The sequence below is a fragment of the Silurus aristotelis genome (genome assembly GCF_946808225.1).
Source record: "Silurus aristotelis genome assembly, chromosome: 16".
Taxonomy (NCBI): Eukaryota; Metazoa; Chordata; class Actinopteri; order Siluriformes; family Siluridae; genus Silurus; species Silurus aristotelis.
In genome coordinates this window covers 20,004,536-20,248,855 of record NC_139589.1, presented here as the reverse complement: position 1 = coordinate 20,248,855, position 244,320 = coordinate 20,004,536, and the positions used below count along the sequence as shown (strand labels likewise).

At 38.5% G+C, this 244,320-nt stretch overlaps 12 protein-coding genes and 2 long non-coding RNA genes across 24 annotated transcripts in view; 8 read left to right on the top strand and 6 right to left on the bottom strand.

The window, feature by feature from the left end:
* Positions 1-1,504: 1,504 nt before the first annotated feature.
* On the bottom strand, positions 1,505-9,488 carry slc31a2 (solute carrier family 31 member 2). The gene is made up of 4 exons (XM_083564264.1): positions 9,111-9,488; positions 5,799-5,871; positions 4,551-4,806; positions 1,505-2,405 (listed from the first exon to the last, which is right to left on the bottom strand). The coding sequence occupies exons 2-4, from the start codon at positions 5,869-5,871 to the stop codon at positions 2,237-2,239; spliced, it is 498 nt and encodes a 165-aa protein (XP_083420390.1). The 5' UTR covers positions 9,111-9,488; the 3' UTR covers positions 1,505-2,236.
* A 367-nt stretch (positions 9,489-9,855) lies between these two features.
* LOC310738737 (ER degradation-enhancing alpha-mannosidase-like protein 3) lies at positions 9,856-24,798 on the top strand. The gene is made up of 20 exons (XM_083564055.1): positions 9,856-10,544; positions 14,645-14,690; positions 14,838-14,938; positions 15,127-15,166; positions 15,397-15,509; positions 15,641-15,794; positions 16,581-16,715; positions 16,871-16,976; positions 18,609-18,706; positions 18,802-18,927; positions 19,031-19,114; positions 19,250-19,333; positions 19,957-20,081; positions 20,281-20,446; positions 21,212-21,366; positions 21,599-21,719; positions 21,837-22,013; positions 22,131-22,296; positions 22,889-23,080; positions 23,847-24,798. Exons 1-20 carry the CDS (start codon positions 10,396-10,398, stop codon positions 24,062-24,064), a joined length of 2,556 nt encoding a protein of 851 aa, XP_083420181.1. The 5' UTR covers positions 9,856-10,395; the 3' UTR covers positions 24,065-24,798.
* Positions 24,799-32,366: 7,568 nt separating this feature from the next.
* Positions 32,367-55,931, top strand: npdc1a (neural proliferation, differentiation and control, 1a). 2 transcript variants are annotated; one of them, XM_083564181.1, is made up of 9 exons: positions 32,367-32,654; positions 47,503-47,652; positions 51,000-51,092; positions 51,196-51,357; positions 51,714-51,780; positions 52,724-52,808; positions 52,991-53,070; positions 54,430-54,529; positions 55,630-55,931. In XM_083564181.1, exons 1-9 carry the CDS (start codon positions 32,516-32,518, stop codon positions 55,699-55,701), a joined length of 948 nt encoding a protein of 315 aa, XP_083420307.1. In that variant the 5' UTR covers positions 32,367-32,515; the 3' UTR covers positions 55,702-55,931. The 2 variants fall into 2 exon arrangements, with proteins under 2 accessions (XP_083420307.1, XP_083420306.1); XM_083564180.1 differs by having other exon boundaries at positions 51,711-51,780.
* Positions 55,932-56,154: 223 nt separating this feature from the next.
* On the bottom strand, positions 56,155-58,760 carry LOC310738813. Its single transcript, XR_014537165.1, has 2 exons — positions 57,491-58,760; positions 56,155-57,262 (listed from the first exon to the last, which is right to left on the bottom strand). It is a non-coding gene; the product is annotated as an uncharacterized lncRNA (long non-coding RNA).
* Positions 58,761-60,313: 1,553 nt separating this feature from the next.
* On the top strand, positions 60,314-64,255 carry pou5f3 (POU domain, class 5, transcription factor 3). Its single transcript, XM_083564167.1, has 5 exons — positions 60,314-62,012; positions 62,142-62,253; positions 62,550-62,680; positions 62,904-63,068; positions 63,151-64,255. Exons 1-5 carry the CDS (start codon positions 61,254-61,256, stop codon positions 63,412-63,414), a joined length of 1,431 nt encoding a protein of 476 aa, XP_083420293.1. The 5' UTR covers positions 60,314-61,253; the 3' UTR covers positions 63,415-64,255.
* Positions 63,815-80,128, bottom strand: fut7 (fucosyltransferase 7 (alpha (1,3) fucosyltransferase)). Its single transcript, XM_083564182.1, has 3 exons — positions 79,988-80,128; positions 66,814-67,052; positions 63,815-65,697 (listed from the first exon to the last, which is right to left on the bottom strand). The coding sequence occupies exon 3, from the start codon at positions 65,693-65,695 to the stop codon at positions 64,670-64,672; it is 1,026 nt and encodes a 341-aa protein (XP_083420308.1). The 5' UTR covers positions 65,696-65,697; positions 66,814-67,052; positions 79,988-80,128; the 3' UTR covers positions 63,815-64,669.
* On the top strand, positions 72,134-81,357 carry clic3 (chloride intracellular channel 3). 2 transcript variants are annotated; one of them, XM_083564201.1, is made up of 7 exons: positions 72,134-73,490; positions 73,597-73,790; positions 74,053-74,162; positions 75,547-75,672; positions 75,893-75,999; positions 78,984-79,159; positions 80,072-81,357. In XM_083564201.1, exons 2-7 carry the CDS (start codon positions 73,755-73,757, stop codon positions 80,234-80,236), a joined length of 720 nt encoding a protein of 239 aa, XP_083420327.1. In that variant the 5' UTR covers positions 72,134-73,490; positions 73,597-73,754; the 3' UTR covers positions 80,237-81,357. The 2 variants fall into 2 exon arrangements, with proteins under 2 accessions (XP_083420327.1, XP_083420328.1); XM_083564202.1 differs by lacking the exon at positions 72,134-73,490 and having other exon boundaries at positions 73,497-73,790.
* A 2,813-nt stretch (positions 81,358-84,170) lies between these two features.
* On the top strand, positions 84,171-117,568 carry pnpla7a (patatin-like phospholipase domain containing 7a). Of its 2 annotated transcripts, XM_083563948.1 has the most exons (36): positions 84,171-84,572; positions 84,854-84,888; positions 89,023-89,094; positions 89,277-89,364; positions 91,237-91,316; positions 91,558-91,646; positions 91,921-92,061; positions 92,536-92,695; positions 93,104-93,184; positions 93,329-93,457; positions 95,215-95,295; positions 96,079-96,217; positions 96,303-96,386; positions 97,470-97,555; positions 97,657-97,809; positions 98,675-98,752; positions 98,978-99,183; positions 99,830-99,961; positions 100,589-100,712; positions 103,656-103,769; positions 103,887-103,953; positions 104,062-104,211; positions 104,922-104,985; positions 105,120-105,288; positions 106,517-106,699; positions 107,601-107,719; positions 110,101-110,257; positions 111,873-111,989; positions 112,090-112,159; positions 112,262-112,378; positions 112,667-112,815; positions 112,913-113,065; positions 114,752-114,868; positions 115,556-115,640; positions 115,809-115,924; positions 116,391-117,568. In XM_083563948.1, exons 1-36 carry the CDS (start codon positions 84,548-84,550, stop codon positions 116,478-116,480), a joined length of 4,020 nt encoding a protein of 1,339 aa, XP_083420074.1. In that variant the 5' UTR covers positions 84,171-84,547; the 3' UTR covers positions 116,481-117,568. The 2 variants fall into 2 exon arrangements, with proteins under 2 accessions (XP_083420074.1, XP_083420075.1); XM_083563949.1 differs by lacking the exon at positions 89,277-89,364 and having other exon boundaries at positions 84,321-84,572.
* Positions 117,569-147,955: 30,387 nt separating this feature from the next.
* Positions 147,956-184,305, top strand: nsmfa (NMDA receptor synaptonuclear signaling and neuronal migration factor a). 7 transcript variants are annotated; one of them, XM_083564129.1, is made up of 14 exons: positions 147,956-148,369; positions 159,419-159,477; positions 159,973-160,674; positions 162,668-162,734; positions 168,270-168,322; positions 168,878-168,967; positions 170,842-170,969; positions 173,107-173,190; positions 174,140-174,173; positions 174,581-174,651; positions 174,820-174,899; positions 174,993-175,095; positions 178,635-178,710; positions 179,697-184,305. In XM_083564129.1, the coding sequence occupies exons 1-14, from the start codon at positions 148,299-148,301 to the stop codon at positions 179,792-179,794; spliced, it is 1,716 nt and encodes a 571-aa protein (XP_083420255.1). In that variant the 5' UTR covers positions 147,956-148,298; the 3' UTR covers positions 179,795-184,305. The 7 variants fall into 7 exon arrangements, with proteins under 7 accessions (XP_083420255.1, XP_083420257.1, XP_083420254.1 ...); XM_083564131.1 differs by having other exon boundaries at positions 148,005-148,369; positions 159,424-159,477; XM_083564128.1 differs by having other exon boundaries at positions 148,021-148,369; positions 159,424-159,477; positions 159,973-160,737.
* LOC310738814 lies at positions 174,587-178,623 on the bottom strand. The gene is made up of 2 exons (XR_014537166.1): positions 176,336-178,623; positions 174,587-176,147 (listed from the first exon to the last, which is right to left on the bottom strand). It is a non-coding gene; the product is annotated as an uncharacterized lncRNA (long non-coding RNA).
* Positions 184,306-192,498: 8,193 nt separating the features above from the next.
* On the top strand, positions 192,499-203,849 carry brd10 (bromodomain containing 10). 2 transcript variants are annotated; one of them, XM_083563935.1, is made up of 9 exons: positions 192,499-192,992; positions 194,288-194,943; positions 195,473-195,673; positions 196,294-197,708; positions 198,352-198,431; positions 198,929-199,018; positions 199,188-199,303; positions 199,417-199,601; positions 199,790-203,849. In XM_083563935.1, exons 2-9 carry the CDS (start codon positions 194,378-194,380, stop codon positions 203,263-203,265), a joined length of 6,129 nt encoding a protein of 2,042 aa, XP_083420061.1. In that variant the 5' UTR covers positions 192,499-192,992; positions 194,288-194,377; the 3' UTR covers positions 203,266-203,849. The 2 variants fall into 2 exon arrangements, with proteins under 2 accessions (XP_083420061.1, XP_083420062.1); XM_083563936.1 differs by having other exon boundaries at positions 192,509-193,041.
* A 679-nt stretch (positions 203,850-204,528) lies between these two features.
* Positions 204,529-207,701, bottom strand: mlana (melan-A). The gene is made up of 5 exons (XM_083564222.1): positions 207,552-207,701; positions 207,329-207,401; positions 206,915-207,011; positions 205,534-205,653; positions 204,529-204,708 (listed from the first exon to the last, which is right to left on the bottom strand). Exons 2-5 carry the CDS (start codon positions 207,394-207,396, stop codon positions 204,640-204,642), a joined length of 354 nt encoding a protein of 117 aa, XP_083420348.1. The 5' UTR covers positions 207,397-207,401; positions 207,552-207,701; the 3' UTR covers positions 204,529-204,639.
* A 3,101-nt stretch (positions 207,702-210,802) lies between these two features.
* ermp1 (endoplasmic reticulum metallopeptidase 1) lies at positions 210,803-235,370 on the top strand. The gene is made up of 16 exons (XM_083564054.1): positions 210,803-211,195; positions 215,225-215,529; positions 217,826-217,953; positions 218,619-218,724; positions 219,160-219,306; positions 220,705-220,797; positions 223,002-223,214; positions 223,818-224,038; positions 224,181-224,355; positions 224,936-225,126; positions 225,246-225,398; positions 228,034-228,236; positions 230,263-230,378; positions 231,546-231,709; positions 232,524-232,705; positions 234,803-235,370. Exons 1-15 carry the CDS (start codon positions 210,927-210,929, stop codon positions 232,692-232,694), a joined length of 2,655 nt encoding a protein of 884 aa, XP_083420180.1. The 5' UTR covers positions 210,803-210,926; the 3' UTR covers positions 232,695-232,705; positions 234,803-235,370.
* Positions 235,371-237,689: 2,319 nt separating this feature from the next.
* ric1 (RIC1 homolog, RAB6A GEF complex partner 1) overlaps positions 237,690-244,320 on the bottom strand; it is a 49,401-nt gene continuing 42,770 nt past the window's right edge. The window contains exons 16-26 of the mRNA XM_083563942.1: positions 243,796-243,956; positions 243,467-243,599; positions 242,691-242,807; positions 241,699-242,523; positions 241,282-241,440; positions 240,889-241,025; positions 240,317-240,591; positions 239,264-239,461; positions 238,852-239,029; positions 238,202-238,384; positions 237,690-238,070 (exon numbers count right to left, since the gene is read on the bottom strand). Coding sequence (XP_083420068.1) covers positions 237,785-238,070; positions 238,202-238,384; positions 238,852-239,029; positions 239,264-239,461; positions 240,317-240,591; positions 240,889-241,025; positions 241,282-241,440; positions 241,699-242,523; positions 242,691-242,807; positions 243,467-243,599; positions 243,796-243,956 — 2,652 coding nt within the window. The 3' untranslated portion in view covers positions 237,690-237,784. The remainder of the gene's footprint in view (positions 238,071-238,201; positions 238,385-238,851; positions 239,030-239,263; positions 239,462-240,316; positions 240,592-240,888; positions 241,026-241,281; positions 241,441-241,698; positions 242,524-242,690; positions 242,808-243,466; positions 243,600-243,795; positions 243,957-244,320) is intronic.

Genomic DNA, 244,320 nt, shown 5'->3' with positions numbered 1-244,320 from the left:
ACCAATGAAACTCTTTATATTAAATCAGATGCGCTCCCACTGAATCGGGCCGCACCACATCATAAATATGGATGAGGTTCCTCTGACGTTCGACCTGCCGCTCACTCGGACTGTCTACAGGAAATGCGAATCATTCAACACGCTGAAAACAACCGGGCATAAAAAACACACACTTGTGTTCTGAGCTGCACGGCATCGGGAGAAAAGCTTCACCGATGGTGTTTTTTAAACGCACGACGATGCCAAAAGAAAAACTCCTGAGAGAAATAGATGTGAAAGGAAGGAGGAAGACAGTGAACAATGACTTTTGTGGTAGGCTACTGTTTAGGTACAAGCCTGTGTAAAGTTTCAGTGTAGACACCTGCGGCTTATAGACAGGTGCAGTGTATTTATGTTCAAATAAAAATCTTTGTAAAAATCAGTGCGTGCGGCTTATATTTGGGGACGCTTAATAGTCTGGAAATTACGGTACATTGGGTGTGTACAATTTTTAGGATTGGTCCAATCTCAACAAAACATACATATGAGATTCTTTTCCTTTCTGATCAATCCACAGCTTTGACCGTGGCATCTGATGTTTTGTGAACTGTCCTGTACCAATCAAGTCAAAAATACAGCTGTTTCCACACATAGTGAGAGAACCATAGATTTGGTTAGTGTCTCAGAGTATTCAAAATCTTTGAGAGAAAAAATACAGTGAAATCAAAAGATTTTGAGACTAGTTTTGTAAAATGGCAATAAATGGCAGCACAAGGCTGCATGCACAGTCACAGGGAGCACCGACCTTCTTAAGTCAGTGTGCCAAAAGACAGTCCTGTGTACTGTGAAGACGAAGCTCCAGCTTAAAAGTCGCCGTTTTGACAACACTGCGGAGATCCAGCGCAAATAGCAGGTCATTCGAAAAGAAGACTTCCAAGACACATGTGATGGTCTGCCATCTTAGATAAATAAAGTACTTTCTTGTAAACAGAGCTGGTCTTGAACACTTTTTGATACAACCTTGAACTTTCTCATTGTTTAAGTGAATTTAATATTTTATAGGTAAATAGTGTAATAAGTAATTAGGGGGCCGAGTAACCTATATTATTTCTTCTTGAAAAAAATGGAGGAAATTGAGGATGAGCTTCAGAACATTTGTACTAAATTGAATCCAAATATGAAGGTAGTGGGGTCAAGTTCACTATTTTAATTAGTATTTCACTACTGCTCCTACAAATTAATCCAATAAGCACAAGACAGCATTAGAATAATTTTGTACACTAAACAGTGTGTAATGGGATATTTGGCTGAATGAGCACAAATCTCCACAAGCCCGCTTGGATCTAGTGGAACATCTTACTAAAAAATTTGAGGTTATTATAGCAGCAAACAGGAACTAAATGTCGAACAGGAAGCTTATGGATAGGTGTAAACAAACACAGTTGTGTATATATAATGTGAATGAACAAAGTTCAGCTTCTTAATAATCCTTAATTTTCTGTAACTGAATGAAAAAAAATCCAAATATTAGTCAAAGCAATTTAATTTAAAAACAGATTTTGCTCAAAAGTTGTGGCACATTTGTTAGAAAACAGTAGCAGTGGTAAAGATTTGTTTTAAAAAAAATCCTTTTTTCATTAATCACTTCTGCTTTTTCACACTTACTTAATACATCCTGTACAGGGAAAAAAAAATTATCAGTGAAGTGAGTGTTATGTTCATCATGAGTTTTAAAAGATGTGCAACCTGGGGAAATTTACAATATGACAAAATCTCTCATAAGGGAAGTAAATTACATGGCTGCTTGCTAGAGCTACACTGTATGCACATTTTGCACTATATAGTGGCAGTGACCTTTATTCACCATTATCTGGTCACCTGACACCATGATCTAACAGGAGATCAGGTGTCCCAGCTTTAAAGCCTGGAACTCATGATTATAGATGGACATGAAACATTTCATATAACCAGACATTGCACTTTTTAAAAATACAGTGGGTTAAAACCTGTTAAAAACAATCTGCATTCTAGGATAAGACGCAATTATGATGAAGTTAAAACAGCATGGTGTTCTCTTAATAATAATAATAAAAAAGACCCACATGCAAATTTCCAAAACATCACATCTCACTTTTGCATACAGAGTACAAACAGCTGACCAGCTTTGGCACTGAGATGTGATTTGTCAGGTTTTGTCAGTCTAGAATAAGAAAAGGAAATAAATCCCTGATTGTTAGCAGCTACTTTACGCAGTCAGTTATATCATATAATTTGAAAGAGGGAAAGCAATGAAGTAGCCTAACAAAGAACCCACAATCACTCCAAGGAATATCCAGACGTTGTAGGACATCACGCAGAGCATGATCATGTACCCCAGAACCACCTGAACAATATGCAGTCCTGTCCTGACGCCGTGAAAAAGCCATCTGTAATAAACAGAGACAAGCACCACATTAGTGCGCCACAAGGTCTCAATTAGAACAGTAGTCCATTGTTAGTTCCTAATGCTAAACAACTCAAGTCAAGTTGGATCTCATTGTCATTCCTCTAGAGAGCTTGGATATATTGGAGCATTTCTCTAGGACCGTGATGCAACACTGTACAAGACTACATCATTTGCGATACATAGCAGTGTGAGACGAGTGCAGGACAATAGAGACACAGACCAGACATTAGATACAGAGGTCAATATATACACAGAACATCGGCAATATATTGTAAAATATTGAATAATAATAGCAGCAATTTTTCTCATCTTTCCATCTTTTATAAAAAAAAGTAAAAAAAAAAACCCACTGTAAATAAGTGTACATTGTTGGGCTTTTTTTAAGAATCATTTTAATAGTTAAATATGAATAAAATAACCACACTCATACTGTAAATGTAATGACTACTTGTACGCCTTGTGACAAAAACTTTAAAAACTTCCATTGGTATCTTCCCATCTTTAGTTGTTCAGTTCTGGTGACCCTCTGCCCCTTGTAGCCTCAGGAGTGGAATCTGGCATGGTCTTTTGCAACATTTAAGACCCACCCAGCTCAAGGTTTAGCATGTGTGCCATAAGATGCTTTGGTGCTCATCATGGTTGCAGAAAGGTGGTTATTTGAGTTACCACAGTGCAAAAATTTCTCATCTAGTCAAGACTTACAACCTTAATTCTAGCCATAAAAACATTATTGATCTTATTTTAAGAATAAAATACTGTGCAAGAGCAGGTTGTCTAAGATTATTGATTGTTTTAAGATTGTTTATCTTTTACTTGGTTAGTAAAGCTTAAGGTTTTAGCTACATTTTACCTGCAAATTGAGCTTAATTACCATCAGAGACATCATTTGAGGGCAACCTTGTTTCTTTCAAGACTTATTTTAGCTGTAATGACTGGTTTTTAATGTAAAGTAAAAACTGCTCAATAATCACATTTGTTCATTAGTATAATTTATTCCAATAAATAATGCTTTTTTTTTTTGGTCAACACCAACACATTTATTTACAACCTAAAAACAGTTTATAAGACTTTTAAGTCACCAGACTCTTTATAAACATTATCCAGTATGTTTTTTTTTTTTTTACTTTGTTCTACAGAATTCATTCATTCATTCATTTTCTCCCGCTTATCCGTAATTCAGGTCGCAGGGGCAGCAGTTTAAGCAGGCCCCCGCCTTCGACTGCTGCCCAATCCTTACAGCACCGTCCCTTACGGTCCCTCCTGCAGGTGGTGAGCCCACGGGAAGGCGGCCCCACGTCACTCCGACGTCACGGACCTTGATATTTCCCTCGTAAGGGACCCCCGGAGCATAGAGGGTTAAGGGCCTTGCTCAAGGGCCCAAAAGTGGCAGCTTGGCGATACCGGGCTTGAACCCCAGACCTTCCGATCGGCAACCCAGTGCCTTAACTGCTGGAGCCACCACTCCCCCTGTTCTACAGAATACTTAAGCCAAATTAAGATTTTGCTTTGTGTTTGCATAGTAACTACTGTGTTTCAAGACAGTCTTCTTTTGAATAAATAATTGCTGGCAATATGCATTAATAGTAATCCTGTTTCCATTTCAAATTGTACAGAATATATAATGATGACATTCAAATAACAGCAATTCTTTTTAGTTGCTCTAGTTTAAAAATGTTTTCACACAAATTAAAAAAAGCAAACTGTTTAAAACAAATTTTCTCTAAGGCCTAGATATGTTTTAGTGCATTACAGATCATTTGAATTGTTTCTAGTCTCCATCTTCTTAAATCATACCAGTAAATAAACTGCTGCTTACAGGATGTTTTTGGTTTTTCGCACCACTCTGTGTCAACTTTATAAAATCCCAGGAGATCAGCAGTTTGAAAAATGCTCAAAACCACCCCACCCGGCCCCAACAAACACCCAATTTCTGATGTTTACTGTAAAAATTAACTGAAGCTTTTGATCTGTATCTGCATTATTTATTGATTGTATTACTGCCACCTTATTGACTTACTATTGCTAACTGCATGAATACCAGCCAATTAGATCAAAACATCCAGTGTCCAAAATGTCTACTGCAAAATCTCTGCAACCCATAAAGTTCGAGAATATACCGCATTACCTGTTTACAGTGGAAGTGCCGAGAACAGGGGCAGTCATATTTTCTGTGGAAGCCAGAGAAACTTGAGAGGGACTGGTAGCGAGTGATGATGTGCTCTCAGGATGTTCCAGTGCTGGAGAAATGCAGGGTGGTGATAAAGAGGAGGCATCAGTGGCTAGATGACCTTCGGACCGTTTCACAAGAACGCTCTTCCACAACTTGAGGAACTCGTACAACACTGTCAGCAGCAGTACCACAATGACTGAAAGAACCATTCCTGTCGGCAGAAGAGAGCATTTCTGTAAAAAAAAAAAAATCATCTAATTCTCTACTTTGACTGTCTAGAGACCCAACAGACTACACTGAAACATCCAACCTAACATAGTACGAGGTGTTATCAAAAAGTTTTAAGACTGGTTCTGTTTGCCAAAAAGTACTTTGTTAGCAGTCTTTAGACACACTGACTTATGAAGATCAGTGCTCCCTGTGCGATCTGTTGGCATGTTACAAAACTAGTCTTGAAACATTTGAATACCGCCTCATAGCTGTAGTACAGCTGGCCATATACATTATTCTGTTCGAATATTGGAATTGCATTTGTGTCCTTAAAAACGAAGAAATACAGCAAAATGCTGTGCAAAAAAAAAAAAAAAAAAAGCAAGGAGCTCTGACTAAATAAAAAGAAATATCCCTGACCCCTGAATCTTCTCAAACTGATTAGCAAAGCTACAAATTTGTCCCCTATTGATTTCAAACATAATGTAGGTGATAAGAAGATAAAGCAGAACAGTAACTTGAGAAAGTTCTCATGGTTTAGGATTACGATCAGTCCGTGACTTGACCGTGTGACTGTAGGTTTCCATGTGTGTCATTACAGGGCAGTTATAGCGTGACTACAGTCTTGTGGTTAAGCATTTACACCAGCATAGTTTATATATTGCTTGTTTGCCTTTGTCTATACATTAAAAACCACCAAATGAATCTTTCCAAGTATGTTTAAGAGTTTGCATTATTTCATTAAGTTTTTTTTTTATTCTTTATATTATGAAGGTGAAAGTACTATGCAATATGTTCAGCCTTGTTGTTTGACAAATATGTAAACTTTTCATGCTTCATGTAGTAATCCATCTCAGCGTAACTTCTTCCTGCTTCGAACTAATCATTTAGCACTAGTTTACAAATGAAAGAAGTTCGTTCTCTTAAACTGAAGCTCAGCCTGAAGAAACACGAACAGGCATGTAGAGAGGTTTGTTTGGGTTTCTCGTATACCTCCAGGTCCGTGTACACTCCAGAAGTCAAAGAGCAATGTGACGGAGCTCGATGCTTCAAAGTGCATCTGCATCTGAAAGGAGAAAGGGAAAGCGATCAAAAATGATAGTGGTTACAGGAAAAATTCTAAAGAACATCGAAAGAAAAAGAAAAAAAACACAGATTTTCTATCATCACATTTCATATCTTTACATTTCAGCTCTTTTTTTTATTTTATTTGTTACATGCTGATTTTTTTTATTGGAATTTTTATTCAGTAAAATGATTATAAATAGAACGTTCAGATTATTGTACATTTGCAGTCAGACTCTTTGGGAATTATGCAGCCCTGGAAAGGCATTTCTCAATGTTTGACATGATTTGCATGTTCGGGCCTGCAAACAGGAACAAAGCATCATTCTGCTCTGTTTTTGGTTGTCAGGGTGTGGGCGGTGCTTCAAGCTGGGGTGATCAGGAAAGAAACCATTCCCCCCCCCCCCCCCCTATGTAGTCATTTCGCAGTGTGAGGGATTTTACAGGAGGGGAGGAAGCTGGCGGTATATACGTATGTATTACATGTGCTGAGGAAAAAATATATGTACAGCACAAAAAAAGCATACATTCATATACATTTTGCTTAAGTAGCTAAGCTAATTTAGCAAAACTAGTTAGCTAGATGTTTCTAAAACATACCCATAGACATGAACCTAATGAATTGAGCTCTTTCTGTTCTTCTAGGATATTCTGTACACACATGTATGGATTTATTTTGTTTGCATTGAAGTAGTGGCACAATAACAAACTACTGATTTTTGCAGTGCTTTATTTATTTAAAATGCATTTCTTCTTTTGCCATGTCAGCATTCCATTAGGACGTCCAGATATTTTCTAAATAAAAGTATGGAGTAATATTGTTAGGTACAGGACAATACATATACATTTATGGCATCAGACTCCCTTATCCAGAGTGACGTTTCGCTCATTCATACAACTGAGCCGAGATTTCAGTAAGGGCCTTTCTCAGGGGCCAAGTTGTAGCAGTTTGGTTTGGCTGGGATTTAAACTCATGACCTTCAGTTCCAAAGTACAATGCATTTACCACTTCCCTACCCCATGCCAGTGTTTATGCCATGGTCACTAGGGATGGTTGACAGACTTCAGACTATATCACGCTATTTTTCGCTGTAACGATATGAACGACGATATGAAAGTCGTAACGTTCAACACTATCTTTTCACTTCAGCATACAGCCTTGAAAACCATGCAAACAACATGAAACCACTACTTTACTACTACTTCATCATCAAACACTAAAGTATATCAATCAAGCAGTCTAAAAAATAGAATATCAATTTTATTTTATAGACTAATATTCCATTGACACCAATACTAGCAAAATTAGTTCTAAAAAAATAATAATAATAAAAATAGAAATACAATATATTTTATAATGAAATAAAAGTGCATTTAATGTTTAAATAATGCAAATCGAACAATTGAACCATGCTCCAAAGCACCAAAACAATTTATAAATACAGTAATGATTCGAGTTGCATCATCGCATCATAATTATCTTTTCCTTTCGGCATGTAGATAACCGCGTTATCAAAAGCTCTTTTACAACATGAGAAGCTTGGAGCAGTTGCAGAATCATTTCTCTAGCATTGATGTTTAGTCATGTTTACACTGATTCTAGACATTGAAATTAATAAATGTCTTTTTTTTCCCCCAATGTCTTCAAATGGGCTTCCACTCAAATGCCCACAATTTTGCACCATGTTTAACTTTTTCTAACAAAATTCTTTGTACGTTTTCTGTTTGTGTTCAAATGCACGTTTAGCATACGTAGCGTAAATGTCTACCGACTCGATATTTGTCTAAACAGATGACATTATATATCTGAGAATATTTGGAAATTAAAAATATATATAAGATATGATTATTGGAGAAAGGTTCAGAAGACACAACATACTTTGTTATTTGATCATGGTGACCTCAGCTTTAAGAAAAAAATAAAACACACCAGTGGTGTTGTATCTATGGTTTATGGCATTCGCTCTACCTTCTGATAAAGAGAAACATCTACACATCTTTCTCAACACTCTTTCTTGATTTTTGTCATCACGTGGAACAAAACGAGGAATTACATCGCCACAATGTAGAAAGGACAGGAATGCACCAACAAGCAAACAATGTGAAGTGAAATGAGAAGTGAGAGAATTCAGAAGGGAACAAATAAGTCAAGTAAAAAAGTAAAAAAAAGTTTTAAAAAAAAGTTAATAAATGATCTAATGATCAAATAATCTAGTAAAATGTGCTTATTAGGAAAGTCGGCAGATTTTTCTGACCTGCTCCTGCTGAGCAGCTTTTATCTTCTATAAACAGAAGATTGAAGTGAACTATTTGCACACGTAGTTAGACATAACTACTGCAGTTGAGAACACTACAGCATGGGCTCTTGAAAAGTCAGGGACCATTAAGTGTAAAATCAGGTCCATAGACACCCTCAGTATAAATGTATTTGATTTGATGTATTTTGCCACTGCAATCTAATACAGTCTATTGTCTATTCTTTTTATTCGTGAACTATCCAGTCACAGAACACACTCGGTCCAAGTTGACATTGTTTAAGTTCTGTGAGATTACATTCAACCCATTCATTTATAAGGGTATTGGTTTTCAGAAGAATAAATAATAAATAATTAAAACATAACAGACAGCGTAATGAATCTATACAATCAATTCCACCTGGTGTGACCTTTTTTTCTGGGGGGTGGGCAGTTCCGATTAGATATTAGAATTCAGTTAGATTTTTGTATATGGAGATTGTGATCATCGTTCCTGGGATGAAGGCAAAACTGATTTCAGATAATAGACAGTGTGATCAAAATTGTGAAATTAAGGTGGTTATGGTCAGAATCATTGAGGTTATGATAAAGATCAAGGTTATGATCAATCTTTATATGGTTATGATCATAAATTTACATGGTAATGATCTAAACCAGGGATGTTATGATCAAAATTAGAGTTATTGTTCAAGATTAGTGAATTTACAATCATAATTGAAGAGGTTATACACAAAATCAAGAGATTATGATCAAAATGAAGGGTTTGAAATTCAAGATCAGTGAGGTTGTCACTCAAAATGAAAGTGGTTGTCATAATGATTAAGGAGGTTGTGAGAAAAATCAAGGAACGCACAGATGACAACACACCAAACTTCACTTCCCTAAACAGAATTATTCCACACAGGCAGTGAAAACACTCACCAACAAAATACATTAAAAAATTTAAAAAAAAAACAATAAAAAAATAAATAACTGCATGACATACCTTTGGGACGACTTTTCTGGATCTTGCCGTGGAAACTGTGGGTTAAACTCCAGTGTTTGTTGTCTGATCGACCAGTACAATATTAGTTGGAACTGTCTGGCAGCTGCATTCCCTTCCTGCGTTTATTTCTAATGATCTTAAAATAAAAAATTTTAAAAAATCTCGTTTCATTAGCACATGTATATTACACACACACACGTGTGTGTGTGTGTGTGTGTGTGTGTGTGTGTGTGTGTGTGTGTGTGTGTGTGTGTGAACCCCAGTGCACAATGCACTTTTATTAAAATCAACAGAATCCTGTATAATCTATAATGATCTAAAACGAGATCCAGAAAGCTCTTGGCTCTTGAATCCTACATTGATTCACTATCTTAGTGGAAGCACGCTATATAAATAAACGTCTCCACGCAGTGAATACAAAAATAATCCTCACTCCCTAGATAAATGCACTATAAAGGAAACAATGTATAGTTTTTAGTGTTCTTTTAGTAGCTCACTAGAAAGGTTTTTGATATTCGGTCATGTGAAACGAGTCTTGCCTCGCCTTTCTGTTGATCGGCGCTTCTCATTGGTCACTTATAATATTATGCATTTTATCATCTTTCTTTACGAATTTTAGACATGTATAATAAGTACCCAAACCGCATAAATTTGAGAATTGTACCACACCGTGCAAATATCATTGAATAATTTGTTTAAAAAATATTGATTGATTTTTTTAGTCCACTTCCGGTTTCCCGGAGAGTAAAGATGGCGTCCATGTAAATAAGTGATTGTGTGTAGACAGGCGGCGGGGAGTCGCTCGACCACAGTGAGACAGTTCACTGAAACATGGACACTCAATGAACGTAGACATGGAGTATTTCGGGAATTTTGCCCAGCTGAGGAAAAAGGAGTGGAATATTTAGCCGAAATGGACTTTTTTCACTTTTTGTGTCGGCTATGAAGGGTCACGTATTTAGCCTAGACAGACACCGGGTTAGCCAGCCAGCCAGCTAGCTAGGGTCAGAGGACCAACCGAAACTTCAACTAGCTGGCTTTTTAATTAGTTATATTTATATTCTATCTAGTATTCGTAATTAACAACTATTTTTTAATACTTTGATATATTTGTATATCTTGTGAACTATACAAACGAGCTTGTGTGTACTTCCCTGACTGAGGTTTCCTATAGGGCTTTAGGTATCTATTCAATGAAAGTGATTTAGAAGGTTCTGGAAATGATTAACAAAAAGTCGTTTCTCTTTATGTTTCATGGGATTTGGTTTTTTTAAAGAAGATTTTAATGGATAAAATAGGCGTGAGAGGGATTTCTCAAAAATTCATCTGCCTGGTCATGGTTCTGCTGGCTGGTGCTCTGTTCACTGTCATTTTGTGTTCAGTTGATGCTAATGATGGCCAGGCCATGTCTGCTGAGGAAAAGTCTAAAATCAGGTACATTTGTTTTCTTATTTAGTAGATTTCAATTGAAAAAAATGTAAACTCAGGACCCACAACAGTCTACAGGAAAGCATCAGATTTACTCTTGATGTGAATTAGGTCAGAGATCCACTGTGAACACACCTGAATATGCTTCTATTGAGAGAGAAAAAAAAACATCCTGTTTTGACAGATCTAGGTTTTAATCTGTTAGACGACGCTGTCTTTTTGTTCTTTTTTGGAGAATTCGGTTTGTGTGCCGATCTGATGTCACAGGGCGACGTGTCCGGAACACGCGTGCAACGTTTAAGGCGAAGAAGTCCCTCATCCGGGAACACCACCGTGACTTGACCTTTAAACTTAAGGACTGACTTGGGGTCGTCTTGGCCACGTCATTGTTTACAGAGTGACGGCTTAACATCTTAACGTGGCCGCATACAAAGCGAACAAACAAAAACACACACATAGACATTTAATTTTCTATCTTGAATAAGTTTCTATCAGTATTGAGTTTAGATCAGTTAATAAACAGATACTGCACTCGGGTAAATCGATGTCATTGGTTGTACTAATCGCTGATTCAAGAAGTCAGTTGTACATATATTTATGATTTGGTATTAGTATGGGTGTAATGCTGCATTTGTGGTAGTGTTGTAACAGCACTTAATAAGAGGAAAGGTTTTCAGCATGCAGCATACGTAACATTATGACCACATGCCTAATGTTGAGTTGATCCCACATTTTGCTGCTGAAACAGTTTTGACCTGTTGAGCTTTAACAGGTTCTTCAGCAATGTGAGCTGCATGAGCTTGTCTGTTGGATCAGACAATGAGCCTGGGACACCCATGACCCTGTCGCCGGTTCACCACCGTTCCTTCTTTAGACCACTTTTGATAGATACTGATCACTGCAGACTGGGAATACCCCACACGAGCTGCAGTTTTGGAGATGCTCTGACCCAGTCGTCTAGACGTCACAATTTGGTTCATCTCGCTCAAATCCTTGTGCTTGGCCATTTTTCCTGCTTCTAACACATCAACTTTGAGGACAAAATGATCACTTTCACCCTAATACACTATATTTCCAAAAGTTTTGGGTCACCTGAACTTTCCTGCTATTTGTGTTTTTTTTCCAAACTGTTAACACAAAGCCGAAAGCACTCAGTTGTACAGGTTGTCTTTAGATGCGCTGTAATAAATTGTTGTATTCACTTGAACCTGTTCATGTGTATAATCAAATGCTGCATTTCCTCTCGCACAGTTTTTGTCCTGTGCCAGCTCTTTAAAAGTTTTGTCTTTGTGTACCACAGAGAAAACAAAACTTGAGCAGAAAAGACAAAACAGGCCGGTCATAAAACGATTAATTAATGCAGAACGACTACAAAATGAGCTTTTGGACGCCGCTGAAGATCACAATAATATTCTGCTTAAGACGCAAATTAAAGGGTGGATTTGTTTTCCTTTACACTTCATTAATGCCAGTTCTAAGAATAGACATTGCACCGGTCTGTCTTGTTGAACAGTGTCATTTGCAACAGAGGTAGAGGAATAAATGTTGGCTGTTCCAAAACAATATATAATATGATAAAATGTAAAAAATTGCTATTTGTATAAGAAAATTGAATGGTCTAACCACTTCTCATAGGTGCAGTTGTTTCTGCAGTTTAATTCACTGCAGAATATACAGTCATCCCCAGAGCTTCCTTGTTAACTTCACAGGTTTTCAGGAAAGGCAGAAGACAAGGAAGGTTATGTAAAACATTTTCATGTGGATTTGAATGTAGTACTACTGGAGGATCCAACCACAACACAGTACTTTCTTGGCAACCCGATTTTTTTTACATTTCTTTCTTTCTTTTTTATTGGTACTCCACAATGCCTTGTGTCTAACAGGGTCTAACTACACAGATCCCAGTTTTACCAGCTGGTATTCCTATTTTCCTATAGCATTCCTTCATTTGACAGTCTACCCATTCTGAGTGCAGGTTAGAAAAAAAGCTTCATGTTTGTCTGTGCTTTGAACAGTCTCAGCAGAGCATAGTGAAATCCACACTCTTGTGTTTGTGGTTAAATGAAAGAAACGGCTTGGTTTTTTTTTTTTTAGACACGTTGAACGTTTAATTGTAGGTTAAATATGAAACCCAGTTACACTTGATTGCACTAGTATTTCCCTTCTTTTAGTATTTAAAATATCAAGTATCCTTTTTACTGACTAGCACTGTTTTGTTTTTTTGTAAATTAAAGTTGGTCAGTAAGTATAGTTTTATTTTATTATATATTTATATTCTATATAAAACAAGTAGTGTGTCACCTGGTCATAAGTTTAGTACGTGATTTTTAAACATTGCGTTCCACATTTAGTCCCAATTTGCTCTTATAATTCCCTCCACCATTCTGGGAAGATGTTCCACTAGATTCTGGAGTGTGCTTATGGATATTTGTGTTTATCAGCCACAAGGGTATCAAAGATAGGTAGTGATGTAGGTGAGGTGAGGTGAGGAGAAGGTCTGGGGTGCAGCGTTCCAATTCATCCCAAAGGTGTTCAGTAAGGATGAGATCAGAGCTCTATAGCAGGCCAATCAAGATCTTTCTCTTCAAAGCATGTCAACCAGATCTTCAAGGAGCTCACTTTGTGCACAGAGGCATTGCCATTCTGGAACAGGTTTGGGTTTCCAAGTTCAGGTGAATGCAAAATTTTATTACAGCGCATCGAAAGACGTCCTGTACAATTGAGTACCTCCAGCTTTGTGGTAACAGTTTGGAAAAGAACCACATATAACAGGAAAGGTCAGGTTTCCCGATACTTTTGGAAATATAGCATATATAATGTATATGTGAGAAAGAAAAGATTCTGCACTTCTAGGTCCCTGTTGTTGTTGTTCTTTCGGCTGTTCCCTTTAGGGGTCGCCAAAGCGGATCATCCGTCTCCATACCCTACTGTCCTCTACATCTGCCTCTTTCAAGCCAACTACCTGCATGTCTTCCCTCACCACATCCATAAACCTTCTCCTTGACCTTCCTCTTTTCCTCTTAACTGGTGGCTCCATCCTCAGCATCCTCCTATCAATATACCCCATGTCCCTCCTCTGCACATGTCCAAACCATCTCAATCTCGTCTCCAAAATGTCCTACATGCTCTGTTTCACTTAACTCATTTCTAATCCTGTCCATCGTCGTCACTTCCAACGAAAACCCCAACATCTTTAGCTCTGCTACCTCCAGCTCTACCTCCTGTCTTTTACTCAATGCCACTGTCTCTAAACCATACAACATCGCAGGTCTCACCACAGACCTATAAACTTTCCCTTTCACTCTTGCAGATACTCTTCTATTACAAATCACTCCTGCTATCACTCTTCTTCACCCACTCCACCCTGCCTGCACTCTTTTTTTCACTTCTCTAACACACTTTCCATTACTTTGCACTGTTGAACCTAGGTACTTACACTCATCCACCTTCACCTCCTCTTCTTCCTGCAATCGCACCCCTCCTTTCCCTTTCTCTCACTCACACACATGTACTCTGTTTTACTCCTACCTCCTTTCATTTCCCTTCCCTTCCAGCGTGTACCGCCACCTCTCCCGACTCTTCTTAACCTGCTCCCTACTCTCACCACAAATCACAATTTCATCCACTACTCTTTCCTATAACTTCATGGTGTAACTGACCAACTTTATTTTACTTCTAGGTCACTATTCAACCTTTTTATTTATTTATTTATTTTTTAAATAAAGGTAAAAAAAAAGAAACTTCACTGTAAATATTTTAGCAAGTTAATGTGCTGATATTTTGTAATGCAAAACATGGGTTATAGAATTATAGAGTAAAACATTGCAGTCTCCATTTAAAGGGATTGTTTGGTTAAATACACGGCTTCTCTACTGTTTTGCATAGCATTTGCATTGTCTGTGTTGTGTAGCACAACTCGTTGTGATTTAGACAAACGCTGTGATTAAACCACAAGCACCTGTGCATATTTTGACTACAAAACCACAGTGCGTTTCTGTTTAAATTGCAGACTGTTTTTTAATGTTTCCAAATGATGATTACTGAAGACTTATAGTATTAGTTTACAAAATGTCTTGCTAATGCAATCGATTGTTTTTGCGTTTTAGGGAACAAATTCTGGAGATGTTTGATCATGCTTATGGCAGTTACATGGTAAGTAATAGTGAGTAATAGTAATAGTTTCTTTACAATGCACATGATCCGGCTTCTTCGCATGTGACTGCTCCCGTGTGACCTTTAGTTGTTATTGTAGTTTTCACATTGGTTGCTTGATTTTGTTTTCCTCTCTCCTTGCTTAAGAAATATGCATACCCAGCTGACGAGCTGATGCCACTAAGCTGCAAAGGGAGGGTTCGAGGGCTGGAGCCAAATCGCGGAGACATCGATGACTCTTTGGGAAAGTGGGTTTTACATTCTGTCATTCTTGTGAAGTGCTAAAAGTTCTGATAATACACTGGGTCAAACAATGTTATTCATACAGTGAATAACTGGAGAGAATAATAGCATTAAATCTCTAACTGTAGTTTTTATTCCAACTTAATTAATTAGTTGTGTGGGGTTTTTGTTCTTTCTTTTTTCTTCTTTTCAGGTTTTCTCTGACACTGATTGACACTTTAGACACACTAGCAGTGAGTACTTGTCATTTATTCTAATTTACCTGCAAAAATGGACAGGTTGCCACTAGCAATCGAGATCAATGAGACACGAGTACAATTCTGTCCCCATTTTATTATTATAGTGCTACAAAGAAAACTGCTATGCTTCAGTTATACGCTTGCACATCATCGTTTTCTATAGATTTGTATTTAATTTTTTTGCCTCTTGTGAAATATTTTATTCTGTGCTTTATTTTAAACAGCTGTTGAACAGGATGGAGGAGTTCGAAGAGGCTGTAAAGAAAACCATTACAGATGTCAGCCTGGACAATGATGTGGTGGTGTCTGTTTTTGAGACCAATATACGTGTGCTGGGGTACGAGTATACAGTACCATATATTAAGAGTTATGTGTTATGAGGCATCAAAAGGGAGTTTCTAGGCTGCATGAATCTTCTACATGCCTAAACCCATTTCCTATTGTTTTGTGTTTTTTTCTTACTTTTAGAGGACTGTTGGGGGCGCACACGATGGCTGACATGCTAAAGCAGCGAGGAGAGAGGATGCAGTGGTACAGAGATGAGCTGCTGCACATGGCCAAAGACCTTGGCTACCGTTTACTGCCTGCCTTTAACACCACCAGTGGCCTTCCATACCCAAGAGTAATAAGCGGTCTCTTTAAATGATTCGTCAAACTGCTTCATAATTAGGGGTTGCGAGGGGCTAAAGATTTCCGGGAAACTTTTTTTGGTAACTTCATCCGGGGAATTTTGGAAATATTCCAAGTTGAAAGCTTACTAGGAATTTATGGAAAATAATTAGAAATTTTGGGAAATATTAATAATCTTAATACAAAATAAATCATATACAAAAACATAAACATTTTGTCTGGTCATGGGTGATGCATGATCTAACAAAAGACTATTTTCAATTTCATTGTTAGTATGATTTTGTTGCACAATAGCTTACACACAGCACAAGGAAGTTTTAAACATAAATGTATGTAACTATGTGAATACACTGCCAAGGTGGACTATTTTTTTTGTTTTTATGTTATGTTAAGGAGGAATGCACAGTGCATGTAGGGGGTGTGGCCTCAGCAGCCCTGAACTAATTGTGCTTTGTGCATGTGCTTTGATGAATGTCCAGAATAGAAATTTAAATGAAATGAAATTACCCAAGATTATCCTGCGACTACATTTCAGTTCCCTGTTATAGGCTAATGTGCAATTATTTAAATAATTAATTTATCCATATCAATTCCCATGAGAGGTTTCCTGGAATTTTGCAACCCTACTCATAATACAGTAGGACTTAAAATTGTTCCTAGGTATAATTTTTTTATTATAAAATCAACTATTCTCTAAATTCCTTTGTGTAATCTTAATGGGATAAAGCAGATGTTTTCTTACCCATTTTTTGTGTGTGTGTGCAATTTTCCCATACAGGTGAACTTGCGGTACGGAGTCCTGAACCCTCTGTCCCGCACAGGCACCGAGACGGATACCTGCACAGCTTGTGCTGGGACCATGATCTTGGAGTTTGCTGCACTAAGCCGACTCTCGGGGGAATATGTGTTCGAGGTGCTGTCAATACTGTCTCTCATGTCACTATGGGCTTATTGTGATAAGTTCATTTAAACCCGTTTCACAAAGCAGTGTTTGTTTTTTTTGTTTGTTTTTTTTACACATCTTTGTCTTGACATTGTGACATGAAACTTGTTTTCTATTCTAATCAGGAACATGCACGGAAAGCTCTGGATGTCCTCTGGGATAAAAGGCAGAGCGGAAGTAACCTTGTGGGCACGGTCATCAACATCCATAATGGAGACTGGGTCCGACGGGGTGAGCCTACATGTTTTATTTAGGTTTATTAGATTGTCATACACTTATGCTCATGACGATCTTGGGATTCAATATTTAGATCGATTGACATCCCTAATAATGATATATATTAATTTATGAAGCAGAGCGAGAGAACACTACAGTGTGCTATAAACAAAACTTCACAGGAATTTAAATCCTTATCTTTTTTCTTAATCTATATTAAGCAAAACTTTCATATGTTAGCATGATATATTATTGCTGGGCTAGAAAAGGGATTTTTATTTTGTCCGCTAGGGCAGAGCAATATGGCAAAATAAAATCTTGATTTATTTATATACAATTTTTATTTTTCAATTAATCAATTAATTTCAAGTAATTCACTTCACACCATTATTCAAGAAACATTTTCTTTTTCAACAACTTGCAAAATCATCTCGTTAAAGAACTTGTGTGGTGCACTTTAAACGAAAGAAGGCGAGGTCATGCATGAAATATGAATTCAATTATTGTAGTAACAAAACTAGTAGTATTAATGCAATAATGTTTTGTAAAACAAAAATATATAATAAAATTCTCTCAGTATTTCTGCAACATTTTTCACATTTTTGGTGTACAGTTCGAAATATTTGTGGCTCAGCGGTTTTTCTTAGATCAATGGTGTGCAGAATTTTATGAATCCTTGTATTATTATGTATTTGGGGACCATGTCCTTTGTGATATGAAACATTACCACATTTGACTTTTTTAGTCATTTGTTTTTGTATTTCACAGTTTAGAGGTTTGTTCGATTGCTGACCTCTTAAATCGAAACTGTGATTCTTCAATGAAAAAAGAAAATGTATCGTCAAAACATTACATTCGATTTAATCAATAAAATTGGGAAAATTGCTCAGCCCTGTTGTTCAGCTTGGATACTCAGTGGTAGCACATTGTTTTATTGCCTTCTCAGTTGTATGATAGATCCAACTTATGCCAGATGCACACTGTTCCGTTTTGTCCTCGATTTTCATCGTCTGAGACCTATTTTTAATTTAGAAAATCCTAAAAGATTCCTATAACCCTAGGCTAAAGTCTGTAGTTTTAGATCACTGGTTTGACATGTTCACCGACAGCCGATTAATGGCCATTTACGATAATTTTTTCCTTCTGATGAAATTCTGGCAGTGTCAGAAGATTTCAGCCACTTTCCTGCAGTGGGACTACGACGACCGCCAAACCAAGCACCAATAGGCGAGCCGAGCCTGGTGACGCAATTAGCGCAACAATTTCAAACCACCTCAGGGAAAATGTGTAAACGAGTCAGGTGGGCAGTACAGCAAGAAGAGAGAGGTTTTGAGTTATAAAGGAAAAAAGTGTGTTTGTATGATATTATTTTTTTTATTTATTTTATTATTATTATTAAGGCATGTCCTGAACAAAATGAACGCTACAGATTTGTTTGATAGCTACCATTAGCGAGAGAATGCGGGGCTGAACGTGTACCAGATTGATGTAAAACTGAGATCCTACAGTGTGACATAGGGATCATGATGGTACAGTCTAACAAGCAACAATCGCAAAGTGTGTCATTCCGTATGGAATGTGCATGAGCTGGTAATGGAGAATTTCAAAGCACTCAATCTTTTTTGTTGTGTTTTTCTCTCTATGTAGATAGTGGTGTTGGAGCTGGAATCGACTCGTACTATGAATACTTGATGAAGGCGTATATTCTGCTGGGAGACAATGTGTACCTCGAGAGGTTTAACACTGTAGGTATCGCATTATAACACTTCAGTGAGAATTAAAGAGAATGTAATTCGAGTAAAGCTGTGTGTGTTTGGGTTTTTGTGTGTTTGTGTAACAGCACTACAGTGCCATAATGAAGTACATTAGCCAGCCGCCTCTGCTGCTCAGCGTGCACATGCACAACCCTACAGTGAACGTGCGCAGCTGGATGGACTCATTACTGGCCTTCTTCCCTGGACTGCAGGTCAGCAGGTTCACTGAAAGGCATATTATTCAACTCCGATTATTCAACTGGTGTTTATAACTGTGTGTATGTTTGAATGGGTTTTTTTTTTTTTTGCACCCAGGTTCTAAGGGGAGATCTGAAGCCTGCTATAGAGACCCATGAGATGCTTTATCAAGTCACCAAACAGCACAAGTTTCTTCCTGAGGTATCTAAGTGCTAGTTCATTTAGCACACCCCGGTGTTGGTTTCAGTGCACGTACACAGATTATGTAGTAGGGTAAAGTGTGTTGGCTTGCAGCAGATATAATAGCCTTTAAATGACGCTGCTCTCCTTTAACAGGCTTTCACCACTGAGTTCAGGGTTCACTGGGGTCAACACCCTCTGCGGCCAGAGTTTGCCGAGAGCACTTACTTTCTGTACAAGGTAATGGAATGTGTTGGTTTATTAAAGGTGTACATTTTACAGGCATTGTGTATTTATGTTCATTTGGATTTTAATGGATTTGCAGGGCATCAGGAATTCAGTTCAAAGTTTTTTTTTTTTTTTTAAGCATTATACATTTTGTCCTCATACGATGTGTAATTAAAAAGCCATAAACATATTAAACACTAGGGATGTGCATCGCTGTAAGTGAGGCCAATGCAATTCACATCTCGATGCAGAGCTAACAATACATTAAAGATGCACATGAAGCAATTGCGATCCCATCGGATTCCCCCCATTACAATGCAGTCCAGTCCAAATTTCAATTTGATGCAATGCAGTGGAAAAAATATGATGTAATTCAATATGGTGCAGATAGTCCAGACAGCCAGCAAATCATAAATTAACTTAAGTGCCTTCCGACTTCTAACGCATGGGCCTTTGTAGTGCAAAATAAAGGAGGATGCAGCTCTACATCTGCCATGTTAATCTATATTCTATGTTAAGGATACGACTCGGTCTCTGGACTTTTTGTGATGCATCATATTCGTATTGGTGGATACATTTAACATCATTGTCATCTACGCTGAATAGCTTATTAATATTAAAAAAATTTTCCTCAGGCTACAGGTGACCCGTATTACCTCAAAGTGGGCCAGTCTATAGTTGAGAAGCTTAATACTCATGCACGGGTCCCCTGTGGCTTTGCTGCAGTGCAGGATGTTCGGACAGGGACACATGAAGACAGGTGAGGAGAGACACTCTCAGAGGAGTGTAATTACTATGACACCTGTGGTTTACATTTGTAACTAGCACATATTTGAACACAACAGGAATTGGTTAATTATGCTGCATTGCTTGTACTTGTAGCTACATGTTGTAAACTCTAGCCTGCATATTACACTGGATTTTTTGTGATTGATAGTGGGACTGCTTTGTATTTCTAGGATGGACTCCTTCTTCCTAGCTGAGATGTTCAAGTACCTCTATTTGCTCTTCTCTGAGAAAAGTCATTTGCCTTTCGATATTGATGAATATATCTTCACCACTGAGGCCCATCTGCTTCCAGTCTCTCTGTCTAATGCACAGACTCAACGTAAAGGCAACAGCACGGTAAAAAAGGCAATATAATTTATGGCTGAGCACAAATTAGCCATTAATTTCTTTTTTTTTTTTTGTCTGAGGTTTGCTTTTTTTGCTTTATTTTTTTTTATGTCCTTTTCCATTTTTCATGTTCCTTAAAATGTGTGAATGAGAAGAAAATTCAAATAGATTTGTTTATTTGTTATTTATAGCAATGGACAATTAGTAGTGTGGATAAAGCAGCAGTTTTACTCCAGTAAAAGTAATAGTGCTCCCTTTAAACTTTAACTTGAGTCAATTTTTGAAGTTTAAAAGTGTTTGCTTTCAAATGTTCCTAAGTATTTAAAATACTAGGATTTATTATTGCTATAATGCTCCTCTTATGTTTGTCACAAGTCTCCCCAAAATGAAAATACTTAAAGTAAAGCGAAAAAGCTACTTAAGTGCAGTAACGAATTACATTTACATCATAACGGTCCACCCCTCTGTAATAATGTCATATTGTTACAAAGAGTAGTAGCTGCAATCTTGGAATCCTAATTGCTTTCTTCGTATTTCACCTCCTTGCCTGGAATACAGAAAAGTGATTTGGACCATTGTGATTGCTGATAATGGATTCATAATATTGGCTATTTCTTTTTTTATTTTTTTTATTAAGACTAACCTTTAGTGACCAAACTGGTTTTATTTTAGCTAAACTACCACAACCGGCATATGAATAATAATGAATAATGATAACTCTTCTAACTACCTCTGAGTGGTTGTGGTAGCCTGATGTAATGTTTGTGTTTTCAGGGCTTTTACACTTCTCCTGAGGAAGACATGTTTACATATGCTTGCCCTAGCACTCAGACCCTGTTCCCTAATAACCCTTCCTTTGCCAAGACCATCAGGGACCGTTACAAATACCTCACTGGGGTTGGCAGGCCACCCCACACCTCAATTGTCAAGTAAGTCATTCATAATTTTTTTTTTCCCCCGTTGCTTACTAATGCCTTTGTTTCTACATGCAAATTCCAAAAAAGAAGCATGCCTAAACAATATTATTCCACAATAATGCAAATATGTATGCTGTACCTGCTCAGTCAGAAAATCTTTCCTTGCAATAAGTTAATCATTAAAAAAAGTGCGCATGATTAAAACAAACGTTTGATTTTGAATCCCTTTTCAATGCATGCTCAGGGGGATTGAGCTGCCTCTTCATGACACTGGAATCGAGCCAGTTGAGTTCCTGAAGAGCATGGGCATCTCTCTGACCCCTCTTGCAGAAATGGCCGCAGCCAGCAGTGGCATAGTGACCCAGGTAGGTTCTCTCACTTTCTTGACTCGTTTATGTTGCTTTGTACAAGTTCCTCTGCGAAATGCCTTAATGCTTTTATTTATACTGTTCTCATGCGTCTATTCTCTCTGTGGTGTTAAGGACATTCAGAAAGGTGTGTTTAGAGTGAAGCTGGTAGCTGAGGTCAGCCATACACGAGAAGAAGAGGAGGTGGTGCCACTTATCGTGCAGCTCATCTCCCCTCCCTTTCTGGGAAGGACAGTCCTGACAGCAGGACCGGCTAAATTTGGAATGGACCTCACCAAGCAGGAGCATGGGGTGTGCAGAAGCATGGGGGTTGTTCAGTGGGATTGTTTGCAAGTATTTTTTCTACGTTAAAATCGCTCTCTTACTTCGTCCCCCCTCTCTCTTTTTTGTTTTGTCTCAAACATTTAGGTTAAGGGTACTATTGTAAAGAGCATTCCATACACAGCATGTGGACACACAGAGAATGCAGTGGAGCTGCAGGGCCATATCGCTGTAGCTCTGAGAGGGGACTGCATGTTTGCTGCTAAAGCGCGACGATTACAGCAAGCAGGGGCCATTGGCGTCATCTTTATAGGTGAGTGCTGCTACTTATATAATTCAGTGGTTAATTATAGATTAAAAGGAGGTGGTATTATACAGGGTTTTTAAAAAAGAATGAACCGATTTCATTACGCAATATTTTATTAAGGAAAAGTCACACAAAACTCCAGCCAAGTCACAAGTATTATACTTACAATCAACTTGGATAATTTCTCTTTCAAATGGTCACTGACTCATTCCATGACGATGCTTGAGAACTTGATATCAGTTCATTCCTGTTGAAGCCCTGTATAATTATATCGAGAGGGTAGCTCAGAAATTGGACTTCGGATCAGAATCAATCGGCTCTGGCCTATTTCTGGCTTTTTTTTATTTTTTATTATCAATCGATTGTGCTGCAAGTCAGGTCGATTATAAGGCAGGGACATCTGACACACCAAACCATGCGTGCACGTTCTGCTCTTTGTAAGAGAACATAACTATCCCATACCAGCAGGTGGCAGTAGTCTATGCACCATCCAAACAACGAAACCAGAAGAGCTCGGACTTTATTTATAAACGGCATATTCTGTTAACGATACTTATTCTTTCCTTTAAACTCACACACTTGTTATTCCCAATCTCAGACCAGGGAGAGGACAGCAGCAGTGCCGAAACCCCTCTGTTCCAGATGGTGGGAGACGGGGAGAGTACAGAGGACATCACTGTGCCCCTGGTCTTCCTGTTCAGCCAAGAAGGGGCCATTCTGACTGCCGCCCTACAGGAGCACCATAACGTAGATGTCCTGCTTTTGCCTAAGGAGAAACAGCTGGGGAAGGGTATTGAACATTATTGTTTGAAGTTGGGAATTTTTACAAATGCTAATGGACCAGTCGTTAGCCAGTTCAGTTTTTATTATAGTGAAGACAAAAACTGATTGAGGTCATCGCTTTAATTTTAGTGCTGATAAACAGTACAGTAAAGAATGCATTAAAAAAAAACTTTATACATTATTACTTTACTATACTTTACTTAAGTAGCTTTTTGTGTGTCTGTACTTTATTGCAGTGTTTTAATTTGAGGAAACTTTAACTTCACTACTCAAGTCAAATATCAGTCGTTTCTTTTCATTTAGAAGAGGATAAAAACTGCTCAAATACGCAGCACTTCACCAATCAGGGAAGAGCGTTTTGAACTTGTTTTGATTGCTGCTTGGTGGTATCTATTTAGCACTAACATACAGTTCAGCATCAGTTCAACAGTAAGTAGTTGAAAAGAAGGTTTTGGGTTCATGATAATTTTAATAGATACCAAGCAGTGTTGACTCATTAATATTATTCTATTAATAGATTGCTGTTGCTAATAGTAACAGTCTTTTTTTTACAAAAACTCAGTTGATTAAGCAAAAATGATAATCAGAACATTATAGCTATAATAAAGCCTAGAAATTTTGGATAGTTAAGTACATTTGAAGGCAAATACTTTTTGCACAATTAACTGATCCATCAAAAGTCCCATGTACTAATGTGGACAATCATTGTTTGAACTGAGACTGGAATTGTCTATTGTCTAAATGAAACACTGTCTCTTCCCTTCTTTTCACAGAAAAAACTGAGAAACTAAACATTAAGTTCCGGCTGGCCAAAGAGAACGAGCACGAGGAGACCACAGGAGAGAGAAATACCATCAGACTGGTGTTGGAAGGCAAAATGGAGCCTGAGGTTGAAGCTAAGCATGATGCAGAGTCTCAATCCCAGTGCACTGTTCTCTCAGCTGCAGAAAACCAGGAGTCCTGCAGTCCAGAGCAAAAAAGTGGCCCATGATGCTGGGATCGAGATATAACCTCTGCCTCCTCGTTCACGTTTGGGCTCCTGCTAGACTGCAGCTGATCCAGAATCGGAGAGCGTGGTAACGCCCGGTCCCAAACGATCAAGCTCTGTATACCCAGAGTCTCACCTAGTCTGGACCGGTTTCTCCTCTCCTGTAACGAAGAAAAATGTTGGCTCGTGTAATTTGTAGTTCATGGGTGGTATTAAAGAAACGAGGAGAGGTATGCGAAGCTGTAGAGCGATTGACGGGTGAAAAGACTAGTGGTTATGAGGTGCACAGTGGGCAGTTAGCTGCAGGACACACTCAGGCCAAGACACACACATTAGTTGCATTTATACATTTTTGTCACTCACATATATTTTTATTTATTTAAATTTATTATTATTATTTTTTAATATAAAGGTATCATGGGAACAGCGACGGTTTATTTTTTTTATTTTTTTGGTTGTTGTTGTTTACATGGGCATTTGAAAGCCATGTCACTTATGACCAAAACTACAAATATCGGTGTTGAAAACATTGGAAAAACAGCGGTTACACGGGGGACGAATGGGCAGGCGACCTCGTTTAAATCTTTTAATACTGAAATCAGGGAAAAATCAAAGTGCTAAGACTTGAACATGTGCATGTTCGTATGCATGCATAACACGGGGTGTGTGAAAACGTTAATGTTCTTACACTATGGACTGCTCTTGGCTTGTGTGTAGTTGTCAATCATTCATGTACCACAGGTTTTTTTTTTTTTTTTTGATCGGGTTTTTATAACAATTCAGTTTTACTTGATTCTCTTCCAGCGTTACCCCTTCCCTGGTTTACTTCCATCCTCTTTCGCTTTATGTCCTTAAATTAAACACTAAATTGACTTAACATTGTTGAGAGCGAGATTAAAGATACACTTGCATAAAATTGTTTACTTACAATGGTCCAGGATTGCAACTAACATGGCTGAATTGTTATGAGTTATGTTTTAAATATTTTTGGCTGAAAATTATACTTTTAAAGGGCTTTGCTTTATAGTGCTGCTTTGTGATTTCATGTTTAACTATCATTGTGAATTCTGAACATATGGGATGCATCAGTTTTCAATCACAGTTATTTTATAATTTTTTTTAAACAAGGAGCCATGTTTTCAGTTCAGTAATCAGACCAGAGATGGTAAACAACATCTCTCTCTTATCAGATATTATGTCTGTAAGCCCTCTCTGGTGTCATAAACAAAACGACATTCTTTTTTTTTTTTTACTCCTTCCATACGCTAATCTGCTTTGCCTCAAGTATTTATTTCGCTTCTGCAGAACGCTCATGTTCAGCTCGTTCATGACCTTCGGTCTTGAGGATCTACGGGAGTAGATCAGATGTTCAGACGCCGTTTTAATTGAACAGAGTGTTCCTGCATCAGCTGGGTGGGATTGTGTGTACACACATACGTGTCTTTTGTGGTGGAGAAAGCCTGTGTAAATCTGAAAGCAGAATACGATCATATGGAGGTAATATTGTAACTGTAATGAAGCAAAGCAGAAACTGTATAATGCACATTGAGATCGTTTTTTTTTTTGTTGTTTTTAGCCATTCTTGTTTCCTACCTACCTGAGAATACAATAAAGTGCTCAGTGAACACTTTTACTCCTCAAATCTGATGCATAACTTAAGATTTCTTTTCTTTAATATACATATCAGGGGTTTTTATTATAGGGAGGAATGCTGGTTTTAAAGGCAAGGTGAGATGCCAGTATGTGTCTAATAAATGAAAGACTTTTTTAATCTTTATTCTTTCCAGTCACTGATGTAAATGGTATGTTAGTGTATAGAAAATTGTGTTTTTTAAATGAAATTATGGTTCATTTGTAAACGGTGGGATAAAGGAAATCAGATGAATAAAAATATCCATTGATTATTTTTTGATTTAATTAAAACTGATTTATTGCCATGTTCTCTCTTAAATTAAAGAAATTAAATGTCAGTTTAGATTAACATAATAGTGTGTCAGGCTTTAAATCTAAGTTACTTCAACTAGAGTGAGATGGGAGTGGATTTGTAAGAAGATCTGGCAGAGCAAGTATAAGGGAATTATTGTGTGGTTTATAGAAAATGAGAGAAATTCTGTTTCTTGTAATAATAATATTGGTTGTTTAGGAACTTATTTGAAGTAGGCATAATGTCGAATCTTGCAAAAACCTGAGATAATATCTTTGTCCTTTCTTTAGGGAATTAAACCTGGATTTTGAAGTATAAACTTGAAATGCATATTTAAGGTTGATCCAGTTATTGCAAAGTTTAACACTTTAAATGTTGGCAGAAATTTGATCTATAGTTGGGTCTTACACGTGTTGATCTCAAACTCAAATATAAAAAATGTGTGTGTGTATGTATATATATATATATATATATATATATATATATATATATATATATATATATATATATATATATATATATATATATATATAATATTATAAAATAAATATATAAACCCAAAATCCCACAATCGATGAGGTTTCCCAGTATTTACACAGCAGTTCATTGTCTAATGCTGTCAATGCTCCAGCAGATAGACACTAAAATTGATCCTACAAGCCAAATATCGGAAAGCCATTTCTTCAGCTACCATAGGAAAGTCTCAACTCACTAAACAATACACAAACCAAGTGTTTTTGACATATTAGACTTGAACCTTTTGTGTAAAACTCTATATACCACACTCTTCTACATGAGAGAAGTACTCGTCCACACCAACCAGAACCCTTGAATGATTCAATAAGATCTGAGGTGCATTTGTACAGATTGGCAAATTGGATCCCAGTAATGAAGAGCATGGAAACGGGTACCAATGTATAATGAACTATGAGCTACTTTGTTTGACCATGATCTTATGGGTTGGATGTCAGTAAGAGAAGCTGGAGGAAAGAACACAATTTCCATAGATTCAGGGTAGAATCAAATAATCCAGACATTCAGGTAAGTTAATGATGTCTGCTGTAGGCTAGAAAGTGAGTATTTTTTACTATTGTATCATGCGCTGCATGTACGTATCACAATCTTTTGGACCCATGAGACTATAGTAGTGCATCAGCATAAAAGTTGTTTAACATATTTGCATTGGTAAAAACTTTATATATAATTATTAGTAGATGTGCTATACTTTTATTTAGAAAGTGCCCAATAATTTGTGACCAATGTTTTAGATTGATTTCTTCTCGCTAAACTGTTTTTCAAGCATGTATCACTACAGAGACCAAGCCATGTCCTAAGTCACCTAGAATGTAGATTAGCATGGCAGAGGTAGAGCTGCATCTTCCTGAAGACAGAACAGCCTTGTTTGTAAAGGGCCATGTTCTTGTGCTTTGCTGTAGAAAGAACTTTCTTAGAACTTTCTTAGTATAAGATTACTTATAATCTTATACTCCAGTACTCATGTTAGTTCTCTCTCTCCAGTGTTCTGTATTGTTGAAAGATTTGTGATCAAACTCTTGATGTCACCCAAATGAGGATGGGTTCCCCTTTTGAGTCCGGTTCCTCTCAAGGTTTCTTCCTCATAACATCTAAGGGAGTTTTTCCTTGCCACAGTCGCCACGGCTGCTCATCAGAAATAAATGCACACCATTCAAGCTGCTTTGAGACCATGTCTGTTGTGAAAAGCGCTATAGAAATAAACTTGACTTGCTGTCTGTCTGAACCGAAGAAATAAAAGCAGACTATTTGTACCATATTGAATTGCATTGTGCTGAATCAAATCGAAATCACTGGATCGTAATGGGTGAATCAAATCCGTAGCTGCTTTACATGTTTTTTTTAAGTATCGAGATGCAAATCACATTGGCGTCTGTTATGGAGATGCACGTCCCTACTGTATAATTAGTGATAAAGATGTTGAGAGTTTGGATCAGACGGTTATGACCTAAATTCCCAGCACCACCAAGCGACCAGCACTGGGGCTTCGAGAAAATGCTGTAAATGTAAGAACGATGTGCTTGCAAGAAATTCAAACAAGAATATAGTGTTCTAATAATAATAATGTTTATTTTAAGCAATCACTCAAATAAGCGTTGACACCATTGACCTTCTGCTTCAGAGGAACAGGGTAAGTAAAGAAACTGAACCTGGGTTCCTTTGAAAAGAAAGCTGCCAAATGCTTGGAGCATTTGCAAGCAAGTCAATATATTTGTGTAGAGTGATGTACCTTGGCAGTATGTACTGTATTCAAGGATATATAATGACCTACCTTTCCAGCATTGCAGTGTTACATTCAAGGGCATATTTATTTATTTAGTTATATTACATCTGTGGTCATAATTTAATGGTGCTTGTGTTCTTCTAGTCGCCAAATTGTCAAGGGCTTAACAATTTGGTTTGGTCTATGTGAAGAAAGCAGAAGGGGTGAGGCTAAGAGCTTGTCCCAGTGCATGTAATATTCATGGGTTCATGTGTTTATGGGTTCCTCCATCACCATACCACCCGGGGTCCAAACAATACATATGCATATGCTGACTTTTCTCAAACTTTTGCAGAACACATCTTTTATTTACTATTGTGTGGTCTGTTTTGACCTGTTTGTTTACGGCTTCCTGCTCCTCTTTCCTCAACCCATTTTAAAGAGCTTTTTTCCATGTGGCATTAGAAGGCTGGTTGGATTAATCTATCCAAGTTCCATTTAGTTGGTGGAAAAAAGTGGTTTTTGGTCTTGCCATGGATGTTTTTTTCTGTAATATTGTGATATTTGTGCAATAAGTCATATTGTGAAATCATCTTGTGATGACAAGAAGAAAATAATAGTGGTGCAGTAGAATAGAATTCTCAGAAATGTCTAAAGATCATGACTTCGGCTCTCCATGATGCCAGAGCCTCTGTTATTGTCCATGGATATAAATCCAATAGCAGTGAAATTAGCCAAACACTCTAAATGGGAAAGACCAAAAATAGGGATTGTTTTCTCTCTTCAATTAATCACATCCTATAGTGATGTCAGGATGACCTCTAATCACAAAGCATTACTACTGTGATCATCACTTGCCACCAAGTGTAAAATGAGGAGTCAGCATACAAAGATGGAGTGCAGAGGTTAACAGGATTGTGCAAAGTCTCTGGAGGCGAAAAAAACAAAAAAAATGGCTCTTGACTTCAGGAGGACACACAGTGATAACTCCTCAGTAGAGATCTTCAGAAACACTAAATTCCTTGATATTTATCTGGTGGAGAACCTCAGCTGGAAACTCAACACCAGCTCTATAACAAAGAATGCCTTGCAGTGTCCCGACTTCTTGAAGAAGCTGAGGAAGGCCCAGCTCCTACCACCTATCCTCACAACATTCTACAGAGGGACCATCGAGAGCATCCTGAGCAGCTGCATGACTGCCTGGCTTGGGAATTGCACCGTTTTTTATCTAAAGATCGTACACCGGATGGTGAGGATGGCTGAGAAGATTGTGGGGGTCTCGCTTCCATTTATAATAGACACTTACGATTAAAGAGGAAGCATGATAGGAAGCCAACAACCTGTCACTGAATGTGAACAAATGAGATGGTGGTTGACTTCAGGAAGACACGTAGTGATCACTCCCTGCTGAACATCAACGGCTTGTCCGTGGAGATCATACAGATCATGAAATTCCTTGCATCATTCTTCTCTCCACCAAGACCAGGCCCACTTCAGCATCCATGCGTCCATATACCATTGTCTTAAGTTTCCCACCCCCTACAGTCTTTTATTTGTCATTTGTTCTCAGCTAGTGATGGGTCATTCATGAACGATTTGTTCATTCCAGAACATCCATGCCGACTTTTTAAGCATTTAAGAACATATTCATGTTTTTTTTAAACATGGCTACAGGATTAATAGGTAAGTACTATGTAGTAGGTTAGTATGTGTAGCAGATATCAATAAGGACAGAAGCATGACCACACATGGATGGGATTAGTAATGAAATTGATTCCCTTTAAAGAAGAGAAATATAAGGCAAAATTAGTAAAACACACCAGAAAGCCTGCTCTCTCACTCCTGTGCTTTCCATCTGCATTTACAACAAGACTAAGTGTGAATGTTAAAAGGAAAAAATGAGATATACAGTGAGGAAAATAAGTATTTGAACACCCTGCTATTTTGCAAGTTCTCCCACTTAGAAATCATGGAGGGGTCTGAAATTGTCATCGTAGGTGCGTGTCCACTGTGAGAGACATAATCTAAAAAAAATAAATAAATAATAAATAATAATGACCATTGATGATCACAGCTGAGAAGATCATCGGAGTCTCTCTCCCCTCTATCATGGACATTTACACCACACCCTGCATCTCGCAAGGCACACAGCATTGTGACCACACACACCCGTCACACACACTTTTTACACTACTGCCATCAGGAAAACGGTTCCGAAGCATTCGGGCCGCAACAACAAGACTATGCAACAGTTTCTTTCCACAAGCCATCAGGCTACTCAATTAACAGAAATGAAATGGAACACTCACACACACACACACACACACACACACACACACACACACACACACACTCACTCAAATGTGTGTTAGCGAACTGTAAAATTGTTCCTGGACTTAACACTTAACACACACTCCACCACCGTTCATTTATTTATTATTTATTATTCTCGACTGTACCACACTCTCAACTGCTGTTTTTTGCACATTTATCATTTATTACTGAATTATACTGTTTACATGTTGTTTTTTGCACATTTAGCATTTATCACTATTATACTGTTTACATGCTGTTTTTTTTGCACCTTTGACTGCTGCTGCATTCTTGCACTACATTGTTCTGTTTATACTCACTTCTGGGGAATAGTTTTTAGTTTGTATAGTTTTTACAGTCTTCTCGTACAGTACTGTCTAATCAAGTATACAGTAGGTTTACTGGTCGGCGCTATATTGGGTTTTGTGTCTTGTCTTGTGTCGTCTGTCTGCACTGTCTGTCTGCACTGTTTGCACTAGGTTGCACTGGATGCACTTTATGTAGCTTGTGTTGTAGCTCTATGTTGTTTTGTTTGTTGTTGTTTAGTGTAGCACCAGGGTATGTTGTCTCGTTTTTACTGTGTACTGTGTACCACTGTGTATAGTAGAAATGACAATAAAAGCCCTCTTGACTTGACTTAACTTGACATTGATAATGATAATGATTATCTAACAAAATTACATCTCAGACTGTTATTCAAGTCAAGAAGCTTTTATTGTCATTTCAACCATATATAGCTGACGCAGTACACCGTGAAATGAAACATCGTTCCTCCAGAACCCTGATGCTACATACAACAACAATCACAGAAAACAGAAAACACAGGGCTGAGGACTAGTAAGTGTCCTCGCCACATAAAGTGCATGTGTGCAACCTGGTGCAAACAGTTCAAAGACAACACAAGACAATGCAAAGACAACACAAGACAATGCAAAGACAACACAAGACAGTGCAAAGACAACACAAGACAGTGCAAAGACAACACAAGACAAGCTCCGCCAGTAAACCTGCTGTAAAGAGACAAAGTGAACAGTAGCAAAAATGTAAACAAAATGTTTACAAAATGTAAACAAATGTTGTGCAAAAGAGCAAATAGCAGCAATGTAATATATGTGGTACTGAAGACATGGGTGTGCGAAGTGAGTATGAGTGTGTGTTAAGTTCGAGTTGCACAGATCATTAAATCATATCAACACAAGAAATAAAATACATACACTTTAGGTGTACAAACATACCTTTAAAGAAGTGTAGGATGAGGTAAAATGAGTAAAACACACCAGAAGGCCTACTTCCTCACTTTTCCAATTTGATAATTACACACACACACACACACACACACACACACACACACACATATATATATATATATATATATATATATATATATATATATATATATATATATATATATATATATATATATATATATATATAATATTTACAAAGCTTTAACATAATATACACTGTGATAAAGAAACAGTAAATAGGACAAATATGAGGGAGCGAAAAATACCTGTGCTTTCCTTCTGCATTTTTTTTCATACTGGAAATAATGAAAACTAAAAAATAGCAACTAAAGTGAACATTAAATACAGGTTTTGATGAAAAAACAAATAAGAAAAACAAAAATTAATAATGAATAAATAAATATATTCTCTTCATCACAATATGAAAGTATCTAAAGTAAAATTATATATAATATGTAGTATATATAATACTGTATATAGAAAAAAATCACAATCAACTACATATGCAGTGGGAAAAGTCCCCGCCCACCTGTCAATAAACGTTAGCCCCGCCCACACGTCAATAAACGTTAGCCCCGCCCACCACACCCCTGCTATCTACAGAACGGTGAGCAGGGCTTCAGCCGGATTCAGGCTTCACTCAGAGGGAAAGGTTCAGAGAAGGAACGCCGTACCGGAACATTTCGCCATCTATGCCCGTCTGAAGTGCGTCTGAGTCGGCGGAGGATGGCGCAATGACTCGACTAGGCTCGATTCTGTTTGCGACCACTGTATTTAAGGATGCTGTTTGTCCCTCTGGCCGAACGGAGCGGTTTTCCGCCGCGCTGCTGCTCTTTGGCTTTACTCTCGCCGCTATTAGTGCCAGCGTTCCGGGTAAGCGCTGCATGTCTTCCATCCGGGTAACCGCTGCATGTCTTCCATTTATTTACAAGTAGACACTAAAAAGTGGACGCGGGTGAAGTTTTTATTTTCATTTTTAATAAACTACTTTTTACAGTAATGTGAAATAGTGAAATTCTGGATTCAGAGAGGGAGAGGGAGAGAGAGAGAAGACGGACAGAGACTTAAGAGAAGAGACTAAGAAAGAGACAGAAAGAAGAAGATAGAGAGAGACATAAATAGACAGAAAAGGGTGAGAGACAGACAGACAGAGAAAGAGAGACAGAGAGAGAAGACAGACAGAGACTGAAAGAGAGACAGACACAGAGAAGAGGAGAGACTAAGAAAGAGACAGACAGAAGAAGAGAGAGAGAGACAGAAAGGGGAGAAAGACAGACAAAGCGAAAAACAGAGACTGAAAGAGAGACAGACAGAGAAGAGGAGCAACTAAGAAAGAGACAGACAGAAGAAGATAGAGACAGAGACAGAAAGGGGAGAGAGACAGACAGACAGACAGACAGACAGACAGAGCAAAAAACAGAGCCTGAGAAAGAGATTGGCAGAGAGGGTGAGACAGATAGGCAGACAAACTTGATGTGAAAGATGGACAGACAGAGATTGAGAGAGACAGAGAAAGAGACTGAGAAAGAAAGACAAACAGAGAGGGTGAGACACAGACTGAGAAAGAGAGACAGACCGATACAATACAATACAACAGTACACAATCCACAGTATCACTAATTATTTTCTATATTTTCTTTTATTATTATTAGTAAGTTTATTTTGCAATTTTACTGAACAGATCAATTTTCCATTTTGTTGAAATTCACTATATGGATAGTTTGTGTTTTAATCTTCCTAAGCTTTAAACAGCTGGGGTTTTTCCCGTCCACTCTTCCCGAGACTTCGCCCCATCTGTATGCATTTGCATCCTCTTCTCTTGATCGAGAGCTACAGAAACGACGCGAGATTAGATTGACCTTGATAAGATCAAACCCTTCGTAATAAGTTTTAGGAAACGTGATCTTTTCAGCCATATGAAGTATATGTTTACTTTTTTTTTTCCAGGCTTAACAGTACTGATCAGTAGAGACTGCAAGTAAATCCCTGGGGATTGTCCCGTCACTGTTTTGTTTATCTGTAAACCTGGTTAATCCTCTCCGGCCCTGAGAACAGTCCTGGAAGCCTTGACTCACCCTCGAGTACGGCGTGATCATGAATAACCCATTTGCTATTTCCATGCAAATTTTGACCTTCTTTTGGGAAAAAAAGGGGGGAAAAGCCACTGTGGAAAAAAACAGGACTGATAAAGCTGATAAAGTCTACATCGTGAGAGAAGCACAGGTGCATCCTAGTCCCAGTGCTTTCTGCAAAATATAGTTCATGAATTATATCAGCTATTGATTATTTTAGTTATTAAGTATTGTACCGATTAGTACTTTTTCTTTATTAAAGAGCAACACTAAATAAACAAGTGGAAATAAGACGGGTCTTTTAAAATAAATAGACTTTTTAAAAATAAAATTTAAATGTACATTTTTATTGCCAAATTGCGATCTGTGAAAACTAAACTCATTTAGTGCATTCAATTGCCATATTATATCAAAATGCAAATACAAATGTATGAATAAAACAAATTATAAATAAAAAATTTCAAATGACATTTTAAAAACGATAAACAAATTATAAATGAAAATTTCAAATGACATTTTAAAAACGCTCAGTTTCCAAATTTTCGAATAATTTCAAATGAAAACAATGAAAACGCCATACGTGCGTTTATAATTTGTTTTATTCATACATTTGTATTTGCATTTTGATATAATATGGTAATTAAATGCACTAAATGGGTTTAGGAATTTGGAAACTTTGTTGTTTTCTTTGGCCTGAATCTTCTCCTCGTCCCTCGCTGTTTTCTCCAACTTTCCTCCATTTTTTTTCAGTGTCTTCCAGTAAAATTTGCCTCAATGCTTTTTTTTTTTTTTTTTTTTTTTTTTTTTTTAAACGAATTACTCGAGTTAGTCAAGGAATCGTTTCAGCCCAATCGTGAACGGCAAGACCCATTTCAGCCACGTTCAAACATCTACATGAGGCACATCAAACATCCAGCACATCATGGCTGAGCACACACAGTTTTATAAGTTCATTGCACGCTGTTTTATTGATCTTTTCTTGAGGAACACCTAAAAGGTAAACCTAATGTCGGCGCGGACCATCTGCCGGAGCTCAGATATATATCGAAGGCTCCCGGATTGGCGTCAATGGAGTCATATCCAAGTCTCTTTTTTTTTTTTGCTCAGCATTTTTTTCCTTAAACCTGTTACACGTCATTTGCTTTGACTCCATTGTTTGAGTGCTGATTATCATTTTCCGTCAAATCAGATGTTTTTTCGAATGCAGCTGAATATCAAACATTTATACAACCAGCCTTCTATATACACTATTGCTCACTTTTAGTGTAATTATTGTTATTTTTGCAGAGAACTGAATGACTTCGGAGCTTTTCTTGGAATCAGAACAAACTCCGAGAACTTCCATGTGAAGTTGTAAAGTTGTTACGTCGAGCGGAAATGACAGCCGTTGCTCGTTTCCTCAATTTTATTTTCCCAGGCTGGATTTACACAGAAGAGTATTATGCCATGTTCATATTCTTATTTAATAGGGTTGAGGTCAGACCTTTGTAGGTGGTTACTCAAGATCTTTCACTCCAGTTACATCCTGTGCAATTGTGTGCATCAAACTTTGTGAAAACATGGAAGAGAAATATATGGCTAGATAAGGTAGGTGTCCTAATAATTTTGCTTTCCTAGTGTATTTTTCTTTTATTGAAAATATACCTGCAGTAAAAAGTATTTTTTTTCAATCTCCTGGAATTCAACTTAAATCTGAGTTATTCATAGTTTTTTCATTGAATGCATCTTACAACATCTTCGATACATTCTGCAGCATCATTGCACAACTTAAGCACAAAGGTATAAAACGCATGAGAAAGACCATGTCCACACGAACACGTTTACATTTCCTTTCAAAACAGGTATTCTTGTCTCTGTTTTGGCCTTCTGTCCATGCCGAGACTGCGTTTTTTAACCTATTAGTGTGGACATTGCCTTAGTCATGTGATAGTCACGTTAGCAATTCAGCCATTTTAGTGACGTCTCTAAGCATTTTTATGCGTTTCATGTGAACGAGCAACTTTTGGGAAACGATTAAAAATGATTTTTTCTTTATTTTATTTTTGTGTTTTCCAACGCTATGCTTTGTAGTCCCCCCAAATGGTTGCCCAGATCTCAATGATGCCACAACCGTCTGAGGCTTAGACCCAATTGGTTGTGCTCTGTATTCAGTAGAGGGCTGATGACATGCTTTCCCAAGAAGGTTATGCTTCTATTTGACACAGCAAAAGCAGCAGTTTGAAATAATGTCCTGCTGCTCTGCTCAGGTGTCGGTCAGCACAGGTACAGTCACCTTCGTCTTTCCTTTATGTGTACTTGAGAGAGAAAATGACTAGCCTGCTGTAAACCGTACACAGGTGCAGACAATGACTCATTACCTGTGACAACTCCCTCTCCACTTTATAGCCAGTCTCTGCCAGAGGGAACTACTAACTTTGGAAATATTTGTACATTTCCCATTGGGATGAATTATCTATCTATCTATCTATCTATCTATCTATCTATCTATCTATCTATCTATCTATCTATCTATCTATCTAGCTAGCTAGCTAGCTAGCTAGCTAGCTAGCTAGCTAGCACAGTTATGGTTGTAATAGGGAGGGACATTTCCGGAACGTCTGGAAACCTTTAATAGGAAATGTATAAAATATTCCAAGTTGGAAACATACCAGGAATTCCTGAGGATTTAAAGGAATTGATGGAAATTATCTAGAAATGTGGGAAAATTTCAGTAATATATAAACCTTCAGTTTGGTCGTAATCTGACATGCATGCAAACTACTACAGATTTAAAGAATACATTTAAATAACTGTTAGTGTATTTCTATTGCACAACAGCCGACACACAGCACAAGGAGGTTTGAAACATATATGTATGTAATATTTATGTAATTTACATGAACGCTCGCCAAGAGGGACATTTTTTGACATCATTTTGTGTGCAGGATGCGAGAAATTACGTGTCATGTTACGGAGAATTGCACAGTGTGCATGTGATTGATGAATGTGCAGGGTGGAAATTCAACTGAAATTGCATTAAATCTGGTTGTTTTAACGAAATTGAACCTGCAAGATTTCAAGTTCTCTGTTAAAGACTAACCTGCAAATTTTGTAAATTTTTCCAGTTTATTCCCATTCATTTCTGTTAAATCCTGTGGGAAGTTTCCACTGTTGGAAAGTCCTGGAATTTTGCAACCCTACGCACAATTAAACGAACCAGCGCTAATGTTATCAGTGAGACCCACTCGGTGTTTAGTAGGTAATTAAAAGTGAATGTCGTTCATTAAATGTCTCCAAGCATTTGATTCCATTTTGACTCAAAACTTAAGACGCATTAAAACTAAAGAATAACTCGAAATGGTCCGACGGTGTTTTTGCATTAACCAGCTACACTATATGACTAGTTTGTGTACACGTCCTTGCTTTTTGAACATTCCTCTCCAGATTTACTCCCCGGCTTTGCTATTATAAATAACTTCCTCTTTTATGTCAAGGCTTTCATTAGACATTGGAGCCTGGCTGTGGAGAGTTTGCATGTACAGCCACAAAAGCATTAGTAAGATTAGGCAACGTTGACCTAGCGGAGATGAGAACTGCAGTCAGCATAGCGGATCATCTTAAAAGTGTTTAGTGGACATTTGAGCGTCAAACTTGTCAAACCACTTCATTATAATGCTGGAACAATTTCAGTTCCGATGAAGAGAAATTGTAATACTACAATATACAAAAGACATCGAGTTTCTACATTTGTGGCAACAGATTGAGGCAGAACTGCACGTTTGTTATGCGTCATCAAACTTTTAGCTGTATGTAAGACTTGGGTTTATACGGCAGTGTGCGGGGATGAATGATGTTAGATAAGGAGTACAGCACTTCCTAGAAGGAACAAGTGGTTTCTGGTACACTGAGAATAGGAGTGAGTAAATGACGCCTGTGTGATCTAAAACTGGTTTCCTTTGTTTACAGGCAGAGCTGCATTTTAAGCACCAGTGACGCACGGATAAGATGCTACTAGAGCCGGCCTTGCCATTTACGCCCATGTTTTTATTTTTTTCCCCCACATTCTCATAGTCTTATTTCCTCACCAGAATCACAAAATCAGAGACGGACAAGGAAGTATTCAGTGGTAAAAGTTATTGTTTAACTATATATTATGTGGAGCCATGGGGTCAGTTAATTTCAAGAACATTAATGTTTTCTACTTTCGGGTGAATGGTGCAAAATTAACTCTTTCCATTTTTTGGCTTTATTAACTCCGGGATTAGCGCCACCCACCTCTTCAAATTTACCCTCGACACATGCACAAACATAACGATAATGCGAAAGAAGTGTTCCAGAAATGATCAAAACAGTTCAGGGAATCATAATCGTCAAGTCGATGACGCCAGGTATTCGTAAAACGATTCCTCATAACATTTGAAAGCCACAATGTACACAATATTGCACAAAGATATAGAAGAAAATGGATACAAACATTTCGTATCAATAAACCTAAAATATATATATATATACTTTTTTTATCTGCAGTCAACATTGGCATTTCACATGTCGGCAAATGAAATTTCAGCACCTAAATTGCATGTGCCAGCATCTCCAATTACAGAGCAACATCGATGCACTGAAAAACAATCAAAAATGTATTTACTGATTTCAATCAGAACAGAATCTCCCAGACATTGTGAAATATTTAAATCCCTGCCACCAAGATGCTCCTGCGTCGGTCCTGGATCAAGTCTTTTCACATTTTTATTTACAACATTGTCATAATAAGATGCGTATTAAATTATTGGCAAAAAAACCACAGTACTTTTATGTGAAATCAGAAATTCAGCACCACCAAAATGGTATATTCATCGTTTTATATCACCGCTGCGACGATTCCACAGTTCGACCCCAACCAAGCTCCTCCTATCGAAGCATCGAATCTGCGACTATTCGGGGTCACCCCTCGTCAGGTGTAGCTGGAGACATAAACATTGGCAAAATGACGGACCATTTTAACACCGTGGTCATCACGCCCCTAAACTACTCCCCCAGCAGGCACCACTGATTAATTTATCCTGCTGTCGCTTGTATCACTGGCCAGTGGATAACAACATTTAGCGTTTCAGACCTTGAAAAGATATTTAGCCTTACAATCACTCCTGTCTTTATAACTACACGTTGCTGTACACAGCGCTAGGCCTGTACACCCTGTGCAAGTGTGAAGATGGTGTAAAGTTGCCGGCATCCATGACTCCAGAACGAAGCTGTGCACTTAAATTTGGCTTTCTGACATTGACCTTCGACGGTATCCAGTCATCACCGATTACTCGTGTGTCCACTGCCCACTCAGCAACAATGCTGCACGACCCCATCTGTCTCACAAGTCACACAAGCAGTTATAGTTCCTCCTGTATCGTTAATGCTTTGGTTTCAGAAACCTTGCAAAGAGGTCACTGTGACCAAAAAACATGATGGACCTTGTTGATAACTGATCTTGCAGTCACACGACATACTTTTACTGGAGTCATATTTTACCTACTGTATCTCTAATTTAACTCATTTATTTAATCCCCCACCAATAGTCAGCAACAGTATGATATTCCACCATCAGCATCAGCCCTGCTGAAACGAGGCAAGTTGGTTCCATGGATTTATGCTGTTGTCACAACATTCTGCCTAAATCTTTCAAACTCGAACAGGTGATGTTCTTGCAGACTTTAGATGCCCTCATTGTTTGGCTGAACTTTTCTTTTACCTCTAATCAGTCAGTGTCTATTGAGCTCACTCAAGCAAAATGCCACAACATGGAGACAACTATGAAGGAGAAAGAAGCAGGATTATTCCACACCTGTTCCTGTCCCAGTAATCATTAACCAAGTCATTGTTAACAGCACATTCCAGCACACACACACACGTATGATTAATCAAATCTCTATCCTAAGAAGTGGAACTAAAAATGATTCAGTTATGCAAGAAGAATGTAGAAAGCAGAATCCTGAAAATATATTCCGAACCGGTCTGATTATGAAATCGGGAGTTTATGTGGTGTAGTGTCGAAAGATGCCAAGGCCAGGAAATTGTCCCATTGTGAGAGTTTCCTGTCTTTCCTTTTCTACAGGAAACCAATCAGCAACTACAAGCAATGTGGGCAAGAACTATGTTATAACACTGTCTCTGAGCATCAGTAGTAAATTTGAGCTCCAAAACATTACATCTACTTTCTCAGGGTTGTTTTTTGTGAAGCTACTGAAGAGTGGCTTTTACTACAAAAATCCTACCCCAAGGTCATCTGAAATCATTTCGAGATTAAGGGAGCATTAAAGGGATTTTTTTTTTAAAGCTTTAAAAATCAGGATGGTTCATAGCGCAACTTGAGCAAGACGTTAAAATAGCAATTTACCATTAAAATGTATAAAAACGCTGGTTCTGGCAAGGAAAATAGTCATAGTGTCAAGCGACAATAGTGTGAAGAGGGTACAAGGAAGTGAGGTATAAAAACAGCTCCAGTAGCATCTCATTTCCTTTTCGCCACTTGTTTGCAGAGCAATTCTGTCTGCAAACAAAAAGAACCAGTTTCAAGTCACATGGATGGTTGAGCACACTTGATTAAGCCACTGCTTCTTTCCAAATCGCAATAAAAAAGTTCCCACCTGGCAACCTGTCTCTGAATAATAAGGAACCTTTTATATGTCGAAGCCATCGCCTTAGCCTACATATATACAGTGGATATAAAAGGTCGACACACACTTGTTATAATGCCAGGAATTTGTGGGTGTGAACCAATGAAACTGAGGTAAATCCTGTCAGAAATTATTATTTTTTCCACCCCGAACGTGAGAACATTAAAGCATCAAAGTGACATCACCAGAACAAAAACGTATGAAACCTCAATATATATAAACTTACCAGGGATGCTGCAAAGAAACTTACGACAACATTAAAGGTGCTCCAGGAGAAGGTTTTATATTCTTCAAATGTATGGGCTGGGTTAGGGTTAGGGTTATAGAGCAGCATGGTGGGGGCATTATCATGCTAGAGGGCAGCTTTTTTTTTTCAGAACTCGAGGTGAAAGGAATCATGAGGAGCTACAAATACATGCAAGTCTTACTGCAAAAGTCTGTTAGTAGGATGGAGGTGACAATGAAGCAAAGTTTATATCCAAATCAGCAATAGAATGAAAGAGCTAAAGCCCATATCTAAATCCAACTACAAATCTTTGGGGTGTGGACTGGAGGATGCTCTTACAGTTTCATGGATTTTGAACCCAGTGGTCACGACTTAGTACCAGACCATGGAAGAGTTCCTACAAGGTCCCAAGAACGCCTTTAAAAGCCTTTATTCAAATTTACCATCGGATGATTTCTGTAAATATTTCCACAAGTAATATATGTGAATCCTTAAGTAAATTAATAATTGTTTTAAAGAGCCCTGGTCTTGAATGTTTTTGCAAAAAAGGTGTAAGAAAATCGAAAGGTGCTTCAATAAAATATTAGTTCAGGCCTGTGCACATTTGTGCAACTGCTTTATTTTAGGGTTTATTTTATATTTTTCCTTCTTACTGTTTTTGTTTTTTTAAGTTGTATCATTATATATAACATTTATGTTATATACTAATGTGGAGCATCTCCTCCTCACCAGGATTCTTTGTTCTTCAGAACAATATATAGCAAATAGTGCTGCATGTCACTGCCTGACCTCAGTGGAACATCTTAGTGCTCAGATGTTGCAAACCTGAAGGTTATATAGGGTTCATAGAACTATGAATCCTTAATGAAATAACATTTTCCTGGGTTTTTCTTTTCCTCTCCTGAAATTATATCCGATTGATCAATGCGTTCTTTGAATTGTATTTGTTTCGGGTGACGTTATGAAACAACATTTACTAAGACTTAAGTATGTGTTAATCAGGAGTTTGATCATCTTTATGATTGTCATCTTTACTAGATCTGTTTTGTCTTGAGGTTTGACTATTATTTGTAATACTATATATTATTATGACGTCGTCATGTCAAACAACAAAACGAGTTCAGAGCAAAAGGTGTTTTTAATGCAAAGTTGTTGTTTTTTAATTGGTTGAATTGATTGTCTAGTTTACACAATTCTTACTGTGCTACTGACTACACTATATATATACAGTGGGTACGGAAAGTATTTAGACCCCCTTAAATTTTTCACTTTTTGTTATATTGCAGCCATTTGCTAAAATCATTTAAGTTCATTTTTTTTCCTCATGAATGTACACATAGCACCCCATACTGACAGAAAAACACAGAATTGTTGACCTTTTTGCAGATTTATTAAAAAAGAAAAACTGAAATATCACATGGTCCTAAGTATTCAGACCCTTTGCTGTGGCACTCAAATATTTAACTCAGGTGCTCTCCATTTCTTCTGATCATCCTTGAGATGGTTCTACACCTTCATTTGAGTCCAGCAATTTTTGATTATACTGATTAGACTTGATTGGGAAAGCCACACACCTGTTTATATAAGACCTTACAGATCACAATGCATGTCAGAGCAAATGAGAATCATTAAGGTCAAAGGAACTGCCTGAAGAGCTCAGAGACAGAATTGTGGCAAGGCACAGATCTGGCCAAGGTTCCAAAATTTTTTTTGCTGCACTTAAGGTTCCTAAGAGCACAGTGGCCTCCATAATCCTCAAATGGAAGATGTTTGGGACGACCAGAACCATTCCTAGAGCTGGCCGTCCGGCCAAACTAAGCTATCGGGGGAGAAGAGCCTTGGTGAGAGAGGTAAAGAAAAACCCAAAGATCACTGTGGCTGAGCTCCAGAGATGCAGTCGGGAGATGGGAGAAAGTTGTAGAAAGTCAACCATCACTGCAGCCCTTCACCAGTGGGGCTTTATAGCAGAGTGGCCCGACGGAAGCCTCTCCTCAGTGCAGGACACATGAAAACCCGCATGGAGTTCTCCAAGATGGTGAGAAATAAGATTCTCTGGTCTGATGAGACCAAGATAGAACTTTTTGGCCTTAATTCTAAGCGGTATGTGTGGAGAAAACCAGGCACTGCTCATCACCTGTCCAGTATAGTCTCAACAATGAAGCATGGTGGTGGCAGCATCATGCTGTGGGGGTGTTTTTTAGCTGCAGGGACAGGAGGACTGGTTGCAATCAAGGGAAAGATGAATGCGGCCAAGCACAGGGATATCCTGGACGAAAACCTTCTCCAGAGTGCTCTGGACCTCAGACTGGGCTGAAGGTTTACCTTCCAACAAGACAATGACCCTAAGCACACAGCTAAAATAACGAAGGAGTGGCTTCACAACAACTCCGTGACTGTTCTTGAATGGCCCAGCCAGAGCCCTGACTTAAACCCAATTGAGCATCTCTGGAGAGACCTAAAAATAGCTGTCCACCAACGTTTACCGTCCAACTTGACAGAACTGGAGAGGATCTGCAAGGAGGAATGGCAGAGGATCCCTGAATCCAGGTGTGAAAAACTTGTTGCAGCCTTCCCAAAAAGACTCATGGCTGTATTAGATCAAAAGCGGGCTTCTACTAAATACTGAGCAAAGGGTCTGAATACTTAGGACCATGTGATATTTCAGTTTTTCTTTTTTAATAAATCTGCAACAGTGTCAACAATTCTGTGTTTTCCTGTCAATATAGGGTGCTGTGTGTACATTCATGAGGAAAAGAAATGAACTTAAATGATTTTAGCAAATGGCTGCAAAATAAAAAAGAGTGAAAAATTTAAGGGGGTCTGAATACTTTCCGTACCCACTGTATATATATATAAAAAAAAAGTATTGGGACACCTGACTTTCTCAGCTGTATGAGCTTTTTCTCCAAACTATTAGCACAAAGTTGGAGGGATGCAGTTTGCCTTTGGATGTGGTAGCAATAAATGTTCACTTTACTTGGACAAGGAAACGCAAATGCTGTGAACATATCCATATGCATCCCTTCCTGTCTAATTTTTATATATATATATTTTATAGTTTGTTCTGTTAGCGATGTAACGTGCACAAAATTCACGTTTCGGTACGTACCTCTGTTTTTAAGTCAGGGTTCGGTAAGTTAGGGTACGGTTTGGTGGAAGGAACGCAAAACATAAAATTGCTGGTCGTTTTTTTAATTAACGTAGTTTATATTATTGAAATTTGTGATCAACATTTGAATAGATTTTACATTTTTAAACCAATTAAAAATAAAATGCCTGCTTGGTTACATAACATATACAATAATAGTTTATAAAAATTGAACAAATCTAAATAATGCAATACACTACTTTTATTATATTGATTACATTGAGTAATCAATTACATTTAGGCACAAATGAAATTAATGCAATAAAATTAATGGAAAAAAACCCATTATGAAATAGTTTAACCCCATTGAAGTAATAGTGTGTTTTACATTTGTTTTTTAATTTCCTAAATATATTATCTACTGTTCTTCTAATTTCAGCATATTTTCAACAAATGTCTTTTTTTTCGCTCCATCCTTCATTTTTAAGATTTTCTCCTTTTAAGAGAAACTCTCGAAGCTGGACATAAAATTTGAAAGAATCAATAACGCTAATGTTAGGCGCTAACCAGGAAGTAGCTAGTGGCTAACACTATGGATTCAAGAAAAAACAATTTGACTTCAAATTTCAACTCAAAATTACACTGCAAGTTGTATCCTGCATACAACTATATGACAAATAAAAAAAAAAATCCTGAATCTTGAGTCCATAGCACTAGCGTTAGCCATTAGCCACTACCTTCCATTTTCATGCATGCGCAAAGCAAATTGTATTTCCAGTATGGAGTCTGGACACTGCGCTAACTGTAGTTTCTTTTTTTTTTCTTTTTTTTCCACACAATTGTTGTGTATGTTTTCAAGTTTAAAAATTATTTTAAAAAATGCGCTTAAAGTGTGAGTCAGAGATTATATATAAATATAAACCTACCGTATTTTCCGGACTATAAGTCGCTACTTTTTTCCCACGCTTTGAACCCTGCGGCTTAAACAACGAAGCGGCTAATTTATGAATTTTTCCTGGGTTTTTCCCGGTTTCACAAACTTAAGGACAAAAAACTGAGCCCTATAACATTAGACCAATGAAATTGCCGAACGGGTTCAGGTGAACCGATGAAACTCTTTATATTAAATCAGATGCGCTCCCACTGAATCGGGCCGCACCACATCATAAATATGGATGATGTTCCTCTGACGTTTGACCTGCCGCTCACTCGGACTGTCTACAGGAAATGCGAATCATTTGTCACGCTGAAAACAACCGGGCATGAAAAACGCACTTCACCCGTGTTCTGAGCTGACCGGCATCGGGAGAAAAGATGCACCGATGGTGATTTTTAAACGCACGACGATGCCAAAAGATAAACTCCCTAGAGAAATAGTTGTAAAAGGAAGGAGTAAGACCGTGAACAATGACTTTCTTGGTAGGCTACTGTTTAGATACAAGCCGTGTAACAGACACTGTCTTTTATTAAAGCCTGTGTAAAGTTCATTAGTTTCAGTGTAGACAGGCTTATAGACAGGTGCGGCGTATTTATGTTCAAAATAAAAATCTTTGTCAATTTCAGTGGGTGCGGCTTATACAGTGAGGAAAATAAGTATTTGAACACCCTGCTATTTTGCAAGTTCTCCCACTTAGAAATCATGGAGGGGTCTGAAATGGTCATCGTAGGTGCATGTCCACTGTGACAGACATAATCTAAAAAAAAAAATTCCAGAAATCACAATGTATGATTTTTTTACTATTTATTTGTATGATACAGCTGCAAATAAGTATTTGAACACCTTTGCTACAGTAGCCTTTGTTTGCAATTACAGAGGTCAAACGTTTCCTGTAGTTTTTCACCGGGTTTGCACACACTGCAGGAGGGATTTTGTCCCACTCCTCCACACAGATCTTCTCTAGATCAGTCAGGTTTCTGGCCTGTCACTGAGAAACACGGAGTTTGAGCTCCTTCCAAAGATTCTCTATTGGGTTTAGGTCTGGAGACTGGCTAGGCCACGCCAGAACCTTGATATGCTTCTTACAGAGCCACTCCTTGGTTATCCTGGCTGTGTGCTTCGGGTCATTGTCATGTTGGAAGACCCAGCCTCGACCCATCTTCAATGCTCTAACTGAGGGAAGGGGGTTGTTCCCCAGAATCTCGCAATACATGGCCCCAGTCATCCTTTCCTTAATACAGTGCAGTCGCCCTGTTCCATGTGCAGAAAAACACCCCCAAAGCATGATGCTACCACCCCCATGCTTCACAGTAGGGATGGTGTTCTTGGGATGGTACTCATCATTCTGATTTCTCCGAACACGTTTAGTGGAATTATGACCCAAAAGTTCCATTTTGGTCTCATCTGACCACATGACTTTCTCCCAGCAGGGGAACCTTCCGTGCCATGCATGATTTCAAACCATGACGTCTTAGTGTATTACCAACAGTAACCTTGGAAACGGTGGTCCCAGCTCTTTTCAGGTCATTGACCAGCTCCTCCTGTGTAGTTCTGGGCTGATTTCTCACCTTCCTTAGGATCATTGAGACCCCACGCGGTGAGATCTTGCATGGAGCCCCAGTCTGAGGGAGATTGACAGTAATGTTTAGCTTCTTCCATTTTCTAATGATTGCTCCAACAGTGGACCTTTTTTCACCAAGCTGCTTGGCAATTTCCCCGTAGCCCTTTCCAGCCTTGTGGAGGTGTACAATTTTGTCTCTAGTGTCTTGGGACAGCTCTTTGGTCTTGGCCATGTTAGTAATTGGATTCTTACTGATTGTATGGGGTGGACAGGTGTCTTTATGTAGCTAACGACCTCAAACAGGTGCATCTAATTTAGGATAATAAATGTAGTGGAGGTGGACATTTTAAAGGCAGACTAACAGGTCTTTGAGGGTCAGAATTCTAGCTGATAGACAGGTGTTCAAATACTTATTTGCAGCTGTATCATACAAATAAATAGTTTAAAAATCATATATTGTGATTTCTGGATTTTTTTTTTTTTTAGATTATGTCTCTCACAGTGGACATGCACCTACGATGACCATTTCAGACCCCTCCATTATTTCTAGGTGGGAGAACTTGCAAAATAGCAGGGTGTTCAAATACCTTCTTTTCCTCACTGTATTTGGGTGCGCTTAATAGTCCAGAAATTACAGTACTCTACGCGGTCACTGCAGAGGAACTTATTAAACGTAACTGTATTTGTATTTTAATGTAATATGGCAATTAAATGCACTAAATGGGTTTAGTTTTCGCTCATATTCTTGTATGTGATTTCAGCAATAAAAATTATGTTTCAAAAAATTTAACAAATGCCTCGTTTATTTTAAGCGACTCGTCTTATTGTCTCTTAATAAAGAAAATGTTCTTCTTCATCCGATTCATGGACGGAATAATGGTTCAAATACTTCTGACCTCAACCCTCCTGAACACCTTTAGGATAAATTGGAACTCTGGACTGTACTCCAGGCCTCCTCACATCACCTCCATCACTACCTGATTTCAGCTTTTAGCTGAATGAGCATGTAGAGACATAAATAGGGACCAAATGTCGAATGGAACGTTCAAAAACAGAATTTCTATTGAGGTGTTCACAAACTTTTGTCTATATAGTGAATTTCCGTGCTGATTCCAGGTTCGAGAGGATGGAAATCGTTTTCTAAGTGTCACACTAAGATTCTTGTGTGTTTTTTTTTTTTTTTCCTCGTATAGTGCCACACTGCCCTGATCACATCGACTGCTCCAGAGTGGGCCGCCAGTTCTGCAAGCCCGGTTCCTCTCGCTGTGGCCCGTGCATATCGTCACTGCAGGAGGATGAAGAAGGCCACTGCGTCACTCCAAACAGCCATCATTCTCATCACAGTAAGCAGGAACACTCGGTTATGCAGAGCAACACACGAGGAACTCCACGATTCGATCACCAAAATCAGAATGATCACTTTAAAACTCATGTTAACCTCATTGTTTCACACTCAATCCACTTGAGACTTTTCTCCATGTCCGTTGGTGTTGATGTCCTGCTGACTTCACTTGTTCTCTTCGTAAAGTGAGATACATTCTGGTTTCTGAATAGAGCATTAAAGGGGAGCAGATGACTGCAGAGGAATATTTTGACCACAAGGGGGCAGTCGTGTACACTAAACTCTTATTTACAATATACAGTACCTGCAAAATTTAGTCAGTCTCGTATTGGGTATTCGCTTATCTGCATTTTCTCACTACAAAATCTTCCCTTGGCGTGAATAACTGCTTTACACATTCCACTGCTTTACACATTCACAGTCAATACTTTGCCATGCCTCTTGTAAAACTTGCCCACGGTCTTCTTCACTAGTTGACTTATGATCCAGTTCATCCCAGAGCAGTTCAATAGGATTTGGTTGCAGGGACTGGGCAGGTCATTCCATGATAGATAACACGCGACTGTTTTCCTCTCGAAATAATGCTTAAAGTGCTTAAGGTCATCGTATTTTTGTATGGTGAAGTTCAGTCCAGGCAGAATTACATGGTCCAAAAGTATGGACCAAGTATTCCGTCACCCAGAATAAGTCTCCAATCATTTCTGCTCCCCAAAAAAACACAAACCATTAAACTTGCACCTCCGTGTTTGACTGAGAGTCAGACAGTCTGCTAAAGTCTTCTTTTCTTCCTTCCCTTTTCTGTTAGAGCCGAAAATGTTAGATTTAGATTCATCTGTCAACAGAACTTTGTTCCAGCTCGGTGTCCAGTTACTGTGTCCTTTTGTTTTTAACTAGTTGTTGCATAAAAACAAATTTAAAAACAAATTAAACGTTTAGCTCATTTTCCCTACTTCTTAATTTATAATTTTTTTTTTTTTTAGCTCATTTGCCCTTCTTAGTTTTATTTTCTGTAGCTCATTGGCCATATTTATTTTTTCATGGAGCTCACTGGCTCAGTTTAATTTAATTTTTTGTATCTCCCTGGCCCTAATTTTTTTTTATTTATTTTTTTTCTGTAGCTTATTGACCCTACTTAGTGTTACTTTTGTAGGTCGTTGGCCCTCCTTTTTGTTTGTTTGTTTGTTTGTTTGTTTTTTGGGGGTTATTTTCCTTATATTTTGGCAACCCATTTTTTTTTCCTTCTTTGTTTTTTTTCTTTCTCATTTTTGTAGCTAATTGGACCCTTCTTTCTGAGTGCTTATTGATTCTACTTACAGCTTTTAGCAGCTATGTAGCTCATTGGCCATACTTTATGATGTAATGTTTCAGTAGCACAGATTAGAATAACCAGAACCTGATCAAGAGCAGCTTTTTCCTTTTGCTGTTTTTCCCCTGTTTTCACAGTTTTCTTAGTGACCAATAGAGGGCACTGCACACTGATCTAATTGTTGAGAGGACTCTAGTGTGCAAAGGAGTGTTCGTAAAATACTTTTTTTTTTCTTTTATTTCACACCAACATCATATGACATGTGAATTAGGATTGTAAAAGCAACCTCCTACTGTGTTGTCTGTTGGAATGATTGTGGTTTTTTTTTTTTGTTTCGAATGACTGCATTTCAGATTTTATTAGCGTTTAAAGGAGCAGCATAAACGCGAAATAGAAATCAGAAAACAGTTAAATGCTACGGTGTTTTTTGTTTTCTGCTGACTGTTTTATTGCATGCATCGTAGTTGCCTCTTGAACAGCATCAAATCTTCTCACACACTGTGTATTATCTCTGTTCATCAGCATACTCATTTCCGTTTAAAAAAAAAACTTGCTAGATAAAGCATTCAAAAGTGTTACTTGAGCATTTCCACTGCTGGAAAGTTCAATTGCAAGTGATTATCTGCAGTCAGATAATGATAAGTATAGCGTATCCTTATTGTTTTTAGATCGTTGCAAGGAACTGACGTTGTTGCACCGCTTGTGTTATTAGTGGCACGTCCTCAGCCTCGTCGCTTCGTTTGACTGGCGTGAGGTACAGATGGCATGGCCCACCTCCTTTGACACCTGCTGAGGAGTGCACTAAAGAGCCTGGATGGAGGGGGGTAATAGAGTCACAAAGCAGACAGTGAAAGGGCTGTGGCACCATATCAGGCATGTTATAGGAGCCAGATGGCTGTCCTTCTGGAGTGCAGAGCAACTTATCATCTTCAATTCACTGCTCACATTACTGGATCTTGCTCTTTTTTTTTTTTTTACTTACGGCATGATTCTGCTGTAAATGCAGGCGCAAGCCCATGATATATACGTTCGTGTATGATAGGCATGTAATCGTGTGTTCCTGCTCACTGTGTTTTAAAAGTCAGAGCTGATGATGTTTGAATCTCTAGAGCCAGAAAGGGGTGGTCGGTGTGAAGCTTTTTCATCCCCCCCCTGCAGTGTCCCTCTGCTCGGCCACACACACTCTCCTGCTGGTTGCCAGGAGGGGATCTTCCATAGTCTTGGAATGCAGCTTACTGTCTGGCCAACAGTACCATTAAATGATGCGCTTCTTTTGTTCCCTTTTCACAGCGTCGCAAACAAACAGCACGCCGGCACACTCTTACTCCCTCGGGGGACACGCCAGCACACATTCCATCCCCAAGGGTTTTCACATTCTCTTTTTTTTGTTTTGTTTCTGATTCCGACAAATGCATAAGAAATCTTGCACCATCCCGTTACAGCTGGATGGCGCATGTTACTCTGAAATTGAAAGTGTGTCGAAAGAGCGTGTTGTAAATAAGGGCTGGGAAAAATCATTCATTTGCGATTTGTAGTAAACGACTCCACACTGGGATTTGTGCTGCAAAGAATGAAGACGTCAGACAGAAGATAAACACTGACATGCAATCAGTGCTACAAATAAGAACGTAGATATGCTCATTATGAGGTTTGCAATACGATGAACTGGGAAATCCCATTGGATCTTGCAATTGCTGAATTCTGGAATTTCGACCGAAATTACATACGCTGCAGAATTAAAAGATATACCATTCATTGTTTAAAAGCAACTACAATTTATTAACTTCATTCATGCTTGTTAAACTGGATTCTCACCTATTATTAGCTATGAGGTTGCTCAGATCAGGTTCATTGGGATATAAAAATATTTACACTCGTCCACAGTTCGGTTCCCACCATCCAAAGTCTTTTCTATGCAGCTACAGAAACATCTAGTGGCTTTTCCCAGACCTATTTCTTTTATCTCGCCCGGCCACGATCGCTTTCTCTCCTTTGTTATCCGACGAGTGAAAGTGATTTCTGGGTGATTTTGTTTTCCTTAGGCAAGGACATTTCCATTTCTGATCTCGATGAGCAAATCGACTACCTGTCTTCAGTCATCGCCAAGCAGCAAGTCTCAGGTGTCGAGGATTCAGGTTTGAGTCTGACTTTTCCATCAGTATTCAGACTGTTTAGCCTGTGACTTGTCGTCATTTTTTTTTTCTTGTCTCCCCTCTTCTCGTCTCCACTCTTTTGCAGATTCTGCCAAAACTAAGAGTCAAACCACTGTGAAGAGTACACTAAAACCAGCCACCCAAAGCCCCTTCACCCCGACCACTAAATCCCCTGTGACTCAGACGAACGCTTCAGGCCGTAGCAAACCCATCAGTGTGACCTTTACACAAGATGGCCTGATCGTCAGTATGTAACCGCTCTCCTAGCTTTAAATGAATACTTGTGTATTAAAAGTAGCAGGGCTTTTTAAAATAAGATCTACGTGTATTTCTACATGATCATTCACCATAATAACCTCCACTTTTCTGGGATTTTGGAGTGTGCTTGTGTAGCTCCACTCCTGGTTTAAGATGAGGGGAAAAAACGTGTTTTTACATACAATCGTTTACTGCAGTGCTCTTTTTCAGCCTGTTTCTCCCATGCTGTAATCACCAGTTAGATAACCACAAATCCAATAGCAGCAACTCGAGAAGCAGGACACTGACTGACTTCTGTTTTTCTGTCCATCTCTCCTCTGTGTGTCCATATCCAACGCTAAGCAGTCCTGATGGCCGCATTCATCATTTTGGGAGCTGTGGCTCTCATCATAGCTGCCGTCTGTTGGGTCCGGTAAGAGCCGACGCTCGTTCTGTGCAACTCAAACGCATTCGTTTAACCTTTTTCTTTTCTATTTGTATTTTCTATTTTGATAACCTCAAGTCTCAAGAGGGCTAGAGTTTTTGAATGTGGAGGGGTCTTTTTTAATGCTTTAAAAAAAAAAAATTTATCCATTTATTAAAACAATGTTTTCTATTGGGATTAGGGCTGAAACGATTCCACGAGTAACTCGATTAATTTGAATTTTAATAAAAAATGTATCCTCAATGCTTCGTTTAGTCCGTGTAACTACACACTGAGCGCCGCGTTTCCACACGGACCATTGTTACTGACGCACCACACGCTAAACACTGGAGCGCTCCGGACAGGTAAACACAGAAGACGCTGCAAAACGAAAAGGAGGAACGGTTGGAGAAAACGACCAAAAAAAACCCAAGAAAGTTTCCAAAGTTTGGAATCATTTCAAAGTAAAACCTAAAGAAACGCGGTACAGCGCGGTAACCTTTTTAAAGTGATTTGAAATTGATTTTTTTAATGATTTTTTTCATTTATATATGTGTATTTGCATTGTGGCATTTCAATGCTCTGAATGGGTTTAGTTTTTTATTGTATATAATTTCAATTAAATTTTTTTTTAAAAAGGAAACAAATGACTTGTTCATTTTAAAAGGCCGGTCTTATTTTCTCTTGTATATTTAGTATTGCTCTATAGTATTGCGAAGAACGAGTAATCGGTAGAATTCTCGATTACTAAAATAATCGATAGCTGCAGTCTTAATTGGGATCATAGATATATGATTTTTACAACATTGTAAAAAAAAAAAAAAAAAAAAAAAAAGACTAAAATGTTAATAAAACAGCAATAAAATTTTTTTTTATTATTAAATACTATACACTGTTTATGTGCTTGTGCAAGTGTATTGAATGTTTATCGAATATTTTATTTATTATATAGAATACAGAAGGAAAACCATTTATCTCAGAAAGTGGATTACCCGGCGTTTCATGCAGTGGATAGCAGCACTTCTAGTGGCAATTCCGTAAGTTAGAAATAGAATAAAAAGTACAAAATAAATTGCTTCATAATACAGGATTCTTAGAGATTTTGCTCCAAAGGTTTTTATTTATTTATTTTTAACCAGCCGTGTGCTAAATTTGCTTCCTCCTCTTTTTTTTTTTTCATTGTCTCATTCTTCCTCTTTTCTTCTTTGTTCTATTTCAGTTTGGGGACAAGAAGCTGGCTCACAGTGCTCAGATGTTTCACTACCAACATCAGAAACAACAGATGCTCTCGATGGAAAAGTACACATCCTTTTATTAATTGCATCCGAAAGCACTACATGTGATCTCGCACACGTGCACATGACACTCATCAGCTGTGCCCTTTTTTTTTTTTTTTTTATTCAATTATATGAACGAGGACTGTCGAAATACATTTTGACTAGGGATGTCAAACGCATTAAAACCGCGTTAACGCAAACTCATTTCAACGGCCCAAATTTTATTCATGCAGAGCGCATTTCTGTTCGCCAATTTTTGTGAACGATATAAATAAACAAATATAAGAGGTAAAATTAGAACGCGACACACATTTATTCACGACGTCCTTTCTTTACTCGGATATAGAAAAAAAACCTGAGAAATAATATTTAATCATGAAACGTTTGTTTTACTGATGTGCCAAGTCTCAAATCGAGCACCAAAATCCGGCAATTAAAACCGTCCGTGTGGAAACATTGCAGAATTTATAGTTTGGTGTCCTGATGAAATTTACGTAATTTAATGCATAAATACTTTAAAACATTTACAAGAAACAAGAAATATGATGATTATGGTTTCACTAATAATAAACATCCATACTTGTCCATGCACATGTTGATTAGAGTATTAAAAACTTGAAAAGTGTTCATTTAAGGTACATTTAGAACAGATACAAAATGTGCAATTAAGTTCCGATTAATCACGAGTTAACCCCCCTAATTTCTCTGCCATTATGTTCTATCCTGTGTAATTAGTATATACACTCCTGAGACAAAAAATGGCAAATATTGGAAAACTTTGAATCATAAAGTGAGCAAGAATGAAACAAATAGACTTCTGAGACTTTCCTGTGCCAACGTTGCCGTTTGCTGCTGTTTGAGGGGAAATTTAGAAACATGGAAATTCCCTATACTTCTTTTACAGACTTCTGTAGAAAGGTTCAAAGTAGCACATGATAGGGGGGTACTTTTAGTTTTCTTTTATAGTTGGTTTTTTTTTTTCTTTTCTCTTCAAAATTTTAGTCATTAGTATAACCAGAAATTAAAGAGAATAAAGAGATTTGCAAAAAGGTTTTCATTCTTGCTAATTTTCTGACTAGTGGTACGATCAATAATACACTTTAAAGTGCATTGGAAATACCCACCTTCCTCCTTTTGCAGCCGGGGTTGGGACCGTCCATGGCTTCCCATTCTCAGATCTAAGCACCCATGGGGGGTTAAGGGCGTTGCTCGAGGACCCAAGAGTAGCAGCCTGGCTAGGCCGGGACTTAAACCTACAATCGTGTTTTTATGATATTTAAATTGTGGCAGAATATCTCAATCTGGCAACCCCGATCTGAGGTTCTACTGTATACTCTAGCCTTTTCAGACTTTTTTTTTTCTGTTTGTGTTCCATACCCAGACACAAAGTTGAACCGAAAGTCTCCGAACCTGGAGTTACGTCAGATGATGAAACAGAAGAAGGAGACTTCACTGTATACGAGTGTCCAGGACTTGCACCGGTAAGCAAAAAAAAATGTCCCTTGTTCAGCGCTTTTGTGGAGCACAGAGGTGAAACTCCACCTGCTCACTGTTTGCAGTGTTTAGCTTTTACTCTGATGTGAAGCGTCCTGTCTCTTCACTGCATTGTTGCACAGCATCCTTTTTCTTGGAGTAAGAAAACCAATTGTACATGAAATCTTGTGCCTTGAAATCATTGCATGTGCAAGCTTCTTTCTTCTTTTCTTTATGCATCAAGCAATATGTTTGTTGGTTTTTATATACGGATTTTGTATGTGTGTGTAAATAACAATAGAATTGCAACATACAAAATGAACTGAAGGTCCTAATAGGATTATAATATTGTTTTCTTTTTTGTTTTTTCGTGGTCTGGACATAAGCATTATCAGTGCTTGAATTTTCTAGATGCAACATCTAGATCGCAATCGCTTTTACTTTGATCAGGGACCCAAATCTTTTTTTTTTTTTTTTTTTTTTTAAATGTTTTATGTTTAGTTATAGAGATTGCGTTCAGATCTACTTTTCTTTGTAAATAGTTTCTGTATAAACGGAAGATAATTTTGAGATTTTTTGATCTGTTCTTGTCATGAAGAACTTTTTTTTTTTATATTTAAGGGAGTATATTTAGAAATATGGTAAAAGTAACAAATGCCATTAATAGATGTGAATCGTGTCTCTTTGCAATTAAAACTAAAAATGTTAAAAAAGAAAATGTAAAATATTATAATTCATGGATCTTAGGATTTCTGTACATTTCAGTGATTCAGTGAATAATTCATTTTGGATGAAATCCAAGAATTACTTAATAAATTCGGTTCTCATAATCCAATTATGATTGCATTATATATATATATATTTGTATTAGCAGTAGTAGTAATAATAATATGTAGCTCAGCGGTTAAGGCTCTGGGTTACTGTTTGGCAAGGTGGGGGTTCAACCCCCAGTACCGCCACGCTGCCACCCTTGGGCCCTTGAGCAAGACCCTTAATGCTATTGTGAAAAAAGAATTTCAAGACAAGTGAACGCTTCTAATGTATTTGATTCTTTTCTATTAATAATAATGCTCTGTTTATGTTACACTGCTTTCCTGTTTTCCTCTAGACTGGAGAGATGGAGGTGAAGAATCCTCTGTTCGACGACTCTACGTTACAGAACGGAAGGAATCACAAGTGACGTGGAAACTCTCTCAGACACGCACAGACGCCGCACAACGCATTTTCACTCGGGACAATAATACCGATTTATCTTTACACTTTTAATGTACATCGACATCTACACCCAAATATCCCACATCCCACACCGGACAGCGATTTCAGGACTTTGATTAGAACAAATTCGAATAGAAGAGAACTATTGAAGCTTAAAGAGGACGAAGACAAATAAAAGCATAAGTTGAAAACGAACTGTCCTTTCAATGCACTCGTAATGGATATTGCGCACTCGGATAGACAGCAAACCCAATACAGGGCTCCTCATTTCTTTACCAGTCGATCCTCTTACACATAATTCGGGTCTTTATTGTGAACGCTTTCACTCCTATTTCATACGACCGTCTTTTACACTCACTGCATTATTTCACGAATACAAACCGATGATTAGATCAGCTTTTTAAAACGAAATGGCAGGTTTAATTTCTCTTGTCTCCTATATGTGTATTTGAAGGTTTTCGATATGTGTATATTTTTCCCGTGGGGGTTCTGTAGTCCTGGACTCGTCTACCTCTCCCTTTCATTCTTGCCACTTTTTTTTGTCTTGTGACATGTATCGAGATAGAATAATGACCACGCTTTTTATGTATATAAGCGTCACTGAGGGGTCGCACACTCAAGTCACTTTAGAATAAAATTAATTCAGTGTATACACAAAAGTATTGGGGAAACTCACTTTTCCAACCATATGTGCTTCATCCCCCAAACTGTTACCACAAAGTTGGAGAGACCCAATCATAAAGGATATCTTTGAAGCCAGTCGAATAAAAATTGCCCCTCAATTTTAACTAGGAGACCCAAACCCCCTGTGCCCCCGTGACCCAAAAGCCAGCTCTGTGAAGACATGCTTAACACGTGTTGAATGTGCATTTTTGGGACGCATTGGAACGCCGACTGAACCCCAGACCTCCTCACCTCACCTACATCAGCACCTGACTTTATTAACACCCTTATGGCTAAATGAGAAAGAGCAGCATTGATTATATGACATTCAAATATGCGAATTTCAAAATGAATTTTTATTTATATAAAAGTATTGATTGGATAAAACAAAGTATGCTTCTAGAAAATATATATATATATTTTTTTTTTCTTTCTTCTTCTTCTTTTTCTGGACAAGCAATGAATATCTTTCTGAACAAATCATTAAAAATTTGCTTAGATGTTTAGGTTTTATTTCTTTTTCTATTCCTGACAATGGCGCCATTCCAATGCTATACCCTAAACATTCTCCTCTATTGTTTGTACTAAAAAAGTCAGATGGTAGCTTTTTTTGCCTTCCCTGTGGACTGACATGTGCCAACCCACGTCTAATGGTTAATATGATTAAGTTTTCTGTGAATAGAAATTTATATATAAAAAAAAATGTTTTTTTTTTGTTTTTTTGGGCGGGCGGGCCGGGGGGTCTCCAGTGTTAGGACTAGAGTTTTTTCTAAATGTGAAAGTCTTCAGGGTAAAGTTAGTTTCTTTGTTTTGAAAATTTAGATCCAATTTTTTTTTCATTTATTTTTTTTTTATTTAACCTCCTACGACCTGGGTGTCCACATACGTGGACATTGTGCACAATGGTGTCTATTGTTTTCTGTAGATACAGACCGAGTGTCCACATAAGTGACCATTTTTTTCCAAGAAGAGCTTCATGTTCAAAGAAAATATATGGTTATTATAATTATTGGTTCTTCCTAACCCCAAATAACTGGAAGAAATCTAAAATGCAAGCCAAACCAAAGCTCAGGTCTTAGGAGGTTAAATACTTTATGTACCAGCTGATTTGTAGAAGTTAAAAAACGTAAGCTGTAAGTTCTTAAGTACGTTGCACTACATGGCGTAGCTACAAATGGTCAAGCATTTATAAACAAAAAATACTACATAAGCAATTTGCAGTCCTGAAAGTCCTAAAAGCAGTAATAGAGTTCTGGATGGTAACCTGTGACTTCATCCTTAAAGGATTTGTATACAAATACTTTCTGTAATAAGAATAACTTTGAACAATATGTCTTAATTGCAGAATTGAGTACCAAAAATGCTGAGCAAATTTTGCACATGCTCTGCACATTTCATTTGAACCAACAAGGCCTTTAGTGTGAGATGTCATATTTTTTTTATGCCCAATGCAACCCAGAGCAGGATTGAATGCTATGATGATGAATTAAGAAATGAAGTTATGACATTTGTAATTCATTTTAATGGTTTTGGGATTTTCTTCTTTTTTTTTTTTTTCTAGTTTTTCATGATGGTGCTATTTTAGATGTGATATAATCCTGATAATAATTTAACCTATTATAACTCACACATCACAGTTTTTCGATTGGGTCTTAAACCCAAGGAGGGTGATGTGATGCAATTTAAATATAAGTACATTTTTCCATTCACAAACCATTAAGAATACAACTGATTTGAAAACTGGTCATTGTGCGTCCAACGTTTGGGTGAGTGCTATGACTTGTTTCTCTGTTTCTACTCCAACAGGAATATCGGCGCAACCTCCCCCCACTGCCGAGTTGCAATAGGCCACTTAAGGGCCTCTTAAGGTGTGGCTCAGAGTCAGCGCATCGTCAGGGGAGCCGTTAAAGGCCATTGTTTGAGTGAATGGTAAGGAAGGCAGCCGTAGGCCACCCGATCAAGATATGTGGGGAGAGAGGGACGGTGGTCATCAGCTGGGTGTCAAAGCTATCAAAAGGCCATCACAGTGGCCATATCAGGAGTCTTCACTGACTGTGGTGCAGTCAGGCCAAGATCAGGCAGAGTCGTGCACCCAAAATGTTTTGATGATTATAACTCGAATAGGATTCAGAGAAGAATATTGGATCGTCACAAAAATTTTTGTTTGCTTCTCTATCCAAATAAAAAATATATATAATTAATTGATTCTGTTTTCTAGAAAAAACATTGACTGGCATTAAAAGAAAAAAATCTAAAATAGTTTAAATAAACATCAGGATGAACTAATCGTCAACACCGGTTTTATGTATAAAGTGAAAGAATTTTGGCTTGTGTGCACTTGTGTGATTTCAACACTTGTTCCTGTTATCACTACATCCTGCCTGCATGTGTACGCTGACCTTTAATCTTCAGAAAACCTGCTAAGCTTAATTTTTGCCTTCTTTTATGATTGTACTCAATATTGTAATATGAACATGCTAAAAGGAATCATTGTAATTTTGCACTGTTAGGCATATTTTTGTGACCAAAAAACACTGTTCTCCTTTTAAAGAGAGTAAAAAAAAAAAAAGCCATCTGGGTGCTTTAAAGGTTTAATCCCCAGTCACCCCCTTGCTGGAGCCCTGGGTGCTTCTTGCTCTCTCTGATGGCCTTCTGAAGCTCCACTCGCTCCACTTTCTCCTCGGCTGTCTGCACTTTGCATGACAATCCACCTCCCAAGTCCATGGGCCACTACAATGCCTGCAGCAGTGGTTTGATGTCTTTTAAATCTCTTGACTGGTCCCTGGGAGGCCTCCTGTGTGTTCTTTCCACAGCTTTCCATACAGGAGACATGGGAGCAGTACTTGTGAGACTATAGCTCATGGTTTGCTGAAGGTTGTTTGATGGCAGGGGGTGGATTGTTTGAGGTTTAGAAACTGGTGGTGGTGTTAGGGGTAGTACAGGGGGGGTATGAGTTGATCTTGCTGTATGTGTGTGTGGAAAGCTAATTTCAGGCAGCCTTGGGGTTTACTAGTGCAAGCCAAAGTTTTGGCACCCCAGCATGCACAAGATTCATTCTTTCGATTTGTGCGTAATAGTGAAACCTTTGGCTGGTGTTTGTTTCGGGTGGAGGGTGGGAGGGATGGAAGGAGGGAGGGAGGGGAGGATCGAAATCAAAGGCTAGCGGCTTTATTGTTGGCGCTGAAAAGCAGCTAATGGCCGCCCATCGCAGATTTGCACCATGAACCGGCGGGGCGCCCCGGGTTTTACGCATCAAACCCCCACTCCACCCCGCGCACCCACCCCCCAACGACCCCGTGGTGCGGCTTCCTGCCCCTATGCCGCATTCTATCTCTTTATCAATCTGGCCGACCTTCACAAGTGCACACAATTTCCATTCAATATAGACATAAGTACAAATATCACAACATAAATACAAGTTTCTTGATGTATTGCAAGCGAACAGCACTTGAGGTCTCACATCACTTTCTGCAGAAATTCTCGGTTTCTGTATATAACAAGGTGCTTTTTTTGCACGTTTGGAGTGTGAGACCTCACACTTCATCTCTCACCTTTCTATCAGCCCTTAGCTGAACTATCAAAGACAAACATTTCACCTTTTATTTATTGATGTTGTTCTTCAGAAGAAAACACCATTTATACACCAGGGGTGTTTTGGGATAAGGAGCACCAAGGAACTTTAAGGAACAGTGCACTTTTATTTATTTATTTACTTTTATTGATTTTCTGTATGTAAATAACTGAAAGAAGGGCGAAAAGATGACGTTTAAATAAATCAAAAGAACCCAAGGAGTGAAAAAATTATATATAAAATTCGTTTTCCGTGTGCATGCACGTGTTTATAATCAGTGTTTTTTTAAACAAACAAATACATAAATGAGAGCAATGTACATTTTTCTATTACTTATCTTGCATCATAATTTTTTATTAATAACACATGAATTTTCAACAATTGAATTATGTAAATCTAGCCAGTAAATAAAGATATTAATCCTTTTAGACCTGCTTAAGTTCATATTGTGCATTTCAAATCCCTTGATTAAAATAAATAAATAAAAATCATGGGCAATCTTCTGATCACTTTACCCTATCCCCTTTTCCTGTATGTAAACATTTAAATATGAAGGAGAGATCATTAAGAGGAAGTTATTATTTGTGTCCTGCATGTTTATTAAACACGTTGACTAGTTTGCATTAGAAATACAGGTGCATGTGGAAATACTGTAACATGAATACAAGACTCATAGTTTAGTCAAACTCAGAGCTGACTATTAATCCATCCATCCATACAAACTTGTATTTTTTGTAGGGGATTTGCTTATTCATGCTACATCACCTATATTGCCCGATACTCTCTGTATCTTCTCACTACATGGTTTTTGCCCCCTAAGTATGACCAATGAGGAGGTTTCGTTCCCAGAAATCAAGTTCATTCACAAATACACCATCAGCTGAGCCCTATTGTGTGTGGTGACCAATGGGAGGTGAGATCATTAACACTCCAGCCTCCAACATGGATTGATTAGGGAAAGCTGAGAGTAGAGCTGCAGTCCACATTCGGAAGTTTGACCTTTTGTAGGAAGGAGGAAAGTGGTGGTGTTTGTGGTTTTAGTGTTGAGGTGCAGGAGGAATTCAATTGATGGCATTAAACGAGGGCTGCTCACGTTTTCAGTCAGTCTGGATTTTCTCCTGAGAAGTTCCTGGGATTAGAAACAGTACCTGGAAACCTTTTTTTGTATCATTAAAAAATATACATATTATTAGCATGGACCTGCTGAAAACGGCAACTTAATAGCAGTTCTTTTGAGGACATTTGTGTTCTGCGTTGTGGTGGGATTGCTTGATTTTGGGACGATGTCGGATCGCCCAGAGAGTCCTCCAGAAGACTGCAGTAACCGGGCATACGAGCTCTCCAGGTCCATGTCCTCGTACTCCTCAGCGCCGGGACATGAAGGCCTGCAGTTTGCGCACAGCATGCTCCAAGATCCGGGCCTGCTCTTCAACAAGGCGCCTTTCAACGGCCTCAATGCTGCTCACACACAGACCTTCTTCTCTTTCCCACCGGTCGGTGGAGATTTCAGGCACAACGAGGCGCAGGTGGTTGATTTCACGCAGCCCAAACACTGGTACCCGTTTACGGCCCCTGAGTACACGGGGCAGGTGGCAGGGGCCACTGCGACCACGCAGCCCTCGAACCTGAGTCCTCCTATCGCTGAAACACGGGAGCAAATCAAGATGCCTGAGGTTAAAACCGAGAAGGATGGAAGTGAAGAGTACGGCGGCGCTGAGACCAAAGGTCAGCCTCATTTTGTCGGCCCGGCAACCACCGTGCCCGCCGGCGTGTATTACTCCACTTCTGCCCCGTGGACTCCGTCTTTTTGGCCTGGCCTCACTCATCTCACAGGGGCGACCTCTGTGGCTCAAGCGCCTCCGACCCCGTCCGCGTCCTCACCTTCTTTATCCCCGTCTCCCCCCGGGAATGGGTTCGGCAGCTCCGGCTTTTACAGCGGAGCCACCGGGCAGAGCAGCGCCAACGCCGCCGCCGCCCAAGTGCAGAACAGCGGCCGCAGCAGCGGCTCCTCCAGCGGGGGCTGCAGTGACTCCGAGGAAGAGGTAGACTCGGTTCTTTCACTCTCTACTGACATTTGAACTTTGTATTTTACCACCACTTCTTACAAATCACTCACATTGCGTTGATCCTTTATGCACAAATACCTAAATGCAACCGGTTCTTGTTTTCAGGAGACTTTGACCACAGAGGATCTGGAGCAGTTTGCCAAGGAGCTGAAGCACAAGCGAATCACACTCGGGTTCACGCAGGCGGATGTCGGCCTTGCGCTTGGGAATCTCTATGGTGAGTACTGAATCTTTACAGGATTCTGTAGCCCCCTTCACATCTAAAAGCATCTGCTGCAAAATATCCTTCATGATTGAGTAATCTTTGCATCATAAAGGATCTCCCAAGTTCTTCATGACCCACCTGAAGCATTTGGGGACCCTTTCTAGTTTGTGTGCTGATAAAGTTCTTAAACTATATTTTAATGTTCTTGAAGCAACAATGCCTCTCTAGAACATGTTGCATGCTTTTGAAATGTTGCTTTGCATACACCAAAGAGTGAATTTGTTAATTGTGTTCTTTCAAATGTGCAGGGAAGATGTTCAGTCAGACGACCATCTGTCGCTTCGAAGCGCTTCAGCTCAGCTTTAAAAATATGTGCAAGCTCAAACCGCTGCTCCAGAAATGGCTGAACGAAGCAGAAGCGTCAGAAAACCCACAAGATGTTAGTAGGCCATGCTATGTTTTCAGTATTACTATGTTTTTCTGTATTGGAGATCTAATGGCTATTTGGTTTTGTATTATGACTCATTTTCAAAACCACAGATCTGCACAGAATTGGTGAGGGGGAATATATTCATGTGCTGGGAGGACAGTGATTATGCAACACTTTGAAGCCACAATAGCTGCAGTTCCTTTTTAGGCAATAACCCGGCTTGTTTTCACAGATGTACAAAGTCGAGCGGGTTTTTGTTGACACGAGAAAGCGAAAAAGGAGGACCAGCTTGGAGGGTTCGGTCCGCACTGCGCTCGAATCCTACTTTCTCAAGTGTCCCAAGCCTAACACACTGGAAATAACGCACATATCTGACGATCTCGGCTTAGAAAGAGACGTACGTGAATACTATATTTGTTAAATAAGGTTCAAATACAGGCTTTGTGTTTCTTTTGTGACCCAGCGTTTGTTTGTTGTAGGTGGTGCGCGTGTGGTTCTGTAACCGCAGACAGAAAGGCAAGCGACTGGCTCTACCATTCGACGAAGAGGGCGCCGAGGGCCAGTACTACGACCAAAGTCCGACGCCGCCTCCCCACATGGGCGGCGCACACATCACGGGTCAGGGTTACCCAGGACCCGGGCACCCTGGCGCCATGCCAACACTGTACATGCCACCTCTTCATCGACCAGAGGTCTTCAAACAGGCCCTGCACCCAGGACTAGTGGGTCATCTCTCTAGCTAAGCTGCCTGTTTAGCCTTCTTTCTCCGACGCTTTTGCAGTGCTGCAATAAGAGAACTCGCATGTTGCTCAATTGCTCTGGACGAAATAGACTTTTTTTTTTTTTCCTTTTTGAAATAATGCTGCATTCATTATTGCTTTGTTGCTCTAAACATGCAACGTCGATGAAACCTGAGCCTTTCTGGTTTAGAAATGAACACACCGTGTGCCAGCCGACGGTGACTCGGATCAGAGGGGTTTTTTTGTTGAAACTGCTTGGTGATAAAATGCATTTGCACAGCTCATGGTTTCATTTTGAAACATGATTTTTTTTTTTTTTTTATATTTTATTTAGTTTTAAATCTATACACACACCCGTTCCTTCCTGGAATTTGTTTAATGTGTGTATATAATTTCTTTAAAATTTTAAGATGAACTTTTAACTGGTGGGTTTTTTGTTTTGTTTGTTTTTTTCCCTCTTTCTTTTGTACTTGATGGGTAAGAATAAGAAAACATTAGTCAAAGGTTTTGATCGTTTTTATTCTGAATCCTTTTGTCGAGCTAAAGAGATGGTATACGAGAATCATTTTGGCCTTTGAAAGAGCATTAAACACTGCTTCCTTACGGCCGTATTTGGTAACTTAACCCTGCATACACACATTTCTGCATTTCGAACGTTTAATTAACCTGTGCCTTATTTGCTTGTCACATATCGAAGGAACACTCTTGTATACAACACTGTAAATGATGTGAAATGTGCTAATTTATTGACAAGTTTGAAGTGATTAGCATTTCTGAAAATTGCGTGCATTTCCTGACTTGATTTCCGGAGTGTCGATAATTAAAACGATTCTTTTTGACTGTTCGAGTCTAGTGTTTTGTCCTTGCAGAAAAGATAGTATATACTTTTTTTACGTCAGTGTTTTTGTTACTGGCTGAAGACGAGAATGCGGGGGAAGGTGTGAGTTAAAAATAATAACTGAGTGCAAATTAACATGGGCCCTAAACGTAGGTTTAGTTTGACTGTAAAATACCCGTGTTAGGTATTAGCGTTATATGAAAAAAAAGAGGAAACGAGGCTTATCTATGGTTTCAGACACTACAGCAATTCCCTCTTGCACTTCTTCCTTTAAGAAAGGAACCTTTCTTAAAACTATGAATTACTTGACAAGTAGTTTTCTACTTGGCTCTTTATTTTGTATAAATTAGGTTCATCATTCCTTCCTGTGCAATAAAACAAAGGGTAAACCAGGATGAGTCAGTTTAATTGCCTTTGGGGTCATGCTTCTAATGTGTGGTATATTTTATGAGACGGAAGTTGGCCATAAACCCGGCAAATGTTACAAAGCCTGTCTCTCCAATCGTCGTATAGTTTGACAGAGTAGGTTTTGCGCCAGGAGAAGTAAGACTTGTAGCGTTTTTCATCTCCGGCTATGTCTCTTAGGAATTTGGCCAGGGTGGCTATGGAGTGAAAGTCGTTGACGTGGATGAATGAGTGTGGTGGCGTGACGGCCTCGTAGTGACTTCGTGGTGGACCTAGTACTACAGGCACGGTGCCAGCCGCGAACGCGTTGCGCCATAGTTTCTCTGTAATATAGTGCGGATACACAGAGTTCTCAAACGCGAGGTAGAAATAGCAACGGGAAATCGTGGGCAGCAAAGCATCCTGACTCAGGGGCTTTTTTACAGCACGTCCGTACACCTGCACAGGGATGAGTTTAAGAAGTTCTTGATACACGCTAGTTCTTGTGTGATGATTGTTGTAGTTACTGACCACCCAACACACCAGGTGGGTCTTATTCTTTGGTATGACAAACACCTCGCTCTCCGCGTTGCCGTCTTTCTTTTGAATCTTCCCATACGGTACTGTAACATCTGCACCAGGGTGATATGACAGGGTCAAGTTGAAGATCCCAGCGTACCGACTTAAATCCCCATTGCTTTGTGGTGCTTCTAGAGACATCCAAAGCCATCTCTGATATTCTGGTCGAGGGAGATGAAGCGGAAGCTTCTGGATGCCAGTTTTTAGCTCAAAGTGATGGAAGACAACAACATCAGCGGTGGAATACTGTGTGTGGTTGTCCACCAGCTGACACCCGGAGATGCCATGTTTCTTTTGACATGTGTCATTACTCAGGCTGTATGGAACGCCAAAAGGCCAGTACCACAGAAGAATGGTAATGTTGGTCTTCTTTTCACTGCCCAGACGCTGAAAATCAGGCATCCTCTCCAACATCACAAAGGCGCAGCAAACACCAAGGACTAGAAGCATAAACTTTTTGTGTAACCTCGGCTTTAGAACCATTTCTGCAAAAACAAAAGGAGGGTGGGTTTTGTTTTGCATAAAAAAATAGGTATTTGCTTGGTTTATTTGATATTTGTCTGCCGAATTTTGTTCAAGTAGCAGCTTGTGGTTTTGTCATTGACAAGTTTGTCAAGAATTTCCTGAGTAAGATTAGGCCTACTGCGTAATCTTATTAGGGCAGGGTATCTCACTGTATACTGTGTATATATATATATATATATATATATATATATATATATATATATATATATATATATATACACATATATATATAAATGCATGCATCATATAGAGTATATTTTGTGTGATATATATATATAATCACACACACACACTGTGTGTGTGATTATATATATATATATCACACAAAATATACTCTATATGATGCATGCATTTATATATATATATATATATATATATATATATATATATATATATATATATATATATATATATATAAACCCATTTAAACATGCATGACTTGAACCAGAAATACTTAAAAAAAAAAAAAAAAAAAAAAAATTATAAATAATTTTTTTTTACATATCAAAAATACAAAACAACTGGCAACAATGAAAAGATGATGCAAATGTTATACTCAGCAGTGCGTATTTGCATATGGTTTCTGTTTGTCTGTGCGCTACATGTATGCATGAAGTTCCTAATTCCATGTAATCTAAAAAAATAAATTACCCCTTTTTTTTAAAAAAAATTTTGGCATACCACAAAATAGTGTCTAATTTAAATGTATGGTACAATCCTAATAGCTCAACAGCTGAAACCTTCTATGATTTTATAAATTCATTCATTTATACCCTTTAGTCATATCTGGATTAAACAGATGGTGATTTTTTAACTCCCTGCATCTAGAACACCGGTTTACTCATCATTTACAGTCAAGCGGTCGCTGGAGTGTGGGGGGTGTTTTTTGTTTTTGTTTTTTTTTAAGCACAATTCCAATAACTACCAACTGCATTGTTTTAATAGAAAAGTTTTAGGACAGGTTTCCAAATACTTAGTAAATTGTCAGTAAAAAGTGCCTTGCATCAAGATCTCTGCAAACTGAGATTAAAAGGATAGATTACGCAGAGGGATGCAGGTGCTGTGTGATCGCTTACCTGGAGGAGATCGTGGTTTCACTATGAAGATGCTGCATGGGGCTCGGACTTCTGATTCCAAGACGACTGTGTCTGCTTTATGTGGAAACAAGGTGGAGGGCAGAGCTGTCAAACGATCAGCAGAAACTACAGCGCAACACGCGTTTCCTGTTATGGCACTCAGTTCACATCGTCTTTCCCATTTTCTCCTCCCCTTCACAGTTTTACACCCAAAATCTTCTCAAAACGTGATTGCGCACCTGTCAGAAAAAAAAAAAAAACCACACACGACAGAACGTATTGAGATTGTGGTGACTTTTTTATTCAAATCCATTGATTCTAAGAGGAGAATGAAATGGTTTGGGTGTTCATAAAACACAGTGTATCTTGAAATCTGCTCTCTAGTGCCGTGATAAGTTTATAGGCTGACAAAAGTGTACTCTAAACGTCTAAAATGCAACCAGATTGGGATGACTGCCTTTTTTTTCCTCAAAATTTGATAAGCTTAATCCTCAAATAATGAATTCAGGTCAATGATGAGTCAAAAGGTTTTACATAATAAACTAAAATATATGGAAAAAGTGTGGCTTGCATTAAACCAGCAATATGTGATTGTATGTCTTATGCCTTATGCACACTATATTTCACATCTCTATATAAGTGAAAAGGAAAAAACAGTCAGTGCCTACATTATCAAGAGATTCAGTTAGTTATTTAGGTTAGTTAGTTAGTCTTGTTCTTCCTCCACAGCTATGCTGCCCTGTCTGTAGGCACCATGAGAAAGCCACCTTCCGGTGAGAACAGCATTGTGGTTTGAAGTAATCTCAAAACCCTGCTCAAAAGTCAAGGAGGGTTTATACTCTTGAACCCTGAACTCAATATAGAGTGTTATTCTGTAAAAAAGTTGTCATGCCAGATTTTTTTATTTGACCTATAAAACATTTGACACATCCTCCTTGTCATGTCTTTCCTCCTGCCAGGTCTAGTTTCATTTAAAACAGGAAATGTCTTTTAATCAAAGTTTAAAGCAAAGTTCAACTACAGCCTTCAACTTGTAACACTATTCTAACCAGTACTGAATACTACTACTGAACTACTACTAAATAGAATATATACAAACCACTTTATCAGTGATGGACGAAGTACACAAACCATCTACTTGAGTTAAAGTAGAGATACAGTCTGAAAAATAAAAGTAGTAGTAAAAGTGCTCCCTTTAAACTTTCACTTGAGTAAAAGTACAAAAGTATTTGACTTCAAATGTACATACGTATCCAAAGCAGAGGAGGGAAGTAACTTAGTTCAAATACTTCGTTACTGTACTTGAGTAGATTTTTCTGGTATCAGTACTTTACTCCATTATTTATTTTTCAGACAACTTATTACTTTTACTCATTACAATTTTACACAAATATCTGTACTTTTTACTTCTTACCTTTTCAAAACCGGCTCGTTACTTTAGTTTTAATCCATTGATTTGGTGAAATATAAGTCTTTCTTTTCACTGAGCGCCGATTTCAGCCGAACAACCGATTTCCTGTTACTGCGCGTCTTTTTCAATCCGCTGGTGTATAAAGTCCTGACTCTCACTCACCACAAAAGGCAGTAAGAAGTTTGGGGTTAACGTGGATGAGACAGAGGGAGTCAGTGATGTAAACATGACTGAGATCAGACACATTCATGATCATCATCATCTTTTCTCTGCTTGTGTTCTATATGTGGATCTTCAGCCTGCATACATTCATTAGGTAACAACATTTTTAATTAGTTTTGTATTAATATATATTTTTGGCTGTCAAAATTCTAATGATTTTAAACGGCACTAAACTGTATTAACGCTATCAATTCAGCGCGCATTTCTGTTTTTACCATTTTTATAAAAAAATATAAACAAACAAACAAATAAATAAATATAAAAGAGGCGAAATTAAAACCTCCAGCAAAACATACACTTATTCGCGACGTCTCTTCTTTACTTAGATATAAAAAAATAAATAAATAAACTTCACCGAAAAATATTTGTAATCAGTAAACTTTTGCGCCAAGTCTCAAATCAAACACCAAGTCCGCCATGTTTTACACAATTAATCCTCTGGGTGACGTTGTTGATGGAGAAGTATAGAGAAGGACAGAAGGAGCTGCATTGTGTATTTGTGGATTTAGAGAAAGCGTACGACAGGGTGCCGAGAGAGGAGTTGTGGTATTGTATGAGGAAGTCAGGTGTGTCAGAGAAGTATTTGAGAGTGGTGCAGGACATGTATGAGGACAGTGTGACGGCAGTAAAGTGTGCAGTAGGTACGACAGACTGGTTCAGGGTGAAGGTTGGACTACATCAAGGATCGGCCCTGAGCCCTTTCCTGTTTGCAGTGGTGATGGACAGGTTGACGGACGAGGTCAGACAGGAGTCTCCCTGGACTATGATGTTTGCAGATGATATTGTGATTTGTGGTGAGAGTAGAGAGCAGGTTGAGAAGAGACTGGAGAGGTGGAGATATGCGCTGGAGAGAAGGGGAATGAAAGTCAGTAGGAGTAAGACAGAGTACATGTGTGTGAATGAGAGGGAGGGCAGTGGAGTGATGCGGTTGCAGGGTGAAGAGGTGAAGAAGGTGGAGGAGTTCAGGTACCTGGGGTCAACAGTGCAAAGTAATGGAGAGTGTGTTAGGGAAGTAAAGAAAAGAGTGCAGGCAGGGTGGAGTGGGTGGAGAAGAGTGACAGGAGTGATTTGTGATAGAAGAGTATCTGCAAGAATGAAAGGGAAAGTTTATAGGACTGTGGTGAGACCTGCGATGTTGTATGGATTAGAGACAGTGGCATTGAGTAAAAGACAGGAGGTGGAGCTGGAGGTAGCAGAGCTGAAGATGTTGAGGTTTTCGTTGGGAGTGACGAGGATGGACAAGATTAGAAATGAGTTTATTAGAGGGACAGCACATGTAGGATGTTGTGGTGACAAGGTGAGGGAGGCGAGATTGAGATGGTTTGGACATGTGCAGAGAAGGGACATGAATTATATTGGTAGAAAAATGCTGAAGATGGAGCCACCAGGTAGGAGGAAAAGAGGAAGGCCAAGGAGGAGGTTCATGGATGTGGTGAGGGAAGACATGCAGGTAGTTGGTGTAAAAGAGGCAGATATAGAGGACAGGGTGGTATGGAGACGGATGATCCGCTGTGGCGACCCCTAATGGGAGCAGCCGAAAGAAGAAGAAGAAGAAGAATCCTCTGGGTGACGTTTTGTGGGTTTTTTCCTTCATAATAGCGAAACAAACTTAAATTACTGTCTTTAATTTTCGTACAGATAAAAACAATACATCATTTAAATCTGTAAAATGTCTATGATTTTATATATATATTTAAACGCTTCTTGACTTGAAGAGGTGCAGTTTCTTCGGTATCACCTCATTAGCTGTCCGTGTGGAACCATAGCAAAGGCTCTTAATGATGTCCACACATCTCTGCACTGTTATAGCCTTTATATTTAATCACTGTACATATGCTTACATACATATCACATGCTGTACATATGATACATGTTTATCTGCACTATTTGCACGATTGCTACTTTTTGCACTTCTTGATGCCAAACTGCATTTTGTTGCTGTGTACTATGCAATGACAATAAAGTTCTATCTATCTATCTATCTATCTATCTATCTATCTATCTATCTATCTATCTATCTATCTATCTATCTATCTATCTATCTATCTATCTATCTATCTATCTATCTATCTATCTATCTAATATTAATATGATGTGAGTTCCAGTTAACAGCTAAACAGGTAGAAGTAATAACTACTTTTTACTTAAGTACATGTCAGAGCCAAGACTTCTTTACTTTTACTTAAGTAAAAAGGTATAATCAGTACTTCAACTTTTACCCGAGTATTTTAAAACATGAGTAACTGTACTTCTACTTAAGTAATGGATGTGTGTACTTTTGCCACCTCTGATCCAAAGTACTTATTTATTATGGATATAATGTCGTATTCTTGTAGCAGGACTTTGGCTTAATCAACTTATTTTAAATGAAAAGACTAATGTTACTCTTAACACACCAGTTTATTAATAGAAGGATATTAATAATTCAAACACTGATCGATATCTATTACTTAAAACTTCACACAAATGAGGCCATGGGTGCTGTGGCAAGTCAGAGACAGGAGTTTCTTCCATCATTTATTTCTCTCAGAATGTTCTGCTTGCTGTTGAACTGCATGTTTGTGATAGTAGATACCACCAAGATCGGTGGCTTGCTGCATGATTGACCAGTTAAGTTTTTATAGGAGGAGTTTTAAAAAGGAACGAGTGATTTCGCAAAATGAAGTTGAGCAAAAAGTACAATATCTCATTTTGAAATGTGGTGAAGTCAAAGTTTTCTCAAATAGAAATATTTCAGTGAATTACAAATACGTAAAAAAGCTACTTAAGTACAGTAATGAATTGCATTTAGTTTGTTATTGTCCACTGCATTTGCATACACTACATCAAATATACTACTCATATATTACTCTTTTTTAATTGAATTATATCATTCTCTCCCAATTAAAATACCAATTTATATTCTCCCAGTACACAATTCCTATATTTACAAATATATTCATAGTTTTCCTGCAGCATTACATAATATTTGCACCACCTCTAAGCTTGTGACCGGGTTATTAAATTAAAAAGCGCAAAAAAGTGAAACGGTATACTTCCAGAATATACTACAAGTTGACTATTATCATAATAAAGTGTACAATATTTTCAAAAATGTGCACTACGGATGAAAAGGTATTGGGACACCTGACTTCTTCAGCCATATGTGTGTTTAGATGGTTTGATGCAAATGTTTAAAAGAATATAAAGGAACTATATGAAAACTAAACAGAAACACAGCAGAAGACCACATCACCATTTCAGAAGACTGTACTGGCTTTTCGTTCAGGAACATGAATCTGAGCGTGACCACAGGCTCACTAAAATTGGACAGATGACGATGGAGAAACCATCCGGTGATTCTTTGTCTGTACTCAAATGTCTGCTTGGAGAATTACACAAATGAGGGATTATGTGATTTTCCTTTAAAAATGTATTAGAGAGAAAGCACATAATTTCATTTTCTTTAATAATCATCTAAGTGCATTTCAGGGTACTTAGTGCTTTTTGAATATCCCATTTCACATTTAGTCTCCATTTGCTGTTACAATAACCTCCACTCTTCTGGGGTGTAGTAGCATTCAGTTCACCCCATATGTACTGTATTTTATAAGGGTTAAGATCAACAATATAGCAGGCCACTCAAGATCTTCCACTCCAACCCATGCAAACCATATCTTCATTTAGCTGGCTTAGTGCACATGGGCATTGCCATGCTGGATAAGGTTTGTAGTTCAAGTGAAGGGTACCAATTATTTTCTACTGCATCCAGAGTCATCCTATACAATTGTGCGTCTCTAACTTCGTGATAACAGTTTGGAGATGTATAATATGGCAAAAATAGCTGAAAAAGTCTGGTGTCCCAATTCTTTTTGTTTATATTGTGTATTTCACATTATAAACCATAGTAAAATATACAGCAAAAGTCTGTAAAAAAACAAAGTAAGAAAATATATTCTATAACTATGAGATATATATATAAAAAAAAAATGGATAAAAAAATAATAAATGTAGCGTGTGTGTGTGTGTGTGTGTGTGTGTGTGTACACGCACAGTAAGAGAGGTATAAGTTATTAGAAAGGCAGGTTTATAGATGTTTTCAATACTAAAAGGCAAATACTAGACATTCGGTTTAATTACGCCTGTACGTTAACGCATATTTAATTCGAAAACATAAACAAAGGCACATTTTTGGAAAGCTTTCAAAACACGTTTCTGTAAGAATCTCAGCATTCAACTGGTGATTATTGTGATATTGTCTTTCTATATGATTCTATAGACCTGTTGAGTCTCGCCTCAAGACCTTTGCATGTTCTTACTTGTGTGTTGATGGTTACCTGACACAAGGTGTCCTATGTGTCACAATGTGTCCTATTTGGGCTGTCACACCTTATTTCTGAGTCACTATTTCCTTCTTTACCCAGCTCGTGTAATTTTCCTGGTTTCGAGTAACAAATGAGACAGCTGGCAAAAATGTGGAAGCTGCTGCACCTTGGGAGGCCAGGGTTCAAAATGCAGCGACAGTGCAGTCCATTAAAAGCTCATTTTGCAATTTTATCTTTTTTTACATTTTTTTTTGTCCTTAGGAGATAAAAAAAGTCAAACACAAAATGACGTGTATTTGGAAATCCGGCCCGTATTTAAGATGCAGGTTGGTGTCAGATTACACAGGATTTAATCTACATACTAGCATCAGCCCCGTATGGAAAACCATGTGTATTCTCATAATTACAGTGCTTATCATGTTTTCCATGTACGTCACCAAGAGTTAAAGACAACACTTTGCTTAAAAAATGACGACAAGCGTGATAAAGAGTAGTCAAAATAAATAGTTGATTTTACAATTTGTTTTTGTTTATTTCAACAAAGTGGTTCTTTGTGGCAGAGAGTGAAGTAAGACAGTATGAGAGCACTGATATATCTTAAGGCATGTCAGTGACTGGAGCTAGAGTGAGAGAATGAGAGAATGAGACAGGTTGGACAGGTCAGTCCAGTGGGCAGGTATTCTGAATGCTGTCGGGTGTGGTAAAAGAGACAGTCAGCGAAGAGACTCAGATTGAAACAGGCAAGATAGAGATACAAAAAAAATACAACATCACCGTAAACTAAGTATTAATTGGGGGAAAAATTGTGTATTTTGTGCATTTTTTCTAATTTAAACTACTGCTCAGGTTTGTCAACAGATCGATTTTAAAGGACTACCATTTGGACTTATGTGGATGATTGGGCCTACTTGGATGTACACAGTGATGTAAACACTGCTTCTCGGTAGACTAGCAAAGGTTTGACAGCTGAAGACCACAGGAGGCAAGGACACAGAACCAGAGACATGGCAGAGGCACCCAAGGTTGAGCTATTTATCAAGGTCAGAGTTTGATTTGCAACTAACAATTTCACCCAAAAAACAGTTAAAGTTGTAGTCCATTTCGACAATGTCTTGTTAACAGCTTGATTGTTGTTTGATTACTGATTACTATTAAAATGATTACCCTCATAAAGACAAAAAAACCATAATAGCAAGTCGTCTCACAGTTTGAATTTGGGAAACGACCAGCTACTGCTAAATTATATCAGATTTTTACTATTAAGCCATTTTTAAACACATCTGGATATTCTTTTCCCCACAGGCAAGTGACGATGGTGAAGGAGTTGGCAATTGTCCATTCTGTCACAGGCTCTTCATGATTCTTTGGCTTAAGGGGGTTAATTTCACCCTCACCACAGTGGACATGAAAAGGTAAGAGAAATATTACTTATTTTATATACAATTTTCTGTATTATTGAAGAGGGCATTAGTGTTCAAAATAGCTACCCAACCCTGCTATCAGTTATCTTCTTCCCTATACCCAGCCCTAATCTATCATACCTGATAATAGGTGGTTCCTAAAAATTACAGCCTTTCTGCACATTTGCACCATTATAGCTCTTTAGAGGTTGGGCCTGGTCTTCTGGTTCTTTATAAAGTCCTTTTATGGTTTTACATTTGTACATATTTTCCACTTGAAATCTTTAGGGAAACTCTAAAATTGAATCATAAAGGGATCCTTTTAAAGGTTTCCCAAGAAAAAATTAACCCAGTGAAGGTGGAGGTGGAGATACGACCACTTTCACTCTTGGAAAAAGGATAGTAGCCTGTGATCTCACTGTACACACACTTGTCACTGGGGTGGTACTCTTGAGGGTTTACCTGTAGTAACTATTTACACCAATATAAAACAGAGGCCCCCACAAATACCTTGTGTAGTTCCCTAAAGCAGTTTCGCTTAGAACCTGGTATGAAACTCTCATTCTTTCTTTCTCTCTTTCTTTCTCTGACAGTCTGTCTGGTCCTACATTGAATCCATGTGGATGCTTTATAGTAGCAGATTTTCTTTTCCCTAAGAATGCACCTAATGGTCATCCATGTTCCAACTTCATTCTCAAGTAAATAGCAATCTCTACAAAAGTAGATGACCAGATACAGGATTGTGACCTTAAAGGATACAAGGGTTAAGAACCACTTTAGTTTGATCAACAAACTCGCTCATAAAAACAGTGTTTCCTAAAGGTTTTTTCCAATTTGAACTTGTTAGAAATCACTACATCCTGTGGGAAAATACAAAGAATCCATTATGGTGGTAGATTTTGGAAATATTTTTTAGAGAATGTACCAAGTAATAAACATGGTAAGCCACTTTCATTTTCCATTACAAAAGTAATAATCTAAGATCATAAGATACAAACATTTAGCATTCCGTTGGTACCAATAAAAGGAGTATGTTCATTGTCAGTCTACCTACTTCTATCTTTTTTCTCTCAGCAGTTTTTAAGGGTTAATTCTTCTAGCTCCTGAAAGAGGTTTTACTTGTAATGATGTAGTAATGACAGGGTACTATCTGCTGTAAAATTCTAAAAAGGACCATGAAGTGTTAATACACATTTGCTACAATGGTAGATCACCAAAAACTGGCTGGTCACTTTCAAGGTTTCCTCAAAAAAGGGCAAACCAAAGAATTCTTTAGAGTGAAGAAGAATTAACCATCAAACCTGTTCCTGGGTGATATCTACCTTCACTCTGTCAATGAAAAAGGTACAAAGGGAAACTAATCACCATTTGAGTGCTTTGTTTTTTTTTTCTATAGAGCTCCAGAGGTTCTCAAAGACCTTGCTCCAGGCTCTCAACCCCCATTCCTCCTTTATAATGGAGAAGTACGCACTGACACTAACAAGATTGAAGAGTTTCTGGAAGAGACCTTGGCACCCCCACAGTGAGTTTCACTTCGCACTGTTAAAGAATTTGTTGCATTGTAATGGTGGCATTCCTAAGAATTGGTCTTGCAAAAAAAAAAAAAAAAAAAAAAAAAAAAAGCAACCATGTAATACATTACAAGATGAACATTGTATGAAAGATGTGATAGATTTAAAGACAAGAGATTTAATCCCTATCTTGATAAAAGATATGATAATGTAAAATGTTTGGCATTCCAGATTTCCCAAACTGTGCTGTCGCTATAAGGAGTCGAACAGTGCTGGTGACGATATTTTCCACAAGTTCTCTGCTTACATCAAAAACCCCAACCCTGGACTTAATGACAGTGAGATTTCTTTTCCCTTCACATTGGATCTGTGTTATTTGTGTGTTAAGAATAAGGAATAGGTGGTGTAGGTATTAGCATGAATATGGCCAAGTATGTGACGTATTAACACGTTAATTCATATTTATATAAAAATATTTTAAAAATTTAATTTCGTTAAATCGCATAATTGTAATGAGTTGATCCCCATTTTTATCTGTTATTTAATTAAAACCTAATAAATCAACATAGAGCAGGAAGACAAAATATTCTTGTAAATGTTTTGAAGTAATTATGATGTTTTAAATTATGTAAATTATTAGGACACCAAACAGAACTTTTGCTATGTTTCCACACGGACAGTTTTAATCGCTGGATTTGTGCATAATGCCAATTTTTGTTGCTCGATTTGAGGCACATCAGTAAAAGAAATTTTATTTTATTTTATCTGACATTTTATTTGACATTTTTTACATTAACTGCACGTTAAAATTTGTACCGGTGAAATTTTTTTTGCGATAACGTGGTACATTTTTACAGCCATACAGTGGTGTGAAAAAGTGTTCCTTCACGTTTTTTTGCCTGTTTGTCACACTTTAATGTTTCAGATCACCAGACTAATTTAAATATAAGTAAAAGATAAGACAAGTAAACACAACATGCAGTTTTTAAATGAAGGTTTTTATTACTGAGGGGAAAACTAAATCCAAAACTACATGACCCTGTGTGAAAAAGTGTTTGCCCCCAGGTTAAAACTTTGGTTTATCAAACCTGAGTTAAATTTTTCTAGCCACACCCAGGCCTGATTACTGCCACTCCTGTTCACAATCAAGAAATCTTTTAAATAGGACCTGCCTGACAAAATGAAGTAGACCAAAAGATCCTCAAAAGCTAGACATTATGCCGAAATCCAAAGAAATTCAGAAACGAATAAGAAAGAAAGTAATTGAGATCTATCAGTCTGGAAAAGGTTATAAAGCCATTTCTAAAGCTTTGAGACTCCAGCAAACCACAGTGAGAGCCATTATTCACAAATAGCAAAAAGTGAAATGGAACAGTGGAGAACCTTCCCAGGAGTGGCCGGCCGACCAAAATTACCCCAAGAGCACAGCGACGACTCATCCACAGGTCACAAAAGACCCCACAACAACATCCAAAGAACTGCAGGCCTCACTTGCCTCGGTTAAGGTCAGTGTTCATGAATCCACCATAAGAAAGAGACTGGGCAAAAAATGGTCTGCATGGCAGAGTTTCATTTATTTTCTCCCGCTTATCTGTAATTCGGGTCGCGGGGGCAGCAGTCTAAGCAGGCCCCCGCCTTCGACTGCTGCCCAATCCTCACAGCACCGTTCCTTACGGTCCCTCCTGCAGGTGGTGAGCCCACGGGAAGGCGGCCCCATGTCACGGACCTTGATATTTCCCTCATAAGGGACCCCCGGAGCATAGAGGGTTAAGGGCCTTGCTCAAGGGCCCAAGAGTGGCAGCTTGGCGATACCGGGGCTTGAACCCCAGACCTTCCGATCGGCAACCCAGCGCATTAACCGCTGGAGCCACCACTCCCCCTCTCAGTTTTGCCAGAAAACATCTTGATGATCCCCAAGACTTTTGAAAAAATACTTTGTGGACTAACAAGACAAAAGTTTAACTTTTTAGAAGGCGTGTGTCCCATTACGTCTGGTGTAAAATATTATTGCATTTCAGAAAATTAACATCATACCAACAGTAAAATATGGTGGTGGTAGTGTGAAGGTCTGGGGCTGTTTTGCTGCTTCAGGACCTGGAAGACTTTTTGTGATAAATAGAACCATGAATTCTGCTGTTAAACATAAAATCCTGAAGGTGAATGTCCGGCCATCTGTTCGTGACCTCAAGCTGAACCAAACTTTGGTTCCGCAGCAGAACAATGATCCAAAAGACACCAGCAAGTCCACCTCTGAATGGCTGAAGAACAAATGAAGATTGAATTGGATTGGCCTAGTCAAATTCCTGACCTGAATCCTATTTAGATGCTGTTGCATGACCTTGAAAAGGTGGCGAAAACCCTCCAATGTGGCTGAATTACAGCAATTTTGCATAGATGAGTGGACAAAAATTCCTCCACAGCGCTGTAACGGACTCATTGCAAGTTATTGCAAACGCTTGATTGCAGTTGTTGCTGCTAAGGGTGGCCCAACCAGGTATTAGGTTTAGGGGCAAACACTTTTTCACATAGGGCCATGTAGTTTTGGATTTTGTTTTCCCTCAATAATAAAAACCTTCAATTAAAAACTGCATGTTGTGTTCACTTGTGTTATCTTTTAATAATATTTAAATTACCATAGTTTGATGATCTGAAACACTAAAGTGTGACAAACATGCAACACTTTTTTCAAAAGGTGCAAAAACTACTGTTTACATCAGAAAACGGCAACATGGCAATATGAGTCATCTTTTACTATAATACTGATTCCTGTGAAAGGGCATCTGTTGCATAAGGTGGTCGTAAGGTGATGTTTTGCTGATATGGTTTAAAACCACTTGTCCTTTTAGAGCAGAAATGTAAATTTCTCTATACAAAGGACTGGTGTGGGTGCAGGTTTTTATTCCGACCAAACAAGGGCCACAGGTTGGAACTCTTGCTTGGTTGGAATGAAAACCTGCACACACACTGGCCCTTTGTGGAAAAGATTGGGCACCCCAACCTTGAAGTTTAAGGTATCATCCAAGATCTTCTCCATCAACACCATCAATTGATGAAGGTGAAAGTAATGTAAATCAAATGTTAATGAATTTGCAGTAGCCAGATCCCAACCAAACTTTTTTATGGGAAATTTTGGACTGGCATCTTAAAGAACACATGATCTTCAAATTGGATGGGAATGTGAGAGAATATGTTTCTGACGAATTGTGTTTTAGACTTGTAGAGTCTATGCCAAGGTGGCCAAAATCCTTACTAATATACTTTCTAATGGTTTTTCCTTTAAAAACTGCATATATATATAAACTTTATTTGTATGGCTTTGCAGTGCTGGAAAAGAAATTTCTGAAGAGTCTGATGAAACTGGATCAGTACCTGCTCACCCCTCTTCCATACGAGTTGGATAAGAACCCGAATTTAACTCAGTCTTCTCGAACCTACCTGGATGGAGACTCACTCACTCTTGCTGATTGCAACCTTCTACCCAAGCTACATATCGTCAAGGTTTTAAAGATTATGTCTTGTATTCTGTTTTTGTCATAAAAGGTGTGATTTTTGCTAAGTGGTTGCTAAAAAATAGCTTTAAATAAAGCAAATGCTACGAAAATGCTCTTAAAGTCATGTGAGGAATCAGACTGCAAAAAAAGAAGCATTTTCACTACTGCTCACAGACTTCTGGACCCCACTGTATTTTCATTTGTCATTGCCTTCTATTTAAAGAAACTCGTCTCTGAAAGCATTTCCAAGACCTGGCAGCTTTTCCCTTGTGCGCAACAGGCGCCTAACAGAAAAGCTCTGACACTCTCGGGATTTCAACCTCAACGTTCAGATTACGAGTGCAGAGGTGGAACATGCTAAACAAACATTGTCCCATTTGTTGCTTTCCCATTTTTTTCTATCTATTTTCAATGCTTAAGTTATCGCCAAATATTTAATACAACCCATGGGCCAATCGGTAAACAAATCTGAAATGGTAGAGAGTTTCAACTTACTAAAAGCCCTGCCTCTTTTCCTGTCTCATCAGACATTATAAAGGCTTCAGTGAAGTCGCAAATCTATATATAGCTTTTCCCTGCCAAAACACCATTTAGATAGATAGATAGATAGATAGATAGATAGATAGATAGATAGATAGATAGATAGATAGATAGATAGATAGATAGATAGATAGATAGATAGATAGATAGATAGATAGATAGATAGATTAGTCTTTGCAAGTGATTTGAGAAAAGACTCTCTGTAAAATCTATCGTATTTTTCCTTTTTCTTGCCTTAGTTTATAGTATTTCTTACATGTGCATGCAGCACAGCATGCAGTCAGCATATACCCACCATATCTGTCAGGGATTATACCCATGCTCTTGCTGAAGTCACTCTTGGAACTTGATGCAATGTTTTCTTGCTTTCTCTCCTCAGGTTGTGTGTCGGAAATATCGTGATTTTGGGATCCCTGCAGCCCTCACTGGCCTAAGTAAGTACTTAGAGAAAGCCTACCAGCGGGAGGAGTTTCGCTGCACGTGCCCCAATGACGCAGAGATCCTGCTCGCCTACCACTCAGTGGCCAAATATCTCAACAAGTAGATCACGTAATGGAGTGGTTCTTTGGCAAGCTTGAATCGCACAGTTTGTCATGTGACTTAAATCCTATGTTAGAAGTTTCAAATCACTTGTGGTTTGTAGGTGAAGGTTTATTTTTTTGTACAAATGAGACAATATATGCATTGTGTGTATTTGCTGCCATCTTTGTTTCATATTTCCATGTTAGCCTATCTATTGTTATTACTTTTGGTGCTGCTATATTCTCTGCATATACATATGGAATCATTTGTCTCTACAATTGACAGTGTAAAAAAAATATTTAACCATTTGAGTTTTCTATCACTTCCTGGTGATTTTTTTTTAATGGTTTGTAATAGTTATGAATGGCATGTGTACGGTGGATCACAGTGAAAATGGTTCGAATGGTTCTAGATTAGTTTGAAGGTGCTTGATGAGCTTGAATGTGCCCTACAGGACTCTCCGTGACGAGCTTGCAGAAGTGAGTTGTTGTTTAATGTCGATTTAATGTATCTAATAGACTTTGCTTCAATTACTATGGGCTGCAGACTTTCTTTGAGAAACCATTCATGGATATCAATAAAGAATGCGCACACCATTAGCAAACAAAAATGAAAAATGAATTAGGCGGCACAGAGACACAGCAGTGGGTGTTGCTCCCTCACAGTTACAGGGTTACCAGGTCGGTTTTACTGTCTGTGTAGAGATTTGCATGTGTTCCTCCTTCAGGGTTTCCTCAAGGTTGACTGTTTTTTTCCTCAATGGCCTAAAGTATGTCAGTAAGTGGCAGTTATGTTCAATTGCCTGTAGGTGTAAATGGTGATAGATGGACAAACAGTGTTACTAGAATAGGCTCTGGATCCAATGCCATATTCATCTCTCGAGATATAGCTGTTAGTAAAGATAACCAAATTCAATTGCATTACATATTTGCAAGACCTCAAAACTAAATCAAGAATGTGGACCAAATGGTGTGGTGGGAAAACTTTTAATGGAAACCATTTGGGCAGATTTATATTATTGTTGTAATTGTAATATTATTGTTACTTTCTTTCTTTCTTTTTACGAGACGACATTAAATTCTGTGTACAAGAAAAAAGCATGGACATGACAAATAATAAAATAAATAAAAATGTGAATAAAAAGCTGTGTTGGTGTATCTTGTACATCTTTATTTGCACCCATTTGCGATCTAAGTGATCTAAGTGCTAATCAAGTTGTTTTGTCAAGTCAAGTATGCATTTATTGTATAATTGTATGCATTTGCAATTTTTTTATATGCAATTGTATGCATTTTAACTATACAGTATACAGTCGAGTACACAGTGAAAAGATACCAACCTAGTTACCCGAAAACACAGAACTACACTAACTGGGGCACGACATAAAGTGCATGTGTGACTTTTATTGCAAAAAGGACAACATAAGGCATTGAGACGTAGACACAGTGACACTGTGTTTTATATATATATATGCAGTACAGATTTACTGTCCTCTAAAAATAAATCAACATACAACCATTATTGTCAAGACAGCTGGCAACAAAAGTGAATACACCCTAAGTGATAACAGCTGTATGTCGTTTAACCATGCAAAGTCATTCATCATCTTCATGGTTTTTTTTTTTAGAATTGTTGCTCTCCATCAGAAGATCGGTAACACCCTGAAACCGAGTTACAGTACATTGGCCATCGTGTTTTCTAATATCATTAGAAAACACTATCTCATTTCAATTATATGCTGATGACATCCAATTATATGTTCATTTAGACCATATTCACTCAGTGTGCTCCAGGCCCTGTCCGGCTGATTAACTGACATCAAACATTTTCTGGCTAGTAATTTTCTAAGTCTTAATGAGAATAAGTGTCAGTATATACTATTTAGTACGCAGGAGCAGCCTAATTTTTACCTTAGGGGTCTCACACCAGAATTAAAAAAACAGGTTCGCAACCTAGGCGTCATATTTGACAGCAATTAGAATTTTACGAAGCAAATAACCTCAGTTGTAAAAACGAACTTCTTTCAACTCTGTTTACTTGCCGACACGTGAAGCCTCTCGTGTCGATGAAAGATATGGAAAAAGCCATTCATGCTTTTACTAGTTCTACATTGGATTACTGCAAAGCTCTGTATTTAGGCATTGCTCAGTCCTCTCTCAGTATCACCTACAGCTGGTTTAGAACGCTGCAGCATGGCTTTTAACTGGTACCAGTAAGCGTGCACGCATCACCCCGGTCCTTTCCTCTCTCATTTGGCTCCCCGTACAGTACAGGATCCGATATAAAATCGTATTATTTGTTTTTAAATCTCTGTCTGGTACGGCCCCAATCTATTTAAATAAACGTATCCATCTGCGCACCCATGGCCGAACTCTCAGGTCCCTCTCAGGTGACTGTCACATTTCAAATGGAAAAGACAAATTTGCAACTGTATTTCCCGTGTTTTATGAGTTCTGGCCATTTGCAACTGTATTTCCCGTGTTTTATGAGTTCTGGCCATGTCATATTTAAATAGCAATATTAATACCCACGTTTGCTTTTTCACTTTATCTGCGTCGCGTATGTAGCCTGACGAAACTCAACTGGAATCGTAATTCATTTTGCATTTGAATTTTCGATGCCATACACTGAAAGCTATCAATTCCGACACAAACGAGTGTGGCGGAGGACAAGATTTGATGGGTGAATGCGACTGCGGGCGGTAAAATACTGTGTGTGGGTTAAAAAAATTCTAATAAATTAAAAACAAATAAACTGTTTTGTATACACTGCACAAAAGCAACAATGACAACTACAGTAAAATAAAGCGATTTACAGGCACAAGGTCGGAAGCGAACTCTCGCGTTGTTCATGCGCTGTAGACTACTAGAGCACACCGAGTGCTACAGATATTACTTCATTATTAAAGAAAGAAACATACAACACAACATAACCTTGGCATTTTCCTTTTTGTTAGATATTGTTTCAATTGAACTTAACACATAATAATTACTCATTACACTGTTTACATGCTGTTTTTTGCACCTCTTGACTGTATTACACTTTTTATATGCTGTTTTTTGCACCTCTTGACTGTTGCTACTGTTGTTTTTTTGCACTGCATTGTGTCTGTTGATATTAGTTTTATCGCACAGTACTGTATAAACGAAGTATACAGTAGGTTTACTGGTCGGCGCTTTCTTGGGTTATGTGTTTTCTGTTGTTGTCTGTCTGTACTGTTTTTCGTTTGCACTGTTTGCACTGGGTTGCACTCGATGCACTTTATGTAGCTTTGTGTTGTGTTGTAGTTCTGTTGTTTAGTGTAGCACCAGGGTTCTGGAGGAACATGGTCTCGTTTTTACTGTGTACTGTGTACCACTGTGTATAGTAGAAATGACAATAAAAGCCACTTGACTTGACTTGACTTGATGTTCTATGTTCTGAAAAGTTCCTTTTTCATGTCCAGGTTCATCATTTACACAAAACATCAAACTCGAATAAAATGAAACGTTTGTTTATTTTTCTTATCTTTTTTATTCATATTCAAAAGGGAAGCAAGTGAAACAAAAAAAAAAAAGCAGAGTAGCAGAAAGAAGCAGTCAGTGAATTGAAAATAAAACTACTTATACATTTTATCATGTATTATTGAGCATGTGTATGGATTGGGAAGTGACGTCACTCAGAGTCTACGGCTAAGATGGGAATGGACTATTTCGTGGAACTTTTTAAACAATGGAGATTGTCGGTGACATTGTGGAGGACGTTACGATGCTCGCGCTTCATACTCTACATACTCATACTCTACTTAAATTAAGGTAAACACAGTTTTTCATAAACGTATAAGCAATTGACCCTTTGCAAAAAGCTTGACTGTTAAGCGTTAACGTCATGCCAGGTAATGCTTGTCGGACATAACAAAAGTTACTAAGAAGGGCGGATTTTTGCGAAGGGTGCGACTGTGAGTGACGTCACTTTCCAATACAAACACGCCCAATAATATAGTCCCACCCATGACACTTGATTGACAGCTTTTAGTGCACGGCATCAGAAATATCAAATGCAAAATGAATTGCGATTCACGGATTATTTTTCTATTTAAAAAGTGACAAACGCAAACAGTAATGCAAGATTTGCAATTGCGTTTGCATTATGTCACATATGCGTCCACATATGGAAAAACGCAGCCACTGGCTAGCAACAACGCCTCTGATTGGCTTGTTTAGATTTTGATAGCCAATAGTAACCCAGAGTACTGCTACGTTCCTGACAGCTAAAGTAAACAGCCGTATGGGGAAGGCAGCTGTAAAGTTTCTAAGGAAGTGAAGGATTCATCAGATTTTGCGAGTTATTTTAAATGCTAAATTTTACTCAGTTAACTGGTAAGTTTTATTTTTAATAAAGGGAATGTAATATCTGAGCTAACATATCCAGGGGAGCTAACGTCCCAGATCTGAGGGGTGTGAGAGCTGCAGGTTGTTTGGAGATCATTGTCAGGATTGTTCAGTGTTTAGGAATGATCCTGTCATATTACTGCTATTCTGCACATTATAACAAGGCAAAGCTGTAGATGTGTGTGATATCGAATCTAAACTCGTTGCATTGCCTATGATGAGAAAAAGAAGATTGCCATGATTTTAATATTTTTTCTTCTTTACTATAGAAATGAGTGGAGAAGAGGATTCATGTGCATTTCCTGTAAGTATCTTTAAACTCATAAAATAATAATAATGCTATAATTTTTTTTAATTTTCAATGTATATCTTTTGAATAATGGCGCAACAATAGAAAGCATTGTGTTTGTTTGTTTTAGAGTCCACCCTCATTGTAGTTTATTACAGGGGTTGCCAAGTGTTTAGATTTAAAGGAATGCGATAGTAGATTTTTATTGTGCCAATAAATGTGCAAATGACCAGATACATCTAAAAAAAAAAAACAATAAATAAAAAAAATGCTATTCAATTCAGTTTAAGCAGTACATTCTGCTCTTATGCACTTTTGCCTGAGCATGATGCTGGGCATCTTTTCTTGGCTGTCATTGATGTTTGGGGTTATTTTCTGTGCTGTGGCAAGTGAGAGATGACTGTCCTGTTTGTATGTGCTTTTATTCATCTTGAGAACAGCAAAAAGTTGCTCACCCAAATAATTACTTCCAGACATGCTGAGCGTTTCCTGTAGGCAGAAATGGCGCCTTTTTTCAGGGACGAATTGTGGAAACGGCACTCACAGAGTCACACTTTACCAGTTATATCTGAAATATGATATTACATCACAGGCTGGATATTATGAGTTTGACATGTCTGGTCTACAGCTTTTAACAGTTGACCTTGTAAGCATGTTTGCGGAAATGAAACCGATCTGTCCCTGTAAGATTGTCCCTATTTATCCTTTAACAGTTCCTTTTGTTTGGAACAAACTAGGCCATGTAATGGTATGGAGATTTACTTTGACTAAACAGATATATATTAATTTACATTCACATTTATGGCATTTAGCAGACGCCTTTTATAAATGCTTTGAGCCTCTATCAGTAAATAAATCAACACTGGTTCAATTGATTATATACTTCTTTTTTAAATAGATATAACACAGACAAAACAAACTGCAAAAAGTGCTAGTGTAAGCATTTCAGGAAGAGGTTGGTCTTACCTGAGAGAAGGTGGGACCAGTTGAGCAGTGCTAGAGGATCTCAGGTAGCATTGTGAGGAGTGATGAGGTCTTTGAGGTAAGTATGTGCTGGTCTATTTTTTTCTTGTAGACAAGAATCAGTGTTTTGAATCTGCTGCTTGCAGCCTCCAGAAGCCAGTGGAGAGAGTGCAGAAATGTTGTGGGCAGGGTGAACACAAGTCGCGCAGCTGCGTTTTGGATCATTTGCAGCAGACGAATAGCGTTCAGAGGTTGACCTGCCAGCAGAGAGTTGCAGTAGTCCAGTCTCGAAATGACAAGAGACTGAACAAGCACCTGAGCAGCCTGTGTGTATAGAAACGGTCGAATCCTTTGTATGTTGTAGAGAAGAAACCGACAAGAAGCAGCCACATTAGCAACATGTGAGGAAAAGGACAGTTGATTGTCCCCGAGGTTGAGAGCAGTGGCAGAAGGGGACATCAGAGAGTTGTGTAGAATTATTCTGATCCTGACCTGGAAATGAATCACATGGGTTGACAAGCAGTTCAGTTTTGCTGGGGTTGAGTTTCAGTTTATTGGCTCTATAATCAGATAATAAATGTACAAGCTTAATTTTCATTAAAAATCCTACCTTAGAGTGAGCTTTACACACTCTTGGCATCAAGGTTTGGCCTTTGGAACAATGTAATTAATCTTGGAGAAAAAGCTATAAAAATGGTTTTTATTTAAGTGAATTAATTTATTTTGATCAGTTGTACAGAGTAATAAGATGACTGATTACTAAATCAACAAATAATTGAATAGATAATGTCACGTATACATGAATTTTCCTCACAACGAAAAATGTTAAGGGGTTTGATTTAACAATACCCCAATAGTGAAGCATGCTGGTGGTAGCATAGTTTAGAGACTGTATGTTTTATTCACTGTGAAACTGGTTAGACTTGAGGATAGTACTAAAGCACAAAGCAGAGACATGGTCCACTCTGAAGGGACTTGAGACTGTGGCAGATGTTCACCTTTCGAGTAGAAAAATTATCCTATGCACCTTGCCAAAGTGGCTTAACCAAGACTTCAGTCCATAATTTGTGGTTTTGAATACTTATGCAAGGCCAGTATGATTGATGTATCGCATATAATGGCTGAAGAATGTAAATATAAGCTAGTTGTACTTATTGCACTGATAGCTCAGTGTATATCTGTGTTAGTATATTCTTGTCTATATTCTTGCACCCCCACCCCCCATTTCAGGAAATCAGGAAGGAAATTGTTTGACTCACATAGTAGCTGGTTTCGGGATGATTACGCTCCTCAAAGACAATTTAGTTTGGCTTCAAAGAGACCTTCAGTGCTTTGAAATATGAAAAATGTGAATCAGATTGTACATGGTTCATGACCTTATGGACAATATGGCACATCAAGGTTTTGAGATTCCAGCTAGTGAAACTTCAAAAGTATTAGAAATGTCCATATACAACCCAAAAAAAAAAAAAGACCAGACAGGGATACATCTGTATTATTCTCTGAGATCAAATATTCTGGCTGACTGCATATTATTACATGAATCTCTTAATCTCAGCCAGTAATTAATAAACGCTAATAAAATAAGCCAGTTGTGATCATTTATTCTGGTGCGCTTAACAATAGACCTTATCACTTTGCAAGTTTAAAGAAATAAATAGTTTGGAAAAAAATACATTGTAAATGAGTAACTCTGTCTCTGTAAGTAATTTTTTTTCTTTTCTGCTATGTTTAATTTATTATAAATATATATGCTTATCAAAAGTTTGAAACACCCAGGCTTTTATAGTTTTTTTCAGTTACATGCATGTTCCTTTTAATTATATGGTATAAACTAGCACATTTAACTGTAAGATTAACTTTGAACAAATATTGAAACGTACACACGTTCAACTTTTTAATTGTAAAATCATCCCTAAAAGTGAAAAACAGCTTTACAAACTCTTGGCATATAGAAAGTTAGTTACTCCAAACATTCAGCTATATTACTTTGCAATGTCTCTTGGAAAATTTGCCAAAGGTGTTCTTCACTAGTCGGAGATTTCTTTCTGACCTTGCAATCCAGTTCCATCGAAGAGCAGTTTAATAGGATTTAGGTGTAGGGACCAGGCAGGCCATTCCATGAAAATAACACTCCAGCTGTTTGCTCTCTAAATAAAGCTAACAGAGCTTGAAGGTATACTTCAGGTCATCTTCTTGTTAGTGAAGTTGGTTCCATTTTACTGCATTCCAGTCGGAATTGCGTGGTGTTGAAGTATGGAATGGTGGATATATTGGTTTATTATTCCATTCACCATTTAACCTACAATTTGCCATTTCTTCTACTTTAAACTTGCTTGTATAGAGCATGTTCTCTAAGGATTAACAGAAGTTTGAAAAGTGGAACCTGACATCACTTCTTGAATTTAATCTAAACCCTACTGTTATTGCCGAAGGTGACCGTTCGGAAAAAAATTAAATACAAATTGTAAATTTGCCTATTTTTTTTTGCATATAAAAAAAAAGAAACATGGATGAGTCTAAAAAAAAAAAAAGAGGAATTACTGGGTGTTTCTAAACTTTTGACAGGCACTGTATAGTCTTGAAAAATACACAATAATAATTGACTTTTTTTGCATTGGCATTTTTCCAAGGTTTTTTTATACATTTGAGAATAAAATAGAGCTTCAACTCCACAAACAGTTTGCCAGCCGACTTTAAGTCGATTGTTACAATGTTCTGGTCATCAGTTTATTAGAGATATAGAGATGTAGGGAAATGGTAGCTTAGTGGATAAGATGTTGGACTTGTGATCAGAAGTTCATGGTTCAAATTCCAGCCACCAAACTGCCACTGCTGGGTCCTTCTGCAAGGCGTTTTACCCTCAATTGCTCAGCTGTATAACTGAGAAGTCTCACTGGATAGCTGCATCTGCCAAAAACCATAAATGTAAAATGTAAATAAAGTATGTAGTAAACTAGTGTCAGTAATATTTTATGGTAATTACCTGATTACATTGGAAGCTTTCCACATTGCCGAAGACTTACTAATGTGCCAGAATATTTATACACTGTAAAACCCGTGCCCTGTTCTATACCCGTGTTGTAGGTTATGTGAGGTCACTCTTTCACCTTGCCGTTCTGAAGCTTTAAACATTTTTTCTGTCTGTCTGATTCTAAAGGGGGATTTGTTTATCTTTCTTTACAGTTGAGGACAACTGGAATTGACTTCCGTGGCCTCGTCCAGCAGTTCATGCAGGAGAGGATGCAGACCACAATGGTACTTCACCCAGAGATTCCCCTTTAAAAGCCTTCATTTTCTGTTAGAATTAAAAAAATGCGTATTAGATCCACTGCTGTTAGATAAATCATAGTGCCGTACCACTAAACAATGTGTTTTCATTCAGTACATGCCACTTAAACTAGATTGCATGTCATGTGAGATGTTCCTCTGTGTTGCAGCTGACAGGAATGTTGATAGGTGCCGTGGTGGCTGTGTGCCTTATAGGCATCTCCGTGCTCTTCCTCTACCGCAGATACAAGCTAGCGAGTAAGCGGAAATCTTCTTTGAGCTCTGCCTCTCACCTTGATCTCTACATCATCGTCACACTATTGACTTTTACCATTTCCTGCTATGCCATTATGATGCAAATAGGGTTCAGATAATACGCTATATGGATAAAAGTATGTGGATAACTGGCCTTGAACATCCCATTTCAAATTTAGCCCCTATTTGCTCTCACTCTTCTGTGAAGATGTTCCACTAGATTATAAATGTATGCTTGTGAAGATTCAGCCACAAGGGTGTTAGTATAATCACAAAGGTGACGTCATTGCTCCAATTCTTCCCAAAGGTGTTCAATAGGGTTGAGGTCAGGGCTGTATTACAGCCCACTCAAGATCTTCCACTGCAAACCATTTCTTCATGTTTCTGGCTTTGTGTACAGCAGTGCAATGCTGCAACATGATTTGGTCTCCTAGTTGAAGTGAAGCAATTTTAATGCTACCACCTAAAAACACCCTGTACAATTGGGTACCTCCAACTTTGTGGTAATATTTTGGGGAAGAACCACATATGGCTGGAAAAATCAGATATTTGTCCATAAAGTGTAACTTAAATATGAATTTAAGTGTTCTATTGATTGCAAAATAAGACATGAAACACTAAAGAATGTGCTGTTTTAGGACAAGAATGTACAGTGCTTAATTATAGTGGAGGAAATAAGTATTTGACATATAAGCTTTTTTTTCTAGTGCAGCAATTTACATGAAACTTCGACCAGACATTGGCGTTAACTCAAGAAATCTACACATATCAAGCATCAACATATTACAATCCATAAAGGAAAGCTAAACAGGTAGTCCCCGACTTAACCCCCAGCGTAACTTGAAATACCCAGGAGTCTTCAATATGAGGTAGTAGTATACTGTAATTTGTTAATAATTTAACACATCAATACAATTTATTTTGTATTGTGCCTTTAACAATGAACACTGTCCCAAAGCAGTTTTATAGATTCAGCAGCAGAAATCAGTGCTGCTGAATCAAGCCAGTGGCAACAGCGACAAGGAAAAGCTCCTTGAAATTGCAAAATTGACAAGAAAGAACTCCCTGAGATAAAAAGAGGAAGAAACCTTAAGAGGAACCAGACTCAGAAGGGAAAACTTCCTCATTTGGGTGATACCGAATGTACATTCATTATAGTTTGTTATAGTTATCGTTCTTGAGTTGAACCTTCCACAGTAGGGTCTTGGATCTTAATGCTCTGCTGCACCGAGTTGCCTCCAATCAAAGAGATCCCCCCCAAACAAGCTCCGCCCTCATACCACAATGCTCCACCGCTGAATGTACAAATCACCCCCAGCCGGTTGCGCCCAAGGCAATCGCCTAGTTAGCCTATTTCTAGAAACGGTACAACATCATTTGTTATAAACAGATTTCACAACTCCTAAATATTCCTGTAAGCACAATTGAAGCCATTAACTGAAAGGAACATCACTCCATCTTCATGTTAAAATTTGCTACACAACATTTGGAACCTTGCCATGCCTCTTCATTAATAATGGACACTTGGCTGTAAAATGCATTTGGATATTGTTTTCTCTGTGACGGTTGTACCTGCTGCCTCCAAGTCTTTCTGAAGCTCTTGGTTCATGGCTCTTGAGCTAATCTTCTGACTACCCTTTTGATCCCCCAAATGGCCCCACAAATAATGGCCCAGTGAAGAATAAAAAAAAGTTGATGTGTTGAATACTTATCACCCCTGCTATACTATATATAAAATGTGAAACCCCTGTAAGATAAGTTAGTTCCTGTTTTTACTTGTTTAGACATCCAGCAAATACACCTAGCTCTGTTTGTATAAATAGCTTTGAAATTCATATATTTTTATGTAAAAGTGCTGTACTGTTTATTTTGCAGGTCAGCAGACGGGCACACCTCGGTACCGTTTCAGGAAAAGAGACAAGGTCCTTTTCTACGGGAGAAAGATCATGAGAAAGGTAAGTCCTAAAGTGCGTTTTATGAGCCTGACTGGTTTACATTTAAACAGATCAAAATCGATTTTCATTCGATGTATCAAATCCTTATTCCAATTCCCAACCACTTCTAAACCGAAACTTCCTTCTGACCACTAGATAGCACTGTTTTTGTACCATTTAAAAGCAGACTATTTTATTCCACACGTTTTACATACAGCGCTTTATTTTACTTAATTATTTGTTTTTTCCTGCATCCTTTCAGGTCCAGACTCTGTCTTCCACTCCCTCCTCTACTTCCATATCGAAACATCGCCCTCGGAAAAGAACTAAAGTCTTGAGTATTGCCCGAAGGTATTTAGTTTCTCATAGTATAGTAGAGTATAGGCAGTGGTGGATGAAGAACACAAAACCTTTTTTTACTTGAGTAAAAGTAGAGAAACACTCGGTAAAATATTACTCCAGTAAAAGTGCTCTGTTTAAACCAGGGGTCATTTTTGAAACTAAGAGCAACTTCTTGGGTACCAATTAATGTGACGGGCTACCAGTTGGATACACACTTCTGAAATAACAAAATTGTTATATACCGAACCCAAGGCAAAGTTTTGATATGCTACTTAATTCGCAGGATATTGCGGATAAAAAAGGAGCCACCAACTCTGCAGCCCAAAGAGCCTCCTCCCGCTCTGCTGGAGGCAGATCTTACAGAGTTTGATGTGAAGAACTCCAACTTGCCCTCTGAGGTGCTTTACATGCTTAAAAATGTCAGGTTGGTAGTTCAGACCTGTTTTTTTCTTTTCTCATGTGTGTCCTGAGGTAACTTTAAAATCTCCAGAATTATATAATAAAGTATATAAATACGGAGCATTTCTGTGTAATATTGAAGGCACGATTTATATGATTTGAATCTAAATTAAGTATAGTTTTTTGGACATGAATGTTTTCTTGTACACGTGCAGAGTTTTAAAAATGCTTTCATGGTTCTGTTTCATCTCAACCTGTACCGTAATTTATTTATTACAAACTAGACATAAACTTCGCATTGTTACGCTTTTTACTGTGTTGATTGACACCTCAAAGAGATAAAGTATTTTGTTAAGTCAAATGAGCTTTTTCACACAGGAAAATGGGGTTGACATTCACAATTTTCTTGTTACTCTTTTATATTCTTAAAAATCACATGACTGGTTCCCATTTTAAGATGGTGTTTTAACTCTTGAGTTTTTTTTGTATTTGTGTGTAGAGTTTTGGGGCACTTCGAAAAACCTTTGTTCCTGGAGCTCTGTCGCCACATGGTGTTTATTGAGCTGCAAGAGGGCGAAGGACTGTTCAAGCCCGGAGACGACGATGACAGCATTTATGTGGTTCAGGATGGAAGACTGGAGCTGTGTATCCATGAAAACGTAAGGGAACAAGAAAACGCCAGGGGAACGTGTCACATATTGACTTAATAGGACATATTGGCATGGTAGCTGTCAGATTTAGTTATGTTGCTTCAGTACAAAGTTGTGTTTAGATGCTACTGAAAACAGATTCTTTTTAAGTCATGATGAAAGTGTCAGCCTTTGAGCCATGATCCATATGCAGGTGATTTGCATAATCTAATTTGACAGCTGTATAATCCAAGTCCAAATTTCCCTGCACCTACATCGACATAACTTTTGGGCTTACGGTAATTCACCGATTCCGAATAACAGAATCTCTTCATGCCGTTTCTTTTTCGTCATCGGCCCGCGGACGCTTTATTATCGGTAGACAGTTATTCACTTGTCTTATTTCCCTTTGAATAACTGTGCGAATATAAATCGCAGGATGGCACAGATCCAGTGGTGAAGGACATGCTGCCCGGAGACAGCGTTCACAGCCTGCTCAGCATTCTAGACTTCATCACAGTGAGTCTTCCTCGCTTTCTTTCATCTATTTTTCATTTTTTATTTTATTTTTTTGACCTTCATCTACTGCCAGCACACAAAATGTAATGCTTGTCTCCAAACTCTTTTTTTTTTTTTACCTTCTTTTACTGATTTGTCCTGTAGGGGTATCCTGCTCCGTATAAGACGGTGTCTGCACGAGCAGCAGCACGCTCCACCATCCTACGCCTGCCTGCCTCCGCCTTCGAGTCTGTGTTTGAGAAATATCCCGAAACGCTAGTGAGAGTTATACAGGTACACCAATTTGTATTACTTACACTCCCGGTCCAGGTGGAGCTCTAATGTCAATTCAATTACAATTCAATTGTTGGATTAGACATTGTCCCAGGAACAAATGGAGCTTTTAAAAAAAATCCCGATGTAGAGCCAGAGGTCGCACCAGCCAAAAGAAAAATCTTCTCCTTTGATAGGATCCGGATTTAAAAGGGAATCTTCTAAGTGACAGCTGACTCTTGACAATTGAAAACTATAAAAGTCCCGAGATTGTTTGCGTTTCATGAGGTCCATCGTCGGTAAAATCCGCATGTCTAATTTACTATCAATTTGTTAAGAAGCTTATAAGCTGTTATAAACACACACCAGCTGGTTTTATAGGGCAGGGTATCATTTCACCTAATTAAATTGTATTTGTTTATGATTTTATTTTGGATTACCTTCTTTTCAGTTATTAAAAAAAAAAAAATACAGGTAGTTTCAGATTTAGGATGGAGATGCCTTTTGATGACCTCGTCGTAACTCATCGAGACATGGCCTCGCCTACCTAGGAGTCTATCATAATCGTGTAGTATACTGTAATTTGTTAATAATTTACAGTACATAATGTAGCAAAACCAAGAAATTTATAGTTCTGTATAAACTATAGTGTATACATGTATGTAGTAGCGGGCATGTTTTTTTATACCTCTCCTTTTTATTGCCGTCTTTGAGCACTGAAACGGAGCGCACTGATTAGTGTGATCAGCTACAACGCTTGTTTCGTCCAGCCCACCACTCATAAACCGGCGCTTGTCCAGGCACCTGCTGCCACTTACATATATACTGTAGTTTATGCATTAGGGTACTGTATATTGCTTTGGTTTGCTAAATAATGTTTTGTAATTTATTACAATATTAACAAAATACAGTATAAAACCCCATACTGATCAGTATTCTTACGATATTCTCAAGTTGCGAATTTGGTCATCGGAACTCATTTCTATCGTACCTGTGCATGCTTTATGTGTAATAGAAATAAATGAGCTATAGAATCTTGACAGTACTCATCATTTACATCAGGGAGTCATTTTCTACATAAACCCAATGGATTTTTATGAACTGGCACACTGGGTTTTCATGAATGAAAGTTAGTGTATAAATGCACCTACTATTGATTTATGTGCATTTTTGATTTTTGATTTTTTTTTTTGTAATAAAAGAAAATTATTTCTTTTGATTCACAGGTGTGATTTAGACCTGCAGTTCACATGATATTAAACTAAAAGTCCACATCGGGTACACTTTTCACACACATTATGGAATTTGAACACTTAATGTGGACTATTGGTACACACAATTGAGTGGTTTTGTATTCTACTCTGCATACATATGTATACTTTATAGTATATATTTGTCTATTTTGTATCATTTGTTTATACCTCTATTTATTTAGTGGTTTGTTTGTTGTTTTGTTGTTTAATTGTTTACAGCGAAGGGAGAATTTCATTGTATGGGGTAACATGTTTCCTCAGTTTAGTGTTTGTAATATGCACAGTAATCGAAATTTTCTTCTTTCTTCTGATTCTGATTACTGTGCATATAAAAAAAACACTAAACTAAAATAAACTAAACTTAAAGTTTGCCCTTTGCAACTTTATCCTGACCGTGTAAGACTAAAGAAGCAGATACCAGACATGCCTTTGTTTGATAAAATATTTAGTAAAATGAGACTTGAACAAACAGAAGCACGTCTGTGATTGTTTTAGTAACTTGGGTTTCTTATGCGACCGTTTCAGATCATCATGGTTCGGCTGCAGAGAGTGACCTTTCTTTCGCTGCATAACTACCTGGGATTAACCACTGAACTCTTTAATCCGGTAAGAGGACTAACACCCACAAATGTAGGTTGTTTTTTCCACTGACTTCCAGTCATCAATACCAACAAACATGTTGCACAGTCAGACTGGAAATTACACATGCCCACAGTTTCTATCACACATACACACACCCTTCTGATCGCCTTCATGTGCCTAGATGCACACACCCTTTCAAAGTAATTTCATGCAAAATTAGTTCCAGTGCGGTAGTCACACCTGAATGTAGGTCGGCTTTAAAGGCTATAAAGTGCAGTGAGAATGAACGAAAGTGATCATGGGGCCTTAGTGCTCATTTAAAGGACACTGGCTTTATTACCTTCTGGGTCATCAATCTGAACATTCCTTTTACCACTTTAGCTGTGACTTAAACCATAGTTCGTCAGTCACCGCCTCATTTCAGGAAACCAATGGATTTGGGAAACGCTCAGATCACATGAAGCCATTTGTCCTCTTTGACTCTTGGCCTAATTTATTTTTCTGTCCGTGTGCTTGTAAACGGTTTTTATTTTGCTTTGTCAGCATACCGCTGCTGGATTGTTTACTCACCATGCGCTTTGCCGATGTAAAATAATTCGAGATTAATACCCGCACATCTCCACATTGGTCGCTTCATGAGGTTGTACTTTGAGATAAGCATTTCTTCGCACATAAAGTTTTGTACAAACTCCATTTGCTTTTAATTTAAATTTAAACTCCATTTGCTTTTAATTTAAATTTAAACGAAATCGGAATGTTGGGAAAGAAATATGATTTTGTGTCTGCCGTGCGCTTCGTGTTTTATAGGAGAGGCAGGCTGTGCCTCTGACCACAGTCAACAGTGTGATTGCCGAGGGGAGCCCCTGCCGTGTCGCTCGCAGACACCATTTTCACACACCGTTAGATGAGGATTACAGCCAAGGAACTACTGATTCTACGGACTCGGGTACACCCACACAGACGCAAACAGGCAAACATGATTCGGGATTGAAGGAATTTGTTCAGAAAAGCAGGGTTTTTTTTTTGTCCAGATGGAGGCAAAATTACTACTTCAGAGAATTTTTCAACAGTGATCAGGAAACCTCGCTCTGTTTCAGCACCAGTGGACAGCGCAGGTAATTTACCTCTGACTGCCAGGGCCTAAAAGGGCATCTCCCAGAAAGACTTAAATTAGTATACATTAGGGGTGTAACGTACACATATTCAAACTAAACTTGTGTGGTGCGTTTTGTTTGACGTTTCGGGGGTAAAAAATAAAAATGAACAGAAACTAGAGTTAGGGCAGAGTCACTGTGGCTCCTCCCACAGTCCTGGTTGTTTTGCGCATGTGCGAAAACTCGGCCACTTTCGGATTTACAGCGCGCTAGCGATATGAATTATTTTGCATTTTATATCCAGCTTCAAGAATTTCTCTTAAAAGGAGAAAATCCCCATAATTCCACATATCAAGGGAGTGAATAAATTTGATAAAGTATGCTGAAATAAGTGGAAAGTTTAGTTGAACGTATCTTTAGTAAATTAAATTTTAAACCCAAATAGGGTCTAAAAAATTTTAAGTATTTAATTATATTTTTCAGTGTATTTAATTTTATTTAAACAAATAAATGTGTAAATTTAATCGATTATTCAATTTAATCGATATAGTAAAAACATGTATTGCATTAATTTAATTTATTCTGTTTCATATTTATATATTTAATTTTTTATTAAATTTTCTATTATTTTTTTGATATTATTTAACCAAGCAGGCATTTCACAAAATGTAAACTGTTGATGTTCACAAAAGGTAATAATAATAAACTGCATTAATAAAAATTAAAAAAAGAAAAGAAAAAGATTTTATGTTTTGCAATTCTTCCCCCTAATCGTACCGAAATTGAACCGAGAATTGTGTTGACCGTTACACCTCTAATATATACATATTTCTTGGCCATATTTATTCAATGAATTTCTTTTGTCATTAAGAGTACAGCGCACACACAACATAACTACTCCTAATCTCACCTGTTCTGATAAGGATTTACCATTGTTCTTGAGTTCTATTTTGCAATGTTCAAATGTGGGTTTGTACCATTTTTGAAAAGCGTATGCTTGAAATCAAGTACCTTTTAGTGTTTGTACGCCAGAATCTTTAGGTGTTCAGAATAAGCCTGGTCCTGGACTGAACCCCCATTTAATATAGACTTTGACCTGAACAGGAATAGCTGGTAACGACCTGAGCATGGCATATGAGCGAGCCAGAGTAACCATTGATGATCTACTGCCCAGCACTGTACACTACAAGGTAATTCTGCTGCCTGATTTCCCGCTTATCTGATTATATATAAAGTATATACATACAAAGTTAAATGCATTTCCCCCCAAATATTTTCTTTCTCTTTCCAGTCTATTCTAAAGAAGACCGTGACCATGCATCAAGTTCCATCTGCAGTGTATCACTACACAGAGAGTGGGGGGAGCACTGATGTCCCCCCCAGTAAAGTGGGTGCCATCTTCCAGGCAGCCAAAAAAGACTTGTTAGGGATTATCCAACTGAAGGTGAGTGGGTGATTATACAGAGAGTGTTACACGCAAAAAACTAATCATCCCAGTCCTGTTTTTTGCTGAAACACACAGGACCTTGTGTTATGATAATCATTATAATAAAAAAAAAGATTTTCAATAGGCAAGATATTTATTGCAGGCATGATCAAACGCGCGTGAGCTACTGCAAAACTGCAGCGAGATACGTGACACTATTTAGTCCGTAAATGAAGATTAGGTCTTCCAAATTCCATTACACCATGACTGATGATCATTTGGAAGTCTGCTTGAGGCTGGCTACTAGCAGCTACTGTCCCGACTTTGCAACCCTAGCTGTTTCCATTCAGTGCAAGTCATCAGAATATGGGATATGCCATAAGGGATCATGCAGGTATGCAAGATATGCCAGCATATATTTTATATCTGAAGTGTGTGTGTGTGTGTGTGTGTGTGTGTGTGTGTGTGTGTGTGTGTACATATATACTGTCCAGTCATAACAATATGACCACCTGCCCAATATTGTGTTAGTCTCCATAATGCTGCAAAAATAGTCTTGACCTGTTGAGCATTAACAGATAAACTTCTTCAGCAAATGTGAGCTACAGAAGCTCGTCTGTTGGATCGGACCACACGCCAGCTTTCGCTCCTCACGTGCATCAATGAGACTTGGCGCCCATGACCTTTTCGCCGGTTTACCACTGTTCCTTCCTTGGACCACTTTAATAGATACTGACCACTGCAGACCAGGAACATCCCACAAGACCTGCAGTTTTGGAAATGCTTTGACCCAGTTTAGACATCAAAGTTTGGCCCTTGGGTGTGTGTGTGTGTATATGTGTATATCTCGTATACCACCCATTTCATTTAAATGTGTGTTTAGGACCCCAGTCTATTGGAAGGCAGAGTGACCCTGCACCAGGTGAAAGCTGGCTCTGTGGTGGCACGTCAAGGAGACCAGGTAATAGTCATTCTACACCCTGCTTACACAGTTTCTGCACTGTGACTATAGAGGTTTACTTCAATTGAATATACTTAAAGTCTCTCTTCAATATGCCAGAGGGATACATTCCAAGGTTTTTTGATTGTCTGTTTGTTTTATGTGTATATGTATATATATATGTGTGTGTGTGTGTGTGTGTGTGTGTGTGTGTGTGTGTGTGTGTGTGTGTGTGTGTGCATGTAGGACGTGAGTTTGCAGTTTGTGATTTCAGGTTTACTACATGTTTACCAGCGGATGATCGACCGTGAGGAGGAATCGTGTCTGTTTGTTGCTCACCCTGGAGAGCTTGTGGGTCAACTGGCTGTTCTCACGGGGGAACCGCTCATCTTCAGTGTCCGAGCTCAACGTGACTGTTCCTTCCTCTCCATTTCCAAAACCCATTTTTATGAGTATGTACCGAATTTAAACTCGTCTGGGCATTTTTATACTCCACCTGAAGGCTCAAATCTGTATTACAACAGTACACTATTTCCAGGGTACCAATAACTTAATAATTTAAGAAATGATTGCACACTGCTAAAGAAATTAATTAATATAACGGCATGTCAATCACCTTGTATAATTTCTGCCTTACTGTGCCTCTAAACATCGGGCAAATTCTTGGGTTGAAAGTTGCAAACTGGTACATACAGAAGTTAAAGTCTGCTGCGTCTGCAAGCCACCACATCCTTTTCTGTTGCACTGTGAAACTTGCAGCAACTATTTCCATGCCACATTCCACCCATGTTATTTGATGCCAAGCCTTAGGTGGGGCTGGTTTCATACCACGTTTCACACATATTGTGGTTTTCGTTTCAAAACCACCGTTTGAGGTGGACCAGATAATGCCTGTTTCCTTTAGGTTTCATTGTCAAAGGTCAGTGTCTCTGATGTTTTTTTTTTTTTTTTTTTCCCATAATAAGAGGTATATGGGAGATTCCAGAAACACAATGCATGTCCACAGTAACATGCATAAAAATGCCCCTCAAATTGTATTTATTTGTACCTCTTGCTTATTCATATCCAAGCTATTGGTCTAATGTGTTTGTGTACCAGAATCATGCGGGTTGAGCCTAAAGTTGTGCTAAACGTAGCTCATACGGTAGTGCGCAGGATGTCCCCGTTCGTCAGACAGATCGACTTTTCACTCGACTGGATGGCTGTGGAAGCTGGCCGAGCTGTCTACAGGTACATCATTAATAATATGTCTTATGTACATTCTCCCAGCTGTTCATGTTTTTTCTCCAGCTACTGTATGCTTCTAACATTGAACATATATCTCCATATATATTATGTACATCATACAGAGGTGTTACAGTCATACAGAGGTTTTATAAGACGGGTTCCACTCAGAACAGGCCTCGCAAGGATCAATCAAAGATGTTGAGTCCTCGTGCTATGCGTCAGGTGCAGAACCTGGCTTAAAATAAAACGGACGCATGAGTTCTGCCAGCGTTGCTTTAGAGGTTCGCAGAAGGTTTGCTTGTTAGTGACATTAATGGATGTATGTTGAGTTATTTTCAGAGGCCAGTTTTCATTTGTATAGTATTGTCCTTTGATAACATAAAAAATGGTTGCTGAAATGTGCAGGATTTACTCACTTTTGTGAGATACTGTGTGTGTAATATATACACATACTGTGTAGGTCTTTAGGGTGTGGGTCAGATTTTTTTCTTTGAATCCAGGTTGCTATAATTCATGTTGTGTATTGATCAGTATGGCAGTGACAACTAGAATTACATTACATAGTACATAATAAAATCTGATCTCGTTTCAGAAAATTACTATCGAATAAGTTTTTTTCTCTCTTTTCAGGCAGGGCGATAAGTCTGATAGCACCTTTATAGTGCTGAGCGGACGCTTTCGATCAGTCATTTTGAAGGAGGACGGGAAGAAGGAGCTCACTGGCGAGTATGGCAGAGGAGATCTAATCGGAGTGGTGAGCATCACATGTTTCCCATGCAGTTGCTTGGGAGTATTTCTCGAATCATCTTTAATATTTGCAAGCCAGTAAGTGCATTCTCGAAACGATTAGTACAAACAGCACCACACACCGGATTACTTTTTTTTACTTTTTTAATCATTAGCTCATCTCTCAAAAGTAAGTATTTGTGTCACATCTTATTGCCATCAGAATGACAAGTCCAAGAGATTGTCAAAAATGGATTCATCACAATTTGACGGTGCACGAGTTCAGTATTTTCTGATGTAAAATACGGTTTGAATTTTCAGTGTTTTTCTCTCTGTATAGGTGCACCATATTGAGGTTCATGAGAGTCACCTTTGACCCATTTTAGAGAACTAGTTTGTCATTGGATGATCTGATGCCGTAAACTCCAATTCATTAGTGACATGCAAGATTCATCTGAACAGTTGATCAGTTCAAGGCAAATTTTTCAAGAAAAAACAAAGTTGAATAGAATTGTGAAGAAGATAATCACAGATTGTGACAGCAGGTTTAAACATTTTGCATTCAATTAAATGATGCCCAGATGTTATGGGGGTTAAACTATTCAAGTAAGAACCAGTATAATTTATTTTGATCAACATGACATAAATTGATAATGTAGGAAACAGCAAACAATTCTACAAAATCAATTAATTAGACCGCACCAAAGCGTTCACAATTCAAAAAGGAAATTGTGCACAAGTGACTTCATTATGTGGAGGTTAATTTCTGATCTGAGAAATGATCTAAGATCTAACTGAGAAAAACAAAATTTGTTTTAAAGGGATGAAACGAGTTCACTTTGACACTGTCAATGGTACACAACAGTGTGAAATGTGCTTAAAATGTGTGTGTGTCTGTCTGTCTGTCTGTCTGTCTGTCTGTCTGTCTGTCTGTCTGTCTGTCTGTCTGTCTGTCTGTCTGTCTGTGTGTCTCGTTAGTCTTGGTCATGTGTTTTTTCTTTTTTCTTTGTGTTTTGGCGTAGGTTTGTGTCTTAAAATAAATTGTTGATCTCCCCGAGCTCTATTTTTAACAAGTTTGCTCCTTGTCCAAAGGAACATCAGCTAATGGTTTCTTTTTTGGGAGATTTTTCTCTCCCTGGTTTGCTATATGTTCCCATCTGATTGTTCAGAGTCACATGCGTCTCCGTGATGATGCCCATGCTGCTAAGAATACCTGTTCATGCTGATGCCATGGTTACGTGCTGCAAAGGTTGGCGTCAATGCTTTGTCAAGAATCACAAGGCTTCTAATGTGTAGATCCAAATATAGTTACGTTGTACGTCATAGGCATGTTTTTTTGGGGTGTTTTTTTTTTTCTTTCAGCTCCCAAACACAGAAGTTTTAATGATGCTGTTTACGTGTTGGAGAGTCTGAATGTGCAGCCTGAGGGTTGTGCAAAAGCAGCACAGTTTTTATTATTTTTAATAAACACACACACTTCAGACTTACATTTGAAACGGCTCTATGAACAATGCTCGAGACATATTTAGAATTAAATTTTAAATATATATTTTACTTATATCATATCTGTAGTAGATGATAAAGTTTGTTTTTTAAACAAAAATTTCCTTTAGTTATTTATAGAGGTCGAGGCACCGATAGTTGATTGCTGGGACTATTGGCTATCGGCAGTAATCTTTACCTATAGTTTTTCCGGCTTCCCGTCCGCTGTCATTACGAGAGTGGCCTCTAGAGGAAAATCACTGCTGTTGCATGCTGTTAGTTTTTACACATAAGACCGCACCCTGCACGGAGAGCGCTATATTTATTATTTATTATCTATTAATTATACAGTTATATTTATAAATTAATATATTCATGTTTATTTCCTATAATTCAGTACTTTTTTTTTTTTTTTGTACTAAAGTTCAGTAGTATTTCACATGGAGTGTTATGTTTTTTTTCCCCAGTATCTATTTTAAAAACTTGAATAATCAGTCATTAGCAAGTACAATCCACTCCAGCTATCGGTATCTTAAAATCCACTCGGGTTTGACCTCTCGTTATTTACATTGCCTAATTATTTGTTAGATTCACCCATCATACATATGCATAAGTAAATAAATGTTTTGATTTTAATATTAGTTAACATAAAAAAGTGTTATTTTGATAGAAATAATGCTCTTTTAATAAGCCACATATCTAAACATTTATGCTCATTTGTCTGTACGTTGCATAACAAAATAACAAGCTAATCTAGTGTTAGGAGGTATAATAATTACATTTAAAAATTATAATCAAATCTCCACAATAATACTTTGTCACTTCGTCCCGTGTAATTCTCGGTTACAGACGGACCCGACCCCCATTACAGAAAGGAAAAATTATGTGGTGCTCACAGAAAAAAGTTTGATGACCCCTGGTGTAGTTAGTGCTTATTTCCATGTACTCCAGTTATGTCTATTGATGGCAATAAATAAATGATGAAATCTGTCATTTAAATAGAGGTCATATATCTTTTTTATGTATTAAGCAAATTATAAGCCTCAAGATTACACAAAGAATTGCTTCGTGTAATAAAAATCAAGTTGAAAAAGCGTATTGATTCTTTTATTCTCATTATTTTTTTACTAGGTTGGTTTGATTAAAATCAGTTACACCGTTAGGAGACATGCATGAAACATTGCATTTGGTGTAGAGGATCATGTGCTTGTATTGGATTTCCAAATATAACAAAAGTCCAAAGCAAATCAATGATATGAATTATATGAATATGAATAGGATATAACAATGTTTGTGTTTGTGTTTGTGTGTGTGTGTGTGTGTGTGTGTGTGTGTGTGTGTGTGTGTGTGTGTGTGTGTGTGTGTGTGTGTGTGTGTGTATGTGTGTATGTGTGTATGTGTGTATGTGTGTATGTGTGTTTGTGTGTTTGTGTGTATGTGTGTGTGTGTGTGTGTGTGTGTGTGTGTGTGTGTGTGTGTGTGTGTGTAGGTGGAGGCTCTGACCCATCAGAACAGAGCCACTACAGTGCATGCTGTACGAGACTCTGAGCTTGCTAAACTGCCTGAGGGTGCACTCAGCTCCATCAAGAGGAAATTCCCTCAGGTGCCTAATCCACTACATGTCCATCTTTTGCTGCATGGCCAAATTTGCACATCTCATGCTTTAATTCACAAAGCGCATTCCGTCCCCTTCTGCTCGGTCTCTTTATGGTGTTCATAGGTGGTCACACGACTCATTCATCTGCTCGGGCAGAAAATCCTTCAGCAGGTTAATGGACCTTTAACAGGTTAGTTATATAATACTGGATATCTCTTGCCTACTGTTTGCAGGACACATTTTTTTCTTGTGCTGCATAGTAAGCTCTGATGTGATGATCGTTTCTGTGCTTTTCCAGCTCGTAGTTTGTCCCTGCACACCACAAGCAGTAAGTGGGACGCAGGTAATCCTGCCTCCAACCTGTCCACCGTGGCTGTGCTGCCCGTGTCCGAGGAAGTTCCTCTGACCGCGTTCACCCTGGAGCTGCAGCACTCTCTCTTGGCCATCGGTAAGAGCGCGTGATTGCCTCGGCTGTGTTTCAACGTTTCATTGATATGTAAGGAGTGTTTCCTAAGAGAAGGACTTTCATGCGTGCCTTGTCTGGGTTACAGAAATCTGTTTTATTTACTCAAGTGTCTGTTGTCTAAATACACGGAATGGTCAAAAGTATTGGGACACCCGGGCATATGTGGCTCTTTCCCAAAGCTGAAAGCACACAATTGTATAGCGTGTCTTTGGATGCAGTAGCAGGACATTCTCCCTTTACTTGAACTAGGAGACCCAGATCTGTTCTGTCATGACAATGCCCATGTGCACAAAGCAAACTTCATGAAGATATGCTTTGTATGGGTTGAAGTGGAAGATCTAGTGCTATAGAGCTCTAACCTCAAACCTACTCAACACCTTTTGGGATGAATTGGAGTGCTGACTGCACCCCAGACCTCCTTACCTCACCTACTGTACATTACTTCCTGACTTTACTAACACCTTTGTGAGCCCAAATCTCCACAAGCTCACTCCAAAATCTAGTGGAACAACTTCCCAGAAGAGTGGAGGGTATTATAAGAGCAAATTGGGACTGCAATGATGAAAAAAGCGCGTGCCATACTTATGACCAGGTGTCTGCAAACTTTTGGCAATATAGTGTATGGATAATGCATCTTGGCAAAAAACAATTTGTCTTCTAAAAGATACATTATATTATTTTCGAACTGCAAGGTCCCACTCTGCTCCTGACCAGTGACATCATCAAACAGCGGTTGGGTTCTGCTGCATTGGACAGGTTCGGCATCATCACGATTCTCACAACAAGTAGCAAAAATAATCATTTCAGGAATTGTCTCAATTCGAGTGTTAACTCGCTTGAAGGCTTTGCACTGTCAAAAGTGAATAAAATTATTACTATTCTTCCCTTAGTGTGCACGAGTACAGGTTGTCAAGTTGGCTGGGCCAGCAAGAGGACATCCATCGTATTGTCCTGTACCAAACCGATAGCTCGCTCACACCCTGGACCCAACGCTGCATCCGCCAGGCTGACTGCATCATCATCGTTGGACTTGGGGAGCAGGACCCAGCAGTTGGGGAGGTACATCTTAAACAGAATACAAATGATCATATGTGTGACATGCAGTGGTGGACATTAACAAAGTAAATGTAAATAGTCACTGTTTAGTACTTAAGTATTTTTTTCCACGTTTCTGTATGTGCCAGCGGAGAGATAAACACGCAGCAAGAAACCAATCAGGGCCGCATGCTCTGTTTTGAACTTGTTTTGATCGCAGCTTGGCGGTGTCTATTTAGCACGACATACAGTTCAAAAGCAAGCAGAACCTTTTGAGATGAATAAAGATGGAAGAAATTCCTGACTCTGCACACAACACCCATGGCCTCATTTGCATGGTTTGTTTAAAGTAGTTGAAAAGAAGGTTTTGGGCTCATGATTATTTTAATAGATATAAATCAGTGTTTGACTCCTTAATATCATCCTATTAATAGACTGGTGTTGCTAAGAGTCACATTAGTGTCTTTTCACATAAACTGAGTCGATTAAGCAAAGAGTCTTGTGACAAAAATGATAATGGGAACATTACAGCTATAATAGATCGTAATACTTTGAATATTTAAGCACATTCGAAGGCAAATACATTTGTGAAAGTTTGAAGGGAGTAATGTTTGCATGCTTCTTACCCCTTTGTGCTGACCCAATGCCCTGACCCCACCCTCCTAACATAACTAGAATATGCATTCACAGTGCTCGAATGTATGACAAGTAAAACCCTCTTGCTTTTTTCCCCTTTTTTTCTGAGAAACCCAGAGCATGCGAAGATCCTGAAGTGTTTCCTCTTGTGGAAATATGTTTAATAAATTACCCATACTGGAGACCTGACAAATAAATGTATCATTACAGAAAAAAAATCACCCCACCAACACTTTTTTTTTTTTTTTTGTTAAATATTACAAATCTCAGTGAAGGTTCGCACTCTTCCCTTATGTGATATTTGAAACCAGCCATCTGCATCTTTTTGCTATAGGTCAGCGTAACAAACAAGTGCTAACTTCCCTGATTCACATCCATGAGCTCACACATGCGCATGATTAGCTAGATTCAGTATGACTGACAGAGCAGACAGAGCATTTTATCCATCATATTCAAACAGCATGGCCAAATTTGCGCTCTTGGTTCTGTCATCGGTTCGGATTTGAACTCGAACCGTCTCCCACCTACATGACAAAAGCATTCAAAATGTTGAACACCACAAGTCTCACACCTCAGATCCTTTTTATAGACCATTTGCATGCTTTTTGTCTTTTAGCTAGAACGGATGCTGGAAGGAAGTGCAGTGAGGGCTCAGAAACAGCTGGTATTGCTACACCGTGAGGACGGACCTCCACCCACAGGGACTGCTGAGTGGCTTAACATGCGCAGCTGGGTCTCCAGACACCTGCATCTCTCCTGCCCTCGTAGGGTCTTCTCTAAGAGGAGCCTGCCCAAACTGGTAACACACACAAATCCACTTGTAATACAAACACTGAACTGTATAGACCAGGGATCCCCCAAAACTTTTTCTTTGAGGGCCACATAATTTTTTATGTCTTTCTTTTTTGGGGGGCCGGGTCGGTCTGTAACAGAAATTCACATTGACCCGGAGTGACAGCCAGTGTTATTGTAGAGAATTTAGTATGATTTTTTAAAAATGTTTTTTTAGTACAATCTAATGGCGCATTCGTTTATTATTTTGTTATGCACCATACAGACAAATGACTGGTAATTTTTAAGAGATATAGCTACTGTTAAAAGAGCATTATTACACTCTATGTAAAATAGTATTGAACTTTTTTTGACAAAGTAGAAATCCAGTACTGAATCGTGATAATGTGCTAAAGAATATAAATATAAATATATTAAATAATTAATTAATATGAATAAATAAATTAATAAATATAATTATACAATTAATAAAAAATCCAAAATATAATATATCCCTCTCCGTGCAGCGTGCAGTCTCTCGTGTAAAAAACGAACAAACGATTCACCCCTAGAGGCCGCTCTCATAATCACAGCAGACCGAAAGGCGGAAAAATATGTATGGATTTTTGCCGATAGTTCCAGGTGCTTCGACCTCTATTATTAACAAAGGGAAATTTTTGTTTAAAAGCCAACATTTATTTTCAAATACAGATATAATATGAGTCAAATATATATTTAAAATGACTTTTTTTGCATTGTTCAGAGGGCCGTTCCAAATGTGAGGTCGTAGTTAAGGGATAGAGTTTGTTTACTAAAGCTTTGGGAATGTTAATAGAATAAATTCATCATACAAAGCCTTCTATAAAAAAATTTTTTAGGTTGAAATATCACTCAGATTGATATAATCATCTCCTGTGTTTGGTTCCTAGACTGAGATGTACCAGCGTGTGTTCCAAAAGCCTGCAGACCGCCACTCAGATTTCTCTCGTCTGGCACGAGTTCTGACTGGCAACGCCATCGCTTTGGTCCTGGGCGGTGGAGGAGCCAGGTACACACCTTACAGAGGAGAATTCTACTTTTAAGTTGAATAGACAAAAGAATTATTCAGTGCATCATCAATTGACAAAAATTTTCACAAAAGATGACATTGCACTCCCTTGTGCATAGACAGAATAATAAAAACCAGAAAGCTATTTTTGAGAATGACCTTTCTGTTTGATCGTGTTTATTCTATTCGGTTTTAAGCCGAAAGAGACCATGGCTGTGATGCAGTGCAACTCCACATATTTAGAACAATATCTTGTTTAAATTCTGGGCAGCATTGGCATGTTTTTCTGTTATCATCAGAAAATTTTATTAACGTCACGTGTATGCAGCAGGTTTACAATACCTTCAGAGCAGACTCGTCACATGCACAGAGAAACAGAGACTGGTGTATGTTAATTTTTGCATAAAAACATTTTTTTTTCTGGATTTACAATTAGGGTTGGAAAATTCCATGAATTTTCAAAACTGAAAACTTTCCATAGGAATTACTGGAAATAAACTGGGTAATTTACAAAATTGCAGGTTAACCTATACAGGGAACTTAAATGTTGTTGAAAAACAAACCTTGCAAGATAATTTTGGCAATCACAGATCCTTTCTTGAATCCCCCACGCAAAATTATTAAAAAAATGTCAATCTTGGCGGTTCACTTTCTTCTGAAAATAACTCAACATGCAGACATTATTGTCAAAATAGCGGGCAACAAAAGTGAGTACACCCAAAGTGAAAGCTGTACATCGTTTAACCATGCAGTCATATTCATGTTTTTGTCTGCTTGACAGGACCATACAAATTTGTGTATATTGTATTAGAGTCGTTAGAATTCGGTGCTTTGAGTACAATTCTCTCATACTGACCACTGAATGTTCAACATGGCACCTCATAGCAAAGACTCTCTGAGACTAAGAATTGTTGCTTCCCACAAAGACGCCCTATACTCTAAGAGGTTCGGTAACAACCTGAAACTGAGTTACAGTACAGTGGCCAGGGTCATACAGAGGTTTTCCAAGATGGGTTCCACTCAGAACAGGCCCTACAAGGGTCGATCAAAGAAGATGAGTCACAATAAAGCTCACAAACGGTTTTCTGAAGACAACCTGTTCAAGAGCATGAATTACTGGGACCATGTCTGTGGTCTTATGAGACAAAGATAAACTTGTTTGGCTCAGATGGTGTCGAGCAGGTGTGGCGACGCCCTGGTGACGAATACCAAGAAAAGTCAAGACAAGTGTCTTGTCTATAGGCAAGCACTGTGGTGGTAGTATCATGGTCTGGGGCTACATGAGTGCTACTGGTACTGGGGATCTGCAGATCATTGAGGGAAACATGGGTTCTAAAATGTACTTGTGAAATTTTGAAGCAGAACATAATGCCCTCCCTTTAGAAACAGCGCCGAATGGCGGTTTTCCAACATAATAACGGCTTTGCATGGTTAAACGACCTACAGCTGTAATTACTGAGGGTGTACTCACTTTCGTTCCCAGCTATTTCGATAATAATGGATGTTCATGTTCATTTCTGTAGTATTGTCTTTTGAGAATATATTCTAAAATGTATATTTTTTTAAAATATGAATATATTCATTATTAATGAATATATACTTTATATACACACAGACACAATTAATATCAATTTCCCAAAATGTATAATTAATTCCCATAAATTCTGGTAAACTTCCATATATTCTTTTTTTTAGAAAATTTACTGAAGAATGTCCACCCCTTTGCAAGCCTAGTTACAATCAAGCACAAAAAAACCCAAGTTGGACCATAGTAGTAGTAGTAATAATAATAATAATAATGGACTGATGGAAATGGATTAAGAATCTGTATTTTGTTCTGTCGACTTGCCTATTCACATGGCTATGCATGAAACGATGACACTGTAATTATCTCCCTCTTTAATCGGAGTATTAATTAAGTGTATTATTAAGTGCCCAAAACTTGGTTATTAATGTATTTAAAGCAGAACACAGCTTCCAAACGTTTTTGATGAAGTTCTCTGATAGCTCTTCTGGTTTAAGTGCATCTTTTTAAGAGCGTTGCCTCAAAGCCTGTCATCGCCTTAGTTTCATTTTGACCTTTATGCTCTTTTTTTTTTTTAAAGGCCCTTTCTTCCTCTCGCTCGTCTCCTGCAATTCACTGTTCTGACAGTTTCTTTGTCTATCCCGTCTTTCTTTGCATTATGCAGGAGGTGCTTAAAGGTTGGTTTGTTATTCTCTTCTTCTTTACTCGCTCTCGTTCTCTCTCACGAGATTTTAATACATAAGGTGAACCTGTAAGACCCTGAACGTGATTAGCCACATTTTATTAAGGCGAGCATGTTTGAACATAGAATGTCGATGGCAAACAATACAAGCTAAGAATCTCCTTATTCTTTTAGGGGCTGCTCCCAAGTGGGTGTTCTGCGAGCGCTTTTCGAGGCTGGGATCCCTGTGGACCTGGTGGGAGGCACCTCGATCGGTTCCATGATGGGCGCTCTTTATGCCGAGGAGCACAGCTATAGCAGGATGAGGATCCGCGCCAGGGAGTGGGCTATGGTCCGTATGAACTTATATAATGCATTAGCACTTGTATCCTACAGCTTGCACAAATCTGTATTGGTCCTGGACCAGTTGGGAATGGTGTAAGCAGGGGTGTCAAACTCAGGCCCGCGAGATCATATCAAATGTGTATTAGAGCTGGCCTGCCAGTATATAGCGCATACACCGCTAATACTACAAATCCCAGAATGCTTTGTTAGTGCGCGGGCGCGCCAGTCGAGACCGCTGAAAAACTCCGCGCTGAAAAACTCTGCATACTCAGCGCTGAATTTACTCCGCGATTTACCGACTTTGAAGCCCAGAAATGCAGATTTGAACTGCTCAGTAATCCGTTTGTGGTTGACGTGGAAAGCGCACCAACCAACCTCCAAATGGAGCCGATTGAACTCAAGTCAAAGTACGACTGTGTGTGCTGCACAGTTTCCATGTTTCCTTCTGTGTGAGAAACTGTTCTCTTTAATGAAGATGAACAAAAAACCACTCAGGAGTCTCACTGACGAACACCTTCCCTCAATCCTGAGTATTTCCTCAGCTCAGAGCCTAAACTCAGGCATGATACATGTGTATCTAAGAAGAGATGCAGGTATCTGACTTCAACCAGTCAGAGTAAATCAGAGTGTAAAACTGAGCTTGAATGAATGATGTCTTTATGCACTTTTTCTACTCTAAGGCATAAACTGTTAATGGTTCAATGATTATTTTTTTTTAATTGAAGGAAATTATTATTATTTTTGGTTGTTTTGTTGTTGCCCTGTGAAAAAAGGTTTACATTATAAAGGAATTGGAAAGGCGAGAGAGAGAGAGAGGGAGAGAGGGAGAGAGAGAGACATAATAAGAAACGAATACCACTGATGTGTGTTTTATTTCAAATTTTATTTCTCATGTGTTTATAATATTAAATTTTGGTTGTTCCAGAGTCAATGTTTATGTAAAACTTACGTTTGTTTCCATATGAAAAGGGTAAACATTACACATCTGGAGAGACAGAAAACATGCACAATTGCAGTCAATTTTTTAATAAATATTAAGTTTGGCCCGCTACTTCGTCCAGTTTTTAATTTTAGCCCACTGTGAATTTGAGTTTGACACCCCTGGTGTAAGGTGTAAAGACTCCACATACACAATTGTGATTATCAACGTTTTAGTTATATTTCACATAATATGCTTGCAGTTTATAGCAAGCATGTTATGTGAAATATAACTAAAACTTTGATAAAATTCTGTATAAGACAATAAAAAAAAATACCTATGGCGAGTCCTCGAAAAAGTCACATGAACCGATATATATATATATATTTATTTATTTTTTTTCTAGATGAATCTGGAAGCGTTAAAACATTCGTAATGCACATAATTAGAGGTTGTGTGGAAACATTATGCTCTTTTGTGACACCTATTTGCAATAAACTTTGCAAAATGAAATCACGTCTGCCACCCCTCGTAACGTAGCACCACAGGTTGTAAACACTATTAAAAAATATTTCGAACACTGTCAAAAATTCGAATAAATAAATACTAATAATAATTGTGACCCCTTTGTTGAACTTCAGAGACCCCACTTTGAGACTGCATGTGTTTGTGTACCGTCTCTTCTTTTTTTACTTATTTTAAGGAGATGACCTCAGTTTTCAAAAAGATTTTGGATCTTACCTACCCCATCACCTCTATGTTCTCTGGAGCAGCCTTTAACTCTGGGATCAGTGCTGTGTTCAAAAATAAGCAAATCGAGGTAAGAGGCAGGATGTTTAGAGCTCAATGATGGTCATTGGAATTCATTTTATGTTAACCTCAATCTGATTCATCTCTTTCTTCTCTTTGATTCTCTGCAGGATCTGTGGATTCCTTATTTTAACATCACCACTGACATCACTGCTTCTACAATGAGAGTGCACACTGATGGTTGGTTAAAATCCTGCCCCCCAATCCCTTGGCACCCACACTGGTATTATTGAGTGACCTAGCATGATTTTAACCTCCACTTTTCCTCATCGTGTTTTTCAGGCTCTCTGTGGAGATATGTGCGTGCCAGCATGTCTTTGTCTGGTTATCTTCCTCCTCTGTGTGATCCCAAAGATGGACACCTCTTAATGGATGGAGGTTATATTAACAACCTGCCAGGTTTGTCTCTCTTGTTCGCAAATGTTTGAATTTCCTTCATACTGTATGTGTAATGGTTTAATGTATTTAGCATTAGGTTCGTGTAATTGTCCTGACTTACTTTGCTGAGAATTGTGTTAGGACATTATTGATTAATTGCTCGATCGTGTTAAATGTCACTGACACCACGTCTCATAGTTTAGTCTTTATTTAATTTGAACTGGACTGAAAAATGTTCTCTGCAGCAGTCTGCCCATGGTGTTGTGTGCTTTATTGATTTCTTTCAACCCCCCAACACACACGTTTTAGCGGACGTGGCGCGGTCCATGGGAGCTAAAGTCGTGATAGCCATTGATGTGGGCAGCCAAGACGAAACCAATCTGACCAACTATGGAGATTCCCTGTCCGGCTGGTGGCTGCTATGGAAACGCCTCAACCCTCTGGCAGAGAAAGTCAAAGTATTGCATTTCAGTAAAGTGTAAAATAAAAATCGAAGCGACCTTCCGGCCACTAATTTCACGGGGTCTTACTTTTTGTTTTTTTGTGCATGTTTAGGTGTTGAACATGGCTGAGATCCAGACTCGGCTAGCATACGTGTGCTGTGTGAGGCAGCTGGAATCCGTCAAGAACAGTGATTACTGCGAATACATCCGACCCCCCATCAACAGATATCGCACTCTGGAGTTCGGCAAGTTCGATGAAATTGCTGTGAGTGCCTTTCTGTCTAATTCCCTTGTGTTCTAGTTTTCATGTCTACCCAATCTTATGTGCTGTTTCTCTCTTTCTTTTTTAAAACACAAGTTTGCATTAGGAATGTACTGATACTGTGGCATTCTGTATAAGTGCATTGGTTTTTTATGGTGCTTTTTAAAACTGATGATACTGAAATAAGTAAAGTACTTTACATTTATCATTGAAGGACACATTTTAGCTCTTTAGCTTTAGTTGTATCCAATGGTTTGAATACTATCCATTGAAAGTGTGTGTGTGCGTGTTTGCATGTGCTTGTTGATGCGCTTAGATTGCCATGGTTGTTTATCAGTGGCGGACGAAGTACACAAACCATGTACTTGAGTTAAAGTAAAGCTACAGTAGGTAAAATATTGCTCCAGTAAAAGTAAAAATGCTCCCTTTTAAACTTTTACTTGAGTAAAAGGACACAAGTATTTGACTTCAAATGTACAGTCGTCCCCTGTTGATCGCGAAACCGACCGCGGAAATTTCCTCGATGATTAGACCCCAACCCAAAAATGCTTTTTATTATTGTTTAGGCCATAAATCATCCTCCCACACACACAAAACATTTGCACGAATAAAATGAAATGAATTTTGTGTAAATTTGTAGAAATATCACCTTTATAGTGAGCGCTGTAGTACAGTACAGTAATGTAGCGTAGCCTATGCGTAGTTTCCCTGCTTGTTTATTGGTTGAATTGTCCAATGACTTGGGCTGAGTTAAAGATACATCACTGCATTCGTAATTTTCATTGGCTAACTCTGGTGACTAATGTCTTCAACTCCACCCTTTCATTTGACGTTACTACAACCAGTACATAAGCGGAAACCTAAGTTTTTTTGTAATGATACTCATCATATGATGAGCTGAAATCAGGACCGTTCGCAAAACAAAATAGTTATGTGCCAAATTGAAAATCGCGATAAAGCGCGAGATTCGAATCACGTTAAATCAAGGGACGACTGTACTTAAGTATCCAAAGTACTATGATTTTATTATGGCTATAATGTTTCTATTATCATTTTGGTCACAAGACTCTTTGCTCAATCAATTCAGTTTATCTGAAAAGACTCTGTTTTGACTTGATATAAACACTGATTGATATTAATTAAAAATAACATGAGCTCAAAACCTTCTTTTCAAATACTTCAAAAGTGGTGGCAAGTCAGAGTCAGGAGTTTCTTCCATCATTTATTTTCTCTCAAAATGTTCTGCTTAGTGTTGAACTGTATCTTGTGCTAATTAGATACCACCAAGCTGCATACAAAGTTCAAAACAGCGTGAGCTCTACCCTGATTGGTGGCTTGCTGCAAAGTTTTAAACTGCTGTAGTTGAAATGTATTGAAGTTAAAGTAAAAGTTTCCCGAAATGGAAATCCTTCAGTACAGTACAGATACAAGAAAAAGCTAGTAAAGTACAGTAAGGAATTACACGAAGTCCACCACTGCAGGGAACACATTACATACTACTATGCGGTATCAGATATCACTTTCGAAACGTTTTTTCCACCAGGATGTGTAAATACTTTTAGGTATGGTAGGTTAGGTATAGGCCGAGTGTCTGAGTTAATGCATCGCTATTTATACAGGAGCACAGCAGCATTTGTGTAAAGGTCTGTCCTGTTTTATCGACCGCATGCGTTCCCGTTGTGTTGACAGGAGGTGGGCTACCAGCACGGGAAGACCGTGTTTGATGTGTGGTGCAGGAGCGGAGTGGTGGAGAAGATGCTGAAGGACAGGCGCCAAGAGGAGTTCCACAACACCCACAGTAACGATGTGAGCGCTTGATCATATCCACACGAACGTCTCATCAATTTCATACGGATTCTTACAGATGCTCACTTGGCTGGGAAATGCTGTATAAAAGATGACCCTGGATACCGAGAGTTTTTATCTATAAGTCAAGTCATGTTTATTTCTATAGCGCTTTTCACAACAGACATTGTCTCAAAGCAGCTTTACAGAAATCAACAGTTAAGGTAAATAGTGTGCATTTATCCCTGTTGAGCAGCCATGTGGCAAGGAAAAACTCCCTTAGATGTTATGAGGAAGAAACCTTGAGAGGAACCAGACTCAAAAGGGAAACCCATCCTCATTTCTGATCATAAATCTTTAAACAGTACAGAACACTGGAGAGTGAGAACTAACATGAGCACTGGAGTGTAATGTTCTTTCTACATTATAACACCACTACTTGCAAAATATGCTTTTATGAAAGCAGGCACAACCGAAGAACAATGTCTCAAACAAAAAAATGCATGTATTATTTGATCATAAGGTCTTTAAACAGTATCCTGTCTCAGTTTGGATGAATAGCATCAGTCAAATGAGTAATATTAAATCCATGCGCAGGTCTGCAGTGTGAAAGTAAGGGGACGTGTTCAAATGAACAGGCAATCAGTTACTTCTTGATTTGGGTCTGTGGTTGGATCATAACATCTATTTGTTTTTTTTTAATTTGAGATGGTGACTTGTCCAAACGCCTCCTTCACTGACCTGGCAGAGATCGTCTCCCGCATCGAGCCTGTCAAACAAGCACTTATAAAAGGTAAGATGGACAAATAGATTAGGAGACTGTCAAAGAGGCCTTCAGGAATCCGTAGTGCTTTTTGACAGACTGTTTTACGTTTTCGGAGTTAGTCAAATTCTCAGCATATTGATCTCCACTGAATGAAGAAGGTAAATGGTTTGCTTTCTCGCTGTCTGTGTCTGTCAGAGGAATCAGACTATCAAACTGATTATGAGGAGGAGCTGGTGGGAAGTGCGCTGTCTGACATGGAGCCCACCACCTACGGCAGTGAGTACACAGAGGAAGAGCTGACCGCTGATACTGTGAGCACAACCTTAATTTTACACACAATCACTTAGGACAATATGACAATAGGCAGTTTTTTTCACAAAGTATCATCACTGAATAAAGAAAAAGACACAGTTGGTAATATATTTTAGACTTTATTTATATACGGTCAGACCCTGACCCCTATGACCACTCGACTTGACGGTCACGGTCATACAGTATATATATATATATATATATATATATATATATATATATATATATATATATATATATATATATATAAACACACACACACACACACACGCATATATATATATATTATATTCTTATTTTTTCTTTATTTTATTTGTACTATGTAAAAAATTTATAAATAATACAAAAAAAATAATAAATATGGCAATGAAAACTCTCTTTATACCCATCTTGATCCATAGCTTAATGTGAATATTTTTTATAGTATATACTAATGACATTTTGTATCACCGTTCCCTTTTTCAGGATGAGGAGCCGGAAAGAGATCGTAGTCATCTCAATTCAGAAGATTTGAGTGGAGTAGGTCCTCAGCCACAGCACAGCAAGCTCTCATAAGTCTCCAGCTGTGCGAGGATGAAAGATGAGAGAAGAGCATCCGATCCAGCCATGACCTTAAAACTCTGTCCTCTTGAAGCTGGGCTCGTATACGAGCAGCACTCCCTTTTTCAAAAAAGCCCTTTTTAACTAGGGGTGAAAATGTCCCTAAAGTTTGTTGCTTTTCGTCTAGATGAGAGTTATTATCAGGCAGATTTTATATTTTATTAGGGTTATAACCACCTGTACCTCATGTCTAGCAGAAGACTTGTGTATTCAACACTCCTACTCAATCACTGTGAAGCATTTCAAGCATGACGAGGCTGCTCATTTTGCACTTTATTTTACAGCTGAACCATTTATTTATGAACAACTTAGCTGCTACAAATGCTGATTTACAGCTCAGCCTTGGGGTACCGAGGTATTATTTTTATTTCTACCACTCCAGTAGAAAAACGCAGCAGTAAAAGCACAGATTACATCCAAAGACAATTTTAGATTAAACATCTAAGCATGAACTTTTTGGGAGTTTTAATACAACTGCTCTCCTGTCGCTTATAACAAGTCAGACATAATCCATATATAAGGTGAACGATGACTTGCGTACATAAGCATGTATATGCATTCCAAAAAAAAAAGTCGTCTCAAAAAAAGGCCTTTCAATGCAATTTTTTCTACTCTTACAGTATGTTGTTGTTTTCTTAGCGATAGTTTAAAAGCTCCACAGTGCCTTTGCGTGTGTCTTTTTTAATGTCAGGAACCACAGGAGAGCATTCCCATGTGATAACTGCAGCACTACTGCCTACTAACATACTAACTAATTGTACTTGTGTTTTGTGTGTGTTGTTTTTTTTTTTTTTTTTTTTTTTTTTTTTACATTTAAACACCACTGTGTACAACTGAATGACCGAAGACACGTTCATGGTCAATTTGACATTTTTCATGGTGTTCGTCACAAAGTGTAGCACACATAAAAGGTTTTTGAGCTGTAACCATAAAGTGTTGATTAAGGTTTCAAATGGAAAGGCGACTTTAATATGAAGGACAGTGCGAATTCGTTGTTTGTTCAAATATATGACACACTAATTACTAATAAAGTGCAATTAACTTGTTGTAATGAATACAATTTATATATATATATATATATATATTTTTTTACTTTTCCATGAAATCAGTGCTCTTCTGCCCTGAGAAGACATTTGCCATGATTATAATTAATAATAATAATAGTAATAAAATTAATAAATGTATGTATAGGTGACTTACACGCAAGGGCACTTCACAAACAACAATATATTATTTACAATTTAACATTTAACATAACATTTACTTCTTATTTACAAAGATAAATAAGAAGGAGCCAGGTTCTGTATAATATATTCTAATATATTAATTATATTAAATATTATAACATTATAATACAATGCCATTATATTCATTCATTTGGATCTTCTTATATGTGAGCCCTAAAAAAAAATAATGCATAACTTATAGCAGGAACATGGAAGATTCGTCTTCACCTGACATGCTGTACGAGCATACGGCAGGAGCCCTATGAGCCCAGCGCTAATTATGGAGATGAATGTCTTGAGTTGTAGAGAAAGCCTAAGGTCTTCAATCGATGCCTGTAGTGCAATTTGCTACATATTTTGATCAAAAGCTGTGTACAGGCTGGTGTGGTTATGAATTACTTGACTGAGAACATGGTACTTTTCTAATGAAACGAGATCCTGATGTTGGGGATAAAGCAGGTCTTACACCCAAATCATGCTGACGTACCAGGAGTGCAACACCATGACACTGTAGTGCTCGAGGTATCCTTATCGCTGCATGCGTTCATCATACAATGTGGGTGTGTGAATTCAGGCTCTGACGGTTCTTCAAACTTAGTTGCACCATCTTGGGATCATAACTGGTTTTGGCTAGAGATATGCACGCGACTGCCATGCTGTTATTATTTTTGTTTGTAAAGTATGAACCAACTAATAGCATGCCCTTATTTGTTCCACAACATTTATATCTATTTTGTACAGTATTATTGAACATTAAAAGTAGGTCCCCTGGTGGTCTAGTGGTTAAGATGCAGCGCTCCCACCGCTGCGACCCGGGTTCGATTCCCGGTCAGGAAACCATCCCCAGCCACTCTTAATGCCGGTCCCAAGCCCGGATAAATTGGGGAGGGTTGCGTTAGGAAGGGCATCCAGCGTAAAACGTGCCAAATCAAACGTGCGGAGGATCCGCTGTGGCGACCCCTAACGGGAGAAGCCGAAAAGAAATCCATTATTGAACATTAGAAGGGGAAGAAACTGTTCTCGTGCATGCTGTCCTGATTCTTGGTGCTCTGTAACGTTGGCCAGACGGATGTGAGGGATCCAGGGTGATTTTCTGAATCCTTTTTTGCAAATTTATTACAAATAAAACCCCAAAAGAATCCCATACATAAGTATTTATGATGCTGCACCTAATTTTTGGGCAGTTTCTCTCATTCTTCTTTGCAAAACCTCTCAAGCACCATCAGGGTGGATGGGGCAGAAGTTCAATCGGGGTTAAGTCTGTGCTCTGGCTGGGCCTCTCATGGACCTTCACAGAGTTGTCCTGTAGTCACTCCTTTTTTATCTTGGCTGTGTGCTTGGGGTTGTTGTCCTGTTGATGAACCGTCGCCCCAATCTGAGGACCAGAGCGCTCTGGAGCAGGTTTTCATCAAGGATGTTTTTTAAATCAACGCATCGCATCATTAGCTTTAATGCAGATGCATCGATGCGATGTGAATCTTACCATCGCTAGTGTGTATGATGGCCACTGATGAACCAAGACTTTATGCTGCATTTATTCCCTCTTCAACACATCATTCCTGGGATACTGTCTGGATTCGGCACCATCTAGACCAGGTTAAAGCATGGATCCTTTATCCAATATTATCCAATTGTTTATTTCAACTCACCTCACTAATCAGCAATTCAAAAAAAAGTACAATACACTGATTCGGACTGAAATGTGGTACATTGTGCAATGCCACCATTATCATGTAGCGCAGTGAATTCGTTCTTTTTTTTTTACTCATTATCATTTTATCATCACATTAAAGCCTCCAGTCTGTTTACACCTTTTTACACCGTGAGTCAATGAACGACTAAATATTGACTGAACATCAGATTCACGTATCATATTTGTGTCACTTTCAATTGTTTTCCCCCTTCAGGCCACTTTTGTCTGCTGAGACCACAGTGCTGTCTGTCTGAGAGACTAAAGCTCAGACTTCCTTCTTCTCATCACACCACATTTCAGTCCAAATCAGTGTATTGTACTTTTTTTTGAATTGCTGATTAGTGAGGTGAGTTGAAATAAACAATTGGATAATATTGGATTAAGAGATTGGATGACCCATAACTTTCTGCTATTAAATTCTGATAAAACGGAGATTTTGCTCATCGGCCCAAAAAATAGTACACAGAAGCTCCAGCATCTCAGCCTGCATTTAGACGGTTGTTCTGTAACTACTAGTTCAACGGTAAAAGACCTGGGAGTTATTTTAGACAGCAACTTATCTTTCAAAAATCACATCAATCAAGTTACAAAAACAGCCTTCTTTCACCTTAGAAATATTTCTAAGCTAAGAAATATGTTATCTATATCTGATGCAGAGAAGCTCGTCCATGCGTTTATGACCTCTAGAATAGACTACTGTAATGCATTACTAGGTGGATGTCCTGCATCATTAATAAACAAGCTTCAGTTAGTTCAGAATGCCGCAGCAAGAGTTCTTACTAGGTCAAGAAAATACGATCATATAACCCCAATCTTATCGTCCCTACATTGGCTTCCTATTAAGTTTCGAATAGACTACAAACTACTGCTACTCACTTATAAAGCACTAAATGGTTTGGCTCCCATGTATCTATCCAGTCTCTTAACATGCTACAATCCGTCACGCTCCCTGAGATCTCAAAACTCTGGGCTTCTAGTAGTTCCTAGAATAGCAAAGTCCACTAAAGGCGGTAGAGCATTTTCACATTTAGCTCCTAAACTCTGGAATAGTCTTCCTGACCGTGTTCGGGGCTCAGATACACTCTCCCAGTTTAAGTGCAGATTAAAAACATATCTTTTTAGCAAAGCCTACACATAACACACATCACACACATCACATCACAACCTTGTGCTCCAGAATATATGATTACATGCACATTATCAACTTGTGCTGTTAATATCATGAACAGCAGCTACGCTAATTCCTCTCCACTGCTTCTCTTTCTCTCCCCATCCCGAGGCTTCCTGAGGTTTGGCCAGCTCCAGTCACGTCCCACCTCGTGAAGATTATGGACCTATGGATGATCATGGAGAAGTAGATGCCGAGTGTTTAAAGGCCCTGGCATGGAGAAGCTGATGCTGGACCTATGATGATCACAAATTGTTCTGTATTGTTGAAAGATTTATGACCAAACTCTTGATGTCACCCATATGAGGATGGGTTCCCCTTTGAGTCTGGTTCCTCTCAAGGTTTCTTCCTCATATCATCTAAGGGAGTTTTTTCTTGCCACTGTCGCCACGGCTGCTCATCAGGGACAAACGCACACCATTCACCTTCACTGTTGTTTTCTGTAAAGCTGCTTTGAGACAATGTCTGTTGTGAAAAGCGCTATACAAATAAACTTGACTTGACTTGACTTGACTCATCGTTTTACAGTACTCCTGGTGTCCTGATTCTAAAATATGCCCCTGTTTGAAAGCTGTGATAGATATCAATGCGAGAGAGCGACAGATAAAGCATGCTGTCCTTTTCTCCACTGGAATTTACTTTCAGTTCTAAAAGCAGGCCTATGAAAAATGGCCACTTTGAAGAGCAGGGAGTGTCTGAGATGAGCTTTTCGGGGCACTTTGCGATAATGCGTTTGTGCGGAAATGTCCTGGGGAGAGAAAAGACATAAGCATTATCCTGGTGCCATGTTACCCATATCTATTTCCTCCCTAATGGAAGTCAGTCACACTGAAGCCAAGCGGTCGGTTAAAATGTTCACGACCGTACGAAGTGCGTGTCCGATTCTAATCATCCAAACTAATCTTTGATGCAATCAAATTTCAAAGTCCACACTGGGTTTAAATAAAGAGCATCCTGTTATCTTGTCAATCATCATTTTATCTGTAGGACAGTCAAAGTGATGTAAATGCAGACAAGACAGATGTCCAAAGTGTCTCTTGGGAAAGTGTCTGGGCCTGGGTATCATGGCAGGGGCAGATCTACCAGGGTGGTGGAACCCATCTGTCAGTCCAGCACTGGTATGGGAATATATAAAATATAAATGTAATCCGTTTCCTTGACCGATTTACAGCAGCGGCGCTTCAATGTGATGACATAAAAAAAAACATATACCCAGAAATAATGGCTTTGTTTTAGTGAATCAAACACATTCAATGCAACCAGCCTGATTACTGATCACAACAAATGACTGTATCTGGCTCTTTTAATAAATCAAAGCATTTGTATAAATATGCATGTAAGTATATTATTTATTATTACAGTTAATTTTAATGATTGTGTTTATTAATAACTAACAGCGTAACTCTATCTATTTTCAAAAGTATGTTGTTCAGTAGCTTCAAGCTTCAGGATTGTCCAAACAAATGACGTCACATGACAGCAGCTCATTTGGCGGTTTTATTTGTTGATATTTAAATGTGGTTTCTGAGTATTTGTTGTGTGTTTTTACTTTACTGATACATTGAGGCTTTGTATCTATATAATCTGTATTGTTTGGCATGCGTAATAAGGGTTATAGTTAGTATTAGGGACCATTAGAGCATTTAAAGGGAAATTATCATCTGCAGTGGTGAGAGCTGGATCTTCACTAGCTGAGGAGCTGAACGACTTTTATGCACGGTTCGATGCGAACCGGGCTAGCTCATCAATTAGCTTAGCCAAAGCCAGCGGTCTTGCTCGTGATGGTCTTGTAATTACCGTCTCGGAGGATAAGGTTCGGAAGGCCCTGGAGTGAGTAAACGCCAAGAAAGCAGCTGGTCATGTTCTGAGATTGTGTGCTGTTTAGCTTCCTGGTCTGTTCACATCAATCTTCAATGAATCACTTGCATCATCATTGGTCCCCTCTTGCTTTATTAATCGGTAATTATCTCTGTGACAAATAAATAAATAAAACCCACCTTCCTGAATGACTCTCGCCCCACTGCTCTTACCTTACTTTTCCTGAAGGTTTTTGAAAGGCTCATAAAGAACATCATCTGCTTATCCATTCCTTCTATCACAAACCCTCTTCAGTTTGCCTAGCAGGATGCCATCTCTCGTGTCCTGCACTCTTCACTCATGCACATCAGCAGCAATAAAGGGAAGTATTTAAGGCTGCAATTCATTGACTACAGTACAGCCCTTAATACAATAATCCCTCGCAAATTGACCTCCAAACTCAGGGACCTCAGGCTGAATGCCACCCTCTGTGATTTGGTTCATGATTTACAGACAGGCCCCAGAAAGTGAGAGTAGGCCAGCTCACTCTACTCTCTCTATACTAACGACATTGTGTCCTCTCACAGCTCCAATTCCATCCTCAAATTTGCTGATGACACAGTGGTTCTAAACTTCATTTCCAACAACGGTGAGACCGCCCACATAACTATGTATGCGAAAAATAAAAATCATGAATCTTGTAAATAAAACTTGGCATAGACTTAAACTCGCTACAAGTTTGCGTAGAACTCAAGAAACCTCACAATCTCATTTCATTTGTTTTTCCAATTCAGATTTTAGACTTAAGTAAAGTTAATCACACCGTCTTTATTTAGTTTCTATACACCAAAGAAAAATGTGCACACCTGTGAATACACTGAATATGTATATCATTTCTTCAATTCACAAAAAACCATGCAGGCATGATTGCTTCAGTGTTGCCACCCCTCATATTTCTCACGCCACCCCATTGCTATCCTATAATTAATTTTCAAGATCCGCCCCTGCATCTTGGTTCAGGTGACTTTTAGATGCCAGTCATTTTGCTGTAATTAATCTTCTAAATCACTGTGTGTTCACATGAGCAGCTCTTTAAAGTTTTTTTTTTTAGAAGAAGAATTTAAATAACACTGCACCAAAGAAGCACCTTATTCCAAAAGAGGTACTGATTCAGAAGTGCCATGTTGTTGTGGTTTGATGGGTCTTTCAGCAAAGCTAGCGTACACTTTCACACCCACACTGTGCCGTGTATTCACTCTTGTTGTGAGTAAAGAATTCCCAAAGCAGGGAAGTGGGTCATTGCTTAGCTGGAGACATATTTCATTGCTCTTTTCCTGATATTCGAGTGTCAGAAATCTGTATCGGTATCTGTTCAGTGCTCTGAATATTTGTATTCATATCTGCACATGGATTTATAGCAAAAGTAGGGATGGCTTGACCATAAATCATTAATAATTTATTTTAAAAATTTAATAACGATGCACCTGGCAACTTAATAATTTATCAGAGAACTACACAGGACTGTTTTTAGGCATAAATGCATAAAAGCCATCTAGTTGGCTCTGTTCTATAGTTAGCCTAATTTAAACGACTGCAACCTGACCAGGTAGGTGCTAAGGTTCAATGTAGAAAAGGTCTTTCTTTATTCTACAAGCGTGAGACTTGTCCTGGGATCTAGTTTCTGTGAAAGAGTCTTCTGTGAAAACAGTGCACATCCTCGTCATATTTGTATCCGTGTAGAACACATTAAACCTTCATTCTGAATTTCATCCACTGACCAGGCATAACATTATGACATTAGTACATTATATATACTATGTACTTATATATACTTATACATGAATAACTTCAACCTGTATAAGTGCTTATCTCTTCATCATGGCTCCGGTTAGGCTCATTGATGTAGGTGTGTCCAACAGACGATTTGCTGAAGACGTTAATGTTGTTAATGCTCAACAGGTCAGAACTGTTTTGGCAGCAAAAGGGGGACCAACACAATATTAGGCAGGTGGTCATAATGTTATGCCTGATCCGTGTATAATAGACATAGCAATATGTTATGACAGTTTAAAGACTAAGACTGTTTTTGCAGTGCTGTGGATGTGCCGCATCAGCAGCATCCATCTGTTTAAAATGTACTCTTTCTATCCAATGCATGTGTTTTATGATATAATCATGGATGGCTATGAATTAAGACTAGATGAAGCAGTTTATAGAAGGAGGACAAATGAATGTGACTGTGAGATACAAAAGAAATCTACAATTTAAATGCACATGGAGCTAAGAAAGCAATAAAGAGTGTCAGATTTAAAAAGGAGAGATGAGAAATTGGACATTTGAATCTTAATAGTGTGCTTCTGGAAAACACTTGGAAACATAAAAGTTATATAATCAGTTTGATAGTTTCTCAACCTCAGCTACATCACTTGAGTTTATAATTGGTTTCATATAGAGATGTGCGCAAGACTGTGTTTTCAGTTCTGCTCTGACGGATTAGATTTTTAATTGTAACTACCTGCAGTATTTTCTGTGGAATTTAATTATGGCTCTATTTCAGAATATAATCAAACTATCAACCTATTTCAACTACAATAATCCTGACCAGACAGTTACTAGGGATGTGGTAAATGTGTCACACAATGTTATACATTGTTACACAATTTAATTAAATAATTTTTCATTAACAACAGACATTTTCTCAAAGCAGTTTTACACAAATAAAGCAGTAATAAAGAAATGTATAAGTTGTAAGTGTAGGTTTGTGTTGACTGTGGTAAGCTAAAACTCCCTGAGAGGGTATAGGGAAGAAACCTTGAGAGGAACCAGACTCAAAAGGAAACCATCCTCATCTGGGTGGCACCGAATGTCCATTCATTACAGTTGATCATTTCTATCTTTATATCTGTCTGCTTTGTCCTGTTCATCTCTAAGTTCATGTATGACTCCTTACTTAAATGAGTTCTGTTGCATTCTGTGGGATCCCAGATGTATTGAAAACTGTTCTGGAAAGCTTTCTTTATAAAAAAAAAAAACATCATAATGATAACAATTCATTAAGAAAAGTGTGTGCCTCATTTTCACTTTAGAATTTCACCAGGTGTCTTCAAAATGGATTGTATTTATTTTAGATTAATCACTAATATGCATAATATAAAGGGTTGAACACCATTTTCCATGTTGTTGCTTGTCATATGTTGCTATCTATCTATGTATCTATGTATCTATCTATCTATCTATCTATCTATCTATCTATCTATCTATCTATCTATCTATCTATCTATCTATCTATCTATCTAGAAATAAAGAGAGAGAAAAAAAGAGAGATAGATACAAACATACATAGATATATAGATATATGTGTGTGTATGTGTGTGATACAAATGAACGGGTAAACATCATTGTGTTTCCTTATCTTTCTAATTCAGTAACATTCAGTTTTTTAGCTGTTCTATAAAATCGAAAGAGTGAGATACTTGAGTGAACCCTGATTTCAGTTTCCATTCCGCTTCAATTCGACATGCTCTTCTTGAGGCTTCTCAGCCGCGGTTTCTTTCCAGCAAAAAAATGCCACATGTAATTCGCAACCAGAAATCCCAAACACACAGATAAGACCTTTATGAAGAGCGAATCTGCCAAACAAAAGAAGCAATGCGAGGTAGTTTCGCTGCAGATAATCCGACTTGGCACACGGTTCACCTGTTGAAGCCAGTTTTCCTGCAGAATGGAGAGGACTTTGCAGATACATGAAATCATTTCAAATATAGTTATTACTTGTTTGCTTTTGAATCCAGTCAGAATGCTCCTGATTAGTGGCTTGCTTGTTGTTGTTGATACCACAGCACTGTTACATACTGATTGGTCAGAAGGTGAAGGTAAACAGTCATTCAGACGCGCTATGATAGACTACAACAAACAATCTGTGTATCATTTTTTATATGGTTTAGTTCACTGACAGGAAATACAGTCAGTTTAACATCATTGGAGAGAGTCTCCAGTGTTAGAGGTTAAGCTGTTCCTTTAAGTTTTCTTCTTAATTGTGTTCCGTGTCATTTCCAAGAAATAGTAAAAAAGTTATAACAAAGACTAAAAGTAGGTTATTCTGAAGTCCCATAACATTACACACTAATTACAAGGAGATAAAATGTTCAAAATTGAATGTAGTGTGAAATAATAATCAGATTTCAGTAGTTCAAATGGTATAAAAAATAACTTGCGGGATCAGCTTCACATTACCCCACCATGGCATTGATTATGTTCCTGTAACAGCACACCTCCACATTGTTTATTCCCTACATATACTGTGTGTAAATGTGTTGTGTATTAATGACTTTTCACTCTGATAATCCAAGAACACTGTTTGTTATTGCTCTTGCTGTTTATTTCGATAAGATATGGATATGTCAGTGCTCTTTGATATTAATTATTAGGTCAGCATGTGTGTATGTGGATGAGTGTTTGTAGCACAGATCGGGCTCGTAATGAAGTATGCAGTGTGTGTTTTCCAACTAGAGTTCTGTTAAATATGCGTAATGTGTGTAGTGCTATTTGATGGTATCAATTAATGAGTGCTGCTATTGGTTTTTGCACGACAGTGTGTTTATGTTTACAAATACACTCTTGTATACAGTTCTCTTTTGCACATTGTACTGTACAACATTATACAGTAGGTTTACTGGTCAGCGCTATTTTCTATTTTGTGTTTTATGTATTACTTTAGTCCTTAGCTTTGTGTTTTGTTGCGTAGCTCTATGTTGTGGACTGCATCAGCTGTATATGATTAAAAAGGCAATACAAGCTTCTTGACTTGACTTGAAGATAATAAATGAATTATGGTGATTGTTGGCTAGAAAGAGTTACTTTTTAGAAATCAAAACATGTTTAATAAGAGCATTGCTGAATTTATTTCTTCAGTGGGATTGAAATATTTAAATTGCAGTATGAGTGAGGTTTCTGATGAGCAGAGCACATGTATTCATGCAAGGCAAATAACCACCTGACTACCATATCAGATAGCACTGAAACGGTGATGAAATGAACTTTCTCTAGATGTCCAAACAGCTGAGTCTCTGCCTAACTTCAATCGATGGATGAAGACTGATGGTACTAACAGGTGCTATTCTGACCAAGTACATTACCACGTCTGCAATTTCATCATGGACAGCAAGTTAGAACAAAGTACAAATGTAAAAAACAAATTCTGCATAAAACTGGGCAGAACTGGACTATATGAGCAGAAGAACATCACAGGATCTCACAGGATCTCACCCTACTCCCCTGATTTGGCTCCTGCAGACTTCACCCTCTTCCTGAAGATGAAGATCCAGCTCACCGTTTTTGACACCATTGTGGAGATCCAGCCCGAATTGCAGAAGGTGCTTGAAATGCTTTAAAAAGGAGACTTCAGGACATATTCCAGATGCAGCAGGAACCCTAGGAGAGCTGTATTGCTGTGCAAGGAGACAATATTGAAGGTGATAGTGTGCAAATGTAGATAAATAAAGTATTTATTTTCCTTATGTCTTTGTTTGAACAAAAGTGTCCTATAATTCATCTCAACAGAGTTTTAGGCTGATGATATCCTAAGTCCTAAATATCCTACATGAACCAGTGTTGATTTTTTCATTGATAGAGACTCTATTGCTCATCGGTCTGGATAAGAGCGCCTGCTAAATGCTGTAAATGTAAATGTAAAAATAACTATCGCTATTACTATAGATATTATTAGCATAGCCTAGTCTATGTTTGCCACATCACCTCTCATTTTATTTATATAACCATTATACAGGTTGTCAGTATGGGACACGACAGAACAGATCCTCCGGAGAGATATTTTATTATATTTTTAGCATATTTTCATTTTCAGACTCTTGTCTGTAGGAAAGATGTAAATGAGAGTGAGAAAAAGAGATGAATAAAAGGTTATGAAGGATCATGTGAGAGACAGGAACTGAAATAAAAAATGAAAGTGGGCCTGGAAATGCGAGTGTACGGAAGGTCCACAAAGGCAGTGACTCAGCATTATATGGTTTTCTTGGTATGCCTCCACAAACCAAATAGTTTTCATAATTTTTTTGACACAGGTGGCTTTTTTTTGACTTGCTGTTTTTTTTTGTATTGTATTCCTCCTACACAAAGCAATTTGCTAATAATCTGTTTTTTTGTTCATATTTTAATAGAAAATACACACAGCTAGTCATGTTCTAAGTGTAATTCCCTCTGTTCTTTGGCACATCACTGACACTGGAGACTGGAGGCAACAATGCTGTATTAGAAGTGTATTAATTCGAGGGGTGTTCAAGTCAAACCGGGACTTTTGAGTTTGTGAAATAAAAGTATTTTCAGGAGTGAAAACTGCATTTATTGTTATTCCCGTGCTACATTTATACACATATCCCAGGATTTAACTAATGCCTGAAAAGATTCAGCATGGTAAGATTTGTCAGTATGCCTGAACCATCCTAGCACAGCCTGCTTCACTTCATCATCAGGGAACCACCATGACTGGGATGGATGTACGGCCATCTTTGAAGCATTTACGCCAATGTCCTACTGCGGCTGAGCGTCTCATCACCGTACTGTGCTTGAAATCTTCTGTAGCTATCTGCAGGTTTTACAACTTTGTTGCCAAGAAGGTTCTTTACCATACGCTGTTCCATGCACACACTTACACTGTTGTCTGCCATCTTGATTAAGGGTCTCTGGACGGGCCCCAGACATGTGTATCAGTAATAACACACACTAGCCACTTACTACTGCGTGTAGTACCGCCACGCTAGCGTCCATTTTTATACCTGTAACATTGACTTGAACGCCCCTCATATAATATAAGCCTGTAATCAGAATTATTGCCAAAGCTATAATTAGTAAGTAGTATAATTGAATAAATATAGAGAAATGTTTGTTCCAATGCCATGTAATGCTACCCTGCTTGTATGTGTCCAGTTGCTTTAGAGATGAGTAGATGACTGGAAGTGGAATATTTAATCAGATCATCTTCAGCCCTTGGGTCAACACCGATGCGGTTCTGTACAATGCAGCAGTTGTGCTCCAGTTCTTACACCCTCACACTCTGCACATTAGTTGAGAGGACACATTCTGTTTTTGGCAACAACAGGTCTATTTTTACTTCACTTCTGATATACTGATATAATTAAACAAGTTCCATTATTTGTCAGAACAGAAAGCTGTTTTTAGTACCATGCTAATAAATGATTAGCGGTAAGTCAGTGATGTGACATGGTCCAATCAGGTTTCCTCTTTGTGTCCTTTTCAGTGATGTGAAGTAATGACGTAAAAATACTTTGTTACTGTACTTAAATAGATTTTTAAGGTATCAGTACTTTACTATTTATCTTTTCGGACAACTTTTTACTTCCACTCATTAATTTTTTTTTACACAAATATCTGTACTTTCTACTTTCCACATTTTTAAACCAAACTCATCACTTTAGTTTTATCTATTTGGTGAATGTCTTTTCAACATTCTTTAACCTACTTCTTGTTTTCTATCATTTCTTGACTCTCACACACCACAGACGTCGGCTAGTTTAAGTCAAGTCAAGTCAAGTTTATTTGTATAGCGCTTTTCACAACAGACATTGTCTCAAAGCAGCTTTACAGAAATGAACAGTCAAGGTGAATGGTGTGCATTTATCCCTGATGAGCAGCCATGGCGACTGTGGCAAGGAAAAACTCCCTTAGATGTTATGAGGAAGAAACCTTGAGAGGAACCAGACTCAAAAGGGGAACCCATCCTCATTTGGGTGGATCCTCAGTTTACGGCAACAAGAAGATTGGGGTTAACATGGATGAGACAGAGGGAGTCAGCGATGTAAACATGACTGAGAACAGAGAACTTCCTGATCACCTGATCATCATCTTTCTTTTTTGGATTGCTTTGTGCCTTTTTGTGGTGGTTGTTCAGCCTGGGTACATGTATTAGGTAACATTAGGTAAAATGTGAAATTTGCTTTGTAATAATATATTAATTAGGGCTGTCAAAATGTGTTAACGCAAATTCATTTTAACACCACTAATTATATTAACGCACGTTCTAACGCAGAGCACATAATGCAGAGTCAAATCAGCCCCAAAATCCGCCATGATGCACACAATTAATCCTCAGGGTTCGACAAATGCTCCAGCGTGTTTTGTTGCATTTTTTCCCTCATATCGTGAAACGAAATTAAATTACTCTGTGTTTTTTGCTCGTACAGATAAGAGCATCTGTATATACATCATCTGAATCTGTAAAGGGTCTACATTTATCTGTATACACTCATAATAACAAAACGCTAAAAATGCTTTTGTAAAAATAAAGAGATCAGAAAGGGTGCGCTCTCTGCCGTCTCTGTCTCTCCGTCATTTCTCTTCACAGGCACAAATAAAACAACCTGAATCTCAGTGAATATTTGCATCTCAAGACATAACAAATATTCTCTGATTATGTAATCCGTATGAAAGTTAGAAGAGGTACAGTTTCTTCAGTATCACCTCATTAACTGTCCGTGTGGAAACATAGCAAAGGTTCCGTTCATTTCAAACACCATAATTTCTTTAAAACTTTTACAAGGAATATTTTGTCTTTATAATCTATGTTGAGTTTGGTTTCACTAATAACAAACATACAGTTTGCATAAAGCATCAATTTTTGTCCATGCCCATGTTGATTTGAGTATTATACTTTTTGAACTTGTGAAGTATTAATTCACGGTACATTTGGAACAGATAAAAAATGTGAGTAATCATAAAAATTGTGATTAAATATTTCAATCGATTGACAGCCCTAATATTAATATGATGTGAGGTCCAGTTACCAGTGTGACAGGTAAAAGGCTACTTTTAACTTAAGTACATGTCAGAGCCCAAACTTCTTTACTTGAGTAAAAAGGTGTAGTCAGTACCTCAACTTTTACCAAAATCTTTCAAAACATGAGTTTCTGTACTTCTACTTTAGTGAAGGATGTGTGTACTTTTGTCATCTCTGGTTCTTTTCAGCATATATATATTTAATATTTTTCATGCTGTGTGATGTCATCTAATGTTTTATGTTTTTACTCTTCTGGAAAGATTGTCTACTGGATGTGAGGTGATGAGACCTGAGGTGCAGTCAGAGTTTTCATTTATCCCAAGGTCAGAGCTCTATTGCAGACCTGGAACTTCCAGTCCAACCCATGTAAACCATATCTTAATGGATCTGGCTTTGTGTACAGAGCATTGTCGTGCTGGAATAGGTTTGGGTTGAATAGTGAAAATGTAATGCTACCACATCCAAAGATGTCCTGAACAATTGCTTGCCTTCAACTTTGTATTGAAAGTATAGGGGAAAAAACACACACCACATACAGTATTGTAGTACTGTACAATACTGTACTTCATAGACATTTAATAAGGCTGTTTTCACTACTCCAAACACACTAGTTGGGCTCTTTCACATGCTAATTGAACGCTTTTTATCAGGTCGTTGTACTATTTTGTTTTGTTTTGGTTTCTATGGAAATATATCGTGGGTGACTCCTTGTATTTTGGGATTGAGAAGGACAGTTAATGAGCAGCACTAATTTAAATTAATGGTCCCATCAGACTTTATTAGATGCTAATTATGTTTGATGATCATGCAGATCTGAGCGCTTAGTAATCACAGAGAGAACCTCATTTGCTTGTTACGCTTGGTTTTAACACTGGCTGTATACATGTGAGTGACAATACTGTACCCTTCTTCGGTGACTGGCGATCGCTTCAAGGTTTTAGAAACGGTGAATTAGCTCTCATCTGGGATTTTATTAGAGTATTATCTTACTGGAATCCAAAGTTGAAAAAATCAAGAGTGTGCTAAAACAGTGGTGATTTAGTTATTATGTATTTAAATACATGTTAGTTATATAAATGCAGATCTCATGCATCATGCAGATCTTGGAGTGGATTCGTATTCATTCTTGCAAATATTTTTGCAGAGTTTCACACTGTAAAGTTGCCTCTGACATCATTTTCCCCCAGAGGAGTCTTGTTTTGGAGCTAGCAGAACATCTCCATTGCTTGACAGTGTTTGTTTCTCTTGTTATTATATACGTTTATTAAATAAGTTCATGTTAGAACCCTGGGCCATATTTCATCATGCCGTCTTCTTCACTTGAATTCACAGACAGATTAGAGAGAGAGAAAGAAGCTGAAAAAGAAGAGATTAAATGAGATGCACAGTGTATGGAGGAAAGTAGGGGGGAACAAGACATCCTGGTCTGTGTCTGGAGGTGAATGGAGTACCAGGTGTAATGTCATTGTGTGTGGCCTTTGTCATCTCCCTGTCCTTTTGTCTGCTCTCGTGCCTCAAGTGGGTCACCGATGGTGCTGGCTACTTCAGACTTAAAAGGGAACAAAGGCGAGACCTGCTGAGCCAAACATTATTACACCCCCTCACTCAGAAGGAAGTACACCACCACCACCATGTGATTTCAGAGCTAATATGAATAGTTTATGTAATAAGTGATAGGAAAAGAGGAACTGAAATAATCGTTCTACTGATTTCTGTCAAATCGGGATTATAGTAAAATAAGTTTTGCATATTTGCCATTTCTGCTGTAAATCCATTCGAGGCCCATTTGTACACCTGCACATTCATACAAATATTCCACCCAATCATGCATATTGCATAAATGCACAGTGGATAAAAATACACATCTAAAGATCTTTAGTAAATGTTCACATAAAACAGAAGGAATAATGGAAAATGTAATCTCAATGACTTGGCATGGTTGTTGCTACCAGATGGGCTATTTAGCAAACTGCTGATCCTCTTGAGATTTTCACACAAAACTTTCTCTAGAGTTTAACGATGCGAGTGCCAGTTTCCTCGGGTGGAAAAACCTTGTTGATTGGAGAGTTCGTTGAGTTTTTCATCACAGATGTAAATTCCTGTTATTAATTATATCTATTATATTATACAGATATAATAGCTACAGTCGATCCTGGACTAGGATCTCATTTTTTCTTTCTTTATATCCTTGTCATGGTATCACTGCGGTATAAAAGGACAGGTATGTTTGAAAAAAAAAAAAGAACAGTCTATAACAGTACACGTTGGCATTGATTCAATACGTCACTCGAAGTGTACCAGAGCTCTACCTACAACTTCACTTCAAAATCTCCCATAGGTTTTCAACTGAGTTGAAATCTGGTGACTGTGAAGGCCAGAGCATATGATTTACATTATTTTCCTATTCATTAAACCATTGTGTATAAACCCTCATGCCCTGCTGATGGGGGACAAGTCATCCTGTAAAAGACCAATTCCATTGGGATAAAAGTGTTTAATCAATGGATAAAGGTGATCAATCAGAAGAACTTAATCCTGTCCCAGTGGAGCTGAGTGATTAAGTCCTGAAATGATATTAGTCAGTAAGACAGGAGTATAATTATTATACAATGCATGCTACCACTTTTTTTTTTCCTGAGTGTCTTAGAAACACATCTCAAGATAAAGCGCACCAATATTCATTATTGTTCATCTGTTTAATCAGAGCACTGGGCTCCTTTCACAGTTTATAAGCAGAAAAAAAGTTATAATTAGCATATGAGGTAATGATATCAAAGACTTCTGAAAAAAATAAAAAGCGCCAAGCTCCAAGAATGGCAAACTATTAATGTGTTAAGGGTCTTAACAATATATAATTGGCCAGAAAATTGGCAAGAATCAAACAAATGCACTCCTGAGACTCTCCTGTGCCACCATTTGAACTATTCATTTTACTGCAGTGTGTTCAGGAAAAGCCAGACAAACATGCCTCTAAATACAAAAACAGTTACCAGTTCTGAGATATGGCCTTGTGGTGGCCAGGTTTCAAAATGTACATGTACATGATGTATACAATGTGGTTTATTTATACTACAACATGGTTTCATATTTGTTTTTAATATTTACCAATGAAGAGGTAAATGATTTTACTTTGTATTATATTTGAACCCTTCCCGTGGGCTCACCACCTGCAGGAGGGACCGTAAGGGACGGTGCTGTGAGGATTGGGCAGCAGTCGAAGGCGGGGGGCCTGCTTAGACTGCTGCCCCCGCGACCCGAATTACGGATAAGCGGGAGAAAATGAATGAATTAATTAATTATATTTGAACCCCATAATTTTTTTTTACAGCTAACACATTTCAGTGTAATAAGACAAACAAAACACGTTTGGCATAGATTATCTGTTAATGCTGCAATCAGATGATTTTACATGAATAGGAAACATATAATCAATTGTGCCCATCCTTTGTCTCGCCTATCTGCTGTAATGATTATAGATTGGCCTATCTGACCTCCTCTTCTATGTTTGTGAACCAGATTGACAGTTGTGTTAAATCTTTTTTAACCCGTGACTATCGCTGATCACGCCAGCTTGGCTATAATGCTAATTATCTCATTAGTGTGCCTGGTCACAGTCCAGCAAGCCTAGTGTGCAGTGGCTTGTGAACTGACTGCCTCTCTACTGACTCATCTTCCCTCCAGTCTGACTGGAATCGTGGCGGCCTTGTCCCGCCGAACACGGCTCAATAATTCATCGATCATCATTTTGGGAAAGCATCCAGACTTTCATAAAGTCGTGGCATTCTAGTGGGGCTGCAGTGTGCCTCTGTTAGCCATGGCTGCAAAGTCACATTTATAGAGATGAGCTTAGTCATTCCACAGCACACTGACCCAGCATTGTTACATCACTGGAGATGACTCAGGAGTCTACTTAGAGATGTTAGGGTTAGTTAAAAAAAAATTAAGGTGGTGAATACAAACATGCGTTGAAGGTCAAACTGAAATCAAGAAAGTCTGATTTATAGTGTTCCTGACAAAATATTAAAGAAAAAAAAAAATATAAAAAAATATTGTATAAGTGTATCTTTAAGTGATGTACATCCTTAAGGAAAAATACAATTTGTCCTTCTCAGGGAAGGTCTGTCTTTTATTTAATGTACAAAACCTTTAAGAAAAAGCGTTTTTCTCTCTCTCTCTTTTTTTTTTGTTGCTAAAATGTTTGTACATACAGTTTGTGATTAAGAATAGCCTAAGAGTATACTATATCTCAGAAACAAATGCCACCTTTATGTTAAGATTGCGATTTTTTGGCCCTAAATTACATTTCAATTCAATTAAGTGATGACAAGTTAATAATTCGGTTACACGCAGCGGCTGTAGATTCACATAGCCTGCTGTGGACTGTTGTGGTGAATGATTGCACAAAACGACTCTCTATTATGTTGCGTATTAGGTGTAAATTATTAAAGCCCACTCTACTAACATAGAACAAGTCATCAACGATGATTAAATAACAGCTGCAGGTGAAATAAACATGAGCACCGGGGGAAGTAATTTTGAACTCTTTACTTGATCATTCACAATGCCTTCGGAGGAGAAAATTGAAGTAAACAGAAAATGCATATGCTGTGTAGTGCTATTAAATAACAAATTAAGGAAAAGTGTCAGGACTTTCGTTTTGGTGTGATTTGAGTTAAAATGGCAACCGCAGCTTTTCTGTTTCTGTCGTTTCAGTCTTTCTGTTTTCCAGACTGATTTAATCTAAACACATCTTCAGAATCAGCTATAGAATCATCTTTATTGTATCATGACTTACATGCACACTACAAGGATTTATGGTGTGCTGATGCTATAAAAACATTAAAAAAAAGAAACAAAAAAAACCCCCAGAAAAATAAAATAATACAATAATAAAAAAAAAAAGATAATGACATGAACTGTACAGTTTGTGCAGGGTTTCTAAAGTGAGGCAGTGCAAGTGCTCATTCGATTCATTTTATATTGAATCGAATGCAGGGGTTGCAGTAGTTATTGGTAATTGTGTTAATGTAACATATATGAAATGAACAGTGGAAGCCATCTATGTAAGTTCCCAATCCAGTTTAGATCTTCACCCCAACTCAAAAAAAGGAAAATGTATCTTTCGCTTCCTTTTAGCGGTGCCTTTCTTTTCTCCCTTTTCCCATCTTTCTTTTCTGCATACGCCCTTCCCATGTGTTGGCTCACGTTTCCCCCTTTGCAGGAATCAGGCCATGCAGCTGCAGCCAACAGCTGAGCGGCACAGGGTGAACGAGTGGAAAGCAATATGCAGCACCTGCTATACATCATTCCCCAAGCTGACATCATCAGCATGAGATATGAGCAACACAAACTTACTCTCACACAGCAGTGTATCACCGTTCTACGCTGCTAATGCTGCTTATGCAGGGAGAGACAAGGTGAGGGAAGGTGGCCATATGCATTGGCGGCACGTACCAGGACCAGGACTTCCTCTCTCTTCAAGGCTAATTGAATAGGCTAGTGCGTAATGGCTTTAATGCCAGTCCTGCTGGGACTAGGCCAGTAACAAGATTGGTAGAGTCGTTAGTCAATCAATGTCATCAGAAAATGTAGCTGGAATGTATGACTTCATTGTGCATGGTTAATGTAAATGTGGTAGTTAGAGCATATTGGGTAACTCATGTTAATGTATTTCGTATCATTTACGTTTACAACTAGTCTACAACAACTTGCTCTCAAGTCAATCAGATGAACACAGGTGCAAGTTTAAAGAATTCATTCACAACTGGGATAAAGAACCCTGCTTCTTTAAAAAAATATATTTTTAATGATATGACTTATGAATCCTCTGTGTTGGTATAAAGCTTTTTATCCAAATGATACACTATTTGGCCAATAATCAAGGCTTAAACCATTATGCGAAATCAGTGTGACATTAGTGAAGAGCTGGATGCGGTATGTGGATGGATATTTCGGTACTTAATGTCAACAGTTTGCTACAATGACTCAGGAATACATGTTGCATTTGATCACCCGTCACTGCACACCTGTAATAAATGAACACTCGGTGCCACTCAGATGAGTCTGGTTCCTCTCAAGGTTTCTTTCTTATGCCATCTCAGGGAGGTTTTCCTTGCCACAGTTATAAAAAACAATCGTTTTCATTTTTTATTACAGCATTATCTGTGTAAATCTGTTTTGAGACAATGTATATTGTTAAAAGCGCTATATAAATAAAAATATAGATTATATATTAATTCTAAGAATGTAAATATTGATTTACAGAATTCTCCTTTTTTAGAGATTACGTCAATTAATATTTATTTTTGAATCACAGATTCAGTGCCAAACAAAGGACAGAACACATTAGAGTTTATTCGGTAAAGGTGGCAAAATGGGTAAATGTATGTATTTTTTTCCATGTTACATTTATCTACTACATCTCTTTTTAAAAACTGGAATTTGACATTTAATTACATATGTTTTGTTTGAATTATTCCAGTTTATTACATATAAAATCATATCCATTACTGAAAAAAAAATTATAAATGCAAATAATGCAGGGGAAAAAAAATCACACCTCAGAAACGACTGAACTGATTGATTAATGGGTGAAAATCAAACGCCCCTAAAATCACAAGAAAGAAAGATGAGTCTTTTCGGACCCAGCTGAACGCGTAATGCATTGTCTGAATTCTGACCCTGTCATGGACAATAATGGGGTTGTTTTTAACTTTATTTGTTATTGCAATTTAATTTGTAACGGTGTTCCTTCAATTAAAAACGACTGAATACTTAACATTCTGAAAATGTGGATGGAACTATAGGTCTTAATTCACTGACACTGGAAATACTCACTCCATTATCATCAACATAGATTTTTATTTTTATAGATTGCCTTCTCCTTTCATGTCACTCGCTCCCACCTTGACAATGAAAGCACATACAGTATGTGAGAATGCTGTTAGTAGATTATAGCTCGCATTCAACACTATTGTGCCCTCTATGCTTGATTTAAAACTCCCTGTGCAGCTGGATCCTGGACCTCCCGTGACACCAGGTAGTCAGACTGGGCAGTACCAGCTTCTCCTTTATAGACTCTTAACCTTGGAGCCCTGTAGGGTTGTGTCCCTCATCCTCTCCTTTATTGTTTTTTATTTTTCTGCAACTATGTGGTCATATGCTGCTCCAATGTCATCATCAAGGAACATGTAGTGGAGTTTAAAAGGCAGGACAGGAAGCTTTAAGTTCCTTGGTGTTTATATCATTAAGGCTTTGACACACTTCACTCCTGAGCACTGAAGCAGTGATAAAGAAAGCCTTTGGCTATACCTTAACTGTGGAGAGCATGCTGACTAAATGCATTATCGCCTTGTCATGAAAACCAGGAGCGAATCTACCGGGGTGGCTTGAGGTTGTAACTGCACCCTAAGAAAAAGCATTGCCACCCCAGCACTGGTATCCCAATGTATAAAATATAAATTTAATCTGTTTTTTTCCAATTTACAGCAGGGTGCTTCAATGTGATGACATAAAAAAAAAAAACATACCTGAAAATAGGGGAAAGAAATCTCATCTTTCTACTCAGATCAGGTACTCAGGAACATTCCATCATTATTGTAGTTTTGCATGCTCTATTATCAAATATATATATAATATATGATAAAAACAGGAAACTGTATCTCTATCAGGAGATCATCTTCTTCTGAGGTGACTATCGTGCTTCCCCTCTTCCAGTGATTGACAGAGGTGCATAATTGAAGTGTTATAAACCGGATGCCCACAGAATTACTATATTAATGCTGCTGCTATTTCGGGTGTGTGTGTGTGAGGAGGGGTTTGTTTGTTTGCATCTCCCTCAGACAGATGAACCAGAGTGGATGTGAGAGATTGCCCTTTGTAGCAGAAGCTGTTAAATTGAGCAGCGGACCAACTGTTGTACTGTATCGTGATCTCATCACTCACACAGATAAAGGGCACTCAGGGATGATGTAGGTTGGGTGACAGGAGACTCTGACCTCCACAGGCTTGGCCTCGCTGTGACCTTTAACATATTCACAGAAGCTGATCTTCTCATTACCACTACTTTCTACTTGATTGTCTTACTGTTTTACTCATAATATATTTTTTAAAATAAATTAATATTTTTTATATTTAAAGGTGCAATAGTGCATATTTTAATTCCTTACTTCCTCCGGTCTGAAATACTTGTGTTGTGTATTTGTACTTTGAGTTTGAGTGCATCAGCCATATTTAGATGACTAAATATGAACATATTAGAACATATTTAGAAGTTAGGGGATGTGCTAACTTAGTAATAAGGCATAAGACTTTGGTTCCAAATGTTAATGTTCAAATCCCAGCCACACCAAGCTGTTGCTCCTGGGCATCTGAGCAATGCCCTTACCCCCATAGCTGCTCAATTGCATGTTGCCATAAATGTAAGTTATAGAGGGGAGCTTCCTGAACATTGGTGGGAATTATACAAATGTTGAACATGCTAAATGTTTCCAAGACCTAATCTTGAACCTTTTCTTGAACAGAGGTTTGAAGAGTACCTGGAAATCATACTTCAGTAAAAAGTATAGATTGCTTACTGCAAAACTACCTGTTAAAATTCAACAATTCCAATATGACTAGAGTAAAGGTCTAAGAGTATCTGATTCGAACAGTACTTGTCTGAACGTAGTTTCAAAGATGCACTAGCCATCAAAACCAAGACACACATTAGTGAAATGCTAAAAACTGTTGATGTGTGAGGTTTTATTTGCTAAATCATTGTAAAAATGATTAGTATTCAATCATTAGTATGAAATAGACAAATAAAATATCACAATGACAATATCGCCTCATCTGGAGAATAATTAAGCCATGGCAAAATGTAACTGCCATTAATTGACAGCTCCCCAGTACCAGCAGCACTTATGCAGCCCCAGACCGTGAAGCTACCACCACCATGCTTGACTGTAGGCAAGACAAAATTTTCTTGGTGCTCCTCACCAGGGAGTTGCCACATGCTGGACACCATCTGAGCCAAACAAGTTTATCTAAGTCTCATCAGACCACAGGACATGGTTCCAGTAATTTATGCTCTTGGACAGGTCGTCTTCAGCAAACTGTTTGCAGGCTTTCTTGTGAGCCAGACTTGTTGATGTGTGTCTGAGCACTGACAAGCGGATCTTCTGCTTCTGCAATCTCGAAAGCAATGGTGGCAAAAGCTTATGCGTCTGTTTTTTAAAGCCAGCTTCTGCACCAGATGCACAGCATGAGGGCTCAACTTCTATGATCGAGCCTGTTCCGAGCCACCCATCTTGGCAAACCTCTGAATGACCCTGTCCACTGTACTGTAACTGAGTTTCAGGGAATTACAGATCTTCTGATAGCCATCCTTGTGGAGAGCAACAATTCTAATTCTCAAATCTTCAGAGAGTTCTTTGCCATGAGGTGTAATGTTAAACATCTAGTGGCCAGTATGAAAGAATTGTATTTAAAACACCTCATTTTAACTGCTCTAATACAAAATTTTGTATTAAACACATTGTATAGTCCATGTATCGTTTCTGTATTAAAGCAAAAAATGGGGTGGGGGAGACAATTGACTCCGTACTCAATTTTAACGAAGCAATAGGTGCAGATGTTAAGCTTAATTGAAAAATGTTTAATTGTATAATTCAAATTTACTATAACAATCATTACAATCTACCATTAATGGTCTTAAAGATAACCTACACTAGATTTGTGTTTTTTTTAAACATATGCTTCATATTTAAAAATACATTTCTGTCCACAATGGTTCCATGCCATAGAGATTTTAATTTAAGCAAGATATAATTATTAAACAGTCGGATACTTACGTATAACCAGTGAGATGGTGTATGTGATGCTTTGTTTGTTACTCCAATATGATTGTATTGCTCTGTTATAATTACAGATGGTCGCTTGTGCATACAGAAATTGTGTAGTGTGAACTGAACAGATGGTTAGAATGCGCTCCTTTCGCAATGCTTATGCAACAAGTGTGAAATTGTGGTTTATGATGACATGCAATAAAGTCTTTATGAAAGCTATAATCATGGAGTTTTCATGCAGGCTAACCTTCAATTGGTGGAGCAATTCCACTTGAAACTGACCTCTGAAGGCCTATAGGAACTTTTACACCTGTACCATCAAGAACATCCTGACAGAAAACATCACAGGCTGGTTTGTGTTACAGTACCGAGCAAAACTGGTGGCACTCCAGAAGAATGCGATTAGTTTAGTGTACCATATGCACTGAGCTTCCTGACCTGCAGTCTGTCTGCAGCAAGGACCAAAGATAGCACCTCAGTCGTCTGACCAATGGACTCTTTCCTCTGTTGCATTCAGATAGAATGAGGAGGAACTTTTTCAAGGAAATTCGGGCCCTCAACCAGGAGAACACCAATGACTAGAACCTAAACTCATTGCACTATAAAACTTATTAAATGTTTTTGCACACATGCTTGTATTGCACAAATAATTACTTTATTATTAATGTTTGAAATGTCATACATTTTCTGAAATATTGAAATACCTTTTAATTATTATCCTTAAAAATTTATTTCATTTTATATCTTGGATCAGTCGTTAAAAGCATTTCACTGTAGGTCAGACTGTATGGTTGTGTATATGAAAAATAAGATTTGAATGTAAATTCGTTTATTACACTCAAATCTCAAGCTCACTCTTGTCCTATTCATCACTTTTTGGTAAATAAAAAAACTTAGAGTTTACAATTTAATGTAAAAATTTCTTAGTATTGTAGAAGCTTTGGAACTCTGGATTATGGTTGATGTATTTGTCTTGTTTCCAATGCCACTGCATCTTCACATCGCTCAATAGGTATATTCTTTAAATATCTCTAAATATTTAGAGTTTGTGCTTATATAGTTTACCAACAATTGTTAGAAATTCTCACACATAAATTCTTGACATATTACATTTGAAGCATGAAAGTTTCAGTTTAAGCAGCACATGATTGCAAAGTTGAACATAAATTCTTCCTATTAGAAAAAGTAATTATTGCAAATATTAATTATGCAGTATATATATATTCCATTTGTACAGAATGAAGTAATAAAATAACCCTGCATGCTACATGTGTGTAGTGTAACAGAGGGGGATGAGGAGTGCCTATGACTCATAAGTAAAAGGGCATCTGTGCAGCCTAATTATCTGCTTAATGATTTGAGAAAAACTCAAGCAGGAGATTCCAATTTGGCTTGATCTTAATAAGCCATTTTATATATTATACTTTCCACATAATTAGTTCATTATTAAGAGTGGTGATTTGAAATAACACAGGAAAGGCTAACGCAGTATGATAGAATGACAAGAAAATGAGACCCTTGCAATCGAGACACAGAACATGCTTATAAAGCTAATCACATATTTACGTTAACATTGTGCTGAAATGCTATTAAGGTAATTTTTCCATTAATGCAGGAGATACATAGACTGAAGGTATATTTGCATGCATTATGGGGTTTAACACATTGTCACTATCTGTATCTTTATCTATTCATTGTTACAAATATCTGTATCTGTGTTCTGATTTAAATATAAAGGTTTTATATAGGTGTGGCCTATATAAAAATGGATTTTCTTTAAATTTTATATGAAACCTGTTACTATGGCCTTGAAAACAATAAACACCGAAGTCCTAATGCACACCTCTAATCTCACCCACAGGCCTCAGATACCCAGTTACATCTCTTATACGTGCACATTATCTAGGCTAGAACACCCTAGTAGTAGTAGTGCAGGAGCAGGGGGTTCAAATTGATGGGCAAATTGAGAAATCTCCTAGTCCTGATTGGTTTGATGTTGGTGGTCCACATCATGTACACTCGCCATGCATTGAATTAGGAACACCAGTACCTGCACATTCATGCAGTTATTTATCTGCAAATTATGTGACAGCAAAGCAAAAAAAAAATAATAATTATATAGCTACAGTTCAAGAGCTTCATTTTAAATCAAATTAAGAGAAAGTGTTTAGAGTTTAGACAGAATAGTTCTGTGGGTTTAAATTCCTTGTTAATAAGAGAGGTCAGAGGAAAACAGCCAGATTCAAGCTGCTAAACAGGATATAGTAACTCAGGTAATCACTCTTTACAACTGTTCTAAGCAGAAAAGCATATTAGCAGACACAACGCATCAAAGCTTGAGGTGGATGGGCTACAACAACAGATGACAATCAGGTTTCATTCCTGTCAGGTACGGTGGCTGAGAAGTAAAAAACACATTAACAAATTTGAAAACAAATGAACAAATGCAAAAACAAATTAACAAATTCGAAAACAAATTAACAAATGCAAAAACAAATTAACAAATTCGAAAACAAATTAACAAATTCGAAAACAAATTAACAAATGCAAAAACACTAACAAATCCGAAAACACAAACGACAAGTCAGACAAAACAGAAAAGGTAGATATAGTTTGTGAATGGGAACTTACCGATGGGAATGGGAACGTGAACTTACCGATCATTGGACGAGACACCTGTCATTCAACTGTATATCTTGACTGACAGGTGTCTTGTCCAATGATCTGTAAGTTTCCATTCACAAACTATACCTACCTTTTCCGGGTTGTCTTACTTGTTGTGTTTTCGGATTTGTTCATTTGTATTTGAATTTGTTAATTTGTTTTTGCATTTGTTGTTTTGTTTTATAAAAGTTTATAAAAAAGTTCTTATGTTCTTCTGATGATTAGTGTAAACTGAGTCTCTTGACCTGTATCTGCAAGATTTTTCATTATGCTGCTGCCACGTGATTGGCTAAATACATAACTACATAAATGGAAATATAGTTAATGCAAAATATGGTTTGATTTAAAATTTGTTGGCCACACCTTTAAACCCTTTTTGTTGTATAATGCTATAATTTTATAAGTGCAGGAGCGTTAAGGAAATCGTTAATTAGCTTTGACCACATGCCGCCTCTTTCAGTAATCAAATCAGAATAATATTTATAGCATTTCATAATTAGCTGTATTCGTTACTTTGATTACAAAAATTACAGTTAATTACAGTTAACACTGCATAGTCATGCAAATCATCGGATGCATGCTCATGAACATGATCAGCGTGAATGCATGTCAGTGCTGAGAAGGCCGGATCCATGAGATGGGTTGATTTGTTGACCTTTTTGAGATTGTCGGGTTGATATGCTTTGCAAAAAGAAAGTGTAACCAGAATAGTAAATTCCTGCTTTCAGTAACAACCCCTGCAGCCTTGATCGTGGGTTTGAACAGATCTCAAGGGTTTTAGCACAAAAAGGCAGACAGAAACATAATTCTCAGTGGCGATGTTAAAAATAACAGTACGTTTCCCTTTTTTTTCTAAATTTCACCAGCACGAGTTTATTGCCCATTTAATCGCTCTGTTTTATCTCTGCATCATAAAGCATTTATTTTATGAGGTATTTACTGTGTTTGGTTTTTGTTTATAATTAACTTAAAGAAATTTGGCCATCATGGTGCTGCAGCAGCTTCAGGATTCTTGGTTTGACCTCGGTTCAAATCCTGGTTCAATCTCTTAGCTCAGTGGCAATGTAATGAGACAAATGCAGACAATATTTAATAAATAAAAATACACAAACACAGATAAAATAAAATCAAATGCAAAATAATTATAGAATAGTAACTAGGAGTACAAGGAGATGTAGCAGCAGGTAAAGAGGGATGTGGCAAAAGCCAAGGAAAAGGCATATGAGGAGCTGTATGAGAAGTTGGACACTAAGGATGGAGAAAAGTATTTGTACCGATTGGCCGGGCAGAGGGACCGAGCTGGGAAGGATGTGCTACAAGTTAGAGCAGTAAAGGATGGAAATGGAAATGTGTGACTAGTGAGGAGAGTGTGTTGAGAAGATGAGGGGAGTATTTTTAGCAGCTGATGAATGTCCTCATTCAAATAAAAGAGAGAAGGTTGGATGGTGTGGAGATGGTAAAGCAGGAAGTGGATAGGATTAGTAAGGAGGAAGTGAGAGCAGTGATTAAGAGGATGAAGAGTGAAAAGTCGGTTGGACCAGATGACATACCAGTAGAAGCGTGGAGAGGTGACCATCTGTGAGCAACAGTATGGTTTCATGCTGAGGAAGAGCACCACAGACACATTATTTGCTTTCAGAATGTTGATGGAGAAGTATTAAGAAGGTCAGAAGGAGTTGCATTGTGTGTTTGTGGATTTAGAGAAAGCGTACGACAGGGTGCCGAGTAGGAACGACAGACTGATACAAGGTGGAGGATTGACTGAATCAGGGATCGGCTCTGAGCCCTTTCCTGTTTGCAGTGGTGATGGACTAATTGACGGACGAGGTCAGACAGAAGTATATAGTCTATGATGTTTGCAGATGATATTGTGATTTGTGGTGAGAGTAGAGAGCAGATTGAGAAGAGTCTGGAGAGGTGGAGGTACACGCTGGAAGGGAAGGGGAATGAAAGTCAGTAGGACTAAGACAGAGTACATGTGTGTGAATGAGAGGGAGGGCAGTGGAGTGGTGCGGTTGCAGGGAGAAGAAGTGGAGAAGGTGGAGGAGTTCAGGTACCTGGGGTCAACAGTGCAAAGTAATGGAGAGTGTGTTACAGGAAGTGAAGAAAAGAGTGCAGGCAGGGTGGAGTGGGTGGAGAAGAGTGACAGCAGGAGTGATTTGTGATAGAAGAGTGTCAGCAAGAGTGAAAGGGAAAGTTTATAGGATTGTGGTGAGACCTGCGATGTTGTATGGTTTAGAGACAGTGGCATTGAGTAAAAGACAGGAGGTGGAGCTGGAGGTAGCAGAGCTGAAGATGTTGAGATTTTCATTGGGAGTGACGACGATGGACAGGATTAGAAAAGAGTTTATTAGAGGGACCGTGTATGTAAGATGTTTTGAAGACAAGGTGAGGGAGGCACAATATAGATGGTTTGGACATGTGTAGAGGAGGGACATGGCGTATATCTGTAGAAGAATACTGAGGATGGAGCCACTTGGAAGGAGAAAAAGAGGAAGACCAAGGAGGAGGTTTATGGATGTGGTGAGGGAAGACATGCAGGTAGTTGGTTTGAAAGAGGCAGATGTAGAGGACAGGGTCGTATGGAAACGGATGATTACATTCTATAGGACTTTAAACTGGAACATGTGAAGAAGAGCTTATTTATAAGTGACAGTATAGCTTTTAAAAATAGCACAAAAAAAGCACACAAAATAAAACAATGATAATACTATCAGGTATGAAATTATGGGCAAATTGATAAATTTTGGGGTGAATTTTATTGTCAGTTTGACTGAAATCGAATTCCATTCCACACAGATAGAAAACAAGTACAGTGTCTGTAGCTTATTTATTGCAAAACTACTGCCACTGAATGAAGCGTATCTATTTGTAAATGACTACACGGAGAGATTACCGATTGAGGGAGTGACAACAAGGATGAGTGGAAGCAATAAATCGAGCATTTTTTCCTACTTATTGAGTGTTTGTTGATTAAGGTCAGGCTGATCAGGATGCTTCAGGGACTCAAACACATATTTATGCATACAGTAAAGTTTGTATGCAGGAGACAGCATCCCCATGTCTCTTCTTTCCTACAGAATAAACTCATTTACTATTTTGGCTGTATTTGGAAAAGTGACTTTTCTTGCATTTGGTTTTAAAGCATAATCAACTATAGAACAGTGCAAACATAATAATAACACGCTGTGCTTTTTTCTATATCATATCACACATTCGTTTTTCTCTTCTGTCTCCTGCATCCCCTTAATATAACCTATTTGCTAATGCAGACTCATCACACTAACAGTGTGACTGAGAGCTCGGGGCTAAATCGGCTCTGCACTTCGTGCTTGTGTGTGTATCTGTGTGTGTGTGTGTGTGTGTGTGTGTGTGTGTGTGTGTGTGTGTGTGTGTGTGTGTGTTTTATGCTTTTCATTTTGTGCATCCCTCCTTTCATCTTTTCCCTTCCTTAAAGTCCAATTATAGGTTCCAACACTGCTGAAAGTGACAGAAACGTGTGCCCTCTTGATGAAATAAACACATACAGAATGTACACACTGGGCTTGCACTGGCCTAAAGGATATTCGCTCCACTAGAATTTAGTCCCATGTCGAACCTAATTAATGACCCTAATGTACTGCATTATGCAGTGGAACATCATCATTTAAAAATCCAGGGAACTGTTGAGAACAGAAAGAAACAGAGTCAGAAATAGCACCATTTCTCTGAGACACATGAAACCAGCCAACTGTCTTTTTAGACTGCTGCTCATATTGCATCACCATCCAGTATATCAAATTAAGCGTTATCTGCCCTCTTCTGCATACAGACTAATTTCAATTTCCGATATGATATGTTTTGGTTTTAAAGAAAAAAAATTATTCCTGAATGACCAGCAGCTTAATATTTCAATTGAATATATAAGGTTAACATGATTGATGTGTAATCCCTACTTGCACCCTGATCACACCGTACACTGTCTTTAACATTTATGTGACTATAATGATATGTAATAAGCCTTGTTTCTCTCTCCCTGTTACTCTTCTACTCTCTCTCTCTCTCTCTCTCTCTCTCTCTCTCTCTCTCTCTCTCTCTCTTTCTCTTTCTCTCTCTCTCCTTATTAATATTATAATATTATAATAATAATAATAATAATAATAATAATAATAATAATAATAATAATAAACAGCCTCACGTGGTGGACTTCCGGGACCATATATGGCGTGTCTTATTTGACACGCCCACCTTTTCCGGCAGGCGAAACAGACACGCCCCTTGTTACCTGGCCTTAGACGGCTGAATGTAGAAGTGAAGAAAGTGGGCGGGGCGTCGGCGCATGTCTTATGGATTTATTTATATAATGAATTCTCCCCTCCTTGCTTTTGTTTCTACTCTGTGACAGAGCGCTGCGTAGTGCAGCCAAGAAACCGAACCAGGTGCATCTCATGCTTCACGAAAAGAGGACGCGTGACTGACGAGGGTTTTATTCCTTTTTTTTTTTTTTACTCCCTTTCTTTTATTTCTCTATTTCATGCGTTTCTCTGCGTCGTGATCCTTTTTTTTTTTGGAATGCGGCGCTTTGTGCCCGCCGTTGTTTCCATGCCAGCATGGGAACTGCAGTGTCCAAGAGGAGGAATCTGAGGAATGATGCGATTTCATCGGTGGCAGCAAAAGTTAGGTGAGCATCAGCTTTCCACTTGGTGTCCACGTTCACATGCACAGCGGTCCGTGCCTTGCCTCTGCCTTCAGCGCGCGCTGGACCATGCACTTCTGGGTCTTCGTGCATCTCCGAGGACGCATCAGTGAAAAGAATGCACATTTTTTTAGGTTCTTATTATAAGTGAAGGTTATGTCATTTATGCTTGAATGGAGCAGTGAGGCTTTAGAGCATGAGTGGTGCCGCATCTTGACGTGTCTACAGCCCATGATCGAGGCTTCTTCTGCTACTTCTGCAATGCACGAACTCTGCTGTACATTATAGACCATGTTTTAATATAAAGGCATGCTTGCAATCCTTTTTTTTCCTGTTCTGGATGCATACCCTGATGGAGCTGCATGTGTGTCAGGTGCCACTGCAGAGGCTCATTTATGCTAAAGAAGGGACAAAAATAGATATTGGGTACAGAAAGGTTATTTAGCTTCTGACAACATAGATCATAGTGAGGCACTGGCAGCCAACAGAGGGTAAAAGACAGATCAATCTATCCGACAGTCAGTCAGCCGGGAGTGCCTGGAACTAATTGTGCCCCTGTTGAGTTATTGACATGAGGTAATCTTGGGATTTATTCATATAAATACATCGGCATTGACGCTGCCCAACGTTGCACCACAGACACTGTAGGTTGTTATCCTTCCTAGAGAGTGCATCAGTTCCCTTGTCCTAAATTCTGTGGTTTAAGTGAATGCTGTGCGTCATTGGCGTTAAGCGTGCGTCATATTTCCCATTTCATGTGTCTTATGTTCCAAGAGAAAGTCATGGGAATAACCTTGCATCCATAGCACCCCAGGCTATTCACTGCTTTAATATCGGACTATTGGTTAAACGGCATCCCCTCTAGTCAGGGAGTGCAGGGTTTGGGTGGGTGGGAAGGGGTGATTAAAGAATAAAATCCCTGCTCAGTATGCAGGACAGATATGTGGGGACATAGCTCTGCATACCGATTACAGATGCAGTGTTGGAAAGATATAGTCAAGGCACAGCGAGCACCCAGAATCCAGAAACAGCAACTCGGTGAGAGTTCAGACACAATATGTGATTTTGAGTTTGAAAAAATCGAGGAATGCATTATTAATGCAAGTATGCAGAAATCCCGGATATTTTCTTTGAAAATGAATAATTAGACTGAAAGTACATCTGTACCTCCAGGGCAGTTTCTCAGTACCAGTAACTCGCATCGAGTGAGCAGCAGAATTGCTTTTATTAGCTGAAACATGCAGATTTCACCCCTGATGGCATTAAACGCTACATGAGAGCTGTGCATTAATATAAGGACTTAAATGAAGGTCTATCTACAGAACATGCAACATGTTTTAAAATGTTAGATGCTGGGGGTGTTCTGCTGAATGGTAATCTGTTGCAAGATCAAGTTTATCTATTACAAGCCCTCCTCCAGGCCACATCATTCCCTGTTCCTATCTGGCCACACACACACACACACCGTGTCATGCACACACCTTTCTACCCGGCAGTCCATTTCCTCGAGACAGCTCTATGCACATCAGGCAACACTGTTTGTTTTTGCTAAACCTAATTTGGGCATTTTTCTCCAAACAAATGTTATTGTCATGCACTTGGATTGAAATTTGCATCCTGTTTATGTAATACACAGCATAGAGTAATTAACAGTGTCCAAAATGCAACATGTCCTTCCGTCTTTTGTTTGCTCTCTACAGAACGAAAAATATTTGCATCCGAGCACCCAGTGTTAGTCTCTGATCTAGGTTAACAATTATTAAAAAAGATGAACATCTTGTCCTGAACACAGATTACCTCGAAGAGCAATTAAAGACCCCCAGAATCACTTATGGTACCACTTAAAGCCCATCCAGCCTGGTTTATGTGCAGAGTGGCTGAGTCATCAATGAGGATCTCCATTGCTCTCTTATGACGCACTTGCTCCAGTATACAAATAGACACATGGCCGTGGTCGCCAAGAGCTACTTGTTATTCCTCTCTCATGTTTTTCTTCTAGGCAGCCATAACACAACATGAAGAAGGTGAAATAAAGGCCAGCAAATGTAGGTGTAATGCTTTTTCGCATAAAGTTACAGCCAGGAAAGAATGACAGTAAGAAATAGCAGCATTTTAAAGTCCCACTGTTACCTGTTATAAGTTTTCTGTTTTTACAGCAATACCTGGATTTCAATGTACTCTATGTTAACTATATTACTCAAGCTCACAACTGTGTTTTCATTAAGGAACTGATGTCTTTGTCATTAGATTGAAGAGGGATTAAGATTCATAATCACTCTTGGCACATTTAATAGACAAATTCAATATTGTGTATCTTAATAAATCAATAGTTTGGTATAAAAACTGAATTTGTATCCACCTTTTAGTTAATATAAATATTGGTGGTCAATCAAGATATGCTTATTTAGGGGTGGGACGTATCGCAACAGTAGCCTATGTCATTTTCACAATACAGGATATATATGGCAAAATGCAATCAAGGGCTGATATATTTTTAAAGGTGTCTGACCAACATTTTAATGAAAAAAGGGCAGCAAAAAGGAACAATTTGTACAAAAATAACTCAGTTTGTTAAAGTACATTTAAAATACTCAGACCTGTTGATTATGACAGAACTTAAAACTTAAAAAGAGATCATCATCATCATCATCATCATCATCATGTTATAACACCCCGAAATTAAATATTCAACCCCTTGAACTTTGTAGGGTTACCATCAAGAACCTTAATAGACTTTGGGAATATATGTCATAAAAATATACCTCATAATACTGAGGTAAAAAGTGGCAAAAAAAGTTTTAGTGCAATCACTTGCCATCAGAAATCACATAAAGAAGTCAGAAGAAAGCAAATGTTGTGTCTTGATATGCAGTGCATTAAGAAAGTATTTAGAAATCCTTTGCTTATATATATATTTTTTTTTCTCATTAATCTACAATGAAATTATCTGAAATATCACATAAGCATTCAGACCCTTTGCAACAAATTTAGCTCGGGTTCCCCCATTCTCTTGATTATTGCTGAGATCTTTCTACACCTTGATTGAATTCCACCTGTAGTAAAATTTATTGTTTGGACATGATTTGAGAAAAAGACCATACCTATATATAGAAGGCCAGGATTTTTGGTAATGCACAGATCTGGGGAAAGCTAGAAAAATATTTCTGCTGCAATGAAGATTCCCAAGAGTACCGTGGCCTAAATCATTTTGGCTAGACGAAAGCCTCTCCTCAATGCAAAACTCATGGAGGTTTGTCAAGAGGCACCTGAAGGACTCTCAGACTGTGTGGAACAAGATTATCTGGTCTGATAAAAACAAAATTTAACTGTTTGTTTAAAAATCTAAACGTTATGTCTGGAGGAAATCAGGCACCGCTCATCATCTGCCCAAAACTATCTGAAAAAGTGAAGCATGATGGTGGTAGCATGATGCTGTGTGTGTGCTTTTTTTTGCAGCAGGGACTGGGAGACTGGTCAAAGGTAAGGGAATGGGAAATAAATGAAATAAAAACCTGGTTTTAACCTGTGTTTAAAAACTCAGGGCCTTAGAACAGACAGAAGGTTCACCTTCCTACATGACAGCAGCTCTAAGTGTACTATCTCTGTACTGTCTCTTGATAGAACTGAAAGTGGCTGTCCACCGATGGTCCCCATCCAACCTGACCCAGCTTGAGAGAACTTGTCATGAAGAATGGCAGAAAATTCACTTCTTTAAATAACCCAGATCTATATTAGATTATATTAGAGCATATCCTTAAATGAAGAAGACCAATGAGTTATCCAGTTATCCAAACAAGTCCAGAAGAAGTAGGTCACAGAGAATATCACAAACTTTGAACATCATTTGATTGAGTAGTAGCCTTTTACTTTTATCATCACTAAACACTAAAACTAAAGAGAATATGGTTTCTAAAGAGCTCTTTTGTTTGCAATGGGCATCTTCTGGAATCTGAAAAAGTAACTATTTTAGAAGGTTGTAAGTGATAATATGGATCAAAGCACCTTTGCCTTTATCTGACCTTTGAGATGAATTGGAACCTCAGGCCTCCTCACCCTGTATTAGCACCTGACTTTACTAGCACTCTTGTGGATGATCAACCCAAATGTCCACCAGCACACTCCAAAATCTAGTGGAACATCTTCCCAGAAGAGTATAGAGAATTATAATAGCATATTGGGATTAAATGTGGAATGCGATCGCTCAAAAAGCACATACGATACTTATGACCTGGTGTCTGCAAACTTTTGGCAATATAGTAATATGGGCAATATAGCAATATATATGGGCATATGCCAGATACCAAACATGTCCTGGATAATTACTTGTATTTGGTAAAAAAAAATTTCATCATTTCTGCCAAACTGTTCCTCGAACGATTTCTGACTCGCACGTAAGAGCAGGGATTCTCAATTTAGTGTCTGCTGTTGTTCAGATCCGAGGTGGAGAGAATCTTGAGCAGCTGTTGAATTCCATTGAACACTTCTGGGTAATTGGACCATAACCTCAGCTGTACCCTGGTGGAAATGACAGTCATTCATATTTAATATCAACAAAAGAAAAATATATTGTATGTTTCTTATAGAAATAGTTTGTTCTGCTGGGTGGTGGATGTCTGGTTATTTATGAAGCCTCCAGTTGCTCTTTGAAAAGCAGTTTTTCTAGAATGCCTGCAAATGAAAGCATCACAAGAGAGCACTAATGCTTAGATGGCAAACTGTTTCTCACGTAACATTTTTTTGTTGTTGTTGTTAACCATACCTAATTATTACCTTGCACGGAAGCAAAATTGCAGGCATTAAGCGGCTATGCAGCTGAACTGTTCGAGCTGATTGGTGTATATGTTTCTCGCACCATTCTCTTTATCTTCCGTTGGTGAAAATTAGAATGTGCACTGTGCACTGTAATTAGGCTTTGGGGATGAAATGATACAGATTTGAGGATGACTCTGGCACTACGATTATGCCTTGGACATTTAATGTTCTTTCTCTAAAGATGTCTGGTGGTGTTTAAACTCAGGGAAGGTTGTAGACGTCATAAGGGAGCGTTGTAGAGCTCTGGGCTTTGGAGGAGATGACATTTTAATCAGTGGTCTGTTCTGCAGGTCCCAAGTTCTCTGTAAACAGGCTGCGCCTTTGAACGTGCTATTAGAACTGTCCTAATGGCTTTGGGTCTCAAAGCAATGGATATTCAACCTCAGCTCTTTAAGCAGTCAAGTGGATTCGGAAGAGGCTATTAACCTGATGAAGGACCTTAGAGACACACTTTTTTCTCATGCCTTCCATTGCTGATTTCAGGTTATTCAGCCTCTTGGATCTGTCAGTATTTAACTACTAGTAATACTTCGAAGTGTTCGGAGAGAGATAAAGAAAAGTCAGATGAAAGAACGGTACCAGTCAGGGAAGATTATTTATTCTCTTTTCATAGCTGCTACCTTAATTAAAGCTGATTTCTTGCTAGTATGAGAAATCTATACCATAATGTATTAGCTTTCAATCTTGCAGTAATTGCAGTCTTGCTCAGCTGTACGGTGGCAGCTTTTATAAAAGCTGCTACACAATCATTTATTTAAAGGACAGGTGGGTAGGGCCCACGTGTGTATAGCTTCAAAGAGACAGCAGAGTGTATATGTGGAACGAAAGAGCAGATCGCTGCGTGAAAATGCGGTGCGTGTGTGCGTACGTGCAGGTGTGCGTTCCGTCAGATATGCAGTAATGGGAGATTTCGGTGTTGTAGGGTGTGTAGTGTCCTGCCGTGCTGTGAGCTTTAATCAGGACTGTGTTTTCAGCGTGATGCAGTAAACAAGAAGGCGAATCAAAAGTGCAGCAACGCTCGAGCTGTTGTAAGAATCCAGAATAACATCTGGACAATATTCTTTCAGGTACTGTGTTATACTGCTTTGCCAACAGGGCAGTATTTACAATGCGTTTTTCTGTATTTGCTTAAACATGTTAAAGAGCACTTATTAGCTCGTTGAATGAACTCATGGGAAATTTGTTCTCCTCGATTTGGATTTATCCCGGCATTGTATAAATGACCTATAATGGAGGTACTATAGATAATGGTAATTGACAATTAGTCTGGGTTAAGAATTTTATTTGAATCTAAAAAGTAAAACATTTGCTTAATGCTAGTAGAACTTGGCCACTGTCTAAAAATATCACCAAGCTAAACCATGCTGGAGAGAAGTTAGTACAAGGAGGAGGTAGAGCCACAAAAACAGACAGAGATGAGAGTTTGTTCTTTTTTTTTTATTAGATTGGTAAAGTGATAAATCTTTAGTTGGTGACTCAGATGTTCTGGCAACCAGGGAGAGTTAATTCCACCACTTTGGAATGCCTTGGTGCAGGTCTGCAAAGGCTTAATCAAAGCCCTCCATGAAGGTCTTCCTAAATGAGAAACCGTCTCGAGGGTTAAGTTGAGTTTAACAGCTTTGTTTTTTTGTGTAACTTCATTTCATGTGTAATTCATTAATGCCTTAATTTATCTTCTGAAGATATAAAAAAATGAATGAATGATATATATAAATACATGATGGCTGTAACACTGACTTGGAGAGAGCAATTATTAAAGAAAAGATTAATGAGTATAGAGTTTATATAATTGTGATGCTAGTATAGCTAGTAACAGCATGAGCTGCTTAGTACTTATGTTAACACAACAACAGTGTTAAAATAATGTATAATATGTAGTGAAACTTTTTAGTTTTCTCTTCTCTGGGATGGATGCCTGCAGGCCTATTGTTCATTCAATTAATTCATTCATCTTCAGTATTCCTAAGGTGGCACTGACCATTCAGCAATGTGTGCATGATGATCGTCAGAGAACAATTCATGATATCACTTCTGCACCCTGCATATTCCTGAAGTGGCAGTAACGCTGGAAGCTCTGTATTGCCGTGCAAGAGGACTATTTTGAAGGTGATCGTGTGTAAACTTAGATAAATAAAGTACTTTCTTTTAAACAGAGCGAGTCTCATTAAACTTTTTGATACCACCTCTTAGACCACATTTCCTGTTATATCCCAACTCACAGGTTTATTGGCTTGAAGCCAGACTCAATTATATATTCAGTGCCTGAACCCACAGGAAAAAAATAAGACTCCAGTTGGTTTCCTATTTCACCTGTGCCACAGGCCAATGTGCTCTTTTGTCTCCCAATTTCTATTTTGACACGAGGCTCATCCAACGTTCTGTATTTCGGCCTATGTATTATTAATGTTGCAAATCACAGAGCAGTGGGGCGTCTGGTTGATGTTAATCAAAACTCGGAGGACACAAATGAATAATAGGAAGCAATACATGAAGTCTTCGGAGGGGGCAGATAATTGCCTCTTACTGCCGAAAGGAGCGCTTTTTTATTCACACCACGCGGCGAAAGACGAGTCGCTCTAAGAGCATGCTAGTGTGCTATAAAATGCAGCGAAATCATATGTGTTAATTGACCTTCTCTACAGTGAAAGCTCCTCCTCCAGAGAGCTCAGAAATCCAGGCTGTAGGTGTTAATGCTTGCAATTCGTTTGTGAAGCTATGGGGCAGAGGAAGCTGTAACGCCAGCCAGCAGCACCTCAGCATATGTGTGAATATATACTGTATATATACAGAGCCATGGAAAGGCTTTCAAACAAACCTTAGTATTTTTCAAGAAGCCAAGGTTTCAGTTTTAATAGGTACTCGAGAAATGGTTCAATATGGAATCTATAGGGTTTTATTCATTTACTGATAAGCCCAAGTGGATTATTTACTCATTTGGACATATTTAATGTAGTATAATTTATTACCAGCAAGCATTAAAGGCGAAGTCCACATCCAAATTTTACAATACACGAACTGCCAGGAATATACTGTAGTCACTCTTTGATTAGCATTGGCAGACTATTGTCGTACACATAAATATATATTTTTTAGTGTTTTACTAAACTGTTTTAATGTATACTTTAATATTAAAATTTATTTTCAAGAATTTACATTTTAACATGACGTTTCCAGTCAGGAAAATAAATATAAAAAATGTGTCAGAAAAAACCTATTGTGAAGCAATTTCTTTAAATATTGATACTGATGTTAGTGCAGCTGATTCCCATCAGCTACACTAACTTGTTTTCTGGTCATATAATTCCCTGCGGATGTTGAAATTGGTCGCAAGGCTTTTCACACTGATTTGCCATCCTGTTATCAGGGAGCTTGAGCTGAGTGCTCATTATGGTCATTCAGAGACCCACTTGTGTAGGCTGGACCTGAATAATTGAGAGCATTGTCACACATATCATGTCCTCGTGTCAGAAGGCAGACTTCACATTCCAGGACATGGTGTTACAAGACCTGAGGTGCTGGCTCTTTCACTAGAGGAGTCGCCAGCAGAGGGATCCCGGCTTCATGACAGCTCATGTGAAGGAGGTTGCAGTTTTAAGAGAGGAGTGGGTGCTCTGTGGTTGTGCATGTTCAGAGGATTCACAGCATTTTTTTAAATCATTGTGGATGCCCAGTTCTGGTGTGTGCATTAGTTAGTTGTGTGGGGGGGATTATCTTTAGTCTTGAAATAAGCCCAGCAAAAGCCTGCCCTCATTAGAGACTTCCTTTTCAGTTTGTCTCCTACGATGTTTTGATGCAGAGCAGTTTCTTACAGAGCTATGACTCACAAGGGGCTTGCGCTAGCCTGCGCGTCAACATATGTGGATCAGAATAAGCTTGAATTCGACTCACAAGAATATCCACATAATAATTAAACAGCATGTATCTTAAATCGCTGATTGACTTTACAGGATCGCAGGTTGCTTCGCTTGAGTGTTGTGAAGGCTGCTTTTGGTTTACTTTGTCATTCATTATTTCATTATTGAGCTTGGTGCAGATGTCTGGCAATCTGGAGTGTGGTCCCATGATTCTGAGGTTGTTTGATGGATGGTAACTCATGAAGCCTTCTTATACACAGGTTCTCAATATTCTTCTTAGTTTTCAGCAACAACAGAAAACACAGCATAGTTGATATTAATGCACTCGTCCTAATACATTAACGTTTCTATAATAACTTCAGGTGGCTTTGTATCAAGTCGCATCAGACCATCTTGCATTTCATTATTTTCCACTGATTTTCCATTATCTCATTTTTATTCCTTATACCATGTGTGTTCGAATACTTAATTCTGATTGGCTGGAGGCTGTAGCTCAGGGAATTTTAATCACAATTATAAATTAATTAACTGCCTGATTAACATCCGTAACCATAGTTAAATACACTTCCAGTTGCATACAGAATGAGACAGCTGTTGTAAACATTACCTAATTACCTCAAGTAAATTAATCATTTTTGTCATTTAACTTATACGGTAAATCTCTTTCTATCTCGCTCTTTCTCTCTTTAATTCAAATAAATGTTATCTTACTGCAGTACTTTAACTCTTTTTATGATTATAGAATTGTAAATATACCACCCTTCTATAAAACCCTTTAATTTTTTATCTTTCCAGTCGGTTTTGCAGCCAGTGACAGCTTTAACTGGTCATTGCTGGCAAACTCTCATATTTTAAGCAGGATAATTCTAAAAGCATCTGCTTTAATGATGGATAACTTCAGAAGAATCCAAAAGTAAGGAAAATGTTCCACAAAAAATGTTCCAAAAAAATCCAGAGAATTTGGAATTGTTGTTTGAATTCAAGAACCGTACTATTCAGGAAACCGGTAGAAAGATAAAGGGATTAAATCTGAGTCTGCGATTGGCACAGATCTTCAATGGTGATAGTGAACGTCTTCCTCTTCTTCTTAATCTCTCGCTCTCTTTTCTTTCTTTGTACTTCCTCTCCTTCACTGTAGAGCTTTAGCGCTAAGCTCTGGAAACTTCCACCAACAATATCTGTTAAGTCTACTTTGCCTGAGAAAAATGACAGGTCACTGGCAAAAAAATCTTACATTTTCAAAGGACAAAGAGTAAATGCCTGTGATATTTATGCACTGCAGGACCCCAAATTTTATTCTCGTTATTTCTTTTTACTGGGAAGCCCTAGAGTGTATAGAGTGTTGTTTTTAAAAAGGCCCTGCATGCCAACACTGGTAAAAAAAAAAAAAAAAAAGAATCAGATCTTATTTCAAAGCAGTGGGCAGTGAAATTATGACAAAAATGGAATTCATTAAGAATAAATAAAACCCAAGCAGATTAACCTAAGTGTCTGAATTAAAAGAAAATATGATCACCAATCAGTCATAATACAAAACTGAAATCCCAAAACAATCCAGTGCTACTCAACGCTCAATTATAGCCAAGCTTTTTTACAGTTTTAATATTTAGATTGCGTAGAATTCCTATATAAGCTGTGAAATGAAAAAAAAAGAAAAAAAAAGGGGTTTTGCTGCAATTCACATATGTTTAGGGTTATATTGTAGAGGTAGCATTTCATAGTCAATACTTCGGTCAGATGTATCCTTCATTACACTCTGTTTTTATAGTGAATTTGTCTAATTCCTACCTGTAAATCAAGATGCGGTGTGGTGTTTTGTTCCAGCTGTTTGTTTTGAGGTTATCTTTCATTAAAATGTCTGCCCGTTTATCTCTTTGTATTAGCATGTGTTTATTTCCATTATTAGATCAGTAGTCTAATGGTCATTTGCTATTACATTTTGAAAACCAGTAGACAGATTTGCTAGCAAGTGAACCCCCTAGCTCTCGAACCCCTAATAGCTATTTTCCTTAAGAGAGTGACTTGGCTAGCGTTTGGTATTTGGCAGCAAATAAACTGGGTGTTCGTTTCTATTTTTACCCAGGTACAGATGGTAAACAGTACTTCATATTTTAACCATATTTCACCAATGTTCATGTGCATTTACTATTCTCTTCATTCCTGCGTATAGATCCTGGAGAAAATAGAACAAGAAAGAGACATGAATCCATTTACTATTAGCGAGCTCACCATTGGACCTGAATTTGTCTTAGTCAAGATAGATATAAATCCAGTCCGAGTAATTGATTGGGCTCAGAAAATCCATTATCCTGACTCACAGGCTCTCTTATGTCTTGCTGTGCGTGCGTGTGTGCATGTCTCTTTGCAGAGCAGCCCGAGCATTTGGAGAGTACCGTCACGCTCACCCTGAGAGCCGAAACGGATCAGGTCAGCCACTCATTAGACTTTCCTTTACCTTCTCTTTCCTGATAAGCCTCTCTGTGGCACTTTAAGCCAGAGTGTGTGTGTGTGTGTGTGTGTGTGTGTGTGTGTGTGTGTGTGTTTGAGACTTTTTCAAATTACATTTCCGAATAGTCTCAAAGGAATTAGGACAAATCCGAACTGGTCCTGCAAAATGTTTCCACAAATTGTGCCTGGCCTTGCATTTTTTTTTTTTTATATATATATATTTTCTAGCAAATTTAGCAGGTTCTGTTTTCCAAAAATATACATTTGAGTTCAACTAGAGTGACCGTGACCAGAAGATGAATGAATAGTAAACGCATCACACTGCACAACAATTTGCATCAATCTTGATCCCAGTCCTGATGAACACCTCAGGCTTCATGCACTGTCATGTTTTTTCAAACATTCCTACTAGACACTAATTTGTCCTTTTTTTCTGGTTTTTTCTTTTCTTGGTTTGTGTATCTGTCAATTAAGATCACTTATTGTCCGACACCCTTATTGGCCACGACTCAGACTCACCGGATAGTGTGTGTACCCAAAACAAAAACCACCAGCACAGCCTCTCTCTTCAGGACTCCAACAGCAGCACTGACCCCAGTCTGGTCGACCGTTCCCTGCACCTGCTGCAGCCTTCATCTGCCCCTACTGCCACGTCTAAGAGCCGCCTGTCGCTAGAGCGCAGCTTCTCAGTTGAGGAGGAGCAGCAGAAGTGCGTGGAGTGCTCGCTGCAGCCATCCCGAGTCTACACCATTAGCGGTGAGAGCACCATGCTGGCTGGCAGCCGTACCAGCAAAGAGAGCTTGGAGCTGGATGTGCTGAGGGAGACACAGGAACCTTCAACCGCTTCCTCAGCCCTCGCCCAGGCATCCACCTCCTCCTCTCCCATCCAGCATCACCACCATCATCATGCCAACCATCACCAAAGCACCACTGGGCCGAGTTTGCAGCAACCTGCAGGCGAAGCTTCAGGGAGTGCAGGAGCAGGTTCATCGCAGCACCAACACCACCACCACCATCACCACCACCTCTCTCAGCCCTTACAGAGCTCCGTGAGTGCCCACAACATCCGTGGCTGGGGTGAGGGCAAAGACTGTGGCCTAGCATGCGACTTATGCCCGGGAGCGCCGTCACGCAGCCACGGCTCACTAGAGCTGGAGAACAGCGTGCAAGATCCAGGCAAGCAGCGCCGCCCACTAGAGCGCATGAGCAGTGTGGACCGGGTGACTTTTATAGATAGAGGTGAGACGGGAAAAGAGAACGGAGAGAGAGAGAGAAAGACAGGCGATCGAAAATGGCATTTTTGTTGGATGTGCCGTGGTCTGTATTTTCTTTTTGCCTTTCTCTCTGTGTCTCTGTAAACCTCTCTTGCCCTCTGTCCTCTGTGCAGTGAAACTGTGTGGTTTTTATTGTGTTCAGCAACACTTGAACGGCTGAATTATGCTTCGGAGGATGCATGATAAAGCCATCAACCCCCCCACAGATTGATTAGAATCTTCATTGGGTAAAAAAATAGGTGTGTTCAAATGCATCCATATATTAAAGAGCCTTTAATACTATACTGCAGTGGTACCCAACCCCCGTGGCGCGGACCAGCACTAGTCCGTGGGTCAATTGGTACCAGGCCGCACAGAAAGAATAGATAACTTACATTATTTCTGTTTTATTTATTATCAGATTCTGAATGATGTTTTATTTAGAAAAATTACCGGATTCTTTCCGCTACATCTGTCTATGACTCACTCTTGATGCATGTCATGATGCCTCGGTCACATGTCTTACCTCTATCCGCTACCTTCTTAAAGGGGCTGCTCCGACCACTAACACATAATACATTACCGCTAAATTCAAACCCCCCAAGCTAGCAAAATGAACAAACAACAACACAGTGAATTCATGATTATTATTATATTTAGAAAATACAGGCCAGTCCGTGAAAATATTGTCTGACATTAATCCGGTCCGTGGTGCAAAAAAGGTTGGGGACCACTGCTATACTGCACACCATAAGAGAAAGTCACAATGTAAAAATTGGATCGTAGACTTGAATAAAAGTGTTTTACATTTGTTTTTGTTTACTTAGAAATGGTCTGTGTGATCAGGAACAACGATTTTTTGAAAATTTTATCATAACCATGCTGCAGTCATCCGTGGCAGAGGTTAAATTAGCAGTGTGCTCAGGGTGGCAGGGTTGCTATCTCCTTTCCCGTCAATCACAACAATACCTATTCAGAATATTTTTGTGCTTATATACAGGTTTTCCGCAGGGTCTTGAAAAAAAGTGGAATGTAAAAATTTTAATTAATAAAAAGGTTTCAGGTCTTAAATAATTTAAAACAGGTCGTAATTTTCTGATTTCCATGTAACACTACCTGCTCATTTTAAAAGTTTCCATACCACTTTAGAATGTTTTTGTTGTTGTTTCCATGGTGTTGTAGTTCTTACTTTTGCTAGTACAAATATAATTCGCTGTATTACGATTACAAATGAGACCAATATGCAGCAGCCTATCGGCTTTCTGTTATTGGTACAAATCTCTCTTGGATTGGATTACAAATGTAAAACGGATTGTATTTTACAGCTATGGAGAAGTGCAAGTTTAGTAAAACTTTGCTTAACCCAGGCGCTAACAATGTTTTTGTGTGTGAATGTTTTCGATGTCGCGATATAGATGTTAAATTCCATTCTTAATGGCCTTAAGAAGGTCTTAAATTTGACTTTGTGAAACCTGCAGAAACCCTGTGTACATGCAGAAGGGGTGGATAGCGCTTCTGAAGCACATGAAAGCCTTTAGCATCCCAGATTGATAGCTGTCTCTAGTTTTTTCTGAAAATGTGGACCTATTTCTCGACTTTATATGGTGAAATAAGCAGAAACACAGTTAGCCAAAAATAAAAATAACAAGGCAAAAAAAAAAAAAAAAAATTTAAATTGATTGTATGTTTAATATTAGTCTATTTTCTAATAATAGACTAATATTAAAAATACAATCAATTAAAATTGGGTTTTTTTAAACAAATATTGATTTTTATTTTTTATTGTCAAAATTAGACTTATAATCCATTTCTTATAAGTCTAATTTCTTATAAGCCTTGTTATTTATGTACATCAGCCAGGAGTTCAATAAAGTGCTCAGAAAACCTACAGCTAACTTTACATTTCTCTCCAACAGAGGATGGTCAGTGGTACCCCAAAGAGAACATGTTCAGCTTCCAGACTGCTACAACAACCATGCAGGCGTGAGCAACCCACTGGCATCACACACACACACACACACACACACACACACACACACACACCCCCACACACACACACACACACACACACACACACACACACACACACACACACACACAAAATATTAAGTCACAATGTGCTGTGACCTCAGGGACAGATGGTCCTGCAGGTTCTCCAGCCAAACGCACTCACTTTACTTTTTTTGACATACATGCTCACACTCACACAGTTTTAGTGATTCAGGCAGTTGACTAGTACTCAGTGAGCAAAGTGCACACACACAACACCTCCACACAACACACACATCAGAGAAACACACGTCATCCGAGTTGTAAAGTGACTTTTTACTCTTTCTCTTCTCTCTGTGTTTCCTCTGCGACTTTCTCGGCTGTTCCGCAGGATATCGTGAGTAACAGCTAACTTCATTTTTGCCTGTTGAAATGCTAGTATCTCCCAGTAACTCCCCCAGTAACCTTTCAATTCTCCTCATGGCTGCAGCTTGCTGACTGTTTGACATTTCCAGAGCAATTGTACAGGCAGTCTGTACTAAAGACTGTAGAATGTTTGTTGAAAGATTAAAAAAAATTGAATTTAAGCATCATATTTTTAAATCCTGTGCTTATTCAGAAAACTAATTCCTAAGAGACCTTTATATATAGAAAAAAAGTCAACATAGAAGTTTAATAGAGTTTAAAAAGTGGCTACTCTACAGATCAAAAGATTAATATACAGGTCATTAACGAAGATTTTATTTAACCACTGAGTACAGCTTACTTGTCCATCGAGTCCTATCCATCTTGTCTATTGAGAAAAAAATTTGAATTATGCGAACAGGCGCTTTCATGCATTCCTGCCAAATAATTATTTAGAGGCTATGTGCTAAGATGTCATTCGCACAACATATTAAGTCATGTTAAAAAATGCATGGCAAAGATTTTGGTTTCTTGTGTCGTGTTTATACCATCATAACTGCAGTGAGATTGCCTTAACCCCTGATCATTCGCGGTTCGGAACTCACGGCTCGGAAAATTTGCGGGTTCTCATTTGGAACCTAACTTCTTGTCCTCATAGTAGCAAGTTGCGGATTATCGTAAAATTCACGGGAATCCGCAGTGGGACTGAATGTTCAGGAACGTTAGGAATGACATTTTAAACTGTTTTCACTAACAAATTTCATAAAACTTTTAAAAACACATTACTGTATTAAAGTGACAAAATCTAGATGAATTCACTAAGTTACCATAGGGGCTGCAGGGGTGCGTCCAAAATTTGCGGATTTCTGGAAATCATGGGGGGTCTTAGAACGTAACCCCACGAGTTCTGGCTTTTGATTTTATAACATAACTTTATTTTCCTAGTCCTAATTTTTTTTGCTATAGATTGTTTGGATTGATAGCATGATGCAGAAATGATTCCTTGATGTTTACAGAATTAAACACTGCACATGAATGAACCTTTGAGCCGAACCTTTGCAAATTAATTTCAGTGCAATTCTATTCTCTTTATTTAGATAGGTTTAACTACTCTATCTATCTATCTATCTATCTGTCTGTCTGTCTGTCTGTCTGTCTGTCTGTCTGTCTGTCTGTCTGTCTGTCTGTCTGTCTGTCTATCTATCTATCTATCTATCTATCTATCTATCTATCTATCTATCTATCTATCTATCTATCTATCTATCTATCTATCTATCTATCTATCCATCCCATTTCACATTTAATCCCTATCCGTATTTTAATAACCTAATGGAGATTTGTGCTATTTAAATGCATGTCTGTCTGTCTGTCTGTCTGTCTGTCTGTCTGTCTGTCTGTCTGCCTGTCTGTCTGTCTGCCTGTCTGTCTATCTTTCTATCTATCTTCTGACTTGTTGAATCACAAATGAATTGTATGAAAAAATAGCTAAGATTCAGAACTCTGTGTAAAAAGCTTACTATTGCACATAGTCCAATAGATTTGAAAATGTTTTTCTTTTCTTTTTTTTCATTACACATTAGATATGAAATGATTGCAGTTAATAGTAAACATTTGTTTAGAGAATGAGTGATCAAGCGTAGCCAGCAATATTGAGCACGAAGCGTGTTCGGTCTTGTACAGAGCCGTGCGCTATATGAATAAATATTATCAGAAGTATTTTCTGAAGATGAGTAAAATGTAATTGAAACGAGCCTCAATGAATTTCCAATCGCTCTGGAGACAGCCAGTGGCGAATTCACAATCATTCATTCAGGAGATTGAGAAGAAGAGAAGAAGAAGAAGTGAAACTGAGAGGAGAATGGGAGGGGAGAGGAGACTGGGGAGAGGGAGGACAAGTGAAAAATTGTTGTTTAATCAGAGTGAATGTGCAAGGTGTGTGTGGGGGGGGGGGGGTTTGGGGGAAGGGGTGTATGTACTGTAACGTATCCCACAATGCTCAGCTGCTTCAGGAGAAAAAATTATGTGACATAGAATTGAGTAGCAAGCAGAGACTCACACATTCCATTTGAAACCCTCCACAGACACAAACACACACATACACACAAAGAAAATATGGGGGACAGGGGAAGGAAAGAAAAATATACAGAAATAAAAATGGCCCAGGAGGTGCAGGAAACTCCCATGAACTGATAATGATTTTTAAAAAATCCTCTCAAAAAATTCTCATCTTTCTGTCCTTCTCTCTCATCTTTCTTTCATCCCCTTATTAAGCTAAGTGATAACGTTCAATCACGTCTTTGATGTATATGGGTAAGAGGGGCAAAACAAATGGGATCACAGTGTTCTCATTCTCTAAACTCGTATCAGATCATACTTGCATTCCTATCACATTACTGCCCTACCAATTATTCCCAAGTCACTACTTTGTAATTATGTTTTGACGATCGCACCAAACTACAGCATTATTTCCTCGCCCTCTCCTCCACTTGTGTGGCTGTTTGTGTAATGTAATAATAGCAATGAGAGTTGTGTGATACCTATGTAGGCAGCAGGGCAAATAAAACTGGGCCGGAATAATAAATATTTGCACAATAAATGAGGGGAGTATGAGAAGATGCTCAATATGTCGCCCATGTGTGCATGTAAATGTGCTCAGAGTGAAGGAAAATGCGAAGAGTAGGACTTTCTGTGTGAATGATGTGAATCCGGTAAGTGTTAGACTCATGAAAGGCATAAAAAACATTCCAAGTCTCTATCAAATGAATACTCCAGCATTTGTAATTCAATCAGGTAGTTTTACCAAACATTCAGCTGAAATACTTTACCATGAATCTTGTACAACTTGGTGTTCTCTGCTTTTTGGAGATTTCTTTCTGACCTTGTAATCCAGTTCAACCCAGAGCAGTTCAATACTGTAGGATTTAAATGCAGTAACTGGGCAGGACATTCTATGATCGATAACACTCCAGCCAACTTTTTGCGCTTTAAATAAAGTTTACAGAGATTGGATATATGCTTCGGCTCATTGTTGGATTTTGTTCGACGGTGTAGTTGGTTCCAATTTGCTGCAGCCCAGATGGAATTGCATGGATTTTTTTATTGTGGATTTTTATTACCATATTGGTTCAGCATTCCTCTCACCAGGAATAAGTCTCCCAACTTCCTTGCTCTAAACTAACACCAAACCATTAAGCTATCTCATTCATGTTTGACTGTATGTGTGATCTTCTCTCCTCTACTCTGTTTCATACAAATTCTTCTATTAGGATAATTGGACTCTGAACTTTTCATAGGCACTGTATTTAAATAAGTACACTTATCCTGGGTAAAGCATGAGCATAATGAAACATGGTTTAGACAAACTATATGGAACAAAATTTTAAACGCAACACTTTTCTTTTTGCCCCCATTTTCATGAGCTGAACTCAAAGATCTATTTATCTATCTATCTAGAAAAGGCCTATTTCTCTCAAATATTGTTATATCTAAATCTGTGGGCACTTCTCCTTTGCTGAGATAATCCATCCACCTTACAGGTGTGCCAGATCAAGATGCTGATTAGACAGCATGATTATTGCACAGGTGTGACTTACGCTGGCCACAATAAAAGGCCACTCTGAAATAATCAGTTTTACTTAATTGGGGAGGGTCCGAAAACCAGTCAGTATCTGGTGTGACTACAATTTGCCTCATGTCTTTTGCCCTGTACAGTGAAAACCGGGATTCATCTGTGAAATAAACACCTTTCCAAAGTGCCAGGCGCCTTCGAATGTGAGCATTTACCCACTCCAGTCGGTTATGACGACGAACTGCAGTCAGGTCAAGACACAGATGAGGACGACGAGCATGCAGATGGGCTTTTCTGAGATGGCTTCTAACAGTTTGAGCATAAATTCTTTGGTTATGCAAACCGATTGTTGCAGCAGCTGTCCGGGTGGCTGGTCTCAGACAATCTTGGAGGTGAACATGCTAGATGTGGAGGTCCTGGGCTGGTGTGGTTACACGTGGTCTGCGTTTGTGAGGCCGATTGGATGTACTGCCAAATTCTCTGAAATGCCTTTTGCTTATGGTAGAAAAATAAACATTCAATACAAGAGCAACTGCTCTGGTGGACATTCCTGCAGTCAGCATGCTAATCGCACGCTCCCTCAAAACTAGCGACATCTGTGGTATTGTGCTGTGCGATAAAACTGCACATTTTGGAGTGGCCTTTTATTGTGGCCAGCCTAAGGCACACCTGTTCAGTAATCATGCTGTCTAATCAGCATCTTAATATGCCACACCTGTCTCGGCAAAGGAGAAGTGCTCACTAACACAGATTTAGACAGATTTGTGAATAATATTTGAGAGAAATAGGCCTTTTGTGTACAAAAATTCTTAGATCTTTGAGTTTAGCTTATGGAAAATATGGGAAAAACCCTCCAATACCGGGGCTTGAACCTCCAACCCTCTGATCACTAACACTTCATCTTAAACACTAAGATACCACTCTAGTAAGCTTTGAGTTTTGTGTATTTCCATGTTGATCCTTGGTCCTGGGGGAATGTTGTTTCATTTCAGTGTGTACTGCATTGTATATGGTTGGAATGACAACAAAAGCCTACTTGATTTGATTTGATTTGATTTGACTTGACCAAAATCTACAATGATAGTATTGATGAATTCCTATAGTAATTTCAGCCATACAGAGTTGTTTCTTACTAATTTACCAATGCATGTAAGGAAAATATTAACATTCCACATTGTTTTGTTTGGCAGGATAAATTGTTAACCTAAGACAATGTCTACTCTAGCATTTTGTGTGTAACATTTTTAACCAAATTACATTTTTCAGGGCAAAACCAATTTAAATGCATTTTGACTATATTAGTAACATAACAAGTAATTACATTTAATAGTTTGGGTAAAACATTTTTGTTATCTTCTTAGTTTGGCAGGATATGCAGGATGTACAATATGAGCAGCATGTGCTCTTAAGTCTGTTCAGAGAGCAGACAATCCACCATGTCTCTGTTCATCTGTTCAATGTTTTGTCTCTGTTCATCTGTTCAATCCAATAATCTGATTCCCCCCCCCCCCCATTTTTCTGTATGTCTCTTTCCCTTTATATGAACGTGTGTGCAGAAATTTCCGGAAGCACCTTCGAATGGTGGGCAGCAGAAGAATGAAAGCCCAGAGTGAGTCACTGTGCATGTGTACAAATGTGTCTTATTGATTGCATGATTGACTTCATTTGTGCATTGTTCATTTGTGTCACTGATTTGTGTTTTGGTTCGTACAGGCATGGTGTTTGTGTTTGCAAAAGTGTGATGTGCATTATGGGTTGTATTGTGAGTGTGTTTTAGTGTGCATGAGTAGATATGAGCATTAGAGGTGGTCCTGTTCTCCCTGGTAATCGATAAGATAATTAACTGGAACTAGCTGTTGGTCTTTCACTGTGCGGTGGGGGTTTGTTTGAGCAGGATAGGAAGGAATGGCAGGAAAATCAGTGTTAATCTAGGTAGTGTTTGACAGAAGGTGTGAAGTGTGTGTGTGTGTGTGTGTGTGTGTGTGTGTGTGTGTGTGTGTGTGTGTGTGTGTGTGTGTGTGTGAGTGTGTGTGTGTGTGGAGCCGTGAAGCATGTGGTTCAGTAGTCCAGACGTCATGTGTGACACATATTAAGCAGACACAGTGTGAGAGGAGTGTGTGACTGAGGGAGAGAGTGTGTGTGATCATCTCTCCACCTCCACTAGCCTTTGCAGAGCGCAGGGCGAAGAGCTTCAACCGCTCCTGGAGCGACCCGACCCCGGTCAAGCAAGACTCACTACCCGACTCAAAAGACAGTGAGTCAACTCATTACCCAACCCCTGCACACTGCCGTGATTACACACACATACAGCACAACACAATAAGATGCATACACTCATACAACACCGATTAAAAACAATTGGGACGATGGGTAAAGTGTAAGTAAAAAAAAAATTTTTATGATTTGCAAATCTCATAAACCCGAATTTGTTTCAAACAAGGTAGTTTTGAGTTTGATTGCTGCAACAAGACACAAAAAGAGGTGGTGACAGGGCAACAAAAGGATGGAAAAGTTAGTGTTTCTAAGAAGAAACAGCTGTAAAAACCAGTTTTCAACTAATTAGGAAGGCATCAGGTCAGTACATTCACATTTACGGCATTTAGCAGGCGTCCTCATCCAGAGCGACATATAAAAGTGCTTAGAGCATGTTTGTCGGAAGTAAAGCATTGCTCTTTCCTCACCCTTCCCTAATCCACTGTATGTAAAAGAGCTCAAATGTAATAATTGGCTAGCTCTTAAGGAGAAATGCCATGTCTTCTACCTTAACAATAGAGCTAATTGTGCCCTCTTGGACTCCTGTTGCATCAGTGGGAGTCAAACTGATGAGTAGTTGTGTGCAATAGGGAGTGGAAATCTGTGCAACACAACAACAAAAATGCAAGCACGGGTTTATTTTTTTTACTTCAGTGTAGACAGGGGCAAGATATCATAAGGGAAGTTTTTGGGAGCAAATTAGCTGATGTGAAATAATTAACAGTTCAGCTTAAAAATAAGACTTTGCCTGTTTTATGTTGTGTATCGACTCACACCTCCATGGTGTACAAATTCGAGCGCTGAGTTTGTTATACTGAAGACTATATACAGATTTGATGATTAAAGTACAAATGTTCTGTCAATATTTTGGGTTTGCCAAAAGTTCCTTGAGAAGAAAAGTCGCCTGCATCACTACCTTATAGCACAAGATCTTACCTTGAAATCCAAACACATCGGGGAATAGAAAATACAGATTTAATAAGTAGATAGAGTTTTTTTTTATGTAAAATTAAATTAAATAGCAGCTTCTTAAATAGCACTTATTATTATGCATTTTATTATTTTTCAAATTGTGCCCTTGTGCACACCTTAATGTAGCCATGCAATATTAAATAGAAATTTCTATGCGTTCTTTTGGAAATCATTAAGAACCATTTTAGAGTATTTAGAGTACATCTCTATTAATTATCTACCATTGATCTTATGAAAGATTAGACAATTGTTATATTTGAGCTTTGCTCAAGCTTTGTTTGAAAAAGCATAGCCACTTGTAGCTGCCATAACAAGCTGCTTATATTACACACACACTCACACACACACACTCGCGCCCGCAGAGTGCTGTGCTTTTTCTGCTGCTGATTCTGACCTTGTCTGTTTGTCTTCTTCTGAGTGGGGTTCTGTCTCCAAATGTTGTGTTCCTCACTCTCTCTCTCTGTGAGTATCTGTCTCAGCTGGAGTGTTTAAGACTGTGTGTGTGTGTGTGTGTGTGTGTGTGTGTGTGTGTGTGTGTGTGTGTGTGTGTGTGTGTGTGTGTGTGTGTGTGGCATGTGATATACTATGTTATCATTTGGTCTCTTTGTGCTACCTATGCTTCATGTGGAATTTGTATCTATAGGAAGAGGATGCTGTCTGGTTGTCTGATTGTTATTATCTGAGTGTTTCTCTTCTCCCCTTGCTTTGCTGCCAGGTATTGTGTGCTCAGAAGAAATGAGCAGATTTCCATGTCATTGTTTGTTCGTTTTTTTCTGTGTGCTTTTGTTTGCCATCTCTGTCATGCGATCTATGCAGTATTTACTTTGCAGCCACTTTGTGTCTCTGTCTGGATCTAAACCGAGTCTTGTGTGCTGTGCTCTGCCACGTCATGTTGTGCTGTAGGTGGAGATCTGCAGGTGCTGTCTGCTGGGCAAGATGAGGGAGGCTGTAATGACACGGGCTGGGAGGAGGAGAAAGAGATGGAGAGACTGGCCTGTGAAAGCGATGATTTCATCCCTCCTAAAGTCATGGTAAGCCAGCTTTTCGCGATACATCGATCAGGAAGCTTCAGCGGGGCCGTATGTTATGATTGCATTAGAACTCAGTGTTTTAAAACTCAGTGGATTAGACATGAAATGAGCGCTATATTTTTTTGTCATCTTGTTCATGTACGTCTTGCCACAATATTGCAATGGTTCAATGTGTACAACATAATAAGCAGTGTCACAGTATATACATTCTTGTGTAACATGATTGTTAATGTCTGTTGTGCTTACACAATACTGCTATATAATAAAGTAGGAAGTCAGCTGCATGTGCAGATATTTTATTAAGACTGCATACAAAGAAGCAGATTAAGAGCTACAAGGACAAGCATGGTAAGACAAACAAAAGACAAAGTGTGCAAAGAAAGGAGAGTCTATATAAAGTTTTAATTAGCAGAATATGTCTCCAAACAATCACATGGCATAGTTCAGACAGGTGAAGTGGATGATGGGAGGCATAATGGGCAGTGGTGGACGAAGTACATAAACCATGTACTTAAGTAAAAGTACAAATGTATTTGCCTTCAAATGTACATATGTATCCAAAGTACTACGATTTATTATGGCTATAATGTTCCTATTATCATTTTGGTCACAAGACTCTTTGCTTTATCAACTGTGTGTTGTTGATTAGTGGATACCACCAAGTCGCAATCAAAACAAGTTCAAAACAGAGTGTGCACTCGACCCTGATTGGTGGATTCCTGTGTGTTTGACCCTTTTATTTATCCACTCCTAAATAAAAAGGAACGACTGATTTCACAAAATGTATTTAAGTAAAAAGTACGATATTTGACTTTGAAATGTAGTGAAGTTAAATTTTCCCCAAATGAAAATATTTCAGAAAAGTACAGATGCGTGAAAAATCTTTTTAAGTGCAGTAACTAATTACATTTACTTTGTGACTGTCTACCACTGATAATGGCATAATCCCCACAAATACTACCAGTTTGGGTCACTGTGGTACAATACAAAGCTTTTAAAATGTCTTGCATTTGTGTGTTGTTTGTTCATCGTAAAACAGAAGGAGACCTGGCAGTAGTATAGTATAGTTTTTTTGCAATTTGCGTGCATATAACATTTTGGCATCCGTTTCAGGTTTTATAAGGCTATAAATCAGGCTTTTGAAGAGGCCACTATATCTTCCACGCTGCCATCTCCAATAAAAAAGTGATTTAAAATGCAGTTTAGTCTGAGGACATGTTTAAAGCTTGCCCAGGACGGTTGAAACAAAGTGGAAATGTGTCACGTAGCCTGCTCGACTTCGGCAGCTTGACCTATTTGAGGCAGCATAGCAATAAACGACGATGTCAAAAGCGGGTCGATCACACACCTTTCTAAACATGAACATTACAGGCTCTTAGCCTTTTCAGATTAGTCTTTGACTTCATTTTCTTTTATATATAATTGGACTATTTTAATATATTTTTTATAAATATAATTTGTTTATTAGTATATTCAAATTCAAATTTTATTTTTACATACACATACATACAGAGTAGGACATGCAGTGAAATGCTTTTTTACTACTGTCCAAAATTAAACATGAAAAAATAAATAATAAATATATTATATATTAATAATTTATTAAACGCTGAAAAATAAAAATAAAATTTAATATAAGGTAAATAAATAAAAAGGGAAAAAGTCTAAAGTATAGATAAAGTAAATACATAAAAAAGTATAAAGTATAGTTACTATATTTATATTGTTATACTGTTCCCTTCAAAGCCACACCCCCAAAACCTCAGCATAGGCTGAATGCTTTCCAATTTCATTCTGAGAACTGAGAACTCCTTGTCATAGATGGAGTATTTTTATCAAGATAAATTTACTTCCAAACAGATATTTATTGAAGCCTCTAGAATTGATATTGTATGAGAAAATGTATAAGATTTTACATGTAAAAAAATAATAAAAAAAATAATAATAATAATAATAATTTCACCCGCAACATTTTAGACATGTGACACACCGGAAAGTAGCCATTAAAAACACAAAGCAAGAGAAGTCGATTGTGTGAGAAGACAAAACACACCACTGAACAACCCAAAACACTTTCAACAAAACTCTTCTATACATGTTTTTATAATTTAATATTTTGATTACATTTGTTTTGCAGTTGATATCATCAAAAGTTCCCAAGGCGGAGTATGTCCCCAACATTATTCGCAGAAATGATCCCTCCATTATCCCCATTCTTTACGTAAGTCCACACTGCATAAAGCTCTACACTATCACAAACAAAGGAATGACATTCTAATTGTGCACAGTTAGCAAGTTATCATCCAGAGGTGTGGACTTCAGTCACATGACTTGGATTTAAGTTACTCATGACCCAATATGACTATCAATCTTTGATGTAAGAAAGCTATAAAATGTGGTTACGTGGTAACATCTCAAAGTGTAGTTTTTGACTTGTTTTTCTTTACTTGGGACATGACATGAGAGTTGTCTGTTTTCTTTAAAATTGTTTTTAATTGAGAGTTTTTAAATTTTTTTTATTTTACTTTGTAAGTCTGTCTACTTACGCTTTCATTTTTTTTTCTTGGGTCTGTTTTTTTTTTTTTTTTTTGCCTGGGGATTTGCCTGTCTTGATTTAGGTCTTGCGACATTTACTTGGGACATTAACATTAATATTACTTTTGTTATTTGGCACACACTTTTATCCTGTTCTTTGTGAAAGTGCTTTCTCTCTATAAATGCATTATAGAAAATCATCAGTCTAAAAACTTTTTTGGGGGGGAATGTAGCTAAAAAAATCTTTTTTGGGACTTGTCTATTGTAACAAGTGACATGACTTGGGTTTTTGCCTGCGTTTATTTAGGTCTTTACTTGAGACATGACTAGACACTTCTTTGCCCTTTCTTGGGACATGTCCTGAAAACTGGCTGTCATTAAATTGGCCTTGACTTAGGACTCATCTGTCTCTACAGCAGTCTTGACTCAGCACTTAAGTGTCAATATTTGAGACAAATACTTGTTATGAAACGAAGACTAGTTCTCACCTCTGGTATGCAGTATAGCATGAAACACATTGGAAACTCTCAAGTCAAGTAGCACCACACAGTGCAGTTTCATAGAAATCATTATTTGTTATTAGTTTGTTGTTCTGCATTTATTAATCACTCAACATTAATATTTTTTGCATCTAGGATCATGAGCATGCTACATTCGATGATATTTTAGGTAGGTAGTCATGTGCAGTTGATGCCAGTGTACATGTGCTGTGTCGAATCTGTTTGTTCTTTTTTTGTTATTTCTTGTGCTGTTTTTTCTGGCTGTTATTTTTTTATTTTATTATTATTAATATTATTATTATTATTGTTGTTGTTTTGGATTTTCTGATTATATTTGAATTGGAATGGCATTATATTCATCAGCACTGGCTTGCATGATGCCTGAAATGAAAATCGTGGGATGCAGATTGATAATAGTAATATAGAAAGATAACAATAAACTGTAGTTTGTTGTTCTGAGAATTTGTCTTGGTGTATGGTGGTGTCATAAATCCCTTTAATGACAAACTAAATGATTAACATTGATCTCGACTGAATATTCAAGCACTAATCCCTGTTGTTGCCTATGTCCTGTAGAGGAGATTGAGAAAAGACTGACTTCCTATAGGAGAGGATGCAAGATCTGGCGTATGCTCATCTTTTGTCAGGTGAATTTACAACAAATATGGCTGCCCTAAAACTGCAGTAGTGACTCAGCCAATGTGTCGCATGACACCACCTTCAGTAACCTTATTTTCCAAATGAAGCGTATTACTGTTTGGTATGTGTGTGTATTTGAGTCTTTTGTATTTTGCTGAATTTGTTCATAATTTCAGGGTGGACCAGGGCATTTGTATCTCCTGAAAAATAAAGTGGCCACATTTGCCAAGGTGGAGAAAGAGGAGGACATGAGCCAGTGAGTAAAATCAATGCTTGTCTGCTCCAAGTATGCAGTGCTCATTCTCAAGGATTTTTTTCCCCCCACACCTGTTTGTATGTCTGTGTGTAGGTTTTGGAAAAGGCTAAGCAGATTTATGAGTAAAGTAAACCCGGAGCCTAACCTGATCCATGTCATGGGATGCTATGTACTGGGGAATCCTAATGGTGAAAAGGTAGGCATGCTCTTGTCAGTTCAATCAGTTAAGGGGTAATGGCAGGTTATTTATGCAGAGAATATGGTAAAAAGATGACCAGAGAATATGGTAATAATTTTTTTTTTCACGTATATATTTTCATTTATTTTAAATAGTTTATATTTTTCATTTATCTACCTTCTTTTTTTTTTTTTTTGTTTATTTTCCCTTATTGTATTCCCTCATGCTGGATGTCGTACTCTGTATGTATGTGTATGTGACAAATAAAATTTGATTTGAGGTAATAAGATCAATTTGCTAACTTTCGCTAGTTAGCCAATCAACAGCAAGGATTATATCCAAGACTATGGTAAGGATTGGGCTCTTGGGATTAATGTCATAGCTGTTCAACAGTGCATATTGGCGCTGTGCTTTGAATGTCAATGATGGGATTTTTCTTGCCTTTGTCGATAATATGCTAGCCATTTGAAGTTGTTTGCGACTTAATATGTCCAAAGATTATGCCAGTTAGCACTGTTCTTAAAGCTCTTAAAGCTCCACAGAAGTGAGGTGCTCAGCCATCCTGTGGCATCGCTTCACCCTCCCACAATCACAAGTGTCATTTCACGAGAAAAACAGTTGGGAATAAGCTATGACTAAACCGCCAACTCCGAAGAAGTATGAACGCACAGTCTTTTTTACAAATCACTTGTCTGATATGCTTGTAGAAATATATCTAATGGCCGACATATTCCCTGTAGATTTGCTGCTCTTTTTGAACTGTTTGATAATGTCTTTGCACAGGCACAGGGGAGCAAAAGGAATTTTCTTTTACTTTTTTTTCTGATTATCGTTACTTGGAAAAATAATTGTTTCGAAAATATTCTGTTTGACACTTCCTTGTAGCTCTGTCAAATCTTTCTTCGCCATGAATAGTTTAAACGATTTCTTTTTTTTCTTCAACCTAAAAGGTTCAGTTTTGGATTCTTTTTAGGGCATCCATAATAAACCGTCATGTAAACAAATTTTGTCAACCTGAATAGATTTAAAGTCAAGTCAAGTACCCTAAAACCTAACCTATAGGTTTATTTCTATAGCGCTTTTCACAACAGACGTTGTCTCAAAGCAGCTTTACAGAAATCAACAGTCAAGGTGAGGGAACCCGTCCTCATTTGGGTGACATCAAGAGTGTGCTCATAAGTCTTTCAACAATACAGAACACTGGAGAGTGAGAACTAACATAAGCACGGGACTGTGTGATAAGTAATGTTCTTTCTACAGTCTTATACAGTCATTATGGTTATAAACCTAGGAGCTACTGAGCAACTAAAAGCATGCCAGTCAAATGAAGGAGGCAGGACTTCTAGGGGTAATCAGTTAATATTGGTTTGAAAAATCTGTGCATCTGTCAGTCATTCTAGATTGTGTTGTTTTGCTTATTTGGGAATAAATGAAAATGAAAAAAATCTATCAATAAATCATTCCAGCGTGAAATGTCTGAACCAGGTAGAAGATTAACAGACTTGTCACGGGCGCTTGCCTTTTTCTTGGTATGCTACGCACGCACAGTTTATGCGCACTTCTAAATTATATTGCACATCACTTATATCTCGGTCAGACTGCTTCCCCAAGGTTGTAGGAATGCAGTAAATAAACACAGTCCACACCTTGCACACTAACACATTGCCAAAATATCCATCTTGATATGCTCAGTGCTAAACAGTGCCTGTTCTGATGTAGCTTACTGTATGTATGTTTAAACTTAATAAAGATGAACACAATGACAGTTCATCATACACTGTGTGCCTTCCTTTTGATAATCCATTATCTCATCCCAAGTCATGACTCATAACCCCTGGGGTCTGGTGTGGCAATAAATGGCCATGCTCATCTCTCCTCAATGTCATTCTCATTCTCTCTCTCCATATGTCTGTCACTTTGTCTCATTTTGTCTCTGCCACCTGCCTGTCTGTGTCTGTCAGACAGTCCGTCCCTTGTTGGTTGCATAATCCAGATGCTCAAGTGTCAGGCTGTGTCTTCATGAAAGATTAAGCATTGTCCACTATTCTTAAATAAACCTCGCTATGTTTAGAGACATCTAGTATTTTGGCGATATGTTAATATTTAATATTTGTTGTAAGAAGTTTTAACCCTGAGAGATTTTAGGACTTGGAAATGGCTGTGGTGTCAAGAGCCAAGGGACCAAATGACTTTTCTGCACTCTGTTAATGTTGTTTGTTGTTTAAAAGGAGGTGTGTTGACCTTCCTTGTTAGAACATACGTCAGTGCATCTTGACATTGATTTTGAGGTGCATCTGGTGCTTAAAGGAAAACTGTAATGCTGCTTTTGTGATTACATCGCTAATTTTGTGGGTTGTGCTGCACTTTCTTTATTCCTAAAAGAAGATAGTGGTTGTATGGGGAACATTGCTAATAGTCCCACGGTGGTGATTAATACATAAAATGTAACAATCTGAATGATAAGGAATAACAGTGACATTTAGTTTCTAGACACAGAAAGAGTTTAATTTCACACTTTATTTTGAAGCAGTGTTTAATTTTATATTAAACAGAAATTCTATCGGGAAGAACTGGTTTCTTAAAGGTTTTGTGATCTCCAGTTAGAATTCAGCTGAGTTACAGATGATTATCAACTAGTCAAAGTTGAGATGATCATTCAGATGATTTTTTTCAGCTAGTAAATGTTGTCAGAGACTATTGAGTAAAACAATGGTTTATTTTTTAGATTCTTACATGTTGCTGTGCTGTTTGTGAAAGAAAGAAAGAAAGAAAGAAAGAAAGAAAGAAAGAAAGAAAGAAAGAAAGAAAGAAAGAAAGAAAGAAAGAAAGGAAGAAAGGAAAAAAGAAAGGAAGAAAGGAAGGAAGAAAGAAAGGAAGAAAGGGTCAGCCATGATACAGCGCCCCTAGAGCACAGAGGGTTAAGGGCCTTGCTCAAGGACCTAAGAGTGGCAGCTTGGCAACAGTGGGGCCTAAACCCCCAACCTGTCGTTCAGTAACCACAGGAACCTGCTAATGAAGATTACCATACACTGCCAAACATTTCTAAAGCTGTCCTTAATAATAATTTTTTTTAATCAAATATCGAAATCCAATAAAAAATTTTCAAGTGACTTTTGTTTTTTTTGCCTGTCATATAGTTATTGTAACAGTATAATAATAGTCATTTAGTTTGTATAAAAATGCAATAGAACTTAGATACTATAGAGAACATGTCATTTAGGCAACAGTGACAGGTTATGCTGAACACTTATGCTGAACACTGGACACTTATGCTGAACACTTTGGGAAATCCTAAACTGGACAGATATTCCAGAGATTTGGTTTATCATAGTCATGCCCGAGTAAAACAGTGTTAATTGGTGCATTTGAAGGTTGCCTTTAGCTTTCTCTCCCAGACAGCCATTTTAGACAAGTGATTAAGATGCTTGTGGCAGTAAAGGACATGTTATTCTTGCAGAATTAGCTATTTTGTATACAGAGGAGGAAATGGAGGTGAGAAGGACCAGTTGAGAGGGAGGCAGGATTAATTGGTGTCTCTGCTTATCGTCTGCCAACAGCTGTTCCAAAAGCTGAAGTACCTGATGAGGCCTTATTCAGTCACCTTTGAGTCACCGCTGGAGCTATCTGCGCAGGGTGAGAAACACACACACACACACACACACACACACACACACACACACACACAGAGTTTTCGCTTATCACTTGTGCACCTTTCAAATTTCCATAAATTGCTTATTATATAATGCATTTGTCATATGTTGGGGTGAGCGATTTGACAAAAAAATAACTATTGTTATCATGATAAAAAGTGATGACTGGAGAAAAAGAAAATGAGATTCAAGGCTCACAGAACAAATAAAGACCAAATGTAGCACTGTGTGATGCCATAGGTCAGTGGTCCCCAACCGGGCCGGGCTGCAGAGAGAATACGTAACTTACATTATTTTCGTTTGATTTATTATCTGATTCTGAATGATGTTTTATTTTGGAAAATTACCGGATTCTCTCCGCCACATCTGTCTATGACTCACTCTTGATGGATGTCATGATGCCTCGGTCACATGTCTTACCTCCATCCGCTACCTTCTTAAAAGGGCTGCTCCGTATTATGCTAACACATAATACATTACCGCTAAATTAAAACCCCCAATCTAGCAAAATGAACAAAAAACAACACAGTGGATTCACGTTTATTATTATATTTAGAAAATACCAGTTTTTATGCCGGTCGTATCATTTTATTTATCTGCCACTCCTTAAAGGCTGGTCCGTGAAAATATTGTCTGACATTAAAGCGGTCTGTGGCGCAATAAAGGTTTGGGGACCACTAGCATATGTGATACCTTGATACCTTAAGGTTGGAATTAATACGCAATGAGGTTAAGAAACTGTTCAAGAAACTAATCAAGAATTCACATACTATGTGGACTCAGTTTTTGAAGTATCTTGATGAATTATGTGTTCTTTCCTATGATTTTATTACACAGTGCTTGGCTTGTTCATGTTTTTTCTTTCCCCATCTGTTTTTCTCATCTTTTTTTTTTGCAGACCTAGGATATTTATTCACTAAAACATTACACCATTTGTGTCAGTCCTTTGACTTGCTCTCTCTGTCACAGGAAAGGAAATGATCGAAATGTATTTTGACTTTCGCCTCTACCGATTATGGAAGACACGGCAGCACTCGAAACTCTTGGACTACGAGGATCTGTTGTGACCCAGAGACCTTGAGAGCATGGGTCCTAGCAGACAGAACTAACCCCCCTGCCCCCCCAGCCCCACCCCACTCTGTGAAACATTACATCCCACCAGCTCTCATTAGAGAGAACAGGAACTGAGCGTAACTGAGCGTTATTATGTATCTATAACACTTCAGTTGAGACCCTGAACCACAAGCGTGGCAGATGAGTTCAGAGCTGAAGACAACGACAAGAGAGGACATTTGCCAAGGACAGAATTTCATGTCAGAGTAAGCAAAGTGAAATCTCTCCTTGGTGGCAGTGTAGAAGAATGCAGGCTGACTGTTCAGTGTTTTCTATGTCACATATCTATTGCACCAAGGCTCTCTTAAAAAAAAAAAAAAAAAGGTCTTATGTCTGTCAGGCTGTTTTTCGAAGGTTTTGTTTCGAAAATACAATTAAGACATGAGGAAAAATCATACTAGTAATATATGGATGTGCATACATCTTGTTAATATATAATGTAACCATATTCATGCAAATAATCCAAATGTCAGTGGTCCATAATTTATATAATGATGTTTATTGTTGTGGTCTTTTTAATGACGTCCATTAAATAACTCAGGTTTTAGCCATTTAAATGAGTATGTTCCATTAAACCTCTGTCCAGATGTGATTGGGAGTCCTTGTTAAGTATCTCGTGTGAAGACTGTATACTCTGCTGACTTATACAATTTTGATTATCACTAGAGAAGATGCCAGAGAATTCGTCTAGCTAGTCTTTGCATCGTTTTTCACGTTGTAGTCCATTTCTGCTACAAAATCTTAGTTATAGAGTAGACAAGTTCATCTTTTGGGCCTCCACCAGCATTTAATAGGCAGTTTTAGAGCTCCTAGTGCTATTAGCAGAGACCATTAGCAGAATTCCATTTTCACAGGTCAGCTTGCTGCAGTCTGGGAGATGGTAGTGAAGTGTCAGCGATCATACAGCGTTGCTGCAGTGCTTCAGTGGGGCACAAATGCTGAATGCACTAAAATCTATTTTTGTGGTAAAATATACAAGCCTATCATATATCATGGTCATAAATCTGTGAGTCAGCAACGTTTTTCACTTGGGGAGAAAAAGAGTGAGAGTTGATTAATTTATCAAGTTCTAGATGTTGACGTCTGACTTCTTGGTCCAGTCCAAACATATTCGCAAACAAAGTCAGGGACTTTATAGGAGGAGTGTGTCATTTTCCGATCCCTGCATACTGTCTGGGAACAAAAGCGTTTACAAGCCTTACACTTTCCCTCCTTTGACCCTCAACTCATGTGTGAGATGTTTTTGATATCTGTGCCCTAAAATTTACTTTACACCTTTTACACCTAAAGCTGGTTTTACACATTGTGATCTCTGTGGGTTTTTTTCGGTCATACTGTATAAAATAATAATCCTATTAACATATCTGCCAAATTGTGATACCACGTGTCCAGCTTATATGACAAAGATCATATAATGTAAGACCTACAATTAAAGAAAATGGCTTCTGCTTATGACAACAGAAACATTCGTTCTACATATTTTCTTCTGTTCCCTAACATGTTTTGGTTATGTTTGTCCAATGACATTTCTGAATTTGAATATGTTTGCATTATCCTATGCCATAATTCTGTTGGTCGCTTTTAGATAAGGGATGTAGCAGCAACCATACTGATCCAAAACATCAGTTCTCGTTGGTGGCAATGACACTAAATCTGCCTCTGGTCAGCATGTCACTTTGTGCACTCTGAGGTAGAAAGTGTTAAAATGGAATCGGTATTGGCATACACACTTGAGGAGTTCCTGATTTTCGAAGTGTCATTAGCTACTAATTAGCTATGAGTGATTTCTGAGAATAGCATAACATGTCTACTGTCACTTAATGTGCTTTAGCGATCAATGTCGAAGTATATTTTGCTGTTGGTTGTTCTGTTACTCTTAATAATTTCAGTTAGCTCAGCAAGCTAAAAATAGAGACCTCCATTCCTAAGCTCAGCACTCTGTGAGCCAGCTGGGACACATTAATGAATTGGCCTGATTTTTGGGCAATTTAAGCCATTTTGAAGCCATCTGTGACTTCTGGTTGGTGTCAGGAAGACTTGGGTATATCACAGTGGCATGCTGAGAGAGGTGGGAAGCTGAGTGTGTATTCAGCCAATATCATACTGTCAGGAACATTTCGTTGTGTAAATGTTGGTGTGCAGTCTGGAGACCTCGAAAATGAACAGATGTAATCGAGTTTGATTCTGCACTAATTTCTGTACAATGGCATCCAAATGTCGGAGAATGCTTCTGTTTTGTATTATTTTCTAACCCGATACAATTTTCATTGCAAAGTATATGCAATTAATCTTTATATTTATTTATTTTCCCCCCAAGTTTCAATGTGGTATCAGACTTTTGGACCTCATTGTACGTTGCATAAACTAACAGCTGCACATTTTATCTTAATTTGCAAGCAGGTCAGTTGATTGAGTTGTAGCAATATGAAAAAAATTACTGTTTTTAATCAACTTTATTCATTTCCCTCACTGAAATTAGATGTCTGGATTTATCTTTAGGACCTTATTCATAGTACATATTACTATTCATGCCAGTTTGTATGGTGTCCCTTCATATGTCCTGTCGCTGCTGATTGTTTACGACCATAATAATCATAAAAAAAAATATGTTATTTCACTATTTATTTTTCCCCTATTGAATACATATTTATTTTTTATTATTGTATGCGGACGGTGACTCTAATGTGTGCATTGCTTGTATGATGATGATCTTTGCAGTTTTGGCTTAAATTCTCACATCATAGTGAATATTAATAGTAATATAAATAATAAAGTTTATTGGCAAAGCTGTTCTGGGAATTACATGACTGCTTGTGACAGCAGACGATGACAATTCAGTAGTAGACCATATTATGTAGTCTAGACTTTACAGTTGCTCTTTTTTTTTCTTGCTATTTGTGATTTGAATATATACTTTTTCGCAAAGACACTCATCCCACACTTATTGGCTATTATCATTGGAACACTTGTATGTTGGCTCATTCATGCAATTATTCAGTCAGCCAATGAGGTGGCAGCTGTTCAATGCATAAAATCATACATGATTTTACAGATACGGGTGTATGTTAATGTTCACATAAAACATTAGAACAAGGTGAAAAAGTGATCTCTTGTCACATTTGTTGGAATAAATATTTCAAAAACTATTTCATTTTCTAGGATTTTTTTACACACAACCATCTTTAGGGTTTACAAAAAAATGGTGAGGAAAAACAAAAAGCATCAGTTCTGCTTGATCTCTTGATGAAAGTTGACGTGTTGTAAAAGAGTGGTCAAAGGAAGATGTCCAGATGGGTTCGAAATAAAAAAGAAGTCTGCAGTATCTCAAACTACCACATTTAAAAATGCACAACATGTCGATCACTGAGGAAGATGCATTGCCTTGTTTTTGTCCTCAAGCAGCAAAAACAATAGACTATTGGGTTCATGTGGGTTCCTGTAAACCAAGAACAGGAATCTGAGGCTACAGTTGGCACAGGTTCACCAAAACTGACCAGCTAAAGAACTGGCAGAATCTTTCCCTCTTATTTCTGTTGTATGTAAATGCACAAACTTCAACCAACCACCAGGGATTTCTTGGGTATTTGTTATGAACATTAACAGCGGCTCTTGAACTGTATCTGCCTGATTTTATGCATTGTGCTGCTGCCAAATGTTGCTGATGGGATAATTGTACAAATTAGCAGACATTCTTATTAAAGTAGCCATTGAGTGTATATACCCATAATTTAACTCAATAAGCATTACCAGACCTTTCAGTCACTTAAATGTGTTCATTTGTAATAGTCTTGTGAGTCAGCGCTCTCTTGAAATTACAGTCCAGATACCCTACTGGACTCAAACCAGGTGCCATCCCCTCTCCCTGAGCTCCAGTTCTCTTTCAATGGTGCTTTTCTTCCTGGGTCATGCATGTGTTTGTGTGCCAGGGATCCGGCCATGTGTGGAGGCAGAGTAACAGCAGCACAGCTGGCCTACTGCTGATCGAGTCTATTAAGAGATGATTGATGGTTTGGAGAATTCAGATGGTGCCAAGCTTTTTACCAGGCCTCCAGGAGTTTTTTTTTCTTTAGATTTTTTTTAAATACTGATTGAAAAAGACCAGCATGCATATTTATTGAGGAGAAAGTTACACTTCTGTGCTTTTTGGAAGGAGGGCTATGGAGAATAGTTGATTTTAACATTCCAGACAACGTTTTTTTTTTTTTTTTTTAACAGGCTAGATGTTGTAGATAAAAAAAGAAATATTTTCGACAGTGTTGCTGATCTCATTTGAAATAAATAACTGTAGCATATTTGTTCATTGTATAACTGCATCATTGTACTGGGGAATAACTCAAGTGTGAAAATTACATTTGCAGTACTAATGTCATTTTGAATGTCAGACATTCTACCACACTGGCACTGGACAGGTGCATAATGTTTCTAACACTTTTTTTCTAATAAAAAACATTTTGTTCCAATAAAATTCGTATGACTTCTTCTTATATTTCTTTGTGCACCAGACTACCTTGTAAAGGAGTACACCGGTGTTTCCAGTCAAACGTTCCATTGACACTGCAGAATGAAGTTAAAATGAATAATTTTACTCTGTATAGGAATTGGCAGCCATAAAAGCTGTTAGCTAAAATAAGTAAGAATTTAGATCAAGAACAATTTCTCATTACATTTACATTTATTGCATTTGGTGGATACCGTTATTCAGGGTGACTTACAATTAACTCATATATACAGATTTTTCCTGGGTTTTTCCCGGTTTCACAAACTTCAAGCCAAAAAACTGAGCGACAAAACATTAGACAAATAAAATTTCCAAACGGAAATGAAAAAGCGCACCTCACCTGTGTTCTGAGCTGCACGGCTTCGGGAGAAAAGCTTTTACCGGGTGATTTTTAAACGCACGACGATGCTAAAAGAAAAACTCTCGAGAGAAATAGTTGTGAAAGGAAGGAGGAGGACAGTGAACAATGACTTACTTGGTAGGCTACTGTTTAGATACAAGCCATTGTAATGCGTTGAGTCTGGGTCATGGGAGAGCTCGCTAACTCCAGTTACAACAGAAATCATATAAGCACAGACAGGTTTCCAAAACTTGTGCCTTTTTCATTTTTCTTGGCTGGTAAAGTCAGGTCTGTCTGTCTGTCTGTCTGTCTGTCTGTCTGTCTGTCTGTCTGTCTGTCTGTCTGTCTATCTATCTATCTATCTATCTATCTATCTATCTATCTATCTATCTATCTATCTATCTATCACACATAAGGAGACAATATTTCTTCTTGTCTGCTTACAATATTCTTATTGTCTGCATTTGCTTAATGAATCCACCCTCAGTATAGACACCATACGAATAAATCATACAAGAACAATGAAGGACTGCAGTAAATGGCTTGCAGGCTGGAATTAAGATTGCTTTAGCAAAACAAATGCTTGATTATTCAACCAATTGGATACCAAAAACAATTCAGTTCTTTCTGCCCATGTAACAAAATTAGGTTTGTCCAGAATATGCCAGTTGAATTGAAAATCTCTTTCATATATTTTGAAGCACAGTAAAGATGCAAACTGATAAAAAAAAAATGCATGCTGACTTGAATGGCAGATGCATCTGGGATCGCTAAGGATAATATTAATGCCTTCTATAAAGATACTACCAACTTCTCTAGTTATTCAGGTTGATGAGGTTGCTTATAGAAAAGAAATATTCTTGTTTGTAAGGCTTATGGCATTTACTCTGGCAAATGCATTGTGTATTGTATCTATAACATGGTGTCCCAGACATTTAATGAGATAATTCCCACTACTAGAGATGCAATTGGTCCAAAATTCTACAGGCAGCATGCCAAGAAATGTGAGTCATTACAGGGGTTGTTAATGTAAATGAGAAGGCAAGTTCGCCAGGCATTAACTCCTTCGCCAGAGCCTCGTAGTGCCATCTAACAATAGCACCTGGACAGGTATCTGGCACACAGGGTCATGGGGTTGTCACCTTCTGTTTAAAACACAAACTAGACCTTTTCAGTCAGCAGGCTACCTATGCATTCTTGTCTGCCATAACACAATTCCTGCACACACAAGTTGGGTTTCAAAAATTGCACACATACAAATTCAAGAACAATAGCAACACTTCAGTGGTCTTTTATATCAAACACCAATGAGGCAAAATATTGCAAACAAAATTAAGGTGGACAAGGAAGCTTTGGAAGTGATTAGACTTCATAAACTATATGAAGGTGGTAACAGGAGACTGTGAATGGAGATTGATCTATTTTTGACCAGATGGATAACAGTTTGATGTGTTTCATAGACAGATGCAGATGCTTTTGGCCAGGATGTGCCACTACACAATTGGGCAAATTTACTGCTATAAATTTTCCACTACTCTTGTTGCTGCAAAAGTGCAATCAATCTTTGGGATGGTCCTATTATGGCTGAAGTGGTCAAACATTTTCTTGTGAATCTGAAACATGTGTAACAAAATCCATGGTCCAGTAGTTTGATCTGGACATCGTGATAAGCAGTTGGGCTTTGCAACAAATGGAAGATGCATTACAATAGAGTGAATATTTAGAGGTTGGTAGATCAATAATGTCCCTCTGTGACCAAATCCAGCATTGCTTCACTCTATCTGGTGTAGAAAAAAATGAAGTGGTACTTTTATTGTAGAGGAAATTGCCCTAGTGGTTCTTTATTCATTGAACCCGTTTTTAATGTATTTTTAATACGTTTCAGCAAAATAATTGCACAACTTACTGATGCAGTGTATAAACATTAGAGTGACCCCTTTTTGGATCTATCTTGCTTTTTCACTATTCCTTATTATTTAAGTTCTACTTCTTTAAATGTGCATAACCACAGCAAACAGCTGAATAGGAATTGGGGAATTAACCACAGTGTGATGCTGAGGCCTGAAGCAATTTCTTTTTTATATAAACAAGCCAAAGTGAATTATCCAGCCAAGCACAGCAAGGGGTTTCAGTGCATCGAGAGCTAACATCAATCAGTGATGGTCCTCCACAGATGAGCTTGTTTCGTGCTGGGAGTATTGTTGGGCGAGTGTTGGAAATGAAAAAGTGGAACTACAACGAACAGACCAGTTTTTTCTGCAGCAGTACCGAGGGCTTTTGCATATTCACAAGATTTGCATGGGTAATTGAAATCGTGTTTATTTTGAGCATAAATTAAAACGTCTTTGAGCCAGGGGTCATTAAAGATAATGAGCTGAAGAACTTCATTAGTGTTCTAAATATGTGTAAGGCTTATTATGTATTACCCCACATCAAAAGCATTTCGGGTCGGTTTTGATGTGCCGCACGGACAAATAGACAGCTGCTGGGTTTCACGGAGATCAGAGTCCAGGAGCAGTGAATAGGAGAAGAGGAGCAGATGAAAAGAGTCCTCCCTGACCTGAACCTGTCACAATCTGGGGAGACACTGAATCAGCCACCAGGGTAACATTCTGCTAGGGATCTTGTGATAAATCTGTGGTCTAGAACACCCTTTTACTGCTAGTGGACAGACGACTCTGACAGACTGTCATGGTCCAGGTTTAATCGCTGTGTCTGACAAGGTCACTGTTTCACTGCAGTCTGTTTTTCTCCTAATATTTCAAGCGTCCAGCATTTCTATCTCTTTGGTTTAGTTGGACATGAAATGAGCTTTAGGTTCAATTTGATGAAAGTAAACTAGACTTTTAAACCAGTTCATGTTGGAAGACTCGGTGTGTCATTTATAAAATGTATTTATATTATTTAGCAGCTATTATGTGACTGATGCAACAAAATTTTTTCTGGTTATCAAATCTTGTTTGGCTGACAGACTAAAATAATCAGGTAAGTCAATCAGGTTCCGGTTTACTGATTACATGACATACTAAACTGAGCAAGAAATCATTTTCTTTCCCGGGTACTTTCTTCCAATTTATTGAATCATTCCTGTTGAATGTGAATCTGCAGATTTTATCATTCTTTTCATCCTATCATACGCTTAAGCCTGGATCTGAAAATTTGACAACTTGCCCTTATACAGCATTTCAGTATCGTATTATTTATTCTTTGTTAGTAAATAAGCAAGCACATGCAAATTACTGACAGGGCCTCTTATGCACATGGCCATGGTCTCTGGATATTAGAAGGCCCTTGACAAGCATAGACTTGAAATGTAATAATAGACTCATTAAGTCTTTTGCTCATTAAGACACACCTGCCACAGAATCTCAGAAAATAAACCTGAGATATTATCTGTGCATGGATCTGATTTTGTAACCAGTGAGTAGTCAAAAGAATAGTCAATATGCTGTCTCTATCAGCCATTGATTCAGAGCTTGGCTCAGGCTTTGGCTGTTTGGTGGATGTGTTTGCAAGCAGTAAATAAAAGTAAGAAAGAAGACAGCAGCCTAAGATGAGACTTGTGTTCTGCATGATAATTGACATATACTGTGTAATGTAGACTCCCTATGTTGGTTCAGAGCTGGAGAGGTCGCAACTGGGTTATCTTCCCCTGGCTCCTGCCCAGGGCTCAGGATTTAGGAAACTGTAAGATCTTAACTGCAGGAAAACTTGACAAGCGTAAGAATTTAAGCGAGTTTGAAAAGGGCCAAATTGTGATGTGAGACGACTTTGTCTGAGGATCTCCAAAACTGCAGCTTGCGTGAGATGTTCCAGGTCTGCAGTGGTCAGTATCTATTAAAAGTGGTCCAAGGAAGGAACACTGGTGAACCGGCGACAGGGTCATTACTGGCAAAGGTTTGTTGATGCCAGTGGGGAGTGGTGGGGCACAGTGTGGTCCGATCCAACAGACAAGCTCCTGTAGCTCAAATTGTTGAAGTTAATGCTGGTTTTGATAGAAAAGTGTCAGAATACACAGTGCATAGCTTGATCAGGTGTATGTGGTCTTTCTTTGGCCTAATATAGGTTAGTGTTTGAGCTGATAAAAGCTTCTACACTCCCACCTAGTGGCAAATTTGAGTAAACACAGATGAAAAAAAAAAAAAGGTGAATAAAACATTTGAGTTGAGTAAAATGTATCTGATTATGTGTATAATCATTCTTTGTCCTCTTGAATTTTAGTTTTATTTAAAAGAATAGTTTTTAGCTGCACCACAATGTGCCAACAGAACAGCTTCAATCTGCCTCCTCAGAGATACCACATGTCAATACAACTATACTTTCAAGTGATATTCCCTCAGTCATTTTTGGATGATGGTGTCTTGGACGACGGCTTGAAATTTCCCATTGGTGCTCAATTGTTTTGAAATCTGGTGTCTATGAAGGTATAGGATTTATCGGATCATTATTCTACAAACTATAGGCCCTGAGACCCAAACCACAGTTGTATCCACTGGCTCATTTGACCATATGGCTTTCTTCACACCTACATACACCAGTGCCAAGGTTACCACAACATATTTTGATGTTGTAATTAAAGGCCTTTCCTATAGATTGAACTGCAAAAATGTCGTAAATATTGTAATGTCTTTTTACTCTCTGTTTCTTTCCTTACAATTTAATGCAGTTTTCTTGGTCTTAGATTTAAAAGAAAATGTAAAAGGGTCATTCTTTTCTTAGCCAGACTACAATTTCAGTAATCATAGTGCTTTAAAATCTTTATGTCGAATACAATAGACTGAGCAAACCACACTGTATAATTTACATAACTTGATCCATTTACATAAAATTTACATAAAATGATCCATTCCATGCACCAATGAACAATGTTATTTGCCAGACTAAGAAGAAAAAGACTTTTTTTTTTGGTCTTTAAATGGTAGAATGATATTTCCGGATAAACATATTGTGCTACAGTGCTCACAGAAAATGTTGTTTTTAACAGGTAAAGTATAAAATAAATGGTTGAACAGGTATCTCAGTGGTTCAAGAACCAACATTTTTATGTTTGTTGATGCACTGAATGAAAGTCTACATGTTAAGGTTCAGACTGAGGATTTGGCAACCCGGACGAACTCTGACGTCATTGTTGGGGTACTGTTTTGTCAGATCTTTTGACAATTTCTAATTCATACACAGGACCAGGTGCAGAGGGTGCTTACTTTATGTATATAAAAATATATATTTTAAACAAATAATATATTTTACATTTTACTTCTAATTATTTTATTATTAAGAAAGCAGATCTTCTTCTTCTTCTTCTTCTTCTTCTTCTTCTTCTTCTTCTTCTTCTTCTTCTTCTTCTAGTGTCCAAATATTTTTGGCAATATAGTATGATGACAATAAACTCAATAGCAAAGTCTCTACAAAATTAAAATTTTTACCATTTGAAGATTATCTCTATTTACCCAGACATTAAAGACAGACACAGAAATAATGCTCATTCGTATGTATTGTGCTATACTATATACTAGAATAGAATAGAATAGAATAGAATAGAATAGAATAGAATAGAATGCAGCCATTAGGGTTGCACAAGCCAGTACATTTTTAGTGCCGGTCCCAAGCCCGGATAAATGGGGAGGGTTGCCTTAGGAAGGAATCAAATATGCGGATCACGAATCAGAATTTCATACCGGATCGGTCGAGGCCCAGGTTACCAACGACCGCCACAGGTATCGTTAGCCAAAGGGCTGGTGGAAATTGGGCTACTGTTTGCCGAAGGAAGAGGATGCGAGGAGGAAGACGTCTACAGAGATTCTGATAGGGTAATAAATGTGAAGCTAAAAGTTGAAGGGATGATGATAAATGTCATCAGTGCTTATGCTCCACAAGTGGGCTGTGAGATGTTGGAGAAGGAAAAATTCTGGAGTGAGTTAGATGAAGTGGTGGTAGGTGAACCTAGGAATGAAAGATTGGTGATTAGGGCGGATTTTAATGGGCATGTGGGTGAAGGGAACAGAGGTGATGAGGAGGTGAGGGGTAGGTATGGCCTTAAGAAGAGGAATGTGGAAGGGCAGATGGTGGTATATTTTGCTAAAAGGATGGAAATAGCAGCGTGCTGAGAAGATGGAGGAATTATTTTGAGCAGCTGATGAATGAGGAAAATGAGAGCGAGAGAGAAGGTTGGATGATGTGGAGATGGTGAAGCAGGAAGGGATAGGATATTGTAAGGAGGAAGTGAGAGCAGCGATTAGTAGGATGAAAAATGGAAAGTCGGTGGGACCAGATGACATACCAGTAGAAGCATAGAGATGTTTAGGAGAGATGGCAGTTGAGTTTTTAACCAGATTGATTAACAAAGTTCTGGAAGATGAGAGGATGCCTGAGGAATGGAGAGAAAGAACACCACAGATGCAATATTTATTTTGAGAATGTTGATGGAGAAGTATAGAGAAAGAGAGAGGAGTTGTGGTATTGTATGAGGAAGTCAGGTGTGTAAGAGAAGTATGTGAGGGTGGTGCAGGACATGTATGAGGAACGATAGACTGGTTCAAGGTGGAGGTTGGACTGCATCAAGGTTAGGCTCTGAGCCCTTTCCTGTTTGCAGTGGTGATGGACAGGTTGACGGACGAGGTCAGACAGGAGTCTCCATGGACTATGATGTTTGTGGATGATATTGTTATTTGTGGTGAGAGTTGGGAGCAGGTTGAGAAGAGCCTAGAGCAGTGGAGGTACACGCTGGAGGTAAGGGGAATGAAAGTCAGTAGGAGTAACACAGAGTACATGTGTGTAAATGAGAGGGAGGGCAGTGGAGGGGTGCGGTTGCAGGGAGAAGAGGAGGTGAACGTGGATGAGTGTATGTACCTGGGGTCAACAGTGCAAAGTAATGGAGAATGTGTTAGAGAAGTGAAGAAAAGAGTGCAGGCAGGGTGGAGAAGAGTGATAGCAGGATTGATTTGTAATAGAAGAGTATCTGCAAGAGTGAAAGTGAAAGTTTATAGGATTGTGGTGAGACCTGCGATGTTGTATGGTTTAGAGACAGTGGCATTGAGTAAAAGACAGGAGGTGGAGCTGGAGGTAGCAGAGCTGAAAATGTTGAGATTTTTATTGGGAGTGACGACGATGGACAGAATTAGAAACGAGTTTATTAGAGGGACAGCCCATGTAGGATGTTTTGGGGACAAGGTGAGGGAGGCGAGATTGAGATGGTTTGGACATGTACAGAGGAGGGACATGGGGTATATTGGTAGGAGAATGCTGAAGATGGAGCCACCAGGAAGGAGGAAAAGGGGAAGACCAAAGAGGAGATTTATGGATGTGGTGAGGGAAGACATGCAGGTAGTTAGTTTGAAAGAGGCAGATGTAGAGGACAGGGGGGTATGGAGACGGATGATCCGCTGTGGCGACCCCTAATGGGAGAAGAATCTTTTTTTTACAATAACCATTATTAAAAGTGGTGAAGAAAAATAAAATAAAATAAAATAACATTTAAAAAATTGAAATAAAATAAAACAACATTAAATGAATAACAAGAAAAGAAAATGTAATGCATTTAGGAAAATTAAAGAAATGAAATAAAACTCAGAAAATTGAATCGAAAGAAATGAAACAAAATGCAATTAGATTTAATACAATTTCTTAAAATAAAAGGAACACAAAAATGCGTATAAACAAAATAAATGTGTGCTCACTCACAGTGATGTGTAACAGAGGTAAAGATGAAACTCTGAAAGCTGATTTATTCGGATTATTTTATGGTTCTATTTTTTATGGCAGTAGTAAAACAGAATAAGGCGCTGAACAGTTGCGCTTCTGATCGCAGGGTGTGTTCCAGGCGGAGGGATCTGAAACAGACCTGGCAACCCTGGCGCTTTTCTCTGAGTTAAAAAAAAAAAGCGCTCGGCTCTTCTATTAGTTTAGTAGGGACGCTATTGCTAATGCTAACGCTAGCTCTGCGTTAAGCTAGTAGGCTACCTGAGTGACAGGCGCGTCTTTCTGTGATTAGACATAACTTTAGTCAGTGAGTAAGGGGGGGAATGTTATAGCTTTTATTGCAATAGCAACGTCTGGTGTTGCAGTCGACGTTGGAAGTGCGGTGCAGGAGGCTGAAAGCGGCTAACTGGTTAGCCGAGCGGTGTTGAAATAGACCTGGGGGGTTCGCTCGGTTAGCTGGGAGTGTGTGTGAGAGAGAAGGGGGGGTTTAAAGCCGCCGCGGTGCTGTAATGGGTGATTTGGAGATGTTCGGTGCTGGTGCTGTGCTGCTCATGTGTGATGGCTGGATGGGAGACATGCAGCTCCATAACCGGGCGGAGCGCTGAAGCCAGACTCCGAGGTAACAACAACACCGCTGCCGCTGCCGGAGCTCGGAGCTGTAACACAAAGTGCGTTACGTAAACAATGTAACGCCACCGTGTAACGCGAGCATATACCACAGGCGTGTAACTCACACTACAACAATGTTCCTGGTTAAACCAAACCCCTGTGACACACTTTCGAGCACTTGGGCTTCTCTGCTTCTCTTTTCGCATCATTGGTCGCATTTCCCAGTCATTATTTCAGCACACTTTAGTTTAGTAACTTAGTATGGATAGTTAGTTGATTATATCCAGCTTTCCTTTTGACATTGTGTTTCTCATGTTTTGTTGAACCCTTTTAAAGTAGATATTTATTTTCTTCAAGGCTCCATGAAGCACTGGTTTCCTATTTTTTTTTCTTTTTAATTTTACATGTATCAAAGTCACAACACAGTTGGGGAATTGTAAATAAAAGCAGATTTATTTGCAATTTGTGTAAACCCATATTTTATTCACAATAAGGCATAGAAAATATCTGATAAATACAAGGTCATTTAGAATTTGACAGGAGTTTGGGAACGTTGCCCTGTTTGTGTGGTACAGGATTCTAGCTGTGCAGCAGTCCTGGGTCTTCTTTGTTTTATTTTTTGTTTTTAATGATAGTGTTTTCAGTTGGTGAAAGGTCTGGACTCTTCTACTGCGAAGGTGTCGTAATTGATGCAGTATGCCGTTTAGAATTGTCTTGCTGAAATTTGCAAGGTCTATCCTCAACAAGATTTGTCTAAATGAATGATTTTTTTTGCTTTAAAACCTGTGTATGCCTTCCAGCATTGACGGTGCATTTCTGGCTTTTTTGAAAGCTACAAATTCAATAGGCACTAACGCACCTCCATTAAATTAGAGATGCAGGTCCCTGTAACCCATGAAACCAAAGTTTCAAAAACAACGGCTGCTCCCATTAGGGGTCGTCATCCGTCTCCATACCCCCCTGTCCTCTACATCTGCCTCTTTCAAACCAACTACCTGCATGTCTTCCTTCACCACTTCTATAAACTTCCTCCTTGGTCTTCCTCTTTTCCTCCTTCCTGGTTGCTCCATCCTCAGCATTCTCCTACCGATATATACCCCATGTCCCTCATCTGCACATGTCCAAACCATCTCAATCAACACAAAGGCTTATATAATTTAATCTTTTCCAGGTGTTTATTGCTGTTGGCAAAGAAACAGTTTCTAAATTTTCTTTTGTAATTATAATCTAAAATGCTTGTTTTAGTTGAAATAACATTGAGTTCTATTTACTAATTTAATTATGAAATGAACAATTCTCTTTTAGGAACAATTATGGCTTTATTTGGTGGCAGATGATGACTTGAATCCACTCTGATGATCTGGATCTTCATTATCCTAAACATATGAACAGAAGATGAAGGTGCACATCGATGGGGGTGATAAAAATGAGAGCGCAATGAAACATCTGGTTTTTGAGGAGCGTCTGAGTAGGAGCACACTGTTTGACCAGGCTGGGTCGAAATATCACGGCAATGAATGTTTACAAATTACAGAAAAACTGTGCAACTCTCCTGGGTTGGAATCGCAGAGTGGAATTTCACACTGTGATTTGGACATGCTGGACATCTCAGAGGAGAGTTGCTCTATACCTGAAAATGGTGACGATGCTCATAAGGCTAGTTTCACACCAGAAATACAGCAGGCCTCTAGAATATTCCAAAGTCTTCTTCTGGAGAAACACAAAGCTGTGACTGCCCCTTTTTGGTTCCCTGTTGGCGATAAAGCTGGAAATGAAATGTGCTTGAAAAAGATAGACGACAAGTTTGTCAAGCGGGACTATGAAAGCATCACGGAATTTGTGGCCGATTTTCGCCAGATGTTGGAGAACTGCTATAGGTATCATGGTTTTGATCACTGGCTCTCCAAACAGGCACAAAAACTGGAGCTCATCCTGGAGCAGAAGTTAACTCTGCTCTCAAGGTAAGCATGGCAGATAAATCGATTACAATTGAATAGTTGATGCCCATCAATTCACTGCCATGAGACCTTGCAAAAAGAACGGCATTAAATACAGTTTACAGGCAGAACAAATTGGGTGCCAATAAAAAGCGTTTTAATATGAAATGTTCATATTGTAGCAATTACCTAAGCAATAGTTACAGTATTGTATGAGATTATTTTTTAAATAATGACTAGGTGTTTGCCAATATATGTTTTTATTAATAGGCAACAGAGCTTTAAAACTATACACGGTATGAAACTTGTTTTAATATACAAACAATATAATTAGGCTTGGATGTGTTTCAGAGGTATTTTTATAAAATGTGTCTGAGTTATATGCGCCTTGAATATTTGCTATGTAAACGAGGTTAGACAGGAAATGTGTATTTCCTTCTATAGTAATTTTTTGTCTTTGGAAAGGGCACACACTCCAAACGGAAAATGTCTGATCAGTTCCCCCCCCCCCCCACCCCCCTACCCCCCTTATTTCTTAATCCAATTTTAATAGGACACTGAGAGAAAAAACATCCTTGGCCGTGACTTCCAGGGGTCGTTTTGGCACTGAAGATGAAAAAGCACCGGTCGGCATTTCCACTAGACGCCGATCTGCACCACGAAACTTGGCAGCCATTTCTGTGTGCGGCTCCGAGTCCATCATGGTGCAAGCACTTCGATTGGAGGAACAACAGAGGGCCAAGGAGGAGAAAAGGTCAATTGGGTGATTTTGATAGACTATGTACAAACGCAATTACATGTTCGTACGCTTGCAAGTTTCCAAACCTTCAGCCGTTTATGTTTGATTTTTTACCCCATATTTGTGAGAGCTACTAGTTCTTGTGAGGAAAGAAAGAAGTTTCTTGAGTCGTTTTCTTCTTAAAACAATAGTCGAGTGGTTGTAAAGTGAAGATTTTACAATCTTATTTTGTCATTCTCTTGAAGAATGGACAGAACTCTGGAGTTAACAGTTTTCACTTCTAGGATTAAAGGAAAAAACATGTCAGCTATTTAAACTTTTCCATAGCTTATATTTTTTGGCAACAATGACAGTCATTTCAATGTGCTGTAACACTTTGTGAGCTTATTCATTTGCTATAGTGCTGGAAAAAACATGACTAAGCAGAGGAAACAATTGTATAGTGAGAACATTTGAAATAACAAGAATTTTTTTTGTGCTACTTGTGACCTTTTAGAGTAGATTACAGATTCAGTCACTCAAAAACATAATCAGGAAAACATGAAATGAAATCTTTATCTGTGGTCCAAAAAATGTCACCAAATAAATTTTTGTTATATACAACCTCCTGTATAATCATGCTCTTTGACGTCTAGGCAGCGAGACCTTGAGAAGAAGGAGGCTGGAGAGGCTTCAGCCAAAGAAGTGGAGGAATGGGAGCGCTCACTGCTCTCACTAGCAGAGCCATGGCCCATAGGGACCATGTGGGAACTTCCTGCGGTCGGACACTTTTTGTGTCTGGCCCAAACAGCCCTCAACCTCCCGGAGATCGTGTTCTATGAATTGGAACGCTGCCTGCTAATGCCTCGCTGTAGCTCTTTCTTGGCCAAGGTAATGACCTCCCTGCTTTGCTCTCCGCATCGAAGAATGACACTCCACAGGCGTCCAGCGTTGCCTTATCGTCGCTGGGAGGCGGAGTTGAGGCAGAAAGTCTTGGGATGGTACCAAGCTATAGGTCGAGCCAAGGACCAAGAGGCTTGTGCTGAACATCTAGGACTTTGCCATCGTTTTTTTTGGACCCTCGGAGAAACAAGTCCTTTGGAAGAGAAACCGTTCCATTTGTTGCCCTTCAACCAGCGCGTTTGGTTGCTTAAGGGCCTTTGTGACAATATCTACGAGACTCAGAAGGACGTGCAGGATGCCGTGCTCGGACAACCTATTCACGAGTGCCGAGAGTCCATCTTGGGCTATGACAGTCAAGAGAACACGTACATACACTTCCCACATTTCTGCGGGGCAGATTTGCGTATATATCGCCAGAGTCCGTGTCTGCCACTGGAATTCCCCTTGGCAGCCTTTTCTGTAAAGAAACTAGAGCCTCAAGGGGTGGACAGGACAGGGGAGAACTTAAGCACTTGTTCAGAGGTCAAAGAGGGAAACTGGGAATTCTGTCTGAGAGTCCAAGACGATGGCTCGGATGAAAGCGAGGTAGATTGGAAAGATCCTGACACATTTCCATTCCCTTGTAAGGAGGAGTTGTCAAGTCCTGAAAGCATCAAGGACAAACACACGGAGGTAAAGCAAAGCCGTGAATGGAAAGAAGAAGACGAGGAAGACACCGACTGTGAACCTTGCCTTAGAGTTGGCAAAAATTGTTACACGGGCAAATTTCCTGCCCATTCTCAAAGTGCAAATGCTTCAGAAGATTTGCTGCCATCAGACGTGGGCGCCGCAAAAAATAACGGGTCATCTTGCCAAATCGGACAGCTTTACTCTAAATGTTCCATGGATTCTCTCACAACTCCAGAGCCTCTCTCATGCTTTTGTTCCACAGCTGAAGCAGACAAGATCGTGGGTTTTGGACAAAGCGGCTACTCAAGTGCTGAAAAGGGGAAAATACCGTCCAAAAAAAAGAGAAGGAAGAAAATGAATGAAAAATCGCACAGAGTCAAGGCCGGGAAAAGCAAGCTCGGTCTGAAAAAGCTCAGACAGACCAGAGTGGCTAAAAGCACCACGTGTAAAGTTGCTGCTGATCTGAAGAGAAAGGATAAAAGAAAGAAACACAAGTTAGGTGAGAGAGAAATATTTGTATAGTTGCTTAACTTATTGCCACTGGTTAGAAAGTGCATTAATTAAATAGACATCGGAATAATTTTAATTAAACATGTATTTCTTTAGGACGTTTTTCCTATTCTTTTTATTTTTATTTTTGCTCTGAACGCTTTGTCAAATTATAGGCAGCTGCATTTTGAATTGTGGTTGTACATTACATTGGGTTTTACACATTTGCATTGTAAAACAACTAGATATAAGACAGAATCTCATTGGCTGAACTATTGGCAAAAAAAATTTTGTTTCTATTTATTATGAGCAGAAACTATGCCCACTAGGTGGCAGCACTAGAAAATACAGCGCAGGAATTTTGCAAGTGAGAAATGTTTTGAAGCAAGCTTACATAATATTCCAAAATGTTATGCTAATCAGAAGGAAACAAACTTGGGAAAAAATGATACTGCAACAGCCCATAATACATTATTGCTCAACCTTTGGACACAGTACGTACGTTGCGTAGCAGCCCAGAGGTAGAAGCAGTATCATTTTGCGAGGCTTGTATCAGGCCTAATAACATCATTTTTTTTTTTACACATCTAAACCAGGGCTGTTAAATAAGTGTTATGAAATTGGTGCTATGTTGTTTCATTTTCTATAAACAGGAAGAAAGGTAGTTCTTAAGAAAACCCAAGACACAAATCAGGATTATCCTTCGCAACTCCCAGTGGAGCCAACGTTTAAGGTAAATGATGCGATGCTCAAAAAGCACAAAAGTGTATGCAATATAGACACACATACAGGAACATGTATGTTACTAGGGTTAAGCCATTTGTCAAAGCAGGCCCAGGCGTACATTACTAGTACATAGTCTGGTACCATGGCTTCTTGGGAGCAGCAGTAATGCACTTCTTGGTGGTCGGAGCATGCATGTGTAGGATGAGAATAACTTTTTTCTATCTTCATTCCAAAAGTTACCATGACTGAAGTAATCACTTTGTTAGTAAAATACAAATATACAGCTCTACTGTAAGCTCATAACTCGATCTGGATGTGAAGATAGATCTGATGCAAAGAATGCAGGTTTTTCTTTTAATATCACGTTTATTTTTAATCCTAATGTCTTTGCTATTTTAAATGCACCCACAAGCATTGCACTGTAAACACTATTTATCAGTTATGTGTTCCTTGTCTTCTGTTTGTCCTTCTTCAGTCACCCAATTCTGTTTTACCCCTTTATAGTTGGTCTGCACTAGTTTGGATGAACTGAGGGACCTTATCAGTAAAACTGAGGATGAGCTAGACGAGTTGGAGAGCACCAAAAAGAGATGTGTTAGTAAGAGGGGGAATTCTCACAATTACACACACATTGATTTACCTTTTGTTTTAATCGTCGTTTTTAGCTTTGTAGATCATCCTAAAGTTTGGATGCCAGTTTGAAAAAAAGAAAAGAAAAATCACAGTTCTCCATTCAAAGTGTTTTTCTTATTGGACAATTCAGGAAAGGTGGTACATTAAGAGAAAAGCAGTGAAGGAGCTTCACATTACTCTCATAAGACTGCTGAATGAGCTGTTGCCATGGGAACCCAAATTACTCAAGGTCTTTCACAGAAACAGGTAAGAAAGCATATAATTTGGATTTGTATCTTGGCAGTATTTGCTGGGAAAAAAAAATAAAATTTTTGTTAACTATTGGCATAAAAACCAACCGTGGTCTGTTCTCTCATTAGGGCCCGACTGAGAAAGGAAAATGACGACTTTACAAAGCATCCTGAATATGAAAACTTTGTTCGAGAGGACTGGGTAGCATTCGAATCAGAGGGAGATGCATCTAAAGAAAGCTGTTTGTCCACAGAGATTAGCAGAGAGTTGAAGGACGAAGACAAACCAGAAAGGATTTTCAGGGGAACAGCAGGTGATGAATATGAGAATTCAAGAATTGATTTCTTTTTATTAAATCACAGGAAGGCCAATTTTATTCTCTCTTTAATTGCGTTTTAAAGGTTTTTTAGTCCATCATTTGTATTATCTGTCTTCTTTCACAAAAAAAATAATGTGAAATTAAAATAAATAAATGGTTTGTTCTTGTTCTCATTTTTGCAGACTGTGAACATTACATTGGAAATGAGTCATTAGGACACTTAATTAGCAGACCAGAAGACCGAGCTTTGAGTGAATCTGGACCTTTTACTCGAAGCGCAAAGCGTCGTCAGAGCGGTGGCCCAGATGAAGACTTCAGTCTTAGCAAAAAAGGAAAGATGTTCGATGATAATTTCGTGACCCCTGAACAAAAAACACAGGTTACATCAAGGGACCAAATTACAACTGGAGCAAACGCTTCAAGTACTGAAACCACATCAGCAGTCACTGCGCCTCTGGGTGGTTTGAGGCGCTGCAATCCAATTCAGGCACTGTTTGCCAAGAGCGTTGGAAATAAAGTAACCCTAATAAGTCACCCAAAGGTCACTGTGGCGGATCAATGTCAGATGGTTTCGACGGCTTTAACCACACCTCAACCCACAGCAGTTTGTCATCCTGCACCACAACCAAGACCTGTCTCCATCCAGACACATGCTTCCATACCATCATCTGTACAGAGGCCCATGCAGATTGTATACAATGCTCCAGAAGGCCTGAGTGTGGTTAGGAATAATGGCACACCGGTTAAGTTTTCGGTGCAGCCAGCAAATCCTCAGAAAACAGTGGAGAAAGCAATGCAGCAGGTTATTATTCTTCCCACAAATTTACTCCTTCAAAACACTGAGGAAAAACAAGTTCAACAACCACCTAGTATTACTGCTGCTCCCCCAAACAAGCCTGCTACACTTTTGCTCAACACTTCAGGGTTCCCTGCAGGAGAAAATAAGATCCCAGTCCAGCAAGTGTCTCCGTTTAAAAATATTAGAACGGTAATGACCTCATCCGCTGCTTCACCTGGTTTGCAAAAATCGGTATCTTGTGGAGTTTCGCCTGCTCGTAAAAATAATGCTGAGCCAACCCTGAAGGGGTCCACTACATCGACTTCAGCCACTACTGTTCTCAACAAATGTGATCTCAATCAAGAGTTAAAGACGGTTTGCATCAGAGACTCACAGTCCATCCTTGTCACAACCAGAGGAGGAAACACAGGAGTAGTGAAGGTACAGAATTCAGACAGTAGTGGTATGTGTGTTTTACCGTCCAGCCCAGTTTTCACTCTCGCTCCTAAGTTTCAAGCTTTCCTGGTGTCCAAGCCGTCTACTTTAGCACCATCAACGGCTCAAATTACAACTACAAAGTTATTGCCTTTTGACTCTTCTCTAAAGGACAAAGGAGCTTCCATTAACTCCGTTTTAAAAAGTGCCAATCCAGTGAAACCTTCTCCTCTAATAGAAACATTAAATAATACAGTACCCTTTAACAAAGACTTGCTTTTCTCAACCGGGTCTGTTTCTGATAATACAACGAAAAATGCCCAGATATTAATTGGCATCAATTCGCTAATTTCATCCAACTCAAAAACCAATGCTAATTTCCCTTCATCTGGGATGCCTGTCCAGACTGCTGCTTCTGAAAATATAATTCGACTTGCTCAAAAGAGACCCCAAGATACCCGCACAGATCCGTCTAGCTTTAAGAAAGTTCTAGTCGCGTCCACTACAACAGTCCCAGCGTCAGTGTCAAGTATCGTTACTACTTCTGCTTCTGCTTTTCAAGGATCGAAGGTCAAGTTTTTGACTCAAGCTGGCTCTGCCTGTTCTACGATTACTGTTTCTGAAGGGTTGGTATCATCAGAGTCTAGCGTTACTCCCACAACAACTTCATCAGTCATGAAAGTCAGACCGAACCTTGGACAAGCCATTGGTTACACAACTGGTATTCCGACTGGACTTCAAGCCAACAACCTTTCTGGATTAACAGCTAGAATACTACACAGACCAACTATCACAAGCAAAACGACAGCAGAAACTGCTACAAGAGTTGCACCTCTGGTGGTATCCAATGTACTTGCAACATCAAACGGACATTATTTTGTCCAGAACAGCAACTCTGCGGCAAATATCGGATCACCAGTGAATGTCAATGGTCCCCTCAAAGCTACTGCAAGTGATGATGGCAAAAGTGTTACTTTTTCCACTGGCCACATGGCCTCCTCAGCAGTGCAACAAAAGAGCACGTCTTACTCTTTGCCAACCTCCATGTCCATATCAGACATTCTAAATAATAGATCCAAGCTAGTTAGCGGTTCAGCTCCAAATATCGGCTGTTCTGTATTAGGAAGCCCAATAAACAAAGGTATTTTAGCAAGAGGAGGAATGCAGGACAAACCATTAGATGGTACATCTCTTAGTTTGCCTTTAACAGCTATTAAACCTCCTATCACCAGCTCTATAACAAGGGTCGCTCAGCCTTTAGCTTTGAGCACCACACCTTCAAAACCTGTTTTAGACAACCCTTCTACTGGAACCCCATCACTGATTGCTTCTACATTGGGATCTCCAATAAACACCATATCTGGAGCCACGACAGTTCAGGATAAAGTTCTGATCAATACTACTGCTCCACTCGCTCCTGGAACTCAACTGTTAATTAACAACACGAGGTTTGTGGTACCCCCTCAAGGACTTGCACCCGGTGGTCACATCCTTCTTATCTCTAGTCCTACTGTGCAGCCCACTGGCCAAGTGGGGCCAAATCATGTATATCCTGCCCCAAAGGTGGCAGGTACTCTGATTCCTCCTGCCTCGTCGGTTGTTCAAGGTCTGAGAATGGTAGCACCTTTTATAAGGGCACAGGAAACATCTATTAGGCAACCAGCAGCCATCTCAGCAAAGAGTGAACAATCTGTTAATCTTTTAACTGCAGTCAGGTCACCATCAGTCTCCATGAATTCCTCTCCTCTTACGTCTCAGTTAGGAACTCCTCACTCTTCTGTGCAGCAAAGCTTGGGCCATATTTTAAGACTTCCTTCTTTTTTGCTCCCTGAAGTGAAAGAACACTCCGCTGCTTCTTCATGTAGTGTCACCACCTGCCCGAAGGAAAACGCCACAGCTTCTGCTCAGTCACAGAGCTGTTTACCGAGCATGACCACTCCAGATCTTTTACAGAAAGAAAAACCAAGTGTAGCAGCGGCAAAAACTGTGATTTCCTGGCCATCCCCGGTGGTCACAGTGTCGCCCCTGTGTAGTACAATATCAAGGATGCAGACACTTCCTGTGGCAACTGTACCACCAATTAGCAGTTCAGTCAACAGTTCTCAAACCACTTGTGTTGCAACGATATCTCCATCTATTAACACTCGTCTAATGTCAACTTGTCAACCAGTTAGGCCTGTGCAACCTGGACATATCAGAATGACAGTCCCTGAGCATCCAGTACAAGTTAAAAGCAAGGCTTCAACACAAGTCTCAGACGAGCAAAATATCAGTAAACTGTTATTAAGTCCAGACGGTGCCATTTTGAACTCGCTGAGATGCTCATCCCCACAAAATCTATCGGAGACGACAGACAAAACGACAGTGGCCGTGACCACCACTAACACACTCGCTTTGCACACACTAGATTCACACAGAATGGTAACGTCAGATAATCCAGAGTGACCTAGTTACTAAAAATATGAATTAAATCATTCATTTAATTGAATGATCATACACCACCCCTCCCCCCATCTTTTTTTTTGTTTTGTTTTTTAGATCAAACTGTTTATAGAAGCACTATTTTGTATATTGGACTTTGTATATCGGACACCTATGGTGGGGAAACACTGTCAAGTTTTTAATTGAATTAGAACGGCCAGTATTGTATATAGTAAAATATTTTTGTTGTGCTTTTCTTTACTTTTTCTTTTTTTTTTTTCTTCCTCAAGCTTCAAGTTTTACTTCAGAAGAGAATTTTAGAAGGAATTTTGTAGCACTTAAAAAATAACGTTCATTAAGCAATTCCTGTTCAATCTTTCAAATGCTGTTAGTGTACGTCTACCAGATCTGTTTTACGCACTTACACTTCGTGTCAATGGTTTTCGATAATAGATTCGAGTTTGATATGACTTGATGTTTCCTTTTGCACATCGGAAGACGCAATGCAGAGTAAAATGCTACTGTATGATTTAAAGTTAGAATTTGCATTTATTTAACACAATGTCTGCCATGGACCTTTCAAAAAAATAAACATTTTGGATCACTTGGATCGGAGTTTGGAAATAAATCCAGTGCTTTGTTCCTTATCACAAAGGATTGTATTGTTTATTCGGCAATGAGTTCAGAAGCAAGGTTTTTATATTAACTTTAATAAGGTTCACACCAGATCAACACAACGGATTGAAAAAACACATTCGAAAAGTCGAGCGAAGAACGAGTGTATGTATTAGGAGAGTGCGCTGTAAGTAATAGAAAGCACATGCAGTGTGATTGAACACTTTAAACACCACTGCTAGTTTGCCTGAGCTAATCTCTGCAGGGTTTGTTGAATGTATATTGTTGTTCTGAGTTATATCCTGAGATGGCTGAAGTATCCTTGATTACTAAGATATACCACTTTCTCAAGTGATGAACTTGTCTTTCAGAAAATGTATATCAAAGGCTGTAAGAAATGTTGCGACACTGTCGTTAGTGCGAACGCGTCAGGATTTTAAAAGTTGTGACTTGGCACTAGGCTAAAACAAATGCTATTCGTTAATACACCTCCTGTACGGCTTTGATTTGCTGACATATAGGTTACATATTTTATCCTTCGTAGAACTTTGTCATTGATACACAACGTATTTCTTTTTCTTTTCAGTCTTGTGGAAATCGCATTTAAAAAAACACATTCGTAAATGGGTTTTCAGTCCAAGACGGCTAACAGCACCGGTTTTAATAGATGGGTTCAGATTTTTATGAATTTCTTTATTGATGTTTTTTGCGTATCTCGCACCATTTAAATGACAAAATCCCACAGAAGGTTAAAACAAATAAGGTTGATTGGATTCTTCTTCTTTAGGGTGAGTAAGGTGGTGGTGATGATCCAGCTGTAATCTTGTCATAGGCTGGTGGTGCATTTGGGAACTGCAAACATTTTTTTAATAAAAAAAGAGGTTTTAGGAGAGCACTGAAACTCAAGACAGTAAAAGCATCCAAAAAATTTTTTTTTTTAATTGAGATTAATAATAAAGAACCCCTAGTTAAGCCAGTAAGGATTTTTTTTTTTTCCAGAGAATGGTAATAATTTATTCGATTACCACAACTTCTTACTCTCTCAGTACTAACTGCTTGCCTCATACAGCAACTCAAATGCTTTCTGCAAGTCACATGACTATTCTCTATATCATTATTGGTGCTCATGAGACAACTCGCAATTTCTTTTTAAAAAATCCAACGTGAGACCACACGAATGGAAAAATGGATGTACAAAGTGCAGATCTTTTAAACTACAGTAAATATATAAAGCTACATGACATGTTGGAGTTGAGTGCAAACTCTTATACAAAAGATTAGGCCATCAAAGAAATTTCATTTATGTGGACATTGTGTGTCAGACATTTCTTTCATATTATAAGCAACAACAAGTCAAATAGTGTTCGAATAAGATGCATATTGCGGATAGTAATTTAACTCTTAGCCCTGTGGTTATTCATCTTAACTCCAAATGGCAGATATCATATACTGCCTACTTTGAATATGGCCTTTAGAGCAAAATAAATACTTTGGGTGAATCTGAAGATCATGATCGTTCAAGAGCTGGAGCTTTAAATGTGTGTAGTACACATTTATAAAGTAGAGAGAAAAAAAAAAACTGGACGATATTAACCAAAATGCAACTGGTATAAAAATTTGCATTACAATTGAACTGCTAGCGAAAGGCCTCTAAAATCTATACATCAGGTTTCTTACTGCAGATTGGGTGTTGCTGAATTCATTAAGGGCCATTTTATTATCTCCTGCTGCCCCTAGTTCACTGTACTGCCCTGATCTCATGAGTCCCCTCCAGGATAGACTCGGGCCTCTGGAGTTCTGTGGGAACGAAACAAAAAGCTGTTTTACATCACATGAGCCTCAGCATGACCAACACAAGCCTCAGAATTCCAGTCAGCTGAGCTCTAAAATCTTTTATTTTTTTAATATACTTTTTTATTTTGGGGTGAAACATTCGATTTAACAAGTAACATGTATACAAAGACCTTTTTTTGCTGTTGCTGTACCCATTTCACGAAGGTATTTGAATCTTAGTTTTGGTGTTTGGTGCAACTCACTAAAAGTTGCTATATGAATAATAAAAATTGAATGAATGTTAGTAGTAGTTTAAACAGCATTAACTTTTAATAGGTTATGGGGAAAAAATGGGCTCGTTCACTAACGGTTACATTCAAATGAAATAAAAAATAGGTACTAATATTCTACATCGTGCAGATAGACAGCGATATTAACATGAATTTTCCTAAAACTCTAGCAGCTATTATGTAAATGTAATAAAATATTTACTTACATTCGCTTCCCAACATCCCAACAAGTTATTATTTCTTGTTTTAATATTGACTGAGTTTGTGCAAATGATGTCTAGTATTAATTCCATTGTCTATGTCAACTAATGTAATTTTTTGTAGTAAGTTTGTTTAAAAATTTTTTTTTTTTTGGCATAATTGAACAAAATGCAGACTTTGTAGTTACTCCATTAGTCATTCATTTTCATAGTTACATTTAATTTATAATAAAATTGATTCGGAATTCATAGTTACATTTCAGGTAAAGATTTCATGGTTTCGGATGCATCGTTATCATGAATGCACTCGTTTTATTACATTGCCGTTTTGATTGGGACTAATATAGGGAGTTGTATGGTGGATTCTCCAGATAAGGAGGGTTCTGTTAAAGCTTTCTGCGAGTAATCATTTTATTTATGATTTATTTAACATTTTTTTTTCTCTCTAATTGTTGTTAGAAATGTAAGTGATAACCAGAAATAAGTTGCGTCATAGATTCTTTACATCAGTAAACATACCTATAAACCAAAAACGTAAAAGTATTAGTTTAATACATTCAAAAAGGTTTTGTGCAAATTGCTGTGGTATGAGGAAAATAAAGCACCTCAGGATGTGATTCTATTGAATGGGGTTCTATTGCTTTACTGCATTGTTGATTATTTAGTGGCTGCTTTGTCAAAGGCTTTAGTTTAGATTATAAAAGATTCAGAATACATAGCAGATCTTCCTAAAAGCTTGTATATAATGAATAGTTCTTGTTTGTTTCACTGTAATACAGTAAAAATGGTATTCACCTGGATCATTCTATACCCACTGCGTTTGCGGTAGTACCAGCAGCCAAGAAAGAACAGTGCTGTAAGGACAATGGCCAGGAAAGCGATTCCAGCAGCTCTGAAACACAAATTACCACCATCCCTCTTAAGTATATGTCATTTACATTCAATTATATTGTTTGTCTAAGTTATGTCCTTTATAAGCAGCACACACACGTATGTCTATATACACACTTTAAATAGATGAATTACTCTAATACAATTTCATATTTGTCTTTTTGCTGTGTTAAAACTCTTCATTCAGCTCCACAGTGCCATAAACTAAGTATGTGGAGTAAATGGGTGTGCTAGAGGAGGACGACACTAATCACCAAAACATGGAGATTACATAGTAAAATATTAATACAAATATCAATCATATAAAAGTAAAGTTACTCCTCTGCTCTGATGAGGTTGCCACGTCCTCTGCTTGCAAAATGAACAGTGAAGTCCCCACGAGGCATGGCTCCTATATACAATCAATAAATACAATAAATAAAACCATCCTTTAATTGATCGTTAACATTTTAAGTAATTGCTAATTATTTTCCAAATGAATTCACCGTGCAAATGAGATCAAACGGATCTGTATGAGAATAATATTGCTGTGAAATCTTACCTGAATTGGATAATTTGATTACAGGCACACACTTGAGCAGAGAAAGAAAGAAGTGAATGCAGCCCAGTTCTTTTCCTTCTCTCTCTTCTCTTTCTCTCGCCCCCCCCTCTCTCCTTTTTTTCTCACACACATACTTCTTCTCATGACCATCACGGGTTTTACTCTCTTAAGCCACTGAGGTAATTGACACGAAACACACACACACACTTTAAATACCTCTCTTTGTTCTATCGACTTTGAGGCACAAAATTCAGAAAATACATTTTACATTCCTATTATTTTAACACCATCCAAGACAAGCGGCCCAAAGTAACATTTAAATAACATTAAAAGACAATTAAATAATAGTGATCAAAAGTAATAAAATTAGTAATAATAATAGTATCAAAAGGTTTCGAGAATACTTTTGTAACACGCCAACAGAGGGCAGCACAAGGCCGCACGCACAGTCACAGGAAGCACCGAACTTCATAAGTCAGTGTGCCAAAAGACATCGTTCTTTGTACGTGGGCAGCTGTGCAACTGGTGCTAATCTTTTCATGTAAGAAAATGCACACTTGTGAATGAAATTGTATTGACGTGCATGTGAAGAAGGAACAAGAGGTCTAAATACAATACAAAGGAATACTAACGTGTGAAAAGGTGCATTAAATGTGAAAAAGCACTGGATAATTAAAAGATTCCTAAAGAGAAAGTAGAATCCAATCAGTAGCCAGCCTTCAGGGTGAGCAAGATCTTCTCTGCTGGCCTAAACACTGAATCAGAATCACCGACTAACGTTTTAATACATTTTTGTCCACGAATATGCGTTAAATTATTCCCAATAGTCTATCTATTCATTTAAAGTGTTTACATGCCAGAATATTTATTTCATTTAGTTTAAAGAAAGATTTACCCCACCCCCCTCTCAAACCGATTACAATTTCATTCGTTTAGGGCATTTTTATTCGGATGACTTTTAAAGATTATAATGCTCCGTGTAAAGGCTCCTAATGGCTGACAGAGAAGAAGAAATTGATTTGGTCACAGATATACGGTTTCCAGCTGGACATTGTGAGGAAAGGTCAGCCAAATCAGTTCAAAACATTTGTTAAGCTTTTTCATGAACTATTTATACTTTGGCTTTTTCTTTCTAGTAGAATTTGCACAAAAAAAAATACAATTTTGTTTCAAATCTCCAGGAAAACCTGGGATTTTTATGAGGTTAATGTTGATGCTTCTGCTAGAAATGATGTATTTTGGTAGCGCAGCTGTGGCTGCAGTGACAAGGGGCATGTTGAATTGTGTTTACAGGGTTTCTTACCATAGTAATGCCATTCATTTGTACTTCAAGAGCTACCTGTCTGTGATGCAGCGCTCTGTTATACTGCGATTCTGTATATTACTGATGGTTTCTTTAGCCGTGGCGTCATAACGATGCTATTAAGAGGTGGATTGTTTCAGGTAAGACACCACTGAGGGCCTTAAAAATTCATGGCCTGCTACTGGATCCAAGGGTGATATTATTAGCATTAGCAAAAAAGGCAAATACAGTAATGTGAGTTGAACTGCACGTGAATCGTATTGTATTATCAAAACTTGGTCATCACTAACAGCAATTTTGTAATGGAAGATAAAATTACAGTTAGACTTGTGCAGGTTACAGAAAACTCACACGTAGAAAACATGTGAATTATCATATGATGCCCCCTTTTTCTAAAATCTAAGATAACGTTCCAATATCACATGACAGCAACCAGCCAGAGAGAGTGAAGGCAAACACGTGCCTCCTTTAATACACGTGAAGCAAGCCAAGCACATCTTTTTTAACCTGAGACATACTGTGTCACAGGACTAGTGAAGTTGGAATGAGCTCTAATGTTGCTTCGATTGACAGGGCAGAGATAGCAACGTCCGTGCATGCTCTCCAGAGACGAGTGAATTTTACACATGTGGTGTATGTAGACATTTCACTTATTCACTTATTTATTGCATGCATTTTTTTCTCACATGAATCATTTCTTTTCTTAGACATTCTTCCACCTACAGTATAGAGAATATGTGTGTATTTTTCATAGTTGTTATTCAATTGTTGTCATGTGTTTATTTGAAATTTCCACTCGTTTCTTTGCTACGACAATTACCTTTTATCGGTACAATTGTACAGATTTAAACACACGTTTTCATCCATTCCTTTTATTTTTGTTGCCCCATCAATTTGCTTACTACACCAGATCCTTGGCTAAATTGCTACTTCTACCCCAAACATGTTCCTAATAATCTGATGCTAAATGCTGACAGTGTTAAGAATTGTATGGAAAACACATTCTGGAAAATAGGCAAATGTGTTACATGTTTACTTAATAGATAACTCCTATAGTAACAGTTTCTTAAAACAATTTCTGCTCTCTTTTATGCTTTGTTTGAGCCATTCAGTCTTATTTTTGTAATATTTTATAAAAGATGTATTTAGCTCTGCTGTTGTAATAACCTCCACTCTCCAGAATTAAATGGTGGGGGTTTGCTTATTTAGTTATCAAAACTAAATGAGGAGGTTTGCTTTTTCATGGAACTCCCTTTATGTACTGTCATGCACAGATAAGTTTCAGCCTCTGAAGGAAATTGTAAACACGACAGCAATGCAAGACTTTCTATACAATTGTGTGTTTCCAGCTTTGTAGAAACAGCTTGTGGTAGAAGTACATTTGGGTGTGATCCTCAATTGTCCACAAACTTTTGGATAAAAGCCAGAGGTGCCCAAATTTACTCTATGAAGGACCAAACATCAGACTGGAGCAACAAAAAAGTTAACTGAAGGACTCTATAGTGGTGCAATAACGAGTATAAGGGCAAAAGTGGCCCATGGTGGGGGTTTTCTGAAGGTTTGGGGCTGCATTTCTGCAAATGGAGTTGGAGATATGATCAGGATTAATGTGTCCTTCATGCTGAGAAATACAGGGCAGATACTGATCTATTATTCAATGCAATCTTAGACCACTGCAGTAGTCAATGTGCAGCTTGTATAGCAGTACAGATTTACTGTCCTCTAAAAACAACTCAACATACAGACATTATTGTCTAAATAATGGAAACATAAGTGAGTACAATATTGCGTGTGTGTGTTATTAATACTGCATGCTGTAATTGTAGAGAAAGGTAAATATGGGCTCGTCTTGCATTGTTCAAATATAACAACTATAATTATATATTGTAGACAATGCGCCCTCTATGGAAAAAAACACAAAAAAACCCGGAAGTGTTCTCCGAGTCGTGTAGCGGTGGCAGTGACGTCACGTGATGCCGGAAGTGTGACCTTTGGCGTGTCGGGTCCGAACGTTCGGCGCGAGCAGCGGAGTTCAGACTCGACGCTGTTTCGTGAAGGGGGAAAAGCTCAGAATGGAAGGTGACACCGCCGTCCGGAGGCTGAAATCCTCGCTGAACACCACGTCCTACGCGAATAGCGGCACGCCGAAGCGCGACGGGGACGGGAACGGGAACGGGAACGGCGGGAAGAAGAAACGCGAAGGCTCGTTCGGGTTGAGCGAAGGGGCGGCGTGCGCGCTCGTGCTCGTGTTCTTATTCGCGCTGTGGGGCTGCGTGCACTGGTCGCTGAAGCAGCTCGTGATTGGAAAACCCGGCGGCGAATTCAACGCTACCAGGGCAAGGTAAGATCCTGAACGTCCAGAAGCACTACAATGGAGAAGTGCACTGATGCAGAAGACCTACATGACAGTCCAATGCATCAGCTCGCAAGCTCTCACTCTGTGTGTGTCAACCTCAACCACATGCTCTGCTTCATATCATCTACAGGTTCAGTTGGGCTGCACATGACCTCAATTCACCATGTACTGAAATTAAAGTGTCTGAACTTGTCTTGCGTTTGCTCCTGTTTTTTTTTTTTAACATCTCATACTTTTTGGACTCCTGGCTTGTCTGCTGCTATTGAGTTCTTTCTCCAAAAGCAAAACCATGGCTTTCGATCTACACCCGAGGACTGCGATCCATATTGTTTTGATATCCTTTTCAATTGCTTATTTCTCTCTGGGATGGAGAAAGCAATCAGATTAGAACTACCTATCACACTTTATTACATATGAACATGTTTAGATGTGTTTGGTGGCGAGTCCTCAGGAACACTTGGGAGAACTTACCACCTCGTATATCGTACTAGATCCTAACAGTGAATCAAATGAGAATTAAAGCTTTGTATGTTCAATACAATACAATGTTTTTCTTCGCCTGTGCCATCTATGTTAGGAAACTGAGGTCAGCCGCGATACAGCGCCCCAGGAGCAGAACGGTTTAAGGGCCTTGCTTAAGGGCCCAAGAATGGCAGCTTGGTGATATAGGGGCTTAAACCCCAAATCTTATGTAACCCAGAGCTGTAACCACTGAGCTACAGCTTCCTCCAAGGAGACTGATGGAGACCCCCACCAGTACCACCACCCCCACTTTCTGCTCTGTAGCACACCTGGAGGACCATCAAAACGTCACGCTGCTACATCTTGCACTGACATATTTGTTTACGAATGGTAGCGTTTCTGTAAATGATTTTCGACAGCGCTCGATGTTGCAGTCGCAACAAAGTCGTTTGCATTCATGGAAATGTTCGCTTGAAAACAATAATAAAAAAGGATCACATGCTCGATGATTTCCAGCCAGGGATCGATCCAGATAAACAGATCCGAAATCTTGACACCGTGTTGTTTTTGGAATCTCACTCCCGTCCTTCCTGGATGGATTTCTGACACATTTAGACGTGTCTAGATCCCAGAATCGAAATAATCTTTCTTAATGTTTAACCACAATGACCTTGAATTAAGTGCATGGAGCAGCCATGCAGAAGGAAACACACTCATGATAATCGCTGAGGCCTGTCCCTCATACCCTCCTCTCTTACCTGGATGAGATTCCAAGCTTCCCACTCCCTCTATTCACACAGTGTGATGACTTTAATTCAAAACAGAAATGAAGTTTTATTTTTACGCACCGTAGAAGCGAAGGAACAAATAGCTCCGAGCCTGTTATGACTTCGAGTGACCTCATTCGGTTATTGTGGCTATAGTTCTATCCGCTTAGTTTTGTTTTTAGTTTCAGTTTTTAAGATATGTTCATGTCTGTCGGTTGGCCACATGAGGGTTTGTAAGATTATGCGATTAGATTTGGAGTTGGATCAGCGTGCAAGTTTTCAACAGTGTCATGTAGCAACACCTGTAGCTGAGCAGGTTTTTAGAAATTTAAATAAGTCCAAACATGCAGAACTAATTGCAGGTCAGACAGACCATGTTTTGCTGTGTAGCTCAGCGTGGGTTGAGATCTCTGTAGCTGAATTGAGGAACCATTAGGAGAGAACTGAGAGCAACAGCTCTGTGATTTGTGGCTATTTAGATTTGAATACATTTTTTTTTTAATGGTCATCTTTGTTTGTTTGGAGGTTTTATTCTGTTAGTTTGAAGGTGGTGCGCCAAACATTATTGCTATACACGAGTTGAAACTGAAATGAAAGTATTTCAGATCTTATATAAAAATTTTTCCCACAGGATTTTCTTATCAGCGCCTATTTAAGCCTTGTTTGCTTATAGTCTAATTTAACATCGAGTCAGGCTGAAGTCTTTAGATGTCGCCTGATGGTGGTCAAGTTTGGTAGTTAATGTGTACCTGGTTTTATTATTTTCCTCCTTTTTATTTCTGGGAAGTTGAAGGTTCTTAGCAGAATTCAGGTGGTAGAGAATTTGAATCAGTATGATCAGAATCAATTAAAATCAGGCCGGATTTAAAAAGTATCCGTTTGAAAAACTATTGGTTGATTAATGAGTTATCGTCAGGTACGATCCAACCTAGGTATCGGTAAAATCCACTATCAGTCGACCTCTAGTTATTAACGTAACCTCATTATTTGGTTTTCACCAACCAACCATATGCATGACTACTGTATTTTTCGGACTATAAGCCGCTACTTTTTTCCAACGTTTTGAACCCCGCGGCTTAAACAACGAAGCGGCTAATTTATGGATTTTTCCTGGGTTTTTCCCGGTTTCACAAACTTCAAGCCAAAAAACGCACCTCACTTGTGTTCTGAGCTGCACAGCTTCGGGAGAAAAACTTTCACCGGTGTTGATTTTTAAACGCACGACGATGCCAAAAGATAAACTCCAGAGAGAAATAGTTGTGAAAGGAAGGAGGAAGACGGTGAACAATGACTTTCTTGGTAGGCTACTGTTTAGATACAAGCCGTTGTAACGCGTTGAGTCTGGGTTAAGGGAGAGCTCGCTTGCTTATATGAAATCATATAAGCACAGACAGGTTTCCAAAACTCGTGCTTTTTTATTTTCTTGGCAACAGCGTTACGGGTGAGTCAAAGAAACTTAGAAATGAGCATCAGAAAATAATAAGGACATATTCCTCGGTCTTGCACACATGCAGTAATACCGGAAAAATGCGCCGGCAGGCTGTTCCCAAAATTTTGCTCTGCTCTTAAAGGAGCCACAACATATTTCACCCGTTACACCGTGTAACAGACACTTTCGTCTTTCGTTAAAGCCTGTGTAAAGTTCATTAGTTTAAGACAGGTGCTTATAGACAGGTGCGGCTTATTTATGTTCAAAATAAAAATCTTTGTAAAATTCAGTGGGTGCGGCTTATATATGGGGGCGCTTTATAGTCCCGAAATTACGGTGATAAATGTTTTGATTTCGAAGCAATGCTATGAAAAAATTTTATGATAGTAATAATGCTCTTTAAATAGGCTTTATATCTCTTGAATAGTACCGCTCATTTGTATGGTGCATATTAAAATAATAAACTAATCTAGTATCAGAAGGTGTAATAAATACATTTAAAATCATTGTAAAATCTCCACAATACTACTGGTAGTCTTTCCATCCCATGTAATTTTTTATTAGAGACTGACTCGGCCCCTCATTTAAAAAAGTTCCTGTGTATGAATTCAGTATATGAGTTACCCCTGGGTATAAATGGCCATGGGAATGTGTCCTTATTATTCATCAGGACCTTTAGTGAAGATGAGTGAAAGAAGTTGCTGGTGTGCTTCTCTGTCTTTCTATCAGTCCTTAATATTTGTCAGTCAGAAGTAAGGCATATTTTATTGTGTGATGAAGGGTGTGTTAGTGAGCTGATGACTTGGATCAGTTGCATAAGAGAAGACAAACAATGAACTGGGTAGAAAAGGAGAACCAAGGCAGCTGAATGGCATGCGATTATAGCGGCTCATGTTTTTCTTTTGTATGTTTTGTATGTTTCTAGAGCGAAATGAAAAGGGAGAAAAAGAGCGCAAGAGAAAACACTGCAACCTGATACTGTTTGTCTGCCTCTCTTTTACTTACCACTGACGTTATCAGCCTAAATCTCTAGTTTGAACTTTGTACCTTCTTGAATATTGCATTGGTTAAGTCATGACCTTGCTGCTCAAGAGGTCTTTTCTCCTGTATGTGAATTTTACCTCTGTTAACACTGCATTTCCCTCTGTTAACACTGCATGTTATATATTAAGTATTCAGAGAGTCAAATGAGAATTTAGGTTTCAGGTCAGAATTTGATGGCGTGTGGTAAAGCAAGATGTGCTTTGTGTCAGCGGTGTATGCAAAGTGCTTCTCTCAGAGGTTAAACCAGATCATATATGAATCAAAATGAACGATTTGTGTTTGATTCATGTATTTGTGTTGTGTGTGTAACAGGAAGTACCTGGAGCACATCACCAGCGTGGGGCCTCGACCCGCAGGCAGTCCTGAGAATGACGTCATGACGGTAAACTTCCTGTTGGAGCAGGTGGAGCGGGTGCGAAGCGAGAGCGTTGATGGGCCTAACGCCATCACCGTGGAGACCCACAAACACAGTGGCTCGTTCAGCATCGACTTCCTGGGAGGATTCACGAGCTGCTATGATCAAATCACTAACATTGTAGTACGACTCGAACCCAAAGGTGGAGCTCAGCACTTCGTATTGGCTAATTGCCATTTTGACAGTGTGCCCAGCAGTCCAGGTAAACACTGCGTCTATTTTGTGTGAGCAGGAAGCGGGCAATTTAAAAACTTATTATTATAATTATAATTTTTCATTAATATGTATACAGTTTTTTTTCCTAATAGTCGTTTCTTCATTTCATAGCTTTTCTCTCGGTTGCACTGCTTCCAGTAGTGTATGTTTATGTTAGAGTTTCTATCCAATAAAATTTTAGCCATCATGTGTTGCCACATGAAAAAAAAAACCTTTGGAATCAGTGCAGACACCTGCAGATTAAAATACATGAGGATGAAATCTGTTTTAACCAATCAGATTTTGAGTTGGTGACACTGGGGCCATCTAGCAGACAGTACCGTCGGCATTTTCACATCATTTGATTGGATGGTCAGAGGGAGCGTGCTGTCAGGGGCTCGCGAATCGTATTCGTAGCAAACCGTACAAGCTCAAATATATCCATGTAGACTTGAACGGGTGACAGACGAGAAGAAATCGATTTGGTCACGGATACTTTTACAATGTCATTTTCAAAACAGTTGTTAAGCTTTTTCAAGAAACATTTGTACTTTTACCCCGTTTTCTTTCCAGGAGAATTTGCAGGAAAGCACATTATTTTAGTAATCAAGTATTCTACCAATTAGTCCAATTAATCGAGTAATCAGATAAGAAGTACTTTTTCTTTATTAACAAGCAACACTAAATATACAAGAGAAAATAAGACGGGCCTCTTAAAATAAACGTCATTTGCATAATTGCCATATTATATCAAAATGCAAATACGAATATATAAATAAAAAATCATAAATAAATATATATATGTTAATTTCAAATTACAAAAAAAAAGAAAAAAAAGGTGAACGCATTGTAGGGCGTTTTCTTTGCTTTAGTTTGAAAATATCCCAAACGTTCTGAAACATCGCCGTTTTGTTCGTACGCCATGTTTATAAATAAGACCCTTAGAGCGCTCAACAGGTAGCTGGTGGTGCGTTAGTAATAATGGTCCGTGGGGAAACACAGTGCTTCATGTGTGGATAAATAGCCTAAATGAAGCTTCAAGGTAAATAATTTGTAGGCTTAAAAAATAATTAGTTTCTATAATAATAATTTGCCTTCATTTCCAACCCTCACGAAAACCATAATGCACGGAAAAATGCTCAATAATGTCCGGAAAACCCAGGGTGGGCTGTGGTATTGTTGTTTTATGTGGTTGAAATTGATTCTAACGTTCGAGATGATGTATGTGGGTGGTGCATTACTAATCTCATTCTTTATCACTGCATGAGATACCTGTCTGTGATGCAGCGCACTGTTTTACTGCGTTTCTGTATAATATTGATGGTTTCTATAGCCGTGGCGTCATAATGAATGCATTTAGAGGTGGATTGATTTAGGCAGGACACCACTGAAGGCTTAGGTGTAAAATGCACAGCTCACCACTGACTCATACTAAGTAGGACCCCACATAATTCCAGAATATTTTAACAACAGATTTCGCATTCTAACACCTCCTAAATGTTAGATCCTTTTAGATCGAGATCTAGTGAATGGGAATCCCATTAATGGTATGATAATCTCATTTTCCTGTACATTCGGGGTAACAATTCAAGAAACCATCACAGGATGGGTAAAGATGACTAAATAGCGATGCATATGATCAGGTCCCCTGGTGGTCTAGTGGTTAAGATGCAGCGCTCCAACAGCTGCGACCCGGGTTCGATTCCCGGTCAGGGAACCATCCCCAGCCACTCTTAGTGCCGGTCCCAAGCCCGGATAAATTGGGGAGGGTTGCGTTAGGAAGGGCATCCAGCGTAAAACGTGCCAAATCAAACGTGCGGAGGATCCGCTGTGGCGACCCCTAACGGGAGAAGCCGAAAAGAAAGTATGATCAGTAATATTTGGATTGGCTGTGAAATTCAAACAGTGCCTGATTGGTGTTAATGGGCCCATTGTCTGTAATGTAAGCATTTATTTATTTATTAATTATTATTATTTTTTTATGTATTTTTATTTTAATTATTTAATTCAATTTTCCTATTTTTATGCTTGGTAAACGCTTTGAGATGTAACTTTTTTAAGGCGCTATATATATATATATATATATATATATATATATACATATATATATATATATATATATATATATATATATATATATATATATATATATATACATATATATATATATATATATATATATATATATATATATATATATATATATATATATATATATATATATAAAAATTTTTTTTTTTTTTTTTTTATTTGAAGTGTATTGTTAATGCATATATGTGCCCTCTTTTTTGTGTGTGAGACAGGAGCAAGTGATGATGCTGTAAGCTGTGCTGTCATGCTGGAGGTCTTGCACTCAATATCCAACCTTTCTATTCTTCTAAATCACGGAATCATCTTTCTGTTCAACGGAGCCGAGGAGAACATACTTCAGGTGAGCGCAACAGATAGAGAGATGGGCGAAGAACCAAAGGCAGAGAGAAAACTTTTGAGAGATTCAAAATAGCTTATATCTCTGAGGGAGATTGGGACATAGAGAGAGTAAAATCATTCAAAAGATGTATTTTCTCTTAGACTGTGTAAATACATTAGAAACTGTAGTATCCGATTTATGGCACCATCAGTAAAGATCTCTAGAATACATCGCTGTATTGGAAGCCAAGAGTACCGAGTTACTCAAAGTAACGAGTTCCAGTTTTTAATTCAGTATTATTTTTCATAAAACTAAGGTTAAATCTTATCTTTCAAAAAAATTGCAGAAAATCTTGGAAATGTCCCTTGACATCATGGAACAGATTTGCAGAACCGTTTCTACTAATCCAATGAAATTTGGACCGTTTGTTAATTAAATAGACAGGCAGGGAGAGGAAAATTGAGAGGGATGGGGTCACGAGTGAATGAGAAGCAGAAGAAGAGACAGAGAGACATGCAGGAAAGATTGAGGGAGAAGACGGAAGGGTAAAAGTCAGTGTAAACCAGCTGTGCAGTTTTTCTGCATTAATCTCATTATAATATGTAAATTTAGTGGTGTTGCGTGCATGTCTGTGTGTGTGTGTGTGTGTGTGTGTGTGTGTGTGTGTGTGTGTGTGTGAGAAACAGGCGAGTCATGGCTTTGTCACTCAGCACAAGTGGGTGAAGCAGATCAGAGCATTTGTGAATATGGAGGCTGCTGGAGTCGGGGGAAAGGAGCTGGTGTTCCAGACAGGTGCATACACATATATCTACACACACACACACACGCACACACACACACGCACACACGTGCACACGCACACTTACTTTCCGACAACTCAGCTCAGTCAACCATGTTTAAGAACCAGCTTGTGTATCTAGTTTCTTATTAATAGTATTGTTCTGTTTTGTTCATTGTAGCTCTGTCTTTCAATTCATTCATATTTGTATAGCGCTTTTAACAATGGACATTGTCTCAAAGCAGCTTTACAGAGATAAAGAGGTTGTAAATCTGTATCAAATGACCAACCAGAAGACTTTCAATAACCAACGATTAATACTTGCACTTTACTCCGCTCAATGAGAAGAAATAAAAACATTTTTACAGGTGAATTATTGATAACAGTTTGTGGTAGTGGACATTATGGACACATTCATACTTTATTGTTTGCGTGTGTGTTTTTTTTAGGTCCAGAGAACCCATGGCTGGTTCAAGCATATGTTAATTCCGTCAAACACCCTTTTGCATCAGTTGTGGGACAGGAAGTGTTCCAGAGTGGCATTATACCTTCAGACACCGACTTCCGCATCTTCAGAGACTTTGGCAACATTCCTGGTAAACACGCACACTTTATACGGCAACGACGACATCAGGTAGTTCCGGATTCCTCGTTCCGTTTTAAAGCCACAAAGATATTTAAGAAAATGAATAAAACCATTTTGGTCAATAAACCTAAAAAAAAAAAAAAACAAGTAACTGCAGTCGAGATTTACATTTCACGTCAACAGAGTACAGACGCACCAAAAAAAGAATCATTTACAGAATTAAATCAGAACCTTTACAGAATCTCCCAGACACTGTTAAATATTTCAATCCCTGCCACCAAGATGCTCCTGTGTCGGTCACGGATCATGGAAAGTGAAACTTCAGTCCGTCACGGGGGAAAAAACAGTTAGTTAAATCCGACTTTAAGCACCGCTATATTACAGAAATGTCATGATCCTCGTTTTATAACACCTCTGCAAAGATTCAAATAGTAATAGTCGACTCAGGCTCCTACTTCTCCTATAATAAAAATATATACAGTGTTATGCGAAGGTTTGGGCACCCCTGGTCAAAATGTCTGTTAATGTGAACAGTTATGCAAGTGGAAGATGAAAGGCATAAAGTAACGGATCGATCCATCGATCGATCCAACCCTATGCTTAACAGTTGGACAGGTGTTCTTTTCATGAAATTCTGTGCCCTTTGTTCTCCAAACATACCTTTGCTCATTGCGAAAAAAAGAGTTCTATTTTAACCTCATCGGTCCACAGGACTTTTTTTTTCCAAAAATGCATCAGGCTTGTGAAAGTTTTTGTGGTGAGGACACAGTACAGGTTTTCTTCTGATGACTCTTTCATGAAGGCCATATTTGTGCAGATGCTGCTGAACAGTTGAACAGTGTACCACAACTCTAGAGTTCTGCCAAATGTTCCTGGAGGTCTTTTGCAGTCAAACTCTGATATTTGTTTTGGTCTTCCAGACTTTATCTTGACCTCCACTGTTCCTGTTAACTGCCATTTCTTCATTACATTCTGAACTGAGGAAATCGGTACATGAAAACACTTTGCTATCCTCTTATAGCCTTCTCCTGCTTTGTGGGCATCAAACATTTTCATTTTCAGAGTGCTAGGCAACTGCTTAGAGGAACCCATGTCTGCTGATTGTTGGGACAAGAAAAGAGGAGTCTGGGTATTTATAAAGCTTTGAGATTACCTGGCCTCTTCTAACGATGCCTGTGAACAAGCCATGACCCTTATAGGCCAATTAAGGTCTGATACCTTGGTCAAAGTCTCCTGGGGTTCCCATTTTTTTGCAGGGTGCTGCTTTCTCTTTTTCACTCTAAAATCTTTGAAAAACAAAAACACTGATATTGCTTAAAATATTGCAAACATGCATATATGTTATAACATGTTATGTGTAAATGATAAATAATCGATTCATTATTTTAGCATTTTTGTTTTCTTGCAGGTATTGATCTGGCCTTCATCGAGAACGGTTATATCTATCACACAAAGTACGACACTGCAGATCGCATTCTTACAGACTCCATTCAGAGAGCAGGTACATACACACAACCTTTATACAAATAATATGTGGGTAATTCTATAGGAATGGAATTCTTTACTATGGAAGTAATACATTTGAGAGCGTAGGAACTAAACAGAAGCTCTCACAAGTCCTGCCTCAAGAGCTTTCAAATTCACAGAGGAAATGTCTGGTATGCCTCAAAAGTTGACTTTTGTATTGCTGATAAACTACTGTGTAGTTGAAACAACTAAATCAGTGCAGGAGGCGTTTCTCTTAGGGAGCTCATATAGCATATATATATATATATATATATATATATATATATATATATATATATATATATATATATATATATATATATATATATATATATATATATATACAGTGAGGAAAATAAGTATTTGAACACCCTGCTATTTTGCAAGTTCTACCACTTAGAAATCATGGAGGGGTCTGAAATTGTCATCGTAGGTGCATGTCCACTGTGAGAGACATAATCTAAAAAAAAAAATCCAGAAATCACAATATATGATTTTTTAACTATTTATTTGTATGATACAGCTGCAAATAAGTATTTGAACACCTGTCTATCGGCTAGAATTCTGACCCTCAAAGACCTGTTAGTCTGCCTTTAAAATGTCCACCTCCACTACATTTATTATCCTAAATTAGATGCACCTGTTTGAGGTCGTTAGCTGCATAAAGACACCTGTCCACCCCATACAATCAGTAAGAATCCAACTACTAACATGGCCAAGACCAAAGAGCTGTCCAAAGACACTAGAGACAAAATTGCACACCTCCACAAGGCTGGAAAGGGCTACGGGGAAATTGCCAAGCAGCTTGGTGAATAATCAAGCAATCATTAGAAAATGGAAGAAGCTAAACATGACTGTCAATCTCCCTCGGACTGGGGCTCCATGCAAGATCTCACCTCGTGGGGTCTCAATGATCCTAAGGAAGGTGAGAAATCAGCCCAGAACTACACGGGAGGAGCTGGTCAATGACCTGAAAAGAGCTGGGACCACCGTTTCCAAGGTTACTGTTGGTAATACACTAAGACGTCATGGTTTGAAATCATGCATGGCATGGAAGGTTCCCCTGCTTAAACCAGCACATGTCCAGGCACGTCTTAAGTTTGCCAATGACCATTTGGATGATCCAGAGGAGTCATGGGAGAAAGTCATGGGGTCAGATGAGACCAAAATAGAACTTTTGTGTCATAATTCCACTAAACGTGTTTGGAGGAAGAAGAATGATGAGTACCATCCCAAGGACACCATCCCTACTGTGAAGCATGGGGGTGGTAGCATCATGCTTTGGGGGTGTTTTCTGCACATGGGACAGGCCGACTGCACTGTATTAAGGAGAGGATGACCGGGGTCATGTATTGCGAGATTTTGGGGAACAACCTCCTTCCCTCAGTTAGAGCATTGAAGATGGGTCGAGGCTGGGTCTTTCAACATGACAATGACCCGAAGCACACAGCCAGGATAACCAAGGAGTGGCTCTGTAAGAAGCATATCAACGTTCTGGCGTGGCCTAGCCAGTCTCCAGACCTAAACCTAATAATCTTTGGCGGGAGCTCAAACTCAGTGTTTCTCAGCAACAGGCCAGAAACCTGACTGATCTAGAGAAGATCTGTGTGGAGGAGTGGGCCAAAATCCCTCCTGCAGTGTGTGCAAACCTGGTGAAAAACTACAGGACACGTTTGACCTCTGTAATTGCAAACAAAGGCTACTGTACCAAATATTAACATTGACTTTCTCAGGTGTTCAAATACTTATTTGCAGCTGTATCATACAAATAAATAGTTTAAAAATCATACATTGTGATTTCTGGATTTTTTTTTTTTAGATTATGTCTCTCACAGTGGACATGCACCTACGATGACCATTTCAGACCCCTCCATGATTTCTAAGTGGGAGAACTTGCAAAATTGCAGGGTGTTCAAATACTTATTTTCCTCACTGTATATATATATATATATATATATATATATATATATATATATATATATATATATATATATATATATATATATATATATATATATAATGCTAAGTTGATCAGTCACACCATGAAGTTATATGAAAGAGTAGTGGAAGCCAGGCTGAGAGAAGAGGTGACTATCTGTGCCGAGGAAGAGCACTATAGACGCATTATTTGCTTTGAGAATGTTGATGGAGAAGTATAGAAAAGGTCAGAAGGAGTTGCATTGTTTTGTGCTTCACCAGGTGACAACATCCTGGCCTTGCTGAAGAATCTGGTCATGACAGGAACCTTAGCTGACCCGTCAGAATATCGCCATGGCAGCATGGTGTTTTTCGATGTCTTGGGTGTAACGATGGTGGCGTATCCAGCACGAGTTGGTTCCATCATCAATTACATGGTCGTCATTGCAACCCTTATCTACCTTGCAAAGAAAAGTCTGCGGCCTAGCAATGTGGGTGAGTACACACCCACACACACCTACACACCCACACACACACACAAAATGACATTAATTACCAACAGTTTATGTGGGTTAGGTGTGAAAGCTGCTCTTTTTTTGTTTTTTTTTTGTTTTTTTTTTGCTAAAAGCAAGTGCTATACTTCTATTGTTATGATTTTTTTTGTTTGTTTGTTTGTTTCCTTGGTGTTGCAGTTCTTTTGCGAGTCCAAATATTATTCTCTGTATTATTAATACAAATGGGACCAACATGCAACAGCCAATCAGCTTTCTGTTATTAGCTTGAATTTCTCTTGGATCGTGCCACATACGTAAAATTGAATTTTTTAGCTATTCCGAAGTGCAAGTTTATTGGCTTGAAAAAAAAAAAAAAAAAAAACTGTGTGATATTTGTAGTTTTGTAGAAATCCTGTTTTTGTAGATGGAGATTCTTTGTCAGTAAATGTAGGTCAAACACACACACTTTGACGTTTATATGGATAAAGGCATATTAGAATATAATTTTTTTAGCCTATAAATACATTTACCACAAAATATTGATAAATGTGGTCCATTGTTAGCATATTGATCATTGAAGGAACCACTGTGTTGTGATGTGCAGGTGGCCAGTACGTGTTGGAACTGTTGTATGGCTCATGCGTGTTCGTGCTCAGCTGGTTCGTGGCTCTGCTCACGGTTCTGATTGTGGCACTAATCATTACACTTTCGGGTCGTTCCATGTTCTGGTTCACTCACTTTCACACGTCCATCTTACTGTATGGAGCTGCTGCTGCTGGAAAGATCCTTTTGATCCACACCCTTGCCAAAAACCTCTACTTCAGAGTGAGTAAAACAGCCACAACACGCCCTGGAGCTCTTTCCCTTCGCGGTCATTATTCATTGCTTTGCATTTTTAAAAGAAATTAATTTCTTACTTTATTGCCTAGAAATTTTATTGACACGTTTTTCTCTCTCTCCCTCCCAGAATATGCGGAGGTTGGATTTGGGCGACTTGTTCTTTGACGTCAGTCTGCTACTGTGGTGCTGCGCCCTTGTTTTTCTCACTCAGCGCGGTTTATGTTCCGCATACGTTCCCATGCTCATGGTGTTTTTCCCTCTCGCCACCAAACTGCTACTCTCCAGACACTTTCTGCAGAAAGGTGTGAGCCGTAGCACATTACGTTCATACACACGTTCACAACGAACGGCACGCCATCAAGCAAGGCTTAAGGATCGAGAGACGCGACACTCAATTGTTTAACAGCTAATAATAGCCTACAAACGTGTATAACACTGACACACATTTCTGCTATTGGAATAACCTTGATAGCTAAGCAAGACCACTGTGCTACCACCAACTCAAATTCATAAAAGATATGGAAATCTAAATTGGATAAATAAATAAATTCATGAGAAATTGCATCTAAAATAAATAAATAAAGAGATATGGAAATCTTCGAAAAGAAAAAAAAACCTACTGTAGAACAGAACTACTTGAAAACCAGTTTATATATTTCTTAGTTTTCGTTTAGTTATTATAACCAAATGAATCAATAACCTTGACTGACTGACACACACACACACACACACACACACACACACACACACACACACACACACACCCCAGCAGATACAGAACCACAGATGGGGCAAATCCCAAGAGCCACACTCAAATCTAGTGGAAAACCTTCCCTGAAGAGTAAAGCTGTGGTACTGATGGTGTGTATTTGTTTTGTGCAGGTGTGTCAAAGTTCTATATCTTCTTCTACCTATTGGGCTTGTCTTTCCCCTACGTTCACCTGCTGTTCCTTATCTGGATCGTGTTTGAGATTTTTACGCCCATATTGGGACGCAGTGGCACCGAAATCCCCCCAGACGTGGTTCTTGCATCACTCATTGCTATGGCCGTTGCCATACTTTCATCTTTTCTGGTGAGTGAATCCTCACACTTAGTAAAAATAAATTAACAAAAATAAAGTTTCCATATACCTCTGTATATTTTTGTAATAGTAACAAAAATGTCTTGATACAAACTCTCCTGAACACACAGATTCATTTCCTGTACCTGGCCCAAAGTACGAAGCGTGCATTAGCTGCTTTGTGGATGATTTTTGCTGTGATGCTTGTCCTCGTTTCCTGTGGACTTTTCTTTCCATATTCTGGTGATCCAGCAAATCCACGGCCCAAGCGAGTCATTATACAGGCAAGTTATTTACAAATATGAAATTGATCCATAGTGGATTTTACCAATACCGGTCTCCTGGTTGGATCGTACTTGCCAATAAACGATTAATCAACCAATCGTTTTTTTTTTTATATAGATACTGGACAAAAAAAACTAAACATAATACTAAATGTAAAATACTAATGAACTTTATTAGAAAAATAAATAAATAAATAAACTACTGAATCATGAAATTGTGCTAAATAAAATAAAGATAAATATATTACAGTGGAACCCGGTTATGTCGCCGGCACAATGGTATGTAAAACTTTCTATAAGACGCGTCTTATATAAGCGAAAATACGGTAGTGAGATGGTGACGTGGCAAAAGCCGACGATTGGTCATGTGGATCGAAATAACCGACGTTAAGTGGCAAATTTGCAATGAACAGCATGTGGCATAAGTTATTTGCCTCTAGAGGCTGCTCTCATGCTGCGTTAAGCAACCCGGAAAAACTATTGATATGGATTTCTTTGAAGATAGTTTTAACTATGAAATTATGAATCAACTTTCTGTGCCGATTAATTGGCAAAACAGATGAATCAGTCACCCTCTTAATAAAGCTATTTAAAAAAAATCTTTTTTTTACATGCTGAAGTGCATTTTGATTTATAAAAACTCAGATCAGTGATATTTGTGTGTTGGGAAAAGCATTGTGAAATTACAGCTACTCATTCGAGCAACTATACAGTCAGAAAATAATGTGGCAGTGGTGCAGTGTATAAAATCACACAGGTACCGGTCAAGATTACTAGGTAGCAACTGCATAAAAGGCCACATTACGTTTCACTCCAGTAAGCCAAGAACAGAAATTGGATAGCCTGAAGATTAAAAAAAAACCAACAAACAAACAAAAAAAAAGACCAGACAGAATTCAGGTACAGTTGTTGAGTCTGACAGGTTCTTCCAGCCCATATTTTCCTGCAAATTAAAAAGTTTGTTGACAAGTTCAGCAGGTTCCTTTAGAGAGGTCAGCTGATGGATTTTACGATACCGATAGCTAGGTTGGATTGTACTTGCCAATAATCGATCAATCAGCCGGTATTTTTGTAAATATATACTGATTAAAAATATATTTTAATAACAAATATAACGCTCCATGTAAAATAGTACTGAACTTACTGTACTAAACCATTAAATTGTGCTAAATGGAATAAAGATTGGGAAAAACAAGACATGCATTTAAACTAAAAAAAATTAAAAAAGGAACACTCCAAATACTTTAAATACTTAAAAAAAAAAAAAAAGAAAAAATTCAAGAAAGGTTCTAAACGAATTTGTTTTTGATTGAGTGAAATAAGTATTTGATCCCCTACCAAATTAGCAAGAGTTCTGACTTGAAATTAGTCCTGTCCCTTTAGGAAAGTACTCTTGATATCAACTCCTTATGTGTATAAAATACAGCAGTCACAGAATCAACCTCTTCCATTTAAACCTTTCCACCACCATGGGAAAGATGGACAAGCTTGTAGACCTGCACAAGGCTGAAATGGGCAACAAGACCATCAGATTGTTGTTTTGGCTGTAAGTTTTGGGTCATTGTCATGCTGAAAGACTCATCCACCCCTCATCTTTAGTGTTGAGGCCAGAAGGTTCTCATCCATGATTCTACAGTGCATAGCCCTGTTCATGTGGTGAAGTCTTCCTGTACCCTTAGCAGAAAAACAGCCCTAAAGCAGAATGTTCCTCCTCCATGTTTGACAGTGGGGATGATGTTCTAGGGGTCATATTTAGCATTTCTCTGCCTCCAAACACGGCGAGTTGAGTTGATGCCAAAGAGCAAAATTTTGGTCTCATCTGACCACATTCCAAGCCTTCTCTGAATTATTCAGGTATTAATTGGCAAACTTCAGACGGGCCTGTTCATGTGCATTCTTGAGCAGAGAGATCTCAGTGTGTTACCAATGGTTTTCTTGACTGTGGTTCCAGCTCCTTTAAGATCATTAACCAGCTCCTCTCGTGTATTTCTGGTCTGAGCCCTCACCTTTCTCAGAATCATCCTTACCCCATGAAGTGAGATATAGCGTGAAATATTCCATTTTCGAATTATCAGTCCAACAGTGGCGTCTTTCTCACCAAGCTTTTTGCTGATGTTCTTGTAGCCCATTCCAGACTTGTGCAGGTCTACAATCTTGTCCCTGACATCCTTTGACAGCTATTTGGTCTTGCTCATGGTGGTGAAGAGATTTGAATGGAATAGGTTGTTTCTGTGAGATTCAAAAATTCTTTCCTAAAGGTACAGGAATAATTTGGGTGTGTGGGAGTCAGAACTCTTGCTGGTTGGTAGGAGAAAAAAAATACAAATTTCACTCGATCAAATACAAATTAATTTATATATAATATAATATAATATATATATATATTTTCATTCTTTTTTTTATATATTTTTTCTCTCTCTGTTAAAAGAAACCTACCATAACAATTCGACTGTTCATTTTTTTGTAAGAGGGTAAATTTACACAATTAGTAGGTGATCAAATCATCATTTCCCCCACTGTATTTTATTTTTATTTTTTTGCCCTGTGTGTTGTACTGTGATGATAATATGATATATATATATATATATATATTTTTTTTTACGTGAAACTCGTGTCCGTGCGTGTTTTTTTTCAGCACATCTCACGCACTTTTCATGCTTTGGATGGCTCTGTGGAGAAAGCCGATTCCGGGTATTGGATCAACAGCTTTGATTACACGGGAATGAATCACATCACCCCTCACGTTCCCGAGATTAACGACACCATCTGCATACGCTGCAGCGACGAGTTGCCCTACTGCGGTTTCCCCTGGTTCCTTCCCGTCAAATTTCTCATCAAGTGAGTCATTGTATTCATCTACAATAAACAAGAGAAGCGAAAAGTGGTTTAACACTTTGTGTGGATGCATTTCTAATCATATAATGAGAGAAAAGTGTTCGCAAATTCTTTTAAAACCTAATTTCCTTAAGTTTAAAAATGAATTTAAATATATAGCCACATATTTAACTTATTCTGGTATTTCAGCGATGTTATTATATATACAGTGGAACCCCGGTGTACGAGATTAATTAGTTCCTGAAAACCGCTCGTGTTCCCTTATGCTCGTACTCGCCTGTTGATTTTCCCATAAGAATTAATGTAAAAGCAATTAATCCGTTCCCAGACCTCAGACGATCACTTATTTCAGCCCTTAAAAAAATGTTTTATGCCTAAATTAACACACAAATATACTAGTAACAAAGTATAAACATAAAAAGTAATAAATTACAAAAAAATAACTTTGTTCTTTATGATTGAACTTTTATGATTGAACTTTCTGTTGATTGCAGACATGGATCTCGTGTGCGTTCGTGCTTTTCTACTATCTCATTATTTATTCCACTGGTTATTCTTTCCAGCGCTATCACTACACTTCTTGGGACCCATGATTTGTACTGAAATAAAACAAAAACTCTATAAAAAAAAAAAATTAAAAAAAAAAAAAAAAAAAAAGAAACAGACAAAAAGCACAATATTTACACGAGAACGACGAGAACGCACTCAGATCGATGTCCATGAAGCGCGGGGACGGAGGTGACGAGCGACAAGCAAAACGTGTGACCGGAACCAAGCGTGTCAAAAGAAACGCTCGTACACCGATATTCTCCTACTACAAGGCACTCGTACACCGGGGCTCCACTGTATATATATATTTTTTTCGATTATTTTCAAATTCAGACTTTGTTGTCATTGTGGGGATACAACAGGTTTTTTTGTGCTTGGTAGCTCTCAGAGGCTGGCAGAAATAAGAAATAAGAATAAACAAAATATCAATGCATAAAAATAAATAATGTACAATCGAATGTATGTGTAGTAGGACAAACAGTGGAGTGCAAACAGTGCAAAAAGGATGATTAGAAATAAGGAAATATTGCCCAGTTATACTAATAACTTCTAACTAATAATAAGCCACTTTTAATAATAATTTTAGCTGCTAATAAAAATAATCTCTCTAACTGGCTGCACTTTCTTTAAAGTATTAAAAAATAGAGAACAGGTAAGACAGTTGTTTTAACCTAAATATTTTATTCATTCATTTTGTTAAGCAACGTCCAGGCTTCTTAAAACAAACCCTCCTTGAAATAATTATCGTCTATGCAAGATTATTTACTACATCTTTTATTTGTATTGACTTGATTTAGGTTTGTGTGATAAAGAGATGAAATACAGACCAAGAGCACACTGAAGGTTACATAAAAGGAAGTTTGTTCAAGCACCGTTATTTATAATGTTTCGTTATTATATAGAATGACTGTGGACACCTGAGCTTTTTGAACATTGCATTCCACATTCCACATGTTAAACTAAATTTGTCAGGTCCTGATGGAGGTGAGGTGAGGAGGGCTGGGGTACAGTCATCGTTCCAATTCATCCCAAAGGGGTTCAATAGGGTTGCGATCAGAGCTGTATAGCAGGCCACTCAAAACCTTCCATTCCAACTCATGTAAAGCAGATCTTCATGAAGCTGGATTTGCACACAGGGGCATTATCATGCTGGAACAGGTTTGAGTCTTCTAATTCAAGTGAAGGAAAAGTGTAATGCGACATCCTGTACAACTGTGTGCCTCCAACTTTGTGGTAAAAGGGTGAGTGGGTGGAAAAGTCACGTGGCCCAATATGTTTGTGTATATTACAAGATTATGTTAAGGTTCTTAGATAAACTTGAGAGTTTACACCAGCTCCAGCTAGGTAAAGAAAGAAATATGAAAGGTAACACTTGCACTATTAGATGAGAACTCAAGACTCACACACATTTTAAAGATCTGTCTATCTCTATGTGTTTATGCTGTGTATAGATGTTTGGCTTATTTTTGTGTTACTTTAGGAAGAGCTGGTATCTCCCTGCTCCTGCAGTCTCCCCTAAATCTCCACTGGAGTTTAAACTGCTGTCCAAACACGTATCTGAATGGGGGTCAATAAAGTTGAGCTTTGAAGTTAAAGGTAAGATATGTCACGTGTGTGAGGCTGTGTGTGGACATGTGTGGAGGAATTAGCTGTAGGCCTTGTAGCAAACCTGTTCTGAACACTAAAGAAAGCCTAATGCTATTTAATGCATTTTGAGTTATTTACACTGTTAGAGTTGGATTTTCATAAAAAAAATAATATAGAAAAAGATTTAGACGTATGTAGGAGGATTTCTGTGCCTAATACATTCCTTCCGAGTTCATATAAGTTCATGACATCATAAAGAGTGGATTTCCTTGTATGGGCACTTCTCCCGAAAGAGCTCGCAAACAGCAACCGGAGCGAGAACACGTCCATCGCCGTGCTGTATTTGGTTACGGACAGACGTCTGGAGCACTGCACATGACTTGTTTGAGAAGAATGTCTCCAAAAAAGTGTTTTTCGATGTGAGGGAAAGAGAAACTTCTTCAGCCTTCTTTACCAAAGAACCCAGCGTTAGTGTTTCCAGGGCAGCAACAGAGATTCGCAAGTGTGTATGTGTGTTCCTGTCGTTTTTTTAACTCCGCCCACAGCACATTCAGAGAGAAGCGTAAAGCTGTAACTCTCTTTGATAAATCTGATCAAACGTAAGACTCTTTGAAGAAATGAAGGATGCAATACGACTCTGTAGGTACTCAAGATTAATGTCTAGAGGTCGACCGATACAGGTTTTTCTTCTGGTAGATATTTAGAAATCATAGCAGCTGATTTGTTTGGCCGATTTTCCTTTTTATCTCATAACATCTTAAGGAGTGATACAGAAAACTGCTTGAATTAAACATTTATTGAGGAACACAAGCCTCTCCAATCAGTGCACATGTTAGCAGGTTTTGGTACCTGAGTCTACCTGTAGCCTAAATTACAGCTGGATGAAGGATAAACAATACAGTTCCAAAATGTTATTCTCGCTCCAAAAGCTAGATTAAGAAAGGAAGGATAAGAACTTTAAGCCCGGGACACACCTTAGACCCGAACATTTCAGTGCACAAAATTTCCAGAAGAAAATGTCAATCCACTTTCTGGCGTGTGCCCCCGGAAGCAAATCGTCTATTCCAGTTTGTGAATGCTGAACGATGAAACTAAAACCATATTTGTTTATTCGACAGTAATAATTGTTTTTGGCATATAGCTGTGAAGAACCTCTTTGATGATATTGTTCCTCAGGTCCGAGCCACATGTCGCTGTACGTCTTACCCCACACGGGATCCTCACTCTCAGGCTGGTCGTTTGCAGACGGGACGCCGCAGTACGATCTGGACGGAGAATATTTCATATATTACTCTCACGGCGTGGACGCGGGACCGTGGACCTTCTGGATCGAGGTTCAGGTAAAAAAATTTTTAGCAGCGTTTTACACGGTATGATGCTTTGGAAAGCCGATAGGATGTCCGCATCCACACGCCCGCCGCCTCATACATACACTATATTCCCAAAAGTAAAAAATCACACAGCATACTTATGACCAGGTGTCCTAATACTTTTGGCAATATTGTATAGTTTACACATTGCAGTGGTATAATTATGTACTGTCATTTGCTCAATTATTGACAAAAGACAGTATATTGATCACAATTCTTTAAAACTCCTGGGTAGGTGAGGCCATATTTTTTATTTACTATAGGGTTATAGGTTATAGAGTCACTGCCCACCTTCAACTGATGGGTAAAGCCCTATTTCTTTATGAAACACTCAAACTCACACTTTCCCCCGTTTGTTTTGTCTTTTACTAAAAAATAACAAAAAAAAAAAATGGCGCTTTAGTTCCTCTCAACAGAGTTTTGGGTTGATGGTATCTTAAGTCTGCAATCTAGTGAACCAGTGTCGATTTACTCATTGATACAAACTCAGCACGTTTGTACGTCACTAAATGCCGTAAACGCAAGTCACGATGGGTTCATCAGAACGCATCTCCAGCGTAAGTCGGGGTCTACCGGCATTTCATTATATACAGTATCTCACATTTCAGCAAGCATTTTAATAGATCTCTCCAGGGACAATACTATAGAAAAAAAACTAGTCAGTGTGCGGTTTGTATAACAGCAGATTTGCTGTCCTCTAAAAATAACTGGCAACAAAAGTGAGTACACTTTAGGTGATACATTAATTTTAATAAAGTGTATTTTTTTTTCCTTCTTCTCTCAGCCACCCGCAGAGCATTTGGATGAAGACAGCTCGATCGCCATCGCCATTTCCACTCACTATTTATTCGGAGATGATCAGCACACTCCCGAGCTCAAGTCGTTTTTGCGGAAATTTCCGGACTGGGCCTTTGCGACTTCATGGGTCAGCACGTATGACATGTACCTGTACTGAACATGACCGAGGTGAAAGTCATTGTGTCTCGTATCCACACACTCATCATTTTGGACTAAACCACTGTCAGGGTTAACAAGTATGAATTATCAGTCTGCATTTCTCCTCATCCGAACTTCTTTCTCTCGTCTACCGTGTCCCTCCTTCTCTCTCTTTCTCACATGCAGAGGTTTTAATAATGCAAAGTAATTATAACTCGAGTCCATACCGGATCGAAACTCGCCACCAGTATTCCATCCATTTTAATTCGAAACACGGACGACTAACGGAATACCGGACGGGTCATTAAACCACCGTGAACGACTAACTGTAACATTGTTCACGTAACCGATTGGGAGGATTTTGGTGATGTGAGTTTTCCACCTGATTAGGAGAACAGGCTCCACACTGAGGTTGTATTAAACTCATTTTTAATGCATCATTAATGAGCGTTTTTTTTTTTTTTTTCTTATCGCAACACCAAAAGGCGAGTTTTTCAGTATTTATTTACTACAAAGACTATTGCTGAGCTGTCAGTGATTCAAGTCCGTGACAAAAATGTACAAGGGGGTTTGGTGTGAAGGGGAAGACAGGAGGTAACAGTGAGGTCACCTTTCATAGGGCCACTGTAACTCCAGGGGTAGAAAGCTTTGACTTTTTTACACTATATGGAGAAAAAGTTTGTGGACACCTGAGCATAAGATTGTGCTTTTTTTAACCCCCATTTACTTATAACTATAAAACTTAATGTTCAACCGATAGTGGATTTGATCAGATTGTACTTATTGATTAATCAATTGATACTTAAAAAAAAATAAAAAATGCACTGGCCTTTTGTGAAGCCATTTAAAGAGGGATATTTTAAGCATGACTGTTCGGGTTTATGTTAAATGGTAACACAAAGATTCAATCTGTAGTATTAACAAATATTACATTAATAAAATACATGTTTCAGATGTATAGGTACATGTTGAAATTAAGTTGCTCAGCATTCAATTGAACGATTGACCTGATTAATAATCGAGGTTGAGGTCAGCGCTCTATAGCAGGCCACTCGAGATCTTCCACTCCAACCAATAAAAAAAACATGTCTTCATGGAGCTGGATTGAATTTTAATGCCACGACATCCAAAGACGTCCTTTACAACTATGTACCTTCAGCGCTGTGCTAAGTTTGAGGAAGAGACACTGGCTGCATTTATGGATTAGTAGTCAAAAAAAATGAAGTGTTCCTTTAGCAACTTTAAATACCATATTTAGGAGGGCTGCATAATATTGTGTTTAATTATGACTTAAGGCACAGATTTGCAGCTGTTCACACCCTGAATATCCTCTGCTCTTTTCTGTATCGCCCCAAAATCTCAGCTTTTGATTACGAAAAACTATGAAATATTTCTTTGATCACGACCGCCTCGTGATTACGTGTATTGCACCAATTCGATCATTCTGATATATCGTGCAGCTCGATATTCGCCAGACAACTCCACAAGACCAAACCATGTGACTCATTCACACTGTTTGAGGGATGCTTTTAAAAATAATTTATTGTTCTTTATGTACAGGAAAAGCTCTAGAAACTTGGTAGAAAAAGTGAATTGTACAAGAATGTGTCATTATAATATACACACATGATCCTGATGCAGAACTGCGTCCTGCACCATCGATTACATCAACCTCTCTCACGCACACACACATACACACGCACAGGAAGTCAGTTTTCTGCTTGTGTTCAGAAAAGTCCTATGTGAAATAAGTACCGTGCCCTTTCATTGAGAACAAGTGAAATGATCATTATAGAAACACACACGTTCGCTTATTCCTCCATTGCACTATTTTGTATGTTTAGCTTTAACACAAGACACAGACGCAGGAGAAAACCGATGGGGTCATGAGTGTTTTTAAACGGGGAAAAAAAAAAAAGAGAGAGAATGAATCCCAAATTTAATTTGCATAATCAGAGCAGCTCAGAGCTGCATGTGGGTCTACATTACGTCTTTGGTAAGCAGACTAAGCAGAATACGGCTATATTATTACACACTGTGGGAAAGGAGAAAGAAAAAAAAAAAAAAAAGAACCGATATGCAACAAGTACCAGGAAACTCTGCTAACGAGCCTCTGTATACTTGCAGGAAAATAAACCGCTGTTTGGCCTGAAGAGCAGCGAGAACCGATCCGATTGGTCCACACGGAGCACATGGTCGAGCTCGAGAGCCGAACCCGAGTTGCTGCGTTATCATTGCACATGGGATCCGCAACCCCATAATAATACTGAAGTGACCACGAAACGAACCAGTTCCAGGTTTCGATGCGATTGAACAAGCCGCACTCTGTCTCTCAGGCAAGGCAAGGGACTGAACTGTAACAGCAAATATTTTCCATCTAGAATAAATCTCCATATTTTTAATTTACATAACACTATTACCTCATCATGGGCCAATTAAGAGCACATCAGTCTCAACAGTGAAGTGTTCTTTTTCTTCTGCTTTATTTTATGTACCTTGCTATAATGAGCTCTTAAAGTACCGACGGAAAACTCCTGAGCACAGCGAAAACCAAATAATATTAACAATGCGCTCTCACACTGCAGCGGATTGTAAGTTCACAGCCCTCATTCCGAGTTTTGTCTCATGATAAATAATCCGGATTAATACTTAACATGCGCAGGGCAGTGCGAGGAGAAGCAATAAAAAAAAATTTTTTTTACGATAGTGAATAAACACAAAGAGGCCATAATGAGCTCACTCAGAGACCCGGAAAAAATGAATACAGAGCTAAATATACCGAACTGTACACACACCCTGTCTGTGACAGAGCGCCGTATCAGATCGCGTGACTGGATATAGAGATTATATTCCAATAAAGACGTTAAAAACGAAGCTGTAAATTATTATTTTTTTTAAAACACAAACGCACAGCACATGTAACTTGCATATCGGTGCTCTCAAAGCACGAGCAAAAAAAATTAAAAATAAAAAAGAAGATGCATTATTACATGAGGTATTAGAAATTCTCAGTCGATGAAAAAAAAACTCAAAACATCAAATTCATCCAAATTGGCTCTTCTGATAATATTAAGTCAGAAGAGTAAACAAACGCAGAGGAGGGAAAAAAATAAAACATCAGTACACCATGGAAATAAGGGTGCAGGCTGTGCAGGAGCTGAAGCACGACTGCTGCTGGAATGAAAGGGGGAATGCAAACAAGTCGAGTGATCCATCATTGCGTGTGACCTGGCATACGAACCCTGATAAGGCTGGGGAATCCGATCCTGATATCCGTATATATTAAATTAATCTTTTAATTATCAGATATCTGAGCGTCTAGAACCCCCCCCTCCCCCGCTATAAGATACTAATGTCACTGAATAGAGTTGAAAGATTTGTACTGACTTTTCTTTGCCCACCGTTTCCTCATTACATCATTTATTGGAATAAAAACATCTCTGGATCGCTCTAGTTTGTCTTATGGCTACAAGAAATTGTTGACTATTGTGTACAAGGGTTCCGAGAAAAGTATTTTGTTACAAAACCCTTAGTGAATGTTTGTGGATGACGCACCTCTATGTTAATATCACCAATAATTATATCATGCAAATACAAAGCCTCATTTTTCCTATTAATTCCAGAACCTGAGATTTTTTAATCAATTCATTTCTCAGCCAGGTGAAGGTTCAACCTGGATGCAGCCTGTGTGATGTGTAACTTCTACACATGCAAATAAAATCTGAAAGTCGTTTTCCGGCTTTTGGTGTAAGGGCTCGAAAAAACGCCACATAAACCATAAACATTTGTGTGAATGTATATATAGAGTGAGCGATCAAAATATGCTAATTAACCTAGCCCTAGCAGCAACCTAGCCGTTTGGATGAACTAATGGTGTGGGGATTTTCAAAATGTTATTCCTTTTATCCGCCGCTTCACAATGAAGGGACTACATTTACAATTCTTTTTGGAAATACAGCCTCCTCTCATAGAGATCAATAATACTGGTGTTAGAACACAGGACACACACGCACACACACACGCACAAAGAGCGCAGTCTGGATGGATGTGAAATCATCCTAAAGAGACAGAACTGCAGCATTCCCTATAAACACACATCAGAATCGCTTTAGACTCGCACACCGAGTCTCTTCCGTCCTACACTGTCCCGTGTCCACCTTATTCACCACGTAGGCCACACGTCATCCCACACAGGCGGTTTTCTCTTGAGGAGACGAGAAGTTGTCAGGATGCAGGTGGTGTTCAGATAATGCAGGGTGATGAGGGGAGGACGTGCGATTTTACGACGAGTTTACTGCCTTCTCCATCGCTGATGTAACAAATCCGTTCAGAATCGTGGACAAGCGAGAGATCGGAATGTTAAACGCCTTCTGAAATCGTAACTTCTTGGAAAAATCAGTATCGATTGGTTCGGAAATTTTAAAGTAATTAATTTAGAATTTTAACAAAACATTTAAAATTTTAAAGTAACCAATGCAAATGTCCGAATATCCTGGCTATGTAACTAAACATTTTGATATTGGACCACAATTGAGATTTTATGGTGCCATGGCTTTTAAAATAAGCAACTCTGAGCCCTGAAATACTGTGCTGGATTTCAAAGTGATATATTTCACGGCAAAGTTGCTAAAAGAAAAAAAAAAAAAAAAGAAGAAGAAAAAAAAAAAAAAAAGGTAATTGTATTTAGCAAATTGTTTGTCTCTTGCTGCCATACACTCATGTATCAGAAGTGTTTTATAACACTGATCTGTAATGATCCAGATTTTCTCCCGGTATTTATTACATATGATGTCAAATCCAGTTTTTTCCTACTGAACAACACCTCTGTGCCATGATGCGAGCCCTACATGGTGAATAAAAAAAAAGCGCAATTCCTAATCTAAAACCGGATCCTGCGTTCTCTCTGTAGTGTCCCCCTAATACACCCCGACATGAAGTTGTGCAACTGAAACCCAGACAAAGTTCCCGCCTTCTGCCTGCGCTTCATACCGTGACCCATAATGCACGTGTGCCCTTTTGTTTTTTTCTTTCTTTTAACAACGCTAGCATCTAAGGTGGTTTAGGACACGGAGAGGAATCCAGATCCCGCCGATTCCTGGTTCTCTCTAATCACGAGAGCGTGCAGTCATAAGCGCCCTCATCAGCTGCCTCATCCTCCAATTCCTCCTTGTGGTTGTCCTCCATAATACGAGGCGCAGAGCCGGCAGGGATCTCGAGAGTCATGGGAAGGGTGAAGGCTGCGACTCCGCGATGCTCCTCCACTCGGGGGAGAACTGGGTCGGCCATCTTGGAGACGGACGGCTGAAACGTGTCGAGCTGGACCTGATCCTCGGAGACGTCGCACAGCTTCTGCAGCTCAGGAGCAACGAGGTTCAGAAAGGGCTTATAACCCAGACTAGAGACAGACAGTGACAGAGACAAACAGCATGGTCAAAGTTACATTTTTTACTATCATTAATAATTGCTTAGTTTTATGTAAACCAAAGTTCATAGTAGTTTATTATTATTGCGCACACACACACACACCAGTCAGATGAAGCCCACTGATCGATAGCGATGAGTCCTGCTTGTACACTCTGAACCGTTTCCGTATCCGCAGCATCCAAATAACCCAAAACCTGCTTAATGATGCTGACATCACGCAGAATCAGACCAATCACAATGCTCCATTCCAAGCATCCTGCTTCTAAAAACACATGCAGCAGGTACCTGTGGAAAGATGACAGACTGATTACCACACTCCCAGCAGTCTACCTCCAAAAAAAAACATGCTAATGTCAGAGTTCCAACACATTTCTCATTTCAAAATTCCATACTTTTCCAGACTCAAATAGGCAGAGCTCCCTGAAGGGTTTTAAGACCATAATTCACATCTGAAATAATGAGTTGGTAAATTACAACTATAACCGCTACCATGCAATCTCTAATGTATGTGATCATATTACCGCTAGAAGGTTGTAGCTACTGCTTCAAACCAACACCAAACCCTGTTCATTGCACAGCATTTTATTCAAATTTCAATTCTAAAACAGTGCAATGTTAATTTTATACTGTAAACATTCAATCCTACAGTAACAGTTTGTTCCACAACTTGTTTGAGTGTGCAATTCATTACTATTGGGAACTGTTTAGGAAAAACTCAGTGATGTCAGAAATGTCTTTTCCTGTAAAATTACCTCAGCTGCACCTGGGACTTGTGGGGACCCTTATTGGCCAGCTCCATGGAGATGTGCTCCAGCTCTGACTGGCTGAGGTTTAGTGTAGAGAAGTTCTCATCCACCATCGTCCAGTCACCATCCACCATGGAGCTCGTCTCGGTCAGATCTGTGGCTGAGCCGATACTGCACTCCTCCGCTGGAAAGTAGAGCGTTAACCATTTCACAAACAAACTTTACTAAAGAGTCCATATGAGGGTTTCATTCTTTAGAAACAGCACTTAATTCTGATACATTATTGACGTATAAGAACCTTCTTGGTGAATTAAATGAAGGAAGAAAAAAAAAAAAGAAAAATTTGGGATCAGGCTGTAAGATAATTAAAACAAAAATAAAGCGAAAACAAAGTTTCTTAGAAACAAACTCTGCTTACTTTTATTGATAAGAGGAGATAGAAAGGCTTCTTGTGTTTGCGGAGCACCGTGAGAGGAGGCGGAGTCAATCTCTTTAGGCTCTGCCCCCAGTCTGTCTAACCAATTGTGATTGGTTGCGATCTGAGGTGGTGCTGTGTCCATATCGCTATTTAATAAGCTATCGTTAGACCGAGACTTCAAAAGACGTGCATTTAACACTGCAGAGACAGAAAAAGAAAAAAAGACAGAAAAAAGACAATAAGAACTGAGACATTAACTTACTTTAATGGTTTCCATTCTTTTTTTCAGTATTTTACCAATGAAAATGTTTAATGACCCCCATGTCTCCACCCCACCGTCAAATCAATCAAACTAGCAGATGCATTTAATTTAATGTGACAATCCGTTGTATAAATCTTTTTTAATAGACAATAAGTAGAGCACACTTGAAGGACGTCGCTTGTCTATTTTCAGTTCCAGCGCTCGTCAAAGCATCTCTGATGTTCTGGGGTCTATTGGGCATAATTTTTTTTTTGTCCATAGGAAATATTTTCTGGGTTTACCAACCGTCTGTGGGTGTTTGGTTCCCTGATGCCTCCTTAGTTTGTAGGGCTTATTTTTCTATTCAACACATTCATTTTTATCTTCTCCCAGGCGTTTTGCTATATTTCCTCTTTGCTGCGTCTTTTTTCAAAGCTATGTCTTTACGTTCCTGCTCTCACAATACGCCGCAAAAAATTAAGGAAATTTCTTCTCATTTCATATATGAATTAGTTTAAAAATATTTAGATTAAAATTATTGATGGTGCTGTTATAAATAAAATACCTAAATAATAAAATGAATTCAAGAGTGCGCTTGGGGACCCTTCAAAAATATTTAGTGACCCCTAGTGGTGGTTCTGACCCCCGGGTTGGGAACGTGACTTAATATGTTCAAGGATTCACAAATCTAAACAAATAACTACATTTCTTTTACTTGTATACAAGTTACACTACTTGAAAATGTAGACACATTAACAACTGCATATAAATCACATGGCAGGATTTGTATTTCGCACAACACGGCCACACACCTGTTCGACACACGCGTCCGTTTTTGAGAGGTGAGCCGGCGGGCAGAACAGGAAAAGGCCACAGGAAGTCGTTATGGAGGCATTTGAGGGCGGAGACAAAGTCGGCGATTCGAGCGACGCGCGTGCGCTCTCTGGTCAGCCAACCGATCAGCTCGAAGCCCAGCTGCGCCGAGAAACTGCCGAGATCCTTCAGACGGATCTGCTCCAGCAAACGTCGTGCGTGACGCCATAACATCATGTCGATGTACATGTTCTCAGCACTGTCGCTCTCCTTACTGCAGGCACACAAGTAATACGACATGTCAGCAAATGAGAATCAAATCGATGCTAACGCATGAACGGGCTTTTGTCGTGCTAAATAAGACTTTTCCTGTTCTGTCTCTAGCAAGATGCAGCTCTACCTCTGCCATGTTAATCTAAATTCTAAGTGACTATCAGGATACAAATGCCAACTTGTACCTGATCCGAGTCTGTAAATCCTATACACGCAAATGTTATGGCATACAAGCTATCAGCTATTATATAACAAATATCTGATCATTAAAAAAGACAAAGTCAATGTGTACACAGACCCTTTAGTGCAAGGTCCTGAAGGCATGCTGAAGGTTTTCTGCAAATTGAATTTTCCTGCAGAAACAGTTTCCGCCGACTGAGACAGACTGATGCTGCGATGACGGAAAAACTCAAAACCTCCTGTAGAGCTTGGCTCCTATACAGACAAAATTTTTTTTATTAATAATCATTGTGTCGGTATGGCAAAACAATCAGATTAATGTATTGGAGATTCAACAGCTAAAAAACCTCACCCTGAGTAGTTTTAAGAATGTTTACAGTGTACACTCTATACACTTATACACTGCTATTAAAGTGTATAGAAACATTTCGAAAGTAGTTTATTTAAATTGTTTAAGTTCAACAGCGTTTGTGTGCTTGAGTTTCAATACAATTCAATACACCACACTCACTTGACTGGTCGGAGTAGTGGGTGGAGTCTCGCTCTCCCCTGAGCCAATAGCCTTGAGGAATCGGATCATGTGACGACAGAGATCCCATTTTCCTTGTTCGAGTGCCGTGTTGAAGAGGAGAGTAGCGTGCTGACGACTCACTGCTGGAGCCTCCATGTTCTTGCAAAATAATGACACTATTATGAAATCTGACTTTCAGTTCAGCAATAACAAAGTCAGAAAGCCAATCGTAGGAAACAATAATGCATTTCTGTCTCAATATGCAGTATGCACACATACGCAGTTTTGAAAAAGCTAAATAAATGTAAAACACAGTGACATAAAATAAATTGAGAGCATTTCAGCTTTCACTTTGCAGTTTCCTTATTGACCCTAAGGTTTATAATTAGCCAAACGTCCATTTGCTCTTAAAATTACCTGAAGTATGATGAGATAGGAAGCTGCCGTGTCCAGATCTCGGGCCATGATGCACTCCTCAAAAAGATCTTTTGGGTTCCCGACTGCAGCAAACAGGTAATTCCAGAGATTAAACTCGGTCTTGCGGGCGCAGTGGACGATTGTGCGCAGGAACAGGGGAAACTCAGCCAGGAACTTGGCCACGGTGGGCAGCAGTGGATCGGGAATGGGCTCACGAGATGTTGCTTCCTCCTCCAGCACCACATGCACCATCAGCTCCAACACGTGTGAGAAATAAGGCAGTGAGGAACATGACTGAGCCAACAATAAGGCCTGCTCACCCAGGTTTCTCACCAGCAGCTGACGGAGGAGGTGATGGAGGTAAATCTGTGATGTCCTTTCTACCAAACAGAACGGAAAAAATGACTCGGGGGGCTCCCGAGCCAAAGAAAGCACAGAGGGTCTGCGGGAAAGGCTTTCTTTGGTGGAGGCATCTACTCCGGTACCATCCAGAGAGGCCGAATTTCCACTGAGACCATCTTTGGAGGAAAACGAAGAATCGTAAAGAAGAGTGTCATTAGCAGCACCCAAAACGAGAGCGTCCTCCGACAGCACAGCGAGAGGGTAGATGTCGAGGAGGAACGACAGCATGATGCGTCGCGAAAGGAACGAATGCGGCTTGCGGTTCTCGCGGCGCGGAAAAAGAGGGAGCCACACCTTCATCCCCGACTCGCCGCACGAGAGCCACAGAGCCTCCACCAGGTGGCGCTTCTTAGAACCGTAATGACTAGAGGCCCACACGCTCTCAACACACTGAGCGAGAACCACAGGTGGAGAAAAAGGCAGCTAAAAGGAAGAGTGGAAAAACGGAAAACATTTAAACAAACAAACAAACACTATAAAGACACAACAGGGGAGGGACAAAGTCAGAAACTATGCATGTAAAAATACAAGTCAAATTTGAAAAAAAGTCTCAACTTAGATCCACTTCTAGAATTTTAACCTGAACTCACCAGGGTTTTCTGACTGGCTGTTGTGTCCTTGTCTCGCACCTGTGGGCAGGACCGATCTCTCTGCAGCATAATGAGCTGGCCAGCCAAATTCAACAAAATACTTTCTGCATTACATGCCTGAGAAAGACAAGATCGGCAAACCAGCAATTACAATATTATCTTGTGTGTGTGTGTGTGTGTGTGTGTGTGTGTGTATCTATCTATCTATCTATCTATCTATCTATCTATCTATCTATCTATCTATCTATCTATCTATCTATCTATCTGAGAGAGAGAGAGAGAGAGAAGAGGAAAAAAGCAGAGAGTAGAGGTGAGAGAGAGAGAGAAAGAATACAAAGTGCTGTCATGTACTATGTATTAATACTTTATTTGGCTTAGATTCTCAAACATTTTGTAGGTAACTGCTTCCATCAAATGAGTGTACGAGTATTCTAACTAAATTGTGTGTGTGTGTGTGTGTGTGTGTGTGTGTTAACTGATGCGTGGTTTTTAGTCACAATTTCATCGCAGATCTGACTAAGGTGCGTGTGTGTACACGCACCCACATTGAGCATACCCACTGTATGGTTTTCAGTGAAATGCCACGTACATTCTAACTGAACTCTGTGTGTGCGTGTGTGTGTTGTATCTGCTGTATGGTTTTCAGTGACATTCTAACTGAACTGTGTGTGTGTGTGTGTGTGTGTTGTACCTGCTGTATGGTTTTCAGTGACATTCTAACTGAACTGTGTGTGTGTGTGTGTGTGTGTGTGTGTGTGTGTGTGTGTGTGTTGTACCTGCTGTGTGGTTTTCAGTGACATTCCGGTCTCTGTTCTGACTGAAGTGAGTGTGACTGAAACCACCAGGGCAGGATGAGGAATATAACGTGACATGGACACTTCCTGTAGTAAATCTACAGAAACTGAAGAGCTGAGAAGAAACAGACACATTTACTCTAAATCATTCCATCTCAAATCTTACACTTTACTGCAAACTGAAACGCCAACTATGACAGCATAAACATAAGCACATGCGAGATGCAGGTCAGTTGTTTTTATTCTACAATATAAGGTAAGAGAATGCGGTGTGACTAGTTAGAGTGTGTGTGCGTGTGTGTGTTCATTACCCATCTTGCTTCTTTTCGATGCTATAAAGGCAGATGGAGCAGTCAGTGCGAAACAAAATGATCGTGTTTCTGAACACGTTGAGCAGCAAAGTTTCAGCATGCAGCTTTGTAACGCTGGCAAAAGCGTTGTCGAGGTTCGAGGAGCGGAGATATAACCTCAGCTACACACAACAAATAAACACAATCAGTGACTATTGTAAAGCACACACACATTGATTGCATTTTGTTCACTTTACTGAGCAGTGTAACATTGCTGTTGACCGTAGTGACTCTGTAATTGGCTCATATTGACTATATATAATCTACAAATATTTTAATACCTCACAAAAGTGTGTTGAGATTTCTGGAAAAATTAGTTATGGTGTGAAATACTGCATTTTATACCACAGTGCTGTTGAAACATCAAATCTGATTGGCTAGAGGAAGTCAATTTATTTTCTATACCACACTGAGACTGGCATCAGGCTAAATCCGTTTAGTATTTTCACTTGGGTTCATGTTTTATATACATGTATACACAAAAAC

Excerpts from the sequence above, each read along its gene's own strand:
- LOC310738737 (XM_083564055.1), top strand. The coding sequence starts at position 10,396 with ATGGATAAAATAGGCGTGAGAGGGATTTCTCAAAAATTCATCTGCCTG. Across the intron at positions 10,545-14,644 it reads GAGGAAAAGTCTAAAATCAG|GGAACAAATTCTGGAGATGT; the intron begins GTACATTTGTTT and ends TTTGCGTTTTAG. Across the intron at positions 22,014-22,130 it reads TCACCAAGCAGGAGCATGGG|GTTAAGGGTACTATTGTAAA; the intron begins GTGTGCAGAAGC and ends TCAAACATTTAG.
- brd10 (XM_083563935.1), top strand. The coding sequence starts at position 194,378 with ATGAAGGTGCACATCGATGGGGGTGATAAAAATGAGAGCGCAATGAAA. Across the intron at positions 198,432-198,928 it reads CAGTGGAGCCAACGTTTAAG|TTGGTCTGCACTAGTTTGGA; the intron begins GTAAATGATGCG and ends ACCCCTTTATAG. Across the intron at positions 199,602-199,789 it reads GATTTTCAGGGGAACAGCAG|ACTGTGAACATTACATTGGA; the intron begins GTGATGAATATG and ends TCATTTTTGCAG.
- nsmfa (XM_083564126.1), top strand. The coding sequence starts at position 148,299 with ATGGGAACTGCAGTGTCCAAGAGGAGGAATCTGAGGAATGATGCGATT. Across the intron at positions 160,738-162,667 it reads GGTGACTTTTATAGATAGAG|AGGATGGTCAGTGGTACCCC; the intron begins GTGAGACGGGAA and ends TCTCTCCAACAG. Across the intron at positions 162,735-168,269 it reads GCTACAACAACCATGCAGGC|AAATTTCCGGAAGCACCTTC; the intron begins GTGAGCAACCCA and ends ACGTGTGTGCAG.
- mlana (XM_083564222.1), bottom strand. The coding sequence starts at position 207,396 with ATGCCTCGTGGGGACTTCACTGTTCATTTTGCAAGCAGAGGACGTGGC. Across the intron at positions 207,012-207,328 it reads AACCTCATCAGAGCAGAGGA|AGCTGCTGGAATCGCTTTCC; the intron begins GTAACTTTACTT and ends TTTGTGTTTCAG. Across the intron at positions 205,654-206,914 it reads GTGGGTATAGAATGATCCAG|AACTCCAGAGGCCCGAGTCT; the intron begins GTGAATACCATT and ends TCGTTCCCACAG.
- pnpla7a (XM_083563948.1), top strand. The coding sequence starts at position 84,548 with ATGCTAAATTTTACTCAGTTAACTG. Across the intron at positions 104,212-104,921 it reads GCACTCTCTCTTGGCCATCG|GTCCCACTCTGCTCCTGACC; the intron begins GTAAGAGCGCGT and ends TCGAACTGCAAG. Across the intron at positions 115,641-115,808 it reads CAAACAAGCACTTATAAAAG|AGGAATCAGACTATCAAACT; the intron begins GTAAGATGGACA and ends TGTGTCTGTCAG.
- ermp1 (XM_083564054.1), top strand. The coding sequence starts at position 210,927 with ATGGAAGGTGACACCGCCGTCCGGAGGCTGAAATCCTCGCTGAACACC. Across the intron at positions 215,530-217,825 it reads CAGTGTGCCCAGCAGTCCAG|GAGCAAGTGATGATGCTGTA; the intron begins GTAAACACTGCG and ends TGTGTGAGACAG. Across the intron at positions 223,215-223,817 it reads TCTGCGGCCTAGCAATGTGG|GTGGCCAGTACGTGTTGGAA; the intron begins GTGAGTACACAC and ends TGTGATGTGCAG.
- slc31a2 (XM_083564264.1), bottom strand. The coding sequence starts at position 5,871 with ATGCAGATGCACTTTGAAGCATCGAGCTCCGTCACATTGCTCTTTGAC. Across the intron at positions 4,807-5,798 it reads GAGTGTACACGGACCTGGAG|GAATGGTTCTTTCAGTCATT; the intron begins GTATACGAGAAA and ends TTCTGCCGACAG. Across the intron at positions 2,406-4,550 it reads GGCACTTCCACTGTAAACAG|ATGGCTTTTTCACGGCGTCA; the intron begins GTAATGCGGTAT and ends TGTTTATTACAG.
- fut7 (XM_083564182.1), bottom strand. The coding sequence starts at position 65,695 with ATGGTTCTAAAGCCGAGGTTACACAAAAAGTTTATGCTTCTAGTCCTT.
- npdc1a (XM_083564180.1), top strand. The coding sequence starts at position 32,516 with ATGACTCGACTAGGCTCGATTCTGTTTGCGACCACTGTATTTAAGGAT. Across the intron at positions 51,358-51,710 it reads ACAAGATGGCCTGATCGTCA|CAGTCCTGATGGCCGCATTC; the intron begins GTATGTAACCGC and ends TCCAACGCTAAG. Across the intron at positions 54,530-55,629 it reads AGTGTCCAGGACTTGCACCG|ACTGGAGAGATGGAGGTGAA; the intron begins GTAAGCAAAAAA and ends GTTTTCCTCTAG.
- pou5f3 (XM_083564167.1), top strand. The coding sequence starts at position 61,254 with ATGTCGGATCGCCCAGAGAGTCCTCCAGAAGACTGCAGTAACCGGGCA. Across the intron at positions 62,013-62,141 it reads GCAGTGACTCCGAGGAAGAG|GAGACTTTGACCACAGAGGA; the intron begins GTAGACTCGGTT and ends TCTTGTTTTCAG. Across the intron at positions 62,681-62,903 it reads CGTCAGAAAACCCACAAGAT|ATGTACAAAGTCGAGCGGGT; the intron begins GTTAGTAGGCCA and ends TTGTTTTCACAG.
- clic3 (XM_083564201.1), top strand. The coding sequence starts at position 73,755 with ATGGCAGAGGCACCCAAGGTTGAGCTATTTATCAAG. Across the intron at positions 74,163-75,546 it reads ACCACAGTGGACATGAAAAG|AGCTCCAGAGGTTCTCAAAG; the intron begins GTAAGAGAAATA and ends TTTTTTCTATAG. Across the intron at positions 76,000-78,983 it reads CAACCCTGGACTTAATGACA|TGCTGGAAAAGAAATTTCTG; the intron begins GTGAGATTTCTT and ends ATGGCTTTGCAG.